The sequence below is a fragment of the Paramormyrops kingsleyae genome, chromosome 23, assembly GCF_048594095.1.
Source record: "Paramormyrops kingsleyae isolate MSU_618 chromosome 23, PKINGS_0.4, whole genome shotgun sequence".
Taxonomy (NCBI): domain Eukaryota; kingdom Metazoa; phylum Chordata; class Actinopteri; order Osteoglossiformes; family Mormyridae; genus Paramormyrops; species Paramormyrops kingsleyae.
This window is the reverse complement of record NC_132819.1, coordinates 290541-578898: the sequence shown is the minus strand read 5'-3', so window position 1 is coordinate 578898 and position 288358 is coordinate 290541. Positions and strand designations below refer to the sequence as shown.

The following is a 288358-nucleotide window of genomic DNA, read 5'->3' as shown; positions in this document are numbered from 1 at the left end:
AAGAATGATTCCTGGTCTTAGAGGAATGTCATACGAGGAAAGGTTATTTGAGCTAAATCTGTTCAGCCTTCAGCAAAGGAGACTGAGGGGGGACATGATCCAGGTCTATAATATTCTAACAGGTTTGGATGCTGTTCAACGGAATAGTTACTTCAGCATTAGTTCAAATACAAGAACTCGTGGCCATAGGTGGAAATTAGCGGGAGAACATTTCAAACTGGATTTAAAGAAGCACTTCTTTACACAGCGTGTAGTCAGAGTATGGAATAGTCTTCCTGATAACGTTGTGCAAGCTGAATCCTTGGGTTCCTTTAAATCAGAGCTAGATAAGATTTTAACAACTCTGAGCTATTAGTTAAGTTCTCCCCAAGCAAGCTCGATAGGCCGAATGGATGGCCGAAACGTTTGTATAGTTCTTATGTTCTTATACAGGGTTAAGGTTTCTAGTAAAGGTGGCTGACCCAAGTTCCAACAACTGTCATTATTATAGTTATTTGTATGCTCTTTACATGTCAAACTATAATTTCCTTTTACAGCATAAAAAAAATACATTATTTAAGCAAGGAAATTATTATAATGTCAACTGTTGTCAGGAAACTTGCTTAATACTCCATGCAACATTTAATGTGCATTTTTGTCTGTCTGACTATTACTCTGCATTGACTGTACACAGTGCTTTTGTAAATAATTTTAGACTGTTATGTTTTAATATCCTTTAATGTACAGAGCTAGCGTAAACAAGCACTTATGTGTGGAGATTAGACGAGACAGTGATTTCCCGGGCAGCTTTGTGACTGTTCAGCCAATCCCTAGCCGATATTCATCTGTTTGAATCTGAGCGCCAGAAGGGCGGCTGGTAAATCTTCACATATTCTGCTCAGCCGTAGAATCTGGCTGCACAGGAATTCCTGTCCACGCTTATTGTCAACATTTACGATCGAGGAAAGGTTGAATGTACTTTTTATACAGTTTACCGTTATTATCACGTTATGATGGCTAAGCTGTATTCCTAGTTTGTGTGTCAGTATGTGATAAAGCTGTGAATCAAAGAGGCAGGAACAAATAGCTTCTTAAAAAATACTTTGTCACGCCCCGCTCCGTCCGATCCTAATGTGTGCCAGCCCACCTCGTTACCTCATGTTCAGCCCTGATTGTTCTCACCTGTTGCCTGTTCCGTTTGCCTAGTCTTGTGTATTTAGTCCTCGTCTGAGTCAGTCTTCCCTAGATTCGTCATTGATGTTTGCTGTCGTACTTCCCCGGTCCTGTTGTTATCCGAATAAATCCCCGTTCTACCCTGCTTCCTGGCTCCTCTCCCCTGCTTCCCGGATCGCCGGTGCCCGATCGTGACACTTTACAACACCTAAAAACAGTCAGGTCAGAAACAACACTGGTGTTAGACTAAGATCGATTTGTGAATTAATTCACAAATGCATTTTGGCAAATTATGCATGGTGATAGCCGGGTGTCAAACTCCAGTCCTGGAGGGCCGGAGCCTTGCACATTTTTGGGTTTCCCCTCATTTAAAGCACCTGATTCAACTTCTTTGTACTAGTTACCACATAGCTCTTGAGCTATATTATTTGTGGTGGAACAGGGAAAGAACTAAGCCACACAGGGCTCCGGCCTTCCAGGACTGCAGTTTGACACCCTTGCCACGGAAGAATGAAACCAGTGTTTGTTCAACTGTCTGTCAGACAGGTAGCACTAAAGAGTCCTGATATTCCAGTGTGTCCGGTTTCCCAGATTTGGCGCCCCTGCAGCTGGGTCTTGTTGCTGCAGCAAGATACACATTATAGGCTCACTTACACACAAAATTGGCGGGCTGGGGCCTCATTGGCTAATATGAGCGCATGCGCAATTGTATGTCTTGGAAAACCACGTGTCTTTTGGCACGCCATCCCTTCATCTCCATTTGGTTAACGTGAAGATCTACTAACGAAGACGCAGAAAAATCGGTAAGAAATTGAACATAAGAACATAAGAACTATACAAACGAGAGGAGGCCATTCGGCCTATCGAGCTCACTTGGGGAGAACTTAACTAATAGCTCAGAGTTGTTAAAATCTTATCTAGGTCTGATTTAAAGGAACCCAAGGATTCAGCTTGCACTACGTTATCAGGAAGACTATTCCATACTCTGACTACACGCTGTGTAAAGAAGTGCTTCCTTAAATCCAGTTTGAAATGTTCTCCCGCTAATTTCCACCTATGGCCACGAGTTCTTGTATTTGAACTAATGCTGAAGTAACTATTCGGTTGAACAGCATCCAAACCTGTTAGAATCTTATAGACCTGGATCATGTCCCCCCTCAGTCTCCTTTGCTTGAGGCTGAACAGATTTAGCTCAAATAACCTTTCCTCGTATGACATTCCTCTAAGACCAGGAATCATTCTTGTGGCCCTACGCTGCACCTTTTCTAAGGCCGCTATATCCTTTTTAAGATATGGACACCAAACCTGTACACAATATTCTAGGTGAGGTCTCACCAAGGAATTGTATAATCTTAGCATTACCTCCCTTGACTTAAACTCCACACACCTGGAGATATACCCCCACATCCTATTGGCCTTTTTTATTGCTTCCCCGCACTGGCGAGAATGAGACATGGAAGCATCAACATACACACCAAGGTCTTTCTCATAATCAGCTACCTTTATTTCAGTAGGTCCCATAAAATACCTGTACTTTATATTTCTGCTCCCTACATGGAGTACCTTACATTTGATGATGTAACCAAGTAGATATAACTTTAAACATGGCTACCTTACACTACGAACTCCCATAGAACGCTGTAATAGCTCCAATTACTGCCACTCCAGAACACGGCTAAGACAAAGCGATATCACCTAGTTACACTACAGCTCAACCGATTACGCTAATAACCCCCTCCCCCCCCGCAGATAGCCTGTCGTTCAGCCAGAAAACCACAACTACCTACCATCCGTCCACCAATATACACCCAAATACCCTCCACCAATTAGCATCCGCTCAACACCACTCCTCGCTCCACTAAAATTTCCTCCCACTCCAGTCAAATCGCTCCATGCTCGCTCCAATTTAAGAGGGACAAATACAGTAATCTGAATGCCTAACAAATGTCACCGTACACCGAAGCCTTATATAATAAACCGTCGGTTTTTTACGCGCCGGGTGTGAGAATGTGTTGATGAGCAAGGTCTGAGGGAAGTGGGGATTTGGAAGGACAGGAGCTACTGTATAAAGGTAAGGCACAGAAGATGCTGAGAACACAGAATAAAAGCTGAGTAGGTCGCATGAAAACAACAATACCTGACACAGAATTTGGGGGCTCCTACGGCCTAGGAGCTATTGAAAAAAAAACCCAAATTAGAGAAAAAAAATCATATCAAATACTAGAGATGAGCCGGATACTCGGCTGAAACGAGTATCCGGTACGGATAAAGCACTTTTGACGAGTACGAGTATCATACGAGTAATACAAGTCAATATCTGTGCTCGGATTGAATAAAAATTCTCATTGGGTAGCTGACTGTGTCTGCGTTCTGTGATAGACTAGTCACAGCGCCCCTCCCCTACACACATACAGATTTATTGTGTTGCTGTGTCCCGCTCTGCTCACTCACACACAGAACACTGAGAAGAGAAGAGAACAGCGCTCTCTCTCTCTCTGTCGCTCCCTCAGTCACTCAGGATCGCGGGTTTTTTTCCGTTAACGTTTAGGGTTTCTTCAGCTTCAGGTTTGTTTGTAGAATGCGACTCGCGTCTCTGCCTGTCGGAGTTTTTTTTTTCTTTTTTAAACCGTCAGCTGGCTCTAGCCAGTTTTTTTTTACTTCACGCACTGAGTGTCTGACACTTTCTTGCTGTATTTTATAAAAAAAAATAAAGGTAGTTGTGGTATAATTAATATTACAAATTAAGCTACACACACAAACACACACACGCACTCCCCCCCCTCTCTCTTTCTCTCTCTCTCTGTCTCTCTCTTACTCACTCACTCACTCACACACACTCACACATACCTGGTGTGGAAATAAAAAAAATAAAAAAGAACCAAAAAAAAAGAAATCACACTGATCATAAAAAAATTAAAAGTTAAAAAAAGAAAGTTATGTTGAGATGAAAACTCTTGTTCATTACATTTTACTTCATAATTGCAACCGCATGTGTTGTATTCATTGTTGCAAAACTTGTTCTGTATATAGTTCGTTTGTTATCGTGATCAAAACCACTGATCTGAAGCTCAATGCTGATGCTGTCATGTAAATAGTTTTCTAATCAGCAATAAATATAACAATTTCTGATCAACCCATATCAATTGCATGCTTAAAATAACATACCGGTTAAAGCCCCACCCATTTAAAGACAACCCGACCCACTTCCAGGTCAAACCCCGCCCACTTCCGGGTTAGGCCCCGTCCATTCCGAGTACAGATACAGATACAGATAATTCATATGGTTAACAGATACGGATACAGATACAGATAATGCTGTACTCGCTCATCCCTATCAAATACCCAAAGGGTTAAAGTCGAATTAAAGTGGCTGTGTCCTATAGACCTCAGGTGGAACTACAATTAGTGCTAGGTTTTGGGTCGCAGGCTCCCATGGCCTAGGAGCTATTGACAAAAAAAGGCTAATTTTAGAGAAAAAAAATCATATCAATTAAACAAAGGGTTAAAATCGAATGAAAGTGTCACGTCTGCTGTCCGGCAAACAGGCAGGACGCGGGGAAAGATAAGGCAAGCAGGCGAGGATCCAATAAACGAGTTTATTCCAGGTGGACAGGACAACACGGTACCCAACATTAATGACGGATGTGGGGAAACTAACTCAGACGCGGACTAAATACACAGGATAGGCAGAAAACAACAGGTGATGACAATCGGGAAGTAACACAAGGTAACGACGGGGGCGTGGCACACACGAGGATCGGACGAGCCGGGCATGACAGAAAGTTGCTGTGTCCTATAGGCCTCAGGTAGAACTATAATTAGTACTAGGTTTTGGGTCGCAGGCTCCTACGGCCTAGGAGCTATTGAAAGAAATCTACCCACTTTTTCCTTTTAAAATGATACTTTAAAATACAATAAAGTGTTAAAAACGAGTAAAGTTCTCCGTGTCCTGTGTATGTCAGGTAGTTCTAGAATATGCACTCATTTTGGAGTTACTGGGTCCCATTGCATTGAAGCTATTGCAAGCAATCAGTATTTTATTATTCTGACAGTAATTTGTTCCCATGCAAACGTACTCCCATCTGGAACAACCCTGACATACTACTAAACAATAATATCATAAATTTCCCGGATTGGAGTTGTAAAGGTATTAAATACTTGGAACATATATTTGAAGAAATAGACTTTATCCCCTTTGACTTATTAGTTAAAAGACATGGGATTAACAAGAATAGATTTTTAGAATATCAACAAGTTAAATCTATAGTAAAAAGGAAATTCAAGTCTACTCAAATCAAATTACAAATACCACCAAGGGTGGCAGAATTCCTTAATCTCAAAACCCCCAAATTACTGTCTAAAATATACAGGACACTTTCTAAAATGGATGATTCAATATCCCTTCCTATTGCAAAATGGGAGGCAGATTTATCAATCAGCTGGAACCACAATTTCTGGTCTAAGACATGCTTAAAAACCTTTGAACTGATTAGAAGTCCCAATTTACAATTAATACAATACAAAATCCTGCATAGAGTGCACTATACAGGGCATCGGATGTTCAGGATGGGTTTTACATCTTCTAACAACTGCTCACACTGTCAAGGGGATACACCTGACAATTACATCCATGCTCTTTGGTTCTGTCCACCTGTTCAGATGTTTTGGCGCAGGATTTGTGAGGACTTATCAAAGTGTCTGAAATGTACCATTCCAGCCTCTCCTTCAGTCTGCTTGTTGGGTGACTTAGATGGTGTCACTACCGAGATTAACACAACCCACATGGCTTTCACCGCTTTATGCATTGCTAAGAAGACTGTCCTCATGAACTGGAAAAATAAAAATAACCTTAATATCAACCAATATAGAGAGAGTTTGCTGGACCATATTAGTCTTGATACAGCTTCTGCCGCCACATTAGACCAATCTCTCTGGGCTCCTTTGATCAGCTCCATCACCTAGTGGCGGTGGGGGGTCGCAGGTTTGTCCCGCTTCGGTCTTTGTTGTTGGTGTGGGGGGGGGCCTATGGGCTTGGGGTGTCTGGGGGTTCCCTGGGGGGGGGGGGGTTTCTGGGGGGGTTCGGCGCTGGGACTGCGGTCCTGGCCTGGATGGGGCTTTGGTGGCTCTTGGGTGGTGTCTTTCTGGCGGCTGCATGCAGCGCTGCTGGGGTAGCCTGTGCCGGCGGACGTAGGGTACCAGCCTGGCGGCCGTGCTGCTCCTGGGTGGGTCCGGGGCGGGCTTGGGGTTCTGGGGGCGCTCTGCCTCCGGGCTGGGGTTCCGGCTGGGCTGGGGGGGCTTGGGTCCTGGTGGGTGGGTCGCCGGGGTGTGGGCTGGCGCGTGCACTGGGGCCCGGCCCCGGCGCGGGGACCTTCGGCGCATTGGAGGGGCTGGGGGCCTCTTTAGCTGGTGGGGAGGTTGTTACCATCTGCCCGCAGGTGGTCCCTGCCTTAGGGGTATCCACTCTGCGGGGGTGGGGGGGAATCCAATAGAGTAGGAGAATGGACCAAACCTGGGTGTCTGTTGTCTTATGTAGTCTGGGAGTTGACTGAATGGTGGGGTGGGTGTAGTTTTTCCCTCTGTGGTGGGGTCTGGTTGGCTGCCCCGGGCTCTGTGGTGCCCGGTGGTGCCGCTGCTCTGGGCCCCCGGACTGGATGGGCCTCGGCTCTCCCGCCCTGGGTGGATTTCGGGGAACGGGGGTGCTTATGGGGGTCAGCGGGGGGGCTGGCTCCAGAGGGGGGGTACTTTGCCCCCCCCGATCCTTTCCTCCCCATCCCTAAATGCTTCCCTCCTCCCGCTCCGTCACCCCAACACACATATAGGGCTTTGAGGTGCAGGTGCGTCGCTGGGATGCAGGGGATTCCTCCTCTGTCCCCCCGTGGCCACCTGTGTCTCAATCACACATCACAACTTAGACACTCTCATTACTTACTCTCTCATGACACATACATTTAGGGCCTTGGGGGTGGGCACAAGGAATAGCGTCCATAGGGCGGTCTGTTCATTCAGCCTTACCTCTGGTGCCAGTGCCCACTTCTCAATTTTAAGTTGCATATAGACATTGAGGGTTCTGGGGAGGGGCCGAGCTGACACCAGCTGCTGATTGGCAGAGGGTGGTTAGCACCATGCCCTTCCCCTGTTTTAAAGCACTTTAGAACAACACGCACCAACACCACATATGAGCGGGCGGAGGGAAGCATGGGGTCTTTTCACACCCACGTTCTCTGTTCACCATCTGGGGCCGGGGGCTGGGAGGAGCTGGCCGTCCGGTCGGGGTCTGGGCTGGTGGGCTTCTCGGCTGCTGTGGGGTCCAGGGTGGTCTTCTTGTCCCCATGCCAGAGGAAAAATGGGATCCATCTCCGAGGTCTGGTGGCGGATTGCCCCTCTGGGGGCGGTGGTGCCTAGATCTCGGAGTATAGAGTATATATGGGGAGTGTGAGTGTGTGTACGGCGTTCATTTCTGTGTCTTCATGTTGGGCGAATGGGTGAATATTTGTTTATGTGTGCATGAGGGTGGGAACGTATGCTTGTGTATGTGTGTGCCTGTCTGTCTATACGTATGTGTCAGGTTGGGTCTTAGACTCCACCTGAAATAACATCTCAGGCTCTATTACCCCCCGCCACACTCCCTGCTGGTGGATGAGGCCCCCGGCCGCCGATGCGTTGGTGGTTCTCGATGTCTGGGGCTGGATGCTCTGGTGTGTGCTGGCTCACTCTCGGCGGTTGCCTGCCGGGGCCTGGCCCTTCCGGCTCTGTCGGGGCCCTGGCTGGGGGGTGGGGGGTCCCTTGGATCTCTGGGCCCGGGGTCCGGTCTGCCCTGGTGTGGCCGGCCGCCGGCGGGGCCTGCGTGCTCGTCGCCACGGCCCCCTGGGGCTCCTGTGATGTGGCTGCCGGATGGGCCCCCTCCGGAGCGCTCCTCTGCCCTTTTCTCGGTGGGGGCTGCAATTGTCCCTGCGTTGGTCCTCCTGGGGTTCCCGTGCCCTGGGGGGCCTCTGGATATCTGGGGCCCGGGTCTCCCCCGTGTCGACTTCATGTCCTGGGTGGGCGGGGCTGTGGCTCCCCACACACACTACTAGACAATTACTTGGAGAAACCTTAGGAACACCAGCGCGCTGACACACAGGTGTGCACACAGGTGCTCACGGACACGTGCTCACGGACACACACTGTCTTGATCGGCTGTTGTTTCTGGGCATGGGTTGTAAGGCTGGTTGTGTGTGCTGTTCAATAACATTTAACGTTTGATGGTCGTTGTGATTAGTACAGATGTTGTATGTTGTCTTTCTCTTTTCAACAGACATGGAAGCAGATTATCTGTTTTGTTTTTTTCTTGGGTTTTTTTTTTTTTTTTTTGTTTTTCTTTTGTTTTTTTTTTTCTGTTTTCTTTCCATTCCTCTTCCCTCCTTCTCCTTTGTCCCCCCCCTCCCTCTCCTTCTTTTGAGGAAGTAATGGTGCGTTCGATTATTTCTCTCCAAGTCGGAACTCGGATGAAAACGTCACGATACGTCACGAAAAACATCACTTCCCGTCGGAAACACGCCCCTTTTATGACGTTGAAGTCGGATAAGATTTTGTTGCCCGAGTTGCCCTTGTGACGTAATTTCAACATGGCGACTTGGTTTGTTTGTAGTTTATTTACTGTTCGAAAAAAGAATATCGCTATGAATGTACTAAAATATTTTATAAAGCTTTTAATGTGGTTTGACTAGTTCGTGTTTCTTGTTTGTCTCTCGGAAAAATCTAAATTTCTCCATTTTCTTCATTTGGAAAACTCCAAATCTGCTAAAATATAAAGCAACAACACACAGCAACGTGTTCATGGAGGCAGCCATGTTTGTTCCGAGATGTGGGTAGCTCGAACGGGAGATTGTCGGACGTGATGTCACTCAACTCGGAATTTCCGAGTTCCGAGAGAAAAACGAACGCACCATAAATAAAAATATAAAATAAAATAAAAAAAAATAAATAAATAGTCATTTAAAAAAAAAAAAAAAAAAAAAAAAATAGATACAGTCCCCCGCAGAGGGGGGGTGGAGGAGGGAATATAAAAAAAAAAATAAAAAAAATTCACTGGATTTTGTTTATTGTTTTGGCCGGTGTCACTCCTGAAGCTCACCTTTTCCCCAAATATACACAGTGTTATCATCAAAAAAAAAAAAAAAAAAAAGACAGTAATTTGTTGACGGTCCCTAAATCAGCGGTGCACGAGCACCTTCGGGGCTGTGGAATTGATCTGGCCGTCTTTCGACCGCCTTATGCCGGCTAGCATGAGTGAAGCACCGCTGCTAAGTTTGGAGAATGTGGATCTGAATATCCGTCGAATATCCAACCTAAAACTTATTTCACCTCAGTGCCACACCGAACAGAAAATATTTATTTTTAAACAACATATAGGCAACAACGGACCATTTCCTGCCGACATAGGGACGTAGTAAAACGTACACTACGTGCGCTGACAGCGATAAACCAATCGCAGCACATTACGTAAAGCCGCGTACAGAGATACGCTTACCTCCGCCACGCCTACGGCAGGTAGGTATATTGTACTAGAGACCTGCACAGGACGGATTTTTCAGTCCCGCTCCTGCCCGCTCCCGCAAAAAATATATATTATTTTCTCCCGCTCCCGCCCGCAGTATTCAAGTTTTATCCCGCTCCCGCCCGCAAAATCACGCAGGTAAACATATAAGTAGTTTTATTTTTACCACTTCTTCCCGCTACTCTGTTATTTGTTTCACTTGCTACCCTTTTGAGTATATATAAAAAAGAAACGGAAAATAAACAAATATGATTCGTTTTATTTGAGTTTAATTAAATGGAATAATGAACATAGACACGAACGAGGAGCTTTTCAGAACATGCCATCCCGTCCAAGCACCAGGCTGATTCCTTCTTGGGGTGTCCGGTTACGTCCCCCGGCACTCAGAGCGCGGCAATTGTAGTTTCTGTAAATTGTTATTATTTTAATTTAGTCGTTGTTGCTTTTGTGCAGTAGATAAATAACAGAGTCAAAAAACAACGTGAGTGTATTTTTAAATACGTAGTAGAATAAGGTTTAACTAAACTGACTGTTTTGCTTTTCTTACCTTGTTTTTCCATGCGCCGAATAATACGGTGTGCCTTATGGTGCGCAAAATACGGTAATCACAACGACCACCAAACGTTAAATGTTGTTGAACAGCACACACAACCAGCATTACAACACATGCCCAGAAGCAATAGCCGATCAAGACAGTGTGTGTCCGCGCGCTGGTGTTCATAAGGTTTCTCCATGTAAATGTCTAGTAGTGTGTGTGGGGAGCCACAGCCCCGCCCACACAGGACATGAAGTCGACACGGAGGAGACCCGGGCCCCAGATATCCAGAGGCCCCCCAGGGCACGGGAACCCCAGGAGGACCACCGCAGGGACAATTGCAGCCCCCACCGAGAAAAGGGCAGAGGAGCGCTCCGGAGGGGGGTCATCCGGCAGCCACATCACAGGAGCCCCAGGGGGCCGTGGCGACGAGCACGCAGGCCCCGCCGGCGGCCGGCCACACCAGGGCAGACCGGACCCCGGGCCCAGAGATCCAAGGGCCCCCCCAGCCAGGGCCCCGACAGAGCTGGAAGGGCCAGGCCCCGGCAGGCAACCGCCGAGAGTGAGCCAGCACACACCAGAGCATCCAGCCCCGGACATCGAGAACCACCAACGCATCGGCAGCCGGGGGCCTCATCCACCGGCAGGGAGTGTGGCGGGGGGCAATAGAGCCTGAGATGTTATTTCAGGTGGAGTCTAAGACACAACCTGACACATGCGTATAGACAAACAGGCATACACATACACAAGCATACGTTCCCACCCTCATGCACACATAAACAAATATTCACCCAACATGGAGACACAGAAATGAACGCCGTACACACACTCACACTCCCCATATATACTCTATACTCCGAGATCCAGGCACCACCACCCCCAGAGGGGCAATCCGCCACCAGACCCCGGAGATGGACAAGAAGACCACCCCGGACCCCGCAGCAGCCGAGAAGCCCACCAGCCCAGACCCCGACCGGACGGCCAGCTCCTCTCAGCCCCCGGCTCCAGATGGCAAACAGAGAACGGGGGTGTGAAAAGACCCCATGCCTCCCTCCGCCCGCTCAGATGGCGCGTGTTGTTCTAAAGTGCTTTAAAACAGGGGAAGGGCATGGTGCTAACCACCATCTGCCAATCAACAGCTGGTGTCAGCTCGGCCCCTCCCCAGAACCCTCAATGTCTATGTGCAACTTAAAATTGAGAAGTGGGCACTGGCACCAGAGGTAAGGCTGAGTGAACAGACCGCCCTCCGGACACCATTTTGTGTGCCCACCCCCAAGGCCCTAAATGTATGTGTCATGATAGAGTAAGTAATGAGAGTGTCTAAGTTGTGGTGTATGGTTGAGATACAGGTGGTCACGAGGGGACAGAGGAGGAATACCTCCCTTGCATCCCAGCGACGCACCTGCACCTCAAAGCCCTATATGTGTGTTGGTGTGATGGAGGAGGAGGAGGGAAGCATTTAGGGATGGGGAGGAAAGGATCGGGGGGGCAAAATACCCCCCTCTGGAGCCAGCTCCTCCGCTGACACCCGTAAGCACCCCCGTTTCCCGAAATCCACCCAAGGCGGGGGGCCCAGGCCCATCCAGTCTGGGGCCCAGAGCAGCGGCACCACCGGGCACCACAGAGCCCGGGGCAGCCAACCAGACCCCACCACAGAGGAAAAACTACACCCACCCCACCATTCAGTCAACTCCCAGACTACATAAGACAATAGACACCCAGGTTGGGTCTATTCTCCTCCTCTATTGGATCCCCCCCCCCTGCAAAGTGGATACCCCTAAGGCAGGGGCCCTAGTGCACGCGCCAACCCACACCCCGGCGACACACCCACCAGGACCCAAGCCCCCCCATCCCAGCCAGAACCCCAGCCCGGAGGCAGAGCGCCCCCAGAACCCCAAGCCCGCCCCGGGCCCACCCAGGAGCAGCACGGCCACCAGGCCGGTAACCTACGTCCTCCGGCACAGGCTACCCCAGCAGTGCTGCATGCAGCCGCCAAAAAGACGCCACCCAAGAGCCACCAAAGCCCCATCCAGGGGTGCGTTTCTCGAACAACGACGGAAGTTAGCATTAACGATGCATCGTACTATGGTAGTTCAAACTAACCAACATCCGAACAACGACTGTTTCTCGAAACCGTCGTGCCACAGTTGTTCGAACCACGTTAGTTAGTTAGGACTTATGTAGTTGGAACTACAGTGGTTCCAGCGCTGATTGGTCAGACTCACGGCAAGTCGTGCACAACAACTAACAACGCACTTTCACAGCTGGTCGCATACAAACACTCGCGAACTGTGTAAAATATATAATAATCACACACACACACATATATATTTATTTGTGACATCAATTTCTGTCAGTCACATAACGCCAATAAAATGAAAATTAGCAATCGCGGAAAAATAATGCGACGCTCCTTGGAGTGATAAACAGAATAACTTTTATTCCGACGTTGTCGCTTACAAAATATTGTTATACTGGCTGACTGGAATACACAGGTGTGTGTAATAACCAAACATTACAGACGTAATTTCCCGAGAACAAAGGCATGGATTTGTATCTGGCCGCTGTAGTGTCATTCTGCTCTTCCATAATGGCAATGACAGCTGTCAGTGAATAAGGAGTATTTCATCAAAATGCTGTACTCTTTTCTAAGGCGACTGTTGTCCCTCTAAAGTTATGTGTAATGAAGAAACTGCACAACACCCAACGGTCTGCATAGGGCTACAAATACACACATGTATACACATACAAGGGATAATGAAAGTTGTCCTTCATCATACTTTGTGGTTGTCTGTGACCTCCAGAGGAATACTTAAGTAAATTAGGAAATTGGGCACAGGTGGGAAATTATGTGCTGCTTCAACATGCTCTACACCACTTAAAGCCAGTGGGAAGAGGTCCTATATCCCAATGTTAGTATGGCACGAAAGCCACAATTTACAGCCGCAGAGCTGTCTGTATTAATAGATGAGGTGGAGAGGAATAGGGCAATCCTTTTCTCCAGGCTCAAAAATGTGACCACAAACGCGGACAAGAAACGAGCTTGGGAGGACATCACAGACAAAATAAATTCTGTGGGCCATGGCTGGAGACGCACAACGGTGGATGTGAGGGGGAAGTGGAGGGACTACGCCAGTGTGACCAAGAGGAAGGCTGCAGGGCTCAGGAGGGAGCAGGAGAGGACTGGTGGTGGGAGCACCAGTCTATTTCCTCTCACTCCTGGGGAGGAGCGAGTCTTGGCCATTCTAGGGCCAGAGGCACTTGAGGGAGTCCCAGGAGGCATAGATGTCTGTTGTCTATGCATCTCTCAGGCATCAATGCTTTCTACCCCTCGGCCACCTCCTCCTGGCCCAGCAACATCTGACCCCCTGCAGTGCAATCCTAAGGCGTACTCCATGCCGGGCCCCTCCACATCTGCCATGCCTCTGCCAGGCCCCTCCACATCTGCCATGCTTCTGCCAGGCCCCTCCACATCAGACCCCCTCCGGCGTGGCCATCACTCCCTTAGGGCTGCATTTTCCCCTGAGTCCCCTGAATCCTCTCAGCCTGGGAGCTCACCCACCCCCATCCATCCCGCTGCCTCGCCACAGCACACCCGCCGGCGCAGAAATATTCGCTGCCAGTGCAGTGAAGAGCTCCTCAGGTCTGAGAGTGAGAAAAAATCCATTCTGAGAGACATCAGGGAGGAACTGGTGGCCCTGAGGGAACAGAAGGAGAGACACCATCAGGAGGTGATGGCCTACCGGAGGGAGAAATTGGCCTTACTGGCCCAACAGGTCAGCAGACCCAGAGTCACACTGCACCTCCCAACCTCCGACAGTAAGTTCATCTAACGATGTATTAGCATTACAGAATGTGCTGGTTACCTACTGACTGCTGCTATTATCCTTTAACAGACACTGAGTGACCATGCCTGCCATGACCGCCATCCCTTCACCTCCCACAGCTAGCCATGTAATCTGCTGGTCTGTGGCCTGAGCATGCTACCAAGCCTTTCATCAGTGCCAGCTGTGCTGTTGGAGTTTGTAATAATTTTTTTTCCCTTCCTGTTGGTTGCTCTGACTGTCATGTAGTGTGGCTTTGATGCAGGAATGCTGACATTCCTTGAATGACTTGACAGTGAAATAAGTATTTGACTTATTTGACCCCACCACCTAGACACTAGATCACAAATATGGGCAAAACATCTTGGCCTACGTATCATACACTTTCATGTAGTTTCAAACAGAAGAAGCAATAAGCTTGGGAGAGGATGAGCATGCTGCTGCTTTAATACAAAACCATAACACAATGTTGAGGGACTGACAGTTGCTATTCCTTGAACATCCATCCCTCATTGTCATCACCAAAATGATCAGGTATTTAACCAAGGTGCACCATGTCACCAACTACTATGAAATGTAAGTGAAATAGTCTGCTCCTTAACTCAAAAATCATTGCTGCTACTAACGATTCAATCTGCACAGATATGCCCATCAATGAGGACTGCTTTTCAATCTACTCCAATTAAGTGTGTGGTTCCCTGCTCATTATAAATGCTGTGTGAAGATGTGAGGGTTGTAGAGCAATGGCAGCATTGCAGCGCATCATGGAGTTGAACCACCGTCGCAGACGGCGTGGTGAGGTGGCGTATAGGCATGCGTTCATATGTACTACTTTTGATCCCCTGGAGGTCCTTTCGGATGATACTATTATCCGAAAGTATCGCCTCACTCGTGCGAAGATAATGGAGTTGCTGGATTTTGTTCAGCCTCATCTTGCCAGGCCCACTAGGCGTAGCTACGCCTTAAGTCCAAGTATCCAGCTTTTGGCTGCACTTCGCTTTTACACCTCGGGCAGCTTCTACACTGCAAATTGTTCTGCACTTGCCAATCCAGAGGTGAGTAAGGAAAATTCTGAATGGCTGAATTGAACATATCTAATTCTATCTGTGGAGTTTGTTTGAATAGGTCAAATGTAGGAAAATCAACGAGTCTGCTTCTTCTGTTAATTCCATAAGTGGTTTTGAGGGATGCCTTTAAAGTATCTGTGCTTGCTTTGTCTATTTCAAGACACTGCCTAATGTGCTTCTCTAGAGTTCTTTTAACAAACTTAGTCTCCTCAAAATGTATTTGCATATCCTCAAAGGTGCATTCACAATGTCTACATTTGCTATAGGTGAAGCCAGCAAGCTCGTGCTGGGCAAGCGTGTCTCCACATATGGTTGTTACAGCACCAAACAAGTCCATTTCACCATTTGGTGTTTTAATCTTAATCCCATTATATAGCAAAATTAAATCTTCTAGAATTCTTTTTAGAACAACATCAACATCCCACTGAAAAACATCATTGGCCTTTGCAATAGCAAGGAGTCGTATTGCGGCTAACTTTGACCTAAATTTTGGATCAATATTACCTAAGGTATAATAAACCATTAACAATTTATTTGTAGAAGTATGTGATCCTAGGGGGTTGCATAATTCAATTTCATCTGTGTACAAAATTATTTGCAATGCATTAGGCCTAATGGAATATAAAGGATGAGATTTAAAAAGGCTCCCATCAGTAAAGTCATACAAAAATCCCTCTTTACTTCTCTGTGGTGCAGTGTTCAACATGGTGAAGATTCTAGAATTAGATAATAACTGCTTTATACTTTCAATTAGTGATACATAGAAAAAACTTTTGTTTCTTATGGCCATGACCTTTGAAGAACCTTGCTTCACCCAACAAATTCTCTGAGACACTACTACTTCTTCTGGGTTCACTGGACGGAGAAGTTCATGAATAGTTCTATTCTGTCCATATGGAGTAGTGGAGAAAGGATCTAAGAAAGTATCAAGTGTAGCCAATGCCTCATCGTGAAACTCAGTGGTTGTCTCAGGATGTTTTTCAAACACTCCTCTCAATCTGTCCCTCAGGGTATCCAGGAGAGCAGCTTGATACCGTTGCACCTCTGAAATGATACTGATGGCCGTTCTCTGTAAAAATATTTCAATTAGTCTTGATTTATTTCTTTGAATACCATAACATGAAGGACTTTAATATACAGTACATGCATTTAATAACACATTGCAAATATTACCATTTCAAAAGAAAAGGCTATCAATTGTATCATTTATTGACACTTCCGGCCAAGCTTACCTGTGACAAGTAGCACTGTTCCCGGATACTGATTGCAAAAGCTGCCGCAGATTTGACCATATCAGGTTTGGTTATGGATGTGTGAAGACCAGCTTCTTCCTTTAATAATCATTATAATAGATTAAGAATGGCAAGAATATTAGTTCAATTAAGAAACTGAAGATATATTTATACGTACATACACATACATGTATAACCTAGTGTTGTAGTTCTCGAGACCGGTCTCGAGACCAATTTTTTGTGGTCTCGGTCTTGTCTTGGTCTCGACTATTTGGTCTCGGTCTTGTCTTGGTCTCGGACATAGCGGTCTCGATGGGATGGGGAAAAAAAGAGAAAACTGCACATCCTCACAGAACAGTATCATTATTTATTACGTGCCTCAATTCAAATGCAACCAGTCAGATGCATCCATTTCAAAAACGTTACATTTTATACATTCTCCACGGACACTGCCAGTGCTTCACAGTCCACACACATCATACACATCGTATCATACATCGGCAAAAAAATGTCCGAAAATGTCCGCGAAGTCTATAGCATAGTTATAATTCAAATAAATTAGGTATTTTACATTGATTAGAAAGCACGGTCTTGGAGGTGCAAGTCAATCTGGAGGCTCATTCTCTTCAATTCAAAGCAAAGGATCATTACATAGCTGTATTCATAGCTTACCCGAGGCCTCTGTCCCTGGTATAAGAGACTTAATATGAACATCTTTCTGGTACATCCCATCTCTTTCCCTTGACGAGGTCTGATAAAATGGTTATAGGAGAGGATTGCTGAGAATATTATTTTCTATCAGGTCTCGTAACTATGACAAATCTGGGAGATTTTAAATGAGAGACATATGGACATACGGACAATATAATTGAAAAGATAACATGAATTTGATTTAACGAGTAATGACACTTTACAGCAATGCCTTTTTTCTCTACAGTTGATCTGGGTAATGTGATGTCGATTCTAGCCCTAGTCTGTTTTCGGTCTTGGTCTTGGTCTCGCCTTAGTGTGTCTTGGTCTTGGTCTTGGACTTGGTCTTGGTACCCTCAAGTCTCGGCAGTGTCTTGGTCTTGATACCCTCCGGTCTCGGCAATGTCTTGGTCTCGGTTTAGGTGGTCTTGACTACAACACTAGTATAACCACGCACACACGCACACACACACATACAACTGTGAAAAAATTAGGAGACCATTTCATTTTTTAAAACATTTTCTTTTTTATGGCATGATTCCGTATATAGTATTTGCTGAACTCCATCATGAGCACAGCTGATGGAACTTAATAAGCTGAATGAGATGGAGATTAAAGATGCACTGAAGCTGTGATGAAGAATGGACATTACATCACACTGTATTTTGGACAATGCAAATTAATCTTCTGAATGACAATTTTATGCTTTGTAATTAGTTATATGTGCTCTCTAGTTTATAAATGTTCATTTTACAGATACATTCCTGTGTATATACACATTTGTTTAATGAGTGATTATTAATATCGTGGTCTCATTGTCTGAGTGTGTATATGTATATATCCCCCCCCCCCCCCCAGGACGATATAATATATAACAAGACAAACTTACGAGATCAGAAGAGTGGGCCTCAGGATTTTCAAGTGGAGTGACATGTGCCGTTGCTGCCCTAGTTCTTGTCACCGCAGGAGTGGAACACTCAGAAAAAAATTTCCGACCCTAGTACAGCTGTTGTGGGTGCTGTTCTCCATCCACTTGGTGGGCATCCAGTCGTCAGATACAGAGGGTGTGACCGTTTAATATGACGAAAGAATGAGTTGAATACTCTGAACTCCTGGTTACATCCATCAATTCAACAGAAAACCCAAAAATCTGGACTCCGGCCGTGTATTACATTAATGTGGCTAAGGAGCAACTTTAGCCGTAAAGCAACATATATAAAACAAATCATACACCGCCACGCTGCCATGGTACAGCTTGCTGTTGTCTCCGGACTTAAAAGGAGACGCCATGTGTTGCTACTGTTTTCTGACCGTTATTTTTTTCCCTCACTGAAGATTTTGGAAATGTCTCTGATTGGCTGACCCTACCCGAAACTTAACCAATAATAGGCAATCGTGCCTAAAACTAACTAATCAGTGGCAGAGTAGGGGTCAGCTAACGAAGAAGCATTTTCAAAGTGACCGGAGTACAGTGCAGTACAAGGTGAGTAATGAGTTAACATTATAATTTTCTTTTAATGAAAAACATATTTAAGACCATGACTTAATGTATTTTTAGTCCAATGTCTTTATGTTGTTCAAACATATTCTTATAGAATATTGAATTTTGTATCGTCTTGCTCTATGCTCATAAAGAGAGTTGCAAGCTAGCAACTATGCCAACGTGAGTGTGAGTGCAAGAACATTTGCTTAGTAGCTAATCTTTTTTTTCGTCTAGCGACGTTAACGTTTGGGAACAGACACGCAACAGGAAACTCAGCATGGATGATTTGGACAATACCACATTGTCTGTGTTAGAAGGCAAGTCGTGTTTAACATAGTTCTGCATAAATAAATATATAATTTAAATATCAATACTGTGATCGCGGCATAAAGCATAGCAGCAACGCCGTCGTTTATGATTACGTTATGGTCTAATGATTTACTTCAAAGCGCTAACAACATAATATCTACGAGCAGCGAGGACGGCGTGAAAGTAAAGTGTTGGAAAAAAGACTGTGGAATCATCTTAACATTTAACGTGAGTGGACAATCGTGATCGTCAGTTACCACGATTATTCAAACGCGAATGGTCAAACGACAGTCGCAAATTGCGATCGGTTAGTCAGTCATGTGGTAATGTTCCCGTCACTGACATACATTTAATAATAGCCGCCTTTTTACAAACAGATGGACAGAGACGATTACTGTTTAATTCGCAATAGGGGCAAAATGTCTCATGCTTTTTCAAAATTTAAAAATAAACAGCTGACACAAACATATAAACAATAGGTGCATTTATAAAAAATTTAATCATCAGTGTGTGTTGGGCCCAATTCACACCAGCTTGAGTCAGTTAAGAATGTTGCAAAATATGGCTGTTAGCTTATGAAAGATTACATTTTTCTTGTTTTGCATTGCACTATCCTATTTATAGTGACAGTATACACTCACCTAAAGGATTATTAGGAACGGTGTTTGACCCCCTTTCACCTTCAGAACTGCCTTAATTCTACGTGGCATTGATTCAACAAGGTGCTGAAAGCATTCTTTAGAAATGTTGGCCCATATTGATAGGATAGCATCTTGCAGTCGATGGAGATTTGTGGGATGCACATCCAGGGCACGAAGCTCCCGTTCCACCACATCCCAAAGATGCTCTATTGGGTTGAGATCTGGTGACTGTGGGGGCCATTTTAGTACAATGAACTCATTGTCATGTTCAAGAAACCAATTTGAAATGATTCGAGCTTTGTGACATGGTGCATTATCCTGCTGGAAGTAGCCATCAGAGGATGGGTACATGGTGGTCATAAAGGGATGGACATGGTCAGAAACAATGCTCAGGTAGGCCGTGGGCATTTAAACGATGCCCAATTGGCACTAAGGGGCCTAAAGTGTGCCAAGAAAACATCCCCCACACCATTACACCACCACCACCAGCCTGCACAGTGGTAACAAGGCATGATGGATCCATGTTCTCATTCTGTTTACGCCAAATTCTGACTCTACCATTTGAATGTCTCAACAGAAATCGAGACTCATCAGACCAGGCAACATTTTTCCAGTCTTCAACTGTCCAATTTTGGTGAGCTTGTGCAAATTGTAGCCTCTTTTTCCTATTTGTAGTGGAGATGAGTGGTACCCGGTGGGGTCTTCTGCTGTTGTAGCCCATCCGCCTCAAGGTTGTGCGTGTTGTGGCTTCACAAATGCTTTGCTGCATACCTCGGTTGTAACGAGTGGTTATTTCAGTCAAAGTTGCTCTTCTATCAGCTTGAATCAGTCGGCCCATTCTCCTCTGACCTCTAGCATCAACAAGGCATTTTCGCCCCCAGGACTGCCGCATACTGGATGTTTTTCCCTTTGCACACCATTATTTGTAAACCCTAGAAATGGTTGTGCGTGAAAATCCCAGTAACTGAGCAGATTGTGAAATACTCAGACCGGCCCGTCTGGCACCAACAACCATGCCACGCTCAAAATTGCTTAAATCACCTTTCTTTCCCATTCTGACATTCAGTTTGGAGTTGAGGAGATTGTCTTGACCAGGACCACAGCCCTAAATGCATTGAAGCAACTGCCATGTGATTGGTTGATTAGATAATTGCATTAATGAGAAATTGAACAGGTGTTCCTAATAATCCTTTAGGTGAGTGTAATTAATCCAAAGGTATTCTAAATGTACTATACTTTCGTAATAGGTAATGCGTCACCAGATGTGTCCCGTGTATTTATTTATTTTCTTTGCCTCCACATCTCCAATAGTGTGAGAATCCTACTGACCAAGACTCCAACAGCTGTAGTGGATGTGGGATTGTGCCATCAACCAGTGCCATTCCGCCATCTCAGCCTCAGAGCTCCACTCCCATAAACAAAATGATGGCTAAAACAGTGAAATTACCAGATCCACCAGAATATGTGGTGTGCACAAATTCACAATTAGACATGGTGCGCAACCAGTATTTTGCATTGCTCCGAAATGGAAAGGAAAAGGACTGCAAGATGTCAAAGGAGCTTAGTTGCAGACTTATAAGGAACACAATCACGAGCATGGTTGCAATCCTTCGTGCTAGTCCCCTGGGAAAGGAAGTGCCATATCCCTCCAAGCACGAACTGAGAGTAATGTCACAGAAGATCATAGACTATTATCCTATGCTACGGGATGGTGGAGACATGCCGTATGTAAGTGTTAATTTTTTTATGTTTCATTTTATGTTGTATAAAACCTAAGATTGGATAGGGGGTGTCAACAACAAAATATATAACATTCTTTTTCCGCAGCTGACCATCTACTCCAAAATGTACAAGCGACTCCAGAATATGAAGTCACCAAGGAAGAGGCAGGGTCCTGTGCCACAACGAGGGGTTGCAAAGAGGTCTCTCTTTGATACAAGTATAGAAGATCAGACAGATTTAGATTCAAGTGATTCAACAGCTTCAACTGTAATTTTTCCAAGCAACGACGACCTTAGTGATGCAAACCTTAGTCCAGGTATGTGCTAAAAGTGTGATATGATTTTTTTATGCTGCTGATGCAAAAGTGTTTACATCTTCTGTTTGTATCAGCATGTCATGACAGTCTGAAGCTCCAAGCAAGGCACTACAAAACACTGAGCAACATGTACAATAAACCCAACTCAAAACCCAACCAAATCAACGTTGCTCAACTTTTGGACCTTGAGTTTGAAGCCAGACAGGCCTTCATTGATTCAGATGCATTAAGGGAAGAAGAGAGAGCCACAAAAATCTTTGAGGCATATCCATGCTTCAAAGATACTCAAAATGTAAGTTTCTTAGCTCATGGTAATTTTCTGTGCTTGTTTCTATGCATGCTGTGTTGAATCAAACATGCACAGTGGTAGAGTAACTGTAAGCACAATGTCTTGGGAAGGCAATGGACGAGCTGCGTCATCTCATGGATGGCACCAACTACAAATACATAGATGAAACAAAGGGAAGATGGGCAGACTTCTGCGAAAAGGTGCAGTTCTATGGTGTGTGGAAGAAGGCCCTCAAACCCCCTTTCCCCTTGAGCCTGCGGGGAGGTAAGTTGCTGAACAAATGCAATGTAATCTGTGCAATGTAATCTCGCGAGCTGTAGTTCGAACTACACAACTTAACGACAGTGTTTGCGAACATTCGTTCGAACTATGGTTTCGAGAAACACCTGCATCGTTTAACGATGCATCGTACCACGTAAGTCCGCAGTATCGTTGCCTATGTAGTTTGAACTATGGTTTCAAGAAACACCTGCGTCGTACTTACATAGTTCGAACGACGGAACGATGCAACGATGGTTTTGAGAAATGCACCCCAGGCCAGGACCGCAGTCCCAGCACCAAACCCCCCCAGAAACCCACCCCCAGGGAACCCCCAGACGCCCCAACCCATATGCCCCCCCCCCCACACCAACAACAAAGACCGAAGCGGGACAAACCTGCGACCCCCCACCGCCACTAGGTGTTGGAGCTGATCAAAGGAGCCCAGAGAGATTGGTCTAATGTGGCGGCAGAAACTGTATGAAGACTAATATGGTCCGGCAAACTCTCTCTATATTGGTTGATATTAAGATTATTTTTATTTTTCCAGTTCATGAGGACAGTCTTCTTAGCAATGCATAAAGCGGTGTAAAGCCATGTGGATTGTGTTAATCTCTGTAGTGACACCATCTAGGTCGCCCAACAAACAGACTGAAGGAGAGGCTGGAATGGTACATTTCAGACACTTTGATAAGTCCTCACAAATCCTGCGCCAGAACATCTGAGCAGGTGGACAGAACCAAAGAGCATGGATGTAACTGTCAGGTTTATCTCCTTAACAGTGTGAGCAGTTGTTAGAAGACGTAAAACCCATCCTGAACATCCGATGCCCTGTATAGTGCACTCTATGGAGGATTTTGTATTGTATTAATTGTAAACTGGGGCTAGAGAAGATTTTAATAACTCTATTTATTAGCTATTACAAGAATTCTCCCCAAACAAGCTTGATGGGCTGAATGGCCTCCTCTCATTTGTAAATTTCTTATGTTCTTATCTTCTTAAGCACAAAATGGTATTTATTAATTTCTTTTTACCCATGGCTGGTCAAAGAAAAGAAAGACCTAGCATGGAGACAGGTGACAGATACAGTTAAAGCTGTGTAATATACACAGTAAATAATGTAAATGTAAGATCACAACACTTGATATAAAAATAAATTCACTTAAATTTAATGAAAAATAAGACACCGATTGCACTATGAAATCAAAAGACACTCGTGGTAGGAAACAATGGGAGCTGAGAAAGAAGATGGTGCCTGAGGCTGCAGTGGCATATTTTATTTTACAGTACAGTAAGTTTCTTTTATGTGAAATAGCGCAGTATAGGTATTATATCTACTTTTTTTTAATTTATTTATTATTTATTTTTTATTATATTCCCTCCTCCACCCCCCCTCTGCGGAGGACTACTTTATCTGTATCTATTTATTTATTTATTTTATTATTATTTTTTTTTTATTATTATTATTATTATTATTATTATTTTATTTTTTTTTTATTTAAAAAAAAAATTATTTTATATTTTTATTTACTTCCTCAAAAGAAGGAGAGGGAGGGGGGGGGACAAAGGAGAAGGAGGGAAGAGAGGGAGAGAGAGGAATGGAAAGAAAACAGAAAAAAAACAAAAGAGAAAAAAAAAAACAAGAAAAAAACAAAACAGATAATCTGCTTCCATGTCTGTTGAAAAGAGAAAGACAACATACAACATCTGTACTAATCACAACGACCATCAAACGTTAAATGTTGTTGAACAGCACACACAACCAGCCTTACAACCCATGCCCAGAAACAACAGCCGATCAAGACAGTGTGTGTCCGTGAGCATGTGTCCGTGAGCACCTGTGTGTCAGCGCGCTGGTGTTCCTAAGGTTTCTCCATGTAATTGTCTAGTAGTGTGTGTGGGGAGCCACAGCCCCGCCCACCCAGGACATGAAGTCGACACGGAGGAGACCCGGGCCCCAGATATCCAGAGGCCCCCCAGGGCACGGGAACCCCAGGAGGACCACCGCAGGGACAATTGCAGCCCCCACCGAGAAAAGGGCAGAGGAGCGCTCCGGAGGGGGGCCATCCGGCAGCCACATCACAGGAGCCCCAGGGGGACGTGGCGACGAGCACGCAGGCCCCGCTGGCTGCCGGCCACACCAGGGCAGACCGGACCCCGGGCCCAGAGATCCAAGGGCCCCCCCACCCCCCAGCCAGGGCCCCGACAGAGCTGGAAGGGCCAGGCCCCGGCAGGCAACCGCCGAGAGTGAGCCAGCACACACCAGAGCATCCAGCCCCGGACATCGAGAACCACCAACGCATCGGCAGCCGGGGGCCTCATCCACCAGCAGGGAGTGTGGTGGGGGGGAATAGAGCCTGAGATGTTATTTCAGGTGGAGTCTAAGACCCAACCTGACACATACGTATAGACAAACAGGCGTACACATACACAAGCATACGTTCCCACCCTCATGCACACATTCGCCCAACATGAAGACACAGAAATGAACGCCGTACGCACATTCACACTCCCCATATATACTCTATACTCCGAGATCTAGGCACCACCGCCCCCAGAGGGGCAATCCGCCACCAGACCTCGGAGATGGATCCCTTTTTTCCTCTGGCATGGGGACAAGAAGACCAATGTAGTGGAAAATTACCACCAAGCATGATGTCCGATGGTTACTAAGGAAGTTAGGCTGCAAAATAAGGTTGCCATGCTTGAAGAAACAGATGCAAGAGACTGGGGAGGGATTTTTAGACCTTACCCATGTTAAGCTAGACAAGAGATTAATTTTTATTCCATATATGGTAAATATAAGATGCTTGTGCTAGACAAAAAGCTTGTCCTGAGCATAGAATGTGCAAAAGCAGACATGGGTCTTCCGGTTGTGGTTGCAGAGAAGGGTCATTTGTCTGTCAATATAAAATGAAAGCAGCTGCGTCTGCTTTTTGGAGAACTTCTCAGAACTGTCTGTGGAGAGTCTCCCCGAGCTCGCATAGAAAGATATCTCAATAAATGAAACCAAGCTAAACCATTGGATTCATCTGTTCCTTCCTACCTCCAAATTTCCATAACAGACTTGGGGGCTCGTCCGGGATTCGGTTGCACGGGGACCGCCAGGACCTTCAGAAGGACGCGAGTCCTAGAAGGACGACGAGGTACCCGTCTGGAGTCGAGGACAGAGAATTTTAGCCTGACCCATTGCAGTTCCTGAGGCCTGCGGTCCCCCGTCACTCCGACCGGACTAAAAGGTAGGACAAATTTTGTGGAATAGAAAATTGTTGCGGTATCTTTCTAAAGATTCGACTGGGAGAGTCGTAAAATAACCAGGTTCGACTGGGAGAGTCGTAAAATATCCAGGTTCGACTGGGAGAGTCGTAAAATAACCAGGTTCGACTGGGAGAGTCGTAAAATATCCAGTTTCGACTGAGAGAGTCGTAAAATATCTGTATCACGTGCGGTGAGATGTGAAATGTGTTTTGTCTGCAGACTAGATAAAATAAGATTGTATGAATGTAACGTGCACGGTATGAATGTGTAAGGCTTGTGGTTTGGATGAGTGTGCCGAGAGTGAAATTAGAAACCTGACAAGTCAAGAATGTCAAATAAATGAGCTCATAAGTTTTATACAGTGTACAAAAATCCAACCATCTGAGAAATGTAAATACCACTGTTAAAGAACTAGAAATACTCATTGGTCTCTATCTGAGGATGGGTCTGTGCCAAATGCCTGGAAATCGAGCATACTGGGAAAATGACGCCAGGTGTCCTATGGTAGCAGATAACATGTCCCGCAACCGATTTCAAACCCTGCTGGGATCTCTACATTTCACTGACAATACAGATTTATTACACAGAGATGCAGAAGACAAGTGCTGGAAGATCCGTCCATGGCTTGAAATGTTTCGCAAACAATGCCTGGATATCGTCCCAGAGGAGTACAACTCTGTTGATGAGCAAATGGTACCCTTCAAGGGGACACACAGCCCAATAAGGCAGTATGTGAAGGGAAAGCCCCACCGCTGGGGATTGAAAATCTGGGCCCGGTGCTCATCCTCTGGTATGCTCCATGATTTTGTTGTTTATCAAGGTGGTACTGGGAAGAAGACTTTACTTGGGATTGGAGGAGATGTTGTGGTGAAGTTGTGTGAAACTCTGCCAGCTGAGCAAAACTACAAAGTTTTTTCTGATAACTTCTTCTCCTCAGCCCCACTTGTGCTCACACTTCTTCAGCGACAGATCTACTTTGTAGGAACACTTCGTGGAAATCGCTTAGCAGGTTGTCAGCTTGAAGATGAAAAAAGTCTTGCCCAGAGAGGCAGAGGATCTGTTGATGCCAGGGTGAATAAGGAGGAGAGCATGGTTATTGTGAAGTGGTATGACAACAAATCTGTTACCCTCATCTCATCCTATTGTGCAACTGAGCCTCAAGATACAGTCCGTCGCTGGAGCAAATCGGACAAAGCATTTGTTGAGGTCAAAAGGCCACACATTGTGAAGGAGTACAACACATTCATAGGGGGTATTGACCTGCTTGACGCCTGCATTGCAAGGTACAAGTACCACATGAAGTCACGGAGGTGGTATCTCTACCTGTTCTGGCAAACCATCATGCTCGGTGTTGTCAACGCATGGTTGATTTATCGTCGTGACTGCAAGCTACTTGGTGTCCAAAAGCCACTGAAACAAAGAACCTTCCAGGCAGAAGTTGCCACAAGCCTGATCCTTTGGAAATCACACAGGGGGCGCCCATCACAGAACATCTCATCACCACCTCCACCACCCAAGAGAGTTCGTGTTGGAGTTCCAGAGGATGTCCGGACTGATGAGGTTGCACATTGGCCGGTAAAATGTGAAAAGCGAGGTCGGTGCAAAAATTGCAAGGTGAATGCAACTACCACCCTCTGTGAAAAATGTGATGTACGTCTTTGTTTCACAGAGGAAAGAAATTGCTTCAAAAGTTACCATTACCAAAGGTAAACTTCTAACAACTGCAATGAAAAAAGCCATTTGAGCAAGTTATTGACTTTATGTAACATTCTTTTCTATTTTGGCACAATGTTTTTATATGCTCATGTTTTTAGTTCATTACACCTCTCTAATGTTAATGTTTTTTCAGTGACATGTTCAATTGTACCTCCAACATTGGGCTGATTTTTTATTTTTTTTTCCCAAGAAGCTTGTTGAAGTAAACCAAGACGTGTTACCATCATTATCCATGTTAAGAATTTGAAAATAAAAAGGAAATTCTGTTTTTAAAAGCAAGAAAGTGTTTACAGAATTACTTTCTAAATATGGAACAAATGTACCTTGTATGCCCAATGTGACGCATATGTGACATTTCAGATCTGGGCCAGTAGGTGGTGCTATTACAAAAAAAACTTCAGAAATGTGTTATATATGATTCATTTGATATAACTTACAACCCCCGTAATTTTCATGAAAGTAGAAATAGGTCTGGGTTCTTAAGGGTTAAACAAAATTAAGCAGAAATTAAGGTGTAAAAGGTTCCGCAAACATATAGTTTAAGGGAGAGGCTGAGACAAAGACCTCCGTGTACTGTAGATTATCCCCACGACTGCTTTGTCCCTATTATCAGAACTGCACCCCGAATTGAGATTTATGTTACTGGGATGTGCATTTGGCATACATAAATTACACAAAAATAACTGTTTTGTGATGTCTTTTGTAAAAGTCTGCATTGTTGCAATGAAGAACTTGCTTTGCAAAATAACACAGGCATAGAAGTTTTCTACTGTGTGACGATTTTAATATATATATATATATATATTCTTTCCTTGCAAAAAAAAAAAATCAGTACTGAAAGTCTGGTGCGACAAAATGGGAAATAACAGTAGCAAGTCAAATTGGGCTCCTGATCCGGCTTATGATCCGGAAGGTGAAACAGCATTTGAAAGGGACATGCGTAAACGTGATAAGGGAAATAATGGTTTACTACGGGGTAAAACATGTAGGGAAGCAGTAGAGGAAAGAACTGGAAAGGACTTTTCGGAGATGTGTGAAATGTGGGCGAAAAGGACAGTGTTGTGATCGGTGAGCAAGCGAGCCGAGAAGCAGGCGAAGCAAGCCGAGAATGCAGACAAACGGGGTTTATTCGGCACAAGACAGAGACACCAACTAACATTAATGACGGATCTGGGGTAACAGACTCAGACGCGGACTAAATACAGCAGACAAGCCAAACTAACAAGGAACAGCTGGGCACGATCGGGAAAGCACACGTGGATAAGGAGGGGGCGTGGCACACATCAGGAGCGGACGGAGCAGGGCGTGACAGAACCCCCCCCCAAAGGCGCGCACTCCGGGCGCGCCAGAGAGGAGGCGACGGACGAGACGAGACCGGGGAACAGGACCTGAAAGACAAAACCAAAAACCATCAACGAAGAACAGGAAACAAGACCGAAACACAGAACAAAAACAAGGACGAAACGAAAGACAGGACCCGACAAAGAACAGGAAACGCGGACAGGCAGACAGAGAAAGGAGACCCAGAGGGGACAGAAAACGGAGGAACAACAGGGCGAGGAGTGAACACAGGAGACACCGAGGGACGAGGAGCAAAGACAGGCGGGACAAAGGGACCAGAAGGGAACGGAGGAGACACAGAGGGACGAGGAGCAGAAACAGGCGGGACGGAAGGAAAGGGAGGAGGAAGCAGGGGAGCCCAAGGGAACCCAGGCGGGCGAGGGAAGGCAGCCGCAGGGGCCGCAGGCGGAAGGGAGGCCGGAGCAGGAGGGGACCACACAGGGGACAAGGAGACAGACGGAGGGACCGACAAAGGAAACGAGGAGGGAGCAGGAGGGAACCCCGGCGCAGGCAGAAGGGGGAAGCCGCAGCAGGCGGAGGCGCAGCCGGAGCCAGGGAAGGCGCCGTCCGACGCCCAGCCGAAGCGGGGGGGCCCGGAGGCAGCCGACGAGGCGCCGACGGAGGGACCGCAGGCGGGCGACGAGGCACCGGAGGGGGACCCGGAGGCGACAGCCGAGCCGGAGCCGTAGGACCCGCAGGCAGCCACCGAGCCACGGCCAGGGGGCGCACGGGCGAGCCAGGGGGCAGGGCGGGCGGGACCCGGGCCCGACGCTTGTGTCCCCGTCCCCCACGGGAAACGGACAGGCGGGGTCCTGAGGGGTGTCGGCCTCGCTGAGGCAAGGGCGTGGGAGTCAGGGCCTCTAAGGAGGCAACAGGCGCCGCGGACAGGACTGGAGAGCTAGCCTCAGGCGGGGCCGCGGGCAGAGCGGCGGCCTGGACAGGCGAGCAGGGCTGGGCCGACCGGACAGGCGAGCAGGGCTGGGCCGACCGGACAGGCGAGCCGGGCAGTTCCGGCGAGCAGGGCTGGCCGGACAGGACAGGGGAGACGGGCAGGACCTGCGAGCAGGGCTGGCCGGACAGGACAGGCGAGATGGGCAGGACCGGCGAGCAGGGCTGGCCGGACAGGACAGGCGAGACGGGCAGATCAGGCGAGACGGGCGAGACAGGTAGGTCAAGAGCCGGCAGGACAGGCAGTTCAGGAGCCGGCAGGACGGACGAGACAGGCAGTTCAGGTGCCGGCAGGACAGGCGAGACAGGCAGGTCGAGAGCCGGCAGGACAGGCAGGACCGGCGAGCAGGGCTGGCCGGACAGGACAGGGGAGACGGGCAGGACCTGCGAGCAGGGCTGGCCGGACAGGACAGGCGAGATGGGCAGGACCGGCGAGCAGGGCTGGCCGGACAGGACAGGCGAGACGAGCAGGACCGGCGAGCAGGGCTGGCTGGACTGGACGGGCAGGTCAGGCGAGACGGGCTTGGGCAGGCGGCCAGCAGGGGACGCCTCTGCGGGCACCTCGGGCGTGCGGCCAGCAAGGGGCGCCTCTGCGGGCACCTCGGGCGTGTGGCCAGCAAGGGGCGCCTCTGCGGGCACCTCGGGCGTGCGGCCAGCAAGGGGCGCCTCTGCGGGCACCTCGGGCGTGCGGCCAGCAAGGGGCGCTGCAGGGGGCGCCGCCGTCACGCGGCCAGCAGGGGGCGCCGCAGCGGGCGCCGCCATCATGTGGCCAGCAGGGGGTGCCGCGGGTGTGGCTGCTGGCGAGCAGGGCAGGACGGGTAAGTCAGGCAGTTCAGGTGCCGGCAGGACGGGCGCCACCGTCATGTGGCCAGCAAGGGGCACCTCGTCAGGCGCTGCAGTCGTTTGGCCAGCAGGGGGCGCCGCAGCAGGCGCCGCCAGCACGCGGCCAGCAGGGGGCACCGCGGCGGGTGCCGCAGCCAGAGTGGTGGCAGCTGCAGGGACTGCAGGCAGAGCAGGCAGGACAGGCGGGTCAGGTGGGTCGAGCCGGACAAGCGAGTCAAGCAGGACAGGCGGGTCGGGCTGGACAGGCGGGTCAAGGGGTGCTGCAGGCAGATCGGCGGCGGTAGCTGGCAGCGCAGCCGCGGGCGGATCGGCGGCGGCAGCAGGCAGTGCAGCCGCGGGCATTGCGGCGTCAGCAGCCGCTGTGGCTGCAGGCGGTGCAGCGGCGGTGTCAACCCAGGCGGGGAGCAATGAGCAGGCCCCCAGGAAGACGGTCGGGGTCTCCTCCAGTGCTTTCCCCTTGCGCCTTTTCTTTTTCCTTCGGCCGGGGCCAGTCAATTGAGGCGGGGTGATCACAGAGAGGTTGAGCGGCTGCAGGCGCTTCTCCGTTACCCCCTCGACGAGCCGCCGGAGTTTCTCGCGCACTTCCGCCTGTATGCGCTCTGCTGTGAGCGGGGTGATTTCCTCCAAGAGGATCCCGCTCTTACTGGCTAACTCCAGCAAGCCGGAGTCCTCCCGGACCTCCGGCTGGTCAAGCCAGTAGAGCACCTCCCGGAGCAGGTCGATGCGTTGATCATCGCTCTGCGGAGGTGCGTTGGGGAGATCCGTCATTCTGTTGTGATCGGTGAGCAAGCGAGCCGAGAAGCAGGCGAAGCAAGCCGAGAATGCAGACAAACGGGGTTTATTCGGCACAAGACAGAGACACCAACTAACATTAATGACGGATCTGGGGTAACAGACTCAGACGCGGACTAAATACAGCAGACAAGCCAAACTAACAAGGAACAGCTGGGCATGATCGGGAAAGCACACGTGGATAAGGAGGGGGCGTGGCACACATCAGGAGCGGACGGAGCAGGGCGTGACAGACAGGTGGCAAGTGGCCAAGAGATGGGTCTTTCGACCCTGCGAAAATAAGGATGGTAAGAAGAAAGATAAAGAAGCGAGAAGGCTGTTGTGGATGTTGTAGAAGTAGTGAAGGTGAAGAGGAATGTTTGGAAATGTGGGAAAATGTGGCAAGACAGATCAAAATAGAGGCTGAGAGACGCAAGAATGAGGGAATCATGGAAAAAATAGGTGAGGAAAAAGCAAAGGCAGTCCAAGCACAACAAAGTTTGAATATGTTGTTAAAAGAGAAAGAAGATAGAGGGGAAAAAAAAGAAAGCGGAAGACAGCTGCATCTACCCACCCCTCCCTTCAGCGCCGCCAGCTCCCCCTGCTCAGGAAATCCTGCCACCTCCAGCGAGACAGGATCTGCCCCCTGAATACTCACCAACGCAAGCCGCAAGAGCTGCAGATTCGGCAGAAGATGAAGAAGACACTCCTCCTCGAAGGAGTGAGCGTATTCAACAACGCATGCAACAGCCTCTGACTGAAGAGCAAAGGGCACCTGTTGGATTGCCAAGACAGTTCCCCTTGGTGGAAATGCCAAACCCCAGAGACGAAGGGATGGTACAGGTGCAGAGGAACTGGGATCTAAGTGAACTGAAGGAGGTGGTCAACAGTCTGCCAGACCCAAACCAAGTGGGAGGGGCCCCCACCCCAGTGGGGTACAGATGGCCCGCAATGAAGAGGCGAGGGGACTGAGTGACCAGGAAACGGCCAGTTCCTGTCCCTCACAGAGACATCAAGGGAGGACCCCATGATAACCCTCGAGATTGATCATGCTGTTGTCTTCTTAGTGGACACAGGAGCTACCAAGTCCACAGTGAAAGACACAGACCTCCCTGGAGTCCCTAAGTCTGGAAATCATGTGACAGTTGTAGGGTCCTCTGGCCTACCCCACACCTTGTTAGAGACTGTTCCGTTATCCATTGCCACAAGGTCCGGTCCTGTCCATCACGCCTTCCTGTTGAATAACCACTGTCCAGTTAACCTTTTGGGCAGAGACCTACTATGTAAACTGCAATGCAAAATTGATTTGGACGAGAGGGTAGTCCACCTGACCTCTCCCCCACTTGGATTGTATGTCTCCCAAGAAAGTAAGCCATGCTACGCTGCATGGGTCCTCACTGATAACACCATTGGTCGAGAAAAGGTGCTACACTCACTTGAACAACCCCCTATCCTCCATTGCACGGCTCTCTATAGTTCACACTGCGACCATGAGATAAGGGAATGGATGATGTTTTTCCTGGAAGAACAGAAACCCCCTGAGACCGTGTTAATGAAGTTTCTGTATGTAAGCGCGTCCATGGCCGGCATGTCTGTCCAGCTCAACCAAGATCAAAGTACATGGATCTTCGATCATCATATGCCCCATGTGTCACTGGGAAAAACTGACGCCCACCAATGGAAAGACCTAGGCCCATGGATCAAAGACTGCGAAGACAGACAAGACTGGATTCCAGTCGAGGATGGCCGAAGTATTACTACTGATGGAACCATTCAAAGACATACCATCTCCCTCACAGTAGATGTCAGGAGAGAAGCTTTCCTCTCAAAAGAACATCGTCAGACCAAGAACCTACCAGCCCCACCAACTGAACCTGAGTGGCTGTCTGAGATACCAGAAACCCTATGGGCAAGTGGCAAGAATGACTTTGGGAGAATCTGCACCGCAGCACCACTGCAAATCCAGCCAAAGTCCAACCACAGACCAGTAAAAGCTCAGTACCCACTCTCACCTGAGGCAGAGAAGGGTATCACCATGGTGCACCAAGAACTGGTACAAAAGGGGGCTCTGAAGGAAATTCCCTACTCCCCCGTTAATTCTCCGATCCTGCCTGTGCAGAAGGCAGATGGATCCTGGCGGTTTGTACAGGACCTGAGGGGGGTGAATGACGCCATACATCCCACGTGCACCTATTGTTCCTAATCCAGTAACTATCCTATCATCCATACCACCTCAGGCTCAGTGGTTTTCTGTTATTGATCTAGCAAATGCATTTTTCTCTGTCCCTGTTCACCCAGACTCACAGTACTGGTTCGCGCACACCTTTAGAGGCAAGCGTTATACAGTACGTGGACAGTGATGCCCCAGGGGTACACTGAGTCACCTAGCGTTTATGCTCAAGAATTAGGAAAGAATTTAGAGGGGTTCAAGCCCCTGGGCGGGAGCACCCTAATTCAATATGTAGATGACCTGCTGTTGTGTTCCACCACTAGGCAGAGTTGTGAGCAAGATACCAAAGCGCTGTTGCTGTTTCTAGCCCAAAATGGCCATAAAGCCTCAAAGGCAAAACTGCAGTTAGTCAAACAGGAGGTTCAATATCTCGGACATGTCCTCAATCACCTAGGCAGACGCCTAGGTCTAAAATGGGTAGAAGGGATTCGCAAGGCCCCCATCCCAGATACTAAAGGGCAATTGATGAAATGGATGGGAATGGTCGGCTACTGCCGTCCCTGGATACAGGATTTTGCTGAAAGATCCCAACCTTTACTAGACCTTATGCATGGGGGACAAGGACTTATGACAGACTGGACTGGACGACTAAGGCCGAGACGGCGTTCTCTGACCTTAAACAAGCGCTATGCGATGCGACCGTTTTAGGAGTACCAAATTTTTCCAAGCCATTTCAATTGTATGTGGATGAACGGCGTGGTTTCATGACCGCTGTCCTTGGCCAGATTCATGGTGACAGGTTGCGCCCCATTGCGTATTATTCCAAACATCTGGACACAGTGGCCAGCTCTCTGCCAGCCTGCCTCAGAGCTGTGGCAGCCACTGCGGAGGCAGTCCTCATGTCTGCAGATTTAGTCCAAATGCATCCCCTTGTGGTGCACACCTCGCATGCTGTGCATGCCCTAATAACGCAGGCTAAAACATCTCACCTTACCACTGCGCGTCTGATTCACTACCAAAACATCCTGCTTACTCTCGCCAATGTGACCCTCCAAAGGTGTTCCACAATAAACCCGGCCACACTTCTTCCCACTGAAATGGAAGGCTCCCCTCATGACTGTGTTGAGGTTGCTCAATCCCTCGCTAAGCCTAGATCAGACCTGGGTGAAGACCCATTGCCAAATTCTGAGTTCATTTTTGTGGATGGGTGCTCCCTTAGGCTCCCTGATGGGAGCCCATCTACCTCTTACGCTGTGGTTGCGTCAGAGGGCCAATTGCTGTCTGGAGGTAAGTTACCGTCCACCTGGTCAGCACAGGCTGCAGAGCTGTTCGCCCTAGCCCAGGCCTGCCGCCAGTTCGCAGGTGAGGATGTCACGATATTCACAGATTCCAGGTATGCATTCGGGGTATGCCATGACCATGGAGCCCTCTGGAAACAGAGGGGCTTCCTCACCAGCACAGGTAAACCAATACAGCACCATGAGTTAGTCCAAGACCTCCTTTCTGCCATCCAACTGCCTCACTCCATTGCTGTGGTTAAGTGTAAGGCTCACAAGGGGTGCTCTGACCCGGTCAGTATTGGTAACTTCTGGGCCGATTGGTGGGCTAAGAGGGCAGCCTTACACACTGATGCCCCAGTGGCACTCATGCCTTCACGGGTATTACATGACACTCACACCCTCCTTGATGTCCAGTCGGGTGTGACAGAGGGGAAGAACACATAGTGGAACAGGGTTAGCTTCATTTGAGGTGCTCACGGGAGACCAATGCCGCTCCCATACCCGGGAGGCACGCTCATGTTAGAAACTGTTGATGGCGATTTACTAACCTATGTGTCTAGTTTACAGTTTTCCTTGAAGAGGATCCATAGCCAGATCAGGGCTGCTCAGGTCGGACCGGAGCCAAATCAGCCAGAGACCATAGGACCAGGAGAGTGGATCCTGATCAAGGACCTGCGCCGGAAGCATTGGCATCAACCGAGGTGGCGAGGACCATACCAAGTCCTTCTCTCTACACCTAACGCCGTGAAGGTCGACGGTATCTCCTCCTGGGTCCATCAGTCGCACTGCAAGAGATCTTTAGTCCTCCTGAAAGACTATGATTTGGAGACGTAGATTGGGCTCAAATTCATCCACGGGCGTCACATCATCAGATGGTACAGCTTATGCAGGACGTTTCACCACAGAGGAAGAAGCAGCAGACAGCACGTTCTGCTGCCTCCCATGCCCAGCTGGAATGGACTGCTCCTGGGAACCCTTACTCCTCGGACGAGGACGACGTCAGTGTGTGATACAAGAATGATTTTGTATCAAAGGGGGGGATGTAGTGGAAAATTACCACCAAGCATGATGTCCGATGGTTACTAAGGAAGTTAGGCTGCAAAATAAGGTTGCTATGCTCGAAGAAACAGATGCAAGAGACTGGGGAGGGGGTTTTAGACCTTACCCATGTTAAGCTAGACAAGAGATGAATTTTTATTCCATATATGGTAAATATAAGATGCTTGTGCTAGACGAAAAGCTTGTCCTGAGCATAGAATGTGCAAAAGCAGACATGGGTCTTCCGGTTGTGGTTGAAGAGAAAGGTCATTTGTCTGTCAATATAAAATGAAAGCAGCTGCGTCTGCTTTTTGGAGAACTTCTCAGAACTGTCTGTGGAGAGTCTCCCCGAGCTCGCATAGAAAGATATCTCAATAAATGAAACCAAGCTAAACCATTGGATTCATCTGTTCCTTCCTACCTCCAAATTTCCATAACACCACCCCGGACCCCACAGCAGCCGAGAAGCCCACCAGCCCAGACCCCGACCGGACGGCCAGGTCCTCCCAGCCCCCGGCCCCAGATGGTGAACAGAGAACGGGGGTGTGAAAAGACCCCATGCTTCCCTCCGCCCGCTCATATGTGGTGTTGGTGCGTGTTGTTCTAAAGTGCTTTAAAACAGGGGAAGGGCATGGTGCTAACCACCCTCTGCCAATCAGCAGCTGGTGTCAGCTCGGCCCCTCCCCAGAACCCTCAATGTCTATATGCAACTTAAAATTGAGAAGTGGGCACTGGCACCAGAGGTAAGGCTGAATGAACAGACCGCCCTCTGGACGCCATTCCTTATGCCCACCCCCAAGGCCCTAAATGTATGTGTCATGAGAGAGTAAGTAATGAGAGGAATACCTCCCCTGCATCCCAGCAACGCACCTGCACCTCAAAGCCCTATATGTGTGTTGGGGTGACGGAGCGGGAGGAGGGAAGCATTTAGGGATGGGGAGGAAAGGATTGGGGGGGGCAAAGTACCCCCCCTCTGGAGCCAGCCCCCCCGCTGACCCCCATAAGCACCCCCGTTCCCCGAAATCCACCCAGGGCGGGAGAGCCGAGGCCCATCCAGTCCGGGGGCCCAGAGCAGCGGCACCACCGGGCACCACAGAGCCCGGGGCAGCCAACCAGACCCCACCACAGAGGGAAAAACTACACCCACCCCACCATTCAGTCAACTCCCAGACTACATAAGACAATAGACACCCAGGTTGGGTCCATTCTCCTACTCTATTGGATACTGGCTAACTGATAGGAAGCAGCGAGTAGTTATTAGAGGCACTATGTCACAGTGGGCCTCCGTTTATAGTGGGGTACTGCAGGGTTCAATTTTAGGACCACTATTGTTCCTAATTTACATTAATGATATTGACACGAATACATACAGTAAACTGGTTAAATTTGCAGACGACACTAAGGTGGGCGGGGTAGCAGATACTAATCTAGCAGCAGAGAGGCTTCAACAGGATCTGGATTTAATTAGCGAATGGGCTGATACCTGGCAGATGAAATTTAACACAGATAAATGTAAGGTAATCCATGCAGGGAGCAGAAATATACAGTACAGATATTTTATGGGTTCCACTGAAATAAAGGTAGCTGATTACGAGAAAGATCTCGGTATGTATGTTGATGCTTCCATGTCCCACTCTCGCCAATGTGGGGAAGCAATAAAAAAGGCGAACAGAATGTTGGGTTATATCTCTAGATGTGTGGAGTTTAAGTCAAGGGAGGTGATGTTACACTTATATAATTCCTTGGTAAGACCCCACCTAGAATACTGTGTGCAGGTTTGGTCACCATACCTCAAGAAGGACATTGCTGCCTTAGAAAAGGTGCAACGAAGAGCTACGAGAATGATTCCTGGTCTTAGAGGAATGTCTTACGAGGAGAGGTTAACGGAACTGAATCTGTTCAGCCTTGAGCAAAGGAGACTAAGGGGGGATATGATTCAGGTCTATAAGATTCTAACGGGTCTGGATGCTGTTCAGCCAAATGACTATTTCAATATTAGTCTAAATACTAGAACTCGTGGCCATAAGTGGAAATTAGCGGGAGAACATTTTAAAACAAATTTGAGGAAGCACTTCTTTACACAGCGTGTAGTCAGAGTATGGAATAGTCTTCCTGCTATTGTAGTGGAAGCTAAAACCATGGGTTCCTTTAAATCAGAGCTAGATAAGATTTTAACAACTCTGTGGTATTAGCTAAGTTCTCCCCAAACGAGCTTGATGGGCCGAATGGCCTCCTCTCGTTTGTAAATTTTTTATGTTCTTATGTTCCCCCCCACCCCCGCAGAGTGGATACCCCTAAGGCAGGGACCACCTGCGGACAGATGGTAACAACCTCCCCACCAGCTAAAGAGGCCCCCAGCCCCCAATGCGCTGAAGGTCCCCGCGCCGGGGCCGGGCCCCAGTGCACGCGCCAGCCCACACCCCGGCGACCCACCCACCAGGACCCAAGCCCCCCCAGCCCAGCCGGAACCCCAGCCCGGAGGCAGAGCGCCCCCAGAACCCCAAGCCCGCCCCGGACCCACCCAGGAGCAGCACGGCCGCCAGGCCGGCAACCTACGTCCGCCGGCACAGGCTACCCCAGCAGAAGTACTTAACGTAGTTCTTCATGTCATGACCTGCTCATACGATACTTCTGTGTGCCATGCCCCCTCATTACCTTGTGTCTATTCCTAATTGTATTCAGCTGTGTCTCCATCCAATTCCCAGATCTGTCATTAATGTAACGTCTCATATTGTTGCCTGTCTACCACGAATAAACCCCGTCCTTTAGATCTTCGTTCACCTGATTCCTTATTTGCCCTGTCCTACCTGCTCGCTGAACACTGAACATGACAGAATGACAGATCTCCAAGAAAAGTACCCCCCCTGACCAAAGGTTTCTACGTCGGTCTGGTTGATGAGGTAAACTACTGGCTCAATTAGCCTGAGGTAAATGACGACCCCATGCTGCGAGCCCTCGCTTACCAGACGTGGGATCTCCTCAAAGAGGGATCCTCATCTGAAGATGCTTATCTCGCGGAAGAGGTAAGCGAGAACATCCTGTGGCTGAGAAGTGGGGTGGCAGAGGTTAACCTGAGGCAAGTTGCCTTGGACAGTGGATTGCCCAGCGGCCCGCCATCTGAGTTGCCTGAGGTGCCTTCAACTCCATTGAAAGTAGCAAGGAAGAGGAGGCAAAAAAGCTGAAGATGGGAAGATGATCTGGAGATCTTCTTAGGGGCTGTGTCAGTTTCCGCTGCCTGCCCTGCTGCGCGTTTCGCTGTTTTCGCTGCGCCATTTCCCGAGGCACACCGCTCAGCCACGCCCACACCCACGTGTAACCCCGAAGTCCGCATTGCTACCGCTTCCGCTGAGAGGAAGCCAGAGGTTTGTTCACTAGCCGTTTCATCCCTGGCTGTGACGTTCTTTACCCTCCAGGGTCTGTTTTGGAGGGTGATAGAGGATCCAACAGTGCCAGACTCCCCTGAGGTGACCCAGCTGTGTATGGGAGTTTGCGGCATTCACCCCGACCTCATCACCCTGTGAGCTGGACCGAATAGCGGAGAACCTGCGGAGGCTGCTCCAGTTGAGGACAGCGCAAGCTCCCTCAACAGTCCCGGTGGAGGACACCCTGGCCCCAGCGGTTCCAGTCCTAGTGGTGGAGACCTTGGTTCTTGATGCTCCTGACCAGCCTCTTCCTGTGCTGCCTGACCGCCCGCTGCTCCACCCGAGGTCCCGGCGCCTCCCGCGCCCGAGGTCCCGCCTGCGCCTCTTGCTACGCCCAAGATCCCGCCCACACCTCCTGCTCCACCCGCGCCTAATGTGCCGGCTCCACCCATAGAAGCTCCGGCTCCAGCTCCAGTCCCCCTGGCTCCAGATCCAGTCCCCGAGGAGGTCCTGGACTATCAGATCACCGCTCCTCCTCCCTTGATGGAGGGAGAGGAGGATCTTGAGTGGGACCCCTCGGGGACCTCCCTAATGGCCCCAATGGTCTCCTTCAGGAGGACTCCTCCGCCATCGCCTCAGCAGGGTTGATCCCGGCCAGGTCCCCACCTGCCGGTGTCCCGGAAGGGGAGAGAACACCTGCGTAGGGGTTGGGTCCCGCCCGCCCTGCCCTCGGTCGCCTTGGCTGTGGCTGCAGGGGCACCAGTGAGTCCTCCAGCTCCTGCTCGGTGGTCGCCTGCGGGTCCCTCTTCATGGACTCGTCAGCCACCTTCGGCCCTGCTTCTGATGCCTAATCAGTCGCCTGTGGGTTCCCCCACTTTGACTCGTCAGTCGCCTGCAGGTCCCCCAACTTCAACTCGGCGATGGATGGCGCCTTCGCCTGCTGCTTCCCCTCCCTTCTTGCCTTCGCCCGGGTCCCCTCCAACTTCCTCCTGGCCTCCCGTGGTGCCCTCTCTAACTTCCTCTTCGCCTCCTCCCGCCTCACGGTTGCCTGCTGACCCTGCGGCTGCCGATTTACACCTGCTGTGGTTCCCTCGGGCTCCCCGTTGTCCGCCGTTCTCTATCTTTCTGCCTCCTTCCTTTGTCCCTCCTGTCTCTGCTCCTCATCCCTCTGTGCCTCCAATGTTCACTCCTGGCCCTTTCGTTCCTCCCATTGCTGTTCCCCCGATGTCTCCCTCTCTGATTTGTCTGTCTGCATTCCCTGTGCTCTGTCAGGTTTTGTCATGGTTTCTGCCCTTGTGCTTGTTTTGTGTTTCTGTCCTGTTCCTGGTCTCCCGTTAATGGTTTTCACTTTTGTCTTCCAGGTCCCGTGTCGTCCATCACCTCCCCTCCCTGGTGTGCGCACTTTTGGGGGATGGTTCTGTCATGACCTGCTCGTACGATCCTTCCATGTGCCATGCCCCCTCATTACCTCATGTCTATTTCTGATTTTATTCAGCTGTTTGACGTTATTTCTGGCTTGTCCTGTGTATATCAGTTGGCATCTCTGTCCAATTCCCAGATCTGTCATTATTGTAAAGTCTCATGTTGTTGCCTGTCTGCCCCGAATAAACCCCGTCCACTGGATCTTCATTCACCTGATTCCTTATTTGCCCTGTACTACCTACTCGCTGAACACCGAACGTGACACTTCATTCATTCATTTCTCAACATTTATTTGGGGCCGGGTGACAGGGGCTGCAATACAGAAAGCTGATGCCCTGTAAACACAGGCTCTGTACCCCATTCTTCTGAAGCACTCCCCACAGGACCCCCCAAAAGACACAGTTGTATGCCTTTTCTAAGTTCACAAAACACATGTAGACTGATTTCGCCCATGACTCCCATGAATCCTCCAGTATCTTTGTGAGGGTGAACAGCTGGTCTAGCGTTCTACAACCAGGATGGAATGCACATTGTTCCTCCAAGGTTTTACCAACAGACGGACTCTTCTCTGGGACCCTGGCATAGACCTTCCCAGGGAGGCTGAGGAGTGTGATCCCCTGAAGCTGGAAAACATCCTCCAGTCTTTTTTAAAAGACCACCCCAGTCTGCCAATCCAAGGGCACTGTCCCCAGCCTCCACGCAATGTTGAAGAGGCATGTCAACCAAGACAGCCCAACAAGGTCAAGAGCTTTCAGAAACTCAGGGGGAATCTTACCCATCCCTGGAGCCTTATCACTGAAGAGTTTTTCGACTACTTCAGTGACCTCAGCCATAGTGATGGACTGAGTCTTCCTCCAAGGATTCAGGTGGTCCTTGTAATATTCCTTCCACCACCTGACTGATCTCCATTTGAGTTCAGCAGTGTTCTATCCCAGCTGTACGCAGCATGAGTAAGACACTGCGTCCCCCTCCTGAGTCTCATGTTGTTTTGCCCGGAATCTTTTCAAAGCCAACCTAAAATAATTTTCCATGTCATACCAAACTCCTACCACACCTGAGTATGTGCTTCCACAACCACTAAAGCCACATTCCACCTGGCATGCAGGTACCTGTCAGCTGTTTCAGGAGTCCCACAAGCTAACCAAATTCAGAAAGCCGCCTCCTTCATCCTGACAGCTCCCTTTACCACTGGTGTCCATCACTGGCCACAGCTCCACCTATCCACCTCAGCAATGGAAGCCCGGCCCATTGCCCATTCAGACTCAGACATTCTTCAACCTCCAGTTGAAGGTTTATTAGACAGAGACCTCTGCCAGATGCTCCCAGCAACCCTCACAATGCATTTGATGTCTACCAGGTATATCCGGCATTTTCCCCAACCAACTGATTCAACTCAAAACTCGGTTGTAATCAGTTGACAGCTCAGCTCCTCTCTTCTCCTGAGTGTCCAACACATGTGGATGCAGATCCAACATAACAATAACAAAATTAATCTTTGAACTGCGGCCTAGGGTGCTCTGACGTCAGGTGCATTCTTATGTTCGAACATGGTGTTTTTTATGGACAAATTGTAATTAGCACGTAAGCCCAATAACAAAGCACCACTTGGGTTAAGATCGGGCAGGCTGTTCCTCCCCGACATACCCTTCCAGATTTTACTGTTGTTACCCTTGTGAGTGTTAAAGTCCCTCAGTAGAACAATGGAGTCCCCAGAGGGGGCACCTTCTAACACCCCAACTAAGGTCTCCTAGAAGGCCAGATACTCTGAACTGATGTTTGGTGCATAAGCACAGACAAGAGTCAGAGCCTGTTCCCAAAGTGAAAGAGAGGCGGCCTTCTCATTGACTGGGGTAAACTCCAACATACTGACACCAAACCAGGGGACTTTGAACAGACCCCCACCTGCCCAGCACCTCTCACCATGGGCAACTCCAAAGAGGAGCAGAGTCCCGCCACCTCTCCAGGAGGTAGGTTCCAGAGTCCAGGTCGCGTGTTGAGGTGAGCCCATCCTATATCTAGTTGGTATCGCTCTACCTCTCACACCAGCTCAGGCTCCTTTCCGACCAGAGAGATTATGTTCCATGTTCCAAAAGCCAGATTTGGTAGCCAATGATTCCACTGAGCCCCTGCCTTTGACTGCCACCCGATTTACCTTGTACCTGACCTCCACGGTCTCCCCTGTAGGTAGTGGGCCCACAGAAGGGCGAACCCATGTTCTTGCTTCAGGCTATGCCCAACTGGGCCCCATTAATAGAGACCCAGCCAGTAGGCACTCGCCAGCAAGCTCTCCCCCAGGCCTGGCTCCAATACTTATTATAGTTGTCCATCATATTATATGACTTGCAGCGCTGCCCATTCTCCTGCAACTGTTACCCTAAGTGACATACCCAATAACATCCTACTATGTCCACTTTCAGGCATCCCTTGATAACTGTATTATTTATTATGGTTCTTGGATGTAAATACAATCAGATGTGACTCAATTAGGCGTATCTTGATGTAAGACTGTATTAAGCAACAGTGATATTATTTGGTCATGGACCCTGTATGATTTTGGAAAAATTCCATGTTATGAACATGAATTGCCTGCACAAACTTAATAATAATTAGATTATTCTATTTGTCAATCCATCAAGGTAGATAATTAAGCAGGAGTCTGTGCATATGCTATGTACTGATCAGTTAACTTCAGTTATGCTCCTCTGCTGCTAGGGATTTGTGCATACACATAGTTGTGCAGCTTCTGCATACACATAGTCGGGAGTATTAGTAAACATACACACATTTCTATGCAGAGGAAGAAATTGATAAATACCATTCTGTGCATAAAAGTGAGCAAATGCACAGATTATACATAAAACTGTTAATATACAGGGTTGATAAATGAGACCCCTGGATCTCTTAAAATTTTTAAACAAATTGTTCCAGTATTGAGGCAGCACTGCATAGTGCTGGCAAAGGGAAAGGCAGCCTCAGACACTTGATCTTGTCAGCATGATAATCCAGAAATATTTGTCTAAATCTACAGGCTGAATTAAAAAATGACATTAGACGAGCTAAAAGGAATGTCGAAAGGAAGATCGCATTGGAGGCTAAGGATGACGTTAAAAGTTTCTTCCAGTATTTTAACTCTAAAAGAGCTCTAAAAGCTGAAATTACTAATCTGCAGGATAGTAAGGGTCTTATAATTGAAAACGACATTGACATAGTAAATGAGTTCAATGATAGTTTTGCACGGGTATTCACTGTCGAGGACACTAGTAACTTACCAGTTCTTATTACTAATTCAACATCGTCTATAACTAATATATATATAACTGAAGCTGATGTTTTGCAAAGCCTAGCTAAGCTCAAAATAAATAAATCACAGGGCCCTGATGGCATCTTACCTATAGTGTTAAAAGAGATGAGGGATATTATTTGCCGACCCTTAACATTACTGTTTCAAAAATCCTTATCTGAAGGTGTGGTACCTTCTGATTGGAAGCATGCCAACATAACGCCCATTTTCAAAAAAGGGGATAGAAGTAATTTGTCAAACTATAGGCCAATCAGTCTAACTTGTATAACTGGTAAAGTTATGGAGGCTATAATCAAAGAGAAAATGGTAGATTACCTGGACTCAAATAACATTTTGAGGGATAGCCAGCATGGATTTAGGAGAGGTAGATCCTGTTTAACAAATCTGTTGGAGTTTTTTGAGGAAGCTACTCAGGAAGTTGATGATAAGAAGGCCTATGATGTCATCTATTTAGATTTCCAAAAGGCTTTTGATGTTGTTCCCCACAAGAGGCTCTCACTTAAACTCAAAGCGACAGGTATTTTAGGAACTGTAGCGACTTGGATTGATAACTGGTTAACGGATAGGAAGCAGCGAGTAGTTATAAGAGGCTCGATGTCACAGTGGGCCTGCGTTCATAGTGGGGTACCGCAGGGTTCAATTTTAGGACCACTTTTGTTCCTAATTTACATAAATGATATAGACACCAATATATACAGTAAACTGGTGAAATTTGCAGATGACACCAAGGTGGGTGGTGTAGCAGATACTGAACTAGCGGCTCAGCAGCTACAGCGGGATCTTAATTTAATTAGTGACTGGGCTGACACCTGGCAGATGAAATTTAACATAGACAAATGTAAGGTACTCCATGTAGGGAGCAGAAATATAAAGTACAGGTATTTTATGGGACCTACTGAAATAAAGGTAGATGATTATGAGAAAGACCTTGGTGTGTATGTTGATGCTTCCATGTCTCATTCTCGCCAGTGTGGGGAAGCAATAAAAAAGGCCAATAGGATGTTGGGGTACATCTCCAGGTGTGTGGAGTTTAAGTCAAGGGAGGTAATGCTAAGATTATACAATTCCTTGGTGAGACCTCACCTAGAATATTGTGTACAGGTTTGGTCACCATATCTTAAAAAGGACATAGCGGCCTTAGAAAAGGTGCAGCGTAGGGCCACAAGAATGATTCCTGGTCTTAGAGGAATGTCATACGAGGAAAGGTTATTTGAGCTAAATCTGTTCAGCCTCAAGCAAAGGAGACTGAGGGGGGACATGATCCAGGTCTATAAGATTCTAACAGGTTTGGATGCTGTTCAACCGAATAGTTACTTCAGCATTAGTTCAAATACAAGAACTCGTGGCCATAGGTGGAAATTAGCGGGAGAACATTTCAAACTGGATTTAAGGAAGCACTTCTTTACACAGCGTGTAGTCAGAGTATGGAATAGTCTTCCTGATAACGTAGTGCAAGCTGAATCCTTGGGTTCCTTTAAATCAGAGCTAGATAAGATTTTAACAACTCTGAGCTATTAGTTAAGTTCTCCCCAAGCGAGCTCGATGGGCCGAATGGCCTCCTCTCGTTTGTATTGTTCTTATGTTCTTATGTTCTTATGTCTGATCTTTCTCCACCTTTACAACCCATTGTCGTGGTGAAGATCTGAACTTTTTCAAATCTTGAAACAAATTGCAAGGTGATTCATTAAATTGACCTCTCACATATTGGAAATTTCTTGACTGACTGCTTTCAGCTTTACATTAATTTCATCCAAAAAAAAGCCAATTCACTCAATATATGAAGGATTTTTTCCCTCCACTCTGTCATAAAATCCCATAATAGCAGGGAGAAACCACTGTCAAAATGATCTGCAAATACCTCTAATTTCCCCACAGCCAAGTTACCAGAAAGAATCAATTCACCACAGTTACCAGCATAAGCCTCCAAAGGATGTGATATGTGATGTGGTGAGCTGCCTGGGGATTCTACATTCTGATCACACCCATAGCTGAAGCTACAAGCTGCAGAGTAGGGCCTGAAAGTGCCTGGCTATGAATGACACTCATTTTATTCCTGCACTGATTAGGGAGATGAGCTGCAGCTGAGTATAATTTAGCTGGACCACAGGGTGCTGATTTGCAATTAGCATAACCAGGAGTTTGTGGAAAGCACAGAAGGGCCAGCAAGCTCCACTGGGGCGGGCATCCATCCACCCATCCACCCATCATCTTTGAATATCTTCAAATGAATATGTACAGAACTAAACAATCAATAACAAATCAATAGCAACAACTGATTCTGAATAGCTGCCTTTTTCTTGTTCTATATGTGATGCTTGGTTTTTGTAGAGCACAGAAAAATCTGTGTTTACAGCTGGAAGCTAGTCTATGCAATTGATATGATAAAAAGAACCAGGTGACAGTTACAAGGAATGTACATAATGGTGTTAGGCAGGGTGATGGCGGGCTTTTAGTTCTGTAGCTGTCTTCTAAATCTCCTTTAATGATACACTGTAATGAGTTTGGGGTGTGAATGTGTGTGTCCAGTGATGGACAGGCATCCCATCCAAGGTGTCCTCTGCCTTGTTCCCAGTGTTTCCTGTGATTGGCTCCTGACTCATCATGTCCTGGCATCGGATAAATGTGGACAGAAAATTTGTCACTGTGAGATAGTATGGTGTGGGTATCCCAGGGTCGGGAGAATCAGATTATAAGGAAATTTCTCCTCTTCCCCATTGCTTTATTATATTTATTATGTTTTCTCCCAGCCCTTGCACCCATATCCTAATGCCCACACCCAGTTAGGTAGCCCTTTCCTTGATTCTATTTTTATTTCTCCCCATAATTTTGAAAAACTTGTATCACTATAATCCCTATACTTACTGGTCCTAGTTGATGTGGTGCCTTAGGTGAGCCTCCCTGCCAGTGCATTTAATCCGAGGCAAAGTGAAATTGGCTAGCAAGGTGGCACCCCCACAGAAGAGGGATTGACCACATATTCATCACAGTCTGCTCCTTTAGCAACTGATTATTACATTCCACATGCTCACAGAGCCTTAATTAGTCATCACATCAACTAACATTGTGAGGGTAAAAAATTCCATGTCAGGCATTTAAGAATAAGAGGTAAGTTATATATAAGTTATATATAAGTTTTGATTATATAATCTTAACCATAAAATATATATACATATACATACATATAGACATTTCCTCACTCCCTTTTCTAACATGAGGCTGAATTTTAGCAGGGTTTATCTGCTTAACTCATATTAGCCATCTTCCAAGATACCGGTTCAGAGTTTAACAATGTAAATTCCACAAAGTTTCTTAACCCTAGTTCAATTATAAAACTCCAAAATACAACATTGTTCGTGAAAAACAACATTGTTCGTGAGCTACCCCTCGTTGTCCCCTCCCTTTCCGGGACACTGGAAGCCTCGGGCGTATCTCCAGGTGGAGACGGCGTTGGGACTTCGGCCCCAGGAGCATGAACCGCTGGGACAGGCAGAACAGGTGGAGCCGCCGGGACAGGCATGACAGGCGGAGCTGGAGAGGCCGCAGCGGAAGCCGCCTCGGGCGGAGCAGGAGGCGGAGAGGCCGCAGCGGAAGCCGCCTCGGGTGGAGCAGGAGGCGGGGAGGCCGCAGCGGAAGCTGCCTCGGGCGGTGCGGCAGCAGCAGGCGGGTGGTCTGCGGGTGTCTCCAGGACCTCAGCAGGCACCTCACCAGGGTCCTCGGGTGGAGCAGCAGGAGGGGCTAGGCCAGCGAATGCTGCAGCGGGCGACACCTGTAAGGGCAGAACACAGACGGGCGGAACAGGGGACCCAGGAGCCTTGGGTGGAGACCCGACCTCAGGTGGAGCCTCAGGCGAAACAGGCAGGTTAGGCAAGACGGGCGAATCAGGCAAGGCAGGAGGCGGGACAGCAGGAGCCTCGAGCGTGGGCGAAGCTGCAGGCGTTGCAGCGGGTGAAGCCATGGACAGAGCATCGGGCGCGGCCGCAGGCGACGCCTGGACCTCGGGCGTGGGCAGAGCCACAGCAGAGATCGCGGACTCTGGGTCAGCAGGGGGCGCCATAGCAGCAACCGCCGACTCTGGGCCAGCAGGGGGCGCCGTAGCCAGAATGGGCAGCAGCATGGCAGGGGCCTCCGAGGGTGCAGCGACCGGGACTGGCTGGTCAGGCCCTTCTAGCATGATCTGGGTAATCACACAGACAGGCAGGACAGGTAGAACAGGTGGGACAAGAGCCAGTGAGACAGGCAGAACGGGCGGAGCTGCAGGTGAAGCTGCAGCCAGCGAAGGCGGCGGGACTTCAGGCGTGGGCAGAGGCGGAGCTGTAGGCGAAGCCGGGAGCTCGGGCGGCACAGCAGGAACCGCCGACTCCTGGCCAGCAGGGGGTGCCACCGCAGCAACCACCGACTTGTGGCCAGCAGGGGGCACTGCAGCCAGAGCCTCGCTGGATGGTGCAGTAGCCGGCGGGACCAGCACCTCAGCCTGGACAGGAACAGGCAAGTCCGCTGCAGGCAGGCGGGCTGCGGGCGTAGCGGGGCCAGCAGGTGGGCGGGCGTAGCAGTGGCAGCAGGCAGGCAGGCTGCGGGCGTTGCGGTGGCAGCAGGCACCGCCAACTTGTAGCCAGCAGGGGGTGCTGCAGCAGGCACCGCCAACTCATGGCCAGCAGGGGGTGTTGCGGCCGCCAGACCAAGAAGGACGGGCGGGACAGGCAGATCAGGCATGATGGGCGCCGGCCGGAAAGGCAGATGAGGCACGTCCATTATGGCCGCCAGGGTAAGCGCCATTGAAGCGGGCACAATCCACAATCGGGGTAGCACGTGTAGGTAATGAGGGGGCGTAGCACACACGAGGATCATACGAGCAGGTCATGACAATTAGCATAGGGAACAGAGGTGTCAAAAGTAATCACATTCATTACGCAGGTAGAAGTATAGATACTACAGTTTAAAAATACTTCTGTAGAAGTTGAAGTATCATCTCTAGCTTTTTACTCAAGTAAAAGTGTAAAAGTGACTTCCGGTTATGGCGTGCAGCTGATAAGTCGCGCGAACTGGGCTCGCTGCTGAATACTCGTTTAAATTCTTTCAGAAAGGCTAGAATTCATACATTAAGTGTTTGGAAAATCACTTTGAAGTTGCCGGGACAAAATGCCACCCAAAACCACCAAACCTGCACAACTTTCAAAGCCATCTGGGCAGATGGAGGAGGAAGGCAAAGTGCAAGCTAGCAAGAAGCTAGCCGAGCCACAGAGTGAAGATAACGCCGCCACAAACGACGATATCCTATGCACAGTTCAGTCTTTGAGAGACGACTGTTCGAAACAATTCACTGACACTGACACAAGCGCAACGAATGGGAGCAGCTGAAGAGAGGATCTCGCAAGCTGAAGAGGACGTATCAGCCCTTCAGCACAAAGTTAATAAACTCGGAGAAACAGCAGAATTTCTACGGAACAAGGTGCAGGACCTGGAGGACAGAGGAAGGCGTTCTAATCTGAGACTAATTGGCCTGCCAGAAAAAACGGAAGGATCCAATATGTGTGCCTTCATTGAGAATTTTTTCCCCGCAATTCTGAAAGATAAGTTCGGATCCCCACCTGCCATTGAACGAGCGCACCGCGTAAGACAAGTAAACCCGAAACGCCCTCTACTCCAAGAGCGATCGTGATAAAGTTCCTGAATTACCAGGACAGGGAGAAGGCTTAGAGAGCGGCTAGGAAAATGAAGGAGTTAAGATACGAAGGGCAACGGATCAGCTTGTTTCCAGATCTATCAGCTGAGACTCGGCAGCGGCAACGACAGTTTGACGGAGTAAAGGCACAACTTAGAGGCATGGAAATTCACTACGGGATGCTTTACCCAGTGCACCTGATAGTCACGCACGCCGGCCAGCGTCATGTCTTTAAAACTGTTGCGAAGGCAGAGGATTTTGTTCGATCAGTACGTACCAATGCTTAAACATTCTAACACAAGTAAGTGTTGACTCATCAGTACTTGAACTCTGTGTTTAGTTATTAAGGGTACGCGCGTTTATCCATCTTTTTCAAATTGTCAAGATGTTTATATTTACGTGCAATTGAGATTTTGATTGTATTCCAACAGAACCGAAATATCTCGACAAATTACCTTGCCGGTTTAAATGTAGTTTAAATTGATTTTTCCTTTCACCAATATTTTCATCAATATGAGTAAACAAGTTCATGTATAGAGGTGCACATGTCCATTCAAACTAGAGCGATGTTCCATAGGGTGGGACTTAGCTTTAAATCAGAGCCCAGTTCTTTTTTGGGTAGCGAGCCCAGGGCTGATAGTAATGAGAGTTGGCTTGCTGAATGTTGCTCCATATTATATGTTTCATAACCAAGGTTCATTGTAAGGGGTGTTGTTATGCTTTCCAATTGGGGGAATGCAGGCGGGGGGAGGTGGTGGGGGTTGTTCATGTTACCCGTTTTTTTCTCTTTTTCTCACTATCTCACTCTTTCTGTTTTACATTCTATATGGTATGCCCAGGCACAGCTGTATCTATATGGTTATATGAATAGGTAAATGATTAATAATTCGGAGATAAATATTTGCAGCTGGAATGTAAGAGGATTAAATAATTTGGTAAAACTAAAACAAGTACTAGGTCGATTAAAACAAATGAAATCAAACAATCTTTTTACAAGAAACTCATTTATTAAAAGAAGATGTTAGTAGAGTTACTAAGAGATGGCCGGGACAAGTTTTCAATGCATCTTTCACCTCTCGAGCCAGGGGAGTCATGATTCTTATACATAAGTCCATTCCATTTCAGTTAAAACAGCAATATGTAGACCCGTTAGGGAGATATATCATTCTTAATGGTACAATTTTGACATCACTTATTAATTTAATAAACATATATGCTCCTAATGTAGATGACCCCTCCTTTTTTCAGAATTTCTTTTTCACTGTCTCAGCTTATACCGGACATTATGTAATTGGAGGAGATTTTAATTGTATACTAGACCCCGCGAAAGATCGCTCTTCAGGAGTAGATAGTACCCATCAACAGTCTAAAAAAATTATCTTGAAATCTATGACTGACTTAAATTTAGTTGAGATTTGGAGATATCTCAATCCAAGCAAGAAAGAATACTCATGTTTTTCGAGTACATATAAAACATTTTCAATAATAGATTATTTTTTAATTTCCAATGGTTTAGTGGCGAAGGTAGGTAAAAGTTGGTATGATAGTATCCTACTGTCCGACCATGCCCCTGTTCTGTTTACAATCCAATTAGACAATTTTGTACTGCCCCCTCCCAGATTTCGATTTCAAGCAAGTTGGCTTTTTGATCATGATTTTGTAAAATTTCTGGATAATAAAATAGAACTATTTTTTTCAGTTAATACGAATCAAACAAGTGCCTCAGTTAAATGGGAGGCCTTCAAGGCATATATTAGAGGGGAGATTTTAAGTTTTACAAGATATAGATCCAAAATTTATCGAGCACAATTAGTAGGCCTGGAGAAGCAAATTAAAGTACTAGAACAGCAGCTCTTTACCAATAATGACCCTTCAAAGCAGAAAGAACTTCTTGTATTGAAAGCCAAATATAATGAAATAACTAGTAGTAAAATATCTAAGAACTTAATGTGGCTAAAGCAGTCATATTATGATCAGGGGGAAAAATCAGGAAAACTTCTAGCGTGGAGAATTAAGAAAATACAAACAGATAGAGCCATTAATTCAATTTTCTTAGAGAATGGGGAGACGACTGTAGACCCAATGGAAATAAATAATGTTTTTAAACTCTATTATGAAAATTTGTATAAATCGGAAAACACCAACAATTCAGAGGGGCAAAATAATTTTCTTGATAAAATTCAATTTCCAAAATTATCAGAGGAGACAAGAAGTAATTTAGAAAGGAATTTAAGTATAGAAGAGCTCTCAGAGGCTCTACAGGACATGAGTAATGGTAAGGCTCCGGGACCGGATGGCCTCCCAATGGAAATTTACAAAACATTTGGAGGGAAAATTCTACCACACTTACTTGAAATGTTTAAGGAATTAAGATAGTCACGAATATAAAAGAGATTATTTCAATTAATTATGACCCATTAATAAAAAAAGTCATGGACTCGCTCGAGAGATGGAATGCAATGCCAATCTCAATGATTGGACGTATAAATATTATATCAATAAAATGTCAATTTTACCTAAATTCTTGTATCTCTTTCAGTCAATTCCTCTTCCTCTTCCAGCTACATTCTTTGTAACACTGAAGAAAATGTTCATAGGGTTTATATGGAATAACAAGCGTCCTCGGTTACGGCTGTCCCTACTTTATTTACCATACAGTATGAACGCGGAGGGCTTAAAGTACCAAATATAAAACTTTATTATTGGGCAGCTCAGTTATGCTCTGCTATGTATTACTTTATAGAAACAGATCCTCCTGCATGGACAGATATAGAAAAAAATGGAATAACAATCCCATTAGAGAGTTATCTTTATTCTTCCTCAATTAAAAAGCTTAAAAAATCTACGCATAATCCTTTTCTTAGAAATTCTATTGGTGTATGGTATGAAGCTCATGATTTTTTGCCTGGCTGGTACCGGTTGTTGGTTTTGATGGTACGTTCCAGCACCGAAAACCCTGCTCTCCCCGTCCCCGCTGGCGTGGGGTGAATCTGCGGAACCTGCGCCCTGTGTGTCGGGCTGCCGAGACGGCTGACGATACGGATGTACCGCTTCCTATCAGGATTGGCCTGGTTAATGCTAGGTCCCTAACAAACAAAACTTTTATCCTGAAGGATATTTTCACTTCCCGAGGATTGGACTTTCTCTGCCTGTGTGAGACGTGGCTGAGTGCTGGTGAGTGCAGCATCTTCTCTGAACTTTTACCTGACGATTGCTGCTATTTTAATTCCCCGCGGATGTTGGGCCGAGGAGGGGGAATAGCAACGATCTTTAAAAATCGTTTTAGGTGTAAGCAACTATCAATACGGTTCTCATTCGCCAGCTTTGAACTCAGTGTGTTTGAGCTGGGCTGCTCTCGCACTGTGTTGTGTGCGGTGGTTTATCGCCCCCCAAAATACAATAAAGACTTTGTGAATGACTTTGCTGACTTCTTGGCTGAATACATGCCATTATATGATCATGTTCTTATTGTGGGAGATTTTAACATTCATGTGTGTTGTCCTGATATGCCCATGGTAAAGGGTTTTTTAAACCTTATCGATTCTTTTAATCTTGTGCAATGTGTGGCCGGTCCCACACATGAACGTGGACACACACTTGATCTTGTTTTATCTCATGGTCTGCCTGTTTCTAACTTAGAGATTTGTGATGCTGTGTTTTCTGACCATATGCCTGTGATATTTGAAGTTGCCCTCGTCTGTGCCACAGTTAAACCTCGCACTGCTGCTCGTCGCTGTCGTGTTATTAACTCCTCCACTGCTGAGCAGTTTACAGCAGTGTTTAACCAGAACTGTAAAATCCCGGAGCTTTTCAATAACCAGACTGAGGAGCTTAGTTCATGGTTCTACTCCACCTGCCGGACTGCATTGGACACGGTGGCTCCATTAAAAACCAGACAGCCTAAAGCTAAATCGGAGCCCTGGCTGAACGACACGACCAGAGCTGTCAGACGCGAGTGTCGCCGAGCTGAGCGCAAGTGGAAAAAAGACAGACTGCAAGTCTCTTTTCAGATATTAAAGGACTGTTGGTGCCATTATCAATCAACTGTAAAAGAGGCCAAAAGAAAACACTTTTCTGACTTAATTCTGTCAAATTGTCATAATCCTTGTGTTTTATTTAAGACCATTGATTTTGTTCTTAATGCACCGCAGACAAATTTTATCGAGCCCTCCCCTGTAGCATGTGAGAATTTTTTACGCTTTTTTCTTGAGAAGGTCTCCTTCACTAGGGCTCAAATCTCTCCTTTTACTCTTGACCCTTCAGTCTCTGTTCCCTGCCCCGCCGTGTTTGACAGGTTTGAGCCTGTGACTTTGTTCTATTTAGAGGAGATTGTTGGTCGTTTGAAGCCTGCTGGGTCTCCAAACGATGCTGTCCCTCCTAAATTCTTTAAACAGGTTCTGCCCACAGTTGGACCTTTGGTTCTTAAACTGATAAATCACAGTTTGGTGTCAGGTGTGGTCCCTATGGATTTTAAACATGCGGTAGTCAAACCGCTGATTAAAAAACCTTCTCTTGACCCCACGGTTCTTGCAAATTACAGGCCTATCTCCAAACTGCCTTTTCTTTCTAAGATTATTGAAAAGATAGTTCACAGTCAATTGACATCTTTTTTGGAAAAGGAAAATGTTTCAGAGGTTTTCCAATCTGGTTTTAAATCCTTACACAGCACTGAATCAGCCCTTTTAAAAGTTTTTAATGACATATTCTTAGCTACTGACTCTGGCGATTGTGTTGTTCTTTTATTATTAGATTTGACAGCTGCGTTTGATACAGTGGATCATGCCATTTTACTTTCTCGTTTGGAGCAATGGGTGGGCCTCAGAGGCACAGCACTAGACTGGTTCAGGTCCTATTTGGCGGAGCGAACCTTTTGTGTCAGTCTAGGTGATCATGTGTCCCACTCCGCTCGTCTACTATTTGGTGTCCCACAGGGCTCAGTTTTAGGCCCCCTCCTCTTCTCGTTGTATCTACTCCCTCTTGGTTTTATACTAAGAAAACATGGCATTGCTTTTCATTTTTATGCTGATGACTGTCAGATCTATGTCCCTTTAAAGAAAAAAGGCACATACTCTGTGCAGCCATTACTTCAGTGTCTCGATGACATTAAAGCCTGGATGGCTCTTAATTTTTTAAAATTTAATGATAAGAAGACTGAGGTGATGGTTTTTGGTAACCCTACTGGGGCCCCCAGTGTGTACTTAGATTCCTTAGATCAGTACAAAAAGCAAGTTGTTAGAAACCTGGGGATTAACATGGACGCTGAGCTCAAGTTTGACAGTCAGATTAAGGCAGTCGTAAAATCAAGCTTCTTCCAGCTGAGGCAGCTGGCTAAAATAAAGCCAATTCTTACCCGGCAACATTTTGAGATCGTAATCCATGCCTTTGTGACCACCCGGCTGGATTACTGTAATGCACTATATATAGGGGTCAGTGCTTCATCCATCGCTCACCTCCAGAGGGTGCAAAATGCTGCCGCTCGTCTTTTAACTGGCACTCGGAAGTTTGAGCACATTTCCCCTATTTTAGCTTCACTCCACTGGCTGCCCATTTCTTTTAGGATTCATTTTAAAATTCTTTTGTTTACTTTTAAAGCCCTTCATGGCCTTGCCCCATCCTATCTTTCGGAACTGATACTACCTTATACGCCCACCCGCTCTCTCCGGTCTGCCGATCAGCGGCTCCTCATTTTACCCAGGACTAAGCATAAACTTACAGGAGACCGTGCTTTTGCTGTGGCAGCTCCCAAACTGTGGAATGATCTCCCGTTAGAGATCAGACAGGCCTCTTCTTTGTCTGTTTTTAAATTACTTCTGAAAACCCATCTCTATACTCTGGCCTTTAACACCTAATGAGATGTTTGTTGTTGCGCTTTTATTTTTGATTGTTTTAGTTAGTTATATATTATGTTTTTATGTTATTATGTTTTTATGTTCTTTGTTTTATCTATTTGTTACTGTACAGCACTTTGGTCCTGTACAGGTTATTTAAAGTGCTTTATAAATAAAGCTGGATTGGATTGGATTGGATTTTTTAGGTGAAACAATTAAACTTTCAAGTCTGTCGCCAATCTGGGGTAATACAATATTTGTGCCTGGGAGAAATGATGGGGGATTTAAAAATTGGATGTACAAGGGAGCAAAACAAGTAAAAGATTTATATAAGGATGGTATAATGATGTCGTTCCAACAATTGATGAGAGAATACGATATTCCTCAGAAACACTACTTCAAATATCTACAGATAAGAAGTTTTATACACTCTGAAATGAAAACTTATTCAGTACCTTCATTGTCAACTATAGAAGAACATACTTTGAAACATTTAAGGGATAAAGGCAATTTATCTTTTTTTTATAATACACTTTTAAAGGGCTCAAAAGAAAGTTCTATGTCCTATTTAACTGCATGAAAAAATGACCTTCAGCAAGATATTTCTAAAGATGAATGGATGGATTCTTGTTTGTTTGCGCAAGTATGTAGTGTCAATACTAGATGCAGATTACTGCAATATAAATGGCTCATGCGGACATATATTACCCCGGCCAAATTACATAAATTTAATCCAAATATTCCTGATAGCTGCTTAAAATGTAAACAAGACATTGGAACCCTTTACCATTGTATGTGGGAGTGAATTGAGATTCAAACATTTTGGAAGAATATTCTGGTTATGATTGGTAAATTAACTGAAGAAAATATTCCTTGTGATCCCAAACTCTGTTTATTTCATATATACCCAGTCAATTTTGTGGTGAACACTAATAAACGTAAACTAATTGACTTTAGTCTGCTTCAGGCCAAACGGGCTATTGCTTTAAAATGAAAGGAGATACAAGGGCCGTCATCTATCCTCTGGTTTAAAGAAATGACTAACAACCTCGCCATGGAAAAGCTGACTTATGCAGTTAAAGGGAAACTTAAAGACTTTTACAATATTTGGACTCCATTTTTATGTTATTGTAACCAAGAGGACTTGACAGCAGGAGATGACTGATATTCAACATTCTTCTCTTTGTACTTGGTATCTCCATTACATAATGTAATTTCCTTTATAATAACTAAATACTCCGAAAAGGTTAAACTCCAATTGTTAAATGGATGGCTGTGAACGCTGGTATACCAAAAGTAGTTGAGATGTGTTTTTTTTTTTATTAAAAATTATTTTATTTTTAATTTTTTTTTACTGTGATTGTTCTGTATTTAAAACAAATGCAAATAAATATATTTGGGGAAAAAAAAAGTGTAAAAGTACAAAAGTAAAAGTAATGTAAGGGGTAAAAAATGCCATTAAGGATAAAAGCTTTTAAAAAAGACATTTTTCTAAAGGCCATAATTACTGTTAATGTTGAAAAATTTGGGATGCACTAGGCTAATGCCTACATGCCGCATACATGCCCATTGAAAATGAACGCATTTTAGTACAATGAAAATATATTAAAGAACCATACAGATCTGTCCATTAAAAATGCGTCTATTTTCACACGGCATCCTGCAATTCGGCACGCGTGATCACTCGTCTCCCTGCAAGCGCCTTTTCAGATTTTTTTAAAACGTTGTTGCGCTTCATATAATATCCACCAGGTGGCGCAAGGAACAACATTCTGTAGCCAAACACCATGGCCAGCTCTAGGGGGCGCCAGCGCGGGATCTGACAGAATTCTCGCGAGACCATTGAAATAACTCCGCAAGTTTTTGTCATATACACATTTAAAAAACACCCTCAGAAACCTTCTACTTTCCAAATACACTCACCTAAAGGATTATTAGGAACACCATACTAATACAGTGTTTGACCCCCTTTCGCCTTCAGAACTGCCTTAATTCTACGTGGCATTGATTCAACAAGGTGCTGAAAGCATTCTTTAGAAATGTTGGCCCATATTGATAGGATAGCATCTTGCAGTTGATGGAAATTTGTGGGACGCACATCCAGGGCACGAAGCTCCCGTTCCACCACATCCCAAAGATGCTCTATTGGGTTGAGATCTGGTGACTGTGGGGGCCATTTTAGTACAGTGAACTCATTGTCATGTTCAAGAAACCAATTTGAAATGATTCGAGCTTTGTGACATGGTGCATTATCCTGCTGGAAGTAGCCATCAGAGGATGGGTACATGGTGGTCATAAACCATGTACCCTCACCTAGAATATTGTGTACAGGTTTGGTCACCATATCTTAAAAAGGACATAGCGGCCTTAGAAAAGGTGCAGCGTAGGGCCACAAGAATGATTCCTGGTCTTAGAGGAATGTCATACGAGGAAAGGTTATTTGAGCTAAATCTGTTCAGCCTCAAGCAAAGGAGACTGAGGGGGGACATGATCCAGGTCTATAAGATTCTAACAGGTTTGGATGCTGTTCAACCGAATAGTTACTTCAGCATTAGTTCAAATACAAGAACTCGTGGCCATAGGTGGAAATTAGCGGGAGAACATTTCAAACTGGATTTAAGGAAGTACTTCTTTACACAGCGTGTAGTCAGAGTATGGAATAGTCTTCCTGATAACGTAGTGCAAGCTGAATCCTTGGGTTCCTTTAAATCAGAGCTAGATAAGATTTTAACAACTCTGAGCTATTAGTTAAGTTCTCCCCAAGCAAGCTCGATGGGCCGAATGGCCTCCTCTCGTTTGTATAGTTCTTATGTTCTTAAAGGGATGGACATGGTCAGAAACAATGCTCAGGTAGGCCGTGGCATTTAAACGATGCCCAATTGGCACTAAGGGGCCTAAAGTGTGCCAAGAAAACATCCCCCACACCATTACACCACCACCACCAGCCTGCACAGTGGTAACAAGGCATGATGAATCCATGTTCTCATTCTGTTTATGCCAAATTCTGACTCTACCATTTGAATGTCTCAACAGAATTCGAGACTCATCAGACCAGGCAACATTTTTCCAGTCTTCAACTGTCCAATTTTGGTGAGCTCGTGCAAATTGTAGCCTCTTTTTCCTATTTGTAGTGGAGATGAGTGGTACCCGGTGGGGTCTTCTGACCACGTGGTGCAAGAACAACAACCTCCTGCTGAATGTAAGCAAGACCAAGGAGATTGTTGTCAACTTCCAGAGAGACCACACCCAACATCTGCCACTGACCATCGACGGTGCTGCTGTGGAGAGAGTAAGGAGCACCAAATTCCTGGGGGTGCACATCAGTGAAGACCTCTCCTGGACCACCAAAACTGCAACACTGGCAAAGAAAACCCAGCAGCGCCTCTACTTCCTGTGCAAACTCAAGAAGGCAAGAGCTCCACCACCCATCATGACCATCTTCTACAGAGGAACCATTGAGAGCGTCCTTTCCAGCTGCATCACTGTGTGGGGTGGGAGCTGCACTGAATACAACAGGAAAGCCCAACAGCGCATTGTGAGCACAGCTGAGAGGATCATTGGTGCACCACTTCCCTCCCTGAAGGATATATACACCACCCGCCTCACCCGCAAAGCCATCACAATTGTGAGTGATGCAAGCCACCCCGCACACGAACTGTTCAGCCTCCTGCCCTCTGGAAGGAGTTATAGGAGCCTCCGCTCCCGCACTACCAGACTCAGCAACAGCTTCATCCACCAGGCTGTGAGACTACTAAACTCTTTCCCCCGACTGAAACTACCTCTGAACTACCTCTGAAATATACAAATTGCAAAATCAGCTACTATTATTATTATTATTATTATTATATTATTGTTGTATTATTATTATTACTATTACTATTACAGCTGCTATTACTATTACTAGCATTACTATTATTGAATTTCTCTGCACAGAAACACTTTTTACAAAACTGGAAACACTTTATATATCTCTATCTTAGTACCAAAAGTATATGCCTTAAGCTGCCTGCACTTTATACTTTATACACTTTATACACTTTATATACTGTTACTCAGTACTTAGGATGTGTTTTTTGTTGTGCTTGTGCACTTCACTGTTTGTCCTATCCTGTCATGTCTTTTGTCTTGTCTGCGCATGGGACAGTGAGAAACGCAATTTCGATTCCTTTGCATGTCCAGTGCATGAGAAGGAATTGACAATAAAGCTGACTTTGACTTTGTCTTCTGCTGTTGTAGCCCATCCGCCTCAAGGTTGTGCGTGTTGTGGCTTCACAAATGCTTTGCTGCATACCTCGGTTGTAACGAGTGGTTATTTCAGTCAAAGTTGCTCTTCTATCAGCTTGAATCAGTCGGCCCATTCTCCTCTGACCTCTAGCATCAACAAGGCATTTTCGCCCACAGGACTGCCACATACTGGATGTTTTTCCCTTTGCACACCATTCTTTGTAAACCCTAGAAATGGTTGTGCATGAAAATCCCAGTAACTGAGCAGATTGTGAAATACTCAGACCGGCCCGTCTGGCACCAACAACCATGCCACGCTCAAAACTGCTTAAATCACCTTTCTTTCCCATTCTGACATTCAGTTTGGAGTTCAGGAGATTGTCTTGACCAGGACCACACCCCTAAATGCATTGAAGCAACTGCCATGTGATTGGTTGATTAGATAATTGCATTAATGAGAAATTGAACAGGTGTTCCTAATAATCCTTTAGGTGAGTGTATATATAGGTAGAAACTAAATATATTTTTACAGCTTCGTGATACGAATAGAAAGAACAAGAGTGACTGACTTAAGCGTCTGCGTCTCGAAGCAGCTCTGATCAATTTTTTTTAGGTCTTCTTAAACTACTGCAAGATTGCAGCACACTTGACAGGATGCCAACATCTTGAAAAGATGTCACAATAAATGTTATTAACAAAAGATTAAAAGTGGAATAATAAATACACCAGAATCCTGATGCATAACGTTGCTACTTTGTGGTCCGAGTTCATTTGGAACAAATTAAAATATCAATTGGAATATAGCCTGGACTATGAGTAACAAATATTGGATAAGTAATAACAATAATAAGTATACTTTTAAAATAAATATATTATTAAAAATGGCTTCTCAAATGATGAAATTTAGTCATACACTGAGCTGTTTTACTAGTGAAGAACTTTTAAACATGATAAAAATTGAAAGAAGAAAAAAATCATGAGGGAAATTTGTATATATGAAAGTACATGCTGACATTTGCAGATGTGCCTAATTGTTAAGCATGTTTTTAAACCCTGCAACTTCTGTAACATGGTTTCCCACTCCAAATGGAGAATGACCCAACCCCAAAATAATCGGTGTGCATCGTTGTCTGTGTACTTGACAACACGATTCTGTCATTAAAAATGCCCCATCTTACTTCCATGAAAAGTCATTAAAGCTAGAAAACTGAATACCGAATATGAGGCTAACTTAACCGCGGTGCAGTACCGTTGTTCGGGCTTGTTTTACTATCAGTACAGTCATTTCCGGGTCATGGCGTTTCTATTAAATGAAAAAAACAAAATCATACATGAGCGCTTGTTATCCGTTTGTTCCTTTTTTGTTTTGAGAACAAAATGGGAAATCGGAAAACGAGCCATTATCCGTTTTGTCGTTTTGGTTTTGGAAACAAAAACTGATAAATACGAGTGGTTTTCCATTTTTCTTGTTTTGGTTTCATATTAAAAACGGATGAACGAATGATACACGGGTTCTGCTGCTTTGCCTCTTTTTCTCTACTATGAATGTGGGGATCGGTGGATTGTCATTCCCTGTTTCACTGCCAGGATTAATTGTATAGAGCGAGGGGTTTTATTATTTCTGTGTGTTTTAAGACTGTTTTTGGGTTGGGACGCCATTAGGGAGGAAGGGAACTTTGTGGTGGCATTTTGTATTGTGTGCAGCAGCAGGGCGCTGGTATGTGTGCATGGGAGTTGTAGTGTTTTTGTTCCAGGCTGCCATCTTCTGCCTGACTGCTTAACCTTCTACCCTGTGTGGACCAGCCCAGAGGTTTTAATTTGCCGTGTGGATGGTGTTTTATTGTGATTGTTAATAAAAGACTATAAGTGGAGTCACATCTCTTGCTGCCTTGTATAACGGACCTGAGTGCCTTTTTGGAGCTTTACTTAGCTTAGGAACTATTTCCCTGGGTGCAATTCCCAGGGTGGCGTAATTGGTGTCTTAACGGGTGGTTCCCCCAAACTCTGAGCCCAGCGCTGCAACACAACATTCATTTGGATAAATAAATAAGAAAAAGCTATTTCTGGCTCCTTTCATTGAATATGTAGCAACTTTCATGTGTATGAATGAGCCATTGTCACCTGGCCACGTCCCTACCCCCCTTTAATGGCACTGATGGGGACGTATCTGGATCGCGTTTCACCGCTGCGCTGTTAATCCAATTACCATGCGAATGCGATCTGAATACGCGCTAATGCGGCTATTTAGAATGTGAATAGCGATCTTCGGGTGAGAGCGGTACTACACGCCCCTGATGCCGATTTCACCCAATTTTAAAAACTGTAATACTTCCGACAATGGACGTTTTGAAAAGAAGACAGATTACGGATTTAGCCAGTGTTTTTTTCATGATTGTACAGATGTAAGATTTCAGCGAGATATAAACTGAAATAGACGCGAAAACTCGACGACGATGCACTGGACCCCCAAGAGTTAAACAATGCAGTTAGTCCCTTTTGCTGGCCAAGCATGGCTGAAGCTCAATCGGTGGCAAGGCCACTTAACTTGTCAAATGGTACAGTAATTCAAATTTGTTCATTGCCAAAACAACTTGCTCAAACAAATCATCACCTTTGGTATGGCAAGCAATATGGCTTGCAAAGACAGCAATGCCTCGGTCGTTTCAAACTCAGCAGTGATTCCGCGCTCAAAGATGGCTATTTGGGCCATGGAGATTGTCTGTTGTTTCACAGCAGGCAGCCAGAGAGAAAAGTGGATTGTTTCTCGCGCCATATCGTCATTATGTCTCGCGCCATATCGGTAATTCATTCTGTATGTAATGGCAAAGTATTTATAATTTCGTTTCTTTTTTATTAAGTTAATTTAGAAAAAAAAAGTTTGGAGCATTTTTTTCGTTAAACGTAAGCTTTTTGTTTCTTAAAGTAAACACCAAGCGGCAGACAGTGATTTGACCTACTCTGTTTCAATTTGCCTTCTCAAATCACGAATTGGCTAAAATGAAATCTATAGATGTAAAATAATAGATATAAATAATAATAGATATAAATGTGCGCTATTAGGTGCATATCCAATCATTTGTGCGGAGAGTGAAAGCTAAAACACGTTTTTCGGACATGACGCAAGCGCGATCAGAAATTCATTGTAAATTTCAACATTTTAAAGCAACATCAAATGAAGATACGCATGTTTGACAGATAGCTCGACTTTTTCAGGGAACAACCCTGGACAGGGGGCCAGCCCATCACAGGGCACACTCGCACACCATTCACTCACACATGCACACCTACGGGTAATTTAGTATCCCCAATTAGCCTCAGCATGTCACAGAGACTCGAACTCGAGTCCCAGAGGTGTGAGGCAACAGTACTAACCACTGCACCACCATGCCGCCCCGATATCCTAAACAATCAAGTTTTTATTATATGACTGACAACGAATACAACTGTTAAGTATCAAAAGTGTCACGCCCAGCTCCGTCCGCTCCTCGTGTGTGCCACACCCCCTCATTATCCACGTGTGCTTCCCCAATTGTGCCCAGCTGTTCCCTGTTATTTTGGCTTGTTTCATGTATATTAGTCCACATCTTCCTTAGTTGGGTGTCCGTCATTGATGTTAGTCGATGTTGTTTACCGTGTTGGTCCTGTCTATGCCTAGTAAAACCCGTTTGCCTGAAAGTGCTTGACGAAGGTTGTTGGGTAGTGCATTTTTCCCCCGGAGCTGTCAAAGTTAACAGAACCTGCCCAGAACAGCGAAACGATCTGCCCTTGGTTTCCCGTCTGGTCCTGTTGAGACCAGATACAGTTTATTCTCGGTCTCTACTGAAATATGATTTAAAAGTACATCTGGAAGGATTACCCCCTGCATGAGAGACTGGCGAATATGATGATGGTGATGAGAACGGGAGGTGTTTCTTGGTGTTTCAGGCAATCTCAAATGGAATGATGTCATGACGGAAGGATGAGAAAATGCTGAATAATCTTGATTCGGCGAATTTTCACTATGGAGCATCGAATTCCTCACCACTGGGTTGTTGGTTAATCCTACAGATGCTGAGCCCGCTAACTGGTTTGTAGGTTGAGAGTCCGGACAGTTAATGGTGTAGAGGCTGAAGAAGGAACACCAAAATCAGCATTACAGCGACAGCGAATGGTCTTCGTGAGCAGACTGAGGAGATGACCACATCTCAAAAGACTTGGCAGTCCATTTGAGTATCCACAGACGTTGAAGGAACAATGGATGGATCTGTGGATGTGGATTGATCCGCTGTCGGAGGATGAGTTTTCTCACTGAAACGCGCCTCCAACAAACCAATCCTTGCCTCTAAATTCAGAAGCCTTCTTGTGAATTCTGATATCTGTTCCTTGGAAACAGTGACTGCAGCAGGACATCTACGTTCAATTAGAACAGCCTGTAGATGGTAACATTAAAATTAGTTGTGAATATGATGTTCACACCGCAGACAGGCATATGAAGCTATACTGCACATGGCGCTGCTTGCGTAATAATAAATTAGCAAATACCCACTGATTTCTTTTTTACAAGTCGGGTAGTCCCTGTTTTATTTTTGGTCTGTGGGCTCTGCTTGTTCACTTTGCCAGAATTCTATTGAGACAATATGTATGACACATTTCTGATGATTGTATATTTCTGATCACTTGAATAAATAAGCTTTTTTGGCATTGTTGTTGTTGAGAATATGCTGTTATCAAAAATATATAATAATAACAAAAATAACGTGTCCCGTTGTAAAGTTGCTGCCGTATTGTGTACAAAGTTGTAGCAATATGAGATCCTAATAGTCTATTTTGAGAATAAAGGCATAGCATTATGTGCGTTTGAGTGGCATATTAAAACAAAAATCTAAGAAATAATTGAGAAAACGGTGGTCTATGCTGGTGTATGAATGGCCTTCAGAAGTTAAATTAAAAACTGCAGAGCATTGTATTTCGTAATTGCATGTTGGCCTATTCTTGTGATTCATAAACTATTACTGCGCAACTAACGAGTAACACAGCGCAGATATTCCTTGCTTCTTGGACTTTGCACCCTAGCAATACCTTATGGCTTTCACAACCCTTCAAATTACAAGATCTAACCTCACAAATGTTGATGAGAGGAGGTCGTTCGTGTCACTTTTAAACGTGCCAATTCACCTTCCCCCACCCTATGAATAAAGGTGAGAAGAGCAGGCTTGTGGTGTGTTCCATTTGCCCTGGGAACTCGGATTCCGAGTTTCGAAGCCGGAAGTGATGACATGCGCGCTCCCGTTTCTCGGAGATCCGAGAAATATCTCAGATAACACAGAGGATCCCGAGTTCAGAATCGAAGATGGCTGCGCTCTTTCTCAACAGAAGGGAAAGTTGTAGCTTTATCCTGTTTAAGCACTACTTCTCATTTGTGGCTCATTAAATCGGTCGCACACACTATATCGTCCAATTTATCTGTGGACGTGTTGCTATGGAATTTTATACGTGAAGCACCGCGTGTAATGTGTTATCAAGTGATATTGCTAACAATGGCTACCAATGAACCATTCTAGAATTGGATTTCATGATTAGTCGGATTATTTGTGGGATTTAAGGTAGTTCGGGCTAATTGTAAGTGAACGAAGATAAAGGCCATTTAAACTGAGGTACCTTAAATCCGACAAGTTGTCCGGCTAAGCAAAAAATCTTGCTTTTTCCATATGGATCCATGGTATTAAGAACATAAGAACATAAGAAATTTACAAACGAGAGGAGGCCATTCGGCCCATCAAGCTCGTTTGGGGAGAACTTAGCTAATAGCTCAGAGTTGTTAAAATCTTATCTAGCTCTGATTTAAAGGAACCCATGGTTTTAGCTTCCACTACAATAGCAGGAAGACTATTCCATACTCTGACTACACGCTGTGTAAAGAAGTGCTTCCTCAAATTTGTTTTAAAATGTTCTCCCGCTAATTTCCACTTATGGCCACGAGTTCTAGTATTTAGACTAATATTGAAATAGTCATTTGGCTGAACGGCATCCAGACCCGTTAGAATCTTATAGACCTGAATCATATCCCCCCTTAGTCTCCCCTGCTCAAAGCTGAACAGATTCAGTTCCGCTAACCTCTCCTCGTAAGACATTCCTCTAAGACCAGGTATCATTCTCGTAGCTCTTCGTTGCACCTTTTCTAAGGCAGCAATGTCCTTCTTGAGGTATGGTGACCAAACCTGCACACAGTATTCTAGGTGGGGTCTTACCAAGGAATTATATAAGTGTAACATCACCTCCCTTGACTTAAACTCCACACATCTAGAGATATAACCCAACATTCTGTTCGCCTTTTTTATTGCTTCCCCACATTGGCGAGAGTGGGACATGGAAGCATCAACATACATACCGAGATCTTTCTCGTAATCAGCTACCTTTATTTCAGTGGAACCCATAAAATATCTGTACTGTATATTTCTGCTCCCTGCATGGATTACCTTACATTTATCTGTGTTAAATTTCATCTGCCAAGTATCAGCCCATTCGCTAATTAAATCCAGATCCCGTTGGAGCCTCTCTGCTGCTAGATTAGTATCTGCTACCCCGCCCACCTTAGTGTCGTCTGCAAATTTAACCAGTTTACTGTATGTATTCGTGTCAATATCATTAATGTAAATTAGGAACAATAGTGGTCCTAAAATTGAACCCTGCGGTACCCCACTATAAACGGAGGCCCACTGTGACATAGTGCCTCTAATAACTACTCGCTGCTTCCTATCAGTTAGCCAGTTTTTGATCCAAGCTGCCACAGTTCCTAAAATTCCTGCAGCTTTAAGCTTTAACAAGAGCCGTTTGTGGGGGACAACATCAAAGGCTTTCTGGAAATCTAAGTAAATCACATCATAGGCCTTTTTGTGATCAATTTCACTTGTAGCTTCCTCAAAGAACTCAAGCAGATTCGTTAAGCAGGATCTACCTCTCCTAAATCCATGTTGGCTATCCTTTATAATGTTATTTGCATCTAGGTAATCTACCATTTTCACTTGAATTATAGCTTCCATTATTTTTCCAGTAATGCTAGTTAAACTGATTGGCCTATAGTTTGCCGGATTACTTCTATCCCCTTTTTTGAATATGGGTGTTATATTAGCATGCTTCCAATCTGATGGTACCACACCCGCAGATAACGATTTCTGGAATATTAAAGTCAAAGGTTGGCTAATAATATCCCTCATCTCTTTCAAGACTAAAGGTAAGATGCCATCAGGCCCCTGTGATTTATTTATTTTGAGTTTAGCTAGGCTTAGTATCACATCAACCTCAGTTATACATATATTGGTCATAGACGATGCTGTATTCGTATTAATTGGTGGTAAGTTACTTGTGTTCTCTATTGTGAACACCCTTGAAAAATAATCATTAAACTCATTTACCATATCAATTTCGTTATCAATTATAAGGCCCTTACTATCCTGTAAATTAGTGATTTCAGCTTTTAGTGCTCTCTTGGAGTTAAAATATTGGAAGAAACCTTTACTGTCATGCTTAGCCTCCAATGCAATTTTTCTTTCTACATCCCTCTTTGATAGCCTAATGTCATTTTTTAACTCTGCCTGTAGACTTAGATACTCCTGCTTGATTTTGAAATCATTAGTTATTTTCCAGTTGTGGAACAGAGCCCTTTTCCTCCTGACTTTATTCTTAATTTCCTTAGTAAACCACCTTGGTTGTCGTTTCCTAGATTTAGTTTTGCTGGAAACAGGTATGAAGTCCTCTTGCACTTGCAACAATGTGCTTTTGAAAAATTCCCATGCCTCTTCTACTGTTTTGCTATTTAACTCTGTCCAGTTTACAGTTTCTAATTTCCGTCTCATACCATTAAAGTTAGCCTTCCTAACATTGTATACTTTTAATTTAGACTTTGCTCTTTGGACACTAAAATTAACCTCGAATTTAACCATGTTATGATCACTACCGTACAATGGGTCTAAAACCTCTAATTTTCCAATCCTATCCTGGTTATTACAAAAAACGAGATCAAGAAGGGCTTCTCCCCTGGTAGGAGTATTAACAAACTGAGTAAAAAAACAATCCTGTACTAATTCCACCATCTCAAGTTCATTTACAGAAGAGCCAGAGACTGTGTCCCACTGTATCCCAGGTAAATTAAAATCACCCATAACCACCACATCATTTTTATTACTCATAATCCTTTCTTGTCCAGTTTTGTTATCATATAATATTCTGCTTTCCTCTACAGCTACATTAGGTGCCCTATAACAAACCCCGACAATTAGGCCATTTGAATCCTTAGCATCAAGTTTGATCCATACAGCTTCTGAATTTTTATTTTTATCAGTGAGATCCCTTGCCTGCAAATGTATTGCTACTTCTGGGGCAAATGGAACGCATCCGACTTGGTTTTTCCGAGTTTTTACCGGATGTGACGTAATCTCGGATTCCGAAAATCGGATCCCGAGGCAAATGGAAATCGCCATTGGCTCTGGGGGGGTTAAAATGTAATTCAAGATATTTTAAATTACTGCTGGTTAAAAATACTACTTACAGGCCTAATCACAGTGAGGTGGTGCTCATGCTGAATGGCACAGACTGTATGGACTATTTAAATTGAGTGTTCCTTTAACCATATTTGATTTTGATAATGAACAGGTTGTCAAGTTAGCAAAATACACTCACCTAAAGGATTATTAGGAACACCCGTTCAATTTCTCATTAATGCAATTATCTAATCAACCAATAACATGGCAGTTGCTTCAATGCATTTAGGGGTGTGGTCCTGGTCAAGACAATCTCCTGAACTCCAAACTGATTGTCAGAATGGGAAAGAAAGGTGATTTAAGCTATTTTGAGCGTGGCATGGTTGTTGGTGCCAGACGGGCCGGTCTGAGTATTTCACAATCTGCTCAGTTACTTGGATTTTCACGCACAACCATTTCTAGGATTTACAAAGAATGGTGTGCAAAAGGAAAAACATCCAGTATACGGCAGTCCTGTGGGCGAAAATGCCTTGTTGATGCTAGAGGTCAGAGGAGAATGGCCCGACTGATTCAAGCTGATGGAAGAGCAACTTTAACTGAAATAACCACTCGTTACAACCGAGGTATGCAGCAAAGCGTTTGTGAAGCCACAACACGCACAACCTTGAGGCGGATGGGCTACAACAGCAGAAGACCCCACCGGGGACCACTCATCTCCACTACAAATAGGAAAAAGAGGCTACAATTTGCACAAGCTCACCAAAATTGGACAGTTGAAGACTGGAAAAATGTTGCCTGGTCTGATGAGTCTCGATTTCTGTTGAGACATTCAAATGGCAGAGTCAGAATTTGGCGTAAACAGAATGAGAACATGGATCCACCATGCCTTGTTACCACTGTGCAGGCTGGTGGTGGTGGTGTAATGGTGTGGGGGATGTTTTCTTGGCACACTTTAGGCCCCTTAGTGCCAATTGGGCATCGTTTAAATGCCACGGCCTACCTGAGCATTGTTTCTGACCATGTCCATCCCTTTATGACCACCATGTACCCATCCTCTGATGGCTACTTCCAGCAGGATAATGCACCATGTCACAAAGCTCGAATCATTTCAAATTGGTTTCTTGAACATGACAATGAGTTCACTGTACTAAAATGGCCCCCACAGTCACCAGATCTCAACCCAATAGAGCATCTTTGGGATGTGGTGGAACGGGAGCTTCGTGCCCTGGATGTGCATCCCACAAATCTCCATCAACTGCAAGATGCTATCCTATCAATATGGGCCAACATTTCTAAAGAATGCTTTCAGCACCTTGTTGAATCAATGCCACGTAGAATTAAGGCAGTTCTGAAGGCGAAAGGGGGTCAAACACCTTATTAGTATGGTGTTCCTAATAATCCTTTAGGTGAGTGTATATTGCGTGTACCGGAGCCTGCGTGATCACTGCATTTTTTAGCCTTCTATGAGAAGAGACGGTTACTCTGTAATTTATGGTCATACAGACAGAAGCTAAACATAATTCAAAACTGTAAAATATTTCATGAAATATATTTTTTTCTGTTTTATACCATTTCATTGATTGATTCGTTGTAAAATAATGCTTACATTGTCCTTGAAATAGGCTATAGGAATTAAAAGAATCCATAAAGGCTTGCTTTATGTTATGTTTGTTTATTAACCTGTGTTTTTTTTTCATCTACAGAAAAAAGTAAACGATGTTTGATGGTTAAGCTCCAGCTTATAGCGAATGTTTTAACGGGTTTTCAGCTTTTAAAATGTATGTTTTCTAACAGGAAATAATACACCCCAACATACCCCTTATATTTAACGATCAAAAAATGCTCCAAACGTTTTTCTAAATTAACTAAAAAAACTAAACTAAATTAGACTAAATACAATCACTTTGCCAATACATACAAAATTGAACTAACGGGGAAAATATTTTTGTCCCGTCAATTGCTTCGATATCACTGTCAGTCACCGCTCTTTCGAGAATGAACCCAGCATAAATATGCAGATGTAAATATATATATTTAGCATAGCCAAATGTATTATTTTAAATTACTGCTGGTTAAAAATACTACTTACAGGCCTAATCACAGCCTAATCACTTACAGGCCTAAAGCACAGACTGTATGGACTATTTAAATTGAGCTGTACAACGTTTTATATGTTCCTTTAACTATATTCGATTTTTGATAATGAACAGGTTGCTATGTCAAGTTAAAAAAGTGGAATAGAGCTCTGGAAGTGGAACAGATACCTACGAGATCAAATGCGGATATCGCGTTATTCACGCTCACGTGCTGTGTTGCTGATAAACAAGATATAGTTTCAGTTCTGTTGCTTTTATATGGAAATAAATACGATACACAAGACATGATATTAGATTAAAAAATAAAACATTTTAGAAGAGAATGCAACATCACAGTTGTTTGAACAACTGTGTCCTCAGCCAGTCGTTTCCCAACGATTCCGCGCAGATTTGGCTCATCTCAAACGAGCCTTTTACTGTACAGTAGCTCGCGGTGATGTTCGCTGCCGCTTCAGTTCAGTGCGTTACATGACTGCCCCCTACTGATCATGTCTTTCCTGTGTTCACGGGAAATACTGCGGTGTCACGCGAGATCACTTTCCTTCCCGCGCGCAATTTGAATGGCCAGATCTGTATATGTGTACTACTGAACATTAACATGTATTTCATGGAGCAGAAGATATGATGACTAGATGCCTATAAGTATCGTAATGGTGCAAAAAGTCAAACTTCAGTGGCATGTTATCAATAACCTTTATTGGAATGTAAATGTACATCCAAGCTTAGCTGCAGGAATCCTTGAGGGCAACGGATATCAGATAACAAAACTGGACAAGAAAATTAGTGTACCCAGGGTAGGCTTGTATGGTTGTCTGTAGACAGAGTTGCCAAAATGAACGATTAATCCAAGTGATTAATCAAAAAATAAAAATAAAAAGATCAGTGTTGGGTGTAACTGTAATAATATTACTTTTTTCAGTAATTAGTAGTGTAAGGCATTACTCGTCTGAAAATGGTAATATTGTTACAGTTTTCCCGAGCTAGTTACTTGCGTTACATTTGCCAGTAGCACCTTCATCACACACAAGGCACACAACACAGAGAACAGAAGGGAAGGGGAGGGGGGCGTGAATGGAACAGTGATTGGTCTGGGTTTGGCACGAGGTATCATTTACCATCACCGATTGGTCGACACCAGGCAGCCGGCAGCAGAGCGGCACCCGCAAAGACAGATGGGGAAAAATGGAAGCGTCAACAACGGCAAGCTCTTTTTCAGAAGAAGGTTCCCAGCAACAGAAAGCTAGTTTCGACGGGTGGAGATTCAGTCATTATTTTGAATATGTTCAACGGAAGGAAAATAACTTGACGGTGAAGTGCACACTCTGCCCGGGGAGAAAGCTGCTCTCCACCGCTTGTAACTCTACCTCCAACTTGAAGAAGCACCTGCAGCGACAGCACGGACACATCAAGCTCGTTGCGAAGCGACAGAGTGACATGAACGAGCAGCCCCACAAGCAGCAAAAACTTTCATTTGAACATAAAGTACTACCAACATCAAAATCCGAGATAAATAAGCTTGTTGCCTCGTACGTAGTAGAAGAAATGTTACCTCTTTCTACCGTCGAATTGCTGTCTTTTTGAAAGATAATCTGCAAAATACCGATAGCAGGGACAGACCAACCGTTTTCCGACAGGAAAACCTTCGCAATGTATCTAGATAAATGTTACGCCATGATGGAAAATGAGCTGAAGAAAACGTTTGAGAGCACTGAGTATGTGTCAACGACCGCTGACATCTGGACTTGTCACAACAAAAGCTACATAGGCATGACTACCCATTGGATTGATCCAAGCAACTTCCATCGTGAAAAAGCAGCCCTTGCCTGCAAAAGAATCAAAGGATGACACACATATGACATTGTGGCCACTGAAATTGAGCAGGTTCACTCATCTTATGGACTGTCAGAGAAGGTCACAGCAATAGTCACAGAAAATGGATCGAATTTTGTTAAGGCTTTCAGGTCAGTTGAATAATAGTTTACTTACTTGTACTTATTTGCAAATGTATAAGTTAATGAATTGTTTAATTTGATTGCATTAATCAAGAAGACACATGATATGATTACATTTTAACTGAATAGGCCACACATTATAGTTTTTTTTTTCTTCTTTCACTTCTCACATTCAGGGAGTATGAGCCCAAGCCAGCAGCAGCAGCAGCAGCATCCGATTCAGAGGACGAGGGATCAGGGGAGGATGAAGAAGTGTCATTCACCGATGTACAAGAAGTGCTCTCCATGGAACAAGAAGACCCAGGACACTTTACTCTCCCCCCTCACTTAAGATGTGCCTCGCACACACTTAATTTGATATCAACTGTTGATATTGAAAAATGGTTGACAGTGACAAACAAAACAATTTACAGAAGTGCCACTGAAAAGTGCTCTGCCCTCTGGACTAAGGCCAGCCGGTCTACAGTAGCTGCAGAGCTAGTGGAAAGCCTTTGTGGAAAAAAGCTCATGGTGCCTACAGTGATGAGATGGAACTCTTTCCACAATGCAGTTGCACGAATAACTGAGATATCCACTACTTTGACAAATAAGCTGACACATTCAGAAGCTCATATTTTGCACCAGAAAAATGCATTACAGTAAATGTCAACTGTATTTTTCATTTATTTACTTTGAGTATTTGCTTTAACTCATTTCAACAACCTACCTCTCCTCTGCACTGTGTTTTGCTTTTTAACAATTTACCTCTCCTCTACCCCCCTCCAATGGGCTCACCACCTGTAGGAGGGGCCATAGGGGTCGGGTGCAGTGTGAGTTGGGCAGTGGCCGAAGGCGGGGACCTTGGCGGTCCGATCCTCGGCTGCAGAAGCTAGCTCTAGGGACATGGAATGTCATCTCTCTGGTGGGGAAGGAGCCTGAGCTGGTGCGCGAGGCTGCGAGGTTCCGACTAGATATAGTCGGGCTCACCTCGACGCATGGCTTGGGCTCTGGAACCAGTCTCCTCGAAGGGGGTTGGACCCTCTTCCACTCTGGAGTTGCTCATGGGGAGAGGCGCTGAGCTGGGGTGGGCATACTTATTGCTCCCTGGCTGGGCGCCTGTACATTGGGGTTTACCGCAGTAGACGAGAGGGTAGCCTCCCTTCGCCTTCGAGTGGGTGGACGGGTCCTGACTGTTGTTTGCGCTTATGCGCCAAACGGCAGTTCAGAATACCCACCCTTTTTGGAGTCCTTGGAAGGGGTGTTGGAGAGCGCTCCCCTCGGGGACTCTCTTGTTCTGCTGGGGGACTTCAATGCCCACGTGGGCAATGACAGTGAGACCTGGAGTGGCGTGATTAGGAGGAACGCCCCCCCCCGATCTGAACCCGAGTGGTGTTCTGTTGTTGGACTTCTGTGCTCGTCACGGATTGTCCATAATGAACACCATGTTCAGGCATAAGAGTGTTCATATGTGCACTTGGCACCAGGACACCCTAGGCCGCAGTTCGATGATGGACTTTGTAGTCGTGTCATCGGACTTGCGGCCGCATGTCTTGGACACTCGGGTGAAGAGAGGGGCGGAGCTGTCAACTGATCACTACCTGGTGGTGGGTTGGCTCCGCTGGTGGGGGAGGAAGCCGGCCAGGCCTGGCAGGCCCAAGCGCATAGTGAGGGTCTGTTGGGAACGTCTGGCAGAATCCCCTGTCAGAGGGAGTTTCAACTCCTACCTCCGGCAGAACTTCTCCCATGTTCCGGGGGAGGCGGGGGACATCGAGTCCGAATGGGCCATGTTCCGCGCCTCCATTGTGGAGGCGGCTGACCGGAGCTGTGGCCATAAGGTGGTCGGTGCTTGTCGCGGCGGCAATCCCCGAACCCGCTGGTGGACACCGGTGGTGAGGGATGCCGTCAAGCTGAAGAAGGAGTTGCCAAAATGAACGATTAATCCAAGTGATTAATCAAAAAATAAAAATAAAAACTCCTGATCAGTGTTGGGCCTTTTTGGCCTGTGGGACTCCGAAAGCAGCTGATGAGTACCGGCAGGCTAAGCGGAACGCGGCTTTGGTGGTCGCTGAGGCAAAAACTCGGGTATGGGAGGAGTTTGGCGTGGCCATGGAGAATGACTTCCAGACGGCTTCGAGGAGATTCTGGTCCACCATCTGGCGTCTCAGGGCGGGAAAGCGGAGCAGCATCAACACTGTTTATGGTGGGGATGGTGCGCTACTGACCTCAGCTCGGGACGTTGTGGGGCGGTGGAAGGAATACTTCGAAGACCTCCTCAATCCCACTGACACGCCTTCCAATGAGGAAGCAGAGTCTGGGGACTTGGGGGTGGACTCAACTATCTCTGGGGCAGAGGTTGCTGAGGTGGTTAAAAAGCTCCTTGGTGGCCGGGCCCCGGGGGTGGATGAGATCCGCCCGGAGTTCCTCAAGGCTCTGGATGTTGTGGGGCTGTCTTGGTTGACACACATCTCTGGCATTGCGTGGACATCGGGGGCGGTGCCTCTGGATTGGCAGACCGGGGTGGTGGTTCCCATCTTTAAGAAGGGAGACCGGAGGGTGTGTTCCAACTATAGGGGGATCACACTCCTCAGCCTCCCTGGTAAGGTCTATTCGGGGGTGCTGGAGAGGAGGGTCCGTCGGATAGTCGAACCTCGGATTCAGGAGGAGCAGTGTGGTTTTCGCCCTTGCCGTGGAACAGTGGACCAGCTCTATACTCTCGGCAGGGTCCTGGAGGGTGCGTGGGAGTTTGCCCAACCAATCTACATGTGCTTTGTGGACTTGGAGAAGGCATTCGACCGCGTCCCTCGGGGAGTCCTGTGGGGAGTGCTCCGGGAGTACGGGGTGCCGGACTGCCTTATAAGGGCTGTTTGGTCCCTGTATGACCGGTGTCAGAGCTTGGTCCGCATTGCCGGCAGTAAGTCGGACTCGTTCCCGGGGAGGGTTGGACTCCGCCAGGGCTGCACTTTATCACCGATTCTGTTCATAACCTTTATGGACAGAATTTCTAGGCACAGCCAGGGCGTTCAGGGTGTCCGGTTTGGTGACCTCAGGATTAGGTCTCTGCTTTTTGCAGGTTCTGTTGACTTCATCAGACCGTGACCTTCGGCTCTCACTGGAACAGTTCGCAGCCGAGTGTGAAGCGGCTGGAATGAAAATCAGCACCTCCAAATCCGAGACCATGGTTCTCAGCCGGAAAAGGGTGGAGTGCTCTCTCCAGGTCGGGGAGGAGGTCCTTCCCCAAGTGGAGGAGTTTAAGTATCTCGGGGTCTTGTTCACAAGTGAGGGAAGGATGGAGTGGGAGATCGACAGGCGGATCGGTGCGGCGTCAGCAGTGATGCGGGCGCTGCATTAGTCTGTCGTGGTGAAGAAGGAGCTGAGCCATAAGGCAATGCTCTCGATTTACCGGTCGATCTACGTTCCTACCCTCACCTATGGTCATGAACTGTGGGTAGTGACCGAAAAAACGAGATCGCGAGTGCAAGCGGCCGAAATGAGTTTTCTCCGCAGGGTGGCTGGGCTCTCCCTTAGAGATAGGGTGAGACCATGGTCATTCGGGAGAGACTCAGAGTAGAGCCGCTGTTCCTCCGCATTGAGAGGAGCCAGATGAGGTGGCTCGGGCATCTGCTTAGGATGCCTCCTGGACGCCTCCCGGGTGAGGTGTTCCGGGCATGTCCCACTGGGAGGAGGCCCCGGGGAAGACCCAGGACACGCTGGAGGGACTACGTCTCTCGGCTGGCCTGGGAACGCCTCGGGATCCCCCCAGAGGAGCTGGAGGAAGTGGCTGGGGAGAGGGAAGTCTGGGTTTCCCTGCTGAGACTGCTGCCCCCGCAACCCAACCTCGGATAAGCGGAAGTAAATGGATGGATGGATGGACCTCTCCTCTACACAGTGCTGGTAAGGCCAGTCTTTTTTATTTATGGATATATTTTTTTGAGGAAGTTAATATTTTTTTTGTTTGTACTTGTTAATCGACAATCAAATAGATTTTTTGCACTAGATGGTTTTTGTTAAACATTGAGGAAGTTAATACAATCGAACCTCGATACAACGTACCCCGTTTATAACGTTTACACCAATACAACGTTCAAATTTCAATGTCCCCAATTCGCGTAATGCATTATTCCATTTGCCGGTATCGCTTAGAATGTACACCTTTACAGCGTAAGCTTCGATATAACGTATGATTTTCAGAGGAAAATAGGCAAACTGACCTTCGTTACAACGTATAGCCTCATCTTCCGAGCGCGCGCACAATTCAGAATCGGCTGTTGCCGGCCATCTACATCGCTTAGCAACGCCTAACTCAATGAACCTATCCTCACGAAGCATTCCACGCCGGCGGGACTCCTTGAATGCAGCCCCAGTTTTTTCATGGTTTTGCATGGTGTCATGGTATCGAAATTTACTTCAGCCAATTGAATCATACAGGTGCATAATTTTGGTTTGACATTAGGTTACAGTAAGGCGATTTGAACGATAACGCAAAATCCACTGCCGGCTTATGTCGGCTGTCTATGAGTAACTGATATTAAACTAGTTTGAAGAATATAGTTCCTATTCAGAATAAGAACTATATTCTTCAAACTACACAAGCTGTATGTCATAGTGTTAACTTGAGGGGTGTTTTATAAAAGTTTTTTTATATACATTTTGTGTTATATCATTCATTTTGAGGGACTTGGTTACAACGTACTATGGTTATAACGTACAAATTCTTAATGTCCCCCGAGGTACGTTGTAACGAAGTTCGACTGTATGTTCTTGTACTTGTTATAAATTGACAATCAAATTGATTACTATTTTTGAGAGTAATATGTAATATATTACTTTTTTGAGTAACTAGCCCCAACACTGCTCCTGATTGATACCTTCCTGGTATGTACTATGCTCGATTCTATAGCTAATCACAACAATGTTAAAATTTACCTAGAAGATGTAACAAACACTTTCTACATTAGGATCTACATCAGTAAAGCACAGTCAAATGCAACAAAGTGTTACCAATAGGCTTTGTTCGGCTGCAAAAGTATCTGGTTCTCAAAGTTCTTTGAGCCAATGCATGCCCTTCTTGGCCTGAAGATCAGCCCTGCAACACTAAACAGTCTTTCACAGGCCGCCGAGGCAGTGAGTGCCGTGTTAAGCTTAAGTGATAGCTGGCACACAGCTGGGAAGGATTTCAGTACCTCTACTGTGTCTTCTGGGCACCCAAGGTACGCATCCAGTTGCTGGGTCGTTTCAACAGGGCCAGTCTTCTTCAATGTAATACATACAGTAAACTGGTTAAATTTGCAGACGACGCCAAGGTGGGCGGGGTAGCAGATACTAATCTAGCAGCAGAGAGGCTTCAACGGGATCTGGATTTTATTAGCGAATGGGCTGATACTTGGCAGATGAAATTTAACACAGATAAATGTAAGGTAATCTATGCAGGGAGCAGAAATATAAACTACAGATATTTTATGGGTTCCACTGAAATAAAGGTAGCTGATTACGAGAAAGATCTCGGTATGTATGTTGATGCTTCCATGTCCCACTCTCGCCAGTGTGGGGAAGCAATAAAAAAGGCCAACAGAATGTTGGGTTATATCTCTAGATTAGAGGTCGACCGATATATCGGCCGGCCGATATATCGGGCCGATATTTAGCATTTTTTAATGTATCGGCATCGGCCGATATCCGAGTGCACTACGCCCAGTGTTATTGTTGCTGTGGAACACGTCACCCATGCTGCCTTGTGCAGGACCACAGCCAGAAGTTTTGGAAGAGTCCTGGGATAAAACGGTAAGGCTTAAATTCTGATCTTTCAATGACCTGTTTATTTAAGTAGTTTGCTATGAAATGTTGCTTTAAAAGAAAACGCGAATTACGCTATTGGGAACTGGGGTAATGATAATGAGCCTTCAACCAACTGTAGCTTACAGGTAACATTAAGGATCATTGATTCTAATAGAGTTCGTTTTGTGCCCTTATTGGTGGGCTCACAGTGTTTTTTAATCGTTAAAAATCATTTTAATTGTTAACATTTTAATTATTACCATATCAGCCCGATGTTATCAGTTATGTTTTTTTTCTTGTGTCAGAGAGTTTCACTCTGTGAGTGTGTGGGGCGGAGCAGGCAGCTCTCAAATACTGCAGCGTGTGTGAGAGTTGCGTTACTCTGCCCTGATCACAGACAGCGCCGTCCTCGGAGACACCGAGCTGCTAAGAACAATGCATGGCGGAGAAAAGTGTTTGTTCGAAAGCGTGGTTACCATTTACTTGAGCTGATACTGACAATGGTCCTTCTGTGCAACTTTTTTTCATTTGAGACCGGAGATTCAAACAATTTGTCAGACGTCTAGATAAAAAGTGCATGACTTTGCGCAGTTAGTTTCCTCATTAAACATGTCTATCCTTTATACGGGCTTATACGTAGACAACGTCACAATCACTAGGGGCTTATGTTGTCCTTGCATACAAGGCTGTGCAATACGACAGTTATTTTATTTTATTTTCTGGGATCACTAGATTCTGATTGTGAATTTGGCTTTAACCTATCTGTCTGCTAACAACAGAAACAACATGTTAGTGTACACTACTCATCATACCATGATGCACTTAGTGTTTTTTTTTCTTCAAAATGTATTAGAGTGTAATTGTTTTAATGTGCATGGAATACTGGAATTGTAGAATGAATTGAAGATGAAGGTACTATAATAAAAATTCTTTTTTTTTTTTTTTTTCCCTCCTCCCCCCCCCCTCTGCGGGGGACTACTTTATCTGTATCTATTTATTTATTTATTTATTTATTAATTTATTTTATTATTATTTAATTTTATATTTTTATTTACTTCCTCAAAAGAAGGAGAGGGAGGGGGGGGACAAAGGAGAAGGAGGGAAGAGAGAGCGAGGGAGAGAGAGGAATGGAAAGAAAACAGAAAAAAAACAAAAGAAAAAAAAAAAAAACAAGAAAAAAACAAAACAGATAATCTGCTTCCATGTCTGTTGAAAAGAGAAAGACAACATACAACATCTGTACTAATCACAACGACCATCAAACGTTAAATGTTGTTGAACAGCACACACAACCAGCCTTACAACCCATGCCCAGAAACAACAGCCGATCAAGACAGTGTGTGTCCGTGAGCATGTGTCCGTGAGCACCTGTGTGTACACCTGTGTGTCAGCGCGCTGGTGTTCCTAAGGTTTCTCCATGTAATTGTCTAGTAGTGTGTGTGGGGAGCCACAGCCCCGCCCACCCAGGACATGAAGTCGACACGGAGGAGACCCGGGCCCCAGATATCCAGAGGCCCCCCAGGGCACGGGAACCCCAGGAGGACCACCGCAGGGACAATTGCAGCCCCCACCGAGAAAAGGGCAGAGGAGCGCTCCGGAGGGGGGCTATCCGGCAGCCACATCACAGGAGCCCCAGGGGGCCGTGGCGACGAGTACGCAGGCCCCGCCGGCTGCCGGCCACACCAGGGCAGACCGGACCCCGGGCCCAGAGATCCAAGGGCCCCCCCACCTCCCAGCCAGGGCCCCGACAGAGCTGGAAGGGCCAGGCCCCAGCAGGCAACCGCCGAGAGTGAGCCAGCACACACCAGAGCATCCAGCCCCGGACATCGAGAACCACCAACGCATCGGCAGCCAGGGGCCTCATCCACCAGCAGGGAGTGTGGCGGGGGGGAATAGAGCCTGAGATGTTATTTCAGGTGGAGTCTAAGACCCAACCTGACACATACGTATAGACAAACAGGCGTACACATACACAAGCATACGTTCCCACCCTCATGCACACATAAACAAATATTCACCCATTCGCCCAACATGAAGACACAGAAATGAACGCCGTACGCACATTCACACTCCCCATATATAATCTATACTCCGAGATCTAGGCACCACCGGCCCCAGAGGGGCAATCTGCCACCAGACCTCGGAGATGGATCCCTTTTTTCCTCTGGCATGGGGACAAGAAGACCACCCCGGACCCCACAGCAGCCGAGAAGCCCACCAGCCCAGACCCCGACCGGACGGCCAGCTCCTCCCAGCCCTCGGCCCCAGATGGTGAACAGAGAACGGGGGTGTGAAAAGACCCCATGCTTCCCTCCGCCCGCTCATATGTGGTGTTGGTGCGTGTTGTTCTAAAGTGCTTTAAAACAGGGGAAGGGCATGGTGCTAACCACCCTCTGCCAATCAGCAGCTGGTGTCAGCTCGGCCTCTCCCCAGAACCCTCAATGTCTATGTGCAACTTAAAATTGAGAAGTGGGCACTGGCACCAGAGGTAAGGCGGAATGAACAGACCGCCCTCTGGACGCCATTCCTTGTGCCCACCCCCAAGGCCCTAAATGTATATGTCATGAGAGAGTAAGTAATGAGAGTGTCTAAGTTGTGATGTGTGATTGAGACACAGGTGGTCACGGGGGGACAGAGGAAGAATACCTCCCCTTCATCCCAGCGACGCACCTGCACCTCAAAGCCCTATATGTATGTTGGGGTGACGGAGCGGGAGGAGGGAATCATTTAGGGATGGGGAGGAAAGGATCGGGGGGGGCAAAATACCCCCCCTCTGGAGCCAGCCCCCCCCGCTGACCCCCATAAGCACCCCCGTTCCCCGAAATCCACCCAGGGTGAGAGAGCCGAGGCCCATCCAGTCCGGGGGCCCAGAGCAGCGGCACCACCGGGCACCACAGAGCCCGGGGCAGCCAACCAGACCCCACCACAGAGGGAAAAACTACACCCACCCCACCATTCAGTCAACTCCCAGACTACATAAGACAATAGACACCCAGGTTGGGTCCATTCTCCTACTCTATTGGATTCCCCCCCACCCCCGCAGAGTGGATACCCCTAAGGCAGGGACCACCTGCGGACAGATGGTAACAACCTCCCCACCAGCTAAAGAGGCCCCCAGCCCCTCCAATGCGCCGAAGGTCCCCGCGCCGGGGCCGGGCCCCAGTGCATGCGCCAGCCCACACCCCGGCGACCCACCCACCAGGACCCAAGCCCCCCCAGCCCAGTCGGAACCCCAGCCCGGAGGCAGAGCGCCCCCAGAACCCCAAGCCTGCCCCGGACCCACCCAGGAGCAGCACGGCCGCCAGGCCGGCAACCTACGTCCGCCGGCACAGGCTACCCCAGCAGCGCTGCATGCAGCCGCCAGAAAGACGCCACCCAAGAGCCACCAAAGCCCCATCCAGGCCAGGACCGCAGTCCCAGCGCCGAACCCCCCCAGAAACCCCCCCCCCCCAGGGAACCCCCAGACACCCCAAGCCCATAGCCCCCCCCCCCACACCAACAACAAAGACCGAAGCGGGACAAACCTGCGACCCCCCACCGCCACTAGGTGATGGAGCTGATCAAAGGAGCCCAGAGAGATTCGTCTAATGTGGCGGCAGAAGCTGTATCAAGACTAATATGGTCCAGCAAACTCTCTCTATATTGGTTGATATTAAGGTTATTTTTATTTTTCCAGTTCATGAGGACAGTCTTCTTAGCAATGCATAAAGCGGTGAAAGACATGTGGGTTGTGTTAATCTCGGTAGTGACACCATCTAGGTCGCCCAACAAGCAGATTGAAGGAGAGGCTGGAATGGTACATTTCAGACACTTTGATAAGTCCTCACAAATCCTGCGCCAAAACATCTGAACAGGTGGACAGAACCAAAGAGCATGGATGTAATTGTCAGGTGTATCCCCTTGACAGTGTGAGCAGTTGTTAGAAGATGTAAAACCCATCCTGAACATCCGATGCCCTGTATAGTGCATTCTGTGCAGGATTTTGTATTGTATTAATTGTAAATTGGGACTTCTAATCAGTTCAAAGGTTTTTAAGCATGTCTTAGACCAGAAATTGTGGTTCCAGCTGATTGATAAATCTGCCTCCCATTTTGCAATAGGAAGGGATATTGAATCATCCATTTTGGAAAGTGTCCTGTATATTTTAGACAGTAATTTGGGGGTTTTGAGATTAAGGAATTCTGCCACCCTTGGTGGTATTTGTAATTTGATTTGATTAGACTTGAATTTCCTTTTTACTATAGATTTACCTTGTTGATATTCTAAAAATCTATTCTTGTTAATCCCATGTCTTTTAACTAATAAGTCAAAGGGGATAAAGTCTATTTCTTCGAATATATGTTCCAAGTATTTAATACCTTTACAACTCCAATCCGGGAAATTTATCATATTATTGTTTAGTAGTATGTCAGGGTTGTTCCAGATGGGAGTACGTTTGCATGGGATTAATGAAGACTCAGTCATTTTAAGAAACTCCCACCATGCTGTCAGAGAAGAGCTGATACTGATGCTTTTGAAGCATTCATGTCGTTTAATGTTTGAGCTAATGAATGGTAGATCCGAAATCTCTATGTTATTGCATAGAGCCTGTTCTACGTCTAGCCAAGGTTCATTAAGAGGGTATGTTTTAGCCATCCTGAGATGTTTTGACACTACCCAGACATGTGCTCTTGTTTATTTCGGTCACAATGGGCGTATTCACATATTTCTTTACCCAATACTAAGTGTCGGATTATCATGTTATTATCATGCGAATAGCGCGATTTGCAAGTGGGTGGGCGATCAGAGCCGCTTCGAGACGCAGACGCTTAAGTCAGTCACTCTTGTTCTTTCAATTCGTATCACGAAGCTGTTAAAATATATTTAGTTTCTACCTATATATAGGTAGAACCCCTTGGGACCGGCGATTTCGGTCGGCCTCAAAAAGGTTCTTGCAAACCATACGGAGTATCAGGAGGGGGAAGCAGCTCCTGGTTCCTACTATTTATAGTGGGGGGGGGGGCTGTTGACCTCACCTGGGGACATCATCCGGAGGTGGAAGGAATTCTTTGAGGACCTCCTCAACCCTGCCTCAGATACATCTACGCATACTGCCTTTGAGACATCTGAGGGCACAGAGCCCGAGGGTGCTTGGGGGGGCTTGCCCATCACTGAGGCTGAGGTGGCCGGGGTGGTTAACCCCTTGGGACCGGCGATCCCGCCGGCGGGATCTGACAGAAATTTCGCAAAACCGTTTAAATAACTCCGCGAGTTTTTGTCATATACACATTTTAAAAATACTCTCAGAAACCTTGGACGGTCTACTTTTCAAATATATATAGGTAGAAACTAAATATATTTTTACAGCTTCGTGATACGAATTGAAAGAACAAGAGTGACTGACTTAAGCGTCTGCGTCTCGAAGCGGCTCTGATCGCCCACCCACTTGCAAATCGCGCTATTCGCATGATAATAACATGATAATCCGACAGTTAGTATTGGGTAAAGAAATATGTGAATACGCCCATTGTGACCGAAATAAACAAGAGCACATGTCTGGGTAGTGTTTACACTGATCGGCTACAATATAGCACACGGATACGTCTCTGCCGCTGAAGCTTTGCGCCAGTGTTGCCACTTTCAGCAGCGAAGCTCATACCTGTGTTCATAGCTCAGTGGGCTAAGCCTGTGTGCCTGCAATCACGTGGTCGCCGATTCAAACGCAGCGTATTTAGAACGTGAATAGCGATCTTCCGCTGAGAGCGGTCCTACACGCTCCCGACGCAAGTAAAACAAAGAAAGATGACACGATTTGCTTTTTTGCCTATTTAACCTAATTTTAAAAACGTTAATACTTCTGACAATGGAAGTTTTGAAAAGAAGACAGATAACGGATTTAGTCAGTGTTTTTTTCATGATTCTACATAATGATTTCAGCGAGATATAAACTGAAATACACGAGAAAGATACGCGGTCGATGATGCCCTCGTCCCCAGAGCGTCAATAATAGTCACTGCATCATATTTATCGCTTTCTATATTTATATAGTCACAGTTTTTCATTTTTCATTCCATCTATCAATAAACTGTGAAAGGGATTTTATTGTTGCTACTTTTCTTGCGTTTCAAACTGCCTTTCCAAAGTGATGGGTGTGGGGTGCAGTGACATTCCAGACTGATGGGCCATTGACAGTATGCAAACTACTACAGGTGTGAGGACACCTATCTCATCAATATTCATTGTGAAGACCACTGACTTTGAGAAAAAGAGTGTCACTCCAAAGTGCTAACACTTTAGTAATCAAACTACATAAAATTTCAGAATGTCACTTTCACCTATGTGTAGCCAACCCCTGTGTCTATAAGCTTCAGAGCTCAAAAGTCTTACCTAGAAATGTCTATAATGTGATTTTTTACAATTTCTCAGCATGTCTGAAAATAGGTTTTTGAAAAGTATATGTTTAAAGTTGATTTTAACAAAAAATAGAATAATAACATTCTAAGAGGTCTCAGATTATTGGTGCTGAGTTTGTGCTGAATAAAAGCAAATGTATCACTTTGGGATAAATGTTTTTTAGATAGGTGAAATATTTTAAAATGTCAAGGCATGTCAGACTACCTCGAAAGTGAAAAAAAGGCCTCAGGCCCCAGGGGGTTAAGGAGCAGAGGGTACGGGACCCCCGCATTGTCCTTGGTGTGGCAACCCCACTATTTGCTGACGAGCGGTAGAAAAGCTGGGTGGGAGACCCGGGGAATTCAGGACCCCCGAACTCTAGATTGGGAGAAGGGAATAAGGTCCCCCTCTCTAACAAACAAAAAAAAAAAAAAGAAAGGGTGAATCAAAGCACCAGCTTGGGTGCAGTTGTACTGGTTTGTGTGTGAGCAGGGTTGTGGGGTCTTCCTGTTCAAGGTGCTCGCTCTATGTTGGTTGAACTTGCCCGTGGCTCTGCTGTCACTGCTTGCGGTCTTACAGTTTGTCAGAACCGAAGGGGAGTTCTCAGCAATTGGACGCCCAAAAGCGTGCCAGCCCGGCCGCACCCGCTGACTCAGTACAGGCAGGGCCGACAGGTACCTCGGGCGTTCATTACAACTGCCGAGCAGGACCTCGCCTAGGGTGAGTTCTAAGAACACCCCTAGCTTGGACTCTCGGGAGGGTGGGTGATGCCGGAAGGCTATTTTGCCGGCCTTGGTCGAGTCAGAACACCGGTAGTATGGTCGATAAGCTGACTCCCACCTGGGTTGTCTCAGTTGTGCGTACAGAACACCCCCTTCCAAGTTGACATTGCTGGAGATCGGGGGGGTTTCGGCTGGGAGCGGGCCTGTTTGACTGGGATTGAGCTTGTGGGACGTGCCCTGTTCAGGGGGGACACAACAGTAAGCTGCTCTGAATATAGTCTTATTATTTTAGAAGTTGTTGATTTATGTATTGGTGGTGTTTGTTGGTAGGACATTCGACTAAGATAAGGAGGTGTACTAAGTGTGGGTGGCTGAACCCACATCCGGAGGCAGAAGGGCTGCTAGACGAGGGATTAAAACAGTCAGGACAGATTAAAAATGGACCGCGAGTTTGATCGGGAGCTAGATGATGGGGGATGGGCGCCCCCGGAAAAGGCAGAGTGGAAGCCACTAGTAAAGCAGATCCAGGTGGTGAAGGAAGCCATAGAAGGGGCAAGTGGTGGAGGACATAAGGAGAAGGAGGTAGCTGATGCTGGGGAACGTATGTGTGGGGCGGTTCGAAGCGCCGGGTGTCGAGTAGAGGATAAGCGCTCACTGGGAGAATTACTGTGGAAAAAGGAGAGAGAGCATGCGAGCCAAAGGGACGAAGCAGCAGGGCAGAGGGCGAGAGCCAGTATAGTGCAGAAAGGGAAGTGGAAAAAAGAGGAAGAGAGGCATGAGAGGGAAAGGAGGGAGTGGGCGAGGTTAGCCCTATTTTGGCAGGAGACAAACCACCTCCACAGTGAGGAAAAGGAGGAGTGTAAGTCGCTCCCTCCTGCAAAAGAAACACAGATAGATTGTGAGGACCCTCCCCCGGCATATACAGGTCAGAGGGCGTTCTCAACAGCGCCCCCGGCCCATGGGTCCCCCGTGATTAATGTCACAGGAGGAACCCTCCATGTTCACACATATGCGATTCAGGAAGTCTCAGATGACCTTAAGGAACTGCAGACCCAGTCGTTGAAGCTGCAGGTGGGCGAAGCGAGGCGAAAGGCTAAGGAAAACAAAAGGAAAGGGCAGGGAAAGCAGAGGGTGGCAGGGGTTTCCCCAGAGGGACCACCCATATACCTGCCCGGCCCTTGGAACGGGCCACCCACCTACCAACAGGGGAGGTGGGGCCAGCAATGGGGAATGGGCCGAGGCGGTTGGGGCCGGGAATACAGGGGCCGGGGCTGGGGAAGGGGTGCTCCGCAAAGGGGACCGCCGTCAGGTGTCTGTTACAGGTGCGGGGTGGAAGGACACTGGGCCAGGACTTGCCCAGCAGCGGTCCCAGCCAATGTCCATGGCAGGGGAGGCCCTCTTGGAAACCAGGTGATGGCCCCCAACCCCCAAGTGGCTCCCACGGCAGGACAATATCCGGCAGTGGAAGGAGGGGAGTGGGACTGGTACCCCTCCTCACCGTGACGGTTCTCGCGAGCGGCCCGGGATGCAGGGGAGGCAGACCCTATGCTGTCCCTTATGGTCATGGACAAAGAACTGCCATTTCTGGTAGACACGGGAGCCACGTAGTCCACTCTTAACGTGGTTCCACAACAACATCATCTGTCTACCTCAACAGTGACCGTTGTGGGTTTCTCGGGGGAAGAACAGAGACTGCCAGTGCTTCTTCCGTTCCAGTGAACCTCCTGGGACGGGACATGCTGGTGAAGCTGGGGGCCTCGATCCTGTGCACCCTGCCGGAGGGCACTCGCCTGCGGGGTGACACCCGCACCGTGGGCTCGGGACAGTGGCTGGTACAGCCGGTCCAGAGTCAGGCCCTGGCAGACATCTATTGGGGCCTACTGGAACCCAGCCTGACTGGCATCCTGGCGGCCTACTCAGCGTGGCGGCCCTGGATCTCGCTCCTAGAGCCCTATGTGCCCCCACCTGACCCTCCTCATGTGACCCTTTCCTACGATAGGGATAGTACTGATTGCTATGAGGAACTGTTTGTTGAGCAACTAGAAGGCCGGCAGTGGCAATTTGCCTCAGAGAACTTATATGTGGGTCCCGAAGGGGTAGCCTCAGCCACACTACTTACCCCAGAACAGCTGCCCTGGTACATGATGGGACAGGAAGCTGTCCCACATGTCTCTCTGGCCCTCCATCCCAAACACCAGGCTAAGGATTTGGGCCCGATGGTGAAACGGGCCAGAGAAACTGAGGACTGGGTACAGACCCAGATCCCACAGGTCTTCTTCTCGCCCTCCTGCAGTACCTATCGCATACAGGTCACAACACAGGACACAGCCCTCCTGCAACATGAGCAGATAGCTAGAGATCACAGGTGTGAAAAGATGGACCACCCAAAGGTGGCAGCCCTTCTGGCGTCTCTGCCAGATTCGCTGTGGTCCACCAGCCCCACAGATGTAGGTCTAATATCCTGCACGCCAGTGCAGTTCCAACTTCAATCAGGGGAGGGTCCCCTCTGGCTCAGACAGTACCCGCACAACCCGGCGGCGGAGGAAGGTTTAGCTGAGACTATAGAGGGCTTCTTGCGGGCCGGGGTGTTAGAGCCCTCCACGTCTCAGTGGAACACCCCCATCCTCCCAGTGGCAAAACCCGGCACAGGCAAATATCGGATGGCCCACGACTTACGCGCCATAAACAACCTCCTGCTGACCCCTACTGTTCCAGTTCCCAACCCATATGTTGCCCTAACTTATCTGACCCCACAACAAAAATGGTTCACATGCATTGATCTAGCAAATGCTTTTTTCTGTTTGCCCCTAGCAGAGGAGTGTAGGGACATATTCTCATTCACTTACAGGGGCTGTCAGCTGCGGTACACCCGCCTGCCTCAAGGGTTTGCCCTTTCTCCAGGTATCTTTAACCAGGTCTTGAAGCAGGCTTTGCAGGGGTGTCCTCTCCCGGACGGTGTCACTCTCGTCCAATACGTGGACGATCTTTTGATCGCGGACCCAACAGCAGAGGCGGCCCTACAGGCCACCCAGTCAGTGCTGCGCCTTCTGTTAGAAAAAGGCTTTAAGGTCAGTAAAGACAAATTGCAGATTGCTAGGACAGCAGTGACCTTCCTAGGACGAGTGTTGTCGGGGGCAGGAACAGGCCTCTCCCCAGCTCATCGGTCGGCTATCTTGCATTACCCAAAGCCCATCACGGTAAAAGACATGTTATCTTTCCTAGGGCTCACAGGTTACAGTCGCACCTACATTCCAGATTACACGGGGCTTACACAGAACCCTGAGGGCGCTTGTCCGAGAACATGGCCTACGTAACCTCAGGATGCCCCTTAACTGGGACCAAGCATCTGAGGAGGCTTTTATCACCTTAAAGCAGAGGCTAGCACAGGCCGCGGACCTAGCCCTCCCAGATTACTCTCTCCCGTTTCACTTGGATGTTTCTGAAACAGGAGAGGTTGTCTACGGCTTCCTGTTTCAGAGAAAAGGGGGAGAGAGGAGAGTGCTGATGTACGTCAGCGTAAAACTCGATACTACAGAAAAATGCACAAGGCACGTGGCGGGAGTGGCCAAAATTATTCAGAAAACAGCACACATAGTGATGGGACATCCGCTGCACATTCTGACCTCGCACAGTGTAGTGACTTATGTGAATTCACAGACGTTTACCATGACGTCACTCAGGCAAGAGAGACTTAGTAAAATACTACAGGCACCTAATCTGAATTTTTCTCACAAAGGGATCAACATGGCAGTCCACATGAGCGGGGGAGAACCACACGAGTGTGAGTACCGAGTACAGAAGGAGGAGAAAGTCAGACCAGACTTAGGGGCAGAAAAATAGAGAAAACAGATCTTCACAGATGGGTGTTGTTTTAGAACAGACACAGGAGGTTTGCAGGCAGGGTATGCAATGGTGGCCAGACAAGGCCAGGATTATGTAACCTTGAAGGCAGGCAGACAGACTGGGGGGAGCCCAGTCAGCCCAGAGAGCTGAGGTGATAGCGGTTATCGAGGCCCTGAAATTAGCAGAAGGGAAAGAAGTTACCATATACTCAGACTCAGCATATGCTGTAGGCGCAGTGCATGTGGAACTCAGCCAATGGCTGAGGGCAGGATTCTTAACCGCGGGAAACAAGCCAATAGAACACGAAGCAGAAATGAGGGAATTGGCAAAGGCCTTGATACTTCCCAAAAAAGTGGCAGTGGTCAAGTGCAAGGGACATGAAGGGTCAGGAACAATGGTAGCGAAAGGAAATCAGGCCGCAGATGAGGAAGCAAAGAGGGTCGCAGGGTACGTGGTGTCCAAACAGATGATCACGGTAGAGGAAGGAGTTCACCCGAATTACCGACTGACCCTAGAGAAAGCGTTGGGATTCAGACATGCGTTTGGAACTGTGTATCATCCGCAGTCCCAGGGAAAAGTGGAGCGAATGAACCAAACAATAAAACAAAAATTGGCAAAAATCTGCGCGCAGACCAAAATGAATTGGGTTGACGCTTTACCACTGGCAATGATGTCAGTGAAGTGTTCCATAAACAGGGGGACCGGGTTCACCCCCTTTGAGCTCCAGACAGGCAGGCAGTTCCCAGGACCCCAGAAAGGGTTAACCTGGACCCCCGACGAGAAGGGGGAGCAAAATCCTAGGGCATATTATGATTGTTTGCAAGGTCTCGTTGCAGATTTCTCTAGACAGATCCAGGAGGCGAGACCAGAGAACCAGCCAGCCAAACCACACATGGCAGAGTGGGTCCTCCTGAAAGTCATCAAACGGAAGTGGTCAGAGCTCAGGTGGACGGGTCCCTTCCAGGTCACTGAGAGGACATCACACGCGGTTCGTCTGAAAGGCAAAGGCGACACGTGGTTTCACTGGAGCCAGTGCGCGGCTGCGGAGGACCCAGGGAGAACCACAGCAGAGATCCAGGAGGCCCTGAGGGAAGGAATCCAGAGCGTCAGTTCGGCTGAACTAGACGCAACTCAGGTCTCAACAGAAGGGGCAGAATAATCCCCCGACCTGAGCAACCAGAGCAGGGTAGTCCACCCCTGCTCCAACGACCAGAAAGAACAAAAGCACCTCATCCACCGCCAGACAACACTATGACCAGGATGAAGATCAAGATAAAAAGGGGAATGTTGGGGGAAACAAGTGTGTTATGTGTGATGCTTAAAATGCTTAAAGTGTTAATGATTAGTGGTTTGTGAGCCATGCCAGCCATGGATCCCGAAGGGGGGCCGCGCCTGTGGCGGGCTGGGAGTGGAATTTCCCTGAAGCTCAGGGTTTTTGCCCTCCTTCCTAGGCTGGATGGACAGGATTGTGTGTGGAACTCTTTGGAGTCCTAAAGGGGGGAGTGTGTGCTATGTTTGGGGAAGTATGCTGTACTTACATTCCCAATAACACAGCACCAGACGGCTCAGTGACCAGGGACCTCATGTATAAACGGTGCTTATGCACAAAAATGTTGCGCACGCCCGTTTCCATGCTTAGGTCGAGATGTATAAAAACTAAACTTGGCATACCGCCACGCACATTCTCACGGCAACCCCAGACAAGGCATACGCAAGTTTCTGCTCGATTTGGCAAAATGGAGGCACCTACTGGCAAAAGAGTGCTACTGCAGTTTCACTGTGTCAGACTCACAATCATGACGCGGACTTTATCAAATACACCGACATTAATTATATGTTGTTTACAACTGTACGGCACCTGATTTTTTTTTTTATCAATTTGTAACAATAAAACGGTGCAGAAAATGACCGAACTATTACAACTACCATGGCAGCTCTTGCGTTATTGGAAGACATAGCTTATAATGATGATGATGACTGGCTTCTAAGTCGATTAAGATTTACGTTTTCCCAACATAGTCGAAGCTATCGACTGCGCGCACATTGCTATAACCTTCAGTGAACGAATTTGCTTATGTAAATGGAAAGCACTTTCACTCTATTAATGTACTCTATTAATGTATTGGGGGCACCTCTTGTACTGTTGTCTGTAAGAATAAACAAACAGAATAAATGAAAGTAACACCGCATCTGCGCCCTACGCGTTATTCATAAACATGCAATTAATTCAAACAAGTATGGTACGAGAAAAAATCACCCGCGATGACATCGGCGTCCCCCTCACCCGATAAAAGTGTGTCCCCAATCATCGCAGCAACTAGTTGCTCAAAGGGTATGAGACCGGGAATTCCGCTACCTCCGCCTGTGCTGTTAAGACTCTTAAGGTGAGCGGCCGCTCGTTTTTCCCGCCGTCGATTTTAATGTCCTACCACTTCTTTTTAATTTCGGCCACCGTGCGAATTTCGGAACCAACACTTTAAACTGACTCCGCCACGCTGTGCCACTCCGTAAACTTTCGTTTATTGCTGATGCCACTTATACCACCAAATAATATCACATTTCTTTTCTCGATTTCTGTTAACATGACCTCCACTTCGCACTCGCTGAAATACTTCTTTTTCCCTCGTGGTTTATCCATTGTTGTTTAAGAACAACATAGAACAAAGCGGACGTTTATAAAGATTTACATATGCAAATATACATAATTATGGGCGGGTCGGGGGGGTGGCTGTGGGCTCGTTCACGTACGTAAAATTTCACGCTCATTCGGATTTATAAAGGGAATGTGCGTAGATCTGTGCGTACACACAGTTTTATGCATCTGGATTTTTTCTTGCTTACGCACATTCCTAGTTTTGTCTGTACGCCATGTTTTAGTGTGAATTATATGCACGTCGTTATACATGACGCCCCAGGGCACTCGAGGGTCTCCGGACCCTCTCCAAAACAATGCATGCACACTCCGGGATCAATAACATCTGGTATGCTTGGCTGACCTCGGCGTTCGGACAATGGAAAGGGTTAATGGGCTCGCTTTTATTATCCTTTGCTACTTTTGCTGCGATTTTAGTTACTTGCGGGTGTTGTTGTATTCTGTGCCTGCGCGCACTGTCAGTTCGTCTCATCACTACCGTGATAGAGAAGCGGGATGGCACCTATGCGCAGATGATGCCTCTCCTGCATGTCGGGCCGGAGAGGGGCAAAGGTCATTTGGACAGCTTTGAACTAAAACTCCCCCGCCAATAGGGTGATCTCCTTGCGGAGATCAAAAGGGGGAATGCAAGATTTCATAAATAAGGGAAAATATTACTAATCAGCATAATCAGGGTGATCTCCTTGCAGAGATCAAAAGGGGGAATTGAGGGAATAATTAATAAAATAAAGGGAATGATTTTATAAGGCTGTAACTAATCAAAAGGAGTGGCTGACTGGCACGCCGGCAAGGCAAGGCTACCTAATCAGAACAGATAGGGGGGCCGACAGAGAATATCAGAGGCCCCTACTTATCTTTTAGCCTTCCAGAAGGACAACTACGAGCCGGCTAACGAGGGCAAGTGTCAAACATGTGGTTGTCACGTACACGGAAGGTACCGAGAAAGGGGGGGGATGCCCAAAGGGCTTTAAAAGGGATACAGCTGATACATATGGCAGAGCCTCCTCCTGTACATGCTGAATGTATGTCAGATGGCCGCTCCCGGATTGCAATCTGTCAGACAATAAACCGGTGATTTGCAACTTCTCCCCGTGTCAGCTGTGAATCTCTTCTCATACATGGACCCGGTGGAGACGGCCTACTCCAACAATGTGCGGGTTTCAGGCTCACTCTCAATAATCAAGTCTAGACTAAAAACACACCTATTTAGTTTAGCTTATAGGGACACTAGTTCTAGCTCTAGCTAGCTTCTCACTCCCAGTTAACCCCCTGGGGTCTGAGGGCTCTTTTCCACTTTCGGGGTAGTCTGACATGCCTTGACATTTCAAAATATTTCACCTATCTAAAAAACATTTATCCCAAAGTGTTACATTTTATTCAGCACAAACTCAGCACAAATAATCTGAGACCTCTTAGAATGTTATTATTCTATTTTTTGTTAAAATCAACTTTAAACATATACTTTTCAAAAACCTATTTTCAGACATGCCGAAAAATTGTAAAAAATCACATTATAGACTTTTGAGCTCTGAAGCTTATAAACACAGGGGTTGGCTACACATAGGTGAAAGTGACATTATGAAATTTTATGTGGTTTGATTACTAAAGTGTTAGCACTTTAGAGTGACACTATTTTTCTCTGTCAGTGGCCTTCACAATGAATATTGATGAGATAGGTGTCCTCACACCTGTAGTGGTTTGCATACTGTCAATGGCCCATCAGTCTGGAATGTCACTGCACCCCACACCCATCACTTTGGAAAGGCAGTTTGAAACGCAAGAAAAGTAGCAACAATAAAATCCCTTTAACAGCTTATTGGTAGATGGAATGAAAAATGAAAAACTGTGACTATATAAATATAGAAAGCGATAAATATGATGCAGTGACTATTATTAACGCTTTGGGGACGAGGGCTTTCGTGTATTTCAGTTTATATCTCGCTGAAATCATTATGTAGAATCATGAAAAAAACACTGACTAAATCCGTTATCTGTCTTCTTTTCAAAACTTCCATTATTGGAAGTATTAAAGTTTTTAAAATTAGGTTAAATAGGCAAAAAAGCAAATCGTGTCACCTTTCTTTGTTTTACTTGTATCGGGAGCGTGTAGGACCGCTCTCAGCTGAAGATCGCTATTCACGTTCTAAATACGCTGCGTTTGAATCGGTGACCATGTGATTGCAGGCACACAGGCTTAGCCCACTGAGCCATGAACACAGGTCTGAGCTTCTCTGCTTAAAGTGGCAACACTGGCGCAAAGCTTCAGCGGCAGAGGCGTATCCGTGTGCTATATTGTAGCCGATCAGTATAAACACTACCCAGACATGTGCTCTTGTTTATTTCGGTCACAATGGGCGTATTCACATATTTTTTTACCCAATACTAACTGTCGGATTATCATGTTATTATCATGCGAATAGCGCGATTTGCAATTGGGTGGGCGATCAGAGCCGCTTCGAGACGCAGACGCTTAAGTCAGTCACTCTTGTTCTTTCTATTCGTATCACGAAGCTGTAAAAATATATTTAGTTTCTACCTATATATATTTGAAAAGTAGACCGTCCAAGGTTTCTGAGGGTATTTTTAAAATGTGTATATGACAAAAACTCGCGGAGTTATTTAAACGGTTTTGTGAAATTTCTGTCAGATCCCGCCGGCGGGACCGCCAACCCCAGGGGGTTAAACCTATAGTGTGAGGTATAGAGCTGGGTGGGGATCGGTGCCATTGGCTTTCGATAAACTGAATTGACAGTGCTGTCACTCTGGCTTCACAATTGCTTGTGGGATTAGAGTGCTGACATTTCAGGGACTCCCCATGCCTGCATTCCCACCTGCCTCTCCCTCCTACTTATGCTGCCATAGCCATATCTGCCGGAGCATTGCACTTCATATTGCACTCAACTACCTTTTAGCACTGCCTATAGTCTCCCTTACTTTGACTAATTGCATTTATTTCCCCTACTTCTCCTGGGGGGAGCTGCCTGGAGACCTCAATCTATCAATATGTCCAGCACACCCTGCAACATGTGACGTCGCCACTACCAATGACGTCCGTGCATCCAGCTTGCCGTTCTGCCTGTGTCATCTTCCTTGTATGACCCGCTCCCTGCCTTCTGGCTGCCTGGTGATTGGAGGGAGCGGTGGCACTGGCTTGTCATCTCCCCCCTGCTCCCCGTTTGTGTTTCAGATTTAACTGTATTTGACTCTCCCTGCCGGTCCCTGGAGGATGGGCTCCCCCTTTGAGTCTGGTCCCTCCCAAGGTTTCTTCCTTCTAGGGAGTTTTTCCTTTCCACTGTCGCCTATGGCTTACTCACTGGGGGCTTTGGGTGGGGATGCTGTAAAGCGCTTTGGGACAATGTAATGTTGTGATAATGCACTATACAAAAATAAACTTGTTGTTGTTGTTTGACTTTGTATATAAGGTGCTAATAAATCTTTGAGGTACAATAGCTAGAGCGATATCTGTCACGTCTGCTTCATGAGCGGGGAGCAGGGAAGCAGATTCAGGAGATGAGGATCAAAAAAACAGGGTTTATTGACAAAGTGGGGAGCAGCACAGGACAAATGTTAATGACGGATCTGGGGATACAGACTGAGATAGGTCTTAAATACACCAGATAAAACAAATTGGCAGAAAAAATCTGGTCACAATCGGGGTAGCACACGTGGTTAAAGAGGGGGCATGGCACACACGAAAATCATACGAGCAGGTTATGACAGAACCTCCCCCCAATCGTGCGCACTCCGGCCGGAGCCGGAGGGACCCCTGGTGACCACGAGGCAGGAGCAGGAAGAGACCCTGAAGGGGGCAAAGAGACAGACTGAGGGACAGGCAGAGGAGCTGAGGAGGTAGCCAGAGGGGACCACGGTGGGAGCGAAGAGGGAGGGGAAGCTGCCGCAGGCGACAGCAAAGCCAAAGCAGGTAAAGGTGCCATCCACCGACGAGCGGCAGTGGGGGGACTCGCAGGCGACCAACGAAGGCGTCGGAGGTGGGACCGAGGGCGGTTGACGAGCCGGCAAAGGGGGACCCGCAGGCGACCGCCGAGCAGGAGCTTGGGGAACCGCAGGCGACCGCCAAGAGGGAGTCGGAGGGGCCGCTGGCACCCCAGGAGCCACAGCAATGGGGACAGAGGGCGAGCCAGGGGACAGGGTGGGCAGGACCCAACGCCTGTGTAAGTGCCCCCTCCCCCTTGGGGAAACAGGTGGGGACCTGGCCGGGATCCACTGCGCTGGGGCGATAGTGGAGGAGTTCTCCTCCTGGAGGAGTCCATTGGGGCCATTAGGGAGGTCTCCGAGGGGTCCCATTCAAGCTCCTTCTCCTCCAGGGGAGAAGGAGCGGTAGTCGGGATGTTTGGGACTACTTCGGGGACTGGGATTGGAGTCCTGGGAGCTGGTGGTGCTGGAGTTGGGTCAGGAACTAGGACGGGCAGAGCCGGGACATTGGACGCGGGTGGAGCCTGGACCGGGACATTAGGCATGGGCGGAGCCTGGGCCGGGACCTCGGGTGGAGCAGCAGGCGGAGCCGGCGGGACCTCGGGCACAGCAGCAGGCGGAGGCGGCGCCCCAGCCACTGGGACTAGCGGGTCCGGCTGCCCAGGAATGGGCAGGTCAGGCACGGACAGAACAGGCAGGTCAGGATCAGGCAGCACAGGCAGGGCAGGATCGGGAAACACTGGAACAGGCAGGGCAGAAACTGGGAGAACAGGTGAATCAAGGACAGGCAAGGCAGGAGCAGGTGCCTCAGCAGAGAGCTGAGTGGGGACCTCAGCGGGGAACGTTCAGGGAGCTCTGGGAACTGAGCGGGGAGCTCCGGGAGTTCATAGAGCTCTGAGGACTGAGCGGGATGCTCAGAGAGTTCCTGGAGCTTGGGGAACTGAGTAGCAGGAACTATAGGAAGCTCAGTAAGTTGCATTGCAGGAACTGCGGACCCCAGAACAGGAACCTTGGGTGGCAGCACCAGAACAGGAACCTTGGGCGGGGCCAGAGCAGGAACTTTGGACAGAGCCAGAGCAAGAGCCTTGGAAGGTGGCGGCACTGGAACAGGAACTTTCTACATAGCCACGGGCCCTGCTCGCTGCAGGATCCTGGGGACCCAGGGAATGGCATCCTCGGTCGCCCTCAGCCCTTTAAAAGTCAGGCGCGTCCTAACAAAGGGGAGAAATGCAGGCGTGGCTGCCGCAACAGCTGGCATACGGACGTCAGGTGCCTGCTTGTGAGTAGCGGTGGTGGCGACCTCAGTTGGCAAGAACACTGCCGGGTCCAGGATCGGGAGGGGCACCCCCCGATACCCAGCAATGGAGATAGCAGAGAGCTGGGTAGCGCCGACCAGAGCATGTGAGTGGAGTGGAGTGGAGCGGAGCGTGAGCGAGGAGTGGAGCGGGCAGAATTTGGTCAGAGCGTGGAGCAGTTTTTTTTTATTAAGGCTGGAGCAGTCGCTCTGTCTCCCTCCAATTTCGCCACGATACCGCTCACACTACGATTCTGAATTACCTTTCTCAGAAACATGAGTGTGCTACACGAACAGGCGGAAGCCAGAGCAAAATGTGAGCAAGTTTTACTGTATATGGTTGTAGCATATCAAATCTATAAAGTAAATAAAAGTAGAAAAGTCTATCAAGTAAATATTGGTAATCAAATAAATTAGTTTTGTCATTCAAAGTAGGTCTAATAGGATTTTTTAATTTCACGTAACGCTGTCAGTGAAATTTTATTTTATAGAGACGCAGCAGCAGCATCAACAGAAAAAAAATGAGGAATTTAAAACGTGGATGCTTAACCTGTATATTCTTTAGACTATTAAGGCCCACTAATTAGCCCACTAATTCCTTAATTTTTATTTTTCCCTATGTTTGTGTGGAATGCCATTGCCAAACCTGTCCATTGTTGCCTATATGTTGTTTAAAAATAAATATTTTCTGTTCTGAGTGGCAATGTTGCCGTTGCTCATATTTCTTTATTATATAAGGCTTCCGTGTACGGTGACATTTGTTAGGCATACAGATTACTGTATTTCTCCCTCTTAAATTGGAGCAAGCATGGAGCGATTTGACTGGAGCGGGAGGAAATTTTTGTGGAGCGAGGAGCAGTGTTGAGCGGAGCGACTTAGGGCGATTTAGAGCGGAGGAGAGGGCGGAGCCAACAGCCTCGTGAGCGTGTAGCGGAAATTATCACCGCTCCACTCCACTCACATGCTCTGGTGCCGACAAAGATCTCTGACGTTTCCTCCCGCTGACAAAAGGTCCGTTTCTTCTTTCTCCACTTCCCTTTAGCCGGGCTCTGGGACACCTTAGCTGATGGCTGGTCGTGCAGCCCATCCTCGACAGTCGCCTGGTTTGCCAACCATACCCGTATTCTCTCCCGCAGCTGCTGGAGGTTCTCCAATAATTCCTTCCACTCTTTCGCTTCGCTGGGTAGGGACATCCCCTCAAGGATGTCCCAGCATCAATTGAGCGCGTAGCTGACCTCAGTGTCTTCTCAAATGCCAGGCTGTTGCAGCCAATAGAGTATCTCATTGGAGATCGCAAGGTACTCTTCTTCTGTGGCGCTGAGCTTTTTTCCTTTGAGATCCGTCATTCTGTCATGTCCGCTACAGGAGCGGGGAGCGAGGAAGCAGATTCAGGAGACGAGGATCAAAAAACAGGGTTTATTCACAAAGCGTGGAGCAGCACAGGACTAACATTAATGACGGATATGGGGATATGGACTCAGACATGGACTTAAATACACCGGATATAACAAACTGACAGAAAACATCTGGTCACAATCGGGGTAGCACACGTGGCTAATGAGGGGGCGTGGCACACACAAGGATCGTACGAGCAGGTCATGACAGTATCTTTCGAAAAGAATTTCCTCCAGGAGCAATAACGGATCTTGCCAATCACGCAAAACCCTCTCAGTATGAAATTCTCTTATAATTTGCACACCAATTCGTCACTCCTTCATGAATGGCAAGGCCATGGCTGATTGGATTTCAACGCACGGACACTGATTACATGTGTGAGTTAATCCTTGTTTACACAGAACAAACCTGCACAGAGCGGTGGCCTGTACTACGAAGCGGGTATCTTTGCAAGTAACTTGATGACATGTGGTGTAACTTCATGATTAACCCGTACTACAAAAGGTGGGTAGGTGTCATGGATAGCACTGAGGAACCCCCATCGTCGTCTCAGCCATGCCCCTCCGGGGGTTCTGATCGATAAGGCTTCCCCGAGGTTTTCGCGTCCTGTCAACCAGTTTTTCTGGCCGTACCGGTTGCTCCCGTTCCAGACACTCCTCTCCCAGCTGTGTCTTGTTTTCCCCGGTTTCGGTTTCACTATATCAGGCAACTCGGTTCTCTGATCAGTGCAAGATCTTCATGGTGGGCCCTGAGTTTGAGCACTTTTTCCAGTGTGTGTTTCCCTGTGTTCTGACCTCTGATACGTTTCCTAGACTCCGAGTTTCTGCCTGCCCCCTTTCTGGACCGATGCCGATCGCCCGACCTCAGCCAGGACCCTCGACTGTGTTTTTTGCCTCTGCCTCTTTCTGGACCGATGCCGATCGCCCGACCCCTGCCTGGATTCCCGACCGTGTTTTGCGCCTCTCCCTCGTCTGTACCAAAGCCAATCTTCCTATCCCCCCGCCTGAGTTTCATCTACATTCTCGGGCTCTGCCCTTCGTGACTATGACTTCTCTAAGGAACGAAGTAAATAAACAACAGGACTTACAGCTTTGCCGCGTCAGTGTCCATCTTATTGCCTTCTCACCAGGTAGGTTTTAGTCGAGGCATGCTGCTGTTATGCAGAACTAGCCTACTATCACTGACTGGTGAGAGAGGTGTGGCCACTGTGGTGCATCCAATGAGAACGCAAAAAATATGTTCTCTGGAGCTTTTAATAAAGGGCTTGAAACAAGGCTCTGTACTTGTATGCTTGTGTGTGTGGTTGGGTGTCTGAACACACACAACCAAAAATGCCCAGCACGTTATATTGCTTTTCCTTCTCCGTTACAACTAAACCCACGTTCTAAAGGAAGAAAGAAAAAACATGGCAGGGGTAATGTCCAGCTTACGCTTGCCTCAGTCTGATTCCCTATTGGTCACGTATTGCCGGTAAGTTGTCCAATGACAGCAGGAACTGGGCGGAACTTGCAGTCCAATCCAATCCAGCTTTATTTATAATGCACTTTAAACAACCTGTACAGGACCAAAGTGCTGTACAGTAAATAAATAAAGAAAAATAGATAAAACAAAACAGCAACATAAAAAATAAGAACAAAATAAAACACATAATAAATAACAGATCTATAGTAAAACAATATAAAAGAACATATAACTAACTAAAACAATCAAAAATAAAAAGCTAAAGCAAACATCTCATAAGGTGTCAAAGGCCAGGGTATAGAGATGGGTTTTCAGAAGTGATTTAAAAACAGACAGACAAGAGGCCTGTCTAATCTCTAAAGGCAGATCGTATGCAGGGTGCAAGCTGAGCAGAATAAGCACACTAAACCCGCAGCCCTTCAGCACAGCCGCCCCCAAATTTGCATTGTCAAATTTGTATAATTCAGAAGGGGCTGCCCGGGTCTTAAGATATGTCTGGAATAGCAGGGAGAGGGATAAGTCGAGCAAAGTCCTTCACTTGAACATCCGCTGCTCAGACTCGTCCGTCCGCTCCTGGGATGACCTTGGTATCACGGCCTACTGACCAAAGTGCTCTTGGCAGGTGCGGGTCCACTATCAAAACTACTGCACCCAACTGCAGTTGGGGGGCATCCTTTTTCCACTTAGAACGAGTCTGAAGAGCTGGGAGATAATATTTAATAAAATGTGCCCAGAATTGATCTGCAAGAACCTGTGAGTGCTTCCAGCGACGGCGGCTTAGGAGCTCTGCTTCGGTGTACTCTGCCTAAGGCAATAACGGGTCAAGCCGCCCCATCAGCAGAAGATTTGGGGTAACTGGGTCAGGATCAGCAATATCGGTTGATACATAGCCCAGTGGCTTGGAATTTAGAATCCCTTCCATTTCAACTAAAACCGTTCTTAGGACCTCTTCTGTAACTGTTTGGGCTTGCACCATGGTATATACTGTAATGCAGCCTTGACCGATCTGATCTCTCGTTCCCAGACCCCTCCAAAGTGAGGTGCACCGGGGGTATTGAATCTGAAACTGATCTGATGTTCAGCTAATTGCTGTTGTAGTATGAGGTGCAATGACTGAAATGCTTCTTGGAGCTCTTTCTCACCTCCTTTAAAGTTTGTGCCCTGATCCGATAAGAGCTCTGCTGGTTTTCTTCTTCGGGCAATAAATCAGCAGAGGTCCATTAAAAATGAGTCGGTGTCCAAGTTGGATAAAATATCTACATGGACAGCTTTCGTGGTCAGGCATTTGAACAATATCCCCCAACGTTTCTCGTTGCGCCTCCAGATCTGCACCATGAAGGGCCCAAAGCAGTCCACGCCTGTTGAAAAAAATGGGGGCTTTAACAACTGCAGCCGTGCAGGGGGTAGGTCTGCCATCTTGGGCACAGATGGGCTTGCTCGCCATCTCTGACAGTCGGGGCAAGAATGCTGATGCTGCTTAACAGCCTCTCGTCCATGTAAGATCCAGTATTTTCACTGAAGTTCCGCAAAGAGACGTTCTGCGCCTGGATACTTAAGGCTTTTGTCAGTGTCCTGGAATATCAACTTAGTGATCTTGTGGGCTGGATCTAAGACTATTGGGTGAATGGCATCACGTTCAAGCTCATCATTGCGGGGGAGCCTACCTCCTACATGGATCAACCGCACTGATGCATCATATTCCGGTGCTAGCGTGACCAGCCGACTAGTAGAGGATACCAGTTTCCCTGCTGCCAGGTAGTTGTAGTCATCACTGAAACTGTCCAACTGAGCTTGCCTAAGAATGTCTCTCTCTGCTGCTTGATAGTCTTCGGCGGAAGGACCAGGCTGCTTACCTGCCGCCCCATGGTGGGTAAGGCGACTTCCTCAACCAACCCCCTGAAGGAGGAAATCTGCTCATAATCTGGCAATGGGGGGTTAGTAACCACCTCGGTTAGACCACAGAAAATGGGTTTTTGTAGTTCGGTGGAATCTCCCTGAGCATCTGCAGCTGGTTTGGTGGGCCAGAGTTCTGGAGAAAGCAACAGAAAGGCTGGTCCGTCACACCAACGGTTTCCTCCTGCCAGATCCCTCAAGGTCTTCCCCCAGGTTATGTCGTCTGCTGGGTTACTGGCAGAATCAACATAACGCCAGGCTCCAGCATCGGTCAGCTCCTGGATTTCTGACACTCTGCTGCCGACAAACACTTTAAACTGGCACGAATCAGACTGGAGCCAGGTGAGCACTGTCCTGGAATCAGTCCAGAGAATCACATCATGTATGGTTATGGTAAGTTCCTTTAACAGAAGTGCTGCTAGTTGACTGCCCGTCAGTGCAACACACAACTCTAATTGTGGCATTGATAGCTGACGCTTGGGGGCCACCCTTGATCGTGCAGTCAGGAATGCCACTTCCACCTGTCCCTGGGTACCTTCAGTCCGTAGGTAAGCAACGGAGCCGTATGCTCGCTCCAAAGCATCACAGAAGATGTGTATAGTTTGGTGACCACTGGAACGGTCAATTGCAGGGCTTACATAACAACGAGGCAGGGTTAGCTGTGGGAGATGCTGTAGCTCTTCTACCCATGCCGACCATGCCTGGAGGGCATCCTCTGGCAGGGATGGGTCATCCCATTCTCTCTGTTTACTCCACAGGTGCTGCACTAAAGTCTTGGCCCTAGTGGTAAAGGGGATAAGGAAGTCTAAAGGGTCATACAGACTGGCCAGCACTCTGTATATATTTCTCATAGTAGGGATGGGATATTCCACCAGGCAGCATTTGTATCCCAGGATGTCAGAATGACATGACCAGCGAAGTCCCAGGGCTTGCTCTTGGGGGTCCACCCCTGACCCATTAAGCCACAGCACACTGCTGCCTGACCTTGATTCCTTTGGCAAGTGACTAATGACTTCAGGAGTGTTACTAGCCCACTGACGAAGTTCAAACCCACCTGCAGCCAGCACCGCTTGCAACTGGTCGACTAAGTGTTTGGCTATATCTTTGGAAGGCAGGCTCCTCAGGCAGTTGTCCACATAGAAGCAGCGTTCCACTGCTATCCGAAGATCTTCCCCTGGCTGACTATGGTCAAACACGTGCTTCTGGAGAGCAAATGTTGCACAGCATGGCCTACATGTGGTACCGAAAGGGAGAACCTGCCAGTCATATATACTGGGTGGTTCTTCTTTCTGTAGGTCCCTCCATAGAAAACGAAGAAGAGGCTTGTCCTCCGTTAATAACCTCACTTGGTGGAACATGCCTTTTATATCACTGCTGAAGACTATAGAATGTTCCCGGAATCTCAGCAGGACACCTAACAGACTCGATGTCAAGGTCGGTCCAGGCAGAAGCAGGTCATTAACCCCCTGGGGCCTGAGGCCTTTTTTCCACTTTCGAGGTAGTCTGACATGCCTTGACATTTTAAAATATTTCACCTATCTAAAAAACATTTATCCCAAAGTGATACATTTGCTTTTATTCAGCACAAACTCAGCACCAATAATCTGAGACCTCTTAGAATGTTATTATTCTATTTTTTGTTAAAATCAACTTTAAACATATACTTTTCAAAAACCTATTTTCAGACATGCTGAGAAATTGTAAAAAATCACATTATAGACATTTCTAGGTAAGACTTTTGAGCTCTGAAGCTTATAGACACAGGGGTTGGCTACACATAGGTGAAAGTGACATTCAGAAATTTTATATGGTTTGATTACTAAAGTGTTAGAACTTTGGAGTGACACTCTTTTTCTCAAAGTCAGTGGTCTTCACAATGAATATTGATGAGATAGGTGTCCTCACACCTGTAGTAGTTTGCATACTGTCAATGGCCCATCAGTCTGGAATGTCACTGCACCCCACACCCATCACTTTGGAAAGGCAGTTTGAAACGCAAGAAAAGTAGCAACAATAAAATCCCTTTCACAGTTTATTGATAGATGGAATGAAAAATGAAAAACTGTGACTATATAAATATAGAAAGCGATAAATATGATGCAGTGACTATTATTGACGCTCTGGGGACGAGGGCATCATCGACCGCATATCTTTCTCGTGTATTTCAGTTTATATCTAGCTGAAATCATTATGTAGAATCATGAAAAAAACACTGACTAAATCCGTTATCTGTCTTCTTTTCAAAACTTCCATTGTCAGAAGTATTAAAGTTTTTAAAATTAGGTTAAATAGGCAAAAAAGCAAATCGTGTCATCTTTCTTTGTTTTACTTGCGTCGGGAGCGTGTAGGACCGCTCTCAGCGGAAGATCGCTATTCACGTTCTAAATACACTGCGTTTGAATCGGCGACCACGTGATTGCAGGCACACAGGCTTAGCCCACTGAGCTATGAACACAGGTATGAGCTTCGCTGCTGAAAGTGGCAACACTGGCGCAAAGCTTCAGCGGCAGAGACGTATCCGTGTGCTATATTGTAGCCGATCAGTGTAAACACTACCCAGACATGTGCTCTTGTTTATTTCGGTCACAATGGGCGTATTCACATATTTCTTTACCCAATACTAACTGTCGGATTATCATGTTATTATCATGCGAATAGCGCGATTTGCAAGTGGGTGGGCGATCAGAGCCGCTTCGAGACGCAGACGCTTAAGTCAGTCACTCTTGTTCTTTCAATTCGTATCACGAAGCTGTAAAAATATATTTAGTTTCTACCTATATATATTTGAAAAGTAGACCGTCCAAGGTTTCTGAGAGTATTTTTAAAATGTGTATATGACAAAAACTCGCGGAGTTATTTAAACGGTTTTGCGAAATTTCTGTCAGATCCCGCCGGCGGGATCGCCGGTCCCAAGGGGTTAAGGTTATTACCCTGGTAGGTGAAGGAACAATTAAAGACAATCCGATTTTTCTCATTATGACTCATTCAACGGTTTGGTTCGTTGTGCATCTGTGTATTGGACATCACAATTCTGTCATTAAAAACGCCCCACCTTCCGTAAAGTTATTAAAGCCAGAAAACTGAATATGAAATATGAGGCTAACTTAACCGCGGTGACAGGTTCCTAGTGTGGAAGTAAAATTGGACATTAGTAGGCCGGGAGGGGAGGCATTTTGGGTCTGTTATGTCTTAGGCCTTAGGCCAGAAGAGATTGTTTTGAATACTATGTGACTTCGCTTTGTGATAGCTGCCTGCAGTTGGCTCCGCAAAAGCTCGGACCTTGGAGAGGCAGACAGTGGAGCAAAGGGGGGGAGAAACCACTTGCAGGAAGAGACTCGAAGTCGCCCCAACTGGTGACTAATAGCCCGTTCGATCACCTGCAGATGGATTTCATTGAGCTAACGCCATGCAGGGGATACGAGTATTGTTTGGTGATTGTAGATCTGTTTTCCAGATGGGTGGAGGCATTCCCTTGCCGTCGCCCTGATGCTCTGAACGTGGCTAAATGTCTGCTGAAGGAGGTGATTCCTCTTTTTTTTTTTTTCCCCTCCTCCACCCCCCCTCTGCGGAGGACTACTTTATTTGTATCTATTTATTTATTTATTTTATATTTTTATTTACTTCCTCAAAAGAAGGAGAGGGAGGGGGGGGGACAAAGGAGAAGAAGGGGGGAAGAGAGAGAGAGGAAGAGAGAGGAGTGGAAAGAAAAAAAAAAAAAAGGGAGAAAAGAAAAAAACAAAACAGATAATCTGCTTCCATGTCTGCTGAAAAGAGAAAGACAACATACAACATCTGTACTAATCACGACGACCATCAAACGTTAAATGTTGTTGAACAGCACACACAACCAGCATTACAACACATGCCCAGAAACAACAGCCGATCAAGACAGTGTGTGTCCGTGAGCACGTGTCCGTGAGCACCTGTGTGTCAGCGCGCTGGTGTTCCTATGGTAAATGTCCAGTAGTGTGTGTGGGGAGCCACAGCCCCGCCCACCAAGGACATGAAGCCGACACGGAGGAGACCCGGGCCCCAGACATCCAGAGGCCCCCCAGGGCACGGGAACCCCAGGAGGACCACCACAGGGACAATTGCAGCCCCCACCCAGAAAAGGGCAGAGGAGCACTCCGGAGGGGGGCCATCCGGCAGCCACATCACAGGAGCCCCAGGGGGCCGTGGCGGCGAGCATGCAGGCTCCGTCGGCGGTCGGCCACATCAGGGCAGACCGGACCCCGGGCCCAGAGGTCCAAGGGCCTCCCCACCCCCCAGCCGGGACCCGACAGAGCCGGAAGGACCAGGCCCCGACAGGCAACCGCCGAGAGTGAGCCAGCACACACCAGAGCATCCAGCCCTGGACATTGAGAACCACCAACGCATCGGCAGCCGGGGGCCTCATCCACCGGCAGGGAGTGTGGCGGGGGGCAATAGAGCCTGAGATGTTATTTCAGGTGGAGTCTAAGACTCAACCTGACACATACGTATAGACAAACAGGCGTACACATACACAACATACGTTCCCACCCTCATGCACACATAAACAAATATTCACCCATTCGCCCAACATGAAGACACAGAAATGAACGCCGTACACACATTCACACTCCCCATCTATACTCTATACTCCGAGATCCAGGCACCACCACCCCCAGAGGGGCAATCCGCCACCAGACTTCGGAGATGGATCCCTTTTTTTCCTCTGGCATGGGGACAAGAAGACCACCCCGGACCCCACAGCAGCCGAGAAGCCCACCAGCCCAGACCCCGACCGGACGGCCAGCTCCTCCCAGCCCCGGGCCCCAGATGGTGAACAGTGAACAGGGGTGTGAAAAGACCCCATGCTTCCCTCCACCCGCTCATATGTGGTGTTGGTGCGTGTTGTTCTAAAGTGCTTTAAAACAGGGGAAGGGCATGGTGCTAACCACCCTCTGCCAACAGCAGCTGGTGTCAGCTCGGCCCCTCCCCAGAACCCTCAATGTCTATGTGCAACTTAAAATTGAGAAGTGGGCACTGGCACCAGAGGTAAGGCTGAATGAACAGACCGCCCTCTGGACGCCATTCCGTGTGCCCACCCCCAAGGCCCTAAATGTATGTGTCATGAGAGAGTAAGTAATGAGAGTGTCTAAGTTGTGATGTGTGACTGAGACACAGGTGGTCACGGGGGGACAGAGGAGGAATACCTCCCCTGCATCCCAGCGACGCACCTGCACCTCAAAGCCCTACCTGTGTGTTGGGGTGACGGAGCGGGAGGAGGGAAGCATTTAGGGATGGGGAGGAAAGGACTGGGGGGGGCAAGTACCCCCCCTCTGGAGCCAGCTCCCCCGCTGACCCCCATAAGCACCCCCGTTCCCCGAAATCCCCCCGTGACCACCGGTGTGGGTTTTGTTAATCTCTGTAGTGACACTATCTAGGTCGCCCAAAAAGCAGACTGAAGGAGAGGCTGGAATGGTACATTTCAGACACTTTGATAAGTCCTCACAAATCCTGCGCCAGAACATCTGAGAAGGTGGACAGAACCAAAGAGCATGGATGTAATTGTCAGGTGTATCCCCTTGACAGTGTGAGCAGTTGTTAGAAGATGTAAAACCCATCCTGAACATCCGATGCCCTGTATAGTGCACTCTATGCAGGATTTTGTATTGTATTAATTGTAAATTGGGACTTCTAATCAGTTCAAAGGTTTTTAAACATGTCTTAGACCAGAAATTGTGGTTCCAGCTGATTGATAAATCTGCCTCCCATTTTGCAATAGGAAGGGATATTGATTCATCCATTTTATATTTTAGACAGTAATTTGGGGGTTTTGAGATTAAGGAATTCTGCCACACTTGGTGGTATTTGATTTGATTGGACTTGAATTTCCTTTTTACAATAGATTTAACTTGTTGATATTCTAAAAATCTATTCTTGTTAATCCCATGTCTTTTAACTAATAAGTCAAAGGGGATAAAGTCTATTTCTTCGAATATATGTTCCAAGTATTTAATACCTTTACAACTCCAATCCGGGAAATTTATCATATTATTGTTAAGTAGTATGTCAGGGTTGTTCCAGATGGGAGTACGTTTGCATGGGATTAATGAAGACATTTTTAGAAACTCCCACCATGCTGTCAGAGAAGAGCTGATACTGATGCTTTTGAAGCATTCGTGTCGTTTAATGTTTGAGCTAATGAATGGTAGATCCGAAATCTCTATGTTATTGCATAGAGCCTGTTCTACATCTAGCCAAGGTTCATCTAAGAGGGTATGTTTTAGCCATCCTGAGATGTTTTGGAGCCTGTTGGCTAAGAAGTAGTGATGAAAGTTAGGCAGATCTAGTCCTCCTTTGTCCTTGGTCCTTTGCAGCGTTTTTAAGCTAATAGGCGATGGTTTATCTTTCCAAAGGAATTTAGAGATAAGAACATAAGAACATAAGAACTATACAAACGAGAGGAGGCCATTCGGCCCATCGAGCTCGCTTGGGGAGAACTTAACTAATAGCTCAGAGTTGTTAAAATCTTATCTAGCTCTGATTTAAAGGAACCCAAGGATTCAGCTTGCACTACGTTATCAGGAAGACTATTCCATACTCTGACTACACGCTGTGTAAAGAAGTGCTTCCTTAAATCCAGTTTGAAATGTTCTCCCGCTAATTTCCACCTATGGCCACGAGTTCTTGTATTTGAACTAATGCTGAAGTAACTATTCGGTTGAACAGCATCCAAACCTGTTAGAATCTTATAGACCTGGATCATGTCCCCCCTCAGTCTCCTTTGCTTGAGGCTGAACAGATTTAGCTCAAATAACCTTTCCTCGTATGACATTCCTCTAAGACCAGGAATCATTCTTGTGGCCCTACGCTGCACCTTTTCTAAGGCCGCTATGTCCTTTTTAAGATATGGTGACCAAACCTGTACACAATATTCTAGGTGAGGTCTCACCAAGGAATTGTATAATCTTAGCATTACCTCCCTTGACTTAAACTCCACACACCTGGAGATGTACCCCAACATCCTATTGGCCTTTTTTATTGCTTCCCCACACTGGCGAGAATGAGACATGGAAGCATCAACATACACACCAAGGTCTTTCTCATAATCAGCTACCTTTATTTCAGTAGGTCCCATAAAATACCTGTACTTTATATTTCTGCTCCCTACATGGAGTACCTTACATTTGTCTATGTTAAATTTCATCTGCCAGGTGTCAGCCCAGTCACTAATTAAATTAAGATCCCGCTGAGATGGCGAAGTCCAGAGATCTAAACCAGTCAGGTGATGGTTTACTTGGAATCATTGCAAATAAATAATTAATTCTTGGTAACACCATCATTTTTATTGATGCAACCCTTCCCATGAGTGATATGGGCAGGGACTTCCATCTAACCAGCTCATCCTCTACCTTCTTTAAAAGTGGGATGTGGTTTAATTTAGTTAAATCTGCCAGCCTAGGTGAAACATTAATACCTAAATATTTAATATCCCCAGATTGCAGTGGAGTGGAGGAAGAGTTTCGAAAGGAGCAGTTAATTGGAAGAACTGTAGATTTTAAACAGTTTATTGAATAATCTGAGACTCTTGAGAAAGAGTTTATTAATGTAATTACCTCAGAGAGAGTGGTTTGTGAATGCTGGAGAAAGAGTAACACATCATCCGCATAAAGACTGACCTTATGTTCCACATTCTTGCATTTGATGCCTTTAATCACTATAGCCTGTCTAATTGCTGCTGCTAGTGGTTCAATAAAAATTGCAAACAGTGAGGGGGAGAGAGGGCATCCCTGCCTGGTGCCAGAACAGACAGAAGATAGAGGATGTTTGGTCATTTGTCCTAACACATGCTGTTGGGGAACTGTATAATATTTTTAACCAGTTTATGAAAGAAGTTCCAAAACCAAATTTGTGTAATGTTGCAAATAAAAAACTCCAACTAACTCTATCGAATGCTTTTTCTGCATCTAGAGACAATATTGTGATTTGAAGGTTTTTATTGCACGAATAGTCTATCAGATTGAGTAATCTACGTGTGTTTGTTGATGAGTGCCTCCCTTTTATGAAACCAGTTTGGTCAGGATGAATTATGTGAGGGGTTATCTTCTCTATTCTTTTTGAGAGAGCTTTGCAGATTATTTTAAGGTCAACATTACATAAGAACATAAGAAATTTACAAACGAGAGGAGGCCATTCGATCCATCAAGCTCGTTTGGGGAGAACTTAGCTAATAGCTCAGAGTTGTTAAAATCTTATCTAGCTCTGATTTAAAGGAACCCATGGTTTTAGCTTCCACTACAATAGCAGGAAGACTATTCCATACTCTGACTACACGCTGTGTAAAGAAGTGCTTCCTCAAATTTGTTTTAAAATGTTCTCCCGCTAATTTCCACTTATGGCCACGAGTTCTAGTATTTAGACTAATATTGAAATAGTCATTTGGCTGAACGGCATCCAGACCCGTTAGAATCTTATAGACCTGAATCATATCCCCCCTTAGTCTCCTTTGCTCAAGGCTGAACAGATTCAGTTCCGCTAACCTCTCCTCGTAAGACATTCCTCTAAGACCAGGAATCATTCTCGTAGCTCTTCGTTGCACCTTTTCTAAGGCAGCAATGTCCTTCTTGAGGTATGGTGACCAAACCTGCACACAGTATTCTAGGGTAATTATTTAAAACAGGGGAAGGGCATGGTGCTAACCACCCTCTGCCAACAGCAGCTGGTGTCAGCTCGGCCCCTCCCCAGAATAATAATAAGGGATATTGGACGATAGCTGGTAGGCAATATAGGGTCTTTGCCTGGTTTTAGCAAGAGACTAATGTTGGCAGAATTCATATTTGGTGGTAGTCTACCATTTTCCTTGGTTTCCTGCAACATTCTGTAGAATGTTGGTGACAGAATTGTCCAGAATTCTTTATAGAATTCTACTGGAAATCCATCTGGGCCTGGAGCCTTATTATTGGGCATACTGTTCAAAGCTTCCTGGAGTTCACCTGGTGTCAGCGTAGAATCCAGTGCCATCGTTTGATTATATGATAATTTCGGAAGGGTTATACTATTAAGAAACTGATCAATTTCGTCTTTAGATGGGTTTATCTGTGGCGAGTATAAAGATTTGTAAAAGTCCCTGAAAGTGTTGTTTATTCTTTCAGGGTCATATACTGTATCCCCAGTTAAGTCTTTAACAGCACATATAGTTGTTTTTTCTTTATTTATTTTTAACTGGTTTGCTAGAAATCTACCTGATTTATTACCATATTCATAATTTTGCCAGCGAAGTCTTTGAGCTAAGAATTGTGTTTTTTTATGAATAATTTCATTTAATTCTAATTTTGCTTTACGTATTTTGTTCAGCATTTCCTGTTCCTGGGATGATACATAAGCTTCTTCTAAGGATTTGATGGTTTCTTCTAATTCCTGTATATACTTATTTTCTCTTTTCTTTTTATGTGATGAGAATGAGATTATTTTACCTCTCATCACAGCTTTGCCTGCTTCCCAGAGAACAGATGCTGATGTTCCAGGCAGGTCATTATAGTCTAAATATAAAGCCCACTCTTTTTTGAAATAGTTAATAAAATCTCCATCTTTAAGCAATGATGTATTAAATCTCCAGTTTCTAATTGTTGGAATGGCTTTCTTATTTATTAGGGTTAAAGATACAGGAGCATGATCGCTGACAGCTATAGGGTGTATCTCAGTGTCTGAAATGTCACTCAGCAGTGAGCTACTGACTAGGAAATAATCCAGACGAGAGTAAGAGTGATGGACGTGTGAGAAGAAAGTATATTCCCTACAGTTGGGGTGAAGAGAACGTCATGCATTGCGAAGACCATAGTCACTCATGTACTGCTTAACTATATTTATGGATTCCCAATTGCGCTGAGCAGCTGTACTGAGCCTGTCCATTTCTTTATTTAGTGCGAAGTTGAGGTCGCCCCCAAGAATGAGTGCGCTATCTAGGTGTTCAGAGAGTGCGGTAAAGAAAACGTGGAAGAATGAAGGGTTATCAACATTTGGACCATATATACTAACAATACATAACTTTTTGTTAAGTATAGATAATTTAATGATTATAAATCTACCTTCTGGATCTATAATTGTGTTGAGTAATGTGAAATTAACATTTTTATGTATTAAAATTGCTACTCCCCTTTGCCTAGAGTTATAACAGGCTGAGAACACATTAGGAAACTCAGGTGTTTTAAGTTCATCTGTAGCTGTGTTTAGGTCTATGAGTCTCTTGTAATAAAACAACGTCTGCCTGTAGTTTTTTAAGCTGGCTAAATATTTTTAACCTCTTCTCTCTGGAGCCAGCTCCATGCACATTCCATGAGACAAACCTTAGTGTGCCCATAGACATGTGTGTGTAGCTAATATTGTACGTGCCAATGAGTTAGATACGAGCGAGCGTGTGAGCGCTTGTGTGCGTGTGTATCCTATATGTCTGTGTGCACTATAAGGTCGGAGTGGTTGTGGTGAAGCTGAGTACATATGTACATGGTCATTTCGTGCAGATGTGTAAAAATCGAGGGTGTTGTGTGCTACTGAGTAGAAATTTAAAGCAGGTGATCGGTGCAGGGAAAGCAGGGAGAAGTGAAAAAGACAAACAAAGGGGCACGCGAGTAAGGGTATAAGTGAGAAATATAGAAACGAAAACATTGTTAGCACTGTCGCGCTACGGATTGGGAACAGAACTTTGCGTCGCTCCAGAATCTCTTTGGGGAACTGGTCGTTTACGCCAAAGTCCGTTCCTTTCAGCTCCCTGCCGCGACTCTTCACCTGCTGCTTCTGCTTGAAATTCCCGAATTTGGCCACAATAGGACGCGGTCTCAGGGCACCAGGCCTCTTAGCTCCCAGCCGATGGACTCTGTCAAAGCAGATGTTTCCCACAGTGTCCTCTGGAAGCTTCAGGTGGGTCTTGATAAATGTTTTAACCGTAATTTCTGCGTCCTCTTCAGCAGATTCCGGGATACCTGAAAACATCTGGTTATCTCTCATGCTACGGGCTTGGAGATCGATGACAGTCTCTTTTATTTTTTTATTTTCTTCTTTTAGATTGGTCACATTCTCAGTTAGAGACTTGACCGAGTCCCGTAGTGAGGCTTTTTCAGCAGCGAGTGTTTCCACCTGTTGCTGGCTGAATTCCAAAGACTCCCTCAGGGATTTGAACTCCTGATGTAAAATCTCGACCAGAGACAACCTCGCGTCGAAGCTGGACAATCGCTTGTCGATTGACTCCAAGATGTCGGCAAAGTCTTTACTAGTCGGCGAAGTTGTTCCGGGGGAGTCTGCCGGGCGACTCCTTTTGGATGACGGCGTCTCGCTTTTGCCCGGGGAAGATGTATTTAGGTTCTTCTTCATGACTATAGCGTCGAAGTACCAGTCAATGTATTCTTCGAGTGATTCCAACTTCCCCTCGCTGTCCTCGCTGTTCATTCAGGTTTTCCGCCAAGTCTCCGGCGTCTGACGTCACTTACAGCATTTCCGGTTCAAAATCAACCTGTTGCCCTCGATGGGACATTCCATCTAAAATCACCACAGACAATGGTCCTGCGTTTGTCGCAGAGACCCTGGCAAAATTGTCCCGTTGGATGCAAATTGATTTGAAACATTATTGTGCCTATCACCTAGTGTTGTAGTCAAGACCGCCTAAACCGAGACCAAGACATTGCCGAGACCGGAGGGTATCAAGACCAAGACACTGCCGAGACTTGAGGGTACCAAGACCAAGTCCAAGACCAAGACACACTAAGGCGAGACCAAGACCAAGACTGGTCGAGACCAAGACCAAGACTGAATACAGACTAGGGCTAGAATCGACATCACATTACTCAGATCAACTGTAGAGAAAAAAGGCATTGCTGTAAAGTGTCATTACTTGTTAAATCAAATTCATGTTATCTTTTCAATTATATTGTCCATATGTCTCTCATTTAAAATCTCCCAGATTTGTCATAGTTACAAGGCCTGATGGAAAATAATATTCTCAGCAATCCTCTCCTATAACCATTTTATCAGACCTCATCAAGGGAAAGAGATGGGATGTACCAGAAAGATGTTCATATTAAGTCTCTTATACCAGGGAGGGAGGCCTCGGGTAAGCTATGAATACGGCTATGTAATGATCCTCTGCTTTGAATTGAAGAGAATGAGCCTCCAGATTGACTTGCACCTCCAAGACCGTGCTTTCTAATGAATGTAAAATACCTAATTTAATTGAATTATAACTATGCTATTAGTGCTGGGCGATAAAACGATCGCGATTTTTTATCGATAAAAAATAAGGACGATCACGATGATACACACAGACTATAAAACTCGATCAACCAAATTTGCTCCATTTTAGAGAATGCGCTGAGACAGACAACTCAATGGCCTATCAAGCAGAGGTTTACTGAACGCCAGCACAACAGCCAATCATCGATGACGTTGTAATTTTGCCCATCCTCCCTTAAAGAAGCAATGGGTGCGTTCGACTGCAGCTGACGCAACGTGGAGCGCGATCTGCCGGCGGCTGCAGGGGTGGAGTATAAACTGACTGCAGCCAAGTCGGACAACTTCTACTCCTCGTAGTCTGTGAGACCTGACTGCAATGGCAGCACAGCCAGAAAGGTGTAGATAAATCTATACAAATACAAATAAATGTCTTCTTCACAGATTGGACGATCGGTATGTCTTTCTGATAGGTATGTCTTTCTGATAGGTATGTCTTTCTGATGGGCATGTCTCATGGGAATGTCTTTCTGATCGGCATATCTCATTGGTATGTCTTTCTGATGGGTATGTCTGACGATTAAACAAATAAAGCAGCACAACATTACAGTAACTAACAATAAATAAACCACTAACTTACGTGTACTGTTAGAGCATTTATGTAATTTATTTATAAACTGTAATTTTGCCCATCCTCCCTTAAAGAAGAACGAATCATCCAAGGCCACCAAAGTCACATACGGTGTCCCACAGGGATCAGTACTGGGCCCACTACTGTTTACACTATACATGCTACCGCTTGGTAACATTATTAGAAAACATGGTGTTGGGTTTCATTGTTATGCAGATGATACACAGTTATATATATCTGTTAACCCTGATGATACATCACTCCTATCTCAGTTAGAAGATTGTCTGTTAGATATTCGGTGCTGGATGGCAAAAAATTTTCTAATGTTAAACACAGAAAAAACAGAAGTACTGGTGATTGGTCCCAAGGCTGCAAGAAATAAGTTTCACCACCTCAGCATTAGTGGCCTTCCTACACAACCTAACACAGTGGTTAGAAATCTTGGTCTTCTAGTAGATTCAGATCTATGTTTTGATGCTCACATAAGAAGTATTACTAGAACTGCGTTTTATCATCTACGAAACATAGCCAAGCTTCGTAAGATGCTCTCACTTCGTGATGCAGAAAAATTAATACATGCCTTCGTAACTACCAGACTAGACTACTGTAATGCCCTCCTTTCTGGTTGCCCGTCTGGTTCCTTAAATAAACTTCAGCTGGTACAAAATGCGGCAGCCAGAGTTCTCACAAACACTAAAAAATTTGATCACATCACACCAGTCTTATCCTCCCTTCATTGGTTACCAGTTAAGTCTCGAATTGACTATAAAATACTGCTGTTAACCTATAAAGCACTGAATGGCCTTGCACCAGACTACCTTAATAATCTGCTGACCACATACAATCCCCCACGCTTGCTTCGATCTCAAGGTGCGGGATATCTGTTAGTACCTAGGGTAGAAAGATCTACGGCAGGCTGCAGAGCTTTCTCCTATAGAGCTCCTCAGCTGTGGAACGGTCTTCCACCGGATGTGCGGGTTTCAGGCTCACTTTCAATATTCAAGTCTAGACTAAAAACACACCTATTTAGTTTAGCTTATAGGGACACTAGTTCTAGCTCTAGCTAGCTTCTCACTCCCAGTTAAACCTATAGTGTGAGGTGTAGAGCTGGGTGGGGATCGGTGCCATTGGCTTTGGATAAACTGAATTGACAGTGCTGTCACTCTAGCTTCACAATTGCTTGTGGGATTGGAGTGCTGACATTTCAGGGATGCCCCATGCCTGCATTCCCACCTGCCTCTCCCTCCTACTTATGCTGCCATAGCCATATCTGCCGGAGCATTGCACTTCATATTGCACTCATCTAACTTTTAGCACTGCCTATAGTCTCCCTTACTTTGACTAATTGCATTTATTTCCACCACCTTCTCCTGGGTGGTGCTACCTGGAGCTTTCAATCTATCAAGATGTCCAGCACACCCTGCAACATGTGACGTCGCCACTGCCAATGACGACCGTGCATCCAGCTCGCCGTTCTGCCAGTGTCATCTTCCTTGTATGACCCGCTCCCTGCCTTCTGGCTGCCTGGCGATTGGAGGAAGTGTTGGCACCGGCTTGTCATCTCCCCCCTGCTCCCCGTTTGTGTTTCAGACTAAACTGTATTTGACTCTCCCTGCCGGCCCCCGGAGGATGGGCTCCCCCTTTGAGTCTGGTCCCTCCCAAGGTTTCTTCCTTCTAGGGAGTTTTTCCTTGCCACTGTCGCCTATGGCTTACTCACTGGGGGCTTTGGGTGGGGATGCTGTAAAGCGCTTTGGGACAATGTAATGTTGTGATAATGCGCTATACAAAAATAAATTTGTTGTTGTTGTTGTTGTATTTAAACTTTATTTTACCAGTAAATGAACTGAAACCAGTTCTCACTGCTTTATGTGCTTTTCGGGAGAAATAGCAGATAACGCATTGGAACTTCCTGGGATACAAACATCATGCGTGTGACTAAAATCTTCAGCCAATAAGGGCAAAGTTGTGTCGTCACGGAGGCAGTTCCAGTTTGTGCTGCGCGGTCTGTCTCAAGTTGTCTTGCTGTCGCGAGGATTTTGTACTATGTGACATGGTGACGTGTGGTGACGTTTTGGAACATTTCTTTGCCGACTTCGCTATTATGCGATGTGTATGAAGTGTGTGGACTGTGTCCATTGAGAAAATGTATACAATGTAACATTTTTAAAGTAGATGCATCTGACTGGTTGCATTTGAATTGAGGCGCGTAATGAATAATGATACTGTTCTGTGAGGATGTGCTGTTTTCTCTTTTTTTTTTCTTCTCTTTTTTTCCCCATCCCATTGAGACCGCTATGTCCGAGACCAAGACAAGACCGAGACCAAATAGAGTCGAGACCAAGACAAGACCGAGACCAAATAGAGTCGAGACCAAGACAAGACCGAGACCACAAAAAATTGGTCTCAAGACCAGTCTCGAGACCAAGACCGGTCTCGAGAACTACAGCACTACTATCACCCCTTGAGTGGGGGCATGGTGGAGAGCCTGCCCTGGGTTGATGCCCTGCCCCTGGCTTTGTTATTCATGCGAGCCAGGACACACCGCCAAACAGGGTTGGCTCCTTTTGAAGTGTTGACAGGAAGGCCAATGCGTGTTTTGTCTCCCTCGCGATATGTCACACTGGAAACTGTGGATGGGGACTTGCTGACTTATCTTACAGGTTTGTGGCAAGCGATAGGTGCAGCCTGGGACCAGGTTCGTGCCTATTGGAGGACTCCAGAGGGAGAACCACTATGAGCTGTGACACTGCTTGACCCAGGGAGCTGGGTGTTGGCTCGTGACCTGAGGTGGAAGAGATGGAACACGCCGACATGAAGGGGACCGCACCAGGTCCTGATGCGGGCTCCCCCTTGTCCATTCGGGGATGATCCTCTCCTTCCTGCCTGGCTCTCCGAACCACAGCCCCAGGTTGTCAGCAGCATGACCACCAACGCCGACTCTGCTGGTCGATCTCGCCTACCCTCACTCGAGAACAAGACCCCGAGATACTTAAACTCCTCCACTTGAGGCAGTACGTCTTCCCCAACCCGAAGAGGGCAAACCACCCGTTTCCGGCTGAGAACCATGGTCTCGGACTTGGAGGTGCTAATCCTCATCCCTGCCGCTTCGCACTCGGCTGCGAACCGCCCCAGTGCCTGCTGGAGATCCCCAGCAGATGAAGCCAGCAGGACGACATCGTCTGCAAAAAGCAGCGAGGCAATCCTGAGGTCACCAAACTGGACACCCTCGACGCCTTGGCTGCGCCTAGAAATCCTGTCCATAAATATGATAAACAGGACCGATGACAAAGGGCAGCCCTGGCGGAGCCCAACACGCACCTGGAACACGTCCGACTTATTGCCGGCAATGCGGACCAAGCTTCTGCTCCGTTCGTACAGGGACCGGATCGCCCACAACAGTGGACCCCGGACCCCATACTCTCGAAGCACCCCCCACAGAGCACCTCGGGGAACCCGGTCGTAAGCCTTTTCCAAATCCACAAAACACATGTAGACTGGATAGGCAAACTCCCAGGCCCCCTCCAGTACCCTTGCAAGGGTATAAAGCTGGTCCAGCGTTCCACGACCAGGACGAAAACCGCATTGTTCCTCCTGAATCCGTGATTCGACTATCGATCTCACCCTCCTCTCCAGTACCCCGGAATAGACTTTCCCAGGGAGGCTGAGAAGTGTGATCCCCCTGTATTTGGAACACACCCTCCGATCCCCTTTCTTAAATAAGGGGACCACCACCCCGGTCTGCCAATCCAGCGGCACTGTCCCTGACCTCCACGCACTGTTGAGAAGGCGTGTCAGCCACGACAGCCCCACAACATCTAGAGCCTTCAGGTACTCCGGGCGGATCTCGTCCACCCCCGGGGCCCGGCCATCACGGAGTTGTTTAACCCCCTGGGGCCTGAGGCCTTTTTTCCACTTTCGAGGTAGTCTGACATGCCTTGACATTTTAAAATATTTCACCTATCTAAAAAACATTTATCCCAAAGTGATACATTTGCTTTTATTCAGCACAAACTCAGCACCAATAATCTGAGACCTCTTAGAATGTTATTATTCTATTTTTTGTTAAAATCAACTTTAAACATATACTTTTCAAAAACCTATTTTCAGACATGCTGAGAAATTGTAAAAAATCACATTATAGACATTTCTAGGTAAGACTTTTGAGCTCTGAAGCTTATAGACACAGGGGTTGGCTACACATAGGTGAAAGTGACATTCTGAAATTTTATGTAGTTTGATTACTAAAGTTTTAGAACTTTGGAGTGACACTCTTTTTCTCAAAGTCAGTGGTCTTCACAATGAATATTGATGAGATAGGTGTCCTCACACCTGTAGTAGTTTGCATACTGTCAATGGCCCATCAGTCTGGAATGTCACTGCACCCCACACCCATCACTTTGGAAAGGCAGTTTGAAACGCAAGAAAAGTAGCAACAATAAAATCCCTTTCACAGTTTATTAATAGATGGAATGAAAAATGAAAAACTGTGACTATATAAATATAGAAAGCGATAAATATGATGCAGTGACTATTATTGACGCTCTGGGGACGAGGGCATCATCGACCACGTATCTTTCTCGCGTATTTCAGTTTATATCTCGCTGAAATCATTATGTAGAATCATGAAAAAAACACTGACTAAATCCGTTATCTGTCTTCTTTTCAAAACTTCCATTGTCAGAAGTATTAAAGTTTTTAAAATTAGGTTAAATAGGCAAAAAAGCAAATCGTGTCACCTTTCTTTGTTTTACTTGCGTCGGGAGCGTGTAGGACCGCTCTCAGCGGAAGATCGCTATTCACGTTCTAAATACGCTGCGTTTGAATCGGCGACCACGTGATTACAGGCACACAGGCTTAGCCCACTGAGCTATGAACACAGGTATGAGCTTCGCTGCTGAAAGTGGCAACACTGGCGCAAAGCTTCAGCGGCAGAGACGTATCCGTGTGCTATATTGTAGCCGATCAGTGTAAACACTACCCAGACATGTGCTCTTGTTTATTTCGGTCACAATGGGCGTATTCACATATTTCTTTACCCAATACTAACTGTCGGATTATCATGTTATTATCATGCGAATAGCGCGATTTGCAAGTGGGTGGGCGATCAGAGCCGCTTCGAGACGCAGACGCTTAAGTCAGTCACTCTTGTTCTTTCAATTCGTATCACGAAGCTGTAAAAATATATTTAGTTTCTACCTATATATATTTGAAAAGTAGACCGTCCAAGGTTTCTGAGAGTATTTTTAAAATGTGTATATGACAAAAACTCGCGGAGTTATTTAAACGGTTTTGCGAAATTTCTGTCAGATCCCGCCGGCGGGATCGCCGGTCCCAAGGGGTTAACCACCCCGGCCACCTCAGCCTCAGTGATGGGCAAGCCCCCCCAAGCACCCTCGGGCTCTGTGCCCTCAGATGTCTCAAAGGCAGTATGCGTAGATGTATCTGAGGCAGGGTTGAGGAGGTCCTCAAAGAATTCCTTCCACCTCCGGATGATGTCCCCAGGTGAGGTCAACAGCCCCCCCCCCCACTATAAATAGTAGGAACCAGGAGCTGCTTCCCCCTCCTGATACTCCGTATGGTTTGCAAGAACCTTTTTGAGGCCGACCGAAAGTCACTTTCCATGGCCTCACCGAACTCCTCCCACGCCCGGGTTTTTGCTTCTGCGACCGCCCGAGCCGCGTTCCGCCTGGCCCGCCGGTACCCGTCAGCTGCCTCCGGAGACCTCTGGTGTCCACCATCGGGTACGGGGGTTACCGCCACGACAGGCACCGACCACCCTGCAGCCACAGCTCCGTACGGCCGCTTCCACAATGGAGGTCCGGAACAGTGTCCATTCAGACTCAATGTCCCCTACCTCCCCCGGCATGCAGTCGGAATTCTGCCGGAGGCACGAGTTAAAGCTCCAGCGAACAGGAGCCTCTGCCAGACGTTCCCAGCAGACCCTCACTATGCGCTTGGGCCTACCAGGTCTGACCGGCTTCCTCCCCCACCACCTGAGCCAACTCATCACCAGGTGGTGATCAGTTGACAGCTCTGCCCCTCTCTTTACCCGAGTGTCGAGACCCGAGTGTCAAGACGGAGGGCCGCAGATCAGTTGATACGATTATAAAATCGATCATCGACCTGTAGCCCCGGGCATGTTCGTACCATGTCCACTTATGGACACCCTTATGCTCGAACATGGTGTTCATCATGGACAAACCATGCATTGCACAGAAGTCCAATAACAGAACACCACTCGGATTCAGATCAGGGAGGCCGTTCCTCCCAATCACCCCCTTCCAGGTCACACTGTCATTGCCCACGTGAGTGTTGAAGTCCCCCAGCAAAACAATGGAATCCCCCCGCGGCACGCCAAATAGCATACCGCTAAGGGAATCCAAGAAGGCCGGGTACTCCGAACTGACATTCGGCGCATAAGCGCAGATGACAGTCAGAGACCTATCCCCGACCCGAAGGCGCAGGGAAACAGCCCTCTCGTTCACCGGGGTAAACTCCGGTGTTAATGCACCGAGCTGTGGGGCCACCAATAGCCCCACCCCAGCCCGGCATCGCTCACCTGCCGCAACTCCAGAGTAAAAGAACGTCCAGCCCCTCTCCAGGAGATTGGTTCCAGAACCCAAGCTATGCGTTGAGGTGAGCCCGACTATATCTAGTCGATACCGCTCAACCTCACGCACAAGCTCAGGTTCCTTCCCCACCAGAGAGGTGACATTCCTTGTCCCGAAAGCCAGTTTTGTCAGCCGGGGGTCGGACCGCCAGGGCCTCCCTTGGCCGCCACCCGATCCACAATGCACCGAACCCCTGACATTCCCCTTGTGGGTGGTGGGCCCACCTGGGGACAGTCCCGCGTGCCTCTTTCGGGCTAAGCCCGGCCGGGCCCCACGGGCCAAGGCCCAGCCACCAGGCGCTCGCCAACGGGCCCCTCCCCCAGGCCTGGCTCCAGGGTGGGGCCCCGGTGACGGGACTTTAGTTTTTAACTTTTTCATGGGGTTCTTTTGGATTGCTCTTTGTCTGGCCCCTCCCCTGGGACCTTTTTGCCTTGGGAGACCCTACCAGGGGCTATTGCCCCCGACAACCTAGCCCCCAGGTTCACGGAGGCACGCAAACCCCTCCACCACGATAAGGTGGCAATCCAAGGAGGAGATGTTAATCATACTTATGTTAATCATACTAATCATATGTTAACCATGTATTTTCAGCGATTCAGGGACAATACGTCAATGTGTTAATCATTAATCAATGGAACACCCAAACATTAACAATGATTCAGTGTCATATAATTAATATCTATATACATATCTCAAGTAGAGTCTAGAAGCCGAGGCTGTCTCCAGTAAGTTGCGTATAATGGGTGGACTTTACCTTGCTACCAAGGTGAACCAATGGAGCAGGAGAATTGTGTTTGTTATACGTTTCAGCTTAGTTTGTTGATGTTTCATGACCAATCAAGACTTAGAAGTCCTGGGAGTTATGATTTAATACTCGGTCGTGAGATATTTTAGACCAAGTTTAATGACCATGAAAATGTACGTATGCATTTTCTCCATCTGCAATATGTTGCCAACAAGCCTGCCTGCTTTTGTTGGCTGCAGTGGTATTGATATTTCTTTACAGCGTTGATTTAAACTCCTCATAACCCTGCATAATTAGCATGCAGTCTTCCTTGCGCTGCCGAACGTGCTCCGTTTATGCGAACGCGCACAAACTCCAATGCAGTTAACACCGATTTAACAAATCAACTTCTTAACTGGCGTCGTAGTACTGATTAGCCCCGATTGAGTCAACCTGATTTTGTCAACCTCGCGTTCGCAAATTACTTCCGGGTTAAGTCTGATTTGGTTAAACCCCCTTCATAGTACAGGCCACTGGTTTGAGGATTTGGATATGCTGCTATGACAACACATCCAACAAGAGTTTCGAAAAACCGACAGATCAAGGATCATGCCAAATCGTCAACAATTACATCCAGCTAGAGTAATCCACGTATGAAAAATACCCCCCAGGTATCTTGGTCCAAGTAATGGAGGATGAGAGGTCAGCACCTGTGGCCTGTACTACAAAGCAGGTTTACTGGCTTATCGGGGTAACTTTGCGAGTAACTTGATGACGTGTGGTATAACTTCGCAATTAACCCGTACTATGAAAGGTGGGTAGGTTTGCTGCTGCTGTCACGATCGCGGGGCATGCGAGCCGAAAAGCAGGCGAATGGAGCTGTGAAGACGGACAAATGGGGTTTTAATGAGAACGGAATCGCAGACAGGCACAAACATCGAAACAATACAATGACGGATCTGGGAAAGACTGACTGAGACTCGGACTAAATACAAAAGACAAGCTAAGGGTAACGAGCAACAGGTGGGAACAATCAGGCAGAAACAGGAGGTAACGAGGTGGGCGTGGCACACATTAGGATCATACGGAGTGGGGCGTAACAGCTGCCATGGCAATTTACGCTAAGTCTCAAAACTGCTCCGAGCAGTTTTTGTTCTTGGTTAAGTCAAGGTTTCTGCGTAAGCCAGCCCTATATGAGCACCGCCCCTCCAACTACAATTTCTCCGAAGACAATGCCGGTGTTCTGACAAAACATCCTACCTACTGAGACGTGCTATCGAGCCTTTCTGCGCATGTGCAGTTCCACCGTCTTGGGATTAGGGTTAGGTTTTAAGGGTTAGGGTTACGGTAAGGGTTTTAGGGGTTTTGGGGGGGGGGTTAGGGTAAGAGTTAGGGTTAGGGCTATTGATTAGCACTACGGCAGGATGTTTTGATAAAGTAGGATGTTTTGTCAGAACGCCGGCGTACCTGGATGATTTGTACGACATTGGCACACGAATCGTAAGAGGCTCTCTCTGTCAATATGTATGAAATGGAGCAATGGCATATAATATGCATACAATGTATTAATTAATAACTGTTACAAAGAAAGTTATTTTCAAAACCCAAGGGGTGTGCATTGTTCCCTGTTGTCCACTGATCAAAGCACACTTACATAGATGTGCCTGTCTTGTCTAGTTTTAAAGTTATTAACCCATTCATGTATTGTCCCATTGCACAGTATACGGATACATTCGAACATTCAAAAATTAATTAAAATTCGTATGTAAACTTTGAACTTTCTTTACAGCGTTGATTTAAACTCCTCATGACCCTGCATAATTAGCATGCAGTCTTCCTCCGTGAAACATGGAGATCGCGCCATGAGTCAAACGATGCCTTGCGCTGCTGAACATGCTCCATTTATGTGAACGCGCACAAACTCCAATGCAGTTAACACTGATTTAACAAATCAACTTCTTAACTGGCGTCGTAGTACTGATTAGCCCCGACTGAGTCAACCTGATTTTGTCAACCTCGCATTCGCAAATTACCTCTGGGTTAAGTCTGATTTGGTTAAACCCCCTTCGTAGTACAGGCCACTGGGGCAGTCAATCTGACACATACACAAAATACAAAAGGTAAACACACCGGTAAGGTCCGAGGGAGTTGAGGGCAGAAGACTGCAGGAGCTAGGAAGGAAATTAAGCAAAGGCTGGATATGGAGGACACAGTGAGAGTGCTCATTATGTTGCATTCCACAAAACAATACCCCGCACTTAGCACTCTCTGTCCTTAAATGCCTAACATGGCCTTTTTTTTCACCCCCACAATGTTAGTTATTAATTGCTATGATTGCTATGATATGATGAGTTTTTATATAACATTATGCTTTAGGAGCATATGGAGTTGGCATTACCTATTAATGTATTGCTTCCTGTCCTTCTCCCAATCATACAAGTTGCAAGCATCCTGAAGCCCATTGTGAAAATCAAAGGACTTGAGAAAATCATGGACAGGAAGCAAAGAATAAACCCCTAAGTCTGGAGATGTGAGGCCACAGTGCTGCCATATTATCTTGCTCTCCATTAAGTATCATAATGATTACATTATAAATTCCAGTGAAGTTGGGCACCAGGCCAAGAAAAAAAATTCAGCATGTAAACTGAAATATGAAAATATGTTTACATGAAAATAAAGTAGCTATCATAAATAAACAAATAAATAAATATCAAATTTGAGCGTGCTTTATTAGTCTAAGCGTCGCAACAAGTACTTATTACTAACGCGATAGCTGAACTGACGACACTAAATACTCACATTACAAGTCACTTTACCAGAGGCAGAAAGCCTTTCTTTAAAAAAAAGAAAAACTGTCTATATGTTTTAACTAAACTACATCTTAAATAATTATCATAATCATATTATTAATATTATTAATATTATTATTATTTATTGTTGTTGTTATGTTCTTGTAATTATTCAAATGCCTACTGTACTATGTGGAAATATTACACAACGATAAGTTTAGTATTCAACACGTGTGGAAAAGAGTGAAAAAAATGAAGGGTGTGTGGTGGGGGAGAAGGGGGGCAGAGAGGCGGGTTGCTAGGTAACGCGGTGTATATACTGAATTCCAACTAAATATTTGTGGTAAGACAGATTTAGGGAGGGAGAGCGCTTGCTAGCTCGCTATCTACGTGTTGCTAGATGTAGACAGACTCTTTGTAGAATATTGTACTGTATTGCCATTTACACGGGAAAGCCTACAACAAGCATTCAGGAATGGAAGGGATCTTTGAAAGAAAGGGACACTGGCTGGGTAGAAAGGTGACATGTTCGTGAAAAACAGTAAGTGTTGCATGTTCCTTATATTTATTTGGAACAGACACGTGAGTTTTAAGACACGGTGTACATTTCGTGTTGAAAAAGAAATGTTAATGTGAGATGCTACGATTTCCACTGTCAGCCGCGGAGCTGCGTCGTAATGATTACAATCTGGATGGCAATCCTGACGTATAAAGCAGCAGTAAGCGATGCTTTGACCCTTCTGTCATTGATGCCCATGAACGCGTCCAGACGCTGTTCTCATGCCACACAGGGACACACGCAGTCTAAAAGACTCCGTGGCCAACGCACACGTGCGTACTGACACACGCACCGGGCACCGGACAATTTGCGCATTACTAATCGCGGTAATTTATCAGTAAATAACACATGACTTATATCACAAATGATGCGTCTTTGTAGTTTGCAGAATACAGGCCTTTTCCCCACATTATACACCGGCACTTTTGTGCATTTACCTACATGAACTGTAATGTCTATGTCTGTACTCTTAGTCATTTTTTCATTCACATCTCTTTTTAGCGAAAAATGTAGATGATCCCTTATTTGTATAAGGTATTTATTCGTGCACGATAAAAAGGATCACTCGAACTTTAATTGCATATGAGAATTTATTAGAATTCGTGCTTATGAATGGCTGAATTAATTAATGTATCTGGTAACCGGAGATCTCCAAGGCATATTTATTTTATAATATCGGTTTAATAACGAAGAATGTTTTGATTGTATCTTGCGTCTCTGTCGAAATGAACACTTATTGACTAACTGTAACCTATAAAATTCTGCTGTAAACCTTCATGGTTGTTGCCTACGGTTTTTTATAAATGGCAGTCAAGTTAATTTTATGTTTATAACTGTTGAATATTACAATCAAACCTAAATATTTTCTGCTTTATAAGGTTAATATGTTACTCATAGCCATTCTTTCTCATATTATACAGTCATTTCAACCTTCTGGTTAAGTTAACAAAGCGGGCGCCTTGCACATTTTAAAAATCAATTTTTTCTTCTTTAGATACTGTAGGGAAAAAATTCAGCTATTAAATACTGGCTAAAGTTTATATGAATATGTACGCCTGATGTAGATTAAGCCCCAAACAAATGTGTGAAATGTGTTATGACACTATAGTCCAAGAAAAATATCTTTTATGCTATTTGCACATTTTATCGTATCCAAAGAAATTAAAAAAGCATGCAAGTCACTGCTGAATTCATTACCATTTTAATAATGCTATACATTATGGAAGACCTATCCATACTATTAAAACCCTCACGACTTATCCTTCCTTTAACCCGACGAGACTATAATAGATTATAAGAAATAATTTGGAGCAGTAGTCCCGTGTTTTCCCGACTACTTAGAAAAAACAGTGATTTTGTATGTGTTTGTTTCCCTCATTGAAATAACCTGGCCTAATTCTGCTCCTAAGAAGTCAGAGGAACATTTGGGCAATACGACTGGGTAAGAGCTCTCACAGACAAACTAACACTGGACTTTACGCCTTACGGTCTTACGAATATTTATGGCGCCACTATATATGCGCCACTAAATATTCGCTTTAGTTACCTCTCAGTGTGCGACGATACATTTCTCTGTTGTATAACACTGGTCAGCGGTAGATTTTAGTATGTGTGTGTGTGTGTGTGTGTGTATGTATGTATGTATATACATACTGGAGAAGATTATGATTTAGTAATTTAATTATGTGTGTTTCAATTAAGCAGTGAAACATTCACAACAGTATAATTTAATATTGTTTCTTGTGATTTTCTTGCGGTTAAATGGCTTCAGATGATAAATGTTTTTGTGGTCTCTGTCAGTCTTTAAGGGTCCTGAATAAAATTTAATTACACGTAAGTGGACGCTTCTGCTGACTGTGCTTACGCACACGCTGACATGACGGGGTGCCTTCCTCTCCATATTTGTAGGTCTTATCCCGTTTTCTTGTTTTGCTATTGCTTTTTATGGGTCGTCTATTTGCCTTCCTCTTCCGTACTCCGTCTCTTTTTCCCGCTCCCTCTGTGGTCTCTCCTAACCTCTTTGTGACCCACCCCCCGCACATCACGCAGAGCAGTCCCACCCCCTTTCCCTTTAATGTGTCTCATTAGGGGATGCTGATACAGAACAGGAGGTGGCCTTTAACATGATCACAGACCGATGTTGCGAATGTTTCTTTTTCTTGTATATTCAGACGGGTAACACTGAGACAGCGTATTAACTTCAGCTGTGACAGCAGCACAATTCTAATTCAGCTCGCAATTATAAAGATTGGGAAGTAACAGCATGTGCACCACAGGCTTTGTGGACCGTTGTGTCTGTGAAAGAATGCATTATGAAATATATGTAATGCATTCAAAGAGAGCAATATATCTGAAAATTAACTCCACAGGCATATGCAATTTTATGATTAACATATTTTCCGAAAAGGAGGTGGTGCCTTGCAGTGTCATTTCAATTAAACTGTATATTTATATTTTTTCTGGGGCAATGTAGCTAGTGAATCTGCACAATTTCAGAATTTTAATTTTGAAGGACAGAATGTGTGCCGATTTATAATTATAGTCTTATGAAAGTAAATAAGGGGCACAGAAATTGACTTATGCGCCTGTTTTCATCACAGGCTCAAAATTCCAGCAACAATGTGGTGAAATGTCATTGATTTAGCAAAGATTTATTTAATGCATTGGTGGGAGGTGCTGGCTGGCATTTAAGTCATGTGACTCTTCTACCAGCCAATAGGAAAAAAGTAGGGCTCATGCTGAAAGATGCTGGGGGTGATAATCTTGGAGGGGTGGAATATGGCAAGGGTGATTGAATAAGGTGAGGACGGCTCCCAGAGCTGGTGCTAATCTCATCAAGACATAAGTAACAACACTTGGAGACCCAGAGCACCTGGAAACAATCCTTCACACTCACAACACTGGAAACATATAGTCCTCATTCTCATTTGCCCCACTATGTGTGAAGAATCACAGTTTTTCACAATATAATGCTTAGCTGGATGTGTTTAGCGTGCAGCCTGCAGTTTCATTTCCAAAACACAAGTGGAGAATGTGATTCCAGACCGCCAAAGGAATGTGTCTCAGTGTTTAAACTACTGCCATTATTTGATTACAAGACAAAAAAAGAGACGTTCATTTTCTTACAACCATTCAGACTGAAATGTGTTGAAAAAGACTAAGACATTTGCATGTATGACTTTAAAATTTTTCAGATCATGATTTTCATTTGCATTTATAGCAAGTATAATATAAAGAAGTACTGTGTCAGATAAACACACACATCAAACAAACAGGCTGTACAGTTTAAGAAACCTGGTCACTGTGAAACTTGACAGGAACTTTTTGGAAATATCAAATCAGAGAAGGATGATGTTGGCATGATGACTGTGCGTGGCAGACGCAGATGAATGATTTCCCATGAGACATTACAGTTAATAGTGTCTCTTTGGTGCAGTGAGCACAAGATCCAGGAACCTTGTTCCCTTTCCCACAACACTGTTATTTCACATCCACTGTTTATTCAGACTGCTTGTTGCAATTAAATGGAATATTAAAGTTAATTTAATCAAGACTCAAAACTTGTAAGGTGTTTTTCAGATTTCACAATTAACCAATTATTTAACAATTAACATTTTCAAACTCTGATCTAAAGGCATAATTTTAATTATTATTGGTCTATCCCCAGCAGACTCTGTTATACCAATCTGTTACACCAGATCCCCTGCGACCCTGAATAGGATAAGCGATTATAGAAAATGGATGGAATGATTTTCCAGATGTGTATTTCATTCAAAATACATTATTTTTTTTCTTTATATACAAGACATATAAAGTGTTGCACACTGTTATGATATTTCTGAATATCAGGGCCCTGATGGCATCTTACCTATAGTTTTAAAAGAGAGATATTATTAGCCAACCTTTAACTTTACTATTACAGAAATCCTTATATGATGCTGTGGTACCTTCTGATTGGAAGCATGCCATACTCAAAAAAGGGGATAGAAGTAATCCAACAAACTATAGGCCAATCAGTTTGACTTACATTACTGGAAAAGCAATGGAAGCTATAATCCAAGTGAAAATGGTAGATTACCTGGATTGAAATAAGATTCTGAGGGATAGCCAACATGTATTTAGGAGAGGTAGATCCTGTTTAACTAATTTACTTGAGTTCTTTGAGGAAGCTACAAGAGAAATTGATCACAAAAAGGCCTACAATGTGAGCTACTTAGATTTCCAGAAGGCCTTCGATGTTGTCCCCCACAAACAGCTCTTGCTTAAGATGAAAGCTGCAGGGATGTTAAGAACTGTAGCAGCTTGGATCAAAAACTGGTTAACAGACAGGAAGCAGGCAGTAGTGTTTGGAGGTACAATGTCACAGTGGGCCTGCGTTCATAGTGGGGTACCGCAGGGTTCAATTTTAGGACCACTATTGTTCCTAATTTACATTAATGATATTGACACCAGTACATACAGTAAACTGGTTAAATTTACAAATGACACCAAGGTGGGTGGTGTAGCAGATACTGAACTAGCAGCACAGAGGCTACAACGGGATCTGGATTTAATTAGCGACTGGGCAGATGATACCTGGCAGATGAAATTTAATGCAGATAAATGTAAGGTAATCTATGCAGGGAGCAGAAATATAAAGTACAGATATTTAATGGGTTCCACTGAAATAAAGGTAGCTGATTACGAGAAAGATCTTGGTGTGTATGTTGATGCTTCCATGTCCCACTCTCGCAGTGTGGGGAAGCAATAAAAAGGCCAATAGAATGTTGGGTTACATCTTTAGGTGTGTGGAGAATGTATGAATCTGTAATTTGGATGGAAATGCAGTAAATGTAACCTCCTTATTGGTTTACTCATACAAAATACAGTTTCAATGTCAAGTATTATTTGTTTGCATTATGAATGACCATCCTTGAATAGAATAAACAGCTTATTATACTTTTTTAAAATAATTTACCTAATATTACTATAGTACTTTCACATGATTATAAATACTGTAAATGGTACAATTTGTACTAATTTATTAAGTTGTAATTATTTAAAATAATTTTACTGAAGGTGAGCAAATAAAAAAAAAGTTTAAGCTGTAAGGGCTATATCAAGTATACATAAATAAACTGGGAGCAGTTTTCTTAAATATTATATTCTATCAAGTCACTCAGTGCAAAAGTTATGTTCTTTTTGCTGGAGCATTTTGAAAGACGATGTAGATTAAAGAACAAATGATAGTTCCCTTCATGCCCTCCAAATTTACACATTTATCTTCTTACCTTTCTTGAGTCATCAGTGTAAAGCATTTCATTAAAATGCCCTGAATGTAGCTGTGTGCATAATTTGCATACAAAAGTGCTTCTCCGAGATTCAGTTTTCCGTATTCCTAGCTGTAAGGACACACTGTGCCACCCTCCATCATGTCAAAGGAGCTTGACACAGGGGAAGATGGGAAAGTTTGACTAAATGAGAACATGCCATTCAACCCAGTGTAGCTTGTGATCACTGGGGAGTGAGAATGCCTTGCTTGCTCTTTTTACCTGCCAGTGATCTTGCTGTTCACTTCTGGAGCCAATGTGCACTTAAGTATGGTGCGCCAAACTGGATTCTGGCGGCACAACCAGGTATTTTATTTACCCACATCTGAGAGCCTGGATTTCATTTGGACCTCAGCAAGATGCTGCAGTTCTGCTAGAGGACTGTTTAGTTATTTACGTGGTATTTGGTGTGCTCCAGTCTTTATAATGTCTACAGATTAACTGAAGGGTAGATTCTTCCAGGTTCTCCTCTTGTAGTTAAAGTCTTTATCTAAATGTAAGCAGAGTTCTGTTCTTTCCCCACAGCCAAACTTGGGTCAACCCGAGCTATGGATAACTAGCCTGCTTTGGTTCTTAACATTATGGGCGACAAACTGGATCCAACATATATTACATGCATTGGATGCTCCATTTATGTGAACACTTTAAGATTCTGCTTGAGAGGTTAGAGAACTGACTGGTTTATCCTCAGATGTTTAGCTCCTAAAAATAATATGCCATGGGGAAAAGCAGTGGCCAACATCTGCTCTTTAATGGGTTCTTGGTAACATATTTCAACAGTAGTTACATAGTTCCAGTGAACAATTGGGACCCTTGAACATTATTGCAGATATTGTGGTTATGGAAAGTGTATGGTATGCTACCCACAGAGCGCAGACTTTCCTTTGCCCCATACTGTAGATTTCATGACAATTCTGAGGGAAACAGGTGGCAGCTTTAACTCCCACACTACTCAACAGAACAATCTTCAGTACTGGTGACTGGGTGCCCGTTACTCTATAAAGTACAGAATTGCTCAAATTTGCTGGGGGATAAGTTCAATTTCATACAGAATATTTGAATATTTGTTCAGGAATGACTTGTTCATAAGTATGATGTTTGTGATGTTTTAAAAATCATATGCCGGAAGATTAGCCGTTTGTAACTAGCTGTAGGCATTGTGGTGGATGTAGTGTTTTTGTTAGTTTGACCTCAGAATGATGCTGCATTAATGCAGTTAAGCCCATTCTGTTCAATCACTTTCATATTAATGCCTATGTCATCCTCAGCAGATTGGTGCCTTTTTTCCATTCATGTTGAGTTCTGGACTTTTGATTTGTATGTACTTTTGATCCACTGCCCCGCTAACGGCGTCAAGGAGTCCCGCAGCTCTGGTCCGTGCATCCGGTCTCTTCGGACGACACGCGTGAAATGATTTTCAAGGCGTGCACTGTGTGCAATGTGCACTGAGAACACGCACACTCACGCAGACACACATTTCAAAATGGCGACATCAACGGGGCCACATGCGGCCCTGTTATTTCAAATAAGACCCTTTAACCATAGCGGTTTTAAAGTAATGAAACTCTTTTCATCCAATGTGTTATTTACAATAAAATACCCTAAGCATTTCGACAATAACAATCAAGGAATAATGTGGCCAATCCTTGTTAAAATGAGCATACGGCATTACCCCAAAAGCGGTGCCACTAATATTTTAATCTAGAAATAATTCTCTTTAACATAAATGTACTGTTTAATACAATGCATATGAATAAACTAGATGATAAGTTTTAGGGAATCGATTTATGTGTTTTTAACATAAATTTAGAAGCATGGGTGTGGTACGGTCTCAGCACATACCGCTAGATGGGGCTGTCTACTCTTCTTTTTTTGTTAACAGGTTCATAGCAGGGTCAGTGAAACAGCAGGGGTTCCGCAGCAATTATATGCACCTGTTGACGGATGGTTGGTGGTACTCCAGTTCGTAAATGGAAGGAGGTGATCAGGGTGTCGTAAACCATCGCTGCCTGCTTACCCGAAACCAAAGAATAATGATTATAAAAACAGATGTCACAAGCATCCCCCACGAAGCAGGCCCTTATTAAGAGGCATGAGAGACATTGTGTAAAATAAATTTTGCTTCAAGATTCAAATACGGAAGGTAACCGACAAAGTTTTGCAGATTTCATAAAACAAGACACCACAAGGAGTGCGTTCGACCCAGAGATCCTCAGCCTAAACTAACATGGGCGCCTCGCAAGCCAGCGAGACAGCGGAAGCAGTGCACTCTGGATAACAGACCCCCGCATCTATCAAGAAAAATTAGAGAAATTTTTGGACAAAGTGTGGTCGGATTTCTAATTTAAATAAAAGTCCATCTCTGACACACACTCCTGATTTGTTTCGTTACATTTAGATAAATTTAGCTACATTTGGCTAATCAATGGAATAAAGTACTATAACTTAAACGGTGTATGACAAAATAGTAACCGAGGTGAAATCAGTTTTAGGTTGGATATTTGACCGATATTCAGATCCACACTCTACAGACTTAGCAGTGGTGCTTCACTCACGCTAGCCGGCATAAGGCGGTTGAAAGAAGGCCAGATCAATTCCACAGCCTTGGAGGTGCTGGCGCACCCGCTGATTTAGGGAACGTCAACAAATTACTGTCAGAATAATAAAATACTGATTGCAATAACTTCAATGCAATGGGATCCAGTAACTCCAAAATGGGTGCATATTCTACAACTACCTGACATACACAGCACACAGTGAATTTTACTCATTTTAAACACTTTATTGTACACTGCTCAAACAAATTAAAGGAATGCTTATTAATCAGAGTATAGCATCAAGTAAACTAAACTTCTTGGATATTCATCTCATCAGTTAAGTAGCAGAGGGGGTTGTTAATCAGTTTCAGCTGCTTTGATGTTAATGAAATTTACAACAGGTGCACTAGAGGGGCAACAACGAGATGACCCCCAAAACAGGAATGGTTTAACAGGAGGAGGCCACTGACATTTTTCCCTCCTCATCTTTTCGGACTGTTTTTTCACTAGTTTTCCATTTGGCTATTGTCAGTGTCACTACTGGTAGCATGAAGCGATACCTGGACCATACAGAGGTTGCACAGGTAGTCCAACTCCTCCAGGATGGCACATCAATATGTGCCATTGCCAGAAGGTTTGCTGTGTCTCCTAGCACAGTCTCAAGGGCATGGAGGATATTCCAGGAGACAGGCAGTTACTCTAGGAGAGCTGGACAGGGCCATAGAAGGTCCTTAACCCATCAGCAGGATTGGTATCTGCTCCTTTGTGCAAGGAGGAACAGGATGAGCACTGCCAGAGCCCTACAAAATGACCTCCAGCAGGCTACTGGTGTGAATGTCTCTGACCATACAATCAGAAACAGACTTCATGAGGGTGACCTGAGGGCCCAACGTCCTCTAGTCCACTGCCCGGCACCGTGGAGCTTGATTGGCATTTGCCACAGAATACCAGAATTGACAGGTCCACCACTAGCGCCCTGTGCTCTTCACAGATGGGAGCAGGTTCACCCTGAGCACATGTGACAGACATGAAAGGGTCTGGAGAATCCGTGGAGAACATTATGCTACTTGTAACATTGTTCAGCATGACCAGTTTGGTGGTGGGTCAAAGATGGTCTGGGGAGGCATATCCATGGAGGGATGCACAGACCTCTACAGGCTAGACAACAGCACCTTGACTGCCATTAGGTATCGGGATGAAATCCTTGGACCCATTGTCAGACCCTACGCTGGTTAGGTGGGTCCTGGGTTCGTCCTGGTGCACGGCAATGCCCAGCTTCATTTGGCGAGAGTATTCAGGCAGTTCTTGGAGGATGAAGGAATTGATACCATTGACTGGCCCCCATGCTCGCCTGACCTAAATCCAATAGAACACCTCTGGCACATTATGTTTCAGTCTATCTGATGCCACCAGGTTGCACCTCAGACTGTCCAGGAGCTCAGTGATGCCTTGGTCCAGATCTGGATGGAGATCCCCCAGGACACCATCTGTTGTCTCATTAGGAGAATGCCCTGACAATGTCAGGTATGCATACAAGCATGTGGGGACCACACAAACTACTGAGTACAATTTTTGAGTTGCTGCAATGAAATTTCGGCAAAATGGACTAGTCTGCTGCATCACTTTTTCACTTTGATTTTTGGGGTGTCTTTGAATTCAGTCCTCTGTAGGTTGATAATTTTCATTTCCATCAAACAATGTGGCATCCTTTCATTCCTAACACATTACTCAGTCCATATCAGCATAGATATCCAGTATGGTTTTTCCCCTATTGAGATCTGATGTGTTTTCAAAGTGTTTCTTTATTTTTTTTGAGCAGTGTATTTTAAATTATCATTTTAAAAGGAAAAAGTGGGTAAATAGATTTCTTTCAATAGCTTCTAGGCAATGGGAGCTTATGACGCCCAAATGGGTGTAAATTATGGTACTACTTGAGTACTATAGGACACAGTAACTGTCATGTCCGTTGCGTGAGCGGGGAAGCAAATCCAGGAGAAAAGAATTCAAGAACGGGGTTTTATTAGGGCAGATGGAGAGCAGTACAGGACGAACGTTAATGACAGACCTGGGGAAACAGACTTGAACACGGACTAAATACAGGACATGACCTCAGAATAAACGCAAGACAGCTGATACGCTGGGAATTGACACGGGGTTAACAAGGTGGGCATGGTCCATGAGAGGGCTGGATGGAGGGACATGACAGCAACTTTAATTCGATTTTAACCCTTTGTTTAATTGATATGATTTTTTTCAAGTAGCTCCCAAAACCTAGTACCAATTGTAGTACTACATGAGGCCTATAGGACACAGCAACTTTCATTCGATTTTAACCCTTTGTTTCCTTGTGACAGTAACTTTCCAAAAATTTCTTAGAGGTGCTAGCGGGTTTTATTAACATTGAACGTCATTAGGGTGACACAATTTCACAATAAAAATACATATACAGTGCTTGAAAGGATACAAACAAAAGTTGCTGTGTCTTATAGGGCTGAGGTAGTACTACAGTTGGCACCAGGTTTTGGGTTGCAGGCTCCTACGGCCTAGGAGCTATTGAAAAAAAACCCAAATTAGAGAAAAATAATCATATCAAGTACACAAAGGGTTAAAATCGAATGAAAGTTGTTGTGTCCTATAGTGCTCAAGTAGTAGCATAATTTGCACCCATTTGGGTGTCATAAGCTTCCATTGCCTAGAAGCACTTTTTCCTTTTAAAATGGATAATTTAAAATACAATAAAGTGTTAAAAAAATTGTAATTCACTGTGTCCTGTGTATGTCAGGTATGTGTAGAATATGCACCCATTTTGGAGTTACTGGATCCCATTGCAATGAAGTTATTGCAAACAATCAGTATTTTATTATTCTGACAGTAATTTGTTGACGGTCGCTAAATCAGCGGTGCGCGAGCACCTCCGAGGCTGTGGAATTGATCTGGGGTGAGTTTCCCGAAGCCTTCTTAACGCTACGTCGTTCTTAAGTTCTGTGTTAAAAGATAGAACTAACGAACAACGTAGCGTTAAGAAGGCTTCGGGAAACTCACCCCTGGCCGTCTTTCAACCGACTTATACGGGCTAGCATGAGTGAAGCACCGCCGCTAAGTCTGGAGAGTGTGGATCTGAATATCCGTCAAATATCCAACCTAAAACTGATTTCACCTCGGTTACTATTTTGTCATACACCGTTTAAGTTATACTGTAGTACTTTATTCCATTGATTAGCCAAATGTAGCTAAATTTATCTAAATGTAACGAAACAAATCAGGAGTGTGTGTCAGAGATGGATTTTTATTTAAATTAGAAATCCGACCACACTTTGTCCAAAAATTTCTCTAATTTTTCCTGATAGATTTGAGATGCGGGGGTCTGTTACCCAGAGTGCACTGCTTCTGCTGTCTTGCGAGGCGCCCATGTTGGTTTAGGCCGAGGAGCCATCTCTAGGTTGAACGCACTCCGTGCGGTGTCTTGTTTTATGAAATCTGCAAAACTTTGTCAGTTACCTTCCATATTTGAATCTTGAAGCAAAATGTATTTTACACAGTATCTCTCGTGCCCCTTAATAAGGGTCTGCTTGGAGGGGGATACATGTGACATCAGTTTTTATAATCATTATTCTTAGGTTTCGGATAAGCAGGCAACGACAGTTTATGACACCCTGATCAGCCCATTCCATTTGCGAACTGGAGTACCACCAACCATCCGTCAACAGGTGCGTATAATTGTCGTGGAACCCTCCGCTATTTCACTGACCCTGCTGTGAACCTGTTAACAAAAAAAGATTAGACAGCCCCACCTAGCAGTATGTGCTGAGACTGTACCACACCCATGCTTCTAAATTTGTTAAAAACACATAAATTGATTCCCTAAAACTTATCATCTAGTTTATTCACATACATTGTATTAAACAGTACATGTATGTTAAAGAGAATTATGTCTATTTTAAAACATTAGTGGCACCGCTTTTGGGGTAATGCCATATGCTCATTTTAACAGGATTGGCCACGTTATTCCTTGATTGTTGTTGTCTAAATGCTTAGGGTGTTTTATTTAAAATAACACATTGGACGAAAAGAGTTTCATTACTTTTAAACCACTATGGTTAAAGGGTCTTATTTGAAATAACAGGGCCACATGTGGCCCCGTTGGTGTCGCCATTTTGTAATGTGTGTCTGCGTGAGTGTGCATGTTCTCAGTGCATATGCTCAATTGAGCCCGCCTCATTTCGCGCGCATCGTTCGAAGAGACCGGACGCACGGACCAGAACTGCGGGACTCATTGGATGCCATTAGCGGGGCAGTGGATCTTCGCGTTAGGTGATACACTTTTCTATTTTTCATTTAAATAAACTGTTAAACTGATAATGGCTTTTCCTCATTTTTTAAAACTTGTGTTAAAATATTTGAGTGTTTTGTTTCTTGTAAAATGACGTGCTGTATGTTAATTGGGTTTCATTCAGGGGTTTGTTTAAAACTCAGCATTTGTATTTGCATTACTTGCTTAAATTTCGCCTGCTCTGGCTTTCCTTTCTTTAAAAAGTTAAACAAAGTTTGGGTTTTGTGCCGTTTTGTGTTTAAAAGTTAATGTGCTTTAACTTAAAAAAACGTTAAAAGCGCTACACAGCCCTAAACACTATTAAAGCCTAAATTTTAAACCCGAAATATCACATTAACCTATAGGATTATTAGGAATTCAACAAGGTGCTGAAAGCATTCTTTAGAAATGTTGGCCCATATTGATAGGATAGCATCTTGCAGTTGATGGAGATTTGTGGGATGCACATCCAGGGCACGAAGCTCCCGTTCCACCACATCCCAAAGATGCTCTATTGGGTTGAGATCTGGTGACTGTGGGGGCCATTTTAGTACAGTGAACTCATTGTCATGTTCAAGAAACCAATTTGAAATGATTCGAGCTTTGTGACATGGTGCATTATCCTGCTGGAAGTAGCCATCAGAGGATGGGTACATGGTGGTCATAAAGGGATGGACATGGTCAGAAACAATGCTCAGGTAGGCCGTGGCATTTAAACGATGCCCAATTGGCACTAAGGGGCCTAAAGTGTGCCAAGAAAACATCCCCCACACCATTACACCACCACCACCAGCCTGCACAGTGGTAACAAGGCATGATGGATCCATGTTCTCATTCTGTTTACGCCAAATTCTCACTCTACCATTTGAATGTCTCAACAGAAATGGAGACTCATCAGACCAGGCAACATTTTTCCAGTCTTCAACTGTCCAATTTTTGTGAGCTCGTGCAAATTGTAGCCTCTTTTTCCTATTTGTAGTGGAGATGAGTGGTACCCGGTGGGGTCTTCTGCTGTTGTAGCCCATCCGCCTCAAGGTTGTGCGTGTTGTGGCTTCACAAATGCTTTGCTGCATACCTCGGTAGTAACGAGTGGTTATTTCAGTCAAAGTTGCTCTTCTATCAGCTTGAATCAGTCGGCCCATTCTCCTCTCACCTCTAGCATCAACAAGGCATTTTGGCCCACAGGACTGCCGCATACTGGATGTTTTTCCCTTTGCACACCATTCTTTGTAAACCCTTGTGCGTGAAAATCCCAGTAACTGAGCAGATTGTGAAATACTCAGACCGGCCCGTCTGGCACCAACAACCATGCCACGCTCAAAATTGCTTAAATCACCTTTCTTTCCCATTCTGACATTCAGTTTGGAGTTCAGGAGATTGTCTTGACCAGGATCACACCCCTAAATGCATTGAAGCAACTGCCATGTGATTGGTTGATTAGATAATTGCATTAATGAGAAATTGAACAGGTGTTCCTAATAATCCTTTAGGTGAGTGTATATAGCCATTGTTCTAATACAGGCTTTAAAATTACTCATTTTAATTTTAGCTAGGGTTGTGGAGGGTGTGATGGGGACCACCAACGGCGGCTGTGAGGTGGGGAGGAGGAGGGGGGTGTGGCAGCTGGACCCGTCAATCATTGGGGACCAAATGTCCCCACAACGTGATGAATACCCATTTTTTTACCTTATGGGGACCAGCATTTTTCCTATAGAAATGAATGAGTGATCCCCAAAAAGATATGATTACACAACTGTGTGTGTGTGTGTGTGTGTGTTTGTATGTATGTATGGACTAGCCCCTGCCTCTCATCAGTCCAGATGAAAGGGTGCTATTCACTCACTTTATTCAGAACCCTTTAAGTGCAAATTATTCAATTTGCCTGAAGTAGAAACCATAATTTGAGGGAGATGAATAGGGCACATCCACAAATGTCTGAAATTTTACTATGGCAGAACAAATGAAAAAGACTGATTTTCATTCTGCTGTACTATTTTGTTTCAAGAACAGTTTCACTAAACACAAAATGACTATCCTTCCCAGCACTGTTTTTTGGCCATCCCTACAAAAATTATTTAAGTGTGATTAAGCTCTTTAGAGAAAGCTTTCTAGTCTCATGTTAGCCATTCATGGCATCCTATCACTGCAGCCTACAATGCACTAAAGTGGAAGGGTCAACATCCCTCATCTGACTGACTGGAACTGTTCCAGCAGCAAGTACTAATATCCAAACCCAGCATCACCTGGCCCATTATCTCACTCTAAATCCATGACCTGAAGACATGCACTTTCATGCTCGCTAAGCAAATGCTACCCAAAGCAGCTTAAGATTCTGAACCTCTAGACTCTGAATTAATTGAGATTTAGGCAAATATTGATGAGATTTCTTCTTCACTTCCATTTGGGGGACAGCTGAAGAAGTTGTTCGATCTTTGTAACCTCAAAAGAACAGAAACTGTTGAAGTTATTCCCAAGATGACAAGGCAGTATGCATATTTCCTGTCCACCTGTAAGAAGCAATCAGCATTATGCAAGTCATTTGACTGGGGATAAGGCTTCCTAGTGGAGGTAAATTACAGGGCATATGGGAGATGTCACCTTCAAATATTCAAATTCAGGCAGGCTAAGACCAGGGTGCCATCAAATTATCCTTAATCTTGTTCATTGGTTTGAGTTATGGGTCTTGTAAAAAAATATTATAATAATAATAATAAACATTTTTTGTAAAGAATGTGATATATGGATATATTCACTATTATCTAGACTATTCTTCATCCTTTATTTCCAGTAGCAATTTATGGCAAACTGCAAATTAGAAACCAGAAAGTGCCAGGGGAGACCCTCTTTTTAAAAATAAATGTCTCGGTTTTATCAGAAAATACTGTTTAAATTTTGGTAGACATTAGCCTGCATTTGAGTTCTAAAACAAACTGGGGAAGAAATGTCTGTAGGTGATCTAAGAGAGCACCTTTCTAATTTTGAAAATCAAAGGATTCTTTGTTCAAGTGCATTCCCTTGGATACATAAAGCACTCCCGGTAATGAACAATATGAGTCTGATCTCGTTTCTGCCTGGGACTTTTTTTTAAAGCTTTACCACTGTGTCATATCCTGTTCTGAGCTTAGCTGTTTCTCTGCGTACAGGGCAATGTAATGAAGCTTTGCGGAAAATTTCTTCCCGTGTCCCTTTGCATCTATGAACTTTGTGAACTGAATAAAACATGGTGTTTGTTTTTGCCTTGATAATCTCTACATTGACCATAGTGAATGAGTAGAAAAATTAGTGTTTATACATGTGTGCCCACTGCCATTACAGTCTCAGCAGCTGCAGGTTCAAATTTAAACTTTCTTCCCATAATTGCATTCTTGCGGGTATCTTACAGATATTACAGTTTCTTCCAGTGTCCATAGACATGGTATTTAGTTCAATTAGTGGTGATAAATTGTCTTTTGTAGAGCCGATATATTTTTTTCTTTTACTATAAATCATTCTATCTAGTAAGTCTAGTCTAATTATAATTTATTTTTACTGTTCTAAATCAGGGTGGTATTTGAATTGTATTACAAATTACTTACAGGCGTTCTAATTTTTTTAAGTCAGGTACACATGAGAGGGATGAGATAATAAAAAAAATGTTTAGAAATGTAAATAAGCACAGTCATACATTTAGGTTGGGGAGGCATGGTAGTGCAGTGGTTAGCCTTTTTGCCTCACAACTCTGGGATGTGGGTTCAACTCTCTGCGAGGATTCCATGCATGGATTTTGCATGTTCTCCCTGTGTCATCGTGGGGTTTCCTCCCAGTACTCCAGGTTCCCTCCACAATCGAAAAACATGCCGAGGCTAATTTGAGTTACCAAACTTGCCCATAGGCGTGCATGTGTGTGTGTGCCAGGCAATTGGGTTGGAATTAGGGGTGCACCGATTGCAGTTTTCTGGCCGATCAACGATCACCGATCCTTAGGCAACCTTACCTGCCGATCTCGATTTTTTTTTGCCGATCTTGTTTCTTTCATAACTAAAAGACAGTTACTTCAATGTTTCCATTTTTATTGAGTAAATTGATATGAATACTCACAAAACATGAGGTAGTGTCCTCAAATATAAACGAACATATAAATGAGCATTGCTGTTTGAACTACAAAATCATATTTTTTCTTCCAGACTTTAATTTCTCTAATTTTGTAAAAAAAAATATATATATATAGCTGTTATGACACACTTGTCCAAAAAATAGGGAGGGAGGCAGCCTGCACTGCACCTCTCTCGGGAATGGGAGAAAAGGCTGATTTAACCCTCTGGGGCCTAGGGGTAGGAAACACACTTTCACTGACTGAGGCATGATCACACATTTCATCACACTTAATTCATGGCAAATAAATTATTTCTTATATATTTGTTTTGCCATTACACTCATCTTTATTTTAATATATATTGTAAATATGTCAGATTTTTGTTAAGTTTGAAATTTGACATCAAAGTATAGACATTGCAAAATGCAGTTTGGAACACTTGCAGAAACATTATAAAAGTACATAGTAAGCAATGCTGGCAGTTTGTTTTGATCCCAGATATCTGATCACCAAAGTCTTGGCTACATGAAGATGACTAAATGGTGTAGATGCAACATTAATTTGGATAAATAAATAAGAAAAACCTAACTCATGTAACTATTTCTGGCTCCTTTCATTGAATATGTAGCAACTTTCATGTGTATGAATGAGCCATTGTCACCTGGCCACGTGCCCAACCCCCTTTTATGGCGCTGAAGGGGATGTATCTGGATCGCGTTTCACCGTTGCGCTGTTAATCAAATTACCATGCGAATGCGATTTGAATACGCGCTAATGCGGCTATTTAGAATGTGAATAGCGATCTTCGGGTGAGAGCGGTACTACACGCCCCCAATGCAGGTAAAACAAAGTAAGATGACATGGTTTACTTTTTTGCCGATTTAACCTAATTAAAAAAACTTTAATACTTCCGACAATGGACGTTTTGAAAAGAAGACAGATTACGGATTTAGCCAGCGTTTTTTTCATGATTATACATTAAGATTTCAGCGAGATATTTATAAACTGAAATAGACACGAAAAGTACGCGAAAAGTACGCGATGTCGTCGACGACATACTCGACCCAAAAGAGTTAAAAGCATATAACTAAGATCGGTGGATCTCATGGGAATATGGTCGATTTCTGATCCCCTCAAATTAACGTGATCGAGGCCGATCGATCGGTGCGCCGATCGATCGGTGCACCCCTAGTTGGAATCCCATCATGGGTTGTTCCCTGCCTTGTGCCCGTAGCCTCTGGGATAGGCTCACCCCCCCTCCCCCGCGACTCTGAATTGGACAGGCAATTGTTTCAGAAAATGGATGGATGGATGGATACATTTAGGCTGGTAAATCCAGTAAAGGCAGGAGGTGATTACATACAGTTTTCCCCCTGTGTGGAATTGGAGTACTGAAAATCCCCATAATGCCATTGTTCACCAAGGAGAAATCCATTATTATGTCGGCATTTCTTATCTCACTAAATGGCCTGTAATCCCCTTAATCTCTCCAATCTGTACCCTCTTCAGCACTATAGCTCTAACGTCTACAGTATCATTATCCATTATGAAATTATCCTCCTCCTTGCCTTTGTTTCTGATATCTTCATTCAGTATGATGCATTCAGATGCTGCTTCTGAAGAATGCGCTTTTAGGTTGGGTTTCATATCCTAGGTGATGTCCTGTTTTGCACAGATGTCACTAACATAATTTGTCTCAAAATGTCATTAATATATGTAATGTATGTAGTATTGTATAGTGGCATGTCTTTTTGAAGATTCATTAATGGGCATGATAAGAAGAGGACGGAAAAATTCTGTTTTTAGTCACAGCTATTTCTCCAACCAGCTGCTTTGTGACTCAATCTTTGTGAGTAAGAAAGTGAATTGGCAGTCCTGTGAACCAGAGGGAATATCAGCTTCCCTTTGCTTCCTGGCCAATAATGACAGCATTTTGAGCATTTTATCAGTGGCTGTTTAAGAACAACGACACTGGGTTACGAGTGGCTGATTGATAGTATGCACATGAAATGAGGCTCTTTGCATTTTCATCCATCCATCCATCTTCCAGCTGTCTGTCCTGGACAGGGTCATGGGCATTGGGCAGCACAAAGCAGAAGCAGACTCTGCTTGGAATACCAGTCTATTGCAGCGCACACATATGCAATAATATACACTGCTCAAAAAAATTAAAGGAACACTTTTTAATCAGAGTATAGCATCGAGTCAATTTAACTTCTGGGATATTGATCTAGCCCATTAAGTAGCAATGGGGGTTGTTAATCGGTTTCAGGTGCTTTGGTGTTAAAGAAGTTAACAACAGGTGCACTAGAGGGGCAACAATGAGACGACCCCCAAAACAGGAGTGGTTTAACAGGTGGAGGCCACTGACATTTTTCCCTCCTCATCTTTTCTGACAGTTGTTTTCACTAATTTTGCATTTGGCTACAGTCAGTGTCACTACTGGTAGCACAGGGCTAGACATAAGGATTTAGGAGGGCACAGCCACTTTGGCCTTGGCTATTCATATTTTTTCTAGGGCACAAGACCATTAAGCCTGGGCACAAGGCCAAAATCTGGAGTAAATTAGCTAGTGTACAGTGGTATTGTTTTTTGTGAAGTCATTGACAAATTAAAAATTTTAATTTGAAAAAATGTTTTTTTCATTTATTTAAATTTCATAGGACACCTCGGGCCTTGTGGAGGAATTTTATTTCCAGAAAGGATGCATTTTTTTATTTTCAAAAAAGCAGAAACTTTCCAAAAAGGCATTGGGCCAATACTGAGTCACTAATTACCAATTACTGTAATTACCAAGTTTAGTCAACCTACGCAATACGATCTTCGATTTGAGACAGAATATATATATATATATATATTTATAGATATATATAGCTTTATTTCAAAAAACAAAATCCAACAATAAAGGAGCCGTCAATATTTTTGTATTTGTTTGCTCAGAACACCCGTATTCTTTTAGTGTACATGACAATTGACTTGACGTTCGTTTTTTGCACACTGCACGCTACCAGTCCTATATCCTCCCAGCAGAGCTTGGTACTTCTCTGAGTCAAATCTGCTCTGCCTCGGCAAATGTTTTTTTACAACACCATCTGACACTTACCTGAACAAAGTAGATAATTTGCAACATTTTGCGGCAGTAGCCGCGAGTTCAGCTTGCTTTCTTTTACGTTCTCGATCTTTGCAAGGCATGGTGACAGCATAAGCAGCAGACGACAACTACACAATGACTACCGAAGAGGACACCTATCTGTTATTCGGAAACCGTCGGATGGCTTTTCCAATCAAAAACGTAACCCCCGATGATGCACCATTGTCATTGCTGTGGCACCATAGTAGGCTGGACGATACATACCGTACCAGCCAATCATGTGACGAACACATGATCGTATTAGTCCAGAATTCATTGCGGTTCATTCAGTAGGGAATTACGAGATGTGCGGGTCGACCTCGTTTCTCGTATCGAAGGTTGGGTTCGGGTTCAGTACAGATGCATCGATTGTTGACGAGGTAAAGTGGACCGTGTCGTGCGCAAGTCTTTTGTGTAATGAACGTTACTTTCGGTAAAAAGGGGGCATACGGCCAGACAAACATTAAAGGCAGGCCAATCTTGGCCGTAAGGTACTTCAATTTTGAGGAGGCGTGCGGCCAATTTTGAAAGGCACGACAGCCATTGGCCGCGGCTTATGTCTAGCCCTGGTAGCATGAGGTGATACCTGGACCCTACAGAGGTTGCACAGGTAGTGCAACTGCTCCAGGATGGTGCATCAATATGTACCATTGTCAGAAGGTTTACTGTGTCTCCCAGCCCAGTCTCAAGGCCATGGAGGACATTCCAGGAGATAGGCAGTTACTCTAGGAGAGATGGACAGGGCCGTAGAAGGTCCTTAACCCATAAGTAGGACCAGTATCTGCTTCTTTGTGCAAGGAGGAACAGGAAGAGCACTGCCAGAGCCCTACAGAATGACCTCCAGCAGGCCACAGGTATGCATGTCTCTGAGCAAACAATCAGAAACAGACTTCATGAGGGTGGCCTAAGGGCTCGACGTCCTCTAGTGGGTCCTGTGTTCACTGCCCAGGACCGTGGAGCTCAATGGGCATTTGCCATAAAATACCAGAATTGGCAGGTCCACCACTGGTGCCCTGTGCTTTTCACAGATGAGAGCAGGTTCACCCTGAGCACATGTGACAGAAGTGAAAGGGTCTGGAGAAGCTGCAGAGAACATTATGCTACTTGTAACATTGTTCAGCATGACCAGTTTGGTGGTGGGTCAGTGATGGTCAGGGGAGGCATATCCATGGAGGGACACACAGACCTCTACAGGCTACACAACGACACCTTGACTGCCATTAGGTATCAGGATGAAATCCTTGGACCCATTGTCAGACCCTACGCTGGTGCAGTCGGTCCTGGGTTCCTCCTGGTGCATGACAATGCCCGGCCTCATGTGGCGAGAGTATGCAGGCAGTTCCTGGAGGATGAAGGAATGGATACCGTTGACTGGCCCCCATGCTCGCCTGAACTAAATCCAATGGAACACCTCTGGGACATTATGTTTCAGTCCATCCGACCCCACCAGGTGGCACGTCAGACTGTCCAGGAGCTCAGTGATGCCCTGGTTCAGATCTGGGAGGAGATCCCCCAGGACACCATCCGTCGTCTCATTAGGAGCATACCCCGACATTATCAGGCATGCCAACAAGCACGTGGGGGCCATACAAACTACTGAGTACGATTTTGAGTTGCTGCAATGAAATTTTGGCAAAATGGACCAGCCTACCGGATCATTTTTTCACTTAGATTTTTGTGGTGTCTTTGAATTCAGCTCTCTGTAGGTTTATCATTTTCATTTCCATCAAACGATGTGGCATCCTTTCATTCCTAACACATTACCCAGTCAATATCAGTATAGATATACAGCATGATTTTTCCCCCATTGAGATCTGATGTGTTTTCAAAGCATTCCTTTAATTTTTTTGAGTAGTGTATACACACACACACACACACACACAGCACCCTCCACAATTATTGTCACCCCTTGTAAAGATTTGTAAAAAGGGTTAGAAAAAGTCCACCTTTTGGTGAAGCAGCTTCATGTCACACTGAAAAAATAAGAAAAATGCAACCTTCATTAACATAAATTTATTCCAAGAAAAAACAAAAATTCATCAAGAAATAATTATCTTTAACAAAAACACATGTGCCACGATTATTGGCACCCCTGGAAATTATAGTGAACACAATGTAACTGAAGAATGTTTCCCCTGTAAATTGTACATCTTTGAGTTGAGTGGAGTGAATAGGAACCTTCAAGCTGTAATCCATGACTTCCTGGTTAACAGGGATACGAACATGAGGTGACAAAATTCCCTTTAATATTTTTTTATTTTGGTTCCCATATAAACCAAATAAAAGGGGTAGTGTGTTGACCTTCAGGGAATGGGTATTAAAAAACTAGCTACTCGCCTTAAAATGCCCATTTCTATTGTTAGTAACTGTTACCTGTTACTGTTACCTGCCTGGAGGAGAACCCAAGTTTATTTTTCCCCCATGTACAGTGAGCAATAAGCATGAGGTGGGTTTCGCATAAAAAGGATGGCTATAATGAAATGAGCCTTATTCCAAATGCAAAATATGGTGGAGGTTCCAGCCAGACAGTGATCCTAAGCACATGTCCAAATCAACACAAAAATGGTTTGCTAACCGCAAAATTAAGCTTCTGCCATGATCATCTCAGACCTCTGACTGAACCCCATTGAAAAACTGTGGGCTGAGCTGAAGAGGAGAGTGCACAAGAAATGGCTTAGGACCCTGGATGATCTGGAGAGATTCTGTAAAGAGGAAAGGCCCCTGGAGGATGGGCTCCCCCTTTGAGTCTGGTCCCTCCCAAGGTTTCTTCCTTCTAGGGAGTTTTTCCTTGCCACTGTCGCCTATGGCTTACTCACTGGGGGCTTTGGGTGGGGATGCTGTAAAGCCCTTTGGGACAATGTAATGTTGTGATAATGCGCTATACAAAAATAAATTTGTTGTTGTTGTTGTTACTTAGTGCGGGGCGAGTGCGGAAGCAGGTTAACGTAGCCGTAAATATGAATAAACAGGGTTTATTCAATGTTTAACAGGAAGGAACAGCACAACGCGACAAACAACAATGACGGATCTGGAAAACCAAGGCAGACGTGAACTAATATACACAAGACAGACTGACTTAAACGAGCGACAGGGGAATACAATCTGGAATTAACACGAGGTAATGAGGGGGGTGTGGCACACACAAGGATCGGACGAGCCGGGCGTCACAAATGGACTCAGATGCCCTACTTAGTATTCTCCAACCTTATGAAATGTTATAAGAGAAGACTCAGTGCTGTTATACTGGCTAAGGGAGGTTGTACAAAGTATCAAAAGTGATAAAGCATCAAAGGGTGCCAATAATCGTGGCACATGTGTTTTTGTTAAAGATAAGGTGAATATTTTCTAATTCAATGGATAGTGATAGTGATAGTGATAGTGTTGCGCGGGTCGGCTTTTTTTAACACCCGCCCCAAACCGACCCATCAGGAGATCCAAACCGCCCCACCCAACTAGCTAAAATACGTGTGAATAATGACCCAATACCTGACCCGACCCGAGGAAAAAAAAAACCACCAGTGAGCCTGTATTGCCATGGAACCTACCAATGAATTAAGTGTCATTTGTGACACTGTAACCCATAGATGGCATAGATTTGTGCTAGATTCGCATTGAACAGGGTTACCCCAGTTCTGGCAGAATAAATTTCCATGACTTTTCCAAAACTTTTTCAGGACCACAAGAAAATTTTCAAAAACCCACAAGTTTGCTTTGATTTGATGATCATGCAGTTTCAGATTGTAATTGTCCTGCCCCAATCGTCTGCTCCTTCCGTGTGCCACGCCCCCTCGTTAACCTAGTGTGGAATCCCCGTGTGATTAGCTGTTTCTGGTTGTTGTCATTAGTCCTCTGTATTTAGTCCGCGTTTCAGTTTGTTTCCCCAGTCCGGTCATGTAATATCACTGTGTGTTTTCTTGCCTGCCCCTTTTTTTATTTTATTTTTAAAAAAAAAACCCGTGTTCCCCAATTTCCTGACTGCCGCTCCTCTGTCTATGCATCCCGCATATGGCACGACAGTAATACTACAATTTTCGGTATGATAATAGCTAATCTGCTTACCTAATAAACACAGATGGTGGACAACTTTCACCAATGTGCAAATAGCGTTCAATTATTAAGAAAATTTATCCCAATATTTAATATTATACGTACCTTATGATTGGTAGAATGGCCCCAACTGGATTACCAGTCATTAGATTAGAGCAGTCCTGTGGTCATTCTAATTGATTTTTGCTAACATGCCCTCAGCTTGGTGTCCAGTTGCACAACTCTCATTTTCTTATTGGAAATGGCTGCTTTTTGCTAATGGATGGTATAAGCATCACATAGATGAAATTAGGTCAATATAGTTTCAATTATAAAAATATTTTCCTGGATGTGCACAGTTAAGCATCACTTTGTGGGGTAACTGAATAAAAATGGGCAAGCAATTTCACAGAAACAATAGATCAATCACAGGATGTGCTTCTAGCCTAGTACTGTGCTTTTTATACCACTGGCATTCATCAGCAATTCACTTATCTGAAAACAAACAGCCAGAGCTCCTGTTAAAGGCCATTACGGGCTAGCTAATGGTGAAACAAGCTCCTTTGGTGCTGGTATTCATGTTAAAACAGAGCCTTGGCATATGTAGAGCTAGAGGTGGGCGATAAATCGATTTTATTGATTAATTCAAATTTACAGTTCAGGACGATGTGTTTTTATGAAAATCGGTTTTATTACTTACACTACTCACAATAAGTTAGGGATATTGTTATTTACATGAGTGCTTTTCCTATTTGCTCTGAATTTTAATGAAATAAGTAAAAGTTCCCTTTGATATTACTAATAATGTATGAGAAGAAACACCATTTTCATTAGTTTAATATTTATTACCCCAAAAATTTAGACAATAACAGGGATAGCCCCAAATAACAAAAATTGACAATGTCAGTAGCGGGTGTTTCCACCATTTGCCACAATGACAGCTTGACAGCGACGTCTCATGCTCCTCACTAGCCTCATGATGTTGTTCTGAGGCAATGCGTTCCACTCTTCCACAAGTGCTACACGCAGTTCTGCCAGGTCACGTGGGGGTGGGGTACGATCAACCAGTCTCTGCTTCAACTGGTCCCAGACGTGCTCTATGGGGTTCAGGTCAGGGGACATTGATGGCCATACCATATGAGAGGCTTCAACGGGATCTGGATTTAATTAGCGAATGGGCTGATACTTAGCAGATGAAATTTAACACAGATAAATATAAGGTAATCCATGCAGGGAGCAGAAATATAAAGTACAAATATTTTATGGGTTCCACTGAAATAAAGGTAGCTGATTACGAGAAAGATCTCGGTATGTATGTTGATGCTTCCATGTCCCACTCTCGCCAGTGTGGGGAAGCAATAAAAAAGGCCAACAGAATGTTGGGTTATATCTCTAGGTGTGTGGAGTTTAAGTCAAGGGAGGTGATGTTACACTTATATAATTCCTTGGTCACCATACCTCAAGAAGGACATTGCTGCAACGAAAAAGGTGCAACGAAGAGCTACGAGAATGATTCCTGGTCTTAGAGGAATGTCTTATGAGGAGAGGTTAGCGGAACTACATCTGTTTAGCCTTGAGCAAAGGAGACTAAGGGGGGATATGATTCAGGTCTATAAGATTCTAATGGGTCTGGATGCTGTTCAGCCAAATGACTATTTCAATATTAGTCTAAATACTAGAACTCGTGGCCATAAGTGGAAATTAGCGGGAGAACATTTTAAAACAAATTTGAGGAAGCACTTCTTTACACAGCGTGTAGCCTGCTAGTGTAGCGGAAGCTAAAACCATGGGTTCCTTTAAATCAGAGCTAGATAAGATTTTAACAACTCTGAGCTATTAGTTAAGTTCTCCCCAAACGAGCTTGATGGGCCGAATGGCCTCCTCTCGTTTGTAAATTTCTTATGTTCTTATGAGGCACTTCAATCTCCTGAAGTCAAGCTGTGACAATTCTGCCACGATGTGGTGGAGCATTATCATCCATGAACAGAAAGTTCGGGGTGTGCTGGCGGAATTGGGGGATGATGATGGGTTCTATGAACGTGCAGTGACTGAGCCATGTACAATAACCAAGTCTGTTTTGCGCTGACTGGTGATGCCTGCCCAGACTGTTGTACCTCCTCCACCAAAGCAAACCCTGGGGACCATGTTGACCTCAGCGTATCGCTCACCTCGCCTTCTCCAGCAACGCTGACGACAATCATTTCTGTGCAAGGTGACCCGACACTCATCAGTGAACAGGACGGTAGACCACTGCTGCATTGTCCAGGTCAAATGGTCTTGTGCCCACTGCAAACGTTCACGGCAGTGTCTTGGTGTCAGTGCAGTCACCTGCAACGGTTGTCTGGCATTCAAGCCAAAGCGGTGGAGTCGGTTGCGATTGGTTTGTCTGGAAACCCTAGTACCCCTCGCATCTCGTAAACGGGCCTGCAGCTGTGTGGCAGTTGCATGACGATGTCTGAGTGCATTGGTCCTTAGGTACTGGTCATAGTTGCGGTCTGTCATGAACTCTGCCAGTAGTTCTGTGTCTTGATGCAAGTCTGCTGATGACACTTTGAGACACGCTAAGTTCACGAGCAACATCTGACTGCCTGCCACCGACCCGAAAGCGCGCCATGGCCAGGTGGCGCTGCTTGTCCGTTAAGTGACGTCGTGTTTTCATGGCTGTTTGAATGATGAACTTGGAATGACTTACTGACAATACCAGCTTTTTATACCCACCATCCATCCATCATCTGCCGCTTGTCCGGGGTTCGGGGGCAGCAGCTTCAGGAGAGGCACCCAGACCTCCCTCTCCCCAGCTACCTCTACCAGCTCCTTAGGGAGGACACCGAGGAGTTCCCAGGGTAGCCGAGAGATATAATCCCTCCAGCGAGCCTTGGGTCTGCCCCGGGGCCTCCTCCCTATAGGACATGCACAGAAAACCTCTCCGGGTAGCCGCCCAGGAGGCATCCACACCAGATGTCCAAACCACCTCAACTGGCTCCTTTCGACGTGAAGAAGCAGCGGTTCTACACTGAGGCCCTCCCGGATATCCAAACTTCTCACCCTATCCCTAAGGGAGAGCCCAGACACCCTGCGGAGAAACCTCATTTCGGCCGCCTGTATTCGCGATCTCATTCTTTCAGTCATTACCCATAGCTCATGACCATAGGTGAGGGTAGGGAAGAAGATGGACCAATAGATTGATAGCTTTGCTTGTTGGCTCAGTTCTTTCTTAGCCACGACGGACCGGTTAAGCGCCTGCAAAACTGTAGACGCCGCTCCGATTCGTTTGTCCAGCTCCCGATCTCGCCTACCCTCACTCGTGAACAAGACCTCGAGATATTTAAACTCCTCCACTTGAGGCAGTACGTCTTCCCCGACCTGAAGAGGGCAAACCACCCGTTTCTGGCTGAGAACCATGGTTTCGGACTTGGAGGTGCTAATCCTCATCCCTACCGCTTCGCACTCGGCTGCGAACCGCCCCAGTGCATGTTGGAGATCCCCAGCAGATGAAGCCAACAGAACGACATCGTCTGCAAAAAGCAGCGAGGCAATCCTGAGGCCACCAAACTGGACACCTTCAACACCCTGGCTGCGCCTAGAAATCCTGTCCATAAATATTATAAACAGGACTGATGACAAAGGGCAGCCCTGGCGGAGCCCAACCAGCACTTGGAACACGTCCGAATTATTACCGGCAATGCGGACCAAGCTTCTGCTCCGTTCGTACAGGGACCGAATCGCCCACAACAGGACCCCGGACTCCATACTCCCGAAGCACCCCCCACAGAGCACCTCGGGGGACCCGGTCATAAGCCTTTTCCAAATCCACAAAGCACATGTAGACTGGATAGGCAAACTCCCAGGCCCCCTCCAGTACCCTTGCAAGGGTATAAAGCTGGTCCAGTGTTCCACGGCCAGGACGAAAACCGCATTGTTCCTCCTGAATCCGAGATTCGACTATCGATCTCACCCTCCTCTCCAGTACCCCGGAATAGACTTTCCCAGGGAGGCTGAGAAGTGTGATCCCCCTGTAGTTGGAACACATCCTCCGGTCCCCTTTCTTACATAAGGGGACCACCACCCCGGTCTGCCAATCCAGCGGCACCGTCCCTGACCTCCACGCACTATTGAGGAGCCGTGTCAGCCACAACAGCCCCACAATATCCAGAGCCTTCAGGTACTCCGGGCGGATCTCGTCCACCCCCGGGGCCCGGCCACCACGGAGCTCTTTAACCACTCTGGCCACCTCAGCCCCAGTGATGTGCAAGCCCCCCCCAGCACCCTCGGGCTCTGTGCCCTCAGATGTCTCAAAGGCAGTGTGCGTAGATGTATCTGAGGCAGGGTTGAGGAGGTCCTCAAAGTATTCCTTCCACCTCCAGGTGATGTCCCCAGGTGAGGTCAACAGCACCCCCCCCCCCCACTATAAATAGTAGGAACCAGGAGCTGCTTCCCCCTCCTGATACTCCGGATGGTTTGCCAGAACCTTTTTGAGGCCGACCGAAAGTCACTTTCCATGGCCGAACTCCTCCCACGCCCGGGTTTTTGCTTTTGCGACCGCCCGAGCTGCGTTCCGCCTGGCCCGCCGGTACCCGTCAGCTACCTCCGGAGACCCCTGGGCTAATAAATTAACATATGCTATTAACGTCCCTTCTTGTAGAATTAAAATACATTATTAACGTCCGTTTCCAATGTTAATAATATAGTTTAAATCGATCACCAAAATAATAAGTATATACTGTAAAAAAACTCTATTTCTGTTCGGTCGAGTTAAAGTCCGGGCTGTGTGTGAGGATTATGTAATATCTGGTCCATTGATTCGTTGGAGGAGGACGCTTTTTTGCGCGGAGAGGATGCAACGCTCGACATAAGTACATTTATTTACAGTTTACATTTTACTCTTTTATTCTATAGATTTTTATAATTCCGTGATTCAGCAAATTACAATTAACTTGCTTTGGTAACACTTGTATTGTGGTACATTGGGAAAAGTTCCGCATCGCCTTTGTCAAGCTTTGAAGTGTGCAAAGTAATGCAGCGCTTTTGGCTTTCACTTGGGCAAAGTTACGCGGGGCTTTGTTTGGGCAAAGTTATGCGGGGCACTTGTCGGCCTTGTTTGAGCAAAGTTATGTACAGTACTTGTCGGCTTTGTTTGGGCAACATTATGTACGATGACTTGTCGGCTTTGTTTGGGCAAAGTTATGCGGGGCACTTGTCGGCTTTGTTTGGGCAAAGTTATGCGGGGCACTTGTCGGCTTTGTTTGGGCAAAGTTATGCGGGGCACTTGTCGGGCTTTATTTGGGCACAGTTATGCGGGGCACTTGTCGGGCTTTGTTTGGGCACAGTTATGTAGGGTTATGGTTAGAAACAAAATGTTTCTTATGACCCATAAGTGGTAATGCATTTAGAAAGAAAGACGCTATCCCAAAACACTGCTAGTTACACTGCGGCCATTTTGGATAGGTTTTGGATAGGTTTGGCACAAGTCGTGTGAATAAAATATAGATTTTCCTACAAATGTGTGGTGATTTTGTGTGACAAAATGTTACTTATGACCCATAAGTGGTAATGCATTTAGAAAGAAAGACGCTACCCCAAAAAACACTGCTAGTTACACTGTGGCCAGTTTGGATAGGTTTTGGATAAGTTTGGCACAAGTCGTGTGAATAAAATATAGATTTTCCTACAAATGTGTGGTGATGATGTGTGACAAATTGTTACTTATGACCTATAAGTGGTAATGCATTTAGAAAGAAAGTTGCTACCCCAAAAAACACTGCTAGTTACACTATTGCCATTTTGGATAAGTTTCAGATTAGTTTAGGTTAGCTTTTGGATAGGAAAGGCTCCCAGTTGCACCATTTGCTCTTTCCTCCGTAAAACCTGTTGGGCTGCATCAAATGATATGAAATTGGGCACACATGTAGAAAACAAGTTTGGGAACCAGATTTCTAAAATTGGACCTATTCCATCATGTAGTTTTTGAAATATTTACAAAAATCCAAGACACAAAGACAGGTTTTTGTATTTTCCAGCTGTTTTTGTTATATTCGCATGTCCATAAATTATACATAGGTTATTCATTTCGTTATTGAACTTCCTACAATCAATTGTAAAGGGGTCAACTTTGCTTTTAGGTATCAGGCATGTGTCTGTGACTTTTATATCTGAAGTTATAAGGTAATTATTCCAAAGAGGGAAGAAATGCCCCCCCATGCAAGGGGCCCCTGGTTCACTCCATAGGGTTAAATACATCGAACTAATACAGACAATGGAAAACAGCCGTGAAACACTGGGAATCGACATGACGTTAACGAGGGGGGCATGGCACAGAAGGATCAGCACGATCGGGGTGTGACAGAACCCCCCCCCAAAGGCGCGCACACCGGGCGCGCCCCAGGGGAGCGGAAGGACGAAACCGGGGACACAGGACCTGGAAAACAAAAGCAAAAAAAAAGTCAACCAGACACAGGGCACAAGACAGACACACAGAACACACACAAAGACAGGAGCTCAGACAACAAACGACAAACCACAGGAAAAGCCAACAAGCACAGGGGCAACACCAACGGGAGGAACAAAGGGGCCAGGGGCAAACAAAGGAGAAACAGGAGGACAAGGAGCAGACACAGGGGACACAAAAGGACCGAAAGGCACAGAGGGACTGGGGACAAACACAGGAGGCACAAAGGCAGGGGGCACAGAGGAGAAGGGCAGGGGGAAATGGGGAGCCGCAGGGAACCCAGGCAGGCGACGGGCGGAAGCCGCAGGGGCAGCAGGCGACCGCGAGGCCGAAGCCGAAGGGACCCTAGGCGAACGCGAGGGGGGAGCCGGAGGAAACGCCGCAGGCGGCAAGGAAGAGGGCGGAGGGACTGACGAACGGGGCAAGGAGGAAGAGGAAGGGGACCCAGGCAAAGGGGAAAAGGGAGCAGCAGCCGCGGCAGACGAAGGCGCAGCCGCCGCCGGCCAAGGCGCAGGCGACCGCCGACCCGGAGATGGGGGACCCGCAGGCGACCCGTGAAGCGCCGGAGGCGGGACAGCAGCCAGCCGACAGGGCGCTGAAGACGGGACCGGAGACGACCTCCGAGCCGAAGGCAGGGGGGCCACAGGCGACTGCCGAGCGGGAGCCGGAGGACCCGCAGGCGACCGCCGAGCCACAGCCAGGGGAATCAAAGGCGAGCCAGGGGGCAGGGCGGGCGGGAACTGACCCCAACGCCGGTGGCCCCTCCCTTTTCGGGAGACTGAAAGGCGGGGACCAGGCCGGGACTTGTTGTTCTGGGGCAACGGTGGAGGGGTCACTGGGGAGGTCAAGGGGGAAGTCACTGGGGAAAGCACGACAGGAGTCACAGGGAAAATCAAGGGGGCCAGCGAGATCACCATCAGTCTGGAATGTCACTGCACCCCACACCCATCACTTTGGAAAGGCAGTTTGAAACGCAAGAAAAGTAGCAAAAATTAAATCCCTTTCACAGTTTATTGGTAGATGGAATGAAAAATGGAAAAACTGTGACTATATAAATATAGAAAGCAATAAATATGATGCAGTGACTATTATTAACGCTCTGGGGATGAGGGCATCGTCGACCGTGTATCTTTCTCGTGTATTTCAGTTTATATCTCGCTGAAATCATTATGTAGAATCATGAAAAAAACACTGACTAAATCCGTGTGCTATATTGTAGCCGATCAGTGTAAACACTACCCAGACATGTGCTCTTGTTCATTTCGGTCACAATGGGCGTATTCACATATTTCTTCACCCAATACTAACTGTCGGATTATCATGTTATTATCATGCAAATAGTGTGATTTGCAAGTGAGTGGGCGATCAGAGCCGCTTCGAGACGCAGACGCTTAAGTCAGTCACTCTTGTTCTCTCTATTCGTATCATGAAGCTGTAAAAATATATTTAGTTTCTACCTATATATATTTGGAAAGTAGACCATCCAAGGTTTCTGAGGGTATTTTTAAAATGTGTATATGACAAAAACTTGCGGAGTTATTTAAACGGTTTTGCAAAATTTCTGTCAGATCCCGCCGGCGGGACCGCCGACCCCAGGGAGTTAAAGCTAAGAACTCAAGTTTGTGCGTGGTGTAATTCCTTTCAGATGGGGAAAGGCTCCTGCTGACAAAAGCGACAGGGCGTAGACCATCCCCTTGATCCTGATATAATACACCACCCAAACCCTCTTTGCTAGCATCAACATGCAGAGTGTAAGGTAGCTGAGGATTGGCAAAGGCCAGAACAGGTGCTTCTGTGAGACTCTTCTTGAGCATCTGAAAAGCTGCCTCGCACTTCGAGTCCCACCTGGAACCAAATTGCTCCGAAGGATGGAACAGTTGCTTTGGCGCATCATCCTCCTTGGGCTTTCCAGCACATTTACCTTTTCAGGATTGCTGACCAGGTTTCCCTGCAGTGATACAGCCCTTCAACAGCTGGTTCAGCGGAAAACTGATTTTGGAATAATCTTTCACGAAACGCCGATAATATCCACTAAAGCCCAGAAAAGAGCGAAGAGCAGATATGTTCTTGGGACGTGGCCAGGACAACACCGCCTCTACTTTGGAGGGGTCCGTAGCAACACCATCTCTTGAGACAATGTGTCCCAAATAATTCACTGAAGTGCAACAAAACTTACATTTGTCTAAGGACAATTTAACCCTCTGGAGCCTAGGGGTAGGAAACACACTTTCACTGACTGGGGCATGATCACACATTTCTTCAAATATCATAAACTTAATTCATGGCAAATAAATTATTTCTTATATATTTGTTTTGCCATTACACTCATCTTTATTTTAATATATATTGTAAATATGTCAGATTTTTGTTAAGTTTGAAATTTGACATCAAAGTATAGACATTGCAAAATGCAGTTTGGAACACTTGCAGAAACATTATAAAAGTACATAGTAAGCAATGCTGGCAGTTTGTTTTGATCCCAGATATCTGATCACCAAAGTCTTGGCTAAATGAAGATGACTAAATGGTGTAGATGCAACATTCATTTGGATAAATAAATAAGAAAAACCTAACTCATGTCACTATTTCTGGCTCCTTTCATGTGTATGAATGAGCCATTGTCACCTGGCCACGTCCCCAACCTCCTTTTATGGCACTGAAGGGGATTTATCTGGATCGCGTTTCACCGTTGCGCTGTTAATCAAATTACCATGCGAATGCGATTTGAATACGCGCTAATGCGGCTATTTAGAATGTGAATAGCGATCTTCGGGTGAGAGCGGCACTACACGCCCCCGATGCAGGTAAAACAAAGTAAGATGACATGGTTTACTTTTCTGCCGATTTAACCTAATTAAAAAAACTTTAATACTTCCGACAATGGACGTTTTGAACAGAAGACAGATTACGGATTTAGCCAGTGTTTTTTTCATGATTCTACATTAAAATTTCAGCGAGATATAAACTGAAATAGACGCGAAAAGTATGCAATGTCGCCGACGACATACTCGACCCCAGAGAGTTAAGTCCTTCCTCTTTCAATCTGTCCAATACCTTTAACAACCATTGCTCATGTTCCTCAAGTGTTCTCCCGAATACAATGAGGTCATCTCCAAGAGGTTCATGTCTCCAACTATTCTCTCCATTGCCCGCTGAAATGTGGCTGGTGCCCCAGAAATCCTCTGTGGCATTCTCTCGAACTGCTAAAAACCAGCCGGACAAATGAAAAGCAGTCTTTTCTTTGTCAGCCTTCCCTAAGAGTATCTGGTAATACCCGCTCCTCAGATCTAGCACAGAGAACCACTGGCTACCACTCAGGCAGGTAAGAGCATCCTCAACACGTGGCATTGTGTCTCTCTCTCTCTCTAAACCGTTTGCTCCTCTTGGGAGCATAGGGCCTCGACAACACTCCTCCAGCGAACTCGATTCTGGGCGTCTCTCTTCAGCTGAGCCCATGTCCATCTGGCTGCCTTCATCTCTCGCTCAGTGCAGCGTCTCTACGTCTCCCTTGGCCTGCCTACTTTTCTCTTTCCCTGTGGGTTCCACTCCAGGGCCTGCCTTGTGACATTGTCCGGGTTCTTGCGCAGAGTGTGGCCTATCCAGCTCCATTTTCTGTTTCGGATCTCTTGGTTAATGGGGGTCTGTTTTGCTCTTTCCCACAGGGTAGCATTAGAGATCTTTTCTGGCCATCTGATGCGTAGGATAGTGCGAAGGCATCTGTTGATGAACACCTGTAGTTTGGTGGTTGCTGTCTTGGTCAGTCTCCAGGTTTCTGAGCCATACAGTAAAACTGCTTTCACACTGGTGTTGAAGATGAGGATTTTTGTCTGTCTGGAAAGTGCGGTAGATTTCCAGATGGACCGCAGGGTATTGAAGGCATATCTGGCTTTGTTGATGCGGCTTTTGATGTCCTCGTCTGCTCCTCCATCCTTGCTCACCACACTGCCCAGGTAGACAAACTTGTTGACATCACTAATGTTGGATCCTTGTAGTTGGATTTGATCTTGCTGCTTATTGTTTATCCGTATGGTTTCTGTCTTTTTGGTGTTGATCTTGAGCCCAACTTTGCCTGCTTCCTCTGCGAGTCTGTTCAGTTTCTGCTGTGCATCTTGTTGTCGGTGAGACAGTAGGCTGACGTCATCTGCGAAGTCGAGGTCTTCGAGCTGCTTAGTGAAGGTCCATCGAATTCCTGTGTTGGCATTCTTGGTGGAAATCTTCATGATCCAGTCCACTACCAGAAGGAAGATGGTCGGCGACAACAAGCAGCCCTGCCTCACTCCAGTCTTGACCTCAAAGGGCTCTGTCAGCTTGCCTTTTTGGATAATCTGGCATGTGGAACTGGCGTACAGTTGCTGGATGATGGCAATAAACTTGGGTGGAATCCCATAGTGTGCCATGAGGTTCCAAAGAACCTCCTGGTCCACGCTGTCAAAGGCCTTCTCGAAGTCCACGAAGACTGAGTAGAGTGGGGATTGCCATTCAAGGGACTGCTCTATGATGATGCGCAGAGTGGCGATGTGGTCGATACACGACTTGTCTTGCCGAAAGCCTGCCTGTTTGTCCCTCAATCTCTTGTCTAGAGCCTCCTTCAGTCTCTCTAGCATGATGCGCGTCAGGATCTTGCTGGGAACAGACAGGAGCATGATGCCTCGCCAGTTGTTGCAGCTGGATAGGTCACCTTTCTTGGGGAGCTTGACGAGGTGCCCTTGTCTCCATTCATCAAGCACTTGTTCCTGTGTCCAGACTTTCTGTAGCAGGGGGAGGAGCATGTTGGTTGTTGTGAAGACATCGGCTTTCAGGGCTTCTGGGGGTATGCCATCTGGGCCTGCTGCTTTGATATTCTTCACTGCCTTGATGGTCTCTGCTTTAGTGGGAGGGTTGGTTTTTACATCTAGAAGGCTGTCTGCTGTGGTATAGTGGAGGGCTGTTCTGGTGGGGGTCTGTTCAAGATTTTTGTGAAGTGCTGAGCCCATCGTTCTCTCTCCTGGTTTTCAGTTGTGATGGTTTTCCCGTCTTTGTCTTTCACAGGGCACATTGGTTGCGTGTTCTTGCCTGCAAGAGTCCTGATAATTTCGTACAGCCTCTTCATATCTCTCTTTCGCCTGCTGCTTTCTCTGCCTCCTCCGTTAGGTCATGGATGAATTTCCTCTTGTCTGCTCTGGCACCCCTCTCTACTTTCTTGTTTGTTTCTTGTCTTTTCTCCTGCTGGTCATGGCTGTGGTTGATCCTCTGTTTCAGTACTTTCCTCTCTTCCATGAGGTCCCAGGTGTTTGCCGTCAGCCACTCCTTGTGCTCTCTTGTCTTCTTTCCCAGGACTTCTTGGCAGGCGTCTGTCCAGGTCCTTTTAATCTCCTGCCAGTGTTCCTCTATTGTCTCCTCAGCCAAGTCTGCTAGTGCTTCAAAATGGTTTTTCAGGCTGCATTGGTACTCTATGGTTTTTCTGGTGTCCTTCAGGCTCTGGACGTTGTACTTGAAGGAGGATCTCTGTGCTTGGTCCTTGTGGGCTCTCAGTTGCAACTTGACGGTAGCCTGTACTAGATGGTGGTCCGATGCAGCGTCTGCTCCTCGGTTCACCCTCACATCTAGAAGGCTTCTTCTCCACTTGCGGCCGATAGTGATATGGTCTATCTGATTCTCCGTTTTTCCATCCTGGCACTGTGTACTGGCCAGGAATTGTTCTTTTGTTCAATGTCCTGTAATCTACACACATTTTTCTTGCGTACCACTCCACACTTTTTATTGTGTACAGGTTTGGTCACCATATCTTAAAAAGGACATAGCGACCTTAGAAAAGGTGCAGCGTAGGGCCACAAGAATGATTCCTGGTCTTAGAGGAATGTCATACGAGGAAAGGTTATTTGAGCTAAATCTGTTCAGCCTCAAGCAAAGGAGACAGAGGGGACATGATCCAGGTCTATAAGATTGTAACAGGTTTGGATGCTGTTCAACCGAATAGTTACTTCAGCATTAGTTCAAATACAAGAACTCGTGGCCATAGGTGGAAATTAGCGGGAGAACATTTCAAACTGGATTTAAGGAAGCACTTCTTTACACAGCGTGTAGTCAGAGTATGGAATAGTCTTCCTGATAACGTAGTGCAAGCTGAATCCTTGGGTTCCTTTAAATCAGAGCTAGATAAGATTTTAACAACTCTGAGCTATTAGCTAAGTTCTCCCCAAGCGAGCTCGATGGGCCGAATGGCCTCCTCTCATTTGTATAGTTCTTATGTTCTTATGTTCTTATGGGGGAAGCATAGGGACTTTGTGACTCTGAGATAATACCAGCTTTGAGGAGATTGTTAAGATGTTCCCTCACGTCTGCAACATCCCCTGGAGGTAAACATCTGGAACGCTCTCTGAAATGCTTATCATATGTCACATGAATGGAGTGCTCTATGCTCCTTGCACATTCGACATCAAATTCACCTCGGGAGAAAACCTCTTGTCGCTCCAGAATCTTTGTGTATCGGTGAATCACCGAAATTAAATGCAGCTTGAGTCAGCTCAATCAACTCTGTTATTTTTCTTCAGTGGATCTTTATCCACAACATCCACTGGAAACAGATGTGCAATTGGCATGCCACATTTCAGTGTTACCTCACGAGTGGACATATTCCTCACATTAAGGCCCAATCCCAATTCTATTTTCTACCCCTTTGCCTACCCCTCACCCCTTCCCCTTGCCCCTTGAAATGAAGTGGAAAGGGGTAGGGTTAAAAAAATTCCCCTAAGAAATGGGACACCACTACTACACTGTTATACGTCATCATCCATTGTCACTACCTCCTAACGTTACGTCAGAGGACAGACGCCGATGTTTATCACAAATTCCAAGATGTCGCCGTCAGCATCGTAGCATGTAAAGATTACTCACTCCCAAAGTTTTTTTGCGCCGTATTTGGACTTTAAAAACAGATGTTCGTTTTCACCTCGAAAACGTATGAGCTAGGGGTGGAGCCGAACCCGAATACGGTATTCGGAAAGGCACAAATAATGTGTTTTTTACGAATACTTATTTCGAACAAATACTTTAAAAAATATTTGTATTCGGGAACAAGAAAAACTTTATATCAAAAAGCTGCGTTTCCTCTTGAGACCGCAGTGCATGCCCGGATGAGTGAGTGAGTTCAGGAGTCGGGGGGGGGGGGGGAGGTAAAAGAGGTGACTAACACAGGCTGCTCCAACAGCAACAGAGAAGGCTCGGCTGAGCGAAAAAAGACTTAACTATCACTATTTTTGTTGAATAGATTTTTGTACCTTAACTGGGTTCCGGAGGCAGTTTATAACTTTCGGGAAGCGGAGTTTGATCGGGAGATTATTCCATTACGCTGCATTATTGACGTCTGCAGTCAGGTGCTCTCATGTTCGCTCTGTTTACGTACTGTAGCTCTGTTAGCTCGGTAATTTAGACAATAGGCTGTTGACAGAGTAACGTTAACGTTTGGTTAAAAAGGTTAAAACAATAGTTGTGTAGTTGTGTCGAATTGTATGCACTTGTAGGAGTTATATGGTACGTTTAAGTTACTCTTTCTACTGCATATCCATAATTATTATAATGGATATAATTAAAGAATACTTACACTATAACGTAAATTAGAAGTGCAACGCAAAAAACTGGATTTTTACGCCTATTTTGAATTTTACTCGAATACAAATACAAATACTTTTCCCCCCTCAACAAATACAAATACAGATACAAATACCGGCTGCTTTGCACACCCCTAGTATGAGCCATCGGGTTTCCTCAGCTGTCCCTATACAGAATATAATTTACAAAAATGTTGTCATGTTGCAATAAGTACGAATAGTGTAAGCACCGTTCATTTACATGTACACATATGGCCGTAAGCAAAACAAAACAACGCGTTACCACATGCAGTCAGTTACCGGGTAACGTTATATGACATAAAAATATATTTCCTAATATTGTGCAATCAGTGCTATCCGCAAGCAAACTTTAGCGATTTTTTTTCAAACGTTTCTTTACAGAACATCACCGTAAACACAAACACAAGATTGATGGTAATATACATGTAATGAAAAAATGTCATAAAAATCCTTATTAATGGCAAAAATTACTTAACATTTATGGGTCTGCTTGCTCGAGTGGGCAGCCATGTTGTAAATTTCTCTTAGCCCTTCGTTTGAAGTGAGGTCCCGAAAAATCTTCGTTTCGAGGGCTATCTAGCCCTTCCCCTTACCCCTACCCCTCCAATCAAAAGAGAATTGAGACACCCCTACCCCTACACGTGAACGCGCCAAACGGAGGGGTAGGGGAAAGTGTAGGGGTAAGGGGTAGAATTGGGATTGAGCCTAACTGTGATACAAGGCTTATGAACATCTGTAGCATTCTTAAGGGTGGGTAACACCATAAGCTCATCTGAAAACGGCCCTCCTCCAGAATGATCAACTAGGACCATGGGAGTTGACAGACGACCAGAAAACTTAGGGATACCAGTAACAGCAGCAGTTCCCCCTGGGGGTAAGGTCATAGGCGTAGCTTTAGCAAGCCACACTATGCCTCTTTCCATCTCAGCAACATCATTTGGGGATTCTTGAAATCTCCGGTAGGCCTGTTTAATCTCAGGATGCACAGTCATGGTACTCAGAAAATTCTCACCCCAAGTTTGCAAGCATTGAACAGCCGTCTTACCACAGATGTATTTGTCCCTACGATGATGGAAACCTCCCCTTTGATGGTTGGGCCAGGGCACACAAACACAAGTGTCTCAACTGTCTCTGCTACTCCAACTACATCACTATTAAACTCCAGTTTCAAACACAATTTGAATACGTAACGTAACAGTTTGGTCTCCGCAAGGAGATCACCCTATTGGCGGGGGAGTCGTAGGTCAAAACTGTCCAAATGACCTGTGCCCCTCTCCGGCCCAACAGGCAGGAGAGGCATCATCCGCGCATAGGTGCCATCCTGCTTCTCTATCACGGTAGTGATGAGACGAACTGACAGTGCGCGCAGGCAGGGAATACAACAACACCCGCAAGTAACTAAAATCGCAGCAAAAGTAGCAAAGGATAATAAAAGCGAGCCCATTAAGCCTTTCCACTGTCCGAACGCTGAGGTCAGCCAGGCATCCCAGATGTTACTGATCCCGGAGTGTGCATGCATCGTTCTGGAGAGGGTCCGGAGACCCTCGAGTGCCCTGGTCACTGAGCCGTCTGGTGCTGTGTTATTGGGAATGTAAGTACAGCATACTTCCCCAAACACACTCCCCCCTTTTCGGCTAGTAGCATATCTAGCGCCAGCCGGTTTTGGACCGCCATCAGAGAAGTAGGGCCTAATTGCTCAGCCAGGCCTGCCACTGTGTCTCTAGTAAGGTTGGACAGGCGCAAAATGTTATAGTGCACATAGTTAATGCGGTCTACATTTTTATTGGGAGTGATGGGGAATATGGCCGCCACAATAGGGATGTTTTCAAATCCCGCAGCGACCTGGTCAGCCAATTTGAATTCATCTGGCACTCCTCTCGGGATCCCTATAGCGTCGATGTAGGTGGGTGAATCTACCGTGGGGTCAAAGTTGGGTGCCTCGCGTCTGCGTCTAATCAGTAGGCGTCCTCGTCGCCTCCCCACCAGTTTCCCACCTGGTGCACCAGTAGTGACCTGCTGTGTATTGGGACGTTCCCCTATCAGGACTAACGGTGCCATTAGCCTTACCATGGCGCATACCCCGTGACCGCTGAGAGGCATTCTAACTAGTAACTTATCCCGGCCACAGAACCAGTAGAGGCCAGAACGGGCCCAATGCCCTATGTAGTTGTTACTGGAACCATTGTGTATGATATCACGACACCACTCGCTGGGAATGTCCCCCACGCGGGGACCAGTACCCGCGAAGCTAAAGCAGAGGTATTCCGCTTTACCTGGACGGGGAGTGAATGGTCCTACTTTAGTCCTGTTATCTATGGGTGGAAAAAGGGATGCCAACGTGGTGCAGTCCCCCGGTGTGACCTCCTTGGTCAAGGCTAACATGCAGGCATAGCCCCAGGCGTCCGAGGGATGCAATGGGGCTGGTTCCGTATAGAGCTGGGGTCTGGCTGAAGCACAGGCCACACAGCCCTCCATCTGCTGTTCTCTGGCGTTCTGCGCAATCCAGGCCAGCCAGATGTTGCCGTTCTTGTACCCTGTGGCTAGTTCTAGAATGTCTAGGGGATTCAGTCTAGTGTAATCGACCTGGAGCACTATAGTATCGTTAGTGCCTTGGACCGGGGTGGTCACTTGAGCCATAGTGGGCCCTCTAGTGGGCTGTGGGGCAGTCTTAGGAGGGTCTACAAATAGGATACTCACCACGCCCCAGGGGTCCTTTCCAGACTGATCCACGCCCAGCAGGATATTCAAATCGTTTCCCTCATCCGGGGGGTGATAATACTGTCCTATCGACAACGCCAGCGGATTCAAACTGGGTTTTCCAGTATACCCTTCCCTGGAGAAGGTGATGTTAGTCCACCAGCTCCTTGCGGACCTTGGCCCATAGGGCTCCCAGGGTCCGGTGTACTTAGCCACCCTGTCCCAGCTTTCACACGGTCGGGCTGCGGTCCAACCGGCGCGACACCCTAAATGATGTTGCTGGTCATAACAGAGCCATACGTCGTATCCTCGGTACGACGCGTTCTGGTACTGACAATTTATTACGTCACATAAGTCAAACAGGAAAGTGGTGGGGGTGCCTCTTATGTACTGGAGTTGCAGAGGTGCCTCTCCTCGGTAACCTACGCACATGGCCGCTCTTGTTTGGACAGTGGAAAGCAGTATTATCATATCCATAATCTTTAACCCTTTAAACATTTTAAGCATCACACATAACACACTTGTTTCCCCCAACATTCCCCTTTTTATCTTGATCTCCATCCTGGTCCTAGTGTTGTCTGGCGGTGGATGAGGTGCTTTTGTTCTTTCTGGTCGTTGGAGCAGGGGTGGACTACCCTGCTCTGGTTGCTCAGGTCAGGGGATTATTCTGCCCCTTCTGTTGAGACCTGAGTTGCGTCTAGTTCAGCCGAACTGACGCCCTGGATTCCTTCCCTAAGGGCCTCCTGAATCTCTGCCGTGGTTCTCCCTGGCTCCTCCGCAGCCGCGCACTGGCTCCAGTGAAACCACGTGTCGCCTTTGCCTTTCAGACGAACCGCGTGTGACGTCCTCTCAGTGACCTGGAAGGGGCCCGTCCACCTGGGCTCTGACCACTTCCGTTTGATGACTTTCAGGAGGACCCACTCCGCCGTGTGTGGTTTGGCTGGCTGGTTCTCTGGTCTCGCCTCCTGGATCTATTTAGAGAAATCTGCAACGAGACCTTGCAAACAATCATAATATGCCCTTGGATTTTGCTCCCCGTCCTCGTCGGGGGTCCAGGTTAACCCTTTCTGGGGTCCTGGGAACTGCCTGCCTGTCTGGAGCTCAAAGGGGGTGAACCCGGTCCCCCTATTTATGGAACACCTCACTGACATCATTGCCAGTGGTAAAGCGTCAACCCAATTCATTTTGGTCTGCGCGCAGATTTTTGCCAATTTTTGTTTTATTGTTTGGTTCATTCGCTCCACTTTTCCCTGGGACTGCGGATGATACACAGTTCCAAATGCATGTCTCAATCCCAACGCTTTCTCCACCGTCCGGAGGTCCTCGTTCTTAAAGTGGGACCCATTGTCTGACCGAATCCTGTTGGGAAACCCGTGTCGTGGTATATACTGATTAATCAGAAACTTTATCACGGATACCCCATCCTCCTTCTTTGTGGGCCATGCTTCTGGCCACCCTGAGAATGCGTCCACACACATCAACACATATCTGAACCCTCTCACTGGAATCACCATGTCTGTATAATCTATAACGATTTCTTCCCCTGACCTGGTGCACATTGGAAACTGTCCTTTCTCAGGCTTGACTGTGGGTCGCGAGTTATACAAGGTGCAGGTAGCGCAACTCCGTACATATCCCCCCACCGTCTCTTTCATAAATGGATGCCACCAGCTTGTCAGATTCTCTAACATTTGTCTCACCCCTGCATGACCCACCCCGTGGGCTTCTGCCAAGATTGTCTGGCGAAGACCTGGGGGAAGGGCTGGCTTCCCTTCCTTACTCTGCCATAGCCCCTCCTTCTTTTTTTCCTCTGGGGAGGCCTTGTCCTGTTCGTGCTTAACTTTCTCTAGGGTCAGTCGGTAATTCTGGTGAACTTCCTCCTCTACTGTGATCATCTGTTTGGACACCACGTACCCTGCGACCCTCTTCGCTTCCTCATCTGCAGCCTGATTTCCTTTCGCTACCATTGTTCCTGACCCTTCATGTCCCTTGCACTTGACCACTGCCACTCTTTTGGGAAGCATCAAGGCCTTTGCCAATTCCCTCATTTCTGCTTCGTGTTTTATTGGCTTGTTCCCCGCGGTCAAGAATCCTGCCCTCAGCCATTGGCTGAGTTCCACATGCACTGCGCCTACAGCATATGCTGAGTCTGAGTGTATGGTAACTTCTTTCCCTTCTGCTAATTTCAGGGCCTCGATAACTGCTATCACCTCGGCTCTCTGGGCTGACTGGGCTCCCCCCAGCCTGTCTGCCTTCAAGGTTACATAATCTTGGCCTTGTCTGGCCACCACTGCATACCCTGCCTGCAAACCTCCTGTGTCTGTTCTAAAACAACACCCATCTGTAAACCAATCGTCTGTCTTCTCTATTTTTTCTGCCCCTAAGTCTGGTCTGACTTTCTCCTCCTTCTGAACTCGGTACTCACACTCGTGTGGTTCTCCCCCGCTCATGTGGTCTGCCATGTTGATCCCTTCGTGAGAAAAATTCAGATTAGGTGCCTCTAGTATTTTACTAAGTCTCTGTTGCCTGAGTGACGTCATGGTAAACGTCTGTGAATTCACATAAGTCACCACACTGTGCGAGGTCAGAATGTGCAGCGGATGTCCCATCACTATGTGTGCTGTTTTCTGAATGATTTTGGCCACTCCCGCCACGTGCCTTGTGCATGCGGGGTGTCTTTTTTCTGTAGTATCGAGTTTTATGCTGACGTACATCGGCACTCTCCTCTCCCCCCCTTTTTTCTGAAACAGGAAGCCGTTGACGACCTCTCCTGTTTCCGAAACATCCAAGTGAAACGGGAGAGAGTAATCTGGGAGGGCTAGGTCCGTGGCCTGTGCTAGCCTCTGCTTTAAGGTGATAAACGCCTCCTCAGATGCTTGGTCCCAGTTAAGGGGCATCCTGAGGTTACGTAGGCCGTGTTCTCAGACAAGCGCCCTCAGGGGCTGTGTAATAGAGCTTAGATCGGGCCCAAAAAATTAAACCCGACCCTACCCGAGCCCGTGCACCTTGTGTCCGAGCCTGACCCGGTCCGACACATTAACTGTAATTATGAGCCCGAGCCCGATTTAAACCCGACTATTTTTTAATACGTGAGCCGTTGTAACAGACGTTCTCAACTACAATTCTAAGTTGTTTGAACTACAGAAATTAGTTTAGATTTATCTTAATGAAAAATGCAACAAGGACGAAGCATGTAAACTGCATTGTTTGTTTATTCAGAATGGATTTTTGAGACACGTTTAGAAGAAAAGCACGTTTTCACTTATCCAGTTCGCTTGCTGCTGGAATCAGTTTGTGTGCTCGGCATCGAACTTTAAGTAAAGGGTTAAGAAAAAGGTTAAATCCTTCCGTAAGCAGCCAACGAGGTATGTGTTAATTAAGTTTTAGTTAAGTTTGTTGTATTTAGCCATGTAAATGTAAATGCTAACTGAGGTTCGTGTTAACTGTATATGAATTCTCTAAGCTGTCTTTATTGTTATTTATGTTTATATTTCATTTGAATTTCAATGTTTGTTAGCTAATATTGTAAGTAAATGTGCTTGATTTTGTGTTTCCGTATCTGTATTTAGTTCTCACGTCTGCCATGATGGTGATAATAACGAAGCCACTGTCTTTCGAATAAACCGTCGGCTCAGTTAAATGCAAAGGACTCTTGTGCTCGTGTCTTACGGGAGGGAGCTACATTTATAATTATGGCATAGCTCTCCACCCAATTAGGCTAATTAAGTAATGATTTAAAAAAAAAAAAACCACACACAAATGCTTGATCATGGCCCCGCCCGGCCCGGCCCGAAGATAGTGGCAGGAAATATCGACCCGACCCACGGGTCGGGTCGGGTCGGGTCTGGGCTCAGGCTCGGGCAGAGAATCTAAACTCTACTGTGTAAGTCCCGTGTAATCTGGAATGTAGGTGCGACTGTAACCTGTGAGCCCTAGGAAAGATAGCATGTCTTTTACTATGATGGGCTTTGGGTAATGCAAGATAGCCGACCGATGAGCTGGGGAGAGGCCTGTTCCTGCCCCCGACAACACTCGTCCTAGGAAGGTCACTACTGTCCTAGCAATCTGCAATTTGTCTTTACTGACCTTAAAGCCTTTTTCTGACAGAAGGCGCAGCACTGACTGGGTGGCCTGTAGGGCCGCCTCCGCTGTTGGGGCCGCGATCAAAAGATCGTCCACGTATTGGACGAGGGTGACACCGTCCGGGAGAGGACACCCCCGCAAAGCCTGCTTCAGGACCTGGTTAAAGATACCTGGAGAAAGGGCAAACCCTTGAGGCAGGCGGGTGTACCGCAGCTGGCAGCCCCTGTAAGTGAATGAGAATATGTCCCTACACTCCTCTGCTATGGGCAAACAGAAAAAAGCATTTGCTAGATCAATGCATGTGAACCATTTTTGTTGCGGGGTCAGATTAGTTAGGGCAACATATGGGTTTGGAACTGGAACAGTAGGGGTCAGCAGGAGGTTGTTTATGGCGCGTAAGTCGTGGGCCATCTGATATTTGCCTGTGCCTGGTTTTGCCACTGGGAGGATGGGGGTGTTCCACTGAGACGTGGAGGGCTCTAACACCCCGGCCCGCAAGAGGCCCTCTATAGTCTCAGCTATCCCTTCCTCCGCCGCCGGCTTGTGCGGGTACTGTTTGAGCCAGAGGGGACCCTCCCCTGCTTGAAGTTGGAACTGCACTGGCGTGCAGGATATTAGACCTACATCTGTGGGGCTGGTGGACCACAGCGAATCTGGCAGAGACGCCAGAAGGGCCGCCGCCTTTGGGTGGTCCATCTTCTCACACCCGTGATCTCTAGCTATCTGCTCATGTTGCAGGAGGGCTGTGTCCTGTGTTATGACCTGTATGCGATAGTTACTGCAGGAGGGCGAGAAGGAGACCTGTGGGATCTGAGTCTGTACCCAGTCCTCGGTTTCTCTGGCCCGTTTCACCATCGGGCCCAAATCCTTGGCCTGGTGTTTAGGATGGAGGGCCAGAGAGACATGTGGTGGCAGCCCCTGTAAGTGAAGGAGAATGCTTCCTGTCCCATCATGTACCAGGGCAGCTGTTCTGGGGTAAGCAGTGTGGCCGAGGCTACCCCTTCGGGACCCACATATAAGTTCTCAGAGGCAACTTGCCACTGCTGGCCTTCTAGTCGCTCACCAAACAGTTCCTCATACCAATCAGTACTATCCCTGTCGTAGGAAAGGGTCACATGAAGAGGGTCAGGTGGGGGTACATAGGGCTCTAGGAGCGAGATCCAGGGCCGCCACGCTGAGTAGGCCGCCAGGATGCCAGTCAGGCTGGGTTCTAGTAGGCCCCAATAGATGTCTGCTAGGGCCTGACTCTGGACCGGCTGTACCAGCCACTGTCCCGAGCCCGCGGTGCGGGCGTCGCACCGCAGTCGAGTGCCCTCCGGCAGGGAGACCACCAGTCCGTCTGCACTACACAGGATCGAGGCCCCCAGCTTCACCAGCATGTCCCGTCCCAGGAGGTTCACTGGAACGGAAGAAGACACCACGAACGGGTGGAGAAAGGTCTGTTTTCCCACTGCAACCTTCACCGGTTTAGTCACTGGCAGTCTCTGTTCTTCCCCCGAGAAGCCCACAACGGTCACTGTTGAGGTAGACAGATGATGTTGTTGTGGAACCACGTTAAGAGTGGAATACGTGGCTCCCGTGTCTACCAGAAATGGCAGTTCTTTATCCATGACCATAAGGGACAGCATAGGGTCTGCCTCCCCTGCGTCCCGGGCCGCTCGCGGGAACCGTCATGGTGAGGAGGGGTACCAGTCCCACTCCCCTGCCTCCACTGTCGGATATTGTCCTGCTGTGGGAGCCGCTTGGGGGTTGGGGGCCATCACCTGATTTCCAAGAGGGCCTCCCCTGCCGTGGACATTGGCTGGGACCGCTGCTGGGCAAGTCCTGGCCCAGTGTCCTTCCACCCCACACCTGAAACAGACACCTGACGGCGGTCCCCTTTGTGGAGCACCCCTTCCCCAGCCCCGGCCCCTGTATCCCCGGCGCCAACCGCCTCGGCCCCTTCCCCATTGCTGGCCCCACCCTCCCTGTTGGGAGGTGGGTGGCCCGTTCCAAGGGCCGGGCAGGTATATGGGTGGTCCCCCTGGGGACACCCCCGCCACCATCTGCTTTCCCTGCTCTTTCCTTTTAGCTTCATTAGCTTTTTGCCTCGCTTCGCCCACCTGCAGCTTCAGTAATTGTGTCTGTAGTTCCTTAAGGTCGCTCTTTTCCTTATCTGCCTCCTCTTGTGCCCTCTGCAAATGGTGTAGTACATGCCGGTCCCACACATGGGAGTCTGCTCCCGGGAGTTCCGGGCTGCCCAGTATAGCTGACCTAACTGCCTCTGGGACCCCCTCCATTACTGCCCGCCTAAACCACTCCCGCTGCACCCCTTCCTGCCCCGGGTGGCACCCGGTTCGACGGGTCCAATCCTCCTTACATTTATCCAAATATTCTCTAGGGTGAACCTTAGGATCCCATGTAAACTTTGGGAAGGCTGCTCCACTAGGGGCGGGGAACATTTCCCGCATGGCATCACCCAAGCGCATCACCACCATCGTCAGACACATATTGTCTGCATATGTAATAGTCCCTGCTCTGTCTTCTACGCCCTGTAGGGAATGTTTAGTCAAGCAGCGGGCTGCCACCGCCCGGAAATCTCCCAGTGCAAGCGTCATCCCCTGAGTGAGTTGGTCTAACTTCTCCATCCACTGTCCTCCCCCCTCTGCCGGGGGGGGGCATTTTATCTGCCAAGGCCTGCACATCTCCTATAGAGAAAGGTTTATACCTTTCCCTTCCACTGCCTGCTCCCCCCAATAGGGGGAGCTGCTTGCCTCTGGAGCGCATGGCCGTATCTATTTCCAGACGGGCCTGGCAGTCCCTCTATGTATTCCTCGCTGAGTCCATCTATCTGTAGGGCCACTTCTGTCTCCTCCTCCTCAAGTAACCCTAACAACTGGCCCAGCACCTCTACTCTCTTCTGCGTCGGGCCGCTGGGGCCTAGCTCTCTCCCTGGTGTGACGGGTTTAGCGCATGCCCCTCCCCCTAGGTTTTCTGCCTGTTCCCTCAATACTCTGTTACCAAATGCTGGCTGCCCTTGTGCCCTTGTATTTTCATGGACATCTGACCTATCTCTTTTCACTTGACTAGAGCCCTCCGATCCTACGTCTGAGTCCCTGTCTGACTCCTCCTCTGTCTTCCCAGACCGGACACAGTCTGAGACTTCCTGAGTATCCTGTGTTCGAATGTGGAGGGTTCCTCCTGTGACATTGATCATGGGGCACATATGGGCTGGGGGCGCTGTTGAGAGCGCCTCCCTGCCCTTATACGCTGAGGGAGGATCCCCATGTTTTACTTGTTTTTCTTTTAAAGGAGGGAGTAACTTACCCTCCCCTTTTTTCTCACTATGGAGGTGGTCTGTCCCTTGCCAAAATATGGCTAATCTCGCCCACACTCTCCTTTCCTTCTCATGTCTTTCTGCCTCTTTTTTCCACTTCCCTTTCTGCACTATACTGGCTGTCGCCCTCTGCCTTGCTGCTTCGTCCCTTTGGCTAGCATGCTCTCTCTCCTTTTTCCACAGTAATTCTCCCAGTGAGCGCTCATCCTCTACTCGACACCCGGCGCTTCGAACCGCCCCATACATACGCTCCCCGGCATCAGCTACCTCCTTCTCTTTATCTCCTTCACCACTTGCCCTTTCTATAGCTTCCTTCACCACCTGGATCTGCTTTACTAGTGGCTTCCACACTGTATTTTCCGGGGGCGCCCATCCCCCGTCATCTAGCTCCCGATCAAACTCGCGGTCCATTTTTAATCTGTCCTGACTGTTTAGATCCCTTGTCTAACAGCCTTTCTGCCTCCGGATGTGGGTTCAGCCACCCACACTTAGTACACCTCCTTATCCTAGTCGAATGTCCTACCAACAAACACCACCAATAGATAAATCAACGACTTCTAAAATAATAAGACTATATTCAAAGCAGGTTACCGTTGTGTCCCCCCTGAACAGGGCACGTCACACAAGCCCAATCCCAGTCAAACAGGCCCGCTCCCAGCCGAAACCCCCCCCGATCCCCAGCAATGTCAACTTGGAAGGGGGTGTTCTGTACGCACAACTGAGACTACCCAGGTGGGAGTCAGCTTATCGACCGCACGACCGGTGTTCTGACTCGACCAAGGCCGGCAAAATAACCTTCAGGCGTCACCCACCCTCCCGAGAGTCCAAGCTAGGGGTGTTTTTAGAACTCACCCTAGGCGAGGTCCTGCTCAGCAGTTGTAATGAACGCCCGAGGTACCTGTCGGCCCTGCCCGTACTGAGTCAGCGGGTGCGGCCGGGCTGGCCGGCTTTTGGGCGAGAACTCCCCTTCGGTTCTGACAAACTGTAAGACCGCAAGCAGTGACAGCAGAGCCACGGGCAAGTTCAACCAACACAGAGCGAGCGGCGAGCACCCTGAACAGGAAGAACCCACAACCCTGCTCACACACAAACCAGTACAACTGCACCCAAGCTGGTGCTTTGATTCACCCTCTCTCTCTCTTTTTTTTTTTTTTTAGTTAGAGAGGGGGACCTTATTCCCTCCTCCCAATCTAGAGTTCGGGGTCCTGAATTCCCTGGGTCTCCCACCCAGCTTTTCTACCGCTCGTAAAATTCTATTTCCCTGCGTGGGTCCCGTACCCTCTGCTCCCTAAAATTCTATTTCCCTGCGGGGGTCCCGTACCCTCTGCTCCTTAAAATTCTATTTCCCTGCGGGGTCCCGTACCCTCTGCTCCTTAAGGTTCTATCTCTCTGCGCACGATACCTAGACACAATGCATACACAACACATAGACAACACAATATACTGTATAAACACAGTGCGTGCAACCTCTCCTCCGTCTTACTTTACCGACGGGCCACTGGACACTTCAAACTGCTCAATTTGACATATCCAATGTGCAGATTTTGATGTAACAGGCTCTGCTTACCTCTTCTAGTCAGCGCCTCGCAGTTCTCTGTGTCCAAGTAGGCCGCGTCACCCCTTAGCCGAATCCTGCGAATCTCCTGGGGATCCTGGACGAGCCCCCAAATTGTTGGAGCAGGGCGTCTCCACCGGGTCCGTGGATGAGAAGAGATTCACAGCTGACACGGGGAGAAGTTGCAAATCACTGGTTTATTGTCTTGACTGATTATAATCAGGGAGCGGCCGTCTGACATACATTCAGCATGTACAGGAGGAGGCTTTGCCATATGTATCAGTTGTATCCCTTTTAAAGCCCTTTGGGCATCCCCCCCCCCCTTTCTCGGTACCTTCCGTGTACGTGACAACCACATGTGTGGTTCCAGCCGGCTCGTACTGTTCTTGGCCTTCTGGAAGGCTAAAAGATAAGTAGGGGCCGCTGATGTTCTCTGTCGCCCCCCCTATCTGTTCCGATTAGGTAGCCTTGGCTTGCCGGCGCGCCAGTCAGTTCTTGTTTTGACTAATTACAGCCTTATAGAATCATTCCCTTTATTTTATTAATTATTCCCTCAGATACTCCTTAACACTGAGTCCCCATATCTCCAAACAATCAATCGGAATCAATGGCATGTGTTTAACCCCCTGGGGTCTGAGGCTTCTTTTCCACTTTTGGGGTAGTCTGACATGCCTTGACATTTCAAAATATTTCACCTATCCAAAAAACAATTGTCCCAAAGTGTTACATTTGCTTTTATTCAGCACAAACTCAGAACCAATAATCTGAGACCTCTTAGAATGTTATTATTCTATTTTTTGTTAAAATCAACTTTAAACATATACTTTTCAAAAACCTATTTTCAGACATGCTGAGAAATTGTAAAAAATCACATTATAGACATTTCTAGGTAAGACTTTTGAGCTCTGAAGCTTATAGACACAGGGGTTGGCTACACATAGGTGAAAGTGACATTCTGAAATTTTATGTGGTTTGATTACTAAAGTGTTAGCACTTTAGAGTGACAATATTTTTCTCAAAGTCAGTGGTCTTCACAATGAATATTGATGAGATAGGTGTCCTCACACCTGTAGTAGTTTGCATACTGTCAATGGCCCATCAGTCTGGAATGTCACTGCACCCCACACCCATCACTTTGGAAAGGCAGTTTGAAACGCAAGAAAAGTAGCAACAATACTGACTAAATCCATTATCTGTCTTCTTTTCAAAACTTCCATTGTCGGAAGTATTACACAACCTTTTTACTTAACTGTATTACACAACCTTTTTACTTAACTGTAAATTTTAAACTCATCTAGCTAATAACTTAAAATACAAAGAGAGCCTTCCTTCCTTCCCGCGCTCCCTACTCCTTCTCCTTTTTTTTCAGCCCAGCCCCCTCCAAATTCCAAGCGTTTTGACAGGCTAACCCCTAACCAATCACACGTTGTTATATATATACTGTATATATAATATAAATATATATATATATATATATTTTTTTTCTTCCCTGAACTAATTTTAAACAGCCTTATTGTCTCCATGCTGAACGTATATAAAATCAAAACCACTGTTAAGCATTAAAACTAAACTTCATAAATTTACTAACTCTGCCATTACATACAGTGCCTGACAAAAGTCTTGTCGCTTAACCAAGTTGTAGGAACAACAAATAATAACTTGACCTGTAGTTAATCAGTTGGAATCAGAAATGGCTTATAAGAAAAGGCAAAGCCCTCTAGATTATGCTTATTATACCAAAATAAAGCTTTGCATCATTCATTGAGTTTTGTCATGGAATTAGGACAGAAAGGTCAACTTTTGCCTGGACAAAAGTCTTGTCATATACAAAAATAATGTAGAAATTATACATATACTTCATTTAGAATACACAAACATGCTACAATAACATCAGAACATAAAGCCATGGTGCCTTGGAAAAAAAAATAATAATGTGTATGACTCCCATGAGCTTGGAGGACCACATCCATACGTCTTGGCAATGACTAAAATAACTTGTTGATGAAGTCATCTGGAATGGCAAAGAAAGCAGTTTTGCAGGACTCCCAGGGTTCGTCTAGATTCTTTGGTTTCGTCTTCCAAGCCTCCTCCTTCATCTTACCCCAGACATGCTGAATAATGTTCATGTCTGGTGACTGGGCTGGCCAATCCTGGAGCACCTTGATCCTCTTCAGTTTCAGGAACTTCAATGTGGAGGCTGAAGTATGAGAAGGAGCACCATCCTGCTGCAGAATTTGCCCTCTCTTATGGTTTGGAATGTAATGGGCAGCAAGAATATCTTGATACTTCAGGCTGTTGATGTTTCCATCTACTCTGCAGATCTCTCGAACACCCCCATGGATGTAACCCCAAACCATGATTTTTCCTCCACCAAACTTGACTGTTTTCTGGGTGAATTTTGAGTTCATGCGGGTTCCAACAGGTCTCCTGCAGTATTTGCGGCATTTGGTATGTAGTTCAATGGATGATTCGTCAGAAAAATCAACCTTCTGCCACTTTGCCTCTGTCCATCCTTGCTGCAAGCTGTGGGCCTTGGAAAATTCAACATGCTTTTTTTGTTGTGTTCTTGTTAATGCTGGTTTCTGAGCACTAATTTGGCCATGGAGACCACTGCGTGCGAGAATTCGAGAAACTGTTCTTGTAGACACAGCGGTTTCTGGTGATCATTTCTGATGTAGCTCTGCTGCAGTCGAAAAAGGGTTGGCCCTGGACTTTCGAAGTAACAAATGGTCCTCTCAAAGAGTTGTCTTACGGGGTCTGCCTGACCTGGGCCTGTCATGAACATCACCAGTTTCTTCATATCTTTTTTTAATCCTCTCCACTTGATGTTTGGATACATTAATGACGTCTGCCACCTCAGCACTTGGTCTGTGGCTGAATCTTTGGCATGTTGTCAGAAGTCAGGTTGCACTTTAAGTGAAGGTCTGGTTTGCTGGGGATCTTTTTATACACACCTGGGATTATGTTAATTACAATATTTGTCACAGGTGAACCTCTAATCTGTGATTGTTTGAATCATTAAAAGACATGACAAGACTTTTGTCCTTGGAAAAACAGGTGTTATGGACTTTAACAAGCTGTGAACATCAGGACACTTTTTGACTGTTTCATTTTGCACCCAGTTATTAATGTGAACGCCCTTGGCATTAAATTGATCCATTCATTGTAACAATTGATTGATTAGAAATAAAGTTATATGCCTTTTTAAGTTACTATGTCCTTATGTGACAAGACTTTTGTCAATGACTGTATAACCATTTTATTAAAATAAATGCAATGCAATTGCCAGGGGTACTACACTAGCTTCACAATCGCTTGTGGAATTGGAGTGCTGAAATTTCAGAGATTCCCCATGCCTGCATTCCCACTTGCCTCTCTCTCCTACTTATGCTGCCATAGCCATATCAGCTGGAGCTTGCACATTGCACTTCATATTGCACTCACCTAACTGTTAGCACTGCCTATAGTCTCCCCTACTTTGACTAATTGCACATTTTATTTCCCCTACTCCTCCTGGGGAGTGCCTGGAGACCTCAATCAATCAATCAAGATGTCCAGCACACCCTGCTACATGTGACGTCGCCACTACCCATGACGTCCTTGCATCCAGCTCACCGTTCTGCCTGTGTCATCTTCCATGTATGACCCGCTGCCTTACTTCTGGTTGCCTGCGGTTTGGAAGGAGCTTCGGCACCGGCTTGTCATCTCCCCACTGCTCCCCGGTTGTATCTCAAATTTTATGATTTGGACAGTGACTCAGCACTTAGCCATCTCTACTATTTGGCTCTCCCTGCCGGCCCCTGGAAGATGGGCTCCCCCTTTGAGTCTGGTCCCTCCCAAGGTTTCTTCCTTCTAGGTAGTTTTTCCTTGCCACTGTTGCCTATGGCGTACTCACTGGGGGCTTTGGGTGGGGATGCTGTAAAGCGCTTTGAGACAATGTAATGTTGCGATAACGCACTATACAAAAATAAATTTATTTATCATTATATATTATTATAAAAGTTTCTTCCAATATTTTAACTCCAGAAGAGCTCTAAAAGCTGAAATCACTAATTTGCAGGAGAGTAAGGGCCTTATAATTGAAAATGAAATCCATCCATCCATCCATTTTCCAACCCGCTTATCCTACTGGGTTGCGGGGGGTCCGGAGCCTATCCCGGAAGCAATGGGCACGAACATAAGAACATAAGAACTATACAAACGAGAGGAGGCCATTCGGCCCATCGAGCTCGCTTGGGGAGAACTTAACTAATAGCTCAGAGTTGTTAAAATCTTATCTAGCTCTGATTTAAAGGAACCCAAGGATTCAGCTTGCACTACGTTATCAGGAAGACTATTCCATACTCTGACTACACGCTGTGTAAAGAAGTGCTTCCTTAAATCCAGTTTGAAATGTTCTCCCGCTAATTTCCACCTATGGCCACGAGTTCTTGTATTTGAACTAATGCTGAAGTAACTATTCGGTTGAACAGCATCCAAACCTGTTAGAATCTTATAGACCTGGATCATGTCCCCCCTCAGTCTCCTTTGCTTGAGGCTGAACAGATTTAGCTCAAATAACCTTTCCTCGTATGACATTCCTCTAAGACCAGGAATCATTCTTGTGGCCCTACGCTGCACCTTTTCTAAGGCCGCTATGTCCTTTTTAAGATATGGTGACCAAACCTGTACACAATATTCTAGGTGAGGTCTCACCAAGGAATTGTATAATCTTAGCATTACCTCCCTTGACTTAAACTCCACACACCTGGAGATGTACCCCAACATCCTATTGGCCTTTTTTATTGCTTCCCCACACTGGCGAGAATGAGACATGGAAGCATCAACATACACACCAAGGTCTTTCTCATAATCAGCTACCTTTATTTCAGTAGGTCCCATAAAATACCTGTACTTTATATTTCTGCTCCCTACATGGAGTACCTTACATTTGTCTATGTTAAATTTCATCTGCCAGGTGTCAGCCCAGTCACTAATTAAATTAAGATCCCGCTGTAGCTGCTGAGCCGCTAGTTCAGTATCTGCTACACCACCCACCTTGGTGTCATCTGCAAATTTCACCAGTTTACTGTATATATTGGTGTCTATATCATTTATGTAAATTAGGAACAAAAGTGGTCCTAAAATTGAACCCTGCGGTACCCCACTATGAACGCAGGCCCACTGTGACATCGAGCCTCTTATAACTACTCGCTGCTTCCTATCCGTTAACCAGTTATCAATCCAAGTCGCTACAGTTCCTAAAATACCTGTCGCTTTGAATTTAAGTGAGAGCCTCTTGTGGGGAACAACATCAAAAGCCTTTTGGAAATCTAAATAGATGACATCATAGGCCTTCTTATCATCAACTTCCTGAGTAGCTTCCTCAAAAAACTCCAACAGATTTGTTAAACAGGATCTACCTCTCCTAAATCCATGCTGGCTATCCCTCAAAATGTTATTTGAGTCCAGGTAATCTACCATTTTCTCTTTGATTATAGCCTCCATAACTTTACCAGTTATACAAGTTAGACTGATTGGCCTATAGTTTGACAAATTACTTCTATCCCCTTTTTTGAAAATGGGCGTTATGTTGGCATGCTTCCAATCAGAAGGTACCACACCTTCAGATAAGGATTTTTGAAACAGTAATGTTAAGGGTCGGCAAATAATATCCCTCATCTCTTTTAACACTATAGGTAACACGAGGCAGGGAACAACCCTGGACAGGGGGCCAGCCCATCACAGGGCACACTCACACACCATTCACTCACACAAAGCACACCTATGGGCAATTGAGGAACTCCAATTAGCCTCAGCATGTCTTTGGACTGTGGGGGGGAAACCGGAGTGCACGGAGGAAACCCCACGACGACACGACACGACACAACATGAAATTGATATAGTAAATGAGTTTAATGATTGTTTTACACAGGTGTTCACAGTAGAGAAGATGAGTAACTTACCACCATTTAGTGCGAATACAGCGTTGTCTTTGACCAAAAAAATCAACTATGTCACCATACTTTGTTTTACCTGCATCAGGGTTCGTGTAGTAGCTCTGTCACCCGAAGATCGCTATTCACATTCTAAATAGCTGCATTCAAATCGCATTCGCATGGTAATTTGATGAACAACGCAGCGGATACATCCCCATCAGCGCCATAAAATGAGGGGAGGATGTGGCCAGGTGTCAATGGCTCATTCATACACATGAAAGTTGCTACATATTCAATGAAAAGAGCCAGAAATAGTGACATGAGTTAGCTTTTATTTATTTGTCCAACTGAATGTTGCAACTACACCATTTAGTCATCTTCACGTAGCGAAGACTTTGGTGATCAGATATCTGGGATCAAAACAAACTGCCAGCATTGCTTACTATGTACTTTTATAATGTTTCTGCAAGTGTTCCAAACTGCATTTTGCAATGTCTATACTTTGATGTCAAATTTCAAACTTAACAAAAATCTGACATATTTACAATATACAGTGGTACCTCGGTTCTCGAATTTCTTGAAAGTCGAACAAACCGGTTTGACCTAGAACTCGATCTGAATATCATAAGTCGAACCGTGAACTGACCTAATATAAATTGTACGCGCCAGGAAATGAGTCATGCTACAATGCAATTCTTACTTGAATGCCTTCTTCACAGACTGGACGATTAACCAAATAAAGCAGCGCAACATTACAGTAACTAACAATAAATAAACCACTAACTTACGTGTACTATTAGAGCATTTATGCCATTTATTTAAACTTTATTTTACCAGGTAAATTAACTGAAAACCAGTTCTCACTGCTTTACATGATATTCAGGAGAAATAGCAGATTACGCATCGGAACTGCCTGGGATACAAACGTCATGCGTGTAACTAAACTCTTCAGCTAATAAGGGCAAAGGTGTGTCGTCACGGAGGCGGTTCCAGTTTGTGCAGCCGGGTGTGAGGTCGCAATGCATCTAACCATAATGCATTGCGTCAGGATCAGAATGCGTTGCTTTAAGCCAGCGCTGTAAACAAGTCGAACGTACCCAATGACTGGACTGGGGAAACAAACTGAAATGCGGACTTAATACAGAGGACTAATGACAACAACCAGAAACAGCTGATCACATGGGGATCCCACACGAAGTTAACGAGGGGGCGTGGCACACGGAAGGAGCGGACGATCGGGGCAGGATAGGGGTAATATTGGGATAAGATCTTTATCGTTTTGGAAGCCATTAAGAAAAAAATGCTCTTCTTGTTTTATCCTGTTCATTTTGTGTTTAAATGCTTAAAAAAAAAAAAAAAAAAACATATTTAGGTGTAATTTTGGGGGGCCGGGAACCAATTAATTGGTTTTCCATTATTTCTTATGGGAAAAATTTGATCAGAACTCGAACTTTTTAGGATTCGATCCGGCGTCCGGAACGGATTAAGTTCGAGAACCGAGTTACCACTGTACATTAAAATGAAGATGAATGTAATGGCAAAACAAATATATAAGAAATAATTTACCATGAATTAAGTTTATGATATTTGAAGAAATGTGTGATCATGCCCTAGTCAGTGAAAGTGTGTTTCCTACCCCTAGACCCCAGAGGGTTAGCTAGCATTACTGGAAAAATAATGGAAGCTATAATGCAAGTGAAAATGGTAGATTACCTGGATGCAAATGACATTCTGAGGGATAGCCAACATGGATTTCGGATAGGTAGATCCTGTTTAACGAATTTACTTGAGTTCTTTGAGGAAGCTACGAGAGAAATTGACCACAAAAAGGCCTACTTGATCTACTTAGATTTCCAAAAGACGTTTGATCCCCCACTAACGGCTCTTGCCTAAGCTCAAAGCTGCAGGGATTTTAGGAATTATAGCAGCTTGGATCGAAAACTGGTTAACTGACAGGAAGCAATGAGTAGTTGCTGCACAATGTCACAGTTTGCCTGCGTTCATAGTGGGGTACCGCAGGGTTCAATTTTAGAACCACTATTGTTCCTAATTTACATTAATGATATTGACACCAATACATATAGTAAACTGGTTAAATTTGCAGATGACACCAAGGTGGGTGGTGTAGCAGATATTGATCTAGCAGCAGAGAGGCTACAACGGGATCTGGATTTAATTAGGGACTGGGCAGATGATACCTGGCAGATGAAATTTAATGCAGATAAATGTAAGGTAATCCATGCAGGGAGCAGAAATATAAAGTACAGATATTTAATGGGTTCCACTGAAATAAAGGTAGCTGATTACGAGAAAGATCTCGGTATGTATGTTGATGCTTCCATGTCCCACTCTCACCAGTGTGGGGAAGCAATAAAAAAGGCTAACAGAATGTTGGGTTATATCTCTAGGTGTGTGGAGTTTAAGTCAAGGGAGGTGATGTTACACTTATATAATTCCTTGGTAAGACCCCACCTAGAAAATTGTGTGCAGGTTTGGTCACCATACCTCTAGAAGGACATTGCTGCCTTAGAAAAGGTGCAACGAAGAGCTACGAGAATGATTCCTGGTCTTAGAGGAATGTGTTATGAGGAGAGGTTAGCTGAGCTGAATCTGTTTAGCCTCGAGCAAAGGAGACTAAGGGGGGACATGATCCAGGTATATAAGATTCTAACAAATCTGGATGCTGTTTCAAGAATTTGAAGATTCTAATCTGAATTTTTCATGCTCAATATTCCACATGGTAGTGAAATTCAATATTTAAAAGATAGATTTGTAATGTGTCATGTAATGAGCAATAAAAAGCAAAGGAATTCATTTTGTCATTAAAGTATTTGTCTGTTTCTCCTTGCTTTTAGATTTTTTTTATATAGCCTCGCAAATCAACACTGGTGTTCCTGCACATGCGTTGTCCCAATTGGGGATTCCAGTCAGAAACTATGGTAACTTCAACAGGCTAAAAAACATGATGGGAGCAGATGGAGGATTGTGGTACAATAAACTCAATAAATGTCCTGACCCCAAACAGGGCTCTACGGGCAGGGTCTGCAAGTGTGTGTTAACATAATTAAAAATAATAGCGCAATATTATTTCAAAATTGATTGCATGAATTAATGCGTTATACACATAAATTCCAAATCAGGTGACAAGAATGAAGTGCTAATGCTTTATTTACTGATGCTGTGTGAGGCATTAATGTGTCTCCTGTGAACATCACTGGCTAATGGACGGTAAGAGAAGCATCTTATTACAGGCCAGCAGTCATTTTCCCATTGGTTTCTTAGTGGTGGTGAATCCATGGCCCTGTTGATGGGCCAGCTTTCTCTGTTGGCATGTTGAAAAAGAATAGGGGTGTTGACTCACCTCCATGCCGAAAGAGGAAGGGGCAGGAGAAAATGTAAATGCCGAGAAATGAGGAGCATGGGCTGTTTGAGGCTTATTCATATGGGACGGATAAATCCTGTCTATTTTAACCTGGCTACCTTTATTTTACAGGCTTTATATAAAAGGAGGAATAACCCGCGGTTGACATATGGAAGACAGCCGGAGAAGGTAATGCTTTATGCCTTATTCTGTGCAGTACTGTGTCATATGTTGTGGGCCATCTCATATACACTCACCTAAAGGATTATTAGGAACACCATACTAATACGGTGTTTGACCCCCTTTCGCCTTCATAACTGCCTTAATTCTACGTGGCATTGATTCAACAAGGTGCTGAAAGCATTCTTTATGTTGGCCCATACTGATAGGATAGCATCTTGCAGTTGATGGAGATTTGTGGGATGCACATCCAGGGCACGAAGCTCCCGTTCCACCACATCCCAAAGATGCTCTATTGGGTTGAGATCTGGTGACTATGGGGGCCATTTTAGTACAGTGAACTCATTGTCATGTTCAAGAAACCAATTTGAAATTATTCGAGCTTTGTGACATGGTGCATTATCCTGCTGGAAGTAGCCATCAGAGGATGGGTACATGGTGGTCATAAAGGGATGGACATGGTCAGAAACAATGCTCAGGTAGGCCGTGGCATTTAAACGATGCCCAATTGGCACTAAGGGGCCTAAAGTGTGCCAAGAAAACATCCCCCACACCATTACACCACCACCACCAGCCTGCACAGTGGTAACAAGGCATGATGGATCCATGTTCTCATTCTGTTTACGCCAAATTCTGACTCTACCATTTGAATGTCTCAACAGAAATTGAGACTCATCAGACCAGGCAACATTTTTCCAGTCTTCAACTGTCCAATTTTGGTGAGCTCGTGCAAATTGTAGCCTCTTTTTCCTATTTGTAGTGGAGATGAGTGGTACCCGGTGGGGTCTTCTGCTGTTGTAGCCCATCCGCCTCAAGGTTGTGCGTGTTGTGGCTTCACAAATGCTGTGCTGCATACCTCGGTTGTAACGAGTGGTTATTTCAGTCAAAGTTGCTCTTCTATCAGCTTGAATCAGTCGGCCCATTCTCCTCTGACCTCTAGCATCAACAAGGCATTTTCGCCCACAGGACTGCCGCATACTGGATGTTTTTCCCTTTGCACACCATTCTTTGTAAACCCTAGAAATGGTTGTGCGTGAAAATCCCAGTAACTGAGCAGATTGTGAAATACTCAGACCGGCCCGTCTGGCACCAACAACCATGCCACGCTCAAAATTTCTTAAATCACCTTTCTTTCCCATTCTGACATTCAGTTTGGAGTTCAGGAGATTGTCTTGACCAGGACCACACCCCTAAATGCATTGAAGCAACTGCCATGTGATTGGTTGATTAGATAATTGCATTAATGAGAAATTGAACAGGTGTTCCTAATAATCCTTTAGGTGAGTGTATATACACTACTCACAATAAGTTAGGGATATTGTAATGTAGTGATGAGTGCTTTTTCAATTTGCTCTGAATGTTAATAAAATATGTAAAAGTTCCCTTTGATATTATTAATAATGTATGAGAACACCATTGTCATTAGCTTAATATTTATTACCCCAAAAATTTAGACAATATCAGGGACTCCTCACTAGCCTCATGATGTTGTCCTGAAGCAATGCGTTCCAGTCTTCCACAAGTGCTACACGCAGTTCTTTCAGGTCACGTGGGGGTGGGGTACGATCATCTAGTCTCTGCTTCAACTGGTCCCAGACGTGCTCTATGGGGTTCAGGTCAGGGGACATTGATGGCCATACCATATGAGGCACTCCAACTTCCTGAAGTCAAGCTGTGACAATTCTGCCACGATGTGGAGTATTATCATCCATGAACAGAAAGTTGGGGGTGTGCTGGCAGAATTGGGGGATGATGATGGGTTCTGAAAGGGCGTACACAGTTCACAGAGGCGGCATCACCTGAAGTAACGGTTTCTAACCGCTTTCAGGTGCTTCCAGCTTTAGAGCCGGAAGAGACTGGGGAGGCAGGTGGGCCCTTGGGCACCAAGGAGCCACCTAACCCCAGTAGGAGGGAGGTTGTGGTAGTAGGGGATTCAATTATAAGAGGTGTAGATAGTTATGTGTGCACCCGTGATAGAGGGTCCCGTACGGTGTCTTGCCTGCCTGGTGCCCAGGTAGGGGACCTTCCAGATCGAGTGGACAGGCTTTTGGCCCCAGCCGGGGTGGATCCAGTGGTCGTGGTGCATGTTGGCACCAATGACATAGGAAAGGGCAGAAGGGCTGTTCTGCAAGATAAATTTATAGAAGTCGCGGATAAGCTTAGAAGCAGAACATCCACGGTGGTATTCTCTGGAATACTTCCCGTGCCACGTGCAAGTCAGGCAAAATTAGCTGAGATAAGGGGATTAAATGCGTGGCTAAAATGGTGGTGTAGGAAAGAGGGGTTCAGGTTTATGGGGCACTGGAAGACCTTCTGGAACAGGTGGGACCTGTTCAAGCCGGACGGGTTGCATCTGAACCATAGGGGAACCAGTGTATTGGGGAGGCGTATGTGCAGAATAGTTGAGGAATGTTTAAACTAGGGACTGGGGGGGCAGGGAGGTCAGTTAAGAATTTATGTGGGGAGAGACGGAAAGCCCAATTAAATATTAAAAGTAGACACTGTAAAAGGCCTACCATTAGTGGACTGTATTTGAATGCTAGGAGTATTAGAAACAAAATTAATAACTTAGAGGCTTTAATTTCTTCAGACAATTACGACATTATAGGAATAACTGAAACATGGATGAGTGACAATGATGGTGATGAATATAATATGGATGGTTATACGTTGTTCCGTAGAGACCGGATAGGCAAGAAGGGAGGTGGTGTTGCAGTATACGTAAAAGAAAACTTGCAGGCAAGGGATCTCACTGATAAAAATAAAAATTCAGAAGCTGTATGGATCAAACTTGATGCTAAAGATTCAAATGGCCTAATTGTCGGGGTTTGTTATAGGGCACCTAATGTAGCTGTAGAGGAAAGCAGAATATTATATGATGATATCAGGATTATGAGTAATAAAAATGATGTGGTGGTTATGGGTGATTTTAATTTACCTGGGATACAGTGGGACACAGTCTCTGGCTCTTCTGTAAATGAACTTGAGATGGTGGAATTAGTACAGGATTGTTTTTTTACTCAGTTTGTTAATACTCCTACCAGGGGAGAAGCCCTTCTTGATCTCGTTTTTTGTAATAACCAGGATAGGATTGGAAAATTAGAGGTTTTAGACCCATTGTACGGTAGTGATCATAACATGGTTAAATTCGAGGTTAATTTTAGTGTACGATGAGCAAAGTCTAAATTAAAAGTATACAATGTTAGGAAGGCTAACTTTAATGGTATGAGACGGAAATTAGAAACTGTAAACTGGACAGAGTTAAATAGCAAAACAGTTGAAGAGGCATGGGAATTTTTCAAAAGCACATTGTTGCAAGTGCAAGAGGACTTCATACCTGTTTCCAGCAAAACTAAATCTAGGAAACGACAACCAAGGTGGTTTACTAAGGAAATTAAGAATAAAGTCAGGAGGAAAAGGGCTCTGTTCCACAACTGGAAAATAACTAATGATTTCAAAATCAAGCAGGAGTATCTAAGTCTACAGGCAGAGTTAAAAAATGACATTAGGCTATCAAAGAGGGATGTAGAAAGAAAAATTGCATTGGAGGCTAAGCATGACAGTAAAGGTTTCTTCCAATATTTTAACTCCAAGAGAGCACTAAAAGCTGAAATCACTAATTTGCAGGATAGTAAGGGCCTTATAATTGATAACGAAATTGATATGGTAAACGAGTTTAATGATTATTTTTCAAGGGTGTTCACAATAGAGAACACAAGTAACTTGCCACCAATTAATACAAATACAGCATCGTCTATGACCAATATATGTATAACTGAGGTTGATGTGATACTAAGCCTAGCTAAACTCAAAATAAATAAATTGCAGGGGCCTGATGGCATCTTACCTATAGTCTTGAAAGAGATGAGGGATATTATTAGCCAACCTTTGACTTTAATATTCCAGAAATCGTTATCTGCCGGTGTGGTACCATCAGATTGGAAGCATGCTAATATAACACCCATATTCAAAAAAGGGGATAGAAGTAATCCAGCAAACTATAGGCCAATCAGTTTAACTAGCATTACTGGAAAAATAATGGAAGCTATAATTCAAGTGAAAATGGTAGATTACCTAGATGCAAATAACATTATAAAGGATAGCCAACATGGATTTAGGAGAGGTAGATCCTGCTTAACGAATCTGCTTGAATTCTTTGAGGAAGCTACAAGTGAAATTGATCACAAAAAGGCCTATGATGTGATTTACTTAGATTTCCAGAAAGCCTTTGATGTTGTCCCCCACAAACGGCTCTTGTTAAAGCTTAAAGCTGCAGGAATTTTAGGAACTGTGGCAGCTTGGATCAAAAACTGGCTAACTGATAGGAAGCAGCGAGTAGTTATTAGAGGCACTATGTCACAGTGGGCCTCCGTTTATAGTGGGGTACCGCAGGGTTCAATTTTAGGACCACTATTGTTCCTAATTTACATTAATGATATTGACACGAATACATACAGTAAACTGGTTAAATTTGCAGACGACACTAAGGTGGGCGGGGTAGCAGATACTAATCTAGCAGCAGAGAGGCTTCAACGGGATCTGGATTTAATTAGCGAATGGGCTGATACTTGGCAGATGAAATTTAACACAGATAAATGTAAGGTAATCCATGCAGGGAGCAGAAATATACAGTACAGATATTTTATGGGTTCCACTGAAATAAAGGTAGCTGATTACGAGAAAGATCTCGGTATGTATGTTGATGCTTCCATGTCCCACTCTCGCCAATGTGGGGAAGCAATAAAAAAGGCGAACAGAATGTTGGGTTATATCTCTAGATGTGTGGAGTTTAAGTCAAGGGAGGTGATGTTACACTTATATAATTCCTTGGTAAGACCCCACCTAGAATACTGTGTGCAGGTTTGGTCACCACACCTCAAGAAGGACATTGCTGCCTTAGAAAAGGTGCAACGAAGAGCTACGAGAATGATTCCTGGTCTTAGAGGAATGTCTTATGAGGAGAGGTTAGCGGAACTGAATCTGTTCAGCCTTGAGCAAAGGAGACTAAGGGGGGATATGATTCAGGTCTATAAGATTCTAACGGGTCTGGATGCTGTTCAGCCAAATGACTATTTCAATATTAGTCTAAATACTAGAACTCGTGGCCATAAGTGGAAATTAGCGGGAGAACATTTTAAAACAAATTTGAGGAAGCACTTCTTTACACAGCGTATAGTCAGAGTATGGAATAGTCTTCCTGCTATTGTAGTGGAAGCTAAAACCATGGGTTCCTTTAAATCAGAGCTGGATAAGATTTTAACAACTCTGAGCTATTAGCTAAGTTCTCCCCAAACGAGCTTGATGGGCCGAATGGCCTCCTCTCGTTTGTAAATTTCTTATGTTCTTATGTTCTTATGTTCTATGATGTCTCTGAGGTAAGAACGTGCAGTGACTGAGCCATGTACAATAACCAAATCTGTTTTGCACTGACTGATGATGCCTGCCCAGATTGTTGCACCTCCTCCACCAAAGCAAACCCAGGGGACCATGTTGACCTCAGCGTATCGCTCACCTCGCCTTCTCCAGCAATGCTGACGACCATCATTTCTGTGCAAGGTGACCCGACACTCATCAGTGAACAGGATGGTAGACCACTGCTGCATTGTCCAGTTTACATGGTCTTGTGCCCACTGCAAACGTTCTCGGCAGTGTCTTGGTGTCAGTCGAGTCACCTGCAACGGTCGTCTGGCATTCAAGCCAAAGCGGTGGAGTCGGTTGCGAATGGTTTGTCTGGAGACCCTAGTACCCCGCGCATCTCGTAAACGGGCCTGCAGCTGTGTGGCAGTTGCATGACGATGTCTGAGTGCATAGGTCCTTAGGTACTGGTCATCGTTGCGGTCTGTCACTCGTGGGGCTCCACTCCTGGGTCTGTCCTGAACTCTGCCAGTAGTTCTGTGTCTTGATGCAAGTCTGCTGATGACACTTTGAGACACACCAAGTTCACGAGCAACATCTGACTGCCTGCCACCGACCTGAAGGCGCGCCATGGCCAGGTGGCGCTGCTCGTCCGTTAAGTGACGTCGTGTGTTCATGGCTGTTTGAATGATGAACTTGGAATGACTTACTGACAATACCAGCTTTTTATACCCACAGACTGTTGAAATTGATGCCATATTGAAAAAGGTTGTCTTTTGGTATTGGCCCCAATTTAAGACACACCTGTACACAATGAGACCATTACATGGAAAACACAAAATGAGGTGTGTCTATCACCCCAATACAATTGCCTCCCTATCCCAAAAATGTCTGAAGTGAAACACACAGTATGTATGACATCCACTAAGTCTCTCACAATATCCCTAACTTATTGTGAGTAGTGTTTCTGCACTCATACAAAGAGTCTTCAGTGTTTAGATTATGTATCTTTTGGCATATTTTGTTTAATTTCTGAGTGCTAGGGAGACCAGCAGGTTTAATGACAGAGTTTACCTGTGGAAGGGTCTTCTGGCTTCTGCATCAATGTGCCTGTTTACCTCTCTGCTTTTATTAATTGGTGATAAGTGCCTGTAATCATGCACAGATGTCCTCTTACTTCTGGGTCAGATTTCCCTGACCTAGAAGTAAGATGCCAAACATATGGGGGTATCTGTCCAATTTGGTTACACGTATGAGCATTGTTGGGAAACTTGGTGTGCAGCTCTGAAATGACATCGGCCCAAACCTCTGTTGAATATCATTGCTTATTGCTGGTTTAACTTAGCTCTAAAATGCTAAACCACACAGTTGGCTTCGAACATAAGCACTTCGTGCTTGTAATCGGCTGTTTACAATGCTATGATGAAGTAATGCCTTTTGACTTTTGGTAGAATCTTATTAACTGAACACAGAATTTATTCAGCAGTATTCAGTATGGGAAGTGCAATGCACTAGAGCAGCAGCTCTTTAGAGCAGCTAGACATCCAAGCGCTCTAAAGAACAATAAGAATTCTGCAATGCAGCTCCAGAACAGACATTACATTGTCTAGTAAATGTCTGAAGCGTGTGAGTAACCATCCTATTGAGCATCTCAGTCCTCTGCTTCTGCAGGTAACTGTCTGCAATCTTACCCAGCAGCAGTGCACAGAGCCCTGTCTCTGTCAGCCAGCTACCCAGCTGTCTTCTTATCCTTCTCAGTAGGAGCAGGGGCACCTTTATGCCCCATGTGGTCCCCTCCTGACTGAATACTTTTTGATTTACTTTTATATCTCCCACAATGCTTACCTGGTAGCACCTAAATTGCGCACACACACACGCACACCTTAAGTATCTAAATTCAAATACAAAACACTTAATACATAACAAATAAAACCTACCCAACTACAATAATGTAACACTGAATGACTTAACACCTTAACCCTTGTGTACATGGGTCTTTCAGGAAACACTATTATATAATTCAGGCCTTTAGCACATATTAAACTCTCACACACACACCCTTCACACATCACTCCTGCCTTCTGCATATCCCTCCTTTCTCTCCCTTTTCCCTTTTGCTGTCTCACACTCCTTTGCTGTTTACAGTCCCTTAGCTCTCTACTTACTGCTAGTCCTTGTCTGCTGGCCTGCTTTCTAGTGCCCTGACTTCCTGCTGTTCCCCTTGTCGCAGTCCCATGGTGTCACATGCCCCAATTGTTTTGGTCATGCTGTCTGCCCAAAAGTGGTAATGTTAAGCACATGAAGCCATGAGGTACAGGCAGCCTAAGAGGGAGTGAGAGAGGGGCAAGGACATCCGAGTGTCCACCCACCTGCCTGCCCCTGTGTATGGCTACACACACACATGTGTTTGTGTGTGTTCCCGCAGTGCTGTTCTCTGTACCCATCATTTATCATTCCTCATTTACGCCTCTTTATTGCTGCTGGTGCTGTTCATGTTCCAATCTGAAACTGACCCACCCATTTCCTCATCACTCTTCCACTCATGCATGACTGAATCATCCCCGTTTCCTTCTCTACTTCCCTCCTTCTGCTTGGCTCTCCCTCTATACACTCTAAAAAATAATTTGTTGGGTTTACTTAAAAAAATTATCGTAACAATTTGCATTCATCTTTTTAAGTTATGCCAACTCTGGCATAATTGAGTAAATTGAACATGTAATTTTAAATAAGAGTAATGTAACAACCAACATGATTTGATTTTACCTCTACAAACATAATTAAGTTGAACCAACTCAATATTAATTAAAATGTTCTGACAATATTAAGTTGTCAAATTGTTTCATTTAAGTTACTCAAACTTCTTTTTTTACTTATATCCTACTTATAAATATGCATGCAAATTGTTACGATAATTTTATTTAGTATTAGTACAAAAATGTTGCGCACGCCCGTTTCCACGCTCAGGTCGAGATGTATAAAAACTAAACTTGCCGTACCGCCACGCACATTCTCACGGCAACCCCAGACAAGGCGTACGCAAGTTTCTGCTCGATTTGGCAAAATGGAGGCACCTACTGGCAAAAGAGTGCTACTGCAGTTTCACTGTGTCAGACTCACAATTATGACGCTGACTTTATCAAATACACCGACATTAATTGTATGTTGTTTACAAATGTACGGCAGCTGATTTTTTTTTATCAATTTGTAACAATAAAACTGCAGAAAATGACCGAACTATTACAACTACCATGGCAGCTCTTGCGTTATTGGAAGACATAGCTTATAATGATGATGATGACTGGCTTCTAAGTCGATTAAGATTTCCAAGAGCAATCCTTTTGGAGCTGTGTGCTAAACATTACAGTATTACAAAAGCAGACGATGAGGAATTACGCTATAGGCTACCTGTTCCTTTACAAGTTCTGTCCACTCGCGTGTTCTTAGCCACAGGTGCTTTTCAGCGAGAACTTGTGGACCGATCGGGTATTTCTCAGTCAATTCTGAGTCGCGCCATGCCGGCTGTATGGGACGGCATAATTCGCTTGTCACCCAGATATATAAAATTTCCTTACACTGTGGTTGAACAGGCAAATATTAAAGCGCAATTTGCAGCGATGTCCGGTTTTCCCAACGTAGTCGAAGCTATCGACTGCGCGCACATTGCTATAACCTTCAGTGAACGAATTTGCTTATGTAAATGGAAAGCACTTTCACTCTATTAATGTACTCTGTCAATGTATTGGGGGCACCTCTTGTACTGTTGTCTGTAAGAATAAACAAACAGAATAAACGAAAGTAACACCGCATCTGCACCATACGCGTTATTCATAAACATGCAAGTAATTCAAACAAGTATGGTACGAGAAAAAATCACCCGCGATGACATCGGCGTCCCCCTCACCCGATAAAAGTGTGTCCCCAATCATCGCAACAACTAGTTGCTCAAAGGGTGTGAGACCGGGAATTCCGCTACCTCCGCCTGTGCTGTTAAGACTCTTAAGGTGAGCGGCCGCTCGTTTTTCCTGCCGTCGATTTTAATGTCCTACCACTTTCGGCCACCGTGCGAATTTCGGAACCAACACTTTAAACTGACTCCGCCACGCTGTGCCACTCCGTAAACTTTCGTTTATTGCTGATGCCACTTATACCACCAAATAATATCACTTTTCTCGATTTCTGTTAACATGACCTCCACTTCGCACTCGCTGAAATACTTCTTTTTCCCTCGTGGTTTATCCATTGTTGTTTAAGAACAACATAGAATAAAGCGGGCGTTTATATAGATTTACATATGCAAATATACATAATTATGGGCGGGTCGGGGGGTGGCTGTGGGCTCGTTCATGTACGTAAAATTTCACGCTCATTCGGATTTATAAAGGGAATGTGCGTAGATCTGTGCTTACGCACAGTTTTATGCATCTGGATTTTTTCTTGCTTACGCACATTCCTAGTTCTGTCCGTACGCCATGTTTTAGTGTGAATTATACGCACGTTGTTATACATGAGGCCCCAGGTGAGCAACTGCTGCCATGGGGACGGCTGGGTGTTACTGAAATCATGCTGGAGGTTGCTAAAGTGTTGCCAGAGGTCTCTGCTGTGCGTTCAAAGGAACTGTCCACATCACTAAATGTCAGAGTGACTACGGGGGGTTCAGCAATGTAAACTACCTTGATTCTGTCTTTGTGCTTAATGTCATTTGTTGAGGTAAGAGAAAAATATTCCTCACCAAAATCAGCATCCTTATAATGTAAAGTTTCCCTCAAGGTGAAAAGTATCTTTCACAATAGATTCAAGTTCATCCACTGTTAAAGGGATTCTATTTGGTAGGTCCAGTTTTTGAATGTCATGGTCCTTAAGTATGACCTGAAGTTTAGCTGGACAAGACATTGTCTGTAAAAAAATAAAATAATAATAATACTTGCGTTTGACTTACAGCAGAATTTTGTTTCACACCCACTAAACATTAGTTACCAGAGTAGAATGTTAACTCTGGTGATTAGCCAGCTGATACTCAATTTTTAAAAGGCATCTGTACTTTTTTTTTTTTACATTTAAGAAATACATAAACAGTCTTACAGAACTTGCACACTGCTTTGGCTTTGTACTATATAACTTTTGCAGTAAGATATGATGCTACTCATTACATCTCAAAAAATCTTCTTTTAATGTTACACTATGCATTGTCAAACCATGACATTTTCATAGGTATTTTTTCCCAAAGCAGATTGTTCTATAGGAGAACAATAAACTTATATCCTGACCAAGTTAAACAAAATAAGCTTAACCCATTTGTTATATGGTTAATGACAAGAGGAGGCTAGGCTTTTCCACTCAAGCGTAATGTACCTAAAGTAAAACTAGATTGATCAATAAATCACCGAGGTTTTAAAATAATAATTCAACATCAAGTAAAACTATTTTAACCAGAGTGTCAGCAAGTAACCCATTTTCTTTATAAAACCTTAACTCCATACGAGAGAAGCAGATGCTATTTTTGATTATGCAATTAAATGACCAGGTATGTAGGGGCTCCTACTATTTAGACAGAATTCATTGTCTTACCTTTTGCTCATGCGTGCAGGGTGTGGGAGTTGGTGACGCATGCCCAAGGAGAGAGCGCGGGTTCTCTCTGCTGTTTTAGGCACGTTATAATAAACACACAGTTTTTGGCGCTCAGCCTGTCTTGACTGCCTCTTTCCTTTTTGCTGCTGCACCACAGCTCTACAGGTACAATGGCTATTGTGCTCTTTATGGAAAATGAATGCAGTGCTTCAGGATCACCATATGCTTCCCTGAAACAATGTATGCTGCCATTGGGAAAATAGACAACTCACTTGACTCAATAACTTTAACACTTTTAGTGTTTTCAAGCTCAGAGCTTCTAAAATGTTCAGAATACCATGCATTTAAACATTTCACAATGAAGCCAACCTTTCCATTTACAACAATTATCTGAATGAGTTCTACGAAATCTGGCAAGCGTGGAACCATATGCCAAAATCATTCCAGTGGAGTAAGTAGTACCACTGTAAGACACCGTGTTTGCCATTTGCACAAACGACTCACTGGGGAACGCTGTTACAAGGGCTTTACCAATGTCTTCCCTTAGCACAGTCAGACACACATTTGATAGTTTTGTTGTCTGTAGAGACTTAGTTATGTGATTTGCATGTTGATGGTATGCAACCATTAACTGATGCTTCACTGAGAGACAACAGAATGTTTCGAAAACTGTGGGTATGCCTCACCACGCACTTAAAAAAGCTGTGCTTAGCTTCAAAGCGCATAGTCCACAGAGAAACTAGTGGACCAAATGATTTTATGAGTTGTGGATAGTGCTCAAGAAAATTGTGTTTTGGAGTAAGCCTTTCCTGAGGGAAAGCTTCCTGGAATCTGTGCCGATGCTCAGAAATCTTGCTGTCAAGAAAACAAATAGTTGAATCTGTATGAACAGATGAAAGTACAAGTTCAACTATATCCTTAAGGTTCAGAAGAACCAGCCATGTTGGTTCATTCTCTGGTATTCTTTCTCCAATTATCAGGGGGAGGAAGCAAAGCAAAGCCCAATTTTCATGGGCATTCCCTCCAACAGTTTTTTTGCAGCAAAATTCAATGGAATTGGTTGTGGAGCATCTGTTTTATCAGCCCATATGTATGGGAACGTTTTAATTAATTTATTCAGTTCATCCAGAGTGAAACATTTTCTCTTGATTAAGCTACTTAGGCAAAGTGCCAACTCCAAAGGTACAATAACTTCAAAGAGGTCGTGTAGCAAATCAGGTGGGTAGCCAGATAAAACATCAAAATGTTTTAGTTTTTCAGTTATTGGGCACAGTTCTTTTACTCTATAACAGTGAGACATACTTTTGTCTCCCTGTGCAGTCTGAACATGCACCCTATGTTCTTCCTTTGTCCTTGCACAAAAGTTTCCACTTCTAACTTCACTTACAGTACTTGGATCTGAGATCGTTCTCCAAGACAGAACCTGCAGATATGTGAACTAGAGAAACTCTCCACAAATCCTCAGAGAGAGTGTGCGCCAAGGTTGTCTGCAACAATACAAAATACGGTGCCTTTGACTCGCATGTCTAATGAAGAAATGTAAAGTTCTTCTTCTTCTAAATTGGTCAGACCTTTTAGCAGTGGTTCAAAAACAGCTCTATAACCAAACTGTTTTATATCAGCAGCTTTGCAGAGAATGGCTAGGTAGATTGATGTCAAAGATGACCTAAGCAATGGTGGTACATTAGCTAAAACCCAATACACTGCTGTAATTTTGTGCTTTTTTTCTTGAAGTGCCAAGTGGATTACACACTTCAAAAGTCATCAACATACAAAATAAGAGAAATTGCTGGATTGTTATCTGAAAGCAATTTATTGCTTTTGAAATTTCTGCCATCACAAAATGACTTGTACTGAGTTTCAGAGTTGCAATCTGTTTCAGAATTGTGTGTGAGCAAATTTAGGATCTCCTCTTTTTTCAAGACCTCATGCAAGGACTTTAAAATTGTCACGACAGAACACCCGGGTGAGAGCAGGGTCGAATCCAGAGATCAGTCCGAGACAGTTTATCAAAGCCAAAGGAGCGTCCAGAAGGGAGGTCTTGAAACCGGGCGTAGGAGAGTCGGAAAACCGGGAGATCTGTTCGATGACGTGGACAAGACACATGAGGAGGAGCCACGAGGGATGGTCAGGGCTGGTCAGGAGGGAGGTGGGAAGGAGAAGGAGGCGCGGGCAGAGGGAGTAGGGAGAATCGGGCGGAGCGGAGCTGCAACAGAGACAGGGATTAGAATCGCTCGGAAGTGTCATAACAAACAATACCTCGCACAGAGTAATCTCCGTGCGGGGTTTAAATAGACGGGTAGGCGTGGCGTTAATTTCTGGGGGTGGCACCCTTCGTCGTCATGACAGAGCCCCCCCTCTGACGACCGACACCCGGCGGTCGGGTGCAGCGTGGCGGTCTGCCCCGGTCAGGGTCTCGGCCGAGAAGGGTGGCCAGCATGGAACTGAGCGATCAACGAGGGGTCCAGAATGTCGGAAGCGGGGGCCCAGCACCTCTCCTCGGGACCGTATCCCACCCAGTCCACGAGATACTGCAGACCCCGTCCTCGGCGACGAGAATCTAAGAGGGAGTGTACCGCGTACGCGTCGCCGTCGGTCAAAGGGATCTGTGGCGGTGGATCTTGAGCATCGGAGGGGGCGTGAGCCAGACTGTAGCGAACGGGTTTCAGGAGAGACACGTGAAACACCGGGTGGATGCGGTACAACCTGGGCAGCTGCAGGCGGTAAGTAATGGGTCCCACGAGCATGATCACACAAAAGGGACCGATGTACTTAGGACCCAACTTACGAACCCGAGGTAACCAGAGGTGTTGTGTAGAATGCCAAACACGGTATCCCGGCTTATAGATCGGAGCTGTTCGGCGTTGTCGGTCGGCTCGCTTTTTGGTCTGCTCCGCCCGTCGGGACAGCTGTCGATGGGCCTGGTGCCACACCCGTTCACTACGTCGGTACCACTGATCGACGGCAGGCACATCTGAGGAAGAAGACTGCCAGGGAAAAAGGGGGGGCTGGAAACACACACTGGAAAGGCGTTATTCCCGTAGCCGAATGAACTAGAGAATTCCGTGCGTACTCTGTCCAGGGCAGGAACTGGGACTATTCATCTGGCTAAGACGAGCAGAGGGTCCGAAGTACTCTACCTACGTCTTGATTCACCCGCTCAGCTTGTCCGTTAGCCTGTGAATGGTAAGCAGTGGTCAGACTCACTTTGATGTTCATTTTGGTGCATAATGCTCGGAATGCCCGAGAGGTGAACTGAGGACCCCTGTCTGATACAATATCCTCCGGTAACCCATAGTAGCGGAATATCCACTGGAAGAGTATCTCCCCCAGTTCCAAGGCGGAAGGAAGTTTAGGAAGAGGGATTAGGCGACACATTTTAGAAAAGCGGTCTACTACCGTCAGGATGGTGGTGTGTCCTCGCGAGGGAGGTAAATCCGTGACAAAATCCATTGAAAGGTGGGGCCACGGACGAGAGGGAATAGGGAGGGGCTGAAGCAGCCCGGCGGGAGGTTGCGTCGGAGACTTACTCTGGGCGCATACCGGACAGGACAGGACGTAAATCTCGGTTTCTCGATGCCACCCCGGCCACCAATAGCGTTTAGCCACGAGACGGGTTGTTGTCGTTACCCCGGGGTGTCTGGAGCCTAGGGAGGTATGAACCCACTGAAGGATCGAGTTTCGTAGCTGAGATGGTACGTATGTACGGCCAGCTGGGCAATTCATGGGGGGGTGTGTGTCTTTCGTTGTGTTGTTGCAGTTGTCGGTCCAAGTCCCACTGGATGGGTCCAACGAAGCAAGACGAAGGTAACACTGATGTTGGTTCTTCGGTGGCTTGATGACTTGGGAAACAGCGGGATAAAGCATCTGCCTTGACGTTCTTAGTTCCTGGAATAAAAGACACTTTGAAATTAAACCGGGTAGAGAAAAGTGCCCACCTGGCTTGGCGAGGATTAAGTCGTCTCGCCGATTGCAGGTATTGCAGGTTACGATGATCAGTGAGAACCTTGAAAGGATGTTTCGCCCCCTCGAGCCAATGTCGCCATTCCTCGAGGGCTCGTTTGATGGCAAGCAATTCGCGGTTTCCCACGTCGTAATTGGACTCGGCTGGGCTGAGATTTTTTGAGAGGAAGGCACAAGGGTGGAACTTACCTGATCGGGGATCTCTTTGGGAGAGCACGGCTCCGATTCCCACCTCTGATGCATCCACCTCCACGATGAAGGGTTCGTTGGGGTCGGGTTGCTGAAGAACCGGAGCAGTGCAGAATCTCTCCTTTAGTGCGGTGAATGCCTGCGTAGCATCTTCTGACCACGCGAGTCTCTTCGTTCCTCCTCTTAGTAGATTAGTTAGGGGAGCTGCCACCGCACTAAACCCTCGGATAAAGCGACGGTAGAAATTCGCGAACCCTAGGAACCTTTCAAGTTCTTTGATTGTTTTGGGTTGTGGCCATTCGCGGATACCTTGTATCTTACTCGGGTCCATGGCAACCTCCCCTGGTCGTATGAGGTAGCCGAGGAATTTGATCGTGGAGCGATGGAACTCGCATTTCTCTCCCTTTACGTAGAGATGATGGTCAGCCAATCTTTGGAGAACTTGCTGGACATGTGTAACGTGCTGGGCTTCGTTGTCCGAATAGATGAGAATGTCATCGATGTAAGTGATCACGAACCGATGTAGTACATCTTGGAAAATGTCGTTGATAAAAGCCTGAAAGATAGATGGACTATTTGCCAAACCGTACGGCATAACGAGATATTCGTATTGTCCGGTACTGGTAAGGAACGACGTCTTCCATTCGTCTCCCTCACAGATCCGGATGAGATTATAAGCACTGTGCAGATCAAGCTTAGTAAAAATCCACGCCCTACGGAGCTGTTCTAGGGTGGAGGGGATAAGTGGTAGCGGTTCGCGTCTTTTTTGGTAATAGCGTTTAGAGCTCTATAATCAATACAAGGGCGAAGGCCACCGTCTTTCTTACCCACAAAGAAGAATCCGGCTGCTACGGGAGAGGTAGATGGACGGATGATACCTTGTTCCAACGATTCCGAGATGTAGGTCCGCATAGCCTCCTCCGCTCGAGATAAGGAGTATAATCGACCTTGAGGGAGAGTAGCTCCATCAAGGAGGTCGATGGCACAGTCTGAAGAGCGGTGCGGAGGAAGACCATACGCTTCCTTCTTGCTGAACACCTTAGAAAAGCGACGATATTCTTCGGGAATAACGGAAAGGTCCTCCGGAAGAGGGCTCTCTACCGAAGAAACTCGACAGGGTACTGACAGGCAGGCGTGGAAGCATCGTGAGGACCAGGCTTGGATTTCACCAGTTCTCCACCCTATCCGTGGATCATGTTCTCTCAACCAGGGGAACCCTAATATAATAGGGTCTTTCGGAGATGAAATAAGTAAAAATTGGATACTCTCGTTATGGCATTGTCCTACCTTTAGTAATACCGATTCAGTACAGGAGGTAACGCGACCCGAGGTTAGTGGTTCACCATCTATCCCTTTCACACATAGGGGCTGTGGTAGCGTTTCTATCGGGAAGTTGTTAGTCAACGCGAAATCTTTATCTATAAAATTTCCCGCTGCCCCTGAATCAATTAAGGCTACCTGTGGAACCCTGCCTTTTGCCCAAATAAGTTCAGTAGGTACAGTCATCTGGGTTTGTGTTATAGAGGGAATAGGAAGGTATCTCACCGGTGTCTCTCTGGAGTTGCGTCGAGGGGTTCTCACAGGGCAGGTGCGCAAGACGTGTCCTGTCTCACCGCAGTAGATGCAGAGACCCCTTCGCAGTCGGCGTTCTCTCTCCTCCGTCATCAGCGGTGCACGTCCCACAATCATGGGTTCTGACTCGTCCGATCGAGCTGGGGGAGCGGCCAGGGATCGTTCTGCATGAGGACTTGATCGTCGTTGTTCCCAGATGATGGTGTCCAGAGAGATGGAGAGTTTCACGTATTCATCAAAGAAACATGCAGCTCCTCTGCAGGCCAATTCCGGTCGGAGAGCACGCCGGTATATGACCTGGAGGCAGTCAGCAGGCCACTGTAACCTGGCAGCCAGGGTGCGAAACTCTAGGGAGAAATCTGCCGCGGTGCAATTCCCCTGGCGCAGATCGAGAAGCCGGTCACCTAGGCTTCGACCGACGGCGGGGTGAACAAAGACCGCCCGAAAGGCGTCTTGGAAATCCCGGGACGAGCGAAGCAAGGGGCTACGTTCTGCCCATAATGCCGTTGCCCATGTCACAGCTTGACCCCCCAGGAGGGAGACCACGAAGTGGACCTTATCCTCCTCAGAGCGAAATTGAGCAGGGTGGTGAGTGACATATAGTCCACACTGCATCAGGAAGGCCTGACAGGCATCGGGATCTCCCTCATACCGGTTTGGTAGGGCGATCGGAACCAGTGATCGGGGTGGTGAACCTGGGAGGGACACCGGTGCAGCTCGTTCCTGCAGTAGTTGTCCTACCAACTCAGTCATGGACTGAACCTGTTCCTGAAGTCGGTTTACCTGATCCTCCATCGACATTATGTGGGCGAGGTATTCTGTCACGACAGAACACCCGGGTGAGAGCAGGAATCCTTTATTTGGGCGAGGCAGGGTCGAATCCAGAAGACAGGCAGGGTCGAAACCAGAGATCAGTCCGAGACAGTTCATCAAAGCCAAAGGAGCATCCAGAAGGGAGGTCTTGAAACCGGGCGTAGGAGAGTCGGAAAACCGGGAGATCTGTTCGATGACGTGGACAAGACACACGAGGAGGAGCCACGAGGGATGGTCAGGGCTAGTCAGGAGGGAGGTGGGAAGGAGAAGGAGGCGCAGGCAGAGGGAGTAGGGAGAATCGGGTGGAGCGTAGCTGCAACAGAGACAGGGATTAGAATCGCTCGGAAGTGTCATAACAAACAATACCTTGCACGGAGTGATCTCCGGGCGGGGTTTAAATAGACGGGTAGGCGTGGCGTTAATTTCTGGGGGTGGTGCCCTTCATCGTCATGACAAAAATAGATATATATTGGAAGCTTCTCTGTTCCCTAGCACTGAGCAAATACTCAGTGGGCTCCACTAAACAAAAATTGTCTTTGAAATACTGTCTTCTTTTGTAAGAGGTGGAAAGAGGACCATTGGTCCCAAGAGCCAGTGTAATTGGGTTGCACTTACAGAGCTCTGCCACCATATCTGAAAGAATTATATCATTAACCTCAGAATTATGCTTCATAAGGCTTGAGCGTAAAGTCTCTTTTAGAATAGGACCTGAAGCAGAGGAAGAAATGAACTGCAATTCTTCCACTATTTCATCAATACACCTGTGAGGTACATTGTATATGCTTTCCAGTTTTAGCAATAAGTGCGCTAAATTTCTCTCAATTAAATTGGGCAACTCACTAATTTCTTCAACCTCTGCACTTACTTCGTCTTCACTCAGTGCACCCTCAGTATGTTCATCAACAGGATCATCTCCTGCATTTAAAGGATTGACATACCTCTGTAAAAGCTCAGACTTGAAGTCATCAAGTGAGTGAGGAGTGTGTTTTCAGCTCCTATGAGAACCATATGTTGGAGATTGTGTTTAAAGAGCAACATGGACATTTGAAAGATAACACTTCTGAATATGCCTCTGTTTCACGAGACAAATGGCTTCTCGACAGGTGGGTTCGCAGCCCACCCCATGTTTTAAATGAGCAATAACAATCCCAGTATAGACAAGGCATAAACACTCCACCATGGGCATGTCTAAGTCTATAATGCTTTAAGAGCACAGTCTTTCTTACGGTTTCAAATTTGCACAATTTACAAGTCCAATTCATTTTGAAATCTATTGTAATTAGTGGTTATAGAGTGTCCAGTTGCTGTATAAAACCAGTTATGGGACACTGATAAAAGTAAAATTCATACCATCTTCAATAAAATTTGTCATTTCATTATAAGACTTTAATTATAAGGTCACAAAAGGCTGACACGTGAAATGAAATTGAAATAAACTAATTTAAGACTGCTGACTCAACACTTTACCATCTTAAGAAAGTTAAGTTATCCTTAACATTAATAATACTACCGGAAGTTAGTCTACAACAAAAGCCTTAAGTAACAAAACAACATATCCTTGCACAGCTTTATGCGTCAATATAAGGTTTAAATGTAATTACAAACAATAATTTCCTTCCCAGCCCGCCTTTATCAGGCTGAACAAAGAATGTTAGCTGGGGTGGCCAACTTTAACTTGCCACAAAACGGCTTAGAACATCAAAACGTAAATAAATTTAGGAAAAATAAAATTTGCACTCAGGCGGGAATTTCATCTGCTGTGTTTTCAGTGTATAAGTAACTCAACAAAGAACTACTCGAACACGCAACGACAACGCTGAACATGGCCGCGCTGAACTTTTACACGGGTTTTCCCTCCTGTGTCTGAATACCTCACGTACCCACGCAGTCATTAACTGACGAAACTTAACTGACTGAATATCAACTGTAAATTACGATTGAAAAATACCCATTACCCTTTTACTTTTGTAGTGTCACAATTAGTGCAACTTAAATTAAATGTTACTTAACCTCATTCGGCTGCCACTCCGAAACAAATCCAATACAGATTAATATTTTTATTACCGTGTTAGCAAGCTAAAAGAAACTGTGAGCTATATGGAATTGTGTCAGCTTTACGCCAAATTACACCTAACATGGCTAAGTTTTTTCTGCAGTGTGAAAACGATATTTTGCCAATAAACTCATTGTAAAATAATAAACTTACCTGGGTAACGTAATCCAAATGAAGCACAAACTCCTCTTCGTTTCTCCTTTATGTGTGGTCACTGTGGTGTTAAATGGCGCGGGAAATTCAAACGTCGCTGAACTCAATTATACAAGTTGCGCACGCTTAATAATTTATCTTGTTGAGTGGTGATAAAATGATTTATTTAAGATACTTAAATAATTAAGTTAAGGAAGTGTTTTTTATTTTTATTTTTCACTGACTTCCTAAAATGAGTTTAACTCACTAAAATATGTACATTTGACAAACGTGACTTTTTAATGTTAGAAACCTTTTCTTTTTTAAGTTTTACCTACTATCACCATGAATGATTTTTTAGAGTGTATACACTGCCCAAAAAAATTGAAGGAACACTTTGAGAACATATCAGATCTCAATGGGAAAAAAAATCATGCTGGATATCTATGCTGATATGGACTGGGTAATGTGTTAGGAACTAAATGATGCCACAACGTTTGATAGGAATGAAAATGTTCAACCTACAGAGGGCTATATGACTATACTCCGAAAATCAAAATGAAAGAATGATGCATCAGGCTAATCCATTTCGCTGAAATTTAATTGCAGCAACTCAAAATTGTACTCAGTAGTTTGTATGGCCCCCATGTGCTTGTATGCATGCCTGAAAACATCGGAGCATGCGCCTACTGATCTCTTGGACAGTCTGAGGTGCAACTTGGCGGCGTGGGATGGAACAAAACATAATGTCCCAGAGGTGTTCTACTTTTTTTTAATGACTACAGTCAACATAACAACTGAACTAAACATTAGAACATTTCTTTTTATGACAATTATCCACAAAGTGTGTAGCTTTTGTGACTGCAGTGTATCTTTCTGGGCTTCTGGAAGAACATTTCTAGAGTCTCTTGATATGGGAAGTCAGAAACGTCTGGCCCATTTGAGAACTGCATACAGGCTGCAAGATGGTCTCCTAGCAGCCTATTGTGGATGTTTGTTTTCACCTGCAAATACATTAACCCTATGGGGTCTAGGGGTAGGAAACACACTTTCACTGACTGGGGCATGATCACACATTTCTTCAAATATCATAAACTTAATTCATGGCAAATAAATTATTTCTTATATATTTGTTTTGCCATTACACTCATCTTTATTTTAATATATATTGTAAATATGTCATAAATAAATAAGAAAAACCTAACTCATGTCACTATTTCTGGCTCCTTTCATTGAATATGTAGCAACTTTCATGTGTATGAATGAGCCATTGTCACCTGGCCACATCCCTACCCCCCTTTTATGGCGCTGAAGGGGATGTATCTGGATCGCGTTTCACCGTTGCGCTGTTAATCAAATTACCATTCGAATGCGATCTGAATACACGCTAATGCGGCTATTTAGAATGTGAATAGCAATCTTCGGGTGAGAGCGGTACTACACGCCCCCGATGCAGGTAAAAAAGTAAGATGACATGTTTTACTTTTTTGCCGATTTAACCTAATTAAAACAACTTTAATACTTCCGACAATGGACGTTTTGAAAAGAAGACAGATTACGGATTTAGCCAGCGTTTTTTTTCATGATTCTACATTAAGATTTCAGCGAGATATAAACTGAAAAAGACGCGAAAAGTATGCGATGTCGCCGACGACATACTCGACCCCAGAGAGTTAAATGTTAGGCTTTAAAAGTGATAGCTTAGAATTAGAATTTAGTGATCAGTGGTCATTGTCAACACACCACAGCACACAGTGCGCAACAACGAAATGTGTCCTCTGCATTTGACCCATATGTGACTTTCGTGACATAGCAGGGGGCAGCTAATTCAGCGCCCGGGGAGCAGTGCTTGGGGATGGTACCTTGCTCAGAGTACCTCAGTGGTGACTTGCTGGTGGGGGATTCGAACCTGAAATCTTTCAATTACAAGTGCGCTACCCTAACCATCAAGCCACCACTGCCCCTGATACCTGATACCTGCCCAAGCCACCACTGATCGCTGATAGTATGGCTGTGCGATATGGCATAAAATTCATATTGCGGTATAATTTGAACCATAGACGGTAGACGGTATATATTGCAGTATATAATTTGATCTGTAAATTTCAATATAACTGTTTTTGAAAGGGTAACAAATGTCCATAGGAAAGGCATTGCAGCAGGAAGTTGTATAATAAACTGTTAACACATTTCAAAGTAGTAGTGAACGTAGAATATTTATTGTGCAAATCTGTAATTATAGAAAAAAATATGAAAACAGTTCAGGTAATTTCCCTGGCTTTATCTTATATTAAAAACACAGGTTGGTTTTGTAAACTGTAGGTAAGCAGAAAACAAGACACAGAAACAAAAGCTACAAAACTAATACAACTAGACTAGTGTCATAACTCCATCTATATTAGTATGACCATCTCTCCCGTAAAGGTCCTGTCAGACAGAGTCCTGCATGGGTTCGGGTACCCGATGGGTGACCCGCAAATTTTGATGAAACGGGTGAAAAATATTCTACTTTGTCGGATACAGGTTCGGGTCGGGCGCAGGAGACCGCAGGTCTAAATTGCGGTTTTCAAGACATCATGTGCCAACAAAAAAATACCTTAGGGCTATATTTAAGTGACACACAAAAAAAATCGCCGCATTCAAGATGATAAAATGTAAAATCCACATCAGTTTATACCTGTACGCGCATTCCCAAAAATCTCTCCCACTTTCATTTTCAAAAAACGTGCGCGATCTCCTGCAGCTGTTTCAAATGAAAACTAGCAAGTTTAAAGTTTAAAGTTGTGGCTAATACCTCCACTAAAATCAAGTCCGACGTGTGGGACAATTTCGGAGTTATCTCAGATAACGACAAGAACTCTTTTGACGTCTTGTCTTGGTGGAGAGTGCATGAGCGTTTGTTTCCCAATATTGCTCATATAGCTAGACCTCAGCACGTCTGCGGGTCCTTGAGCAAGACCCTCAATCCCCAGCTCCCTGGGCGCCGCTACCGGTGGCTGCCCTTCGCGGACAGCTTGCTCTACAAAGAGCAAGTTGAGGGAGGCGTAAAAACAATTTCCCCACGGGGATCAATAAAGTATCAATTATTATTATTATTATTATCTATTCTCGCCATCCCAACATCCAGCGGCGCAAATGAGCGAGATTTCTCATGCGCCGGATATGTCATCCAGGAGCGAAGGAGTCAGCTGAGGCCATCAACTGTGGACGATGTCCTTTTTTACACAGTAATATAAAGCACCACACCAAACAGTAGTCTATGCCTTTGCGTAGGAACTCCAATCGGATAATCAAAGGAAATGGAGCGTGGTAAAGTTGGTTTTATGTTCGATATTCGTTCGATATTAGGATTTGCCTCCCCTATATCTTTGAAATGACACCACCAAAATCACAAAAGTCACACCATCTGTTTCAGGAGAAAATGCAGATTGTACTACAACATTGTACACTCACCTAAAGGATTATTAGGAACACCTGTTTAATTTCTCATTAATGCAATTATCTAATCAACCAATCACATGGCAGTTGCTTCAATGCATTTAGGGGTGTGGTCCTGGTCAAGACAATCTCCTGAACTCCAAACTGAATGTCAGAATGGGAAAGAAAGGTGATTTAAGAAATTTTGAGCGTGGCATGGTTGTTGGTGCCAGACGGGCCGGTCTGAGTATTTCACAATCTGCTCAGTTACTGGGATTTTCACGCACAACCATTTCTAGGGTTTACAAAGAATGGTGTGCAAAGGGAAAAACATCCAGTATGCGGCAGTCCTGTGGGCGAAAATGCCTTGTTGATGCTAGAGGTCAGAGGAGAATGGGCCGACTGATTCAAGCTGACCACCATGTACCCATCCTCTGATGGCTACTTCCAGCAGGATAATGCACCATGTCACAAAGCTCGAATCATTTCAAATTGGTTTCTTGAACATGACAATGAGTTCACTGTACTAAAATGGCCCCCACAGTCACCAGATCTTAACCCAATAGAGCATCTTTGGGATGTGGTGGACCTGGAGCTTCGTGCCCTGGATGTGCATCCCACAAATCTCCATCAAATGCAAATTGCTATCCTATCAATATGGGCCAACATTTCTAAAGAATGCTTTCAGCACCTTGTTGAATCAATGCCACGTAGAATTAAGGCAGTTCTGAAGGCGAAAGGGGGTCAAACACCGTATTAGTATGGTGTTCCTAATAATCCTTTAGATGAGTGTATAGTGACTGATGTGTTCATTAATTATTGTAGTGACGAGGCATTTTCTGCAAAACTAATAAGCCAGCGTTGGAAGCACAGCCTTTTGCTAGGGACCGTCTACAAAGCGCAAAATGCATTCTGGAGAACCAATACAAACATCTGTGAAATTGCAATAATTTCACATTTATACTAAACCAATTTGTTACACTTCAAAGGTTGTAGTAGTTGCCAGAGGTGCTCCCAGACTTACTACTGGTGGAATTTTACAGGAATATCTAACCATTAGTTTATAGTAATCCAATGCGTTTTTTTGGAAAAATACTGTAAACCACACAAAAGAATTTCTCCCATTTCAAAGGTTGTAGTAGTTGTCAGAGGGGATGACTGACTTACTACAGGTGGAATTTCTCAGAAATATCCAACCACGAGTGTACAGTAATTCAATACATTTTTTGAAAAATTACTGTAAACTACACAAATGAATTTCTCCCACTTCAAAGGTTGTAGTAGTTGCCAGAGGGGATGACTGACTTACTACAGGTGGAATTTCTCAGAAATATCCAACCACGAGTGTACAGTAATTCAATATGTTTTTGGAAAATTACTGTAAACCACACAAATGAATTTCTCCCACTTCAAAGGTTGTAGTAGTTGCCAGAGGTGATGACTGACTTACTACAGGTGGAATTTCTCAGAAATATCCAACCACGAGTGTACAGTAATTCAATAAATTTTTTGAAAAATTACTGTAAACTACACAAATGAATTTCTCCCACTTCAAAGGTTGTAGTAGTTGCTAGAGGTGCTCCCTGACTTACTACAAGTGGAATTTCTCAGAAATATCCAACCACGAGTACCGGCAGGCCAGGTGGAATGCGACTCGGGCGGTCACAGAAGCAAAAACCCAGGCGTGGGACGAGTTCAGTGAGGCCATGGAAAGTGACTTTTGGTCGGCCTCAAAAAGGTTCTGGCAAGCCATCCGGCATATCAGTAGGGGGAAGCAACTCCTGGTTCCTACTATTTATAGTGAGGAGGGGGTGCTGTTGACCTCACCTTTGGACATCACCCGGAGGTGGAAGGAATACTTTGAGGACCTCCTCAACCCTGCCTCAGATACATCTACGCGCACTGCCTTTGATACATCTGTGGGCACAGAGCCCGAGGGTGCTGGGTGGGGGGGCTTGCCCATCACTAGGGCTGAGGTGGCCAGGTGGTTAAAGAGCTATGTAGTGGCCGGGCCCTGGTGGTGGATGAGATCCACCCAGAGTACCTAAAGGCTCTGGATGTTGTGGGGCTATCATGGCTGAAACGCCTTCTCAACAGCGCGTGGAGGTCAGGGACAGAGGACACTGGGGATCTCCAGTATGCTCTGGGGCGGTTCGCAGCCGAGTGCAAAGCGGCGGGGATGAGGATTAGCACCTCCAAGTCCGAGACTATGGTTCTCAGCCGAAAATGGGTGGATTGCCCTCTTCAGGTCAGGGAAGAGGTACTGCCTCCAGTGGAGGAGTTAAAGTATTTTGGGGTCTTGTTCATGAGTGAGGGTAGGCGAGATCGGGAGCTGGACAGATGAATTGGAGCGGCATCTACAGTTTTGCTGGCGCTTAACCAGTTCATCGTGGCTAAGAAACAAGCAAAGCTCTCGATCTATTGGTCCATCTTCGTCCCTACCATCACCTATGGTCATGAGCTACGGGTAATGACCGAAAGAATGAGATTGTGAATACAGGCGGCCGAAATGAGGTTTCTCCGCAGGGTGTCTGAGCTCTCCCTTAGGGATAGGGTGAGAAGTTCAGATATCCAGGAGAGTCTCAGAGTAGAACCGCTGCTTCTCCACGTCAGAAGGAGCCAGTTGAGATAATTTGGACATCTGGTGCGGATGCCTCCTGGCCGGCTACCCGGAGAGGTTTTCCATGCATGTCCTACAGGGAAGAGGCCCCGGGGCAGACCCAGGACACAATGGAGGGATTATATCTCTCGGCTGGCCAGGGAACGCCTCGGCATCCTCCCCGAAGAGCTGGTAGAGGTAGCTGGGGAGAGGGAGGTCTGGATATCTCTCCTGAAGCTGTTACCCCCGCGACCCGAACCCCGGACAAGCGGTAGTTGATGGATGGATGGATAGTTTGTTTAACCCTCTGGGGCTGGCGGTCCTGCTGGTGGGACCTGACAGAAATTTCGCCAAACCGTTTAAATAACTCCGCGAGTTTTTGTCATATACACATTTAAAAAACACCCTGAGAAACCTTGGATGGTCTACTTTTCAAATATATATAGGTAGAAACTAAATATATTTTTACAGCTTCGCGATACGAATAGAAAGAACAAGAGTGACTGACTTAAGCGTCTGCGTCTCGAAGCAGCGCTGATCGCCTTCCCACTTGCAAACCGCGCTATTCGCATGATAACAACATGATAATCCGACAGTTAGTATTGGGTAAAGAAATATGTGAATACGCCCATTGTGACCGAAATAAACAAGAGCGCATGTCTGGATAGTGTTTACACTGATCGGCTACAATATGGCACACGGATACGTCTCTGCCACTGTAGCTTTGTGCCAATGTTGCCATTTTCAGCAGCAAATCTCATACCTGTGTCCATGGCTCAGTGTGCTAAGCCTGTGTGCCTGTAATCACAAGATTGCCGGTTCAAATCCATCCTATTTATAATGTGAATAGTGATCTTCAGCTGAGAGCGGTCCTACATGCTCCCGATGCAAGTAAAACAAAGAAAGATGATACGGTTTGCTTTTTTGCCTATTTACCCTAATTTTAAAATACTTCCGACAATGGAAGTTTTGAAAGGAAGACAGATTACGGATTTAGTCAGTATTTTTTTCATGATTCCACATAATGATTTCAGCGAGATATACACTGAAATACACAAGAAAGATACGCGGTCGACGACGCCCTCGTCCCGAGTGTTAATAATGGTCACTGCATCATATTTATGGCTTTGTGGTAGAAAAATTATAAATCAAGCACTTAGAATATAAGTCTGGACCTCTTAGATTGGTGAGTAAAGAAAATCTCTTTTATTCTAGCAAGTTCAGCAAAGCGCTCCCATCACACTCTGGCACTTGGTACCAAGTCACCTCCGGCACACAGAGCAACCAGTAGATAAACCATAACTCCCAGGACTTCTAAGTCCTGATTGGTCATGAAACATCAACAAACTAAGCTGAAACGTATAACAAACACAATTCTCCTGCTCCATTGGTTCACCTTGGTAGCAAGGTAAAGTCCATCCATTGTACGCAACTTACTGGAGACAGCCTCAGCTTCTAGACTCTACATGAGATATGTATATAGATATTAATTATATGACATTGAATCACTGTTAATGTTTGGGTGTTCCATTGATTAATGATTAACACATTGACGTATTGTCCCTGAATCGCTGAAAATACATGGTTAACATATGAGCATTGGCGGAGCGGGGGGGGTGGCTTACTGGGCTTAAGCCCGGGTTGTTGTTTCAGAAGCCCAGGGTCTTTTGGAGTGTAATTTATTTCATAGTTAGATGCCTGACTGACAACTGTATAAAACAAAAACTACACACAATATTCGAAGCACATAGCGCACAGTCGTAAATTCCCCATAATTTTGGTATGATCCGAGCTCAGGCACTAGGCGACTGAGCACAGCACTTACGCATGTGAGCGAGGGGGGAGAAGCTGCTGCCTGCGAATTTGCTGTAGGAGAAGTGCAGACAGGCAGACAGAGGAGAGCTTAAGTTTGACCAGGTACCAAAGCAAATCATTCGTACTGTACAAATAGCTAATGTAAATATGACGCTGACAAAAGATTGATATCAAACTGATCACTTGACCCATATTACGTTACTTGCTCTTCGAGTGAATCAAGAAATGGCGAAATGAAAAGCCGAACAACAATGCTGTTTTTTTAGAGAGTCTTAGGTTACATGTGTGTTTATTTCATATTTTCAGTTGTTACCCTCCACGGCTAAATAAAGCACTCTAAGGGGGCGTTCACATATCGCGCCTAAAAACGCGAGGAAAACGCTAGGCGCGTCGCTTTCTCCTTTTTTCCAAAAGCGCCCGGGCGCTTGCGCTCTGGAAGTGTCTGTCGTTGCTAAGTAACCATTCGCCGCGCTCTCCATTAATTTCAAAAATGGATTTCCACCAACGAAAAACCCTTGCTGTGACTCTGCTACAAGATTTATTTACGCAGAAAAGAAAAAAACGCCGAATTGTTTGGGTGCACCCCATTCTTCAAAAACGTAAAAAACACGGGGAATTTCACCAGCTGATCCAGGAGCTCCGCCTGGACAACGGGAGGTTCAAAGCCTATTTCAGACTTGACAAGGACCAGTTGGATTATATTTTAGGAAAAGCTGGCCCTAGCATCAGCAAACAGCTAGAGCTTCTGCCGTGAAACCATCTCTCCTGCACAACGGCTCTGCATTTGTCTGAGATAATTACCGTCATAACCGAAATAACCAAAACACAAAATTAAAAAAAATAACTGAAATAATTCTATATAAAATCTATATAAACAATAACAAATTCTATATAAATCCATTCTATAAAAACAATGATGGATTTAACAAGGAATTAGTTATACGCATTAAAATATTTTTAAGTAACTAGTACAGCAATTGTGTGTGTGTGTGTGTACATATATATATGACAAATCATAAAGTTCAGGAAATCCCTGGACCACAATAATGAGCTGCTCCTCCATGTTTCTGCTGAGGCGTCAGTGTAACGGAAAAGGCGAGGAAGCTAATTGGTTGAATCTTGTCACATGACTCGCGGTGCGCTTGCGGCATTTTGAAAAATTTGAGATGTTTCCAACTCGTCGCGGCGCAGACGCGCCTGAAAAAACTGGGCGCGTCGCACCGCGTGCGCGTCGCGACCGCGTCGCTTCCGTTATGAGCGCGGCTACATTTGAAATAATGGACTTGAGCGCGCAAAAGACGCGATATGTGAACGGCCCCTAAATCGGTTTCAGTTATGTACTGATGTACACAACGATGGACATAAGGGGCTTCTTTCACAGAAAAAAACTCAGGTAAATGTTATTTTATATATTATGCTTTGTATGTTGTTCAATATATTTCTATGCAAAAAAAGAGGAATTTCAATACACAGCAGTATATTCACAGTTGAAACCAAATATTTACATACACTTTAGGGAAAAAACATAACATTTTTTTTACTGTTAAACATCAATTTAGAGTAAACTTTTTTGTTTTATATAAATAAATATTGAAATATCTTTTGAATTAGTTAAATGTCAGAATAAAGAGAGAGAGAGAGTGAGATGTCTATTTTTTATCACTTTCATCAAATTTAGGAGTATATATACACTAAGTTTATTGTGTCTTTAATTAAGAAAACTCCCGACGATTCCATTCTGAGCTTAAGAAGCTTCTGATAGGTTAGTAGAGTCACAGCCTAATAAATCTTCAACTTCACAGCATGTTTTTCAGTCATTTCTAACCCCAACCCCCCCCCCCCCCCCCCCCAATCCCACATGCATACTACCCTTTGGGGCTAAGCCCCGGGTGTATAAAATGTCTGACTCCGCCTCTGCATATGAGTATGATTAACATGATATACATAACATATTATATTGACTACTACAACTACCTTAATAAGCTATAACTCTTTGTGCACCAGTTGGGGCGGCTTCGAGTCTCTTCCTGCAAGTGGTTTCTCCCCCCCTTTGCTCCACTGTCTGCCTCTCCAAGGTCCGAACTTCTGCGGAGCCAACTGCAGGCAGCTATCACAAAGCGAGGTCACATAGTATTCAAAACAATCTCTTCTGGCCTAAGGCCTAAGACATAACAGACCCAATATGCCTCCCCTCCCGGGCCTACTAATGTCCAATTTTACTTCCACAGCTTTCTACAGTATATGTATATGGTCACAGTTTTTCATTTTTCATTCCATCTACCAATAAACTGTGAACGGGATTTTATTGCTGCTACTTTTCTTGCGTTTCAAACTACCTTTCCAAAGTGATGGGTGTGGGGTGCAGTGACATTCCAGACTGATGGGCCATTGACAGTATGCAAACTACTACAGGTGTGAGGACACCTATCTCATCAATATTCATTGTGCAGGCCACTGACTTTGAGAAAAAGAGTGTCACTCCAAAGTTCTAACACTTTAGTAATCAAACACACATAAAATTTCAGAATGTCTCTTTGACCTATGTGTAGCCAACCCCTGTGTCTATAAGCTTCAGAGCTCAAAAGTCTTAGCTAGAAATGTCTATAATGTGATTTTTTACAATTTCTCAGCATGTCTGAAAATAGGTTTTTGAAAAGTATATGTTTAAAGTTGATTTTAACAAAAATAGAATAATAACATTTTAAGTGGTCTCAGATTATTGGTGCTGAGTTTGTGCTGAATAAAAGCACATGTAACATTTTGGGATAAATGTTTTTTTAGATAGGTGAAATATTTAAAAATGTCAAGGCATGTCAGACTACCCCGAAAGTGGAAAAGAGGCCTCAGGCCCCAGAGGGTTAATAAAAGGTCAATCTATAGACCTGTTCTATTGTGATTTTTTATTTTCAACAGAGGGTGGCTCGGTGGTTGTGCACAAGGATTGCTGGGATTGCTGCAAGAGAGTGGTGTTGAGCTGCAGCGATTGTTTGGGATTGTTTTTTGGAATGTTTTGAACATATTTTGAACGTATATTTTGAGTGTTTGTGTGCTTTACTGTCACGCCCAGCTCCGTCCGATCCTTGTGTGTGCCACGCCCACCTCGTTACCTCGTGTTAATCCCCGATTGTGACGGACCCGAAAGAAAGAACGCTTCTTCGGACCGAGGACCAATGCCTCGGTCTGCTCCAGGAAGCGCTTTTCTGGCTGAACCAGCCCGAGGTCCAAGAGGACCCAGTGGCACTGGACTTAGCCAGTCGGAGCGGCGACCTCCTGATGGAGATGTCCCCACCCGAGGACATGCACCTCATGGCGGAAGTGCATGAAAACCTCCGGCTCCTAGTACAGCGCGTGACCGACAGGAGGCTGCTGCTGGTCACGCCGCTCGCAGCCAAAGTAAGGGAGCTGCTGCCCATCCCTACGGAGACAACGCAGTCTCCCTCCGCAACCGCAAGCCGGAGAAAAAAGAGAAGGAAGCCTAAAGAGAGACCGGAAGAAGCACCAACAATCCGCCTGGGAGCTGCCTTTCTCTCCCCAGCTTCTTTCCCTGCCAGTCATCGGGGGGAGTCCCTGATCGCCCCAGACATCACCCCCGTCACGAAGTTGCCTTCGCAGGCAGCTTCCCCCTTCAGGGGAACTCGTTTGGCACTTAAAGGGGCCAGGGCAGTGCTGGACGCTATCCCGCGGGTCCTGCAATCCCTTAAAGGGACAGCGCACAGCCCGGAAGCGCCAATCCTGGAAGCCCTGGCTGAGGTGCTTGACCTCCTGCCTGATGCTGCCCCTCTGCCTGATGCTGCCGCTCTGCCTGCAGCCATCCTGCCTGAAGCTACCGCGCCTCCTGCTGCCGCACACATTTACATTTACATTTACATTTACAGCATTTGGCAGATGCCCTTAGCCAGAGCGACTTACATAAGTGCTTTAAGACTCCACAATGAATTTTTCCGGATACTAGCTCAGTAAAAACCAAGGCTATGAATACCATCGATTTAAGTAATGCAAGTATAATGCCAGAAGTGCTAATTCAGGTATTTCTGGAAAAGGTGTGTTTTAAGTCGTCTTTTGAAGACATTCAGTGACTCAGCTGTTCGGACATCTAGGGGGAGTTCATTCCACCAACTTGGTGCCAGAACAGAGAAGAGTCGGGAGGTGTGTCTTCCTTGTGCCTTGAGGGGTGGTGGGACCAGTCGAGCAGTGCTGGAGGATCGGAGAGATCGTGGTGCAGTGCGGGGTGTGATGAGGTCTTTTAGGTAGGATGGAGCCAGATCATTTTTGGCTTTGTATGCGAGCATCAGTGTTTTGAATCTGATGCGGGCAGCCACAGGAAGCCAGTGTAGGGAGCGCAGCAAAGGAGTGGTGTGGGTGAACTTGGGAAGGTTGAAAACAAGTCGAGCAGCTGCATTCTGAATCAGTTGGAGGGGACGAATGATGCTCAGTGGTAAACCCGCTAGGAGCGAGTTGCAGTAGTCAAGGCGGGAGATGACGAGGGACTGAACGAGTATCTGGGTAGCCTGTGTGGAAAGAAATGGACGTATCCTTCTGATATTAAACAGGAGAAACCGACAAGAGCGGGAAACGTTGGCGATATGAGAGGAAAAGGATAGACGATTGTCCATGGTAACCCCAAGGTAGCGAGCAGAAACCGAAGGACGGATCAGGGAGTTGTCGAGGGAGATCGCAAGGTCCAGGAGGGGGGATGAGTCAGCAGGGATGTACAGCAGTTCCGTTTTACTAGGGTTGAGTTTCAGTTGGTGAGCGGTCATCCAAGATGAGATATCAGCTAGACATGCAGATATCTTAGTGGAGACATGAGTGTCTGAAGGAGGGAACGAGAGGATGAGTTGAGTGTCATCTGCATAGCAGTGGTATGAGAAGCCATGAGAGGATATGACCTCACCAAGAGATTTGGTATAGAGGGAGAACAGGAGTGGGCCAAGAACTGAGCCCTGAGGGACGCCAGTGAAGAGACTACGTGGGGTAGATGTGAGTCCTTTCCATGTCACTTTGTATGATCGGCCTTCGAGGTAGGATGCAAGCCATTGCCAAGCCAAACCACCAATGCCAAGACTCCTAAGGATGGATAGGAGAGTCTTGTGGTTAACCGTGTCAAATGCTGCTGATAGGTCAAGAAGGATGAGGACAGATGACAGCTTAGCTGACCTAGCAGCATGCAGCTTCTCAGTTACTGCTAAGAGGGCAGTCTCTGTGGAGTGAGCTGCTTTGAAGCCAGACTGATTAGGATCCTGGAGGTTGTTCTGAGAGAGGTAAAGAGAGAGCTGGTTGTAGACTGTGCGTTCGAGGATTTTTGAAAGGAAGGAAAGAAGAGATACTGGTCGGTAGTTGCAAGTGTCCGAGGGATTTAGAGTGGGTTTTTTCAAGATGGGAATGACCCTGGCTATTTTGAATGCTGTTGGTACATGACCGGAAGTTATGGAGCCATTAATGATAGTGGTGATGAAGGGGAGAAGGTCCAGAGAGATTGTCTGGAGCAATGTGGAAGGGATTGGATCCAGTGGGCAGGTGGTAGGGTTGGAAGATGAGATGACTTTCATGATCTCATCAACTGTAAGACTGGTAAACTGGGTCAGTAAGGGGGAAGGGAAATCCTGGGTGTGTAGTGTAGTGGATGGGGAGGGAGAGAATGTCTGGCAGATTTCGCCAATCCTTTCGTAAAAGAAGGTGGCAAAGTCTTCAGCAGTCAAGCAGGATGGAGCAGGAGGAGTTGGAGGGTTGAGTAGTGATGAAAAGATATTATGGAGTTTACGGGGATCATGTGAGGATAGCTCAAGTTTTTCCTTATAAAAGGCAGTTTTAGCTGCAGTCACATCCGAAGAGAATTTGGATAGAAGAGTATGGTAGGAAGACAGATCTGCATTAAGTTTAGATTTCTTCCATGTCCTCTCTGCTACCCGCAATTCCCTTCGGTTGCTGCGCAATGCAGCTGAAAGCCAAGGAGCAGGGCGATTTTTCTTGGGGTTAAGAGACAGTGGGCAGAGGTGATCAATGGATGAGGAAAGTGAGGAGAGAAGAGTATCAGTTGCAGGTTCCAGTGCAAGGGAGGAAAAGGAGTTAAGGTCAGGAAGATAGGACAGGGTGCAGGAAGCAACAGATGAAGGGGAGACAGAGTGGAGGTTTGGTCTAGTGGGTGAGAAATGTTGAAAGCCAGGATTGGGTAAGACAGGAAGGGTGATGGTAAAGGATACTAAGTGGTGATCAGAAATGTGAAGAGGAGTAATGGTGATGCACACGAGGCTCCTGATGGAGCAGTGACTGCTGCGGCGCCTCCTGCCGGCCGCGTGCTGGCGGTGCCTGTAGTGGCGCCCCCTGTTGGCCACTAAGCCTGTCCTGCCTGTCCAGCCCTCAGCTACGCCTGCTGTCACGGTCCCCGCTCCAGTCCCCCCAGCCCTAGTTCCAGTCCCTGAGGAGGTCCCGGACAGATCAACCACCGCTCCTTCCTCCTTTGAAGAGGAGGAGCTCGAGTGGGACCCCTTGGGGACCTCCCTAATGACTCGTCTTCCCTCGCCTCGGCGCGGTCAAGCCCGACCGGAACCTCCGCCTGTCGGTGTCCCAGAAAGGGAGAGGACATAGGCGCAGGGGTCGGGTCCCGCCTGCGGTCCCCCGGGCTCCTGCTCGGTGGTCGCCTGCGGGTCCCCCGTCGTCGCCTCGTTGGCCACCTGTGGTCCCGCCTCGGTGGCCGGCTGCGGGTCTCCCCGCTCTGGGTCGTCGGTGGACGGCGCCTCCGTCTGCTGTGGCTGCGGCGTCGCCTGCTGCGGCTTCCCCTCCTTGCCTTCGCCGTGTTCCCCTTCTGCTCCCTCCTTGCCTTCGCTGGTGCTCCCTCCAGCTTCCTTCTCTGCCCCTCCGTTGGTCCCTCCGGCTACCTCCTCTGCCCCGTCGTTGTCCCCTCCGGCTCCTGCCTCGCGGTCGCCCGGGGGCCCTCCGGCTTCGCCCCCTGGGGTTCCCTTGGGCTCCCCTGGTTCCTCCTCCCTTTCCCTTTCTGCCTCCTGTCTCTGCTCCTCGTCCCTCTCTGGTTCCTTCGTTCACTCCTGGCCCTTTTGTTCCACCTGTCGGTGTTCCCCCGGTGTCTCCCTTCCTGGTCTGTCTGTCCGCGTTCCCCGTCCTTTGTCAGGTTTTGACTTGGTTTTTGCCCCTTGTTTTGTGTTTCTGTTCTGTTCCCGGTCCCTCGTTGATGTTTTTGCTCTTGTTTTCCAGGTCCTGTTTCCCCGGTCTTGTCTCGTCCGTTGCCTCCCCTGAGGCGCGCCCGAAGTGCGCGCCTTTGGGGGGGGGGTTCTGTCACGCCCAGCTCCATCCGATCCTTGTGTGTGTCACGCCCAGCTCGTTACCTCGTGTTAATCCCCGATTGTGATCACCTGTTACCTGTTATTTCGACTGGTTTCATGTATATTAGTCCACGTCTTCCTTAGTTGGGTGTCCGTCATTGATGTTGGTTCGTTGCCGTCTGCCCCGTGTTTCCTTTAATAAACCCGCTTGTAAGTGGATTATCACCTTCCTGCCTCGTCCTTCCCCACGATTCTGACATTTACCTGTTTACGTGGGTGGCTGTTTTATTTCTATTTATTGTTCTTATTTCGGTCGGCGTGAGTGCCTGTCTGTCCTGTCTGTTAATTAACAGCGCGATTATTACCAACAGTGAGCTGCGGGCGTCTCGTGTGCGGCATTTTCTGTCCGCGTTTAACTCCGTAACAAACACCCGCGGGGCGATAATAACTAATAATATCTAATAATACCTAACGTCGGTATCGTTACCCAGCGCCGGAAAAGGACAGTTACTCCTGAGCTTTGCTCGGTCGCCAGTCGGGGCAGGGAGAACATTTTTCATTTTTTTCCTGCTCCGGTAGTTACCTGCTGTGAGGGGGTTTTTGTGGTTTTTCGACCTCCCAAGAGCAACTTCGATTTCGCTTTTGTTTTTAGTTCATACTTGGTTCAGGCAGAAGTTCTTCTGGTAAGTAGTAGTAAATTTATCAGGTTTCAAATTTTAAATAAAGATAATAATTAAGTTCTGTTTTAACACAAGTAATAACTTATTTTAGTATACTTGGCACTTTACTGCATTTATCGTTACGTAAATTAATCTTTATAGTTAAATACACTATATAAGTTTACTGGGCTGGGAGTACGGGGTCATAGTGAGTTAGTTAATTATGGGGCCAGCTCAGTGTTGCGTTTGCAAGATGTTTGCCCTTCTGGACGTTAGTGTCCAGTCGGACTTCATCTGCGAGCGATGTAAGCTAGTGGACTCACTCATGGTCAAGGTTCACGACCTTGAGGAGCAACTGGCTCTCATCCAATGCAACAGTGAGTTAGAGGAGCTGGTTAATACACCGTTTAGGGAGATGGTGTGTACGCCACTAGCGGGGAGGAGGGAAAATGAAGAGCAGAGAGGTCGAGAGAGCTGGGTGACCATAGGTCATAGACGCAGGAAAAGGCGTACACACGTTACAGAGGCGGCATCACCTAAGGTGTCTGTGTCTAACAGGTTTCAGGTGCTTCTAACTTTAGAGCCGGAAGGGACTGGGGAGGCAGGTGGGCCCTTGGGCACTGAGGAGCCCCCTCCCCCCAGGAAGAGGGAGGTTGTGGTAGTGGGGGATTCAATTATTAGGGGAGTAATTATGTGTGCATGTGTGATAGAGGGTCTAATACGGTGTCTTGCCTGCCTGGTGCCCAGGTAGGAGACCTTCCAGATCGTGTGGACAAGCTTTTGGCTCCAGTTGTCGTGGTGCATGTTGGCACCAACGACATAGGCAAGGGTAGGAGGGCTGTTCTGCAGGATAAATTTATAGAAGTCGCCAATAAGCTTAGAAGCAGAACGTCCATGGTGGTATTCTCTGAAATACTCCCCGTGCCATGCGCAAGTCAGGCTAAGTTAGCTGAGATAAGGAGATTAAATGCGTGGCTAAAAGGATGTTGTAGGAAAGAGGGGTTTAGGTTTATGGGGCACTGGAGGACCTTCTGGAACAGGTGGGACCTGTTCAAGCCGGATGGGTTGCATCTGAACCGGAGGGGAACCAGTGTACTGGGAAGACGTATTTGTAGTACAGTAGTTGAGGAATGTTTAAACTAGGGACTGGGGGGGCAGGGAGGTTAGATAAGTATGTAAGTGGGGGGAAACGGAAAGCCCCAAAAAATCATATTATAAGTAGGCACCGTAATAGGCCTACCTTTTGTTGTCTGTATTTAAACGCCAGGAGTATTAGGAATAAAATTCATGATTTAGAGGCTTTTATCTCATCGGACTCTTATGATATTATAGGAATAACTGAAACGTGATTGAGAGAAAAGGATGGACAAGAATATAATATGGATGGTTGCACATTGTTCTGTAAAGACCGTATAGGTAAGAAGGGAGGTGGTGTTGCAGTATATGTAAAGGAAAACTTGCAGGCAAGGGAGCTTACTGATATAAGTAAAACTACGGAAGCTATATGGGTAAAATTAGATGCTAAAAACTCAAATAGCCTAATTGTCGATGTTTGTTACAGAGCACCTAATGTTGCTGCCGAGGAAAGCAGATTGTTATACAGTGATATTAGGATTATGAGCAATAAAAATGATGTGGTAGTTATGGGTGATTTTAATCTACCGGGTGTTAATATATTACATTTCACCTGCACTATTTAACCCAGTGTATGTGCTTCTTGTAAAAGGGGTGCGGCGGTTATGCGAGTGGTGTTGGTGTTTTTTTTTAGGTGTTTTAGTGTTTGTGTGCGTGACGGAGGGAGGAAGCTGTTGAGAGTCTCTAATAAATGTTATCAACAAATAAACGTCGTGTTTATTTCAGTTTAACATGGTAGCAGAGGATGGTTGCTAAGGATGGCAGCTAGTTATAAAGTCCCGCCGAAGTTTGATGAAGCCAGACTGTATGAGTGCTGGAAAAATGAAATCAATGTCTGGACGCGAGTTACCGACCTTGACAGAAGGAAACCGCAATGGAAATACCTGCGGAAGATTTGGACAGTGATAGCGGTATGACGACGTTAATGGCGAAGCTTGACGCCATGTTTCTAAAAGAGGAAAAGGATCGCACATATGAAGCGTATTCTTATTTTGATGGCATAACGAAGAACAGTTCAGTTTCCATGGCGGACTACATAATTGACTTTGAGCAGCGTTACAACCGGATGAAAAAATATAATATGACGCTTCCTGATGCTGTGTTGGCTTTTAAGCTTTTAGATACGGCTTGCCTCGACGAAAAAAGCAGACAGCTAGCTCTGACAGCCTGTACTGAGTTAAAGTTCTCCTCCATGAAGTCGGCTCTCAAAAGGATTTTTGGAGGGAAAACTACAGGATCATTGAATGGAATACAAGTGAACCAAGAATTTGCATTTTTCACAGAACAAAGACCGCAAGGCAGAGGGAAACGGAACGCGATGTCACAAAGTGGACTACAAAAGCAGCAATTACAGGGGACTAATCCCCTGGATAAGTTTGGTAAGAGATCCAGATGTGGTATTTGCCAGTGTACATTTCATTGGGCTAAAGACTGTCCTCATAAGAAAACTGAACAAGTGCGAATAACTGAAGATGCAAATGTAGAAGAGTGTAATATCACACTGTTTATAAAGGCCTCCATGTCAGATGCTGAGATATTCATGACTGAATCACTGGGATCAGCGATTATTGACATGGCTTTTACTCGTACTGTGTGTGGGGAGAAATGGCTAGAAAACTATATTGACGGCCTCACTCAAGAACAAGTGAACCAACTAATGCAAACAGAAACTCCAAGTTGCAGACCATTTCGGTTCGGCGATGGGAATCTGGTGTATTCCACAAAAAATGTGAAACTACCAGCTAAAATAGGACTGACAAAATGCAATATTGAAACCGAAGTTGTCCTGCTGAGTAAAACGTCACTGAAGAAGGCAGGAACCATTCTGGACATGAAAAAGGACAGTGCAGTGATGTTCAAACAATCCATTCCTCTTGAGTTTACTAGTTCTGGACATTACTGTGTAGACATCAGAGACAAAGAAGCTAAAAAAACTCAAAGTGAAGAGGAGGTCCTTACAGTGACAGAAAATATGTCTACAGATGAGAAACGCAGAGTGCTTCTGAAGCTCCATAAGCAGTTTGGTCATGCATCGGCAGACAGACTACAGAGACTTATTCACAGTTCAGGAAATAAGGACAAAGAATGCTGTACTATTCTACAACAGATAGTAAATGACTGTGAAATATGCAAGAAGTACAAAAGGACAAAGCCAAAGCCTGCTGTGGGGTTACCTTTAGCTTCAGAGTATAACGAGACTGTGGCGGTAGATCTGCACGAGTTAGAGCCAGGTGTGTGGTATCTTCACATAATCGATCACTTTACATGGTTCAGCGCTGCAAACATTGTGACTACAAAGAAGTCATCTGAAATTGTAAACTCCTTCATTCATACTTGGATTAGTGTGCATGGCGCCCCTCAGAGACTGTACAGCGACAACGGAGGTGAATTTAACAGTGAATAGATCAGAGACATGGCTGAGAACTTTAATATCGAGACAAGAACAACAGCAGGATACAGTCCTTGGAACAATGGACTACTCGAAAGACATAATCAGACACTGACTGAAATCATCTTGAAGGTCAAACGAGAGAATGGATATGACTGGCACACTGCCCTTAATTGGGCCCTCATGGCTAAGAACAGTATGTTGAATGTTCATGGCTACAGTCCGAATCAGTTAGTGTTTGGACAAAATCCTAATCTTCCTTCTGTGATAGTCGATAAACTACCTGCTTTAGAAGGCACTACTATGAGTGCTAGAGTGGGAGAACACATTTCTGCCTTACATGCTTCCAGGAAAGCATTCACAGAAGCTGAGTCTTCTGAGCGGATAAGAAGGGCAATACGTAAGCAGCTCAGGCCCACTGATGAAATGTATGTGACCGGAGACAATGTATATTACAAAAGAGGGGACTGTCCAGAGTGGAAGGGACCAGGGGTAGTTATTGGTCAGGATGGAGCTGTTGTGTTTATAAGAGATGGGGGGATTCTTGTAAGAGTGCACCAATCCAGGCTCTGTAAGATAAACATGCAGGATCAGGAGTCTCAGGATAAGCAAACTGTGAAAGACAACAGGCAAAAAAAAAACAAAACAGCTTAAGCAATGTAGCAGTAAGCTCAGATAGTGAAGAATATACAGACAGCGAACAGGAAACAATCGGCGACAGGGAGGTAAATACAGGAGAAGTGGTTCATCCTAGTGTGACACAAATGGAAAAGGATCACATTGTCTGTGATAACCCTATCTCTCCCACTGGTGTAAAGATTAAGAAGGGAGAAACTGTGACCTGTGTAAACTGTGTAGGCCAATCAGTTTAACTAGTATTACTGGAAAAATTATGGAAGCTATAATTCAAGTGAAAATGGTAGATTACCTAGATGCAAAAAACATTATAAAGGATAGCCAACATGGATTTAGGAGAGGTAGATCCTGCTTAACGAATCTACTTGAGTTCTCTGAGGAAGCTACAAGTGAAATTGATCACAAACAGGCCTATGATGTGATTTACTTAGATTTCCAGAAGGCCTTTGATGTTGTCCCCCACAAACGGCTCTTGCTAAAGCTTGAAGCTGCAGGGATTTTAGGAACTGTGGCAGCTTGGATCGAAAACTGGCTAACTGACAAGAAGCAGCGAGTAGTTATTAGAGGCACAATGTCACAGTGGGCCTCCGTTCATAGTGGGGTACCGCAGGGTTCAATTTTAGGACCACTATTGTTCCTAATTTACATTAATGATATTGACACAAATACATATAGTAAACTGGTTACATTTGCAGACGACACCAAGGTGGGCGGTGTAGCAGATACTGATCTAGCAGCAGAGAGGCTTCAACGGGATCTGGATTTAATTAGCGAATGGGCTGATACTTGGCAGATGAAATTTAACACAGATAAATGTAAGGTACTCCATGTAGGGAGCAGAAATATAAAGTACAGATATTTTATGGGTTCCACTGAAATAAAGGTAGCTGAATACGAGAAAGATCTCGGTATGTATGTTGATGCTTCCATGTCCCACTCTCGCCAGTGTGGGGAAGCAATAAAGAAGGCGAACAGAATGTTGGGTTATATCTCTAGGTGTGTGGAGTTTAAGTCAAGGGAGGTGATGTTACACTTATATAATTCCTTGGTAAGACCCCACCTAGAATACTGTGTGCAGGTTTGGTCACCATACCTCAAGAAGGACATTGCTGCCTTAGAAAAGGTGCAACGAAGAGCTACGAGAATGATTCCTGGTCTTAGAGGAATGTCTTATGAGGAGAGGTTAGCGGAACTGAATCTGTTTAGCCTTGAGCAAAGGAGACTAAGGGGGGATATGATTCAGGTCTATAAGATTCTAACAGGTCTGGATGCTGTTCAGCCAAATGACTATTTCAATATTAGTCTAAATTCTAGAACTCGTGGCCATAAGTGTAAATTAGCGGGAGAACATTTTAAAACAAATTTGAGGAAGCACTTCTTTACACAGCGTGTAGTTAGAGTATGGAATAGTCTTCCTGCTAGTGTAGCAGAAGCTAAAACCATGGGTTCCTTTAAATCAGAGCTAGATAAGATTTTAACAACTCTGAGCTATTAGTTAAGTTCTCCCCAAACGAGCATGATGGGCCTAATGGCCTCCTCTCGTTTGTAAATTTCTTATGTTCTTATGTTCTTATTACCTGGACTCAAATAACATTTTGAGGGATAGCCAGCATGGATTTAGCAGAGGTAGATCCTGTTTAACAAATCTTTTGGAGTTTTTTGAGGAAGCTACTCAGGAAGTTGATGATAAGAAGGCCTATTATGTCATCTACTTAGATTTCCAAAAGGCTTTTGATGTTGTCCCCCACAAGAGGCTCTTACTTAAACTCAAAGCGACAGGTCATTTAGGAACTGTAGTGACCTAAAATTGATAACTGGTTAACAGATAGGAAGCAGCGAGTAGTTATAAGAGGCACAATGTCACAGTGGGCCTGCGTTCATAGTGGGGTACCGCAGGGTTCAATTTTAGGACCACTATTGTTCCTAATTTACATAAATGATATAGACACCAATATATACAGTAAACTGGTGAAATTTGCAGATGACACCAAGGTGGGTGGTGTAGCAGATACTGAACTAGCGGCTCAGCAGCTACAGTGGGATGTTGATTTAATTAGTGACTGGGCCAATACCTGGCAGATGAAATTTAACATAGACAAATGTAAGGTACTCCATGTAGGGAGCAGAAATATAAAGTACAGGTATTTTATGGGACCTACTGAAATAAAGGTAGCTGATTATGAGAAAGACCTTGGTGTGTATGTTGATGCTTCCATGTCTATTTCTCGCCAGTGCAGGGAAGCAATAAAAAAGGCCAATAGGATTTTGGGGTATATCTCCAGGTGTGTGGAGTTTAAGTCAAGGGAGGTAATGCTAAGATTATACAATTCCTTGGTGAGACCTCACCTAGAATATTGTGTGCAGGTTTGGTCACCATATCTTAAAAAGGACATTGCGGCCTTTGAAAAGGTGCAGCGTAGGGCCACAAGAATGATTCCTGGTCTTAGAGGAATGTCATACGAGGAAAGGTTAGTTGAGCTAAATCTGTTCAGCCTCAAGCAAAGGAGACTGAGAGGGGACATGATCCAGGTCTATAAGATTCTAACAGGTTTGGATGCTGTTCAACCAAATAGTTACTTCAGCATTAGTTCAAATACAAGAACTCGTGGCCATAGGTGGAAATTAGCGGGAGAACATTTCAAACTGGATTTAAGGAAGCACTTCTTTACACAGCGTGTAGTCAGAGTATGGAATAGTCTTCCTGATAACATAGTGCAAGCTGAATCCTTGGGTTCCTTTAAATCAGAGCTAGATAAGATTTTAATAACTCTGAGCTATTAGTTAAGTTCTCCCCAAGCGAGCTCGATGGGCCGAATGGCCTCCTCTCGTTTGTATAGTTCTTATGTTCTTATGTGATCTGGCGCAATATAGAAAATAAAATTAAATAAAATTAACTTGATCTTTAATGAGGGGCTGGAGGTGCCGTTGGGAGGGTGCAGCGCTCCCTTAATATAATGGTAGGGGAAACACTGCGATACCTAATGGCAGTCAAGGTGCCGTTGTCTAGACTGTAGAGGTGTATCACTGACCCACCACCAAACTGGTCATGCCGAACAATGTTATAGGCAGCATAATGTCCTCCATGGCTTCTCCAGACCCTTTCATGTCTGTCATTTGGCCACCCTCATGAAGTCTGTTTATGATTGTTTGGTCAGAGACATTCACACAAGTGGCCTGCTGGAGGTCATTTTGTAGGGCTCTGGCACTGGCCTGTTTCTCCTTGCACAATGGAGCAGATGCTGCTGATGAGTTAAGGACCTTCTGCGGCCCAATCCAACTCTTCTAGAGTAACTGCCTGTCTCCTGGAGTTTCATCCATGCACTTGTGACTGTGTTGGGAGACGCAGCAAACCTTCTAGCAATGGCAGATATTGAATTGCCATCCTGGAGGAGTTGGACTACCTATGCAACCTCTGTAGGGCCAGGTATCGCCTCATGCTAACAGTAGTGACACTGACCATAGCCAAATGCTAGTGAAAAAACAGTCAGAAAAGATGAGGGGAAAAAATGTCACTGGCCTCCACCTGTTAAACCATTCCTGTTTTGGGGGTCTTCTCATTGTTGCCCCTCTAGTGCACCTGTTGTCCATCCATCCATCCATCATCTGCCGCTTGTCCGGGGTTCGGGTCGTGGGGGTAGCAGCTTCAGTAGAGGCACCCAGACCTCCCTCTCCCCAGCTAACCCCACCAGCTCCTCGGGGGGGACACCAAGGCGTTCCCAGGCCAGCCGAGAGATATAATCCCTCCAGCGAGTCCTGGGCCTGCCTCGGGGCCTCCTCCCTGTAGGACAGGCACGGAAAACCTCTCCGGGTAGCCGCCCAGGAGGCATCCGCACCAGATGTCCAAACCACCTCAACTGGCTCCTTTCGACGTGAAGAAGCAGCGGTTCTACTCTGAGGCCCTCCCGGATATCCGAACTTCTCACCCTATCCCTAAGGGAGAGCCCAGACACCCTGCGGAGAAACCTCATTTCGGCCGCTTGTATTCACGATCTCGTTCTTTCGGTCATTACCCATAGCTCATGACCATAGGTGAGGGTAGGGACAAAGATGGACCAATAGATCGAGAGCTTGGCTTTTTGGCTCAGTTCTTTCTTAGCCACGACGGACCGGTTAAGCGCCTGCAGAACTGCAGACGCCGCTCCGATCCGTCTATCCAGCTCCCGATCTCGCCTACCCTCACTCGTGAACAAGACCCCGAGATACTTAAACTCCTCCACTTGAGGCAGTACGTCTTCCCCAACCCGAAGAGGGCAAACCACCCGTTTCCGGCTGAGAACCATGGTCTCGGACTTGGAGGTGCTAATCCTCATCCCTGCCGCTTCGCACTCGGCTGCGAACCGCCCCAGTGCCTGCTGGAGATCCCCAGCAGATGAAGCCAACAGGACGACATCGTCCACAAAAAGCAGCGAGGCAATCCTGAGGTCACCAAACTGGACACCCTCGAGGCCTTGGCTGCGCCTAGAAATCCTGTCCATAAATATGATAAACAGGACCGATGACAAAGGGCAGCCCTGGCGGAGCCCAACACGCACCTGGAACACGTCCGACTTATTGCCGGCAATGCGGACCAAGCTTCTGCTCCGTTCGTACAGGGACCGGATCGCCCACAACAGTGGACCCCGGACCCCATACTCTCGAAGCACCCCCCACAGAGCACCTCGGGGAACCCGGTCGTAAGCCTTTTCCAAATCCACAAAACACATGTAGACTGGATAGGCAAACTCCCAGGCCCCCTCCAGTACCCCTGCAAGGGTATAAAGCTGGTCCAGTGTTCCACGACCAGGACGAAAACCGCATTGTTCCTCCTGAATCCGAGATTCGACTATCGATCTCACCCTCCTCTCCAGTACCCTGGAATAGACCTTCCCAGGGAGGCTGAGAAGTGTGATCCCCCTGTATTTGGAACACATCCTCCGGTCCCCTTTCTTAAATAAGGGGACCACCACCCCGGTCTGCCAATCCAGCGGCACTGTCCCTGACCTCCACGCACTGTTGAGAAGGCGTGTCAGCCACGACAGCCCCACAACATCTAGAGCCTTCAGGTACTCCGGACGGATCTCGTCCACCCCCGGGGCCCGGCCACCACGGAGTTGTTTAACCGCCGCGGCCACCTCAGCCTCAGTGATGGGCAAGCCCCCCCCAGCACCCTCGGGCTCTGTGCCCTCAGATGTCTCAAATGCAGTATGCGTAGATGTATCTGAGGCAGGGTTGAGGAGGTCCTCAAAGTATTCCTTCCACCTCCGGATGATGTCCCCAGGTGAGGTCAACAGCCCCCCCCCCCCTCTATAAATAGTAGGAACCAGGAGCTGCTTCCCCCCCCTGATACTCCGTATGGTTTGCCAGAACCTTTTTGAGGCCGACCGAAAGTCACTTTCCATGGCCTCACCGAACTCCTCCCACGCCCGGGTTTTTGCTTCTGTGACCGCCCGAGCCGCGTTCCGCCTGGCCCGCCGGTACCCGTCAGCTGCCTCCGGAGACCCCCGGGCTAATAATTCCCGGTAAGCCTCCTTCTTCAGCTTCACGGCCCCCCTCACCTCTGGTGTCCACCATCGGGTACGGGGGTTACCGCCACGACAGGCACCAACCACCCTGCAGCCACAGCTCCGTACGGCTGCTTCCACAATGGAGGTCCGGAACAGTGTTCATTCGGACTCAATGTCCGCTACCTCCCCCGGCATGCAGTCGGAATTCTGCCGGAGGCACGAGTTAAAGCTTCAGCGAACAGGAGCCTCTGCCAGACGTTCCCAGCAGACCCTCACTATGCGCTTGGGCCTACCAGGTCTGACCGGCTTCCTCCCCCTCCACCTGAGCCAACTCATCACCAGGTGGTGATCAGTTGACAGCTCTGCCCCTCTCTTTACCCGAGTGTCCAAGACAGAGGGCCGCAGATCAGTTGATACGATTATAAAATCGATCATCGACCTGTAGCCCCGGGCATGTTCGTACCATGTCCACTTATGGACACCCTTATGCTCGAACATGGTGTTCGTTATGGACAAACCATGCATTGCACAGAAGTCCAATAACAGAACACCACTCGGATTCAGATCAGGGAGGCCGTTCCTCCCAATCACCCACTTCCAGGTCACACTGTCATTGCCCACGTGAGCGCTGAAGTCCCCCAGCAAAACGATGGAATCCCCCCGCGGCATGCCAAATAGCATACCGCTAAGGGAATCCAAGAAGGCCGGGTACTCCGAACTGACATTCGGCGCATAAGCGCAGATGACAGTCAGAGACCTATCCCCGACCCGAAGGCGCAGGGAAACAGCCCTCTCGTTCACCGGGGTAAACTCCGGTGTTAATGCACCGAGCTGTGGGGCCACCAATAGCCCCACCCCAGCCCGGCGTCGCTCACCCGCCGCAACTCCAGAGTAAAAGAACCTCCAGCCCCTCTCCAGGAGATTGGTTCCAGAACCCAAGCTATGTGTTGAGGTGAGCCCGACTATATCTAGTCGATACCTCTCAACCTCACGCACAAGCTCAGGCTCCTTCCCCACCAGAGAGGTGACATTCCATGTCCCGAAAGCCAGTTTTGTCAGCCAGGGATCGGACCGCCAGGGCCTCCCTTGGCTGCCACCCGATCCACAATGCACCGAACCCCTGACATTCCCCTTGTGGGTGGTGGGCCCACCTGGGGACAGTCCCGCGTGCCTCTTTCGGGCTGTGCCCGGCCGGGCCCCACGGGCCAAGTCCCGGCCACCAGGCGCTCGCCAACGGGCTCCTCCCCCAGGCCTGGCTCCAGGGTGGGGCCCCGGTGACCCTAGTCCGGGCGAGGGAAACGGGACTGTTGTTAATTTCATTAACACCAAAGCAGCTGAAACTGATTAACTCTCTGGGGTCGAGTATGTCGTCGGCGACATCGCGTACTTTTCGCGTCTATTTCAGTTTATATCTCGCTGAAATCTTAATGTAGAATCATGAAAAAAACGCTGGCTAAATCCGTAATCTGTCTTCTTTTCAAAACGTCCATTGTCGGAAGTATTAAAGTTTTTTTAACTAGGTTAAATCGGCAAAAAAGTAAACCATGTCATCTTACTTTGTTTTACCTGCATCGGGGGCGTGTAGTACCACTCTCACCCGAAGATCGCTATTCACATTATAAATAGCCGCATTAGCGCGTATTCAAATCGCATTCGCATGGTAATTTGATTAACAGCGCAACGGTGAAACGCGATCCAGATACATCCCCTTCAGCGCCATAAAAGGGGGTTGGGGACGTGCCCAGGTGACAATGGCTCATTCATACACATGAAAGTTGCTACATATTCAATGAAAGGAGCCAGAAATAGTGACATGAGTTAGGTTTTTCTTATTTATTTATCCAAATGAATGTTGCATCTACACCATTTAGTCATCTTCATGTAGCCAAGACTTTGGTGATCAGATATCTGGGATCAAAACAAACTGCCAGCATTGCTTACTATGTACTTTTATAATGTTTCTGCAAGTGTTCCAAACTGCATTTTGCAATGTCTATACTTTGATGTCAAATTTCAAACTTCACAAAAATCTAACATATTTACAATATATATTAAAATAAAGATGAGTGTAATGGCAAAACAAATATATAAGAAATTATTTATTTGCCATGAATTAAGTTTATGATATTTGAAGAAATGTGTGATCATGCCCCAGTCAGTGAAAGTGTGTTTCCTACCCCTAGACCCCAAAGGGTTAAAAACCCCCTCTGCTACTTAACTGACCAGTAGCCTGTACTACAAAGTGGGGTTACTGGCTTATCGAGGTAACTTGTCAGATTTAAGGTAGTCTGGGAAGAAGTGAACGAATATGAAATCCATTTAAACTATGGTACATTAAATCTGACAAATTACCCCGATAAGCCAGTAACCCCGCTTCGTAGTAAAGGCCCCAGATCAATATCCCAGAAGTTCAACTGAATTGACGCTGTACTCTGAAAGTGTTCCTTTAATTTTTTTGAACAGTTTATATCCAAAGGACTAATTGCATCATTCTCACCCAGGTTTTTTTGTCTTCCCCATTCTAGGTACTCTTTGCTTGAAAGTGCTGCAGCCCTGCCATCCTGCCCACCTGTATGGCTGCGAAACCTGCTCTCTCTCTCCTATTGGCCATCATGGCCTGGACTGGGCGGGCCCGCTCCTCGCCCACTGTGCTGCTCCGTCCTCGAGAGAGAGACAGAGATCCTGGCTCCCCTGGAAGCATCAACATAGCAGTTATCTACTCTGGATCATCCTTGCACCCGGAGCTGGGGGTTGATGGGATAGGCATGGGGCCAGGGATGGGAAGGGTGTTGCCCCCTAGGGTTGGCTTCGGACACATCTCGGGGAGCCTCTCGGAGAGCGTGGTGACCCAGTATGGCTCTGCCAATATGATCTGGCTGGCGGTGAATGAGAGCAGCCCCCAGAGCCTCCTGCTGCAGCTCTGTGACCTGCTGGCCACACGGCCTCTGCAAGGTTTGGTATATGAGGATGACAGGCTCCCGTCCATGCCCAGGGGTCCCCTGGCCCCAGTGCTGGAGTTTGTTTCTGCCCAGACATCCCTGCCAATAGTGGCTGTGGGAGGTGGTGCAGGCCTGGGAAGGGAGCCACAGGTAAGTTGTTTGCTGGGATATGTGTCTGCCTTGATGAGGGATGTGTTGAGTACCGGTTCTTATACGATTGGTATGTACTGGACCATACTACAGATTTCGGTGCTGTCAGGGTCAGGGCCTGTCCGCCCCTACCCTTCGTGTCTCTATTCCGTTTGGCCAGCAGGTGTTGCTGACCATCTCGCCTTTTCACTCCCTGTCTAACCCTTCTGTGCTCCCTTGCTCTCTGGACTGCTGCATGGCTCATAGGGTTGAGTGTGTGATATGGAGGTTATAATCATATAGTCATGAGTCACCTTTTTGTTAACTTGTTTTGGTTTTATTTTCCTTAGGGTTTGGTATTGTTTTCTTTGTCGTTGCTTTGTGTTCCTGATTTTGGTCTTCCCTGTTTGCGCGTGAGTTAACTACGTTCTGCTTGGCTTGTTCCTAGTTTTTTCCTAGTGTAATCAGCCCTCTGTTATGTTCTCTAGTTTCTTGTGCCTGCCCTTTGTTAGTCCTCGTTACCTGTGTAGTTAAGTGCCTGCCTTTAATTTCCCCAGTCAGTCATTGTGTGTTCATGTTGTTGTATGTTTGAGGCTTGTTTTATAATTTTGCTACATGTGTTACTTTAGGAATCTTGTAGATAGTTCTTTTTTCCCTGTTTGCTTTTTGACCCCGCGTGGTCCTTTTTATTTTGTGTTTTTTTTTTCCTTCCTTCCTGTTTTTTGTTAATAAACCCCTTTTCTTACTAAGCCGCCAGTGGATAGTCGTCCTTTTTTCCTGTCTGCGCCATGCCACGCCATAACGGGTGCCACTTAAATGTCTGAGCTGTCGATTGTAATATTTGCCTTCTTGTGCTCAGACAACAAGCATCACTGTATCAGTTGCCATTACTAGTTGAAATTATACTTCGATGTCATTAGACACCTGCTATTAGCTAATAGCTACCTTAAACACAGTTAAATTGCTGTAATCTAAAAGGTTACAGCATTAAAGAGATTAAAGTGTGGCTCTATTTCTATTTATTTATTCCAACACCAGGATGTTATGTAGATTTGTCAAGTGTTTTGTATTACTATATGCAAGGTGTTAAGTTAAAATAGGCCTGTTGTTCAATTTTAAGTTAAAATTTGCCTTAATATTAAAGAATAGCTTTTTATTTCTATCAAGCTTTGGTCTGTGCTTTTTTTCCATTAAAAATACTGGGTCAGGCACCGCTTTAGCAGTGGCATCATTTAAAAATAATCATTTTAGCACCAGTATCAGAAAAAACCCAAATGATACCCAAGCCTAAACATTAAGTGCTGTTTGTATGGGGTCCCTTAGCTGCATTTGAGGTGCGAGCTACACGCTTAGCGTCATGGAGATGTTGCAATGCCATATTTAGTACCATGGATGTTGGTGATGGCAGTGATGTGATTCTGTTTATCACCCAAATTCCACTGGGTATTATTTTTCTGTCGTCCCCCCCGGCAGGAGAGTGGCTCAATTTACCTGCAGTTCAGCTCCTCGACTGCGCTCCAATTAGAGGTGATTTTTGAGGTTCTAGAAGAATACGATTGGACATCCTTCTCGGTTGTTTCTACACGTCACCATGGTTACCAGAACTTCCTGGCAATGATAGAGGGCCTCACAGATGGCTCCTTCATCGGCTGGGAGAAGAGGAGTGTGGTAATGCTCAACCTTACGGATGACCCAGGGGAGGCACGTACACGGAGACAGCTGAAAGAGAACGAGGCGCAGGTGAGACGCTCTGAAGGAGGCCTCTCCAGCACGGCATCTCCTCACAAGCGTCATCTCCAAACAAACAACTCTAAATTTATTTCAGGCACCAAGAAGCAAAGACGCTGATTGTGAGCACAAGATCCAGGCTTTGAGGCTCCACCCTCATATCCCTGCGCTCCGCCTTCCGTGTCTCTCCTTTCTATTTTGCTGTACATTTTTTGCTGTGTAATGCCCTCATATCCCTGATCTCTGTCCTCCGTGTCTCTCCCATCCATACTGCTGTGTATATTCCCTATGTAATGCTCTTATATCCCTGCTCTCCACCCTCCGTGTCTCTCTTTTCCATAACACTGTATGGATTCCCTGTGTAATGCCCTTGTATCTCCCTGCTCTCCACCCTCCATGTCTCACCCCTCCATATTAGTGTAGTTTACTCTATTTTCCCTGTACCTCCCAGGTGCGCCTGCTGTACTGTTCACACGAGGAGGCCGAGCTGGTGTTCAGGGCAGCCTGGGCCTCAGGTCAGGCTGGCCCCTCACACATGTGGTTCGCGGTGGGGCCTGCCCTGTCTGGCCTTGGAGTGGAGGGACTCCCCAAGGCCATCTTTGCCGTCAGGCCTCAGGGCTGGAGGGATGAGCCACGCCGAAGGATCGCTAAGGGGGTGTTAGTCCTGACCCATGCAGCTGTGACTATGAGGAAGGACTATGGGGCCTCAGCAGAACCTAGCTTTGCTGGCAACTGTCAGACGGACAGCAATCATACCCAAAGGCTGCCTGGCAGGATCAGGTGAGCAGTGCCAGCATCCAAGAATTCTATGATGCCTGTTTAATATAATTTATGACTCTGTATTTAATAGCATTAAGACAATGATGAGAAGAATAGTAGGGAATAATAATTGATGCAGTTGTGCTTCCCCTGGTTGTTAACTTGTGCCAGATTTGTTAATGATGCTTATAGTGATGCCTTTTGTACGGGGGACCCTGGGAGACATTAGATACACCCCCCCCCCCCCCCCCCGAAACCAACAACTGAACCAAATAAAACAAAAGTTTCATGAGGGGCTGTATGACACACAGGTCCAACATACAGTATAAATTAATATAGTATATCAGTGCCCAAATAATCCTGCCCCCCAGAGCTGCTTTTATTACTGACTTAATGCTGTCACTACTAACATAATGTTGTCGGTACTGACTTTATGCTGTCTCCTGCATGATGCCCAGTAACTAGGTGTATAATCCTCTTTTCCTGAGAACGAAAAAAAAAATCAAGGACGATTTGCACAGTTCCACATACAGTCAAACCTCAGATTGTGAGTTACTTGGTTTGCGAGTGTTTTGCAAGATGAGCAAAATTTAAAAATAAATTTTTACTTTATAAACAAGAGAGGTCTTGCAATACGAGTATTATGTATATGCTTTGTCTGCCGAGCGTCACAACTGAGCTGATGGTTCTTCTCTCTCTCACGCTGCGGGATTGTAGGTAATCTTTTCCCATGCTCAGTCTCAGACGGCATGCCTCACTCGTATAGTCAAAATTTAGTAGAAAAGCACCACCGGAATAAGGGTGTAGCAGTGCGAGCGATGATTCTAACGACAATGCATTGTCCACATTTTCGCGAAATCGAAAAGGAGGCAAAAGCGGCTGTCTCTGGATAGGTTCCTTATTAAAATTGCACAAAAAGAACAAGATTCCAGTGAGGCAACAGATAGCAGTGATTCCGTTAGTTATAGCGAAAATCGTCCTACAAAATAACCCTCCTCTTCTCTCTCGTCTCCCTCACACCATCCACGATTCTTTTCAAAGGTAAAGTGCAAATTCATTTGTTTTTTATATATTTTTACTTTATATTTTGTATTAATAATTTTTATATGAATATGTTTGGGTTGTGGAACGAATCATCTGAGTTTCCATTATTTCTAATGGGGAAATTCACTTTGATAAACAAGTGCTTTGGATTACGAGCACGTTTCCGGAACAAATTATGCTCGCAATCCGAGGTTTTACTGTTCATGCTTTTGTTCAAAATCGTTTCCAGAATAGCATTGCAACCTTGCCCTACAGTATAGGTGAAATGTCTCGATTGCTAATGTTAGCCCACGGACAGTCTGATTAATCAACTAATCTTAAACAGTGGAGGGTAATTCAGGTCCAGCTGAGTATTCTGTGACTGTGGCTCCCTCTGCTCAATTGGTTGGTTGAAACAAATCTTGGTCTGGACTTCTACTATTGGAACTAAATTACCCAATGAATTGAGTTATGAAGTATTGGAAACATAACAGATATTTGGAGTAGTTTTGGATCCTCAAGTAGGTGTTGGGGAAGCCCTATTGTGTGTGGGTGGAGGGATCAGCATATTCTTCGTACGAAATCCATCTTTATACCAAATCTTCTCGTGGTCAGCACGCAGCTCTGTGGAATGATGCCCTCTTCATGCTTAGCCTGCCTGCCTGCCTCCCTCAGGTACTTCAGTAACATTACACTGGGTGGACGCGATTACTCCTTCAACAGTGACGGCTACCTGGCCAACCCCTCTATGGATGTCATCTCTTATTCACTGGGGAAAGGATGGGAGGAGGTGAGCACTACAGATCAATTCAGCTGCACATAACTTTCAACACATAGTGCCACAGCAAGCAATATCAATAACGCAAGCTGATTTGGCCCCTGGAGCTCTGAGCTGTTGCCACTTTCAAATGAATTCATAAGCTGTGTTGTTCCCTATCTTGAGATTATGCTGTAGAAGGGAAGAGCGTAAAATAGCTTCTTGTTTTTAGTATGCATACAGCATCCCCTGTAAAAACAATTTTAGGGGAATGGTAGACTGTATTTTTCTGGATTTTACTAAAGAATTTGTGGATGTTTTCAGTGGATACCGTTATGTGGCATTTAGCCTGTCCCTGTGGACAAGAGAGCCATTAAAAGTAGCCCGCACATTTGCCCGAGGCAACAGGAGCTGAAGGCAGATGTTGCAGTGCCTCCCCAGGGCAGGCTCATTAGAGTGGGGGAATGAGGCCAGGGGCCAGATGAACACTAGTGCTATAAAAAATAAAACACTCATAGAAGCTGCTAAGAGCTTCAGAGGGGTCATGCAGTTATTTAAATTCATTCGAAATTTTGCCCATCACTGTGCATCCTGGAGGATCTCCGTATCTTTTCAGTTTTGGAGTCGTCTGCCCTGGACCATGGAGACTGATACTGATCTTGTGTTTTGGTGACCCTGCATGTCAATTACGATCCTGTATGCCCTATTTAGACAGTTGCATATTCACTCTTTCATCTGATCTGGCTATCGGTTTAATTGCTGCAACACCAGTCTTTCATTATCTTTAAATATCTCTATGATGAGAATATATGTGACAATCCATCCATCTTTGCCATTTGACTTGGTGAGGGTCCCTGGCAAATTATGCTAATATTATAATACTTTTCGAATCATGTAAGTAACATTAGGGATTGCATTTGTCACCTAACATAAACAGAAAAATTTGACAGAGAGTTTGCTAATAATGCTGTATATAATTCTGATTTTTTTTTACCATAGGACCTCATATTCTTCATTTGTCAGGTTAAGAAGTTGAGATCTATAAGACCATTTGTTCTTTCAGGATTTTGTTTGCTTTTTAAACATTTCAACATGGCATCTTTCCACAGATAAGGAAAACAGCAGCTTGTAAGCTGACCTCCATCAGGACACAGCCACGTCTTTCTGATCCCTTAGCATCTTTGCTGTTAAGGCTTCCTGTGGGTTGGCTCTTTCCTGCCATTTTTCCAGCTCATCTCCCAAGCCCAGCCTGCTGTAGCTTTCGTTATGATTTTATCTGGCACATAACTGACCAAACATCTGAAGGAAGCTCCTTTTATTTATTCCCCATCTCTTAATGGCCGTCCATTTTGTGCCAAGCACAGGACAGTTGTACCTCTCTGGTGGTTTTTTTAAAGCTGCTTTCCTTATTCTGTAATTTTGCAATTTTGCTTATCATGTACACCAGTTTGTTTCCTTTTTGAAATGATTCCTGATAACTATTACCATTTTATATGGCATTTCTATTACCATTTTGTATTTTCTAAGGGCAATTTGCATAATAGCTAAAAATTGCAAAACTCTGAAAATATTAACCTATTTCAAAGACTTTTTGCACGTTTAATAACAAGGTCCAGTGACAACTTTTCCGCACTATTGGAAATTGCTATTGGAAATTTTTATTTTTTTCACCCCACCCTAGTGACCAGACCTGCACAAAATATTCAAGGTGGGGTCTTACCAAGGAATTATATAATCGTAGCATCACCTCCCTTGACTTAGGTTACATGTTTAGGTGTGTGGAGTTTAACATCCTATTGGCCTTTTCCATTGCTTCCCTACACTGGCGGGAGTGAGACATGGAAGCATCAACATACACACCGAGTTCTTTCTCATAATCAGCTACCTTTATTTCAGTGGAACCCATAAAGTATCTGTACTTTTATATTTCTGCTCCCTGCATGGATTACCTAACATTTATCTATGTTAAATTTCATCTGCCAAGTATCATCTGCCCAGTCGCTAATTAAATCAAGATCCCGTTGTAGCCTCTCTGCTGCTAGATCAATATCTACTACACCACCCACCTTGGTGTCATCTGCAGATTTAACCAGATTACAGTATGCATTGGTGTCAATGTCATTAATGTAAATTAGGAACAATAGTGATCCTAAAATTAAACCCTGTGGTACCCCACTATGAACGCAGGCCCACTGTGACATTGTGCCTCTATTAACTACTCGCTGTCTTCTTGTCAGTTAACCAGTTTTCGATCCAAGCTGCTACAGTTCCTAAAATCCCTGCAGCTTTGGGCTTAAGCAAGAGCCATTTGTGGGGGACAACATCAAAGGCCTTCTGGAAATCTAAGTAGATCACATCGTAGGCCTTTTTGTGATCATTGTAGCTTCCTCAAAGAACTCAAGTAAATTAGATAAACAGGATCTACCTCTCCTAAATTCATGTTGGCTATCCCTCAAAATATTATTTGAATCCAGGTAATCTACCATTTTCACTTGGATTCTAGCTTCCATTATTTTTCCAAAAATGCTAGTTAAACTGATTGGCCTGTTGTTTGCTGGACTACTTTGATCCCCTTTTTTGAATATAGGTGTTATATTAGCATGCTTCCAATCAGAAGGCACCACACCGGCAGATAACGATTTCTGGAATAGTAAAGTTAAAGGCTATTAATATCCTTCATCTCTTTTAAAAATATAGGTAAAATGCCATCAGGCTTTGTACCACATCAGACTCAGTTATACATATATTTGTCATAGACAGTGCTATACTCATACTAAATGGTGGTAAGTTACTCGTGTTTTCTACTGTGAACACCCGTGTAAAATAATCATTAAACTAATTTACTATATCAATTTTCAATTATAAGGCCCTTACTATCCTGCAAATTAGTGATTTCAGCTTTTAGAGCTCTTTTGGAGTTAAAATATTGGAAGAAACTTTTATTGTCATCCTTGGCCTCCAATGCAATCTTTCTTCAATGCAATCTACATTCCTCTTGGAGAGTCTGTTATTTTTTAACTTAACCTGTAGACTTAGATACTCCTGCTTTATTTTGGAATCATTAGTTATTTTTCATTTGTGAAACAGAGCCCTTTTCCTCCTGACTATATTCTTAATTTCTTTAGTAAATCACCTTGGTTGTAGTTTCTTAGATTTCGTTTTGCTGGAAACAGGTATGAAGTCCTCTCGCACTTGCAACAGTGTGCTTTTAAAATATTCCCATGCCTATGAAGATCTTGTACAACCTCTGCTTCCTCTGCTTCTCCACTGGTGGAAAGAAGTCAACTGCCTTAATCTCAAGCTATCTAAGGGCTTGTCTATTTATACTGCACTGCAGTTCCTTTTTCTGATGTTCATATGCCATGGATCATTACTGAATATTAACTTTGCATCAACTGCCATGTAACACAAATACAGGTTGACATTTGACAGACACATCTGAATGAGACATCAATTTCACAATTAGGAGTTAACTTATAGGGGTTTTTACTGTAGAGTTCAGTTTGATCCTTAATTAGGAATTAGTGTAATTCTGATCCTAAAACTATTAGGTGGGCTCGTGGGAGAATGGGGTGTTGAAGCTGCGCTACCCGGCCTGGTCCCGCTACGGGGTCTTCCTGCAGCCCCCAGACGATGCCCAGCACCTGCAGGTGGTCACCTTGGAGGAACGGCCCTTCGTCATTGTGGAGTCTGCTGATGCCGCCACCGGCACCTGCATCCGTGACTCTGTGCCTTGCCGACTACCCCTCAACACCAGGTCGGGCTTCTTGATGGATGGGACAATGATGACCCATGATACCTTTCTTTCCCCTTTACCATCTGTCTCCATTTTCTCTTTCCAGTGCAGTTCTGGAAGGTGTCATACCAGTGAAACAGTGCTGTAAAGGATTCTGCATCGATGTCCTCAAACGACTGGCCAAGATAGTTGGCTTCACCTATGACCTCTATCTGGTGACCAATGGGAAGCACGGGAAGAAGATTAATGGGGAGTGGAATGGCATGGTGGGAGAGGTCAGAATAACTTAGTATTTATAAATTAAATATTAATTTGCCAAGTTTGTATTATTTAGTGCCTAAAATTGCCTTGCATCACCTCGTGTACTTTTTCAGACTGAACTGTGATCAGACTTGGACCAGACGACATGTAACATACCTTCATTTCTGACTGCAGCTCATCTTGTATCCACTAGGTGGTGTACAAGCGTGCTGACATGGCTATTGGCTCTCTGACTATCAATGAAGAGAGGTCAGAGGTTGTGGATTTCTCTGTGCCCTTTGTGGAAACGGGCATCAGCGTGATGGTATCCCGCAGCAATGGAACTGTGTCACCATCTGCCTTCCTGGGTGAGAAATTAAAGCCATGGCAGGGATTTGGCAAATAAGAGCAAGTGGGCATTCTGGGGCAGAAGTTACAGTATGAATACAGCATCAGCATTTAAATGCCATTGTGTTTCTAAGCGATCCAAGCAGTGTTTTAGTACTGAAAAAGCCACGTTTCCCTGTGAAATGACAAACCATGCTGTGTGCCCAACTATACTGCTATATAGCATTTGTTTATCAACAGGCACCCAGTACTGCAGCCTGTGAGTGTCTCAGAGGCTGTTTACCAGCTGGTGGGCTTGTCCAGTTTACCATGACTCGCAGTAATAGGTTAGTAACGATGCCCCCAGTGTCTCTAAGAGTGCTCTTTGAAGGCACTGTTCTCTGTGGTGTGTGCAGTGATTAAGAGAGTGTAGCATACAAAGGGATGTGAATCAGCAGAGCACATAAACAGCCTAAAACAGATATGGAGACTGCTGAAAATGGCCTGTAAACTGGGCACGTTTTCATAAACTAGAAAAGACAGCGGAGAAACTTGGTTTTCTTTGACTGAATTAAAAATTAACGTTTGCCTTTGCAATGTTAAATGAAAAATGATCAAGGGCTGTAACCTACATTGAACATTAAAAGAGAGAGTATTATAAATGGAACTGCTGTCAATTTAAAGTATTTACTTCATAAATATATGAAAGTCACATTTATGTGTTAAAGCATTGCATAATTTGCTTAGGTAATTACCAAAGTGATTATCGTTTGTAGATGTTTATGGTATATATTGCGGTATATAATTTGATCTGTAAATTTCAATGTAACTGTTTTTGAAAGGGTAACATATGTCCATAGCAAAGGCATTGCAGCAGGAAGTTGTATAATAAACTGTTAACACATTTCAAAGTAGTTGTGAACGTAGAATATTTATTGTGCAAATCTGTAATTATAGAAAAAAATATGAAAACATTTCATGTAACTTCCCTGGTTTTATCTTATCTTAAAAAGACAGGTTGGTTTTGTAAACTGTAGGTAAGCAGAAAACAAGACACAGAACCAAAAGCTACAAAACTAATACAATTAGACTAGTGTCATAACTCCATCTATATTAGTATGACTATCTCTCCCATAAAGGTCCTGCCAGGCAGAGTCCTGCAAGGGTTCGGGTACCCGACGGGTGACCAGCAAATTTTGATTTAGCGCAGGTCTAAATTGCGGTTTTCAAAACATCACGTGCCAAAAAAAAAATACTATGGGCTATATTTAAGTGACACACAAAAAAATCCCCGCATTCAAGGTGCTAAAACATAAAATTCACATCAGTTTATGCTTGCACACGCATTCCCGGAAATCTCTCCCACTTTCATTTTAAAAAAATGTGCGCGATCTCCTGCAGCTGTTCGAAATGGATGCTGAGGAGTTGAAAAGAAAACTAGCAAGTGTAGAGTTTAAAGTTGTGGCTAATAACTCCACTAAAATTAAGTCCGACGTGTGGGAGAATTTCGGAGTTCTCAGATAACGACAAGAACTCTTTTGACGTCTTGTCTTGGTGGAGAGAGCATGAGCGTTTGTTTCCCACTATTGCTCATATTGCGAGATCCCGACATCCAGCGCCTTAAGTGAGCGAGATTTCTCATGCGCTGGATATGTCATCCAGGAGCGAAGGAGTCAGCTGAGGCCATCAACTGTGGATGATGTCCTTTTTTACACAGTAATATAAAGCACCACATCAAACACTATACTCTATGCCTTCGCGTAGGAATTCCAATCGTGTAATCCAGGGGTGGCCAACCAGTCAGAGACCAAGAGCCACATTTTTTACTGTGTTACCGCAAAGAGCCACATCATAAACATGGGCACACATGAACATCACCCATCCCTTCCTCTCTCACACACACACACCTCTGCTCAGCCAGATTTATTGTAAATGTCACACACCAACATGATAATGACAGAAATTGACTCCTACAGTACTAACACCACAGGCCAGTCATTTTCAACAATGAACATTGTGTGCACTGTCTCACACACACAAACTCTCAGTTCAACCAAGTCCACAAACAAAAATATAATAATTTACAATAGCGTTTTTCTTTTACTATGCATGTTACTTAGTGGAACTTCTGGCATTCCTTGCCTTGAACAATCCTCTTCGAATCTGACTTGTATTCCGTTGTTGCCACTCGAAGCAATTCTTTCACATGGGTGTCAGTCAGAACAGATCGATGCTTTGATTTCACGTGTTTCAGGGTAGAAAACAGACTCACAGACGTATGTTGACCCAAACATTGACAGTATCTTAAGCGCAGCCCGTTTGACATATATTTTTCCATTGGCACACTTTTCCAGAACTCAATGATCCCTTCCCTTAAAGCAGGTTTCAGTTGGTCCTCCTCACAAAGATCGATCATCTCCAACTCAGCTGCCGCCTCATCTGTGACTAGCGGGGCTTTCAAACAATCCGTCTCCGCATTAAATGGATCGACGAGGAACGTAATCTGTGGCCTTTTCAGTTGTAGATCACGGAACCGGGTCACAAAGCTTTCGTGCAGGTTTTCAACCAGTGTTGCATATCTGGCTCTTTGCTTATTCAGGGTGGCGCTGGTGACTTGCCCGCTGGCTTTTAGCAGAGTGGGAAAATGCGTTAAATCTCCCTTTTGAATATGTGCCTTTAACAACTTCAGTTTGTTGACAAATGCAAACACACATTGCACCAGGTCAGGCAGCATTTTTAACTTACCCTGCAGGGTCAGGTTCAGCCTGTCCAAGTGACACAGCATGTCGACCAAAAAGGCCAGATCCATAATCCACTTGAGGTCCGACAGCTCGGGATAGTCCTTGTCCTTCTCTTCCATTAACAGTTTCACGGCATCCAAAAGGTCAAAGAAGCGAGAGAGTACCTGACCTTTTGACAGCCACCTCACAGTGTAGTGCAGCGGCAGGTCACCTGGAAGCCCTTGGCCCAGCTCAGCGATGAGATTCTTGAATTGCCTGTGGTTAAGCGCATGTGTGCGGATGTAGTTGACGATTTCCATCACAGGCTTCATGACGTTGTCTAAATTCAATTATTTAGACACGAGTTGTTCCCTGTGGATGATGCAGTGTAAATTCCAAAACTCGGGAAATGTTTGTTCAGCTTTGCACAGCCCCACAAGCCCGTTCACAGATCCGATCATGGCTGGCGCTCCATCCGTGGCTATTAGTTTCGGTATGGGCAGATTTGCTTTCGCAAATGCAGCCATCATTGTTTCTTTCACATCTATGCCACGGGTTCTGTCTTTTAATGGCACAATATCAAGGAGTTCTTTGATCACACAATCGTTTGACACAGACTGTGCAAATATTGCCAACTGAGGCTTGTCTTGTATGTCACAACTCTCATCCAATGCGACACTAAAATACTCACATGCTTGAAGGTCAGAGTGCAACTATGATTCAATAGCCGTGTTAATGTCCGATATTCTGTGTTCAACAGTGTGGCGGGACAGTTGGACGTCTGATACCATGCGTTTTAGTTTGTCGTTTTCAGGAGACAAGATTTCAACAACGTCACTGAGGCATTTTTTAATGAACTCCCCTTCATTGTATGGCTTTTTAGCCCGTGCAATGTTCCAAACCAGTTGATACGATGCGAGCGTCACGGTCTCTGAGCACTTCGTAAATTTTTGGAAAAACTGTACCTGCTTTTCTGCCTGACTTTTCAAAGTGACCAACTTGTACTTGCGAAGTTCAGTCCCTTTTGGAAATTCCCGGTCGAAGTTCGCATGGAGTGAGCTGAAGTGGCGCTGAAGATTTGAAGCTTTGAAATGCGCTAATGACGCCTGACATATAAGGCAGAAAGGCTTGCCATTACGTTCAACAAAAAAATATAAACTCTCCCACTCTGTTAAAAACGTCCTGTGTTCATCTTCATATTTTCGTTTTGCTGTGCATTTTCCCTGCCATTTTGAGAGCGAACTTGACACAAATTTTTTACTTAAATGATCTTGCTTCTACTGGGAAACTTTGCGGTATTTTCATCTCACGCACATGCGCAGTGACAAAAATACCGTATTGAACTCAAGCCATTGTAACCTGGCCATGTCCCCCACCCCCTTTTATGGCGCTGATGGCACTATATCTGGATCGCGTTTCACCGTTGCACTGTTCATCAAATTACCACGTGAATGCCATCTAAATACGCGCTAATGCAGCTATTTAGAATGTGAATAGCGATCTTCGGGTGAGAGCGGTACTACACGCCCCCGATGCAGGTAAAACAAAGTAAGGTGACATGGTTTACTTTTTGCCGATTTAACCTAATTTTAAAAACTTTAATACTTCCGACAATAGACGTTTTGAAAAGAAGACAAATTAAGGATTTAGCCAGCGTTTTTTTCACGATTCTACATTAAGATTTCAGCGAGATATAAACTGAAAAAGACGCGAAAATTACGCTGAGTCGCCGACGATGCACTCGACCCCAGAGGGTTAAAAAAACACAAACTTCGATATGAACGTAAGAGCCGCATGAAACCAGGCAAAGAGCCGCATGCGGCTCGGGAGCCACAGGTTGGCCACTCCTGGTGTAATCAAAGGAAATGAACAGTGCACGTATAGGTAGCCTATAAAACATTTAAAGAGGTCCAGTTAGAGAAAAATTCTTGAAGCAAAGGTCCGGAAGATCATAATGTCTAACTATTTAGTGTGATATATATTTAAGTAGCCTTAAATATATATACAGATGCTGGTCATATAATTAGAATATCTTCAAAAAGTTGATTTATTTCACTAATTCCATTCAAGAAGTGAAACTTGTATAATGTATACAGGTACATTCATTCCACGCAGACTGATATATTTCAAGTGTTTATTACTTTAAATTTTGATGATTATAACTGACAACTAATGAAAACCCCAATTCAGTATCTCAGAAAATTAGAATATTGTGAAAAGGTTCAGTATTGAAGACACCTAGTGCCACACTCTAATCAGCTAATTAACTCAAAACACCTGCGAAGGCCTTTAAATGGTCTCTCAGTCTAGTTCTGTAGGCTACACAATCATGGGTAAGACTGCTGATTTGACAATTGTCCAAAATACGACCATTGACAGCTTGCACAAGGAGGGCAAGACACAAAAGGTCATTGCAAAAGAGGCTGGCTGTTCACAGAGCTCTGTGTCCAAGCACATTAATAGAGAGGTGAAGGGAAGGAAAAGATGTGGTAGAAAAAAGTGTACAAGCAATAGGGATAACCGCACCCTGGAGAGAATTGTGAAACAAAACCCATTCAAAAATGTGGGGGAGATTCACAAAGAGTGGACTGCAGCTGGAGTCAGTGCTTCAAGAACCACTACGCACAGACGTATGCAAGGCATGTGTTTCAGCTGCCGCATTTCTTGTGTCAAGCCACTCTTCAACAACAGACAGCGTGAGAAGCGTCTCGCCTGGGCTAAAGACAAAAAAGACTGGACTCCTGCTGAGTGGTCCAAAGTTATGTTCTCTGATGAAAGTAAATTTTGCATTTCCTTTGGAAATCAGGGTCCCAGAGTCTGGAGGAAGGTCCCAGAATCCACGTTGCTTGAGGTCCAGTGTAAAGTTTCCACAGTCAGTGATGGTTTGGGGTGCCATGTCATCTGCTGGTGTTGGTCCACTGTGTTTTCTGAGGTCCAAGGTCAACGCAGCTGTATACCCGGACGTTTTAGAGCACTTCATGCTTCCTGCTGCTGACTAACTTTATGGAGATGCAGATTTCATTTTCCAACAGGGCTTGGCACCTGCACACAGTGCCAAAGCTACCAGTACCTGGTTTAAGGACCATGGTATACCTGTTCTTAATTGGCCAGCAAACTCGCCTGACCTTAACCCCATAGAAAATCTATGGGGTATTGCGAAGAGGAAGATGCGATATGCCAGACCAACAATGCAGAAGAGCTGTAGGGCACTATCAGAGCAACCTGGGCTCTCATAACACCTGAGCAGTGCCACAGACTGATCGACTCCATGCCACCCCGCATTGCTGCAGTAATTCAGGCAAATGGAGCCCCAACTAAGTATTGAGTGCTGTACATGCTCATACTTTTCATGTTCATACTTTTCAGTTGGCCAAGATTTCTAAAAATCCTTTCTTTGTATTGGTCTTAAGTAATATTCAAATTTTCTGAGATTATTGTCATATCCTGCTCGTGCCGATCCTCCCGTGTGCCACGTCCCCATCGCTGCCTCGTGTGGAATCCCCGTGTCATCAGCTGTTTCTAGTTGTGTTTAATTAATTCTGTATATTTAAATCCGTGTCTGTGTGCCTTTAGGAGTCTGGCCATTAACGTTGTGTACTTGTTGTATGTACCCGAACGTGGTTTCCTAATTAAACTCTGTGTTCACTCGACTCCTGCTTCCCCGTTCCGTGTCTCATGACATTTATAATGGAATAATATAGATTTACTGCGTTAGTCTTGCCAGATGCTTAAAATTTGGCAACCCTGAAAACATACATTTTTGTTTCACCTGAGTTGATTTATATAACAAATAACATTACTTTTATACAGTTTTTTAAAAAGTGGAAACTTCAACAAACACGAAGTTGTGGCGAGAGGAAAAAGACAGAAGGTAGATGCTTAGTCCGTGAAAGGGACGATGCACTTTTTTATTAACTACAAAAAAAGAAGAAAGAGAGAGCAAGATCTGGTTGCCACCAAGATAACCAAAAACTGTAACAGGAAGTTGAACAAGCCTTCAGAATAAGAGCACACTTGCCCTGAGAATTCTGATTGCTTATGAACGCTACACAGGCCCCCCCAGAATTCACAGAGGCAGAGGATCCCACTTCTTAGGGGGTCTGATCACCCGCCCTGACCTGCTCACAGTACCACCCACAGGAGCAGGCAAAACTTGGGCTGGGGCCAGGGCCAGTGACGGGACTGAACCGCGCGGACGACCCCTACGAGGAAGCTGGCCGAGTGGCACTGGGGCATCTAAATCTAAATGGGCCGGCTTCAAACGGTCCACAGAAACACGGTCGGCCTTACCACCCATTTCCAAAACAAAAAACTTGTCCTCAGGCTGCAGCACACAAAAAGGCCCATCATAGGGGGGGCGCAAAGGATCGCGATGGGCATCATGTCGAAGGAAAACAAATTGAGCATCTGCCAGATTTGGGAGAATATGAGAATGTGGAAAACCATGATGTGACGTGGGTGTTGGACCAAAAGTAGCCGCAGTGTCCCGAAAACCGGAGTGCTGCTGTGAGGCCGACCAAGGAACTGACGCATCTGGCAAAAAGTCACCTGGTACCCGCAAGGGCTGTCCGTAGACTAACTCAGCAGAGGAAGCCTGCAGGTCGGCCTTTGGAGCGGTCCGCAAACCCAGCAAAACCCATGGCAACCTGTCAGACTAAGAAGCACCCTGAAGAGATGCACAAAGGGCAGCCTTCAGAGAGCGGTGAAAGCGCGCACACAACCCGTTAGCTTGTGGGTGATAAGCGGTGGTGTGGTGTAGAGTGATCCCTAGCTCACAGGCAAGTGCACCCCATAGCTCGGATGTGAACTGCGGTCCGCGGTCAGACGACAGGTCGGCAGGCACCCCAATACGAGAGACCCAGGAGTTGATGATAGCCCGAGCCACATCTGCTGTTGCCGTGGAGGCTAATGGCACTACCTCCGGCCAGCGGGTTGTCCGATCAATGATCGTTAAAAGGTGCATGTAACCACGGGATGGTGGCAATGGACCAACTAAATCCACGTGGACATGATCAAATCGACGCACCGGGTCAGCAAAATGTGCCAGGGGAGCTTTGGTGTGCAGCTGGATCTTAGAGCGCTGACAAGCAAGGTAAGAAGTGGCCTAATCACGTATGTCCTTTTTCAGCCCACGCCAAACAAACTTAGCTGAAAGCAGCTTTTGTGATGCCTTATGGCCGGGATGGGAAAGGCTATGGACAGCATCGAACACCCGACGCCGCCAGCCATGCGGCACAACGGGCCGCGCAGTTCCTGTTGAGACATCACAAAGTAGTGACGCATCACCGAAGGGCACATCCTGGAGCTGCAGACCAGTATCAGCAGACCGCAACCCCTGAATCTCACTGTCAGCTGCCTGGTCCACTGCCATTAGTGCATAATCCACACCGAGGAGCACCACCACATTGTGTTTGCCAGCAACATGATGGATGTTAGTGGTGAATTCAGAAATGAACGCAAGCTGACGCTGCTGACGTGCAGACCAAGGGTCCGAAATTTTACTTATGGCAGCCACCAATGGCTTGTGATCCACAAAAGCAGTGAATGGGCACCCTTCTAACAGGAAGCGGAAATGGCGCACAGCTAAGTACAGGCCAAGGAGCTCACGGTCAAAAGCTCTGTACTTGCGCTCATTCGGGCGCAAGTGGCAACTGAAAAAGGCCAGCGGCTGCCATTCCACATTAACCAGTTGTTCATGTACTGCACCCACAGCAACATCGGAAGCATCCGTAGTGATGGCGATGGGAGCATCTGGCAAGGGGTGAGCTAGCAACGTAGCATCTACCAAGGCCCGTTTAGTATTATGGAATGCTTGACACCGCTCCGGAGTCCACTCAATCACCGCCTTAGAAGAAACACCCTTAAGTACAAAGTATAGGGGGCACATAATGCGGGCAGCTCCAGGGATGAAACGATGGTAAAAGTTAACCATTCCCAGAAACTCTTGCAAGGAGTTGACCATGACTGGCCGTGGGAAATCCCGAACAGCAGCAATTTTCTCTGGGAGCGGCACCGCCCCCTCTGAGGTAATGCGGTGGCCAAGAAAGTCAACAGAATGGACACCAAACTGACACTTGGTAACGTTTACAATTAACCCGTGAGCACTAACACATGCAAACAATGCCCGAAGATGAATCAAATGCTAATCCAAACTGGTGCTGGCAACTAAAATGTCATCTAAATAAACAAACAGAAAAGGCATGTCCCGCACAACACTGTCCATCAAACGCTGGAAAGTTTGAGCTGCATTTTTGAGCCCAAAAGGCATCCGAAGAAATTCGAACAGACCAAAAGGTGTAACAAAAGCGGTCTTAGGGATGTCCTGGGGGTGTACTGGAACCTGATGGCATCCCCTAAACTGGTCCACCTTAGAGAAAATGAGAGTGCCTGCCAAACGGGCAGAGAAATCTTGGATGTGTGGAACAGGGTACCAGTCAGGGGTAGTTGCATCATTAAGGCGTCTATAGTCCCCACAGGGGCGCCAGCCACCCCCAGGCTTGGGCACCATATAGAGAGGAGAAGACCAGAGGCTGTCAGAACGCCGAACAATCCCCAAACGTTCCAATGTGGCAAACTCCTCCCTGGCGACAGCTTTAGGCGCCTTGCTTTGGCATGCACTGGCGGGCCTGCTGTGGTTATGTGGTGCTCTACACCGTGTTTCGCCGAAGATGCAGAAAAGGTGGGAAACTCTGTCAGCCGAAGTCCTTAAACCAGGTACTGGTAGCTTTGGCACTGTGTGCAGGTGCCAAGCCCTGTTGGAAAATGAAATCTGCATCTCCATAAAGTTAGTCGCTGGAAAACATCAGCCGAAGCAGAAACACCAGACAGGTTGGAAGGGCCAGCCCCGCTGAGTATGCAAGGGAAAGAGCAAAAAGTCTCTGCATTTATCAGGCACTTATTTTTAACATCCAGTAGCAAATTGTTGGCACACAACAAGTCAGCCCCTAACAATGGAGTGGAAACAGAGGCCAAGACAAAAACCCATCGGAAACGCTGTCCGTGAAAACAGAGTTCTACTGGCCGATCCCCAAAAGTTTCAATCAAAGTGCCATTAGCAGCCTCTAGGGGAAAACCATGCACTCCTGACTGCTTGTCTAGCTGTGAAGCGGGGAGGACGCTCACCAAAGCGCCCGTGTCGCACAGAAAACGCCGGCCAGAAACGGAGTCTTCAACGAATAGCAGACTGCTTTGCTGTCCTCTGGTCCTCACGTTTCCCGGCAACTTAAAGGAGCAGGGCGGGATTCATTTCTTAGCGCGCATACCAAAACGGGCATGATAAAAACAGTGACCAGACTGAGAGGCACGCTGAGCTGCAGCAACGACACCAGGGGCAGAAAAAGTGAAATCAGCCGGTCCTCTACTGTCCAGCACGGCGCAGGACTGCCGACTGGTAATGTAAACTCTGTCCGCTTCTCTCGCCAACTCACGGAAATCTGTAATTGGGGAGCTGGCATCCGCTGTATAAATAGCTCGCGAAAAATAAAACAGAGCTGTTGTCTGCCTAGCAAAGACAGCATGTGGTCCATAAGTTCGGATGGTTTCTGATCTCCCAAGGAGGGCAAGGCGAGAAGCCGACATGCCCACTCCGGCTCTGACAACTCGAAAGTCGCTAGCAGCAGCGATTTAAAAGCCTCATGCTTGCCATCCGCTGGGGGATCCTGCAGAAAGCTCACCACCCGGGATGCTGTGGCGTTGTCCAGTGCAGCAACAACATAATAGTGTTTTGTGTCGTCCTGCGTGATGCCCCGGATGGCGAACTGGGCTTCAGCCTGTGCGAACCACACAGCAGCATTTTCACGCCAGAAGTCTGGCAGCTTTAAAGCCACAGCATTAGCTGTCATGCTGAGGGAAATCTCGAAACACGTAGAATTCTGAGAATTCTGATTGCTTATGAACCCGCTACAAAGTCTCCAATAAACTACGTCTATTTATCCAACATGTTATATAATACATACTCTGTTTGAAAACTTTTCAGCTTTATGATTTCAGGAGAGATGAGCCACTGTTAGGAACATTACCTTCGCTGCTGCTATTAACACTAATGGCACATTAGCGCAGACAAAGGGCTGCATATGCCGAACTACATCTTGCTTGGCGGTCAAAGGCGTTTGACGTTCATTGGTGTGGGAAGCGGTGGTTCTAGTGCTAAACCACTACCGAAAAGACTACAAAAGATGCGCCGGTTAAAATAGAAGCGCTCTGTCAGGTTTTAAGTAACTTTCTGTTTTGGCTATCGGTCTGGTCCGTATAGGACAGCTTCTGGATCCAGACACGGACCGCGGTCTGCCTGTTAGTGACCTCTGCTATAAAACATAATAATGTGCAGGGTAGCCTGTACATTTTATATAATTTTAGTTTTATTAACACATTTGATTGTAAGCTGGTAAGGCTATGTGTGGTCATGGCAATATCAAACATTATTTGAGTTTGGAGGTAGGCTACTACCGTTTGTTTTGTTTACAATTAGGCTGTTATTAAGCAACGTTTTCATTTGGCTATGCCTTTTCAACTGATATTGCACATGTCACCGGTCGCTTCTTGTGGCAATAAAGTTTTGTCTTTAATTTTGGCTATCTGACTGATTTTCATTGGGGTGCGGGTCGGGTGTCGGTATTTACTTATAGCGGGTCAGATCGGGTGCGGAATTTTATTTTATTTCTGTCGGATAAGGGTTGGGATACGAGTTTAAGTATGTCGGGTACGAGCGGGTGCGGTTTGTCAAAATCAGACCCGTGCAGTACTCTGCTGCCAGGTGCAGCAATAATCATATAAATTATTTTAATTAATATAAAGTGCTACTCCTGGGTTTCTGATAAAATGAATTAGGCTCTGTGTGTTTCTTCAGCGTATGAAGGTAATGTCATCCTTGAAAATGAACTGTGTCTCATGATTCCATCTCAGTTCCTTAATCACTAAGTTAAGTGTGAAATACCACCTCAAATTCAGTATTATATAACTGCATGCATATATTTCATTATGGATATGAAGAAGATAAAGGGAAAATCCAACTTTAATCTAAAATTAAACTAAAGAACAGAATGGAGAATTCAAAGACATTTCTTTGGTTGCTAAGTACAGTTGCTATATGTTACATTCTAGGCTACTGGAGTCCACTTCCCATACTGAACTCAATATTGCAAATTGGAATCAGTTAATAAGTTTGGGTATTTGCTATATAGATAAACATTTTTCAGTACCACTTTACAATAAGGCTCCCTCTTGCCCCTTGTAGATGGTAGTGACTCAATTTAAAAAAAGATTGTAATTTGTTTCTAATTGTCTATTAATGATTTGTTAAGTTATAACCTAATTAATAACCTTGTTTATAATCCATTCACAAACCCTTTATAAGGGTAGTCTTATTGTAGAGTAGTACTTTTTATTGAAATGCACCATGGCACTTTTGCATTTAGATTATGATTTTTTTTTGTTTTAGATGACTAAAATGAATGCTTGTAAACTCATTTATTTATCCTCATTTTCAGTCATCATTCAATATCTTGATTTGGATTCTTTCCACATTAACATAACATTCAAGAATATACGTCAATGAGCCAAAACATTATGGCCACCCAAGTAAAGTGAATAATGTTGAATCTAGAAATAATTATGCATGTCAGGGTCTGGGGTAGACAGTAAGCTAGCACTTGCTGCTTGTAGTTGACGTGGAATGCAGACGAAATGGGCAGAGGTCATAATCTGAGTGACTTTGACAAGGGTCATATCATTATGGCCAGATGATTGGGTCAGATCATCTGTAAAACAGCAAGGCTTGTCACCACAGACCGCCAACAGTGTGTTGGGTGGTCAGGACTCATTGATGCTAATTGTGAAAGAAGAGTATCACATGTGATACAAACCAAATGAAGAGTTACTGTGGTACTGTGGTAAATGGTAGATAATTTTGATGATGATCACAGGAGTAATGAGTCACGACCCACAGGGCATCGAGCTCTGTTGCTTATGTGGCTATTCATGGTTACTGTCAGCGGTTTGTGGTTTTTCCCTCCTCCGACCACTCTCAGGGTGTTCACCACAGCTGATTGTGAGCACCCCAAAAATCATGCCATTTCAGGGATGCTCTGACCCATTCATCTGACCATAATGATTTGGCCCTTGTCAAAGTAATTCTGGTTTTTACCACTGCTCGTTTCTTCTGCATTAAAAGTGTCAACTACAAGTATGCTAACTTAGCATCAAATATCCCAGGTTTTGACATGCAGTATTTTTATTAGAGAATCAACATTATTCACTTCACATGGGGATAGTCATATTTATTTTGGGTGATTGGTATATATTTACAATTTCTTACTTCAAATTTAATGTTGTTCTGTCACAACCATATGACACAAAATAGGTTCTTTATCTACTGTAAATGAGTTTTATAAACTTAACTTTCATCTTTAAATTTAAATGTCATCTCTCTCCTGATAGGGTGACATGCCATTTTATTGTATTATGGCTAGCTATATATAAATGAGGATTTTTTGAAAAGTGGATGACATTGTGTTTAGAATTGCTCTTATGCCAGAAGAAGTCATCTGGAGCGATCTCTCTGCATGCCACGGATTTCTGTTGCAGAGCCCTACAGTCCTGCCGTGTGGGTGATGATGTTTGTGATGTGCCTGACCGTGGTGGCAGTCACAGTCTTTATCTTCGAGTTCTTCAGCCCTGTGGGATACAACCGTAGCCTGCAGACTGGAAAGAGTAAGTGCTGCATCTTATATAATGGCTATGGTTCAGGGAAGCCATTTTCTTGGCATATATGAAATATGAATTACTCTCCTAATCATTACATTGTTTTGCATGACACACCAGTAGCTGTTAAAACTGATGTTTTATTTTCTCTCCCCCTCATTATCTGTATCTCTCCCCCCACATGTCTGGCCTCTATTTCTCCCTGCCCTCCCCCCCCCCGTGTCAGAAGTAGGAGGCTCCAAGTTCACGATCGGGAAGTCCATCTGGCTACTGTGGGCTCTGGTGTTCAACAACTCAGTTCCTGTGGAAAATCCCCGAGGAACCACCAGCAAAATCATGGTGCTGGTGTGGGCTTTTTTTGCCGTCATCTTCTTGGCCAGCTACACTGCGAACCTAGCTGCCTTCATGATCCAGGAGGAGTACATTGACACTGTTTCCGGGCTCAGCGACAAAAAGGTGGGTGACTTACTGTCATTAATAAGTACATTCTTATCAATATCAATACTATTGAATATTTACACCTGTAGGTATATTTAATCCGTAAGTATTCTGTTTGAATGGAGTAAAGGAAATGTTCACTTGTGTACAAAACCATGGCGTCACCTCAGATTGGCCTGTGTGTTTCCATGCTGCACAATGCTTTTGTCATGTTTATTGTTTCTTGAGTTGTGATGTCTGCAAGTGGCTTACTGCACCCGTCGCTGAGGGTCTCATTTATTATGCTCTACCATTGAATAACCCAGTTCCTGTTTGCTCCTGTTCATTTTCCCTTCTTCCTTTTAAAAACACATGTAAGAAAGCAGGCAAAATACACAATTCAAGGAACAAGTGGACATGTTTTTCGGCTTATTTATTAGGGCCACATCACCAAGCTTTCTGGGAGCACTTCTCAGGGAGCGAACTTGAAAACATCAAGTCTGGTATATTCCAGGCACCGTTCACATCCTCATACAGATTTAAATGTTTAAGCGGTGTAAAATGAGGGATGCAAACTGAACTAACATAATTCAGTCCTCCATTGGTTAGGGTCATTGATAATAAGGCTAAAGTAAGTGGACTAGTAGTAAATTACTACAATCTGATACTAGCATTAATTGATTTATACATCATGGAATACTGGGTGATTTAGGCTCAGATATTATATTCAAGGTAATGAGATCATGAACTTGAGATTTCTCTATCCTCAATAGCCTACCTTAATAATTTTGTAGGAGCTGTGAGCCTACTGCCTTTTAAATTAGTAAACTCAGAGGTGTTGGAGCTCATAAAGACCTCGATGATGTTAAACACAGAACGTGGTGTTTAACAATGATAATGCGCTATTAATTACTCTTAGCATGTAACAGGGGTATATTTTCTATCAGCACCTGGCAGTTACATCAGACTTTTAATATGCACTTTTCCTGCTCCTTTTTGTGGTCCTTATCATTAGCATGAGCATCCACAAATGCTGCCCCTCTTTGTGTCCTCTGCTTATTCTTCCTTCAGGCTTTATGGTTCCAAGGGTGTAGGTTTGGTTTCAACATTGGTAAGGACCAAATCTGAAAAACACACACTCACACATGGTCTCACATACATATGCAGACACACACACACGGTCTCATTCACATATGCAGATACACTCACACACATATACACACACATAATGTTTGTATTCATATGTTTGTTAGGATCATTCATTCATTTCTATGGGCATAACCCTCATACCAACAATGACAACCTTAACCTCTACCCAGTCCTAAACTTAACCATGAGTAACAAGATACCAGAAATTTTTGGTTCTTTGCAGTCACAGGTTTTTATAAAATTGAGTTTGCACATTTTCTGATGTCCAAATAACAGGTTTTTATGACATTGCGGGGATATTTGGGCCCCTCAATGCAATATATACCTAACCCACACACAGACACACTTCAAAATGGCTATCCATTGAAAACCAAAAGAAATTGATTGTGCATTACACCAGAATTGCGACCCTATCAACTAGACCAGGCGTGGTGAACATGATCCATGTAGAGCTGCTGTGGGTGCGGATTCTTGGGATGAAAATAAGCTAAAGATACAAGGATAAATTATTTGGGAACCCCAAAAAGAAACACTTAGGGACATGTTGTCCGCTAAGTGAATGTTTAATGTAACAGTGAATTAAACTTGCTTGTGTAACCAGTGTGATCTTGCATTGTGTCAGTTAAGTGCACCACAAACGAGGATTCCCAGTTGAGGTGGTTTATTCTGATAATGCACAAACATTTTAATTACTGCGTGGTTCTGCGACAGGTATTTTCAGCAATTATGATCTGCTTCTACTGGCAATTCAAACAGTGGAACAACAATATTGATTATAATATGAATATGTACTTGATAATGGACAAATATTGCAATCACTGAGCTGTTCTGGAACTGGCATTTTCAGCAATTATGATACTGGAAGTACAAAAACACTCATTACCACACGCACAAACACGGATTTGTAGCTAGCAACATAGTCTATGTGCCAAGGCTCGTAGAACAGATATGAATAGACAAATTTTCAAATTCGCAAAAAAATTGTCCATATTTAAACTCATTCAGGTACATATACATTAATATTGTTACGTGCCATAAGTTTCAAGGGGATGCCTACAGGTTCTCCGGACCTCCCGCCCTCGTCGCCATTCGCCGGCTGCATCTTCAGCTCCGCCCACAGGCCTTGTCGTCAGCAGCTAGTCCGCCATGCGACCCTTGCTCCGTCTAGCTGTCCAGACCCCGCCCACGAGTCATCCGATGCGCCGCTCGTCACTTCCGGCCCCTGGACAGAAGAGGCCACGACTGATGTACGTCAGCAGCTCTGCTCGGTGATTTTGGTTTATTGGTTTGCGTATTTGTGTATGACGGTTTTGGTTTTTGGATTCTGATTTCTCGTTTTGCCCCTTTGTACTTTCGCTTTGGTTTTATTGCTTTCCTGGTTTCTTTGATCTCTCGCCTGACTCCTGATTAGACTAGGGATCGTAACAGAAATGTAAGGGAAAGGGAGAGGGGAAGACGAGACAACCAGGGAACGGGAAAAGGGAACACAGGAAACAAAGGGATCTTTTTTGTAGATTGTAATATTTATTCACAGACACGAGGTGCAACAAACTTCGGGAGTGACCCAGGCCAAAACAACAACCAAAACAGCTAACGAACACGTCCCAAACTAAGCTAACTCTAAAGGTAAGAAAAACAAGAGGAAACGAAATGACAAAGACTAAATTTAACTCCCTAACCAAAACAACAGTAAACACCACATTCACAGAAACAACAGGCAGTCACTCCGTACGCACCACAACATAGACACACAATCTAATCGTGCATTCCATTTGCCTCGGATTCCGATTTTCGGAATCCGAGATTACGTCACATCTAGTAAAAACTCGGAAAAACCGAGTCGGATACGTTCCATTTGCCAAAGAAGTAGCAATACCATCGACCCATATGAAAAAGCAAGATTTTTTGCTTAGCCGGACAACTTGTCGGATTTAAGGTACCTCAGTTTAAATGGCCTTTATTTTCGTTCACTTACAATTAGCCCGAACTACCTTAAATACGACAAATAATCCGACTAATCATGAAATCCAATTCTAGAACGGTTAATTGGTAGCCATTGTTAGCCATATCACTTGATAACACATTACGCGCGGTGCTTCACGTATAAAACTCCGTAGCAACACTTCCACAGATAAGTTGGACGGTATAGTGTGTGCGACCAATTTAATGAGCCAGAAATGAGAAGTAGTGCTTAAACAGAATAAAACTACAACTTTCCCTTCTGTTGATAAAGGGCACAGCCATCTTCGATTCTGAACTCGGGATCCTCTGCGTTATCCGAGATCATTCTCGGATCTCCGAGAAACGGGAGCGCGCATGTCGTCACTTCCGGCTTCAAAACTCGGAATCCGAGTTCCCAGGGCAAATGGAACGCACCATAAAATGCAGTGTCCAAAGGGCGAGCAAAAGAGTAGTCAGGAGTCAGGCGAGAGTTCAAAGAAACCAGGAAAGCAAACAAACCAAAGCGAAAGTACAAAGGGGCAAAACGAGAAATCAGAATCCGAAAACCAAAACCGTCATACACAAATATCCAAACCAATAAACCAAAATCAACGAGCAGAACAGAGCTGCCGACGTACATCAGTCGTGGCATTTTCTGACCAGGAACCAGAAGTGACGAGCGGCGCATCGGACGAGTCGTGGGTGGCGGGGAGGCGAAGCAAGGATCGCATGGCGGACAAGCTGCTGACGACAAGGCCTGTAGGCGAAGTTGAAGATGCAGCCGGTATATGGCAACGAGGGCGGGAGGCATCCCCTTGAAACTTACGGCACATAACAATATAATAAAACTGTGAATAAAAATGAACAATTCCTAAAGTAATATACACATGACCTTCCACTTCCGCGAGCAATTTAAACTGAGGAGAACATCGTTTTTACAAGTATTTTAAAGTTACAGAACATTAGGTAACCATTTATGTTAACCGCACCCTTGTAATGCCTTTATAATGCATTCATAGAACATTCAGTGTACCTTCATAATGCATTTGTAAAACATTCATAAGCAACATGTAAATATATCTTAATATGGTAACATACCTGAACAGCTTTAATATGGATTAATAAATGGTAAGGCTTTACATTAATTGCACCTTCATAATGCCTTTATAATGCATTCATAGAACATTAACTGCACCTTCATAATGCATTCATAGAACACTAATAAGCAGCATGTAAATATACCACAACATCCTATAACAATTTTAATATACATTAATAATGAACATTATATTGTGGCGTCGGGCTGACCGAAGCATTGCAGCAGCAGACACACGGAGACTCGCTTGCCAGGGAGTACACCCTCTTTATTGGTACAGTAGTCCTGGAAAGGACTACATCAGGCACCCAAGGAGCACCAAACCAATTGCGCACAGAAAATACAAGGTTGTCAGACACTGAACTGTAAGATGCATACATGGTAGGAGATTTTCCGTGAGCTAAATACACGTGGGGATCGGACAGGGTACACGCAAGATACGGGCAAACATACGCGCGACGATAAGGAAATATAACCATTAACAATAACAACAATACAAGGAGTATTTACAACTACACACGGGGCATGCTGGGCCAGTGCTACAATATGATAACAAAATTTATAATCATATAAGTTTTGTCATTAACGTATATTGAAGTTGTTGATGTACAACCCCAATTCCAAAAAAATTGGGACGTTGTGCAAATTGTAAATAAAAACAGAATGCAATGATATGAAAATCTCAGAAACCCATATTTTATTCATAACAGAACAAAGAAAACAAATCAAATGTTTAAACTGAGAAAAATATAAGGTAATTTTAAATATTATGGCAGCAACACGTCTCAAAAAAGTTGGGACAAGGCCATGTTTAACACTGTGTGGGATCACCTTTTCTTTTATCAACAGTCTGTAAACGTCTGGGGACTAAGGAGATCAGTTGTTCGAGTTTTGGGAGAGGAATATTGTCCCATTCTTGTCTGATACAGGATTCTAGTTGCTCAATTGTCCTAGGTCTTCTGTGTCGTAATTTTCATTTTATGATGCGCCAAATGTTCTCAATGGGTGAAAGATCTGGGCCGTTGGCAGGCCAGTTCAGTACCCGAACCCTTCTTCTACGAATCCATTATGTTGTAATTGATGCAGTGTGTGGTTTGGCATTGTCATGTTGGAAAATGCAAGGTCTTCCCTGAAAGAGACATCGTATAGATGGGAGCATATGTTACTCTAGAACCTGGATATACCTTTTAGCATTGATGGTGCCTTTCCAGATATGCAAGCTGCCCATGCCATATGTACTAATGCACCCCCATACTATCAGAGATGCTGGCTTTTGAACTAAGTGCAGATAAGACGCTGAGTGGTCCTTCTCCTCTTTAGTCCGGATGATACAGCATCCCTGGTTTACAAAAATAAGTCCAAATTTAGATTTGTCTGACCACAGAACAGTTTTCCACTTAGCCACAGTCCATTTTGAATGAGCACTGGTCCAGAGAAGATGTCGGTGATCCTGGATCATGTTCAAATATGGCTTCTTCTTTGAGTGATACAGTTTTAACGGGCATCTTCGGATGGCATGGTGTATTGTGTTCACTGACAATGTTTTTTGGAAATATTCCTGAGCCCATTTAGTTATTTCCATTGCAGAATCATGCCTATTTGTGAGGCAGTGCCACCTAAGGGCCTGAGATCACAGGGATCCAATATGGTTTTTTGGCCTTGTCCCATACGCACAGAGATTTCTCCAGATTCTCTGAATCTCTTGATTATATTATGTACTGTAGATGATGATATTTTCAACCTCTTTGCAATTTTATACTGAGGAACTTTTTTCTGAAATTGCTTCACTATTTGTCAATGCAGTATTGGGGGATTGGTGATTATTTGCAAATTGTTCCTCCAGCTGTTGGGTTTTTGTACCACTAACATTCATGTCATGAAATTCAAAATGAGCCAATATTTTTCATGAAATAGTAAAATGTCTCACTTTAAACATCTGATGTTTTATATGTTCTGTTTTGAATAAAATGAGTTTATGAGATTTCTATATCATTGCATTCTGTTGTTATTTACAATTTGCACAACCTCCCAACTTTTTTGGAATTGGGGTTGTATGTTAGGATAAGGTATACTTACATGCTGCTTATGAATGTTCTATGAATGCATTAAAAATGCATTATGCGGGTGCAGTTAATGTAAAGCGACACCAAACATTAAATCAAAATAGATACATTTGTACACCTCTGGCACAATGGCAAGTAGAAATATTTATTATCCATGTTACACTTGTTACTGTGTAGTTTATGCTGTCAAAAAAATAACCACTGAAACCGTGCCACATGCACAATTGTACCAAACATAATCACAGATTGAACAATATCGGTAATTACTAACTGCACACTTACATTTGCTACTGAGAGGCACAAACCTAGCGTGAACCTTCACATTAAAGTAAATCTCAGTATTTTAGTTTCCGTCCCTCTCCTCTGTGAAACTTAAAAAGGACAGCAATGAGCTACTTAAATAGACAGAGAAGAAAACTAAAGGCATGACCAGATGTGAAAGGGTTTGGAGACTGCTACAAATATTGTCTGCCAATATTGAGTTGGATCATACAATGATTTTATAAATATGCATCTCTTTAGCTGAATTCGTATTTATTCAAAAGTTTAACTAAAATTATAAGTTTAATTATATTGAGTATTGCATTTGAGGTGGCGGAGCACAGACTCCTCTGAGGCAGAGATTAAGCACTCAGTTAAACCCCTTATCTCTTTGATTGGCTGACTAGTGTCCATGCAATGCTAATATAATGGTCATGTTCAAAAAAGAGGATAGAAGTAATCCAGCAAACTATAGGCTAATCAGTTTAACTTGCATAACTGAAAAAGCAATGGAAGCTATAATCTGGATTCAAATAACATTATGAGGGATAGGCAACATGGATGTAGGAGAAGTAGATCCCATTTAACTAATCTACGTGAGTTCCTTGAGGAAGCTCCAAGAGAAATTGATCACAAAAAGCCCTACGATGTGATCTACTTAGATTTCCAGAAGACCTTTGATGTTGTCCCCCACAAACGGCTCCTGCTTAAGCTCAAAGCAGCAGGGATTTTAGGAACTGTAGCAGCTTGGATCGAAAACTGGTTAACAGACAGGAGGCAGCGGGTAGTTATTAGAGGCACAATGTCACAGTGGGCCTACATTCATTGTGGGGGTACTGCAGGGTTCAATTTTAGGACCACTATTCCTAATTTACATTAATGATATTGACACCAATACATACAGTAAACTGGTTAAATTTGCAGACGACACCAAGGTGGGTGGTGTAGCAGATACTGATCTAGCAGCAGAGAGGCTACAACGGGATCTTGATTTAATTGGCCACTGGGGCTGCTCTTGAAATAAAGTAGATGTGTGGGCCTGCTTTCATAGTGGGGTACCACAGGGTTCAATTTTAGGACCACTATTGTTCCTAATTTACATAAATGATATAGACACCAATATATACAGTAAACTGGTGAAATTTGCAGATGACACCGAGCTGTGTGGTGTAGCAGATACTGAACTAGCGGCTCAGCAGCTACAGCGGGATCTTAATTTAATTAGTGACTGGGCCGACACCTGGCAGATGAAATTTAATATAGATAAATGTAAGGTAATCCATTCAGGGAGCAGAAATATAACGTACAGATATTTTATGAGTTTCACTGAAATAAAGGTAGCTGATTATAAGAAAAACCTTGGTGTGTATGTTGATGCTTCCATGTCCCATTCTCGCCAGTGTGGGGAAGCAATTAAAAAGGCTAATAGGATGTTGGGTTATATCTCTAGTTGTGTGGAGTTTAAGTTAAGGGAGGTGATGGTAAGATTATACAATTCCTTGGACCCCGCCTAGAATATTTTGTGCAGGTCTGGTCACCATACCTTAAGGAGGACATTGCTGCCTTGGAAAAGGTTCAAAGTAGGGCTACAAGAATGATTCCTGGTCTTACAGGAATGTCTTTTGAGGAGAGGTTAGCTGAGTTGAATCTGTTCAGCCTCAAGAAAAGGAGACTAAGGGGCCGTTCACATATCGCGCCTAAAAACGCGAGGAAAACGCTAGGCTCGTCGCTTTCTCCTGCTTTCCAAAAGAACCCAGGCGCTTGCGCTCCGGAAGTGTCTGTCGTTGCTAAGCAACCATCCGCCGCACTCTCCATTAATTTAAAAAACGGATTTCCACCAACGAAAAACCCTTGCTGTGACTCTTCTACAAGATTTATTTACACAGAAAAGAAAAAAACGCCGTAGTGTTTGGGTGCACCCCATTCTTCAAAAACGTAAAAAACACGGGGAATTTCACCAGCTGATCCAGGAGCTCCGCCTGGACAACGGGAGGTTCAAAGCCTATTTCAGACTTGACAAGGACCAGTTGGATTATATTTTAGGAAAAGTTGCCCCTAGCATCAGCAAACAGAGCTTCTGCCGTGAAACCATCTCTCCTGCACAACGGCTCTGCATTTGTAATTACCGTCATAACCGAAATGACCAAAACACAAAATAAAAAAAATATAACTGAAATAATTCTATATAAAATCTATATAAACAATAACAAATTCTATATAAATCAATTCTATAAAAACAATGATGGATTTAACAAGGAATTAGTTATACGCATTAAAATATTTTTAAGTAACTAGTACAGCAATTGTGTGTGTATATATATATGTATGACAAATCATAAAGTTCAGGAAATCCCTGGATCACAATAATGAGCTGCTCCTCAGTTTCTGCTGAGGCGTCAGTGTAACGGAAAAGGCGAGGAAGCTAATTGGTTGAATCTTGTCACATGACTCGCGGTGCGCTTGCGGCATTTTGAAAAGTTGAGATGGTTCCAACTCGTCGCGGCGCGGACGCGGCTGAAAAAACCGGGCACGTCGCACCGCGTGCGCGTCGCGACCGCGTCGCTTCCGTTATGAGCGCGGCTGCCGCGCGTCTACATTTCAAATAATGGACTTGAGCGCGCAAAAGACGCGATATGTGAACGGCCCCTAAGGGGGGTCAGGATGCTGTTCAGCCAAATGACTACTTCGATATTAGTTTAAATGCTAGAACTCTCAGCCATAGGTGGAAATCTCAATGACTCCCACAGTAAGGCCCCCTTCTCTGTAAAAATGGATTTTACACACTTCTTACAGCACTTTCTTTATACAGCGTGTAGTTAGAGTATAGAAAAATGTTCCTGTTAGTGTAGTGCAAGCTAAAACCTTGGGGTCCTTTTAATCATGTGTGGTGAGTTGAGCTGAATCTGTTCAGCCTCGCTCAAAGGAGATTAAGGGGGGACATGATCCAGGTATATAAGATTCTAACAGGTCTGGATGCTGTTCAGCTAAATGGCTACTTCAGTATTAGTTTAAATACTAGAACTCGTGGCTATAGGTGGAAATTAGCAGTAGAACATTTTAAACTGAATTTGAGAGAACACTTCTTTACACAGTGTGTAGTTAGAGTATGGAATAGTCTTCCTGTTCATGTACCTGTAGTGCAAGCTAAAACCCTGGGTTCCTTTAAATCAGAGCTAGATAAGATTCTAACAACTCTGAGCTATTAGTTAAGTTCTCCCCAAACGAGCTTGATGGGCTGAATGGCCTCCTCTCGTTTGTAAATTTCTTATGTTCTTATCTAGGTGCTCTATGGCAAAGTTGAGATGGGCAGCTTTATTTTTTTATGCGAGTAGAGGCTTCTTCCTTAGCAACACTCTCATAAATGCCATGTGTATTCAATTGTCTTGTAATTGTTAAAGCATGCACCTGTAACCCCAAATGCAGCAAGAAAGATGGGCAAATCTCATTTTTAAATGTCATTTTTAGTTGACTTATACTAGATTTATTCTGTTTCTTGCATTTCTTGAAGATATTTCAGAAGGGTGTAACCTTCTAGTCCAAGTAGCAGTCATGTTGAATGCTCTCCATTTTTAGATTATTTGCCTCATAGTAAATGGATGGAGCACAAGTCTTTTGGAGATAATTTTATAGTTTCCCAGTCTGAGGTGCTTTCACTACCCTCCTCCTGATGTCCTCTGAGATCTGTTTTCCTCTTGGTTTAACTGGCTTAAATTTTCCTAAATATCTCTCATTTGATTGGTCTGTTTGCTAGGTTTATTAAGCATTTCAATTATGTCCCAACTGCACCTACCAATGCAGTAGGGCACGGGTGTCAAACTGCAGTCCTGGAGGGCCGGAGCCCTGCACATTTCTGGGTTTCCCCTCATTTAACACACCTGATTCACCTCCTTGTGCTAATTACCACACAGCTCTTGAGCTGAATTATTTGTGGTAGAACAGGAAAAGAACTAAGCTACACAGGGCCCTGGCCCTCCAGGACTGCAGTTTGACACCCCTGCAGTAGGGGGCTCACTTAATTTTGTACCTACGCAAATTCCTTTTTTAATTTATTTTTTGACAGTTCTCACCAAACCATCTAAACAATTGGGGTGTAATGGTACACGGTATATTATTATTGTTCGATATGCCACTGACAGTTCAATACACACACGTGAACCATGATAATACCATATGTCATTTATCTATACATATTGGTGCAAATAAAAGTCTGTTTTTTCCTAGAAAAATACATCTAAAAAAATGGGGTTGTCTTATTTTCGAGGGCTATAATTTAAATAGCATGATGCCTGGCTGACCGAGGCATCGTGGCAGTGACGGCGAAAGACGAGAGAAGACGGTTTCTCATGAAGTTGCTCTTTAATTTACAGTCCTTAAAAGGACTGCACAGTAAGCAACAATACACAGAGGCAAACATGACAGGCAAATGCAGGGAGGTTACACACCAGACTGGAAGGCTTACGCATGGTAGGGTAATTATACAACACTAGAACACAGGATTACACATATGACACAGGTAATGGTACTTGCGACAGTTGGGAGCACAAGTAATCACAATCAACAAATACGTACAAGGGCTATTTACAGGACTTACAAAGGGCTATATACAAGGCTCACAACATGGTCAGCCATCCCAGTGACCACCATCCCCAGTCCCCACCCCAGCACTGAGACAAGTGATAATGGGGAGGCGCCGTCTTGTGGCCACGCAATGTCACCTCTGCTGCCTCAGCCAGACTCCTCTGGTAGTTGTGCTCTCGCTCCCAGCTTCAGCTTCTGCCCGTCCTGCTCCCCAGACTCCTGCAGCCACTCCCAGTCCTGTTAGTCTCGCTCCCGCTGCTCATCCAGCTCGTGGCACACCCAAGCTAGCTGGGCCTCCCAGCTGCGGCACACCTTCTCACAGCTGAGCGGCTTGTTGCGGCTGGCGAGCGGAGAGCACTCGATGTCCGACAAAGGTCTGGCAGGCTGGCAGGAGCAGCTTGAGGTCAAGCCGACTTCACGACTCACCACAATACCCTTTATGTGGGCTTGTTGCATCATAAATATTCTGCGCACTGTTGGGTTGTGCAGTTTGTAATATTGATTATCTATCTGTCTGCATTTACTTTGCTGCAATTGCAAGTGTTTACTTTTTAACAGTGATATGTTTAACTTCATATGTTTTTGTGAAATAAAAGTATTTTCCTTTACAAAGATAAGCTTTGGTAGCTGTTGCCTTGTTTCAGAGAGTGTTGACATCTTTTTACAAAGAACCTCACCATAGTGAAATAGGTGAGAAAGCACCTATAGTTATTTTTTTTACAGTAGCTCAGTCTGAATTTCCTACAAAAGTACAGTCCCAATCAAAAGTTTAAGACCACTTGAAAAATGGCAAAAAATCATATTTTGCATGGTTGGATCTTAACAAGGTTCCAAGTAGAGCTTCAACATGCAACAAGAAGAAATGGGAGTGAGACAAAACATTTTTTTGAGCATGCAATTTATTGAAAACAACGCTTAAACTGAAACAGGCTGTTTCACAGCTGATCAAAAGTTTAGGACCACACCTCCAAAAAAACCTATAAACCCCCCTAAAACAGAAATCAAACTTCCAAACATGAACTCAGTACTGAGTAGCTCCACCGTTATTGTTGATCACTTCAAAAATTTGTTGCGGCATGCTTGATGCAAGCGTTTCCATGAGGTGAGTGGGAACATTTCTCCAAGTGGTGAAGACGGCCGCACGAAAGGCATCTACTGTCTGGAACTGTTGTCCATTTTTGTAAACTTCCCTTGCCATCCATCCCCAAAGGTTCTCAATTGGATTTAGATCAGGGGAACACGCAAGATGGGCCAAAAGAGTGATGTTATTCTCCTGGAAGAAGTCCCTTGTCCTGCGGGCATTTTGTACTGTAGCGTTGTCCTGTCGAAAAACCCAGTCGTTACCACACAGACGAGGGCCCTCAGTCATGAGGGATGCTCTCTGCAACATCTGGACATAGCCAGCGGCCATTTGACGCCCCTGCACCTCCTGAAGCTCCATTGTTCCACTGAAGGAAAAAGCACCCCAGACCATTATGGTGCCCCCTCCGCTGTGGCGCGTAAAAAACATCTCAGGCGGTATCTGCTTGTCATGCCAGTAATGTTGAAAACCATCAGGACCATCAAGGTTAAATTTTTTCTCATCAGAGGATAAAACTTTCTTCCACCTTTGAATGTCCCATGTTTGGTGCTCTCTTGCAAAGTCCAAATGGGCAGTTCTATGGCGTTCAAGGAGACGAGGCCTTTGAAGACGTTTTTTGTTTTTGAAGCCCTTCAGTCTCAGATGCTGTCTGATGGTTATGGGGCTGCAGTCGGCACCAGTAACGGCCTTAATTTGGGTCGAGGATCGTCCAGTGTCTTGACGAACAGCCAATTGGATCCTCCGGCTCAGTGCTCGTGAATTTTTTTTGGGTCTTCCACTTGACTTTTTTGTTCTATAACCCTCAGGATCATTTAAAAAATTCCAAATGACTGTCGTACTGCGTCCCACCGCAGCAGCGATGGCGCGCTGCGAGAGACCCTGGTAATGCAGTTCAACAACCCGACCACGTTCAAAAACAGTTTTTTTGCCTTTGCCATCAGAACGTCATGACAGTGTGACTACCTGACAGAAAATGACAATGGATTTTAAAGGCATGTGGTCCTAAACTTTTGATCAGCTGTGAAACAGCCTGTTTCAGTTTAAGCGTTGTTTTCAATAAATTGCATGCTCAAAAAAATGTTTTGTCTCACTCCCATTTCTTCTTGTTGCATGTTGAAGCTCTACTTGGAACCTTGTTAAGATCCAACCATGCAAAATATGATTTTTTGCCATTTTTCAAGTGGTCTTAAACTTTTGATCGGGACTGTACCTTAAGTGCCAGGGGGATACTAACTTGCGGAAGTTATCTCTGCCTTTGCCATCAGAGTCATGCATGCACTTGACGATCATCTCTAATGAGCTGGCATGCTGGATGTGTTTCTACTACATATCTGAGTTCAGCAAAAGTCTTGATATTATCAACCATGCTCTCTCCAGTGCTGGTGTAATTTATCAGGCTACCAAATTGATTTTTCACATTCAATATTTCCTATACATGTAGGTACCCTGTTTATATAAAATAGAAAAGGGAAATAACTTTGTAAAAGCTTTGAGGGAATGCAAACCAAGAATACACAGACAGGTAGCTTATTTGAGGTTACACTGCATTATTTCTATATTTAATATTGCCTGTGCAGGTGCTGTACATCCTATTTACACTGTTAATTTAAAATAGATTAGACAAAGCACCTACAGGTCATCAAAGTTAAACATTGTAAAGTTTTTCTCTCCTTGATTTCATACAGTAGAGTCATAACCTAGGCTGAGTTAGGCATGCTGCTATTTTTCATTATGGAGGGCTGCTACATCGAAAAATAAAGAGTTTATTGTTTAAGTAAATGGTGATTTGATTTTACTTTCTTCTTAAATATAAATATACAGAAACTGCATCATTACCATGGACCAAAAACCACACACACCAAACCTTGGGAAAACTGTACCATTACATTCCCGCTAAACAAATATATGGAATTGATAAACTTGTTCTTCTATCTAAAAATACTGGTGCTGATTAAATAAGAAAATCATGGTAAAACAACAGAAAATTCTAAATTGCTCACTTTCAAACAGCTCAGTATAATGAACATAAACAACCTTTTTCTTTTATGCAACTATATGCATTTGCTTTGCTGATTCACCACCAGAGGGCAGACTGCTAAAGGCATACACTAACTCTGTTGGTGGAAGTTGAATAACTTAAAAATTACTCCTCTGTTACTCTGTTTTGAAAATTCTTCTCACTATTTTGTTTGCACGCTTTTATTGATAGTTATCATAGAAGAAAGATATATATTGTTTCATGAGTGTAATTTATAGTGCTCTCTTCCTTGATAATCAGCACCACTTCCTGAAATTTACACCTAATGTCATAGGCAGTAAATAAAACAAACAGCTAAGGTGTGTTTAAATTGTCCAATTTTGATATTTGAAAAGTGTCGTACAGTGGGGAACGGCTGGGCATACGGGGTATGATCTGGCACTTTTGGGGACAGTGAGGCACCACAAGGCATACGGGGTATACGGTTGGACACCTCGAGGGACAGTGGGGCCTAGCAGGGCACAGAGGGTATAGTCTGGCACTTCGAGCATAGTGGGGCACACTGGGCATGCGGGGTATGATCTGGTACCTCGGGGACAGTGTGGTATGACTGAGCATGTAGTGAATGGTCTGGCACCTCAGGGAACAGTAGGGCACAGTGGAGCACATGGAGTATGGTGGGGCAGGGCAGAGTATGGCAGGGTACAGTAGGGCACAGCAAGACACATGAACTACGGTGGGGCTTGACAGGGTATGGTGGGGAATGGCAGGACACAGTGGGTGGCAGGTGGCTCAGGATTGAGGATAAATATGTCATCCCTGTTCTGTCTGTGTGTGGAGTCTTCTCCCTCTGTTGTTCTGGCTGTTCTGGTTTCTTCCTGCTGTCCATATACATGTTGTTATGCTAACTGGCATCTCTACATTATGTGTGGTATGTGAGTATGTGAGCTCTCTGCAATGGACTGCCATTCCATCCGGGGTGTACCCATGCTTTGTGCCCAATGCTGCCTGTGATAGGTTCCCGGCTGACCCCAGTGACCCTGTCTAGGATAAGTGGTTGGGAAAAGGAATGATAATCACTTTTGGTAATGAAGTACCTAACAGATACTGCTTAATAGAGTGTAATAAGAAATTAAGGTTGTAACATGTCATTTTTTTCTGGTGATGGACTTGGTGAGGAGCATAATAATGACATTGGGGGAATTATCAGCAGGATCTACCGCAAACCCAAGCTTCTTATTTATATTTATTTCTGTGCATCCATACAAATACACAAAGTCAGTAATTGCTGAGGAAGCTGCCATTGAAACAATAAGCTACTGAGCAGTGACAAAAGTATATGACCAAAAACAAAAATTATAAACACCAGTGAAAATATTTGTGACAGAGCAACTTCAACTCTCTCTACTACTCACAAAGGCCACCATGGGTGAGGACATTATTTATTAATGCAAATAATTCCATTAAATATGTAACACGTGTGAAATATAATATGTAGTATTCTTTTACAACATGCATTATGCTCATGTAACATGCAATACTTTGTGTCTGTCTATGCTGTCCATATACTGTTTGTCTGATGCTGTAACGTGCACTTGTCTTATGTCTATGGTCATACATCGAGCCTGGAGAAACGCAATATTGTTCAGTTGTGCACTCCTTGCTCTGCAGTCTGAATGACAATAAAGTAAATTCAAGTTTTGAGGAAACGACTGATTAGAAACACTTTTCCAGCAATGACTGAAAATCCAAAGAATAATGTCATTACTCAAATCCAGCTGTCATTTTTGAGAAGAAAGCCTGGCTTTCCTTGTTTATAGCCCCACATATTACATGAAAATTACCATGAGGAAAAAAATACCAATGGGACCTCCAGGAATGAGTTACCAGTGGTGGCAGAAGTAGTTTCACCAGTTGATCAGGCAAACAATCAGGTGTATCCAGGCAAAGAAGCATTTACTATGTTGTCATTTTGAGATGTACTGAGATACTTGGGGAGGCAAAAACATGAGACCCTGCTGAGATCTGTTTTATACATCCTGCTGAGCCTGCCTTGAAAAAGAAATGGTTTCTCAAGAAAAGCAATGTGTTTCTGTAGTGATCCCTTTCTATTTATTGGAAAACCAAAGGATCAGAAAAACCAAAGACCTCACCATGGTGTTTTCTTTGCTGCAGGGAGAAAGATATTGAAGAAGTGGCTGCAGCCATATCAGCATGATTCGTGGGGTGTTGATCTCTTCTTGTACATTTCCAGTGTTAAACAAGGTTTACTTGAGTTGGCACAAAGAGGACAAGTGAAGAATGTTCAAATGGCAGACAATTCTGAGGTTGTTTGTGGGAACCTGACTTAAATTGAGTTAATGCATTTGAAAAGGGATAGCTTCAGCTGAAATCATGACTAAGATTGAGATAATTAGGGAAACCGGCCTGAAGCTCATAGTGTTTGTGCAATAAAAATCAGTTTGGAGAACGGGGCCTCATGGGAGACGTGAAGGTCAGGGCAGATAATATGGGCCAGTTATATCTTGTGGTGAATGTATTATAGTGTGGGAGCAGCCTGTCTTATCAGCAGGGATGCAGCTATAGTGCTAACTGGCGTACCACTTTCTTCTTCTCAGTTCCAGCAGCCCACAGAGCAGTACCCACCTCTCAAGTTTGGCACTGTCCCCAATGGCAGCACAGAAGAAAACATTCACAGCAACTACCCCAACATGCACCAGTACATGGTGAAATACAACCAGAGAAGCGTGGAGGAGGCCATCGCTAACCTTAAGACGGGGTCAGTTTTGCTGAGGTCACCCAGAGCTGAATGTAGCATTAATTTGTGTAAATGAATCATTATCCTCTTTATAAACCCATTAAATCCCTTGTGGCAGTAGTTTTGAAGCCTGGTCTTGGAGTTGTGGCATTTATTCAAATTTCAGACAAATTTCAGTCTCATTAACACTCAAATTTACCGTTATTGAAACCAATTTAATCTACTGGCCCCTGTACTGCTTTTAAGAGCATAATGGTCAGTTTATATCACTTTATACACTGTAGCCTGGACAAGACCGGTATACAAAGCCATCAACAAAGCTTACTGTACTAGACTTGTGCCTGGTATACGTAGTCTTCATGACCTTAATTTCTCTCTGTGCAGTAAACTGGATGTCTTCATCTATGATGCAGCTGTCTTGAACTATATGGCTAGGAAGGATGAGGGTTGCAAGGTGATGACCATCGGCTCAGGAAAGGTCTTCGCTACCACAGGCTACGGCATTGCCTTGCACAAGAACTCACCATGGAAACGACCCCTTGATCTTGCTCTGCTACAGCTTGTGGGAGATGGTAAGAAGGAAATTTCTGGAAGAAACTGGTGGAAAGAATGCATCTAGGGTCAGCTGACCAGTTTTGGGCTTCTTGTAAAGATTTCACAAAGGTCATTTGTTTATCCTACTTCGAGATGCATTGATAGCTGTTTGCCAGGAGTTCATAAATAGCTTACAGAACATTTTTAATGAGTAATGATGAGATGAGATGAGAAGAGATGAGATGAGAAAACATGGTGTGGTGTACAGTGTGTTGCTACTGCATTCTTTCATTCTACAACAACAGCATATCCCATGCAACAGTAAACAATAGTTAATCCCAGATCTGCTAAAGGAGAAAAATCAAACTTCTGCATTGACCATCTGCTAACATTTGGGACTAACTAGTATGAGATAACCAGTGTGCATTACAGTAGAACATGCCCAGTACAGTACAGTAGAAGAGTGTAATTCCACAATATTCATAATAGCAATGATGTTGAATTTAGGCAGGGTTAAGAAGTGGAAAAAAAACTTTTTCAGTCTCTGCTGCAGCAGACAGAAATGGATTTGTGCATTGCTGACCCATACCTGGTTTTTGAGAAAAATGTATTTTGTAAACTGCTTGCATCTTTCTCATACTATGTACTCATCTTAGAAATGAAAGGTAAAGAACTATCTTGTAAGAAAAGATTCAGCAAAACAACTACAGCACTACTGGAAAACACGATTAGTCACTTGGAACAGTGATAATTAAAATTTTTGTCTTGGCTCAGACACACACACATGTGCATTATATTTTATTCAGTCTTTCTCATTTCTCTTGGCTCAGGATGAGGAGCTTTTTCAGTGGCTTGCCATCGTTTTACCTTCTTCTCTCCCACAGCTTTTTTACTGTTACTAATTCTATTCTGCACTGTGTGAAAGAGGTTAATCCAACACAATATACAGGTACAGCTTCCATTTGATCTATTCCTCCAGCATCCCCTCTCTTCTCCCATCTCTAGATGAGATCGACATGCTGGAGCGCCTCTGGTTGTCTGGCATCTGCCATAACGATAAGATTGAGGTGATGAGCTCCAAGCTGGACATCGACAACATGGCGGGAGTCTTCTACATGCTGCTGGTGGCCATGGGCCTGAGCCTGTTGGTGTTTGCCTGGGAACACCTGGTCTACTGGCGGCTACGGCACTGCGTGGGCCTGTCCCAGAAGATGGATTTCCTGCTAGCCTTCAGTAGGGTAAGCCAAGCCCTGTTAGAGCCCTGTGACTCTTCTATAGCAGGTTCTTACCTAGTTTCCTGTACTTTAATGTTATGATGTTTTTGTAGTGAAGGAAACAGAAGGCCTGTTCTGTGATGCATACAGTTTACCACAAGCTCTCTGCAGACCCATATGTTTTTACATTCATTGAGGGCCATAATGACTCACAGTGTTATACATAGATTAATGCTGGCCACATTTTAATAGTTGCCCTGCTGGTTCTTGCTATTCACTTTCTCACACAGGGTATGTACAGCTGCTGCAGTATAGAGGATGAAACCATCCAAGGAAGAAGCAAAAGCAGCTTTCCCACTTCTCAACACGTCTCAATGGCGCCCCCTCCTCCCCAGTCTTATGCTGGCCCAGCAGCCATTTCCAAGCCAACGGTTGCTATGACACAGCAGCAGCAACTGCAGCAACACCAGCAGTCAGCATATGAAATGCCACTGCCAGGATCACCCCCAGTTGCCATGCATAAGTCCCCAAACAGCCCTATCCTGGGAGCCCCTCTACCCTGCTCCACTTTCCTGCCCCGTCCAGACCGGAGATTTGCTGTGGTGGACCGCTGGGTCCCTAAGCCCACCGGCATGAAAGCACTTTGTGGAATGTCTGAGATTAGACCAGTCACACAAAGGATGCCTCCATCCTGGGGAGGGGCAGAGAGCATAGGTGGGGGTGGCCTGGATGAATACAAGAGGTACTACGGTCCAATCGACCCTGAGGGCTTGAGTGCTTGTGTGGAGCCACAGATGAGTGACCCTCAAACTCCTAAAGCAGTGCAAAGATGTCAGCCACCACTCCCACCGGCTGGTACAATTTTCTACCAGGAGAAGACTGCCGACCTGGGAGCAGTTCGAGTTGCAGGAGGTCAGAGGAAAAAAAGCAAATATTTGGGAGTCCCCAAGCTCCCTCCTAAGAGTAAAGCCTTGGCCCCACTGCCCCCCGAACCAGTGACACCCACCTCTCCACCTCTGTCATCCTCATTTTGGGAAAAAAGTTGTCCCAAAAAATTGAAAGAGCCAGCTGGGCCCTTGTATGAGAACATCCTCCCTTTGGGCAAGCGAGGTGGACGAAGAGGTGGCACAAGAAATGCAGAAGGTAGGAAACTTCCCTACCCACAATCCCCCTCTCTGTCACCCTCCCTTCTTTACTCCTCCTCCACTAGTTCCTCCTCCACTTCCAGCTCCTCCTCCTCAGTGTCAGCCTCTTCCTCCCGCTCAACATCTCCTTCGTCTTCCTCAGTGATGTCACAGAGCCCCGATTGTCGAACCCATGGTGCAGCAGGACGCAGCATGGAAGATGATGAAGAGACAGAGGAACTGACAGAAGAATCCAGCCTGCTTCTGGGACAGAGCAAAGTTGAGAGATCATTCTTTCCCCCTCGTTCTATAGCTCACAGCCCCCCACCCCCCATACCCCCCCGGCAGCCGTGTTCACAGAGACAGAGGGCCTTCTCCTGTGACAGGGGCAGGAGTCGGGGCCAGCTGGCCCAGTTACAGGAATGGTGGGCGTCATGGGGGGAGCGAGAACGGGACCGGCGTGAGGACGGGGACAATGTGAGAGAAAGGAAAAGTGACCGAAAGTCCAGGAAGGACAAAGAGACCCAGAAAAAGAAGAAAAGTCGAAAGCGGAAGAAGAAGGAGGAGCGTGAGAGAGAGAGAAAGCGACGCAAGGTGAAGAAGAAGAAAAAAACTGTGAAAATCAGGAAGAGGGAGAACGTGTCCTCAGAGCGGCGGCTGGAGCTGGGCAACAAGGAGGAGGATTTCCACAGGAACATGGAGGGCAAGAGGTATTCTGTGTGGGATGGAGAGGCAAACAGAGAGCGGAGAGACCGCGAAGTGGTTGAAGGGAGCAGGAGAAGGGAGGAAGAGCATGAGGCGAACAAGAGCAGGGAGAGGTGTCCCAAGGGGGTTCCGTACTCACATTTGGGGGCCTGCGTTCGGTGCCCAGACCTCCATAAGCTGCTGGTGCGAGGAAATAGAGGAGGCGGCCGGAGCTGCGATGCCACCGGAGCTGCGGCACTCTTCCAGCCTCTGTTCCCATCATCTTATCGACATCGCAGGTGGGCATGGGGAGACAAAGAAACACGCAAAAGGGGCAGAGAGAGACGCCCCCTGCTGTCACAGGCTGAGAGAAGCCTCACCCATAACAAGGAAGGCCTGCACTTCAATGAGTGGGACTCCCAAGATGATGAGGATGAAGATGAAGACCAGGAAGATGAAAGGGAGAGGGGAGAAGGGCAGAAGAGGGCCGGTTGGGTGCGGGGGGCCCTGTCAGAGTCAGAGAGGGACAGACGCAGCGAGCTAGAGTTTTACTCCGATGAGGGCTCTTCAGGGGAGTTTGGCAAGTTTGAGCGGTACTGGGAGGGCAGCAGGAGAAGAGGCAGCGATGGCCTTTGGGATGAGGGGCGCTTATTCGGCACCTACCCAGCCAGGGAGAAGGGGGGCAGCATAGACAGCAAAGACAACTTCTTTGCTGGTAAAGGGTCAGGATGGGGCCCTGCCGTTGACATAAGGAGTCCCAGTGAGACTATGCTTCTGGGATCTGGGGGGGCAGGCAAACTGCAATGGCTGGCCAGACCCATGGCCCTTCCTGGCAGATACTGGTCAGAGGAGAAGCTGTCCATGAAAGGGAAGAAAAGGTGGAAGGGAGGTGGGAAGGAGAAGAGGAAAGCGGCTGAAAGGGAGAAAGGATACCTGCCGTGTCCTTGTTATTACACTCACATGGGTGCAGAGACCAAGCAGGATAGGCCTGCTCCTCACAGCCAGGAGGAGCTCCTGCCCATCTGCCACAGCTTTAACTACAGCCCCCTTCCAAGCCCTGCCCCCCTGAAGCCAGGCCATACCCAATCCAAATCTGACAGCCAATCTGACCTCAGTGCACAGAAAGTGCCACTGACTGATCAGGTTGCCCAGTCTTGCCTGGTGCAGGCCCTCATCCCTGCTCTCGCCCTCCCTACATCCTCGCCCCCCTCCCTCCCCACGCACGGTGCTCAGTCAGCCTCTTCATCCTCCCCAGTGGTTCCCCTTGCCCCTGACACACCCCTGTCTTCCGCCACTACTGCCAGCGCCAAGATGCAGTACCAGAGGCTGCGCTCCGTGCCCCCCCCACCCAAGCCCTGCCCCCCGCATGTGCCCCTCAAACCCCAGGGTCTGTGCTCTCGCCGCGACTCTGCCCACTTCTCCAGTGTGGAGAGTGAGGTGTGACCAAAAACAAACTGCCAATCACGGCCGTGATCCCAGCTCCCTCACACCCACAGCCAGACAAGACTGTAGGTCCACATGTCACTGGTGGGATCCTGATTGTCTTGTTCTCCAGTCAGGACAGTGCATTACAGTAATATTCACCCATTAAGTCTATGACTAATGCCGTCATACCCACAGTTTCTCCCATTTCTCCAGTGTCCTATATCTCTCCCCTCTCTCTTGTTTTTTGCCTCTAGTTATGAGCTTAACAACACTGCCCTTCCAGTCCGTTCTTAATTATTCCATAACATCTGTGAAGAGTGTTGTGGCGGATCATTAGTATTAAACCTTATCAATGACAGCTCCTTCACAATAACTTGGACTAAATGTCTAATGACATTAGCTAACACTGATGTTGATGATCACCTTAGCAAGATCAGAGGATATACATTTTCCCCCGGCAATCTTTTCTTGATCGTAAACCAACACCGCACCTTCTCTAAGTTATACTAAATTTGTTAACTAGACATAGAAATGCTGTAACTTCTGCTTTTCTTTTTCTTTAATTCCACTTTCTGGCAACTTTCATAAAATGCATTGTGTTCTGCTGTATGATCACGAAAACATCACTGCAATTCAAATGTTATTGATGTTGTGTGGCTTATACTTTAGTTCTGCCTATATGCAAAGAAGCTGATTTGACAGAGATTTCATTTCAATCTCTCATTTAATTATATTTAAATATTCACTATTTAAATATTGTTTTATCATTTCTAAACCAGACAATGTATTCATATCAGTATTTATACATTATCCAATGTGTTTTATTGACTGATTTGACAAAATATTAGTACTGTGATATACTAGTGCAGTAGTAGTAACATGTATGATCTGTGATATTTTCAACAACATAACACTGGAGACAGCAATGTAGGTAAATGTGACTTTGGAACAATGTACTACGTTGAAGCAGACGCATATATATCATAGTGTGATTATTGGTGTGCTTCTGCAGAGGGAATGTTGTGCTTTTGGCTGGTATTGCAGAGCACTGGTGGTATTTGTTTATTTTCAGAACTATTTTAACATTTTAAATCACCATTAATTTACTAAAGTGTATAGTACATGTACACACATTGAGTACATGCTCAATACATTATATAGCTTTATTTGTAATGACAGGAATAAAAAAAGAGTTCAGAAATGTCATCTATGTAGCAATTATAATTTTTAAATTGTAGTTTCCTCCGATTTGACTGTGAATGCTTTGGTGCTTCAGTAGAAAAAAGTTCTCTGTGTTGTCAAAATTTAATTTTGGTTGTATGAATCGCTTATAAAAGGCAGGAAAGACAATACATCAATACATTTCAGCGAGTTTCACTATTGAACTGGTTAATGCACTGGCCAGTTTCACTTTACTACTACTGTATTATACTGGTTATTCTGCTAGCCAGCTTCACCGTACTAATATTGTACTGGTTATTCTGCTAGCCAGCTTCACCGTACTAATATTGTACTGGTTATTCACCAGGCCAGTTTCACTGTACTACTGTTTTACTGGTTATTTACCTGGCTAGTTTCACCATATTACTACTTCACTGGTTATTCCGCCGGCTAGTTTCACTTTAAAATGAGTATGGTGTCTGTCTCCTTTATTATCTTTACAGTATTCCTTAGCTGTTGATCTCCCCTCCCCCTGTAGGATTTTTGTCTTCTGTCTTTCCGTCACTATGTATGATATAAAAATATGCTTTAAGCCTTGGTATTTTTGTGGCCGTCTGTCTTTCAGTGTCTCATCTAGCAAAAACCAGAGACCAGTAGATACTGTGCTCTTGCTCCTAGACAATTATCGGTAAAGACGAATTATTCTTGCCATTGTTGGTGATAATGTAAGTCCTATGACCATGTCACTGTTGTGAGAGTTTTGCCTGTACTGTAATTTCTTGCTCTTGGCAGGGCTCCACCATGGTGTGCGTCTCCAGCATTGCATTCTATTGATGACATCCTACGCTGCTGTCCTGCTGGACCTGGACATAATGTGTCATCTGCAGCAATCAGGAGGCCCTGCAGCGTAGGGGGACCCGGGGTTTCAGCAGACTCCTAACTTTGCTCTGTTGTGCATTCTGCCACGCTTTACTCCGCCATGGTGAGCAACACTGGATCTTGTAGAAAATGACTTGGATTTCAACTGCACTGCAGCAAAGTGTGCTGTACTGTTTGGGATATTGTACTGTGCTGTACTTGACTTAAGACAGTATAATGATGTGCTGCTGGACCACAGGATACAATACTGTACTCAACACAAAAAAAATAAAAAAATTTCCTAAGAATCTTCCATGTGTTTTAATCCTTGAGCATCTAAAAATTTATATACAAAAACATGTATAAAGTTGAAGTTATCCTTTTGTTTAGAATCAGTAATGAAACTTCACTATAACATTTAAAACACATACATATATAAAATCCAACACTACCTCACTGTGCATCTTCAACTTTCAGGAGAAGGTGGACTCTCTCATCCTAATCTTTTCCCTGGGCTGAACAATATGTTCTAAGCACGGGTCTTAATGTCTAATGAAATCTCTCTACCTTGTGATTCTGGATTGTATGCACTAGAAACTTGATGTTCCACAACTGCTTGATTACTCGAGCCGTAACCGCATTGACATGGCCCTGCTTACTAGCCTGACCAAACCAAGCTGGTTGCGTCACCACCTTCTGGTCAAAATGCACAGAGATACTGGTGTTCTGTACATGGATTATCTGAAGAAAAACCTATATTTTCCATATATTATTAATTATTAGTTGTATTGCACAACAACCAACCTCCTACTTAAAAAAGTACTATAGAACAGCTGAACGGAATAAATTTGTAATGCAAATTTACATAAGTGAATGCTAATTCCACTAGTGTTTGATACTTTTGGTCACATAATACGGCGATTCTCACAGACATGCCAGCAGAAATTAGCACACAGTAGTACAGTATATTATGATGTACACTGTGTAAACAGTAGATGAGCCTCTCTTATTCATCATTGTTGATCTCCAAACTGGGCAATGCTTTTACTGAGCCGACCCTTCTGCATTAGAAAACTGAAGCAAGCGGAAACAGTGCTGTACCTAGTCTCTCTTCACAGTACAGCTCAGGTACAGGTCCATTCCTGAATGTCAGTGGAAAAGTGCCATTAGATGCCTAGGGGCATATTTCACACTTGTAGCTCCACACTCTCCAGCAATATGAATAAAAAAATACAAAGAAGACACAAATATCCTGCTGCTTACATTTAACTGCTGGAAATCTTAGGGAACTTCTTGAAAGTGCAATGTCGATCACAAGAACACTACTTGTATGTAACCTATAACCATCTATCAATATTGCAGTGTGATAAATTGCAATAAGTTGTTTACTGTTAAGCCAATCAGCATCAAAGTTCAATGAGTTCTCCAGGTCCTGTCTAATCTTTTACATCCCTTTTTTTAAATAAATAAATAAAAAAATGGGAAGCCATTCGTGGTTATTAAATACGGTTGTTGTTCTTCAGATTGTGTTGTTATATGGTGGGGGCTGCAAGATATACAGTAGGGGGGTCTGCTGTCCTTTCCTCCCCCCCCCCCTTTAGATCCAGCCCTGGTTGCCCAGAGTCCAGTTGAATCTTTCACACCCTGTTTTTTGGATTCTTCATCCATTTTCTGAAACGACTTAATCCCAGCTGGGGTCGTGGGGGGGACCAGAGTCTATCCCAGGAACAATGAGGCGCAGGCGGGAACCAACCCTGGGTAGTCACCAACACACCACAGGGTGCACACACTCACACAACTACAGGGCCAATTTAGACTCACCAATCAACCTGCCCTGCACGCTTTTAGCGAAAACCCATGCTTCCCTTCAATTTTTTTTATGATGCGGAAGATGTTGCCATTTAGGTGGCAAAAGCGAATATCGAATATAAAACCAACTTCACCATGGTATGTTATTTTTATGTCTATAATTATTCTAACATGTATAGAAAAGTATAGATTAGGGATGCACCGTTACCCTCATATGCTCATACTCGTACTCGTACGAATTGTCCGATTCCAAGAACCGATACCACTTAATTGCAACATTACGTTAAAACTCAGATCCATGCAATTTTTATTTTTATTCATTTATTTACCTGTCAAATCAAATTTTGGCATCTAGCAAGTGATTTGTCAACCAGAAATATTTGGGAAGGATAAATGCAGAGAACCTTAGCATTACCGAATTGGCCAGTATACGTGGAGGATTTCAGCAGTTTGGACACATTTTAAGAAAAGGCACGATGACAGAATTAAAGCAGACTGTAAACTTTTTTCTGCTAAAGTGTGAAGAGGAGGAAGGGACAGCACGTCATTTAACACCAGCAATTTGAACAAACATCTAAAGACACACAATAGTGTAGAGTACATGGACTCTACTAATGCTAGAAGAGAAAGACCGCAACAACAAACTTTAGTGCAAATATTGAAAAAGTGAGAGAAAATGAAAATCACCAATATAAGTTAACCTGGATGTACGCTTTCTTCGCTCCTATAAAAAAAGACAAAAAGAAAGGCTACCAAGCGGACCAATCACAGTCTTTGTGGTCTGCGTCGCTTCAACGTGTAGTTATCCTGCGTATGATTATCTCTTTTTTTGGCTTTGGATATTTTTTAAAACAAATATCCAAAATACACCGAATGTACATACACAGTGTAAATATTGTACTTTACATTAATCCTGCATATTTCATAAAAATATCATGTGTTTACTACTTTTTGACCTTTCCAATTGTGGCGCCATAGTCTTTTAATTATTGAAAAAAAATAACAAATTTCGATTCAGAACTAGTCCATCTGTGTTTATGTATGTGAAACTTCCATAATATTATCAAAAGTATAACAGAATGTCAAAATTGTTTAACACTACGTCACAAACAACCTTCTGTCATATAAAATTTTCAACATCTGCCCAAAACATTTTGTATAGATACAATCATAAAATGATGAACAATTGTTTCCCTCTCCAAACCACAAAATTTACAAGAATACTCAATATCCACATGAAATCTTCTAGGAACACCTACCTAACAGGATATACAGGGTGAACAATTTTAAAAGAAACCTCTTTAACTTTGTTACTAATACAATATCTGTTACATGTTGCCCATACTTTGGTCCAGTTAATATGACCAAAAATTGAAGAACAATATATTCTCCCATATGGAAAGGTTTCCCTTACAATAATGTTCCTAATATATTGATTAGAGTATTTGTTTTTTCCGAACATCACTTTTACCTATGAACAGTCTCTCCCAGGGACGTATAAGACTGAATTCAGTAAATGTACATTAGCTTAACAGCTGTAAAATACCTTGAGGTACAGCATCCAGCACAAATGCGTATTCCTTGGGAGGAACTGGGAATCTACTGTAAACCTAATCAAAAATTCATCATAGGTTAGCAGATGGCCATCATCAATTAAGATTTGTCTGACCAACAGCATGCTATTATCAAACCATCTTTCTAAAAAGAGAAATTTATTTTTACAGTACCCTCCACAATTATTAGCACCCCTTGTAAAGATTTGTAAAAAGGGTTAGAAAAAAATCCACCTTTTGGTGAAGTAGCTTCATGTCACACTGAAAAATTGAGAAGCATCCAGCCTTTCATTAACATAAATTTATTGACCTAGGACAGTTGAGCAACTAGAATCCTGTATCTGACAAGAATGGGACAACATTCCTCTCCCAAAACTCGAGCAACTGATCTCCTCAGTCCCCAGACGTTTACAGACTATTGTTAAAAGAAGAGGGGATGCCACCCAGTGGTAAACATGGCCTTGTCCCAACTTTTTTGAGACGTGTTGCTGCCATGACATTCAAACTTACCTTATCTTTTCCTTAAAATTATACATTTTCTCAGATAAAACTTTTGATATGTTTTGTATGTTTTGTTATGAATAAAATATGTGTTTATGAGGTTTCCATATCATTGCATTCTGTTTTTAATCAATCCTTTATTGTCTCATGGGGAAATTCTTTTTACGCCTCCCTCAACTTGCTCTTTTTGGAGCATGCTGTCCGCGAAGGGCAGCCACCTGTAGCGGCGCCCAGGGAGTTGGGGGTTAAGGGCCTTGCTCAAGGACCCACAGACATGCTGAGGCTGGGTTTGAACCGGCGACCTTGTGATTACAGGCACACAGGCTTAGTTATAATTACGTTTTACACAACGTCCCAACTTCATTGGAATTGGGGTTGTATATTACCACATCTAAATATGTAACAGAAGTTTTGACAGGGATGCCATGCAATTCTACTATATTACACTGCTTAAGTGGTAGTAATACAGATTTGGCCACATTCATTTTTAAACCAGACACCACGGAAAATGTCTCCATACAGCACATTGCTTTACTAACCTCATTACTATTCTTCAAAAAAAAAATTCTCTACCACATGCCATAATTGAAAATATCATTTTTTGATGCATACCGCCATAATCTGAGCCACCAATAAAAATAAAAAGGGTGATAATGGACACCCCTGTCTAATTCCCAGATATATACTAAACCTATTAGTAGTTCCCTCAGCCATCTTAACAGAACTATTGCAGCCCATATAAAGTGTCTTAATTGATTTCTAAAAAAAATTCCCAAAACCAAATAACTGAATTGTTTTATACATAAATATGTGGCTGACCATGTCGAATGTCTTATAAAAATCAATAAACAAAATAAAGCCTTCATCCAATTTATACTCATTATAATCAATCATACCTAACACTAATCAGATATTGTTACTAATATTCCTTCCTCTCATAAATTCAGACTGTTCTTCATCAATTATAGTATTCAATCCTCTTTTTAGTCTTGTGAAAAAAAATCAAAGCCAATCATTTAGTATCATTATTTAACAAAACAATGGGTCTCCAATTTTCTAAATAGAGTTTGTCCTTATTTGGTTTAGGAAGCAACGTAATTAGCCCTTGTTTAAGAGTTGCAGGCAATTCACCGCGATCTATGTATTCTGCAAAGATAGAAACCAAAAAGGGAGCTAATTGATGAAGGAATGTCTAATTAAACCGTAATTCCCTGGAGATTTGTTATTTTTATGACAAAATTTAAAAAGTTAAAAGGAACACTTCTTAATCAGAGTATAGCATCAAGTCAATTAAACTTCTGGGATATTGATCTGGTCAGTTAAGTACCAGAGATGTGCACTAGAGGAGCAACAATGAGATGACCCCCAAAACAGGAATGGTTTAACAGGTGGAGGCCACTAACATTTTTCTCTCCTCATAATTTTTTTCACTAGCATGTGGCAATACCTGGACCCTTCAGAGGTTGCACAGGTAGTCCAACTCCTCCAGGATGGTGTATCAATACATGCCATTGCTAGAAGGTTTGTTGTGTGAGTATGTGGTGAGAGTTCCTGGAGGAGGAAGGAATTGATACCCATTGATGGGCCCCCACACTCACCTGACCTAAATCCAATTGAACACCCCTGGGACATTATGTTTCAGTCCATCCAATGCTGTCAGGTTGCACCTCAGACTGTCCAGGAGCTCAGTGATGCCCTGGGCCAGATCTGGGAGGAGATCCCCCAGGACACCATTCATCGTCTCATTAGGAGCATGCCCCAATATTGTCAGGCATGCATACAAGCACGTGGGGGCCATACAAACTACTGAGTACCATTTTGAGTTGCTGCAATGAAATTTCGGCAAAATGGACTAGCCTGCGGCATCATTTTTTCACTTTGATTTATGGGGTGTCTTTGAATTCAGCCCTCTGTAGGTTGATAATTTTCATTTCCATCAATTGATGTGGCATCCTTTCGTTCCTAACACATTACCTAGTCCACGTCAGTATAGATATCCAGCATGATTTTTTTCCCACTGAGATATGATGTGTTTTTAAAGTGTGCCTTTAATTATTTTGAGCAGTGTATATAGAGGGACAGCCAAGCAGAAGGAGGGAAGTAGAAAAGGAAACAGGTATAATTCAGTCATGCATGAGCAGAAGAGTAAGGAGAAGATGGGTGGGTCAATTTCAGACTGGAACATGAACAGCACCAGCAGCAATAAGGAGGTGTACATGAGGAAAGATAAATGATTTGTCAATACTACAGTACTGTGATGTCTTGTTTTCAGTCTGGCTGAGTTAGTACTGACATCTTAAAACTTCAACAGAAAAACAAGGAGATATAATGGTGTGTGACAATAAATAAGAACATAAGAACTATACAAACGAGAGGAGGCCATTCGGCCCATCGAGCTCGCTTGGGGAGAACTTAACTAATAGCTCAGAGTTGTTAAAATCTTATCTAGGTCTGATTTAAAGGAACCCAAGGATTCAGCTTGCACTACGTTATCAGGAAGACTATTCCATACTCTGACTACACGCTGTGTAAAGAAGTGCTTCCTTAAATCCAGTTTGAAATGTTCTCCCGCTAATTTCCACCTATGGCCACGAGTTCTTGTATTTGAACTAATGCTGAAGTAACTATTTGGTTGAACAGCATCCAAACCTGTTAGAATCTTATAGACCTGGATCATGTCCCCCCTCAGTCTCCTTTGCTTGAGGCTGAACAGATTTAGCTAACCTTTCCTCGTATGACATTCCTCTAAGACCAGGAATCATTCTTGTGGCCCTACGCTGCACCTTTTCTAAGGCCGCAATGTCCTTTTTAAGATATGGTGACCAAACCTGCACACAATATTCTAGGTGAGGTCTCACCAAGGAATTGTATAATCTTAGCATTACCTCCCTTGACTTAAACTCCACACACCTGGAGATATACCACAACATCCTATTGGCCTTTTTTATTGCTTCCCCGCACTGCCGAGAATGAGACTTGGAAGCATCAACATACACACCAAGGTCTTTCTCATAATCAGCTACCTTTATTTCAGTAGGTCCCATAAAATACCTGTACTTTATATTTCTGCTCCCTATATGGAGTATATGGAGTAAATTTCATCTGCCAGGTGTCGGCCCAGTCATTAATTAAATTAAGATCCCGCTGTAGCTGCTGAGCCGCTAGTTCAGTATCTGCTACACCACCCACCTTGGTGTCATCTGCAAATTTCACCAGTTTACTGTATATATTGGTGTCTATATCATTTATGTAAATTAGGAACAATAGTGGTCCTAAAATTGAACCCTGTGGTACCCCACTATGAACGCAGGCCCACACATCTACTTTATTTCAAGAGCACCATAGAGATATTGAAGAGGTAGTGGCATAATGCTGTTTTTTATGTACTCTAGTACACACCAAAAAAATGCAGAAAATCTTTTATTGACATAAGATTATTCTAGACTAAAATAACATATAATACTTATTGTTTACTTGTTACTAATGCTTCTTTCATGAAACAGAAAAGTCTTGTTCTATTGTATTTTAAATGTAGTTGTATAACCATAAAGGTATTTTCAAAACAAGTGCATGTCATTTAACACAAATTTTGCCAATTTATGTCTTTCTTTAAAATATTCATACTCTCTTCCCTCAGATGCTCTAAAGAGGTGGAGTCTAACTGCCACAGACTCCGAAATTGATACAGTAATGACAGAACCTAAAACACGCTCCAGGAAGAGCTGGGGGTGGTGGTTATGAGAAATAAACGGTTTTGAGAGACATTTACATGTGTGTTCACCGTAATCCAGTATTTTTGTTTTGTACTTGTTTGGTTTATAGTTGTTTAAAAGTACTGAATGTCACGCCCAGCTCCGTCCGATCCTAATGTGTGGGGGTGATTGTTCTCACCTGATGCTTGTTACCCTTAGCTTGTCTTGTGTATTTAGTCCTCATCTGAGTCAGTCTTCCCCAGTCTGAGTCAGTCTTCCCCAGACTTGTCATTAACGTTTGTAGATGTGCTTCCCCCGGTCCTGTCCTCAGAATAAAATCCCATTTTGTGGACTTCTTGGCTTGGCTTGCCTTGTTCCCTGTTCGCCTGCACGCCGTTACATGACACTGAAACTGTTTGTTCAAAAAATTGAGTACTGCCACAATAATAATGCTTCTGGAAGAGCAGGTGTTTGTGGAGCAACAAAATGATTGTAAACGTTTTGGAATAATAATAATTAAATAAAAGATTATAAATATACATATGTGTTCACTTTTATCCTTTACTTGGTTATGTTCTTGTTTGAATAATGGCTACTTAAAATTAATGTAAAGCTTTGAGAAAATTGCTACATACTCAGAATTAACTACATTATACTATTTATATTTTCATGTTTGAATAGTAGCTGTTTAACAAATTGAAGACATTGGGAAAAAATGTAATATGCACAAAATATGTTGTAGTAAATTAGAATGGTCTAATTCTTGCTTAAGTCCACAAACAATGTGTTATTGTTTATATTGTAGACGTGGTTAAAACGTTCTGGTCTGACTAGACCGATTTTGGACCATTTTAGAACTTGTAGTAAGTTAAGTTGTCTAAACCTCAAGACAATATTGCTTTTTCATGATGTTGTGTGTGGCTATTTTATGTGTAGGGTTATATACTAAAATTAAATTAACACATAGTATAGACATACTGTACAGAAGATGACACATTTTAGACGCCCAGGGACGTACAGAAAAGACGTGCAATTCACGTCCAGATAACGTCAAAGGCGTCAAAGACGTCGGTTCAACTTTCATTTTGGAACTATTTTTCAACCATGAGGGGTCGACGTGTCGGAGGGACTTGGGCAACGGTCCTTACACGTCGAAATGTTTGCTGGGTATGCACACAAAACGGATTTATTTGCAGGGTACAATCCAAAACCGGACTGGGGAAAAAAACTGAAACGCAGACTAAACACATTAAACTAATGACAGCAACAGGAAACAACTGGTGAACATGGGGAATCCACATGGGGTAGATGAGGGGGCGTGGCACACAGGAGGATCGGACGAGCAGGGCATGACATACACTCACCTAAAGGATTATTAGGAACACCTGTTCAATTTCTCATTAATGCAATTATCTAATCCACCAATCACATGGCAGTTGCTTCAATGCATTTAGGGCTGTGGTCCTGGTCAAGACAATCTCCTGAACTCCAAGCTGAATGTCAGAATGGGAAAGAAAGGTGATTTAAGCAATTTTGAGCGTGGCATGGTTGTTGGTGCCAGACGGGCTGGTCTGAGTAATTCACAATCTGCTCAGTTACTGGGATTTTCACGCACAACCATTTCTAGGGTTTACAAAGAATAGTGTGCAAAGGGAAAAACATCCAGTATGCGGCAGTCCTGTGGGCGAAAATGCCTTGTTGATGCTAGAGGTCAGAGGAGAATGGGCCGACTGATTCAAGCTGATAGAAGAGCAACTTTGACTGAAATAACCACTCGTTACAACCGAGGTATGCAGCAAAGCATTTGTGAAGCCACAACACGCACAACCTTGAGGCGGATGGGCTACAACAGCAGAAGACCCCACCGGGTACCACTCATCTCCACTACAATACAAAAGAGGCTACAATTTGCATGAGCTCACCAAAATTGGACAGTTGAAGACATGGATCCATCATGCCTTGTTACCACTGTGCAGGCTGGTGGTGGTGGTGTAATGGTGTGGGGGATGTTTTCTTGGCACACTTTAGGCCCCTTAGTGCCAATTGGGCATCGTTTAAATGCCACGGCCTACCTGAGCATTGTTTCTGACCATGTCCATCCCTTTATGACCACCATGTACCCATCCTCTGATGGCTACTTCCAGCAGGATAATGCACCATGTCACAAAGCTCGAATCATTTCAAATTGGTTTTTTGAACATGACAATGAGTTCACTGTACTAAAATGGCCCCCACAATCACCAGATCTCAACCCAATAGAGCATCTTTGGGATGTGGTGGAACAGGAGCTTCATGCCCTGGATGTGCATCCCACAAATCTCCATCAACTGCAAGATGCTATCCTATCAATATGGGCCAACATTTCTAAAGAATGCTTTCAGCACCTTGTTGAATCAATGCAACGTAGAATTAAGGCAGTTCTGAAGGCGAAAGGGGGTCAAACACCGTATTAGTATGGTGTTCCTAATAATCCTTTAGGTGAGTGTATATATGAAGTGTCACACCAATAATGTCTTTGCTGTCGCTCCTCAATCACTCAAACATAAATGTGTAATGATTAGGTCTAAGGACAAACTGTATATCATTCCACTTCCAAACAACATTGAAAGAGACTAAAAAAGACTAGAAAGAGACCAAAAGAGACTACAAACTGACTCCTGGGGAACTACTTCTGCAGCTTTACAGATATCAGTGCCAATTGTTGTTTTTCAGATTTATTTCCTAAAATCAATAATGATATGTTGAACACTGATTATGATATAATCTGTTAAGACAGAGTTTGAGTGAAATTCAATTTTTTGACCATGCAAGTGTTTACTTGGCTGTACTTGTGACATCACAAACTAGTAGTTGAACTTCCTGTCCAGTAGAACAATTTTTCTTGTGTTTGTATGGTGTGCTGTTGGTATAAAATTATAAATGCATTGATATACATGGACCTCTCTGTGACATTGTATAAATTTATTAAAATACTTAAATCACAATTACAAGAGTAGCCTTTTGTATGCATACACTTCATTTAATAATGTTTTAAATGGGTTTTAAATGCATGTATCATATGTTTTATTACTTTCCGTTGCAAGCATGAAGAAGTACACTTAAAAATTACTCTAAAATTTAACTTAAAGCATACTAACAAGTTCTTTAATAATGTATTTTAAAAGTATACTTTCAATGCATTGTTACATTTCAGCACACAGTTAAAAATAATACTAAAATATATTTACATAAGGCGCAAATAAATACACTTTTAAAAACAAACAAAACTACATTTCAAGTATATTTTTAGAAAATGTATT

The 288358-nt window shown here is 45.1% G+C and overlaps 2 protein-coding genes across 6 annotated transcripts; one reads left to right on the top strand and one right to left on the bottom strand.

Moving 5' to 3' along the window:
- Positions 1-124320: 124320 nt before the first annotated feature.
- On the top strand, positions 124321-277563 carry LOC111837764 (uncharacterized). Of its 5 annotated transcripts, XM_072705680.1 has the most exons (16): positions 124321-124515; positions 135997-136086; positions 183031-183087; positions 230652-231215; positions 232668-232934; positions 233374-233702; positions 235380-235494; positions 239013-239218; positions 239304-239472; positions 239652-239805; positions 253066-253191; positions 253409-253638; positions 270365-270525; positions 270889-271076; positions 272044-272276; positions 272543-277563. In XM_072705680.1, the coding sequence occupies exons 4-16, from the start codon at positions 230700-230702 to the stop codon at positions 275501-275503; spliced, it is 5655 nt and encodes a 1884-aa protein (XP_072561781.1). In that variant the 5' UTR covers positions 124321-124515; positions 135997-136086; positions 183031-183087; positions 230652-230699; the 3' UTR covers positions 275504-277563. The 5 variants fall into 5 exon arrangements, with proteins under 5 accessions (XP_072561781.1, XP_072561784.1, XP_072561783.1 ...); XM_072705683.1 differs by lacking the exon at positions 135997-136086 and having other exon boundaries at positions 232668-232862; XM_072705682.1 differs by lacking the exon at positions 135997-136086 and having other exon boundaries at positions 253412-253638.
- Positions 163189-174177, bottom strand: LOC140581996 (uncharacterized). Its single transcript, XM_072706025.1, has 2 exons — positions 173954-174177; positions 163189-165636 (listed from the first exon to the last, which is right to left on the bottom strand). The coding sequence occupies exon 2, from the start codon at positions 165224-165226 to the stop codon at positions 163526-163528; it is 1701 nt and encodes a 566-aa protein (XP_072562126.1). The 5' UTR covers positions 165227-165636; positions 173954-174177; the 3' UTR covers positions 163189-163525.
- Positions 277564-288358: the final 10795 nt, after the last annotated feature.

Bases quoted from the DNA above. Each gene is read 5' to 3' on its own strand.
- LOC140581996 (XM_072706025.1), bottom strand. From the start codon at position 165,226: ATGGAGATCAAGATAAAAAGGGGAATGTTGGGGGAAACAAGTGTGTTA.
- LOC111837764 (XM_072705679.1), top strand. From the start codon at position 230,700: ATGGCTGCGAAACCTGCTCTCTCTCTCCTATTGGCCATCATGGCCTGG. The intron at 233,703-235,379 runs GTGAGCAGTGCC...TGCCTCCCTCAG, and splicing joins AGGCTGCCTGGCAGGATCAG to GTACTTCAGTAACATTACAC. The intron at 253,192-253,408 runs GTAAGTGCTGCA...CCCCCGTGTCAG, and splicing joins TAGCCTGCAGACTGGAAAGA to AAGTAGGAGGCTCCAAGTTC.